This window comes from Aythya ferina, assembly GCF_964211825.1.
Source record: "Aythya ferina genome assembly, chromosome: Z".
NCBI lineage: Eukaryota > Metazoa > Chordata > Aves > Anseriformes > Anatidae > Aythya > Aythya ferina.
Genome location: NC_140299.1, coordinates 21,003,900 through 21,292,257, shown reverse-complemented (window position 1 = coordinate 21,292,257; position 288,358 = coordinate 21,003,900). Strand labels below are relative to the sequence as shown.

At 41.9% G+C, this 288,358-nt stretch overlaps 1 protein-coding gene and 1 long non-coding RNA gene across 4 annotated transcripts; one reads left to right on the top strand and one right to left on the bottom strand.

Moving 5' to 3' along the window:
- Positions 1 to 154,602: 154,602 nt before the first annotated feature.
- On the bottom strand, positions 154,603 to 267,903 carry ZSWIM6 (zinc finger SWIM-type containing 6). Of its 3 annotated transcripts, none has more exons than XM_084504293.1 (14): positions 267,277 to 267,903; positions 205,863 to 206,219; positions 195,803 to 195,951; positions 195,119 to 195,269; positions 179,745 to 179,924; positions 177,962 to 178,138; positions 177,532 to 177,678; positions 174,316 to 174,462; positions 171,931 to 172,191; positions 168,489 to 168,624; positions 162,990 to 163,147; positions 162,296 to 162,459; positions 157,831 to 157,912; positions 154,603 to 155,477 (listed from the first exon to the last, which is right to left on the bottom strand). In XM_084504293.1, exons 1-14 carry the CDS (start codon positions 267,845 to 267,847, stop codon positions 154,615 to 154,617), a joined length of 3,543 nt encoding a protein of 1,180 aa, XP_084360419.1. In that variant the 5' UTR covers positions 267,848 to 267,903; the 3' UTR covers positions 154,603 to 154,614. The 3 variants fall into 3 exon arrangements, with proteins under 3 accessions (XP_084360419.1, XP_084360421.1, XP_084360420.1); XM_084504295.1 differs by lacking the exon at positions 267,277 to 267,903 and adding an exon at positions 263,182 to 263,264; XM_084504294.1 differs by lacking the exon at positions 179,745 to 179,924.
- Positions 267,904 to 268,237: 334 nt separating this feature from the next.
- Positions 268,238 to 288,083, top strand: LOC311427096. Its single transcript, XR_014687204.1, has 3 exons — positions 268,238 to 268,359; positions 275,745 to 275,819; positions 285,853 to 288,083. It is a non-coding gene; the product is annotated as an uncharacterized lncRNA (long non-coding RNA).
- The last annotated feature ends 275 nt before the right edge of the window (positions 288,084 to 288,358 follow it).

The window sequence follows — 288,358 nt, the reverse complement described above, 5'->3', positions numbered from 1 at the left end:
GCCTCACTATTGCCCCTCTGGTCTGCTCATATGAGGGTCTGTGTGTTAGCAGGAGGGAGGGAGGACAGGAATGACAGCGTCAAGTGTTACTGGTTGCAATGAGGCTTGGAGCTGCTAAGCTTCTGACAGCTCAGGTTTTGAAGTATCTTTTGTAAAGATGGCTATAAATAAAATAATAATTTATTCATACTGAAAGAGTGCATGGTAAGATAATTAAAATCTCCAAAGAGAAAGCTTGAGATTATGATAAAAAGGGGAAACAAATCAGGAAAAAAAACAAGAATGAGGTTTCAAACAGCAGATGAAAGAGAATTTCATCTGTCATTGTCAACTGTTATGAACAATAAAACACCTCCCCTTTTCTGTCCTCCAGAAAGTTCATTCCACTTACAGACACTTTCTTCTGTGGGCATTTTTGCAGTCCTGATACTGTTTTATGCTGTTTTTCCTGAACCATGTCTGTGTACAGCAGACAGAGGTTACCACTCCTGTTGTGGTGTTGCACCATGGCTCTTCCTCCAGTGCTCTCTGGTCCTTGCTGCTGCACAGGGGTGGAAGACAAAGCCCAGTCTCCCAGTAGGAAACAGAGCAACTATTTCAGTAAGCATTTTCATCCAGGACTAAAGCTGTTCCTACAGAAAGAACTGCTCCTTTATCCTAGCCTGATGGCACTGAGCCATGCAGATGACAGTCCCCCATCCTGGTCCCCAGGGAGGTACCCAGGGGCTGAACCCACAGCTCACAACTCACTGGGGTTTCACTACATCCCAAGGGCGCAGTACCCAAAGCTGGAGACGTGCTGTGGGGATGGAGGGGGCAACCCAAATCGTGGTGTACCAGAAGACAACTCTGGGGGAGTTCGCCCCCATCCCACCGACCTGGCATGCAGAGGGGCTGTGCAGGTGGGCGGTGTGGGGCTGTCATGGGTGCTCCACGGGAGGGCACTCTTGTTCCACGCGAAATGAGCCGCGGGAGCATTTATCTTTCTTTTAAAAAGGCGGTTTAGCTATGACAGGTAATTTGGCACATTTCTAGTTGAGATATGCCAAATGATTTGGCAGATATTCCGCATACATCTGAAAATAGGAGCACCTGCTGCTGGCCTAGAGGGATGCTGGGAATGTTGGGGGGGAGAGGGGGCGGGGAGGGGAGGAGAATATTATTGGTAGCTAATTACAGGCCCTGCAATAAAATTCTCACATTGCATGTGCCAGCCTCCCCCCCTCTGCTAGGGCAGGATCTTCTTCCCAAAAATGTGCAGAGTCTCTTTTTAAAATCATCTTCTCCCAGGTGCCAACCTCTCGTTCAACCATGTTGGGCAATGTCATCGCCTCATAGTGACAAAGAACATGATTGGTCTGCTTTGTCAATCACAGCACACATCTGTGTCTGCAAGGCTTAATACATGTGGGTCCAATGCTCTGGGGGTAGAAGAGGTCTGTGAAAACTCTACCTCCCAGGATCATCTCTTTATGGAGACCCATCTGAAGGGTCTGCTAAAGTTTAATTTGAAGACGTTTAATTTAAAGACAGAGAAGGAGCCTATCTTTGATGTAAACTCCATTAAAATTCTTATACATAGAACATAAGGACCTATGAGCTTACTTGTGAGCACACTGGCCTTCTGTAACTAAAACAAGGAAAAAATAGGTGAGATTTTCAGACTTGGCAAAGAACTAAAGAGGTTTTGGAGAACTTGAAGACACACATAACAGTAACACTATGTGTATGTCAAATAGAAATGAAAATGATGCAGTGTAATCTCTTTTTTCCATGCTCATTTTCCTGACCAAGCAATCTTTTTTGTTGTTGTTGTTGTTGTCTGAAAAATCGATTAGAAGTAGGACTTTATGCAGACAACTGTCTAGCCTATGTGTGAATAAGCACTTTGGCATCTGTAGTCATATATATTGACAGAAAATAATAGTAGTGTCAAGCCAAACTCAGTATGGAATACGAATGCAGTCACAGTTGACAGAGCAAGGAAGGATTTGTTCCTTTCTTTCTGTCTACAAACTTACATGATAGACAGATGGCCAATGCTGTACTATGTTTTTAACCTAACTGAACTTTCCTGTTCCCTGCTTTGTGTCATAGCTTTAGCTCTGTCTGAGGATCTTACTAGTTTCATGAGTGGTTGGAGATACATGTGAGTTTCTCATAACGCTTATCAGTGTCACCTTTGGAAAAATTGTGATATATATATTTAATTATTAATACATATTAATAAAGAAAGCAAACCCAAATCGGCTGTAGGGAACAGAAAGGGAAAGGCATATAGCAAGAGCAAGCAGTGAGAATGTGTTTTCGTGTCAAACTCCCTGTGCTCATGTGTAAGGTCACAGGACAGAGAGAGTCACTGGGTGCCACAGCCTGGGTGAGAGGTGAGATCCCTTCGTACCAAGATGGGGTGATATGTTCCAAGGTATGTTCCAAGATTAAACAGGATCACTTCCAACAGCATCCCTTGTACTTTCATGCCACATCCGTTCTTTACAAATTATGTGCTGACCCAAAATGACTTCTGTGATTATCTGTGGGAGAAATCTTAGAAAAATTAAGATTTCCATCAAAGCGAGCAAGCATGCAAAATCAAATGGAGTATGTTTGCTCATTTAAAGCATTTTCCCACCCATTGGCAATGGCAAGCCCCTGTTTCAGCAAAACCTTTGTTGCGCACTTATCTCTCATCCCAGTGCATAAAGTGCATTGGATCCTGGGGGGAGAAGGGCCGCACGGGAAATCTCTAGATGTGCTGGGTGTCCTTGGGGATAGGGATGGACCAGGGATGAAACGAGCAGGCACAGTAAGGGCTAGCAGTGTGCTGCTGACCTTGACAATGCCTGACCATTTTTCTCTGGTAGTTTCCCTTCTTCTCTCCCTGTTTTTGATTAACACTGATAATCTGAAGTCTATATATCTTTCAAATTTTGTAGCAGGAAGCCAGGTGCAAGTTCAGGCTGAAATAATTTTAAATGTTAACTGCTGGTCATTAGAAACATAGTAACTCTTTTAATAGATTGAAAGGTTAAAAATAAGGGATTTGATGCCACTGACATGGAAAGAGACATCTCTTGCATTATTTTTTCAAGTGAATTTAGAGTTTATGAAGTTTCAGACAAGGCAAAATCCACAAGCCAGGCGATGATCAGCCCTGGACATGGGCAATGCATCTTCCTTCTCTCCAAATAAAAGTCCCTCTCTTGGTGCAAAGTGCTTGGAGCAGTAAGTGAAAGATGTTCATTTTTAGTTCAATAGTACACTGTTAAAAAGATGCTAGCCATGTATGTCAAGTCAGAGTCAGGATCACAGGTGTATTTAATGCATTATCACAGAATCACAGAATCACAGAATTTTCTAGGTTGGAAGAGACCTCAAGGTCATCGAGTCCAACCTCCAACCTAACGCTAACAGCCCTCCACTAAACCATATCCCTAAGCTCTACATCTAAACGTCTTTTGAAGACTTCCAAGGATGGTGACTCCACCACTTCCCTGGGCAGCCTGTTCCAGTGCCTCACAACCCTTTCAGTGAAGAAGTTCTTCCTAACATCTAGCCTAAAACTCCCCTGGCTCAACTTAAACCCATTCCCCCTCGTCCTGTCACCAGGCACGTGGGAGAACAGGCCAACCCCCACCTCGCTACAGCCTCCCTTGAGGTACCTAAAAAGAGCGATAAGGTCGCCCCTGAGCCTCCTCTTCTCCAGGCTGAACAAGCCCAGCTCCCTCAGCCGCTCCTCGTAGGACTTGTTCTCCAGGCCCCTCACCAGCTTCGTCGCCCTTCTCTGCACCCGCTCAAGCACCTCGATGTCCTTCTTGTAGCGAGGGGCACAAAACTGAACACAGTACTCGAGGTGCGGCCTCACCAGAGCTGAGTACAGGGGGACGATCACCTCCCTAGCCCTGCTGGTCACGCTGTTCCTAATACAAGCCAGGATGCCGTTGGCCTTCTTGGCCACCTGAGCACACTGCTGGCTCATATTCAGCCGACTGTCCACCATCACTCCCAGGTCCTTCTCTGCCTGGCAGCTTTCCAACCATTCCTCTCCCAGCCTGTAGCTCTGCTTGGGGTTATTGCGCCCCAGGTGCAGGACCCGGCACTTGGCCTTGTTAAACTTCATGCAGTTGACCTCAGCCCATCGGTCCAGCCTATCCAGATCCTCCTGCAGAGCTTTCCTACCCTCAAGCAGATCGACACACGCACCTAACTTGGTGTCATCTGCGAACTTACTGAGGGTGCACTCGATGCCCTCGTCCAGATCATCGATGAAGATATTAAAGAGGACCGGCCCCAGCACCGAGCCCTGGGGGACGCCACTAGTGACTGGCCTCCAACTGGACTTGGCTCCATTCACCACGACTCTTTGGGCCCGGCTATCCAGCCAGTTTCTAACCCAACGAAGCGTGCGCCAGTCCAAGCCAAGAGCAGCCAGTTTCTTGAGGAGAATGCTGTGGGAGACGGTGTCAAAAGCCTTGCTGAAGTCAAGGTAGACCACATCCACAGCCTTTCCCTCATCCACCCAGCGCGTCACTCTGTCATAGAAGGAGATCAGGTTCGTCAGGCATGACCTGCCTTTCATAAAGCCATGCTGACTGGGCCTGATCGCCTGCTTCCCCTTCAAGTGCTGCGTGATGACTCTCAGGAGGATCTGCTCCATGAGCTTTCCTGGCACTGAGGTCAAACTGACAGGCCTGTAGTTTCCTGGGTCTGCCCTCCGGCCCTTCTTGTAGATGGGCGTCACGTTTGCTAGCCGCCAGTCGATTGGGACCTCCCCCGATAGCCAGGACTGTTGATAAATGATGGACAGTGGCTTGGCCAGCTCCTCTGCCAGTTCCCTCAGTACCCTTGGGTGGATCCCATCCGGCCCCATCGACTTGTGCACATCTAAGTGCCGTAGTAGGTCACCAACCAGTTCTTCATGGATAATGAGGGCCACATCCTGCTCCCCATCCCCTTCCACCAGCTCAGGGTACTGGGTATCCAGAGAACATCCGGTATTGCCGCTAAAGACTGAGGCAAAGAAGGCATTGAGCACCTCCGCCTTTTCCTCATCTCTTGTAACTAAGTTTCCCCCCGCATCCAGTAAAGGATGGAGATTCTCCTTAGTCCTCCTTTTTGTGTTGATGTATTTATAGAAACGTTTTTTGTTATCTTTAACGGCAGTAGCCAGATTGAGCTCCAGATGAGCTTTGGCCTTCCTAATTTTGTCCCTGCACAGCCTCGCTACTTCTTTAAAGTCCTCCTTAGTGGCCTGCCCACTTTTCCAAAGCTTATAAACCCTCTTTTTCCTCCTAAGATCAAGCCACAATTCTCTGTTGAGCCAGGCCGGTCTTCTTCCCCGCCAGCTCGTCTTTGGGCACGTGGGAACAGACCGTTCCTGCGCCATTAAGACTTCCCTCTTGAAGAGCGCCCAGCCTTCCTGGACCCCTCTGCCCTTCAGAACCGCCTCCCAAGGGACTCCACCAACCAGTGTCCTGAGCAGCTCAAAGTCAGCCCTCCGAAAGTCCAATACAGCGGTTTTACTGGTCCCCTTCCTGGCCTCGCCAAGAATAGTGAACTCCACCATTGCGTGGTCACTCTGCCCTAGACAGCTCCCGACGATCACGTCCTCCACCAGTCCTTCTCTGTTTGTGAAGAGAAGGTCTAGCGGGGCACCTCCCCTGGTAGGCTCACTAACCAGCTGCGTCAGGAAGCTATCTTCCACGCTCTCCAGAAACCTCCTAGACTGCTTTCTCAGGGCTGTGTTGTGCTTCCAGGATATGTCAGGGAAGTTGAAGTCCCCCACGAGTACAAGAGCTGATGATTTTGCAACCTCTGTTAGATCAAAGAAGACAAAAAATAAGATCAAAAAAATTAGATCAAAAGAAGACAAAAAATAAAATAAAATAAAATAAAATAAAATAAAATAAAATAAAATAAAATAAAATAAAATAAAATAAAATAAAATAAAATAAAATAAAATAAAATAAAATAAAATAAAATAAAATAAAATAAAAAATAAATCTCCTTGCTCTTGAAGTCATCTTTATCTGAGTTGGAGTTTTGAGGGAGCAGAAGTAATTTCCAAACTATGAAGCACCAAAACTTGGATTTCTTGTCCAGTTTTGTCTTGGGAGCAACCTGGCAACTATTCTTCATGGTCTTCTTCTCCCATAGGTAAGGTAGAAACAGTCCTGCACTTCTAGTAGAGAACAAGTGGCAAGAAAAAGCAGAGATAAAGGTTGTGTTGAAACATTCCATATCATATGCTTTGGACAGCTATGTGCTGTGAGAATGTAGTTCCACTTTAAAAATGGATTGCGTGGGTTGTACAGAAAAGGTCTACAGACAACATCAGACTATTAGATACCCACCACCAACATAGCAGTTTTTGATGTAATTCATCTTTCTCATCATATATTTGAGGGGAGAAAATGACCAGTTTAACATTTGTGGATCCAGAATAAACATTAGCTGAATTATTCCTGATCTACACTCTTAGAAAATGAATTTCAAGTCAATTTTTACAGCATTTTATATCTCTGCTTATCTCACCTAATGTAAAGGACTTTTTTCTTAATTTTATATCTCACTGTGCTGAGGAGCTGGTGTTACTGATCATGCTGCTGAGAAAGGAGATGACAAGGTGCAAGACACTCGTTCAGCTTTTTAATAATTACTATGTGAGTTTTCTCTGAAGCCCCCCACCCCACTAGGCTATCTAGAGCTCCTGAGTCAGCCTTTAAAATCTGTTGTTTTGTAAAACTTCAGCCATACTGATTAAAAAAAAAAAAAAAAAGAAAGAGAAAATCTCTATCAGGACTGGAGGCAGTGCTGCTCTGTGTGTCTGAGAGAATGCAGTACTCAGGGAAGAGGCAGCTGTGATCAGTGTCTGCACTCATCCAGTGCAGGAAATTCCTTCATGTTGCTTTGAAATTGGTTTCCACATGAGGACTATAAGTTTGATCCAACACAGTAAAAATCAACAGAGGTTTTGTTTGATCTAATGGAAATATGATCAAGTTGTTGGGTGTGTCTCCCTGGTAATTTACACCAGAGTATGTATACGTCAGTTACTAATACAACATACTCCCCTTTGAATATGTACCATTTCTTTTGCTCTATTTTTATTTCAGGCTCTCATAATGAAGAGAAAATGACGAACATTTCTGGGGAAGCTGAATAGCAGAACTCTATATATTCCTACAGTTAATTTTTAAACAGTTGTTTTCACTTCACTTGGGAAATGGCGAATTAATGAAAATTGTTTCTTTATAATTACAGCATCTGAATAGGACTTGAGATTATGACCTTGACACAGCCACAAGGACTGGGTCATCTGCACCATTTTATCCATTCCCTTTGCATTCTTTCTCAAGCAGAATTATACATTTTATTATTATTTTTCTTCCTGATAAAATCTCTAGACTGATAACAAAATAGCTAGAGAATAGTGCCTGCTGGTGTTTCATAACTATTTTAATTTTCCTTCTCAGGATAAAGAGTGAAAAGTGGCATTGAATTAATCCATTCTAGGGAACATCTTAAAATTATAACGAGGGCAAAGTGGTACAAAATGTATTCATTCTCACGACTTCTTCATGATTGTAACCAGAATAGCAAATGGCAAAATGTATTAATTCTAATAATAAAAATGTAATGAGGACAGAGGATGGTGCAAGATGAATTAATTGTAGTGGCAAACTTATAACTGTGAGGCATGGTCTTATTTGAATAACATACTGCATTTTTGTGGAAAACAAGTTTGGCAGAAAAACTGTTATAGAGGTAATAGAAAGATACTGGTCAGGTCAGTTTATTATAGTACAGGACTTTCCTTTTTAGAAACAACTTGGATTAACAGAAGTTAAAGAATTATGAATCTGGTCCAATATTTAGTAAATCTAATAATTTACGGTTCTGTTAATGCTGAAAATTGGAGAAGTCACCAACATTTTCCTTCCACTCGTGTGGCATCCCCACTCAGCAGCTTTAGGCAACTATTTTCAAGCTATTTTATAGCAAACACACCTATCTGTGTTTTAGCACACCATGGCACAAGGCGCAGCTCTGCCATGCCTTGTAGCAGGACTAACTTGTCCCTGCACATGTGGGTGTGCTTATACAATAAATGCAGTGCCATGCAGGGCTTCTGCTTCAGCCTCTACAATCTGCCTGGATCCCCCATGGGATAGCACAGGGCCACACAACCCCTACTGAAACCTCTCTGTTACACAGGATTACTTAACCCATGATCTGTGTCACCCCAATGCGTGATTATTAGCCAGGATGGTGAAACATGGCTCTTCACATCTCTTGTCAACCATATTGTATTGGGAGTAAAGGAAACATCACTGCGGTGAGGAAAGGGGATGACGTTTCCTCTGTTGGGGTGCTGGGGTTGGGAGGGAGATATTAGAATGACGACATGTTTGGGGATGGATCCCAGAAGAGCTGATTTCCATGGCAGATTATTAGTCCAGTACATTCTGGACTGTGCTGGGTGGGGATTTAAGTATTTCACAAAAAGAAGGGAGTTACAATTTGTGTTGGTGTCTCATTCCAAGAGTTTGGAAGATAAGAGACATTTCTCCCCCAGATCAGAGCAAACAGAGTTTGTATGTGTGTGTCTGTGTATCTCTGTGGTTTACTATTGCAGCTGGATGGAGAAAACCATCTTATGGTGAAGGTAATGGTCTTCTTGTCATTACTAAGTGGAAGGCCAATCGGGCTGACAGAAAAACCAAGCGATTCCTGCTTTTAGTGTTGTTTTAAAGAAAATCCTTAATGTTTAGGCATTTAAAGTGAAGCAGATAGGCTTAGACTTTGAAGACAGCTTAATGATAAAAGTGAACTGGAAGCTGGTTTACAGTTTCCCCCACAGGGCTCCCACACTGCTGGTGCTGTAATGATCACTTTTCGGAGAGCTAGCCACCTCTAGCATTTGGCTGTGCTGCAGAAATGCCAATTGTAATTAAAGATGTTAAAAATACATTTCACAGCTTTTAGATTGACAAAAGCTTCCAGTTCTGTGAACCTGTGAAAATTAAGGCAGCTCTCCTCCCAAAGTTATTTTCCAAATTACTTGCTTCATTTTAATGAGTTAGAAGAAGAATGCTTGATTTTCACAGAACTTTCTTCAACCTTTTTCCATGCATTTCCACCAAATGGGGGACCTCATTGTCCCAGTTTTGTAACAGAGGACACTGAGTCACCCTGCAGCCTACAGACAGAGCATGCTCTTGATCTCAATTTAGCATTTAACTGAGCCACTTGGTCCACAGGAACAACTTTTCCTTATTATCTATCACTCTCTCTTGGTTACCTGTAACCAAGTTAAAGAGCAAATCTGCTGCAAATATGATGTTAGGCAAGGCAGAGCCAAATAAGGGGAATAAAATAGAAAAGTAATTGTAAAAGGGAAAAAAATCACCAAGTCCATACCAGGTTGAGACTAATGGCTAAATTTGCCATGGGGCAGTGGGGAGCAGGCAAGCTCTACTCAACCTCCATCACAGTACTTGCAGCAAATCAACAAAGGCTGCAGTGTCCAAGCTTGTTTAGCTTAAGGAAAAAGAGCAGCGGAGAAGGGTCATAAAAGTTAAAAGAAATTCTTTTAAGTGAAACTTACTGGGAAATGGTGCAAGCTAGTCATGTTAGTTTGTGGGACATCTCTTTGACAAGTTTGTTGTGGTAAATCTTCTCAAGAGCTGGGGCCACAATTATAAAGATGTCATTGGATGTTGACTCCTATTGGTAAACATGATCCACAGATATGTTAACCAAAGGCTGGGATTAATCCAGATGTAGAAGTCACAGACAGTTTCACACAAATACATAAATACTATGATTTGGCTTGGTTACCTTTGCTGGTAGCCTTATTTTCTGCAGCCCTCCACTCCCTCTAATGCCACGTAGCAAGGATATTGCTTCATGGCAATTTGAAGCACAAGTGGCTGCAGCATGTGCATGGTCAGCAGCAGGATGGGCACACACGTGGTGATGGAAACACTCATTCAGTCACAAATGGGAAGCACATGTAGGTACTGTGCTGTGTGTACTGATACGTGCTGGAGGTCACATGAGACAGACAGCAAGTTATTCCCTCTGATCTGCCTTGCAAGGATGAACAGGCAGCATGGATTGATCATCTAAACACAAGGATTGATTTAATCACTCTTGAAACAGCTTTCCTAGGACAGTGCTTATTGTCGGCCTCTGAAACACACTTTTATGGTATCAACTTGACATGCTTAGTATGGATGTCATCAACTAAGGAATAAGCAGGTATGACCGATTTTTTTTACAGTGGTAATTGTTTGTGAATTAGGATTTTGGCCTCATTATCTCTTCATCCACCCCCCTCCAGTAAATTTTCCCAGTCAATGCAGTTCTTGTATTCTGTGTACTGTGATTTAATGAACTGGATCAGATGATGCATTTGTCTGTGATAGCATCAGCCTACCCATGATGGCTGGTGTTGGCATCCAGTCCACTGTTCAAAGGTTAAGTAAAAACTTTAGCCTGCTGTATTACAACCCACAAAGAAAATTAATTTTGGAATCACCAAGGCAAAGCCTGTATATATGTATTTATTTATTTATTTATTTTGGTCAGAGAATCTCAGAATTGGCATAAAGTCTATCAGATGTGAACCTGGCTCAAAATTTCAGACTTGCTAACTTGAGAAGTTCCTCCTCCTCCTCACCATTGCCCTCATAAACAATGGGGAACAGTAAAAGGTACCATGCAGCATCACATATTAGGAGAGCTCTTAAAAGCTCACAGAAAGTTGTGACTTTATATGAATATGAATACAAATGAAAACTGCTAGCCCCATGGTTCTCAGGTCACCTGCTGATGTTCCCAGTGACTTCAGGTTAAACCACAGCTTCAGGTCTTCTAAGCCTCAGGTTCTACATCCACTGGGTGCTGATCTGTGCTGGTCAGCATGTTTACAAAGTTCTTAATTCTTTCTGAGATGGTTTGGCTCGTCACAGTCAGTTTATATTCGCTTGTGATACTTCATTTACAGTAGCAGTGTAGCTATGAGAGAATTAATTTTCTCTCCATGATAGCTGTTGCAGTAATTCACACCTTGCTTTTAATTGCTGGATCATATTACTTAGTGTATTGTTTCATGCGTCATCCCACGACAGGGAAGTCCAGAAAGGTACCTGTATGTCTGGCTTCTCTAAAGTAGGGTGGCTCAAAGATAATCCGGTAAACAGAATTTTCTTCTGACTTTAACATGTGTTTTTAAGAGGCAGAGGTCCAAATAAATGCAGTGGGTAAGTGGATGTAAATCCAGTAAAATGAAAATGATTGTACCTATTTACCTCCACAATGACTGGCCATCTCAGCCCAGATAAATCGAGTGGCACTGCCTTTCTTTAATTAACACTGACATTAACATTAAAAGGGAAAATGCTGAAATGTAATTAAGAGTTGGCATTTAGCCATCTTGCAGGATGGAGAACAAAGGACAGGATCTGCTGTCTCCTCTCACAAGTGCCTCTGCTTCCTGACAGTCCCGGCTCTCCCCCCAAACCAGCAGGACCAGGTAAGCACAAAGGTGAGATTTGAGTTGTCCCCAGGCAAGGTTACACCCTACAAATGTTCCTCACTGCTGCCACCACCTCCCATCCAGGCCGAAAAGATCTGTCCTGCCATTTAAACCTGAATACCAGCCAGCTTCACCCCTGGTTTCACAGCTTCAGTAACATGTTGGAGAGGAAAGACATGGGTTGGTATACAGAGGTGCAAAGGGAAAAGGAGTGTGGGGGAGGTAGAGAAGGCCTGGGGACTGTTTTGGCCATAGGAGGCCTCTTGATATCTGTGTGCTGTACACACTCTGATGCTGGAGGACAGAACTGAAGGGACTCATATGCAAGCAGAAAGCAAGAAGCTGCCCAGCTACTGCCCTGACATGTGGGTGGCAGGGGGAGAACAGAAAAAAGGGTGCACAGAGGCCCAAGTCCATGACCTGGGATGCAGGACCCAAACAGCAGAAAGGCTGACAGCTGTAAGTGTGCTTTTAGGTAGTGTAGCCATGAGCTTAATTATGAATGCTGCTTTAAAGGCAAGAAGCAGTGTTGGCCCATGTAGACTCGTGTGACAGGTGGTAAGAATCAGCACAAAAATACAGGGTCCTCTCTTTGCTGCCACATCCCCATCCCAGGGAGCAGTGGCTACTGCAACTATGCAAGTCCCCACTCTGGGCCTGCCTCTTCCAGCCCCACATCCATGCAGGTGGAGGAGTGAGGTGGACAGGCTGTATCCTGAGGTGGAGGAGTCAGGCTGTGAACAGGTCTCCCCCTCTTTACACCTCCACACCCTGCCAAGTCCAGATCTGGCCTCCCCTCACTGGCCAGCCCCATCATCCTGGGACCAGCAGGGACCAGGACACGGCACAGGCCCTGCTCCCCACCAGATGTGTCCCTTCCTACTGCATGGGGTTGAGGAAGGCAGATGGCATTTATGGTACGTGTTAGATCCCCTGTGCCTGGGGATGATGCTCACTGGGGTGGTTAACCCAGGCTGCTCACAGTGTGCTGCCACACAGACCCTGAAGTGGGTGGCAAAAAGCAGGTAGGACATGCCACCACAGCTCCTGAAACAGCGACAGCTGCCCTAGGCCACTGTGAGGTGCAGGCTGCCCACTGCATGATGCTGTGTCTGACACTCCTATATTGTTAAGCTAAAGCAGACACACTGCCCTAGAGAATCTGGTCCCTTGTGACTGCCCCTTAAATAAATTTGTTATACCCAAGCAGTTAATTAAATTTAGAATAACCTATTAAAATATATATAATATATTCCCATCACAGCTAAATGTCACCTCCTGTAAAAACAAAGGTATTTCAGCAAATAAAAAGCCTGCAAAAATAGCACTTGGAAAAGTATGTTTTTAAACTTCCACTGCTGTTTATTTTTGAAGCCCTGAAATTTAATTCATGTGTTGAATAAATACCCTTCAGATATTTTATCTAGTTATTATTCACATCACAAAGGGTGATATGTTCTCTTCTCTTCTTTTGCAACATCAGAAATAACTATGGCCATCCCTTCAGATGCTGATGGCTGAGCTTTCCCTGTAGGACAAGGGGAGGGTGAAAACAGGAGAAGGGAGATGCATGTCACATCACTGCTACCAAGAAGCATATATTGCACTGTCTGCTTCAGCTTTGTGACACACTAAGTTCAAAGCAAAATGGATTCATAACAGTGGGACATTTGTGATGAATTGTTGCCATAATGTGTTACCATAAGGTATATCAGAATTGGTGTCCTGTCAGCAGCAGTCATCATATAAAATACAGCCCAATTCTAGCATGTATAGGAACTCTGCGTCTGCGAGCTGTTAAATGGTAGCTGTATGAAAATATAAAGATGCTGTCACTGATGTAGAGCATTTGGGTAGCAGTAAATAAAGCAGTCCCTTTAATCCTTATGCTTCCTAGGTAAATGATAAGAAAAACCAGTACACATAAGCAATGTTAAAAATGTCTGTGGCACCAGGGAGAATTGTAGCTTCACGGCAGAGATATTTGCAAGAAGGGATAAAAAAGGAACAGCAAAAAGGAGTCATTGGTAAGGAGCAGTGCAGACTGGCCAGCCACATCCTTGGCCAGCTGTGTTGTGTGCTATTCATATGCCCCCAGCTCAAGCTGCTGCCTCATTTCCATCTTTACAGAGCACTCTCCTAGGCAAAAAGGAATGGTATTTCTGGGACACCAGATCTTTCCTTTATGGAAGTAGGAGGAGCCTCCAAGCTGAGCAGCCATGAAGCCACCAGCTGTCTTTGGTCAAGCCACTGCTGGCAGCAGAGCTGTGGCAGGGGAGGACTCTGTGGCTTGCGAGACTCATGCAGGAGATGAGGGAATATCTGTGGGATTAATCTGCGTCAAGCCGCACCCGCCCACAACTGGGTTCTCAATAGCCAAGCTGGCTATTTTAGAGCTAGCTCAGGCCTGCCTGTATGAACTGCAGAACAGAAATAGCCTGGAGGCAGCTCTACTTTAAGGTATTTATCTGTCAGTGTTTTCCAGCTCATAATCATATTGTGGAGTGAAAATGAGGTCTCTGGGTTGGCTAAATAGTCCTCCACATCGCTGTCCCCATTTCAAAGTACGCGTATTGCACCTTGGCACTACTTCACATTGCAGGCTGAAGAGAATAACTTTGATGTGAAGACCAAACAGAGGCACAAGTCACTAATAGTTTAATTTAAGAGAAGTAATTTCTGTCTTTTGAGAAGACAGGCAAAACAGCCCAGTAACTTACCATCTAGGGACAAATTGGCACTTTTCTCAAGGCATTGGCCTTCTTCTCATGTCCCTCTCACAAAAGAGCACCGTGACCGTCCTGCTAAGTCCCCTTCTTGGCAGTCTCAGCAGAAAACTCGGTGAGGCTGGGACACAAAACCTCACTCCCAACAAGAAAGTCTGTGCAGAAAGCAAGAGCTGGATAGGAGCAGGAGGGGAACAGTGAAATAGATGTCTGTGTTTGGCAAAAGTGGGCACTGTCCTGGCATGGGTGGTGAAGCTCTGCTGCTGTTCTGCACCCTCTTACATGGGTAATAGGGTGAAATGTGGCCTCTTGAAGACTATGCACAGGAAGTGGCTAGTTTCTATGGTATTGTGCTGAAGCTGTTCAATATGTTCCTCAATGGCCTGCATGGTGACACAGAAAGCTCCCCCAGTAATTTTGCAGATGACACCAAATGTGGAGTGACCTATAAAGGGAACAGCAGCACTTCAGTCCAGAAGCACCCTGATGTTTAGGCACTTGGGGGTGTTAATCCAGAGGTTCAGACCAGGAGCCACCCTATGACGTTCAGTGGCACACATGAAGGGTTCGGCCACCCAGCAGGACAACCTGAAGCACAGCACAGCCAGGGAGCCAGGCTCAGGGTCATCCTACTGAAGTAGAGCTGGGGCTTACTGTGGGCTGCAGGCTGAGCCAGCTGCCCCCTGCTCAGTGTTACCAAAGCCATCTGCATGCTGAGCTGCATTAAAAAGAGTGAGGACTTTGACTGATGGACATTCTTCTTATTTTCTACTCTGTACTGATGAGGTCACACCTGGGGTAGAGACTGGCTTAGGAGGGAATTTGGAAAGGTGGCCCAGGGGAAGGCTGCTATGATGGACGTGACTACCAATAAGAGGCTTGGGCAGCTGGCATTCAGTTATATGAAAAGGAAGCAAATGGGTTATTTAATAAGCATGTACAAGTGCCCAAACGGTAGCTTCCAAAGATGACAGAGATGAACTCTTTGTAGAAGTGACAGGTGATACAGAAAAGGGCAACGCCTGCAGACTGCACCTTGGGAGGATCTGTCCTCACATTAAAAAATGCACTTGAAAGAGTCTACACAGCTGCAGATCCCCAAGCTCCAGCGGTGCAGAGCAGGGTTGCCATACTCAAGAAAAAGTGTCTGTGCAGTGAAGAGTAGCACATTGAGCAAGGGGCACAGACCCTTGCAGCACGCAGAAGTGAATTGCCAAGCTTCCTGCATGTCTCTTATCCCCCTGCTCATAGGAAAGGGTAAAAAGGGTCCTGAAGCAAGGGGAATCGTTAATGAGACTTAGGTTTGACTGTAGCTGCAATCCTCTCAATGAAGTACTGAGACCCACTCCTTCTGCCAGGGAACAAGATGTACTGGCTGTTGAGCAGTGCCCTGTAGTGTGTTCCTGTGTGGTGCCTCCTGGCATGTGTTTCAGACAGATCCTCCTATTCATTCTGTGCCACGGGATGTCCAACCTCCGCCTAGGACAATGTCTCACCTGGGAACCTCCTCCCAGAGTTGGAGAAGCATTGCTGGAAGAGTGATCCTGGGGAAGGTCACCCATTCTTCACTGCCAGCATCTGGTTTTGAAGCATGCAGCACAATTTCAGATGTAAAGAGTAATCTTTGTCTGCCAGCTTGTCTTTTCCAGGTTTTTGCTGTAGGCTTAGCACACAGAGATCAGGAGAGGCAGTTGCTCCCTCCTGGCCACATCTGACATGAGGGGATGGAGCAAGCAGTGCATCACACCTGGTCATCAGGCAAACAGGGTAGCTCAGTTTCCACTTGACAAATACATCCATTCACTCGGGGTTTTTTATTTTTCTAATCTGGGGAGCAAATCGCCCATTACAGTGTATTCTCCGTGTCCCCAGGCCCACATATATTTCCCAGTAGCTCTCCTCAGCACTCCACATTATAAAATCAATCTCTATTTAAGTAAGAGGGGGATATTTATTTCTTAATTTTTTAATAATGTATTTTGTGATTTGTTACAGCTCTCAGTGTTGTATTATTTATTTATTGTGCCTATAGGGTGCCCTGCCACATGGTAATAGAGGAGCTACAGGAATTAGAGACCTAAGCAAAACCAAGTTCAATAATTTTGCTACCCTGTAGGACTTTGTCCAAAATTAACAAAGGAACAAAACTGCACTGCAGTGACAATACCATAATGATTTTGCTCTGAAGTTTTTACTAGCCTGGTGGAAGTGAGCTAAAAAAAAGCAACATACGAACAAATAAACAAAAAAAACCACAGATCTATCATCACTGAAAGCAAAAATTAGAACTGGATCTTAATATATCTCCCATGGTGTTTCAAAGCTGAGTTATTTTCTATAGACTTCTTAAAAGTTAATTAAAATGTTGCATAGATACCTGAAAGAAACAAATATCAAAGTTTACTTTTCATTCTTTCATGCCTTCTCCCTGCAAAGATGACTCCCTTTCAAATCACACCAGGAAACCTTCGGTTCAGGAAAAGAAAGAAAGGAAGAAAGAAAGGAAGGAAGGAAGGAAGGAAGGAAGGAAGGAAGAAAGGAAGGAAGGAAGGAAGGAAGGAAGGAAGGAAGGAAGGAAGGAAGGAAGGAAGGAAGGAAGGAAGGAAGGAAGGAAGGAAGGAAGGATTGATTTAGCTTGCCAAACATGCACATTCATTGGACAATGTCTCAGCTCATTCAGTGACATAGTGACACATTCAGGGACATTCAGTGACACATTCACTGACTTCAATAGGGTTGGGGTTTACCTTAAGCACACTAGATAATTTATCGCTGTAATCTGAAAGCCTGAAAAGCAGGAGTCCCTGGCCTTGCCTGCACAGTGTGCAAGCCCTTTGGGTAAATCATGATGTAACTTGTCGAGGCATGAGAGCTGCATCATACCTGTGTCCTTGCTGCTAGTACATCACATCTGCACTGAGGCCAGGTACCACATGACAGCCCTGCTCCTGGCTGGTTGACATTCTCCTCCATTCCTGGGGACAGGGCTGGAAAATACTCTACTCCAGGGGGTGCTGAACCAGCCTGAGGGTGTCACAGGGTGTGCTGCAGCTGGGGAGATTGTGTGGGACATTTCCACCAGTGTGTTTGAGGGGCAGGGTGAGTCCTGAGCCTCTCAGCTGGCAGAAATGCTGCTTAGTGGTGGGGAATGGAACAAAGCTGTATGGAACAGTTTTTAAAGAAAGTATCGAAACATAAAAATCCTTTCTTTTCCAGTTCATTAAAAGAACTGGAAAGGAAAGAACTGGTGGAAAACAAGTTACACTAGCCTGTGAAAATTCCTGCTGTCATTTTTACTTCAGGTGACTATATAAATACCATAAAACCTCCTTCTTGGTGCACTGGATCTCATACAGAGATTGAGCTGGAGCTTCTGGCAGTCGGCAGGTTATTGACTGTTCTGCGTGAGAACTGCTGACCAAACTTAACAAAGCTGATTAAGCTGGAGTTCATTCAAATTCATCAAGATCTGATGGCCTGGCTTATGAACTTCAATTCTCCTGGCATCTGTCTGAAGAACTTCATACCTAATTCCATCCTCTCAAGGTCACATCAAAGACATTTTTAACTAAAGGGTCATCTCTTCCTGTTCCTGCTTGCCCAGCTACATGAGTTCTCCTGGTCTTCAGAGACATGTCTTTTTCCAGGACTCTTTGCTTCTTGCTGTGAATCCCACCTGTGGCTCTGAGCAGTGCCCCAGCTACCAGGTCAGACTTCAATGAGAGTGTTAACGCAGCACTTAATGCTTGATCCTACCATCTTAACAAACCTCTACTAGGCAGAGGTTTCTGCCTGTTGAACTTTTCTAAAGCAATCTTTCCAGGAGACGGTTTATCTCTTGACTCTTAATATTTGGGTTTGAGGTGAGAAGGCAGGTGCTTGCTGAGATAGCAACAAATATGGTTGCAATGAGCCTTTCCCTGTCTGCTGGAACATTCTGAGATGTAGTGCTGCTTCAGACACTACAATAAGAGCGGGACAAATTGTTTGGTCTTGTTTCTGCCTTCTGGAGTTGGTGAAATGGTAAATGAGTAGGCAGGGATTTACAAAACCCTGCAGTGAGAGAGTGAGCAATCTCAAATCCTACTTGGAATAGTTACTGAGTGAAAAATTTCATTTTGTTGCCCTATAGCAATGGCTGCCTGAATCATACCTAGGAGGACCTTCCAAGAAAGCAATCTGTATCTCATGTGTTTCTTTGGATGGGACATCCTTGACATGCTGTGTAATTGTCACTGAACCTTAGAAGTAGGGGTCTGGTTTTCTCCCATATGCAATAGAAACTCACCCATTTTAATTGGGTGTGGCTTACAGGCAGAGTAAGAAAATCTGAGTAGTGCTCGTTTGGTCACTTACTGATTGATGTCAGGCAGCCAAAGCTGGTTAGAGCCAGCTGCAGTAGGGTTTTAATCAATCAGAAGCATTTCAGTCAGGAAAGTCAGAACTGTGATTTTGATGTGAAGAGACTGAAGCCTGGCTCCCTTCAGAGGGAGCCCTGACTGGATCCAGACCGTCAAATTCCTTGTGAGGAGGGTGGAATGCATCCTCCATGAGGACAGAGCAATGTTGCCCTCTCTGCTCAGCCGCAGGAATCTGAGCTGGGAGTGGGGAGATTGCTTTGTGAAGGGGGCTCCCTGGCAGCCTGGTGAGCTGCTCCAGCAGCTGGTGTTGGCACGAGGCTCACCACAGCCCCAGCAGACCCCTACTCCCTCCCCAAACACAGAATTTGCTTTCTGATGCTGCAGTCCTCTCCAGTACTGCTACAGTCTTTATCAGAATTTAGGCATCAAATGCTGCCAGTCTGAATGAACGAGGGTCTGGATCAAAGGTGCTCAGTGATAGCTGTTTTGTTCTTATGAATGAGGTGGTGCTTCCTCATCTGGCCTCTCTTGCTCCACAACATAAGAAATGTCCTTCTGTCCCAAAAGACAATTCATCCCTTCCAGTACTCTGTCTTTTGTGGTGCAAATGGTAGACAAGAGAACTTGTGAGCCTACCCGTGATCTGTACGGAAAACACCTTCATCTGCATGCACTTTTCTACACACTCCACCAGCAGCCACAGCTGTGGTGTTAGGGATACTGGAGGGTACCTCCCTGCACAGTTCTTTTAGCACCTATTTAAGGGTCTGTTGTCAATGAATTTGCCTAAACTTATGTGGAGCCTGCCAACACCTCCATCACCCCTTGTGACAACAAATCCCAGATGTTCACTGCTGACTGTGTAGACAAATATTTTCCTTCATCTGCTTTAAACTGATCTCTGTCTAGTATCAGTTAGTGCTCCTTGTTTCTTGTGTTATGGAATTCAGTGAATAACAACACTGAAGTCACCTTATTATGGCCTGCACTGTTTTGTAAATGGTATTGCCTCTTTCCCTGGCTAGAAAGGAAACAACCCAAAGCAGTATTGGAGATTTCCATTCCCTTTTGTTGCTTAGGAGAGCTGGAAGTTGCAGACTCCACTGCTCTTTGAAGAGAGCAGCATGTGTTTTAGACCAAGCTTTTCACAGGGAGTGATATTTTCAGAAGGTTAGCTGCTGAGCTCAAAGGTACTTTCCACAATTAAGGTCTGTGCCTAAGGGATAGGAATCAGCCACTTCCCTAGCTTAAGTGCTTGTGAAAATACTGCCAGGTGCACACCTGAAATTTTTAGTACCCAAATGCCTATGAAAATTCATAGGTTGGTCTTGAAAGATACTGAGGGTCACTTTAAGCTGTGTAAATACCTTTCCTTTAGTAACCAAATGTCTTGCTGTGGTTTTGAGCACATCATATAGAGATTATTCTTATTAGAGCTCCCCTGTCACTTAGTCCTGAAATGGGTGGCCTAACCTGCAGAAAAGTACAAAATGTTTTGATACTGATATACCAGAAAATCTGGCCATGGATACAAAGGTATCACCACTTAGTTCATACTAACACATTCTAAAGAAGAGTGGAAATCTTCAGCAATCTGCCCTTAAAAATCTGTGTATCAATTTCTACCTCCAGAAACCAGGAAACCTGCAGAAAAACCTCCAATAAAACAGGGTGACCCGAAAGGGACTGCATACATATTAATTGTCCCAAGTCTGTAAGGTGCTTGGAGATAAAAAGTGTTATGAAGACTCTGGGAACAAAGCCAAAGCATGACTCCCTGCTGAAGCCCAAAGTATTTCTGTGTTGCTGTACCACAGGGATGATCTTTATATTCTCCTAAATCTGTTAACTGCCTGTGTTGCTTTATTTCATCTTAGTTGTTGGAAAGCAACTTGCTCAAGGCCTTGAGTCAGCAATAAATTAACTTTTTTAAACAAAAAAACATGGCACACCCAGTAGATCAACTGACCTATCACCCTGAACGTAAAATTGAGACATGCATTACCATTTGCTTTGTGAAGCAACAGTCAGCTCTCTACTCCTTTGCATCCTCATGTGGTGTTGACGGTATTACTCTCAGATAAGCTATTACAGTGCCACAGTGATTCAGACTCTAAATAACTTGTAGGCTTCTTCTCCTGAAGCATGTTAATACACTAAGTTCACTTCACAATTGCTAATTTTATGTTATTTCAAGGGATGATTACATATTTATGTATTATTTATTACATAAATCTAGCATAATACATTATTTATGGCAGTATTAACAATATTTATTATTTATTATGCTACTATATTAATATATATTGTTTCAAGTGAGACTTCTTCCAGTTTTGTTTGTTGATTCCAGTTATTGGACTTAATATTCTGCAGAGTAGACAGCACTGTCCTGTGGGCTGAGGCTCTGAAATCTAATTACATTGGCCAAGAAATGCCATTCACTTTTCCTTAGTAATATTTTATAACTCGGGGACAGATTGTGGTTATCTTTAGGTGGATATAAATGAACAGAAAATGATGTGAGATATCTACCATTCATCTATATGGAGAAGTCTTTCAGAGGTCAGCTCCACACTCCCAGCTTTCTTTTTCTCTTCCAGCAAACTGGCCAGACCCACAGACTGCCGCAACTGGTACAGACACCCAAGGAGATGGGAGCATGACTGTCCCCATTCTTTTTCTCCTTCAGAGAGAAGCCAGTATCATGGTTAACATATTGCACAAGCTCTGGTAGGCCCTAGAGCCTGGCTGATGTCACAGTGTGGGTCAGGGAGGTGATTTCTTGACATGACATTGCTGTGGCAGCAAACATTCTAGCTTAGAGGTGTTTATACCTTCATAAATAGGCATTTGCTGGAAGAAATTCTTTTTTGGAGCACAGAAGTACACCAACAAAGGCACTTTCAGTCCCATGTGGCTTATCCTCTTCTCTTCTCTTCTCTTCTCTTCTCTTCTCTTCTCTTCTCTTCTCTTCTCTTCTCTTCTCTTCTCTTCTCTTCTCTTCTCTTCTCTTCTCTTCTCTTCTCTTCTCTTCTCTTCTCTTCTCTTCTCTTCTCTTCTCTTCTCTTCTCTTCTCTTCTCTTCTCTTCTCTTCTCTTCTCTTCTCTCCTCTCTCTCTTTTTTTTCTTTTTTTTTATTCCTTTAGAGTGTGTTATTTTTGTCCTATTTTTGCTACCTTCTCAGTCTTTTAGTCTTTGGTGCTAGGCTGCCTCCTTCCTTCTAATCTTACCAGCTTGTCTCTGTGTTCAGTCTCTTTCGGTTTCACTGTCTGCCCCTGATATGCTAACATTGTCTCACTTTGACTATGTCGGAAAAGCTGTTGTTCATCCTGGTTGATCTTCATACTTTGCCTGACTCACTCCTAGTAACTGCCATGGAAAAACAGATGTTTATCTCAATTAAATTTTGATTGGTAATTACCATCTACCTGTCACTATTATTCAGTTTCCTCCAGTGTCCCCTTCAGCTATTTTCTATGCTATTTTTTCACGTGGTTTCCATGAGAACCATCTCACTATATCTCTATCCAGCCAGCCCTGCCATATACTTGGCTGTTGTCAGGAAAGGGCAAATAGACAGATGTTTACTTTCAGGTAGCATTTGAATTTGATGCTTCAGCTCTTTCAGTAATGCTCAGAATATGGTGGGAGTCACCTCCTTAAAATGTATCTGGGATCCTTGATATTTCAATACATACTATATACCATAATATATAGCACACCACCAGACTACAGTGAGCCTCTCCAGCTGATCAAAAGCTTTAGAGACTTTTTTTTTTAGACTACAATAAAGCTATTGTAGTAGAGACAAAGGACAAAGAAGATGCTTCAGTATCCTTTCCTTGGGACAACAGCTAGCTTTTTTTGCAGATCCCACCAAACATGTTGGGTAGTGGGACTTATGATGACAGCGAGGTAGAAGAGGAGAGTCTGCTCCTCTCCAAGGGGCATGTAGCTCCCTGTGAAGAGGAGATCTGGACCAGGATTCATGGAGCTCCTGGTTGGAATGACTGCTGGGTGACTGGCAGCCCCTTAGGAGCCAGGGTAGGTGTGTGAGCCCTCCAGGTTTCTGAGCAGCCACAAAGTGCAATGTGGGGATCTCCCACTACCAAATTGCAAAGAAGTTGCAACAAATTAAAGGTGAAGTAATTTGTGTGAAAGCAGAGACTAGACCATGTTATATAGAGTGTATGAGAAAAACAACACTGCAGGTGTTCTGTGATTGCTAACCACCACGAGAGCATTCACAAAACTGTCCTTCACTACTCAGCAAGTATAAATGTAACACATTTAAACACAGTGAGCTGGGCTTGGCAAATGTCTCTGTCCATGGCAGGGGGGTTGGAATTAGATGAACTTTAAGATCCCTTCCAACACAAACCATTCTGTGATTCTATGAAATGTGGAGAGCTTCTAAACGGTAATAGTACAGATTTAGCCAATGTCTGCATCAGGTCTTATCTACCTACAGCCTCACATTAATGATATAATGTTGATAACAGTGCCTCTAAAATGCAGTAGCTCAGCTGGTAGAAAATCTATTTGTGTGGATGCACTTGTTTCCCCTCAATACCTACTTCAGTTTAGGAATGTAATCCTTAAACTTTCAGGGGAGTAATAAACAGCTGGACGGCAGTACTTAAAGCTTCTCCACGCAGGTTTATGTGAGCATCTCTTTTATCTTATACTTAACTCAAATCAGAGCACATGATCTGCAGTGCAGTGCCTGTGCAGAGGTTTGCACCAGTTAGCATAAGTCAATTCAGTGTAACCTGGGAAACTGTCATTTAAGAAAAGTACAAGGTACAGCCGGAAATCTTTGATATACTAAGTCAGATGCTCATGTAACACTGCTTGTTATGAGTTCACCTCTTAAGGAAGAGGCAAACTTCAGTTCTTCAGGCAGATAGTAGATGCAACAACCTCAGCTGTGTTACTGTAATTACTGTGAATGCTAGACGAGATGAACACAAAGTACATGGTAAGAAAGCCTCAGACATTGAATTTCTTAGCAAGGTTTTCTAAGGCATTGAGTCTTGTGTGATCCGGTGGCATGCTCTGCATGCGCCCTTCTGTCTCCTCCTCAACAGATTTCCCAATTCACTGACCAGTTTCCATCTCTCTGCTGGGCAGGGAAAACAGGAAAAGGTACTGAGAGGAGAGGAAGCCTGACAGTTAACAAGGGCAGAGAGAATGGGTAGCTTCTAAGAATAGAATGAAATGCATTTGGAGAATCTGTACAGCAAAGAAGGCTTAGGAGAGGATGGGAAATGTGAAGGACTTAACGAACCTTTGACAAGTGTCTCTTTCATACTGAATCATTGCCTCTTTGCCTGTGGTCTGCTTTGGCTTGGCATTTGCTAGTGGTGGGTCAGACCCGGCCCTAAAACTTACCGGCTTTATTTAACTGCATCAGCTTGCTTAAGAAAAGATACTTCTCCCTTCAAAGATGCTCCTATTCCAGCTGCAGACCAACCATAGCACTGCTGTTGAATTGTTGGCATCCTCTATTTCCTATGCCACATGCTACCTTATACTCTTGGTATGTTTCCAGATGCTGTCAGTACATTAGCCCAGGTTGAACTCAATCTGTAATCTGAAGATAAGAAGATCCATCTCCCACATGTAGCCCATTAAATTGTCTAGGAAGGATTCAGATACAAATATTTGGTGGAAGAATAACTCTGTGCTGTGGACAAGGAACTGTGAACCATAACTCAAGCAGAGAGTATGACATTTGTGAAAACTCTGGCAGTTTTGTTTCTTGATTGCTGTATTGATGGATGTTTCTTTAAAAATGTCTTTTTTTTTTTTTTTTTTTTTTCACTCAGTCACTTCACATCTTCCTTAATGATTCTGGAGAGACACAAATGCTGGTGCAGAGATAGAGCAGTTCTGAGAGGGAAGAATCACAGCCACAAGAAAGACACTGATGTTGCCTTTACCTCTCTGATGTTAAGCAGATCTTGTCAAATATATTCTAGCTTGTTGAAGTTTATGCTTGCTATGATGTTTATAAGGTTTGTGATTCTGGAGCTAACATACACCTACATATACACTCGTGTCCACCACTGACTTCATTGGTAGTTACATTTGGTCCAGGCTGTTTACAGATTAGGGGCAAACTCCTGCCTTGGGAGGATATTGCCATCACCTTCAATGGAACTTCACCACAGATACGTGACCATCAAAAATACATTGAAAGCCCCGAGAACCTTGTTAAAAGTCCTAAAATACCATTATGTTTGTCAAATACAGTCAGGTCTGGTTAATCACACCCTGTTTGCAAACATCCAATTTTATCAGTTTTAAAAAATATATGTCAAATCTTGTTCACATGTCCTATTAAACTAGTTTCTGTTTAATCTGTGGGATGCTTAGACAATGCCAATAAACCAAGAGTGATTTAATCAGCTCTGACTGTTCTGATCCAACAAGCACATGCACTTGCAGGCTGATTATTCTGCTACCCATAGCATATTCATGGATCTTACAAGATATTTAGCTTTCCCTCTATATTTGCCAGAGGTTTCCATTAGAATTATAGGACCTGATCCCTGACAGGTATAGAAAAATAATATTAGTCTTTGTATATGTTTTTAAAACTAATATAACTAAATCAAATTAGGATTTATATTAAAGCAACCTTTTCAAAACTTATGCAGAGTGTTTGTTGCTTCTTCAAGTGTGGGGGAGATTCCCTCTCTCCAAGGAGCCTCTTCTCCTCTTCTAAGGAGCCATATGTGGGACACAGCTCTAAATATACCATTTGCGTGGGATGTTCACTTGATAATGAAAGGCATTTTTTGTTAACAAATTTAAATTTTGCGCATCTCCCAGAAGTAAATTTGAAAAGCCACTTGAACGCCAGTGGTGCCAATCAGTACTTTTCTGCAACCACTGTTGCTTGCTCATTTATTTTACAGCCTTACCTATCTCAGATTTGTCTGGCTTATGTGTGTTGTTTGAGTATCATTTGATTTTGCTTGTGTAAAGAATGCTAATTGAGTGGGGAAAATAATCACTCCAGTTTACAGAAGTGCTTGCAAATGTGGGTCACCACTTTTGCCTGAATTTTGCAATAGAATTTGGTTGATATGGCATAATTATCATCTTATTTATTTTGACTTTTCCTGATTCCTTCTAATTGTTGTTTTATTAACAGCTGCTGCAATGTCTGCAGTAGAACTGATTGCTCCTAAAAATAACTGGGCCATCTTCTTTTGTTGTCAAGGTTTAACTATAGTATCAATGTGGGTTCACTCAGTAGCCTCTCTCTAACTTGCTAGGATTAAATGCTGGCATGGGGTGTGTAGGTTGTGCTTTCACGGAGATCAGTGGTTGGGAAGGTGAGGGCCTGGGCTGGGAGAGGAGCAAGCTGTGCAGGGAAGTCCTTGCTGTGGCTGTGGCTCTGCAGAAGATTTTGGAAGGAAAGGCTGCGACACAGTTGCATTCATCTGAGCTTCAGGCGTCAGAGCAATCCTATCTAAGCACTAAGACAAATACATTTGAACTTATGTACAGCTTCTCTAAGTGGTCTGATTTTTGCTACAAAGATAACCAGCGTTAATTAAAAGATTTCTGTTGCCTCCCACTTGCAATTATGCTCAGGTGTTTTTCAACCACTAACAGTTTTGTTTAAAAAAAAAAAATAAAGTTTAACATTAGCAGATTAAACTATTTGAGTTCAAATAAACAAGACCGTTATATACAGAAACTGTCTCAATTATAAAACATATTTTTTTCTTACTCCAGAAACTCTGATTTCAGCAACTTCAGATTTTGCCCAGAACTTTCTATTCCAATTATTTTTGACCAGGCTGTACCATTACAGACAGAAGGGGAAATGATAAAAAAATTATTACATGCTATTTTGAAATAATCTTTTTTAAATGAAAGCAAATTTGTTACTTTAATACAAGCAAGCAATCTCTCAATCCCTAACCATGTGTCATACTTGATTTTCTCAATGTTTACAGAAGGTAAAATTATTACATTTTGTTTTCAGTGTCGTGGCTTTCTTCCATTAAAGACAATGGAATGAACTTCCATTAATTTTGTGGGAGCATGATTTGGCCCCTACTGACTTTATTTTTCTCTTTTCTCACCTCTTTCAATTGCTCAGCAGGTAACATTATAGCTTCCATACAAAGGATACAGCCTGAAAAATAGCACCTTGACTAGGATGGAGAATGATTTAAAAATTAATGGGGAGAACTATTACTTTTCTGTACATGCCGTACTGTATACAGGTCTAAAAATTATAGTTCACATTATTTTAACACACCAAAGACTTTTTGTAAAGGTGCTACTTTCCAATTTCTCTTCTTGTTAATAATTTAACAATTTAAGAAGAAGCTGTAAAAGTAAATTGCTTGCATTGTGTCCATTTCTCCACTGAGAAATGTTTTTCAGGTTTGTTTGTGTTTTTTTTTTTCTTTTCTTTTTTTTTTTTTTTTTTTTCGGAGGGAGTGTTTTGCTGTTGTTCTTGTTGGGGGGGGGTTACTTTTGCTAACTTTGAAGTGTGGAAACTGGAATATGTTCTTTGATTATGCAGATTTCTCATAAACTTTCTCTTACCAATTTATAGCTAAAAATACAGAAGCATGTAACTTATGGATTATGTAACGAAGGAAAGGAAGGATCAGAGAATATCCCCCAGCAACATGCTCCTTGAGTTGTTTTCCTATTCCCAACCTGGAGATACTGTAAAATGAGGGAAACAGGCCCCATTGGCCAATGCTGTGTCAAAATGCTTCAGCATTTTTTGCTAAGGGACTTTTCAAACATCCTGAAGAGGAATCTGATGGTAAAAAGGTCTTTTTTTTTTTTTTTTTTTTTTTTTTTTTTCCATATTACAGAGATACATCCAAACAACCAACTGAGAATGATACTACACCCTTCCCTGAGGCTGTCTTTGACTAGCTGCAGTACTCTTCAGACTCCAGCTATATCTCCATCCTGCTATATCTCCATAGTTTTAAGTAGCTGTTCTGTACAAATTGTTACTGTTTCTGGGAAAAGGACATAGTCTATGTCTCTTTCAACCACCACTCCGTGTTTTTAAGGAACAGGTTCCTTTTTCCTGTCGCTGAAGTTCTCTTTAGTTGTGTTATCCTCCTTTTTTATTTCTTCCCCCATCCTGCACTCCACAAACTCCTCTCTGCTTCGGACAGTGCCATCCACCACCGTAATTCAGAATAAGGATGAATAGTGCAAAATCAGCTGAGATCAGCTCTTTTTCTTCCCTCTTTCCCTTTTCATCTTCTTTTAGTCTTCAGACTGAACAAATCCCTCCACCTGTCCTTGCACTTCTAAATTTTGTCTCCCCACACTGCTTGATGGCTGACTGCTCTGAGTGTCATCCACATGCACAGGCTGTCCAGCCAGCAAGATCACAGCCTTCTCCAGCAGTATCCCTGCCCAGCTGTAGTTTGGACAGAATAAGTTCAGTGATGACCTTCGGTGGAAGTTTTTTGGCTCTGCTGCAGATGCAGTTGTGACCAGAGCTATGGGAAAACAACAACTGCTTGGATGGCAATGCTGAAGCTTGGAGTCATGGGTGCTGCTACCCCATCTCTGTATCCCGACTGCATTCAACACCCACCCCACATTGCAACCATGTAGGTCCCCTCCTGTATGGCATGAGGAACCCTCTGTGCAAGGGTAAAGCCAAGACACAGTGGCAACTAGCAATATGTGCAGCATTACCCACCCAGCAAAGTCATCAAAAGAACTATTGGTAATTGGATCAGGCTCTTACTGAATGGTAAGAACAAGTGTATAAATACTGTGATGATATTTTGGAAAGCAAAATGAAATCTGTTTTTGACAATGACAGTACCTTTATGTTCTGGCTAGTAAAAGAAACTATTTAACAATTCACTGGAAAAGATGAGGACAATGATCCAAAGTCTGTATTGTGTACAGAACATGTGAATTAAAGCTTATATCTATTATGTAGGACAACAATTTCCATGCCATATCAGTTAGAAAACTCTATTTTAAAAGATTGAGTCAATACAGTTATTATCAAATCTATCTAGTATGTACTGTGGTTCAGTTGAGGGACTATATAAAAGCTTCCTAGTTAAGTATAGCAACAATTTCAAAATATTTTACAAAACATTGAGAACCATTTGAATATTGAGTTAATGGGTTCTGTTTCCCATTCAGCTGTGAAGGCTGGCATCAGTGGCATTGCACTGTTGTAGATGAATAATTTGAGTTGGGATTTTTTAATAATGTATCTTACATTGGAATAGAAGCAGAATTAGTTAAGTCACAGAATCAGGAAAACAAAACATATTTTAAGGCAGTTGGGTCAATGCCAAATCAAAGCTAATGGGAATTTTTTTGATCCACCCAGGAGGTGTCTCATCTAAATGATTGCTGTCCTTCCCCACATCAGAAGAACTTATGACTCATACGCATTTCCATTCTTAATCTCATACATACACTGTAATTGTTGGCTTCATAGTTCATAAATAGTCACTAATATGAAGCTATTTCATATAACATTTTTTAAATGTTTCAACTTGTAAAAACTTTATACAAATCCCTTCATATACTGCACAGAGTAAATAGGAGCTCAATGACTATAATACCCTAAGGAAATCTGTGACTATAAAAAAGTTCTTAAGTTTATTCTTGGATGGGTTGTTCCAAAATATCTAAGTTGTCAGGTAACATATATTCCATTATTCTACAATAATGAACATGCCTTAGAAAATTCCATTCCTTGCCAAGAAAAGTTTTAAATGGCAGTCTAAAATCTATCTACATGCCCAGAGAAATGCAACCTCAAATTTCTCTGCTATGGTATCTGTAATCCATGAAATCACAGAAGTTTCAGTCTTGCAATAATGCATTTAGAGTAAAAAATAAGCATATTTGTCAAAAAGTGAATCCAATGGTTTGAAAAATAATAGTAAATAATAGTAAATTATTTGGCCTACAAGAAAATATGTGTCCCCCCTCCTTTTTTTTTTCTGTTAGCAAATATTTTAGTTCTGACAAGATACTGATTTTTCATCTGTTTCTAATTATATTTTTCCTCTATGTTGAAAAAGGGGGGGGGGGGGGGGAGAGGGTGTTAGGATTTTGGTGGTGGTGGTGGTGTTTTTTGTTTGTTTGTTTCTGTTTTGTTTTTGTTTTTTGACTTGCCAGCACATATGTAATAAAGAGAATAGCAGATACTTCAAATTAACATTTCTTAAAAACGTGTATTTATTTATAAATAAAAATAATATACATTAAATAGTATTTATGTACATAAACAACATTTATGTACAAGCACATCTACTTAAACTGGCTGATCACAGGCTGACCAGGGTCAGGGATTGCCATCACCGCACTGGTGAAAAACAGCAATTAGCTGGAATATAGAAGAAATGAAGGGCAAACTCATGTCTTCTTCACATTTCCACCTGATGTTTCTGTGGTGGCAGTTATCTCATGGGATACTAGGACCACTACAGTTCCCTGAACAGTTTTTGCAAGAACACAGTTGACATAGGACATCTTTTGGTTAATATCTATGTACAGTGCTAATTCATGTGGCTTGTATGCCACTGAAAACTACCAATAAGAAAATAATTGACTCAAGGTCTAATTTTCTTTCCAATCTTTCCTGCTACAAGTGATTGTTAGTGATACCAGCCCCTGCACCAAATGATAGTTATGAGAAGGGTGTTGGTTGCACTACTGTTTGCTTAGGTGTGCTGGGTCCCATCAAAACAAGCCAATGCTGTAGAGCTATATGGACTACACTACACAGGTGTGTCTAGATCCTGGAGGATCTAGGACGAGGACTCTTATAATTCTTTTCCTTCATATATTCATATCTACTATGCAGGGTGTTGCTTCAGTATTTCTGCATCTTTTACCAGAATTGACCAGGAAAGATTCAAGAAGGATCCCACTGAAATTAACTTTTAAATAATGCTGATTTTGGTGGCAGTCAGATCAGACCTAAATGCAGAGAGGTAAAAACAAACAAAAAAACATTACTAAAAACTCACAGTGGTATCATGTTTTTATAAAGTATTGCATGTTTCTATAAACAATAGGACCCAAAATTAGGGTAATTTCATAGTTTGAGATGTATTGATCTCTCCCAGTTTCCAGTGAAATCTAACAGAGAGGTGAGGTGTCTTTCCAGTGCAGATCCTCTCTCACTGGACAACTACAACCCACTCAAAACTTCAGTGAGAACCTGAGAAAGGTCATTTATAATTAAGTGACATCCACAGAAGTGTGGAAAGGAAAGGAAATTAGGAGCAGCCTAATTTAAGGATAATTTAAGGAGCAGCCACTGACGGACTGTTTTGAAAATGCATTATCAGTTAGTGGAGATGGCCCTTTTCCACAAGTATGATGCCCATAATCCTTGGATAGCATAATCCTTGGGAGTGGTGCTGCTTCATTTCCAGGACTTTCATCCACTGAATTAATTCCTTACTTCTTCTATACAGAGAGAAGAAAGAAAGTGCTTGTCAAGGAGCGTCTGGAGCTTGGTGCATGTCTGTGTGATTATATGCCATTCCCATTCCAGTCTATAGAATTTATGTGGAAAAAAACAGATTCCTGTTTTACATTTTTTTGTTGTTTGGTGTGGGAGAAGAGGGGTGAATTTTTTTGATAAACTTTTTTTTTTGGTAGTAAATCATATTCTTTGGGCAAGGACTCCTCCAGACTGTAGGAAGAGTGGTGTCATGATTTAATGACGTGGTGAGCAAACAGGCAAGGAGTGAATCAGGGCAAGGTGTTGATCAACATCAATATGGAGATGTAAAGCCCCTGCATGAACAACCTCATGTCTCTGCTAGCCATCCTGCTTAGATCCTGGTGATTCCATGCATTCCTAAATTATGAGAACTGAATATTTCCAGGAAAATACCCATTCCCTCAGCACAGTGCAGAGAAAGCCCATGAAGAAAAGAGGATGTGGAAGATCTGCTGTGCAAGCCCATTCTCATGATCAGTACTCTGAAAAGAAATACTTCAGCTCAGATCCCAAAGCCATGATCTCTGAAATATTCAACTACATAACTTGGTAAGTCTCTAAACTTTGTGCCTTTGGTATCAGAAGCACAAAAATATCTTCAAAGCATCTGGCAGAAAGTATTATGCAATGAACAGTGCTATGTTACCACATTACCTTTTTTTTTTTTTTTTTTTTAATAAAACTTTTGATTCTGGTAAATTGACTGTTGTATACTCTAAGTAAATATTATGTATTTCTTACGTATTTTGTTGCATTCATGTACCAAATATGGGAAAAAAAAAGAAAAAAGCATTACAGTCTACTTAGTGCATTATATGAGTTTTAAGAATTATCTTCTGTATTTACAGAATTGATCAGTGTGAATATAAAAGCATGTTTCTGGCTATGGTCTGCTGGATAAATAAATGTCAATGTTTGTATGTTTTTTAAAGAAATTTATTCTTGCCCTCTGCTAAATTTTGTGCTACTTAAGAGGCATATTATTCCAGAAGAAAAAACTTTCATATCCTTGAAGTTAGAACATAGATGATTAAAAAAATGGTCCTGCTATTAAACTAGGAAACTAAAGATGTTGTAGCTCAGTGGTCTGAGCAAAGTTCTGGGAGTTGAGCAGCTCTGAAGTTACTGCTGTTGGATGTGGCCAAGATGCTTTTGTGATCTTGTGTTTTAGGCACCACAAAAATTCTCCATTGGATTGATTATATTGACATTAGACCCTTACGCTATACTTGGGTAAGGCTGACTGTTTTTACACAGTGTAACACCTTTATATAAAAATTCATAATTTTTTATTTTGGAAACTGTCTTTCCACTTGGTCAGCTGGATTCACAACAATTCACAACCTGCCTCACAACAATTTGATTGTGAAATCTGATGTAAAACAGGCAGTGAGAACACATCAGGGGAAGAGGGGGGAACAGGCTGAAAGGAGAGAGAGAAAACCTCCTTCACTTCCTACCTGCATTTAGATCAGAAAAGCCCTTTTGAGTGTCCCAATCACCTGCTTTTAGATTTGCCACATTTGCCAGGGGGAGGAAAAACTTGATTTTAACCACTCATGTAAAAGTCAACTGATATTAAAATTTAAATAAAATGTCTTCCAACTTTCAAACATTCAGCATGGATTTTAAAAAGGTAAAAGTGGAGAAATGAAAGAAAACTACCCTGAATTGGCATACCCCCCTAGAGCAAAGCTCAGAGGTCTCCCTTATTCTTATATTTCAGGAGAGAATTGTTGCTCCTCCTGCTGACAATCCTAAGAACAACTCACCCCTGTGGAGATGCACCTTGCGGAGGCTGTTCAGCTGTTTTGTTTGGTGCTTGACCAGTCCATTAGCATCTCCTTAAAGGACAAATCTGCCCCTCCCCTATCCTCCTCCCCCCCCCCCCCCCCCCCCCCCCGCAACACTGATGACTCAACATCTGCATTTCACCATGAACGATCTTTATCCACTGAATTCCGTATCAGTTTGTACATTAACAATCTGACACAAACGTCTAGATAGAGTGTATTCATTTTACTCATTACTGCCTTTTGATTGAAGCCAGATGCGATGGTGGTCCACAGTTCTGTATGGTAATAAGTCTGGGGTGATTGAGATAGAGCAGGAGGGAAATGACAGATCTGGGGCTGGGAGAGAAACAGCCTGGAGGCAGCAGGGCTGTGCAGTTCATACAGTGAGCTGTTCTGCCTTGGCAATGTGAGCTTACTCTCCCTTGATCACCCTGCACACTGACTTCAGGGCAGATGACGAAGCTGAGAGTTGGTGGCTCAGGGGCACTGTACTGCTTCAATGACAGACTGAGTCCATCTGTACATCTAGATGCCAAAAATTCAGTGCTGCTGCTGTAAGAGATCCCTACGTGAAGTCTGCAGGAACCTTTCTCCTCAGACTGCTTCTGGCCTTTGGGACTATCCTTGCATCCAGCAGCTCTCACTGAGGCTTTGCAAGAACATCAGAGCTGGTGCCCTGTCACAAGCATCTGAGCAGAAATACAGTACCTCACAGTGATTCTGCCAAGTTCTGTTTTGTAGAAATCAGTGAGAAAGGCAAACAGTCATGCCCTCTAAAACCTCCTTACAGACCTGAGCATGGGCCTTGCTTCTTCACCAAAGGCACTGACTGCACCATGAAAAATGTTGGCCTAATTGATATGAATGTTGTGAGACGGTTTAAAATGCATAAAATGATAACCACACATCAAGACTTTTGGCCATACTTTCCACCTTATCTCTCTCAGTGCAAGTCCTTAACTTCACAGATAGTCAAATGTCACATCTCCTTCAAATGGCCTAGGCCTATTTCAGCTATAGATTAGCTGAAATGTGAGAGGAAAACTTGTTTAAGACACCCTGTAACCTAAGGAAAGTTGCACTGGGCCAAAAGCCAGAATCTTTAAGAGTATCTATTCCAAAGACTGTTGTTAATATTTCCACAAGGCACCACTGCCATCATCGAGCTAGGTTTTATGTTCCTCTGCCAGGGAAGAGAACCCAGGTCTCTAAAGTGACATATCTAAGCCAATTCCCTCTGCACGCCAAATTGAATTTCCCGATTATGCTATTTGCAACCCAAACCTAATCCCTATACTGAGAATATAGCCAAGGTATCCCGACACCCAACATTACACACAGCTCCCCCATATCTGAATTACCTCCAGGATGCAACATATGCTCTGTGGGTCTCCAAGGACTGCTCTGCATGCTGCATAACCACCTAGGTGCTCCTCCGTGTGGTATCTACCATGTTCCTCAAGGCTCCATGTCCAAACTGTTAGCCCTGCCAGATGGAGCAGAACTACATGGGTCTTGGAAATTAAGCTAACTTCTCCAGAGGAATCACCCTTAACATGGGGCAAAATCTCTTCTCTGTCTCTGTATTCGGACTGAGAACTTAATTCAGCAAGGCTGTTATAGAAATACCTTTCATTCAAGTCTCCTTGGCCTGCCACACCTACTTGGCCAGCCTGCACTCCCTGGATGTTCATCAATGTCCTCTGTAGCTTCTCAGGATGAGAAGCTCAGGTGTGAAACAGAGTGTCCTGTGAAGCCCTCCAACTGGCACTGCAGTAAGAAAGGTTGATTTCTTTCACTGATCTTCAGCGGGTAACCATTGTCTTGTAAAGTTAAAGAAGAAAAAAAAAATACAGCAGATGTAATTGTTTCTGCAGATAGGGGAGTTAGCTTCTTCAGTCATTTGTATAAGACGTCATAAATGCATCTGCACAAAGCTTGGCAGACCTCCTTTCTGATCAGTGAAGGCAGCAGGTAGCTGCTTTTCTGGGTCTGAGCACCATAAGGCACATAGGAAAGGGCCTAGAAAAGTTACATATCCCCATTTCTTCAGTGACAGAGGAGTCTAGGGTGAGCTAAACAGAGTGTCAGCCTAGAGACTCAGCTTTGACAATAAATTTCCCTGCTTTCATGGATCTAAAATAAATCACACTTTACAATGTACCCCTTAATGTAACTTTAATGTAGTTTTTGTGCATTAATTCCCTTCAGGTCCAGTCCTTGTTCATTAATATTGTCTATTGGCATACAAAGAAAGATTTCTTAAAAGAGAACCTTGCCAGCTGAGGAAAATATTTAACTTGTCTTGGTGTTGCCAAGCACTTTTGTTTGCATTTTTCAAGGACATTTGAAAAACAGCAACAGCAACAACAAAAGAAATATACCTCTGCAAATTTAATTCTATAGCCAGTGTCCCTGCGTGTAGTCTTGCACTATACCTATTAGTTTCAAAAGCTGTAATTACAAATTGCAGGGAATATGTGCAGGATTAATAGCTGCTAATTTTTATTGATGAGTTCTAATCATTTACCATTAAAAGGTTCAGAGAACTGGCTTTCCCTGTGCTTTGTTTTGCCTACTATTGGATTTTGTCTGAGAATCTTATTTGCTTTTTGTACACATTGGTATTTATAACAGCTGTATTGGCACTTACAGAATTTCAGAGTCCTGTGCATTGGTTCAGTGTACAATACTTGCACTTCTCACAAATTCAGATCCCGGGCTCCTGGGAGCTGATTACAGGAGAAGATTAAAAAGGCTGTCTTACCCACACATGTTCAGAAGCAATGGATGGCATCTGCAACACTGAACCAGTACACATCTGCTCGGAAAGGAGGAAAAATATCCCCCAATTAGAAAGGTACTGTCATTGGTTACAAAGGAAAAACTTTGGAAATGCTATGCATGGTCACATTCACATATCTATATCGATCTATCTGTATAGATATATAGATATTTGTGTGCAAGTGTGTATGTGTGTGTATACATTTATTTCAATGTAGTTGTGTGGTTAAGAAAGACTTTGTTGACACTAAAAGGCGAGGCACTTTCTTCATTTTAGGCATCTTGCAGCTAAAAGAAGTATCAAACTAGTCTATTTCAGGACTCTTGGGGAGATCGGGCACCTCTACTGCGACTCAGCACTCCCAGCAGGAAAAAAGGAGCAAACAGCCATGAAGGCTTATGGCCTGAACGGGTGACACAGGCAGGGGTGCCTGATGCCCAATCTTCTTTTAAAGGCTGTGCAAGCATTTAGTGCACTGGCTGCATGAAATAAGTAAGTAGAGATAGAAAAGGAATAGAAATTCAAGATATTTTTGTTAGTGACAATACATTTCCCGCAGTTGTTCATTATAGTAGCCCTCTCTTCTTAACCTTTGACATTTTGAGCATAGGCTGTGGTAGGTAGGGCTCACTTCTCTAAAAGAAATGAATCCTCTAAGGTAGAACTGAAAATTTTAACTGAGTCTTGGGAGAAAGAACTAATCACTCTGCTGAGAGTGGAGAAAAAGAAGAAGCAACCCTGTCCTCTGGGTGTTTTGTGAAGTAGAAACTGACTTTATGTGTATGTGGAAACCAGCTCTACAGGTCAGAAGTCTAGGACATCTAGAGGATATTGTCCCTAGAGATCACAGGGACACAACTGCACAACTGCAAGAACTCTCCAGAGACTACCAAGGCTTTGCTCAAGCCCTGTTGAGGCAGAGATAGTTTTCTGCAGATACAGTACTTTGAGGAAGTTTTAAGGTTAAAAATGTACAAAGATAGGTTAGGACAACATCATTGAGGTGAATCTAAAAGCATCTCCTGTTACCAGAAGGAAAGTCTCTTTGTTCTGTAAAAGCAATATTGCCATTCTCCGATTCAAACCACCTCAGAAACACCGATCCAAAAGCTGCTCACTCAGACACCGAACTCCTCTGACAGGTATGTCAAGCTTTTCATGAGTACATAACCAATAAAACAGAGTGGCTGCATTCTACCCCAGGGTTCAGCATTGCTCTGGGGATAGTTTTGTTCTGTCTGGAAAGGACAGGATGGTGAGCAGAGCTCAGAGAGGACACTTGAAAGGGATAGAGCCAAGTGCTCAGAGCTGGGGGCACAGAGGCTGGAGGCAGGCAGTGGTGGAGGCAGCATATCAGCAGGGCAGGTGTTGCCACTGCATTAGAGGTTCCTTGGTACACCAGCCTGTTAGTAATTAACAGGCACATACTGTGGTATGCCACATTTGTCTCCCGAGGTTACAACAACTTCTGTTACCCCAGATCTGACAGTGAGGGATGGGAAGACAGGTGGGTGTGGTGCAGGTTGTGCTGCAAGGTCAAGACTTCAACTGGCCCTGGAACAAGGTGTAGGAATAGGTGCATGGGACCACATTTATTTCTCCTCTACTTAGATAATTTAGCTATTATACTCCTGGGAAAGGGTCCTGATGCAGCAGGGGATAGCTAGGAACTCCACATTCTCAGGTGTAGGCAGGTGTCTGAAGGAATGCTGAAAAGAGCCGCTGAGAGTCTGACTCTTGAAGAGCTGCAACATCCCTGCCCAGTGCTGAACAGGCTGAGCATCTCTGATGAACAGAAAACAAAGTAACCAAAGGTGATAGGACACTGGACTTGGAAGAAAAAAGCTTGGTTTGCTTAATGTTTAATCAATTAATGTAAATGATTAATGTTTAATCAATTATTTCCCTCTGTCACCTCACTGGCAGCAAGCTGGACAAGAGAAACAATGTCTGTATCAGCAGATTGGCTGCTGAGGCAAAGAGTTCATATGTTAAAAGCTTTAGCAGCTGAAACGTGTGTTAATCTGTGTTACACATGCATACACAGGTAAAGTGCAGAGGACAGGAAGGTTGGCTGATCCCAGTGCAAAACATGCACCGCCTTGCTGGGGTTCTGCATGCAGCTGCAGACCCAGCACACATATCCACTCACATGCATATGCATATCAAACACAGTTAATGGCAGATTACAGCAAAGCTTAATGAGCTCGCCCCATCTTCTCCTTAAAGCGCTTACATTTTTCAAAGTCAATTTTCCTGGTCTTTATGAAAAGTTTTCAAATTCTGCATTCTCATATCAAGCACAGAACAACTTCTGTAAGGTTTCCATGTAAGTTCAAGGTAATGATTGAACTTGGTATGTCTGCCAGCTGTGTTGCTGCAGCATCTACGGAGGAACATCGAAGGTCTGTGTTAGTTTGGGACTCACAAAAAGTAATTCATTATGCATAATGGTGATGTTGGCAGTGCATGCCAAATGGTTAAATCTAATGTAGCATACAGTTTCATTAAGGCACAACAAAATTAATCTATCCCTTCCCACCAGGAGGTTTAAACAAAAGCAATGGGGAAGGAGATGCATGTAAAAAGCAGCAATTCATTAATGAAATGAAGACATGTAAAATAATTAGGCTTATAACAATAGATTAGAGTACTATGTTAACCCTTTTATTTTCCACACAATATGTGCAAGTCAGAACTCTAGTTTGGGATGTTATTATGTATATGCAATCTTAAGAGTCTTCTGATTTCTTTCCAGGGAAGAGATGCACATGCAGATCAAAATGAAACCACTAGTTCCTTTTAATAGCTTTATCCTGGTTTGCAGAAAGTGCCTTTGGAGGCTATGTGCATTCAAAGTTGACTTGACTTCAGATCTCCCATGGGAAATTGCAAATGAAAGAGTTAACTCAAAGAACCAGGAAGAAAGATCTGCCACTAAACTGGTGTACAATAACTTGTGTAATTAATAACATGGAAACTACGGGACCAATCTAAATCAGAGGGATGGGGTTTTCTCCTGCCTGATTAGTAATGATAGTTAAAAGGGACAATTGTCTTTCCTTAATAATTCCTGTGTCCTCAGAATCACAGAAGAATTTTTTAAATAACTGAGTGTCCAAACAGTATAGGCACTGCTTGCTTAAAGGTGCAAAGGAAAGAGAAATGTTTAAAAATAGCCTACATTGATTCTGAAAAATAAAATCCCCAAGTGCACAGACCTTTGAATTAACCAAGCAATCAGGAAGCTCCTTGTCCTTCTGTACTTCAATTTTCTAATTTAGCTGAACACAGCAGGAGCCTTCCCTACACTTTCTGTTTATGACTCTCAGCAATGTCCCAGAGGGAAGAAATCCTCCTAAGTGCTCAGCAGTGCTGTAGACCCTGGGGACAAGGTGAAATCAGGGCACAGGGAAGCCTTTGGGAGAGCTCTGCAATGACTCCTACCCAAGGGAGAGCAGGACTCCCACCCCCAGGGGCTCTCTGGTGGACCACACCAGGATGTCTTTGTGGGTGATGAGTAGCTGGCATCTCTCAAGCAGGATGGGAAACCTGAGGAGTGCAGTCCTAAGGATCCTGGAGGAGCATGATGCCTGCACCCTGCCAGGATGAGGCACTGCACGACTCGGGTGGCAGCTGCTCCTCTCTTACTCACCCACACAGGTACCTGTGTATGGATTCCCCCCTCCTGTTCACAGCAGATCACACAGAATGCATTCTTCAACCCCCGGATCCAGATTCCTGAAGAGCATTTGAGACCACAGGATTTGACATTCAGCTGCCCTCATACATCTCAGACTAACACATGAGGAAGGGACAAAGAACAGGGTCAAAATTATGTAGCTCCCAAAAAGCAGGCTGCAGAGCTGGAGTCTAGTCTGCATGTTGCATTGAGCAGTGAGCATTGGTGTCTCACACTAACATTTTGTCCCACAAAATACCCATACCTGGAATGCTGGAGTACTTTGAAGCTCAGGTGAGAGTCCCTGAGAACTAGCAAACACATAAGGGTACATTGCATTAAAAAACTCATCGCATATATTAAGAATCAGACTTTTCAAAATAACTCTACCTGCATCTGGAGTGGGAAACAAGGTTTGCAGGCTGCAGTAGTATCACAAAAGGCTATCCTGTAAGCAGCAAGAAATTATCAATCCAAGGGAAATATATCTCAGGAAGCTTAGCAGCCGGTCCATATCCCAACAGATAAGGGTGATTTGGAAGACCTCTGGAAAGCAGGCACAGCAGAGCAGGTGGGTGCACCCACCACTGCAACCATTTTAGGGCACTGATCCCCCTCAATCCAGTATCATTGTGCCCTCACTGACTTCAAGGGAGACATATAATTTAAAATACTTAGGTAGTGCTGCCTAATATGGGACATGGGCACATATAAAATTAATTATGGCAGTGGTGTTTTGGAAGGCAGTGGCCTACATCCTTTGAAAAGTCTCCAAGAGAAGTATTGCAGGTGTATCTTCATTATTTAATGGGTCTTACTTAGCAAAATTGGTGCACCTCTTTCTTTCCTGGCTGTTCTCTTATCAAGCTGCCTTAGTGAAATATTCACATATACTTGATGAAATGACTTTGGTGATATTGTTTCAGAGTTAGCTGGCAAGTGTTAAAATGAATGGACTCCCATGTAATTCCTGAGGTAGTCACTATGTTCATTGCTATTGATTAATTGGGGATTTTAAAGATAAATGTGAAGAGAATATTGGATTTTATTATTTTTTATTTCATCTATTGAGTGGTGGTGATCTGTCACTAAACTGGCTCTGGACCCCGTATATAACCCATTAAACTAAGAGGTCATTACATAGCTGGTGACTAGAAAACTCCTGAATCTAGAGGTAAATTTTGCTAACAAATGGCTATCAGCCAGAAGTCCTCTTTCTCTGGAAAGCAATACATCTAAGCCACTCTTAATATTTGAGGACACAACTCATCTTAACCTCTTAAGTGCAAAGATTTGCTAAGATATATCAGATATATTTTAGATAATGTTGACACTTGGGTAAAGATGTCCTACTTTTAAATTAAATCAAGATGATGTCAGAGTTTCTTCCTGCCTGTAGCTGAGCTGCAGCTAGATTTGTGAAGTTGAATCCCAGCTGTGCATACTTCTATTTTCATCCTCCACCACCAGTCCTGAAGACAGGAATGTCTGTCTCTACAGTCCGTGCTGTCAGAGACCCTGCAGCCTCTGTCCCCATATTTGTCCTACTGCAGCTGACATGCAGGTGTCCCCTGGCAAACCATCTGCTCTCTACACATCCCCAAAGCTTTGCAAGGTCCCACACAGTTGAGAGACTCTCCTTCCTCCTCTAAAGCTGTGGGCAGCCTCTGTCCTCTGCAGCTCTTGTATCCAGGGCTTCATCTCTCCTAAGAGTCAGCATGAGTGTGGGCACCTTTGAGATCTTCTGTTCTCTGCTTTTTTCTGAATTTTCACTTTCACATCATCACCAGTGGGAAGAAAAAAGAGCCTAGACTGGCTGTCAGACTCATTGGACTTTTAAAATTTAGGACTGAGGGAAGACAGGGCTTTACTTGTGAACTGAGTGAATTGCATCTGGAAAACATTTGTGTGTGGCAAACCCAGGAACCAGTAACACTGTTTTTATAGTGCTGTTTTGGAAGAAATCTTAGTGGGACTGGGTCCCCAGCCAAACAAAGGTGTTGTTCTGGGCAGCTGAGCATGAAAAAGAAGAGATCATCATATACCAGACGATGGACTTTACTGAAAGATGTGTCTTACCATGCTGGCCCTGTGCCGCAGAACCCACCACTGAGATCTGATGTGCCCTTTCCATTGAGAGTTGAGGACAGGAGTGCGTAGCCAGTGGAAAACATCCAAGCCAATACGTGTGAAGGCCTTTGGAAGACACTTTATCCTCTCTGGTTGCTCTGTGCTGCCTCAGTAAAGCAAATGAGACAGAGGCAACATGCAGAGGTCCCTAAATCTACTTCAAAATCACAAGTCAGCAGCTGGCAGATGATCATAGTGTATGGCCTTTCTTCCATCAAACTAATGGAACTTTTGAAATGAATTAATAGGATCCTGAAAAATTCCCAGAGCCTTGTTTTATTTTTAAATTAACACATTTTTCAGTGAGATTGGAGATACAGATTTCAGTACTGCCCTCAGTTATACTCACATATCCCCACTGAAGACAGCTGCTTTCCCCACTAACAGATGACAGAATACGACGTGTAAGTTTCTGCATGTCCCTGCTTCATAAGATGGAAAATGTCTGCAAAAATGGACATTTTTAATCTCTTCCTATAAAAGACAAAAGCACGACTCATTTGATACCTCTTTTAACTATTTAATATTTATTGTATTAGAAAGCTATTTCCGGCATCATCGTTCTCAACAGGTACTTAAAAGCTGCATTTGCCCAAACCTGTCAATTATTACTTTAGTCACAACTTGCACCATCACCAAGAAAGCAGCGGAGACAGAAGAAATTTTAAGCTTATTTGAATGTCAGTATTTCACAGCAGAAACCTATGTCTGCTGATATCAGTGTCACTTTTTCAAGCTATGCTTTGTAAGGTGGTTTGGAAGAGATCCTGGGTGAGCCACTCGTTGGACAGGGAGGGAAGCAGTGGAACTGTTCAGATGTCATCATCTCAACACACATGTTGATGAGTGTACCTGGAAACTGTACAAACCCCAGAAGAGACACCAGTGATGGGGTGATGATGGTGTAAATGTGCTTGTAAAATGACCTGAAAGTGACAATTCTTTCATACATGCGTATTTTTAACTTTCTTGTGTAACCTTTATCCTGAAATTACAGGAATATGATTTTATACCACTGTGACTGTTTTCTTGCAGTGCTACTCTGTCATTTCAATGTCATGTACTTTTTACACTGTAGTACCTGCAACTGGTATTTGCAGATAAATTCAGGGAATAAACACTATAATATGAAAGAAACTGTTTTGACCAATGCCGCTTAAAATTAATGCTTCCTAAAGGGTCAGTCAAGTTAGAGCTAGAGCTGGTAGGGTTGGAGGTGGTAGTGGCATGGCTTTGGGCATGGTCTGCCACTCCTCCAGGATCCAAAGTCCCACAGTGGGCAGAAGCTCTGCTGGTTTGATTGTTGGACAGACTTCCCCTCTTCTTTCCCCTACTGAAAACCCCATACAGATGAAAAAATCTCTCCATGCTGCTTTGTTTTCTAGCTGGGGAGATACATTTGAAAGATATAGCTACAGTCTTTCTCTTGCAATAAGTAAGGCGCTGTGCAAGAAAAATAAAATTAAAATAAAATAAAATAAAATATAAAATAAAATAAAATAAAATAAAATAAAATAAAATAAAAATAAAAACATAAAAAAGGAACCTTTCTAGAAAGATTATCAGAGAGTAACCAGTCCCAAATCAACATACATGAAGAAACTGGCAGCCATCCACTATTTTGAATTGCAGAATGAAATAATAAAACTCAGCCCAGCAAGAAGATCTGTAGACTTTTGTACTCAAGGAAACAGTGCTACCGATGTGGGCCAGGGTACTACTGTAACATTTAGTAATATGAATAAATTAAAATTCACTAATCTGAAAGTTGTGAGGCTCTTCACTTGCTTTTACTTTATAACACAGCCCCTTTTACCTTCATATTTTTCTTGGCTGAAATGTTTCTAGAGGGAGGAGAGAAACACTGATCAGAGCAAGACAGATAGGTGTTAAAATATTTCCAGTGTCATATAAAGATTATGTCAATCCCCTAAATATGTATATATTTTAATGGTCAACATATGGTTGTGTTTTCAAGTTAGAAAAGAAGTAAAACTTTTCAATTTTCAAGATGTATTTTTTGGTGCTGGGTTTGAGTAAACAGTTTCAGCAAAGCCAAATCTTAATTGTATTGAGTAAAAATCCACCTAGAAAATAAAAAAGGTCCTTCCATAAGAACTTAGTTACACGATGTATCTACATGTGCTCAAAAAACTAAGTGATTCTATTAAATATTTTGCTGGATTGGGTCAGATAGTTCAGTAGCATTCAGGATTAATGCTTAATGGTCTTCTCACCAACAGGATAGCATAGATGTTCAAGTAGACAGGAGGTATCTGCAAACTTAGATAATTACTGTGGCTTTTTTAGAAGAAGGAAAAAAAAAAAAAAAGTCAGAAGACCTGCATTAAAACAGCTAATGTTGAAAACAATTTGCCTTTCCAATTACTTTTGATAGGCTGGTAAGCAGCAAGTAGTAAATGGGCAATAGGTATGCCTCACCTCCCTCCAAGGAAATTATGACGACCAAAATAATACTGGAGATACTTTGATTTTACATATAAAACCTATTTATTTCCTTTTTCATGGGATTTTGTTTCTGCATAATTGTTGAATTAGAAGATAGTTACTGCTATTGTATGTAAATGAATGCAGATTTGTTCAAAATCTTTCTTGCTAGCGGATACAGGCAGGTGTGCACATGGGTCCTGCTCAGAAAAGCCTTCCCATTCCTACCCCACCATTTGCATTGCTGTACAGCAACCTTGCAAGGGTCAAGATATTACCTGGGGTCAGACAGGTTCTTTGGCATCACCGGGAAGCCTGACAGATTGTGAGAGAAGGTGAACTGACACGAACATCTTCTTGTCAAACCATCTCTGCTTTAATTTACTGATAGATAATTCTTCCTGAGTTCACTGGAAGCAGGATTAGGTCTTTGCTAGAATTAATTCCAGAGAAGAGAGTGATTTTTAAATGGTTTTGAACAGTGCCATATGATTTATTCTTGGCTAGTCCACCCTATTAACTCTATAAACTGTATTTAAATTCAGAGGAATTTTCCTATAAACCAAGTAAGGACCACTGGGAAGAAAAGCTGCAAGGGGCAAATGGCGAGGGGAGGATCCCAGGGGTCTCTCTGACACAAAACCAAACACTGGGCTAACAAACTGCTTCAAGCTTGTCACCAGGTGCTTGTTGACTACGCATAGTGGAAGTTCTTTGAGATATCTAACACATGAACTGGTAGGCAGATGGCGGTTTTATTACAGAGTCCAACATGTTGACCCTCATAATGAAGGAAGAGCAAAAGAAACTAGACAAAGTAACCTCAACCATAACTCCCTTGCTTTAGCCAAATCCTCCACTGAAGCCACAAGGAGGAAAGGGAAGGTGTAAATCTATCATCACCCTGACTCCAGGCTCTTCTTGAGGTGTCATGACTTTCCTGAGCTTTGCTATGACTACTTGAAAAGCAGCACAGCAGTACTGAATGAAGCTCTCACGGTATGGCCACAGATCTGTACAGGGAGGTGCTCCTCAGACTAGGGTTTGCTCCTCTCTCATCATGGCTTTCTCTGGAATTGTTAGGGAATAAGACAAAATAAAACAATCTGTGGCATGTTAAATAATCTGTGCTGTTGGATGGATGCAGTTCCAAAACCAGCACAATTTCAGAAAAGACATTGCTACCGCAATATTCCAGACTATTTTTCTCTTCCAAAGGCTGTATGTGCAGTGTTACAGGACACTGCATAGTGATTTACTCAGGATAGCACCTTACTGCTGGTACTGCTAAAATGTTTCTAGGCCCATGGGAATACCTGTTTGTCTCTAGTAGAGAGTGCAGCAACAATTGAGCAGTACAAAAGGTCTGAGAGGACTGAGATAGTCACAGAGGATTCAAAATCTGTGTCTCTTTCTGTATTACCATCAGCATAGTCAAATAAAAAGAGAAATAAGAACTAGATCATCTGGGACTTGAAGCTTAGCAATTTACTAGAGCCTGTTCCATGGGGAGCAGAAAGGACAAAGGCATGAGAGAGATGGGTTTGCCTAATGTTAATACAAAATGGCAGCTCCCAAATGGTTTTAAAACTATGTTGGAAATAGTTCACTGCTTTTTTTTCCCTCATTTTCCTGCTACTGCCACCACCTTTTTTTTTTTTTTTTTTTTTTTTTTTTTTTTTTTGGACATCCCTTCTCCAGTTCTATGCTCTACAAAGAGATTCAGAAGAAGTTATCCACATGATCTATCTTTTATGTATTTATGATTTATGTGCAGTCTTCTTTCTGGTTAAAATGAATGCCCTGGTACATCACCTGGTACACTCTCGTGATTCCCGTCTAGCAAGGAGTGTAGTGCATGTGTAAGAGTGTCTCCACCTCTATTCTCCTGCTCCCCTGAGTTCAAGTTTTGCAACACACTTCAAATCCTGCACAGTTTTGTTGTCTAATTCACTGAAGGACTGTAGTCTTTCCAAGTGAACATGGATGGATCTACAATTCTCTGGGAAAATAAAGAAATAAATAGATAAAAAAAAAAAAAAAAAAAAAAAAAGCAAAATTATCATCTTCACATGGCTCATATGAAATCAGCTGACCTCAATAGTTTGGGTACAAAATACTTTTAATTTTCTGGGGTTTTGTAGATCTCCAGCTTAAATTGAAGCTCAGTACTCTGAGTACACACCACACAGACTGAGAATGCACAGGCACTTAATACAAACCACGAGTACATTAGAAAACTGTATATTCCTTGCATATGGTGTGGCATTGAGGAGGGCTTTAAAAAGAATAGACCTAGTTTCTGTGTGTACTTGTCTAAAGTACACACAGATGCTGAGATTTAAAGGCTTGGTTCTTTATAATAAATAAAACCGCAAAATAGATAGATTTTCACTCCTAACATAAACCACTGATAATTGACTTCTGTTTCTACTCAGGTATTTTTTTTTTTCTGTTTGGAATATAATAATTGCCTTCAGGATTGCCATATACACATGTAGAGATATATAAATATTTTAGAACATGTATTAGAGGCAGACAGGTAAGGATAAGAGAAGAAATATGTCATTTATACAAACAAGACCTAGGCAGAATGAAATAACTCCATTTTGAGAAGTCCGGGACTAATGCATGGAGACTGCAATAATCCTAACGGATGTGATAACAGGAACTGAGAAAGCAGAGAAAGGATTAGTAGCAAAGAAGACTTGTATAAGGGCAGGAGTGCAAAAGTTGATGTCAATGCTTTAAAATCTACCTTTAATTTTAACAAAAAGGCAATTAAAAACTATTCAAGGTACATGGTGTAGAGATTTAGAGCTAAGCATCTCCACTGTCTAGTGCTTGTAGAGAGGCAAAATAAGTGATTGTACTACTTTGAGTTTCAATAACTGAAAGAAATGGAGGTGTACCAAAGCAGAAAGGGACACAGGTGAAGCCTTCTCAGCAACCAACCAATTGTGAAGAGTCACCAGCTGCTACTGGTGTTCTTTAACTAAGAGTCAAACAAAACATTACTGGGGATGAAATAAAAATACTTACCACTATTTGGTTAGGACAGGAGTTGACCTAGTAGAGAGAAGTCTGTGCTGTGTTCACACAGTAGCACGCTATATACAGCATGCCTTGCTAAAGTAATGAAAACACCCAAGAAAGGCCAAAACTGTAGCTGTCCTGGGAAGATGGCAGACCTCAAGTCCGGCTTTCCATGGAAGAGTGTGTGAACACCTATTCTGAGGTGGCACAAATGCTCCCCAAACACTCACTTGCAATTTCAAACACAGACACTGAGGCGGTCTCTGAAAGGACTGGGTGCAAGGTCAAATTGTAGCATCTTTCCCTGAAGATAAAGGCAAAGTGAATCTGACTGCCTGTGGACCATGCCAGCATGGTAACACATAGGGCTGAAATTTGAAATCTATTTCTACTCACAGAGCATATCCTCTGAACTTTCAAACAGACACACGTTTCTCAAGAAATATATTTACCCACGGAGCGGTGGTAGGAGTTTTTTGTCATGATCTTGGCACTTTGTCTGTGTGGACAGCCTTTGGTTTGGCTCAGAATCACTCCTGACAGCAACAGGACACTTCTGTCGGGCAGGTGTGCTAGGGAACAAGAAACAGAAAATCGTCTTCTTTTGCATATCCTTTCAGACAAAAATCATTGCTCTACTCCTAGCAAATGGGCATACCCTGCTTCCAAACTACTTGTTTTCAACACCCCAATTTGAAAAAGAAGCTAAAAATTGTTAGGTGAAACCTGCAAGGCACAATTTAGAAGCACTGCCTTTTTTCTAATCTTATTATGTTTTAAATGGGTGATCTCAAATTCCCATCTTACTTGAATAAGAAAAGAATAAGCTTTGTGATTAGCTTTGCTTATACAAAGCACTTGTTTGTGGCAACTTGCTGTGCTTATATTTCTATGATAATTGCCCAGACTCTGAGTATAACCAAAAACCTTTTCTTTCACTCAGCATTGGGAATATGCAGTGTTTTTCGGAGGATATCAGCTGAATACAAACCTTGCTAATATAGCTGGCACATGCTCCCAGGTTGGTCACAAACTATTTTGTAGTTCTGCTTTGCCTCGTATTTTTTAACTCAATGCAATGATGGTTGACAGTGTCTCTTTAATCTATTGGCTATAATAAGGCAGAAAACTTTTCATACTTCTCCAAGATATTTTGTTCATATTTTTGTACTCCTAGCAGTTCCTCACTGAAGTCTCAGTAAAAGACATAAGTGGGTTTTATTCTTGCCCTGGTTTCCCAGTTCTCCTCTAACAGCTGAGTGTGTCAACCGCTACCCTAACACCAGGTCCCCTCCTGCTCACCTAAGACTTGTGCTCCTGTCATAGCTCCAGGCTGCAGGACAAGGAGTGCATTCATCCAGATTTCCTGGTGGCTTGGTGGTTATGGTATTCCACTCAGGAAGGCAAAACAGGGCCAGCCTCTGACTGCTGAAAAGGGGCCCTTTGAGGGACTGGGGTTACTGAGCTAACTTTGGCCATCCATGGAGCTTGTCACCTGCTGTCAACCACCTGCTCTAACAAAAGGATAAAAACATTGGGTCTTTAACAGCTGGAAGAACTTCAAGTTTCCTCTGAGTCTCAATGGACAAATAACATAGGTAGTTAAACAGGTAGACAACCAACCTCTGAAACTGGGGTTATCTTCTGGAGACACCAAGGTCTCCCAGAGAGCCAATGGAGAACTACTCAAATCCCTGGTTATTCTTCTCCAGATACGAACAATGTCTGCTTCACTCCTCTGACTTTGCAAAGAGTTTAGGAGGTTGTGCCGCAAGGGTAGCTTTTCCTTGCTCTTTGCTACAGTGGCCAAAAGCCTAACATTTCAAGGGGAGACATCACCAGGCAAACTGCACAGACCTCAGGCTCTCTCTTGTTCTGGGGTTAGCAAGTACTGTGTCAGGAACCTGGGGATCACAACACCTGAGTGTGGGTGTTAAAATATGCACCTTCTCTCATTATTTCAGCTCTACTTTTGTTACTTTTGTATCCTTCTCAACAATATCCTTCAGTCAGCATCCCTCTTATCTAAAGAAAATAGAGAGTTACTCTAAGTTCACTCCTACAGAGAATATATCTTAAATCGTTCAATCACAAATTATTTTTATGACTGCAGCATTTGTCTGCCATGTTTGCAAGCAGAAGATCTGACAGCTAAAAACACATGCTAAAAACTATGCTTGGTTTTCACTCTCAAATGGTAGGTGTACCTCCTTTTTTAACATTGTGTGAACCGGGTTGTAGTCAGTTGCTTCTTGTTCTGCTATTCCCATCAACACTCTTTTCAAAACCAAAAACAAGAGAGTGTCCCCTCATGCACTAGCAGTTGACTGACAACCAAAATGGAGGAAAGTGAATATGTATTGTGACCACTCACATCTCTCTGATTTGAGCCTAGAGGTCTAGCTTCTTGAAAATTAGGTGATGCCTGTCTGGTTTTTAAGAAATTATCTCATAGGCAAATATAGAATACTGTTTGAAAAAAAAAATAATAATGTATACATATATATATATGTTACAAGCTTTAACTAGTTCCCACTAAAATCATTAAAGCCACTCACTTCTGTTGGAGCTGTTTGGAGCTCTACTGAAGTGTTTTCAGATAGCATGGCATATTCTTTCAGAAGCAGCTATATCCCTCTGTTCTTCCAAGTGTTTTTTTTTGTGTGTGTCTTTTTTTTTTTTTTTGTAATGTCTGGCTAATCTCACTTGAAGATGCTGGAGATTTATGAGTTGCCATTGTTGTTTTTGTCTGCACTCTCCTAAGGCCACAACCTCTAGAGCTCACTTGTCTAACATTTTTGCAGTGTGCGTTTCTGAAATCCTGTTTGTTAAGCATACTACATCATAACAAAACCTTTGAAATAACACCAAGAGACATCACTCTTGCCTAACCTCAGAGAATCACATGCTCTAATTCTGGTTAAAGAAAACTAATCATATTCAGCATCTGAGAAAAAGAGCCCCATGCAGTTGGAGATGACATGATCATTTGCATTGGTGGTAAAAATGAAGGGCCATTAATTTTATAGCATTAAAAGAAGAGAAGTGTAAGACCTCTATAATTAGTTTCAATGAACACATTTCAAAGACATCTTCACAAATGAATGTAGGAACTGTGTATCTATACATGCTGTTGAGAGAAAATTATTATATTCAACCCAACTTCATATACTGCATGGGCAAATGTAAATGTATATATCTTGGCAGATTTCTTGTTCTTTAAAATTGTTTTAATTGTTCTGGCCTACTAATCAATGTAATTCCAAAATGGCAGTCTAAAGGTTTCATAGTAGTTTTTGATCTCCAGTCATCTATGGTCCTCTGAATATAAGCTGTGCATTTAAAATATACGTGAATTCTTCATTACCAGTGGCATCATCCAGATCTGTAACAGTTTATCAGATACTGTGAAAGTTCTTACAGCATTGTGTATTAAAATTATATGCTTGTTTTTAGTTTCAGGGGTGGGGGTGTTTTTTTTTTTTTTTTTTTATTTGGGAGTGGGGGGATGGGAAGGTATGTTTTCAGGTTTTGATTGTTTGTTTTATACTAGGAAAATATTATTAACATTGAGTTCTGTCATTGCAGTGCTGTAATCTACTCTGGTGGAGAGATGCTATGCAAAAAAACAAGGGAGGTAATCAAATACAAAATAAACAAGAAAGATTCTTCATCTTAAAACACTTTTTTTTTTTTTTTTTAACAAGACTCTCATCTAATAATCAAAGGAACATGACACTTTACCTACTCTCTGAAAGGAAGGAAAGGTTGACAAGCATTCTCCATGCAAGGTGTCTGTGGACTCTGAAGTCAATGAGATATAGAAACCAACATGACCAAGAACTTGCAAAAAAGCTACAGAAGTCCTGTAATGCTCAGAACCCAGGGCTGACATGATAGATCAAGCAGTAGTTTCTTTCATCTGATACAATGATGTCTATAAAGGTGTCATTACATGCACTTTTCTATTGGATTAAATGCCCCTCCCAAGATATTATTTTAGATAACTGATATCCATGGAAATTCTTGATATCCTCAGAAATACAGGTACCTTTAAAAATACTTTCCTCGGAGGTTTCCTTAGTCACATTTCCACCTTTACTCTTGCTGAATATTAGCAGAATATTTCTTTCTTCTTCCTGGAGGTTGCAGAGAGCACAGGCACTCTTATCTTATTTCTGTAAACCAGTCCCTGACTCCTACACTGTTATCTTGCCCCTTCTTAGTCACCTTTCTTAGTCACAAAAAACCAGGCCTTTCAAGCACCCTCACAATCAGAGCTTTTCAATGGTCTTGAATGCATGCTATTGAAGCTGGCATGTGTTTTCCAGTTTGTATTAGACGGCCAAACCCCCCTGAAAATCCTGTTCATTTAGGTACCTCTGTAATCCCAGCGTCGAAGCACACAGTAGAGATGCCACTAATGCGTCTTCTGGCACATATCACACTAAGGGTAATATCTTGCAAGGGCATTTATGTGCATAGACTGCTTGACCTTCTGTATTGGATTTCGGTGACAAGGGCTTGGTAGCACGTGGTCTGCAGGTGTGGCCTCTGTGAGCAAAGCCCAGCAGCTGCCCCATGTCAGATCAGAGCCAGCTCCAGCCAGCTGCAAAAGGGACCCACTGATGGCCAGAGACCAGCCAGGGAGCAGCATTAGTTGGGCCTCTGTGAGGGCATATTGAATAAAGGGGAAAAAAAAAACAACTGCTGCTACACAGCATTTGGGAGAGGTGAGTGAGAAGCAGCCCTGCAGCCCCCAGGTGAGTGCAGGAGGAGGGCAGGAGGTGCTGCAGGCAGGCAGCAGCAGTTCCCCCGTGGCCTATGCAGGGAGAGGCCCCTGGTGGAGCAGGCTGTCCCCCTGCAGCCCATGGGTCCCACATGGAGCAGATCTCCACGCTGCAGCCCCCCCACGGGTGGAGGAGCCCCCGGTGGAGCAGGTGGATGTGGCCTGGAGGAGGCTGCGGCCCATGGAGAGCCCCCGCAGGAGCAGGCCCCGGGCCGGAGCTGCAGCCCATGGAGAGGAGCCCACGCAGGAGCAGGGGGTCTGGGGGGAGCTGCCCCCACCCGTGGGGGACCCGTGCTGGAGCAGGTTGCTCCTGGGGGAGGGATGGACCCCGTGGGACGGAGCCGTGTGGGAGCAGTGCTTGAAGAGCTGCTGCCTGTGGGCAGCCCCCGCAGGCTCAGCTGGGGAAGGACGGCATCCATGGGAGGGACCCCATGGGGAGCAGGGGCAGAGAGGGACTGTGAAGGAGCAGCGGAGAAGAAGCATCAGGGACTGACCATAGCCCCCATTCCCTGTTCCCCTGCACTGCTCAGGGGGAGGAGGTGGAAGAGGGTGGATGAGGGAAAGGTGTTTTAAATTTGCTTTTTGTTTCTCACTGTTCTAGTCTGCCCAGTGATAGACAATACATTTTATTAATCTCCCTATGCTGAGTCTATTTTGTCTGTAATGGTAATTGTTAAATGATCGTCCTGTCCTTATCTCAACCTTATCTCTTGATCCCTTTGTGTTTTCTCCCCCCTTTTTCTTTGAGGAGGGGGTGTGAGACAGCAGTGTGGTGGATTTCAGATGCCCAGCTGAGTAAAAACATCACACCTTTCTCCATCATATCAGACCTTCCCCATATCCTCTACAAAGGCAGTGGGTGATCACCTTGCCTTTGCCAGAGCTGCCTGCTGAAATCATCCTTCTTTTTATTTTAAAGCAAATAGCTAGGTAAGTTCCGTCAGTCTGTTCCTGGTGCTGCTGGTAAGAGACTCCCCTCACATATCCCTTTTTCTCCTTCTCTGTGACTGGCTCATGCTGAAGATAGTGCTATGAGTGTCTGTGAAGAGCCATACCAGACACCTAGGTGCAGAGGTACAGAGGAGAGTGCAGCACTGCAGAACTGCAACCTTCCTGCTGATGTTGTTCTTGGCTTGGTGCATGACCATCTTGTATGGGGCTGTGATGCTACGTAATTTCCCAGTCTCTCCTGTCCATGTCAGGCCTGGGTCTTTCCTGGGTAGTGGTTCCTTTGTATTTCCTTATCTGTCAGTCTTCACCCACCATCTGTATCTGGTTATACGTTTTGCTTTCCTAGGTACAAGGAGCACCTTTTCATGAACCTGTGCAGTGCTCAGAGACAGTGGAGTGCAGTATCTGACATCATAGACTGCAAGCATGGCTGGGCTAATACTGCCACAATTAAAAACAGAAAAAAGACATGATCTGCACAAACACTTAAGATAACTAAAACACTATAAATGAAACAACCAACAAAGTTCCTAGCTGCTCTGTTATAGTTGAAATTTCAATTAAACCAGTGCAATTGCACTAGGGACAAACATGGTCCAGTGTCCAACAGGCATTTGGGGAAGACCCCTTAGTACCTCCCTGGGGCTAAGACTAGAAATGTAATATGAACACAGAAATGCTGAGTATGAGAGACAATATCAAGATCAACAGCAGGGCTCTTATCTCAGATTAACCACTAACAAAACATGTCACTTTAAGCAATGAGGTCACCCTGGACTGGAAGAGCAACACCACATAGCAACTTCTCTTCAACTCTGCTCAGACAGGGAGAATGAGCTATACATTTCTCCATGGTCACTGCATCACCATCACTGCATGTGAGTCCATACCTTCAGCAATGATAGAACCAGACAGTAAAACCAAATTATGGATGTGGTCTTCTAAAAGGGAAACAAAACAAAACAAAAAATATCTGAGATAGAGAAGGACAAGATCAGCAGTAGGTAAAATTTAAACATGCAAGCAGAAAATAAATTCACCTAAGAGGATAAAAATCTAGTCATAGGTAAAAAGAAACATAAGAATGAATGAGACCATCACCAATAATCTCTCTGTCAGGAGAGAAAGAAATCAGGTTCTGGGACTCTAGGTATTCTGGCTCAAGTTCTCATTTTCTGCTAGGCAAATTTAGTGAAGTGCAATTTGCAGCTGAAAGACCACAAATTTTAAACTCAGATCACAAAAATTTCTCACTTCCAGGGGTGCCTTTTTACAGTGTACAATGTAGAAATATGAATCCATATACATCTCTTCTCTTCCAAAATTCTATATAGACTGCTGGCCAGGACAAGGTGAAAATTTTGAGAAGGTAGTAGAGCTGAGATGTAGCATTTCAATGGCCTAGAGATGTTTTGGTTTTGAAAGTTTTTTGCTTGTTTGTTTGTTTCAGAAGTACGTTATCGGTAGCATGACATCTATATTTTTGTTTCACAGTAGAGAAGCCAGGTATGTATTTGTGGAAAATTTATATAGCTCCTGAGCAGATTTTTTTTTTCATTTTCAGATACAGTATATTTGTGTCCAGACCATATGGCTCTCTCAACGTTAAACCCAACCACTTGGCAAGAGATTTCTCTAGGACTGACAACAGTGTTGCAGGTTGTTATTATGCACAGTGCTATACTAAAGCCCTAATCAATAGTCCCCACCAAGCTGAAGGAAAGTGACTCTCCAGCTGTGATACTTACTCGTATTTCATAACTTCTTCAAGTAATTCAATGGTAAGACTTTTGGACTAAATAGAAGCGAAGGTATCCTTGCACCCAACCTCTTACATTTGCTCAATGTGTCTCATACTACAGTTCAGAGATACTGGAAAGCAAACCATGCCTATGCAGGCTCTCTAGGAAATTTCCCACTGCATATGCCAGTATAGTGAGACTTCAGAAGGAGCTGCTATTTGCTGACAAAGTTTTAATGCATACCCTTGCGTTTTGAGGTTCTGCTTTAGATTAGGTAGATGAGAGGAAAACACTTCTCAAAAGAGAATGTCTTGGGTTGGAAGAGACCTTAAAGATCATCTAGTTCCTACCCCCCTGCCATAGGCAGGGATACCACCCACTAGATCAGGTTGCCCAGGGCCTCACCTAACCTGGCCTTGAACAACTCCAGGGACGGGGCATCCAGAGCTTCTCTGGGCAGCCTGTGCCAGTGCCTCACCACCCTTTGAGTGAAGAATTTCCTCCAAACCTCTAATCTAAATATCCCCTCTTTTAGTTTAAAACCATTCCCGTTCATTCTGCCATTATCTGATGGAGAAAAGAGTTGCTCTCCATCTTTTTTATGTCCCCTTCAAGTACTGAAAAGTTGCAATGAGTTCACTCCAGAGCCTTCTCTTGTGTAGGCTGAACATCCCCAGCTCTCTCAGCCTCTCTTCATGGGAGAGGTGTTCCAGCCCTCTGGTCATCTTTGTAGCCCTCCTCTGGACTTGCTCCAACAGGTCCACATCCTTCGTGTACTATCACCTCCCTCGACCTGCTGCCCACCCCTCTGTTAATGCAGTTTGGGACGCAGTTGGCCTTCTGGGCTGCAAGCACACACTGCTGGCTCATGTCAAGCTTTTCATCCACCAGAACCCCCAGGTTCTTCTCCACAGGGCTGCTCTCAATGAGTTCTCCCAGTCTGTGCTCATGTCTGGGGTTGCCCCAACCCAGGTGAAGCACCTTGCACTTGGACTTTTTGAACCTTGTTAGGTTCACGTGGGCCCACTTCTCCAGCCTGTCCAGGTCCCTCTGGATGCCATCACTTCCTTCTGGTGTATCAACTGCACCACTCAGCTTGGTGTCATCTGCAAATTTGGTGAGGGTACACTCAGTGGGAGAGGGGAAGTTAGAGTTAAGCAGAACAAAGAAGGCTTCATTTTGGTCTGGATGTCTGCTTTATCTCTAAAGCTGGCAAGGTAGCAACACAAGGGGAACATGGTAGAGCAAGTAAACAAACCTGGCTTCCAGAATAGGCTTTCACGTGTTTAGGAGATGTTCCCATGCATGACCTGAGTCCTGGCTACTTCTTGCACCTTTCTGGCACAACATGGACTGCCAGGGTGTCTGCTCTTGGCCACTTGCTCCAGGTGCCCATAGAGCCAGAGCCTCATCTCTGAAATCAAACCAGGAGCTTAAAGGTGTGAACAGAAGGTTTTTTAAGACACTTTCTAGCATCTGAGTGTAGGCTGATCTGTCACTATAGAAGCAGCCAGTGTTATTTACATCTCATCCAGGGAAAGGATTGCTGTGAGATATATTGATGCCTGGCAGTGATATTGATTTGTGTCAGTTGAAATTACTCCCCAGGCGTGCTGCCGCACCAGGGTCACGGGAAGATGCAGCTCCCCAGGCGTACATCTGCAGTCACTCACGGGACCAGTGGGGGGGTGGCATACCCCCAGCTTTCAGGTGGGCCACATTTGTCTGACAGTTTAGTGTTTGGGGGCTTTGGACAACTGAATGGTGTTTGAAAAGTATTTGTAAATGTCTGAAATGAACGATCAAGTGGTTGAGAATAATGAGGTTTGCACTGATGGACTTTTCTTTTGTGTGTGGACTTACGTGGAGATTCCTTGAAGTAAATTGGGCTGGCACAGGCTTGAATGCATTGCTTTAAAATCTCCGTTTCATTTTCTCACTGTGTACTGTAGTTGCGTCAACATTTTTCAAGTGAGCAGTGCATGCACAGAACTGTGAGTAAAATCTGAATTAAGGTTTGGACATGAAATAGTTTGTAGTCTCTCTTAAAATTTTTCTCTAAAGTGGTTTCTAGATTTCTTTGGTTTATGGTTCACTGCATGCATCTGGACAAACATATGTCTTAAAAATGATTATTTGGAGATTTTTGCTTGTTGATTATATAATGATTTATTTACCCAAATTTGAAACTACAAAAACTGAAATATGCTAATACCTCACATCCTCATTATTACCAACCTCTCCACCATTCTTGAGGAAGCCAAATAAAAAGAACCTCACTTCCACAATCCTGCGTAAAGACACCTCCCTCATTCTAGTCAGCTTCAGACTTTAACACTTTTCCCATTTTTTCTAGGAATGAGTAACTTGCAGCACTGGTACACATTTTACCGTATTCACTGAGAATTATAAATTACATTATACTTCTCAGGTACATGCTTTCTTTATACTGGGAGATTATAATATTCTACTCCTCAAAAAGCAAGCCAATACTCTTACATATGATTTCTTATGTCATTTTGCTATATGACATATTTAGTTATGACTCTTTTGTTTTGTTTCCCCAATTTATTTTAAATCCCCAATTTATATTAAATTTAGGATTCACATTCCGAGGATTCCACTCATATTTCTGAGTGGAAAGAAATGGATCAGTAAAAAAACATGATCTCTTTGATAAATTGTGGAAACCAGGGCTAGAATATGTGTCTGGATAGAGATGTGAGACTTGGTTTTACCCATTCCAGATGAAGACCTTTTAGATACACTGCACCAGTCTTTGCTGCTGCTTTTAACTTCTGAGGAGATATTAAGCATTTTATTGCTTAGACTCATAGAACCATTAAGGGTGGAAGAAACCTCCAGGACCTGGTCCAACTGTCACCCTACCACCAAAGTCACACACTAAGCCATGTCCCTAAGGACCACGTCCAACCTCTCCTTAAACACCCCCAGGGACAGTGACTTCCCCACCTCCCTGGGCAACCCGTCCCAGTGCCTGACTGTTCTTTCTGAGAAGAAATATATCCTCATTTCCAACCTAAACCTCCCCTGGCGCAACTTGAGGCCATTCCCTTTACTCTTATCACTAGTTATCTGTGAGAAGAGGCCAACCCTCAGCTCCCCACAGCTTCCTTTGTTCCTCTAGTAGTAGAGAGCAATAAGGTCTCCCGTGAACCTCCTCGTCTCCAGACTAAACACCCCCAGTGCCCTCAGCTGCTCCCCATGGGACTTGTGTTCCAGGCCCTTCACCAGCTTCATAGCCCTGCTCTGGACACACTCCAGGGCCTTGATGTCCTTCTGGTAGTGAGGGTCCCAAAGCTGAACACAGCACTCAAGGTGTGGGCTCACTAGAGCTGAGTACAGGGGGACGATCACCTCCCTGCTCCTGCTGGCTGCACTATTCCTGACACAAGCCAGGATGCCGTTGGCCTTCTTGGCCACCTGGGCACACTGCTGGCTCATGCTCAGGCGAGCATCAATCAGCACCCCCAGACCCTTTTCCTCTGCACAGCTTTCCAGTCACTCTGCTTCAAGCCTGTAGCGCTGCATGGGGTTGTTGTGGCCAAAGTGCAGGACCTGGCACTTAGCCATGTTGAACCTCATCCCTTTGGCCTTTGCCAATCAACTCATCCTGTTCAGGTCCTTCTGCAGGGCTTTCTTACTTCCTGGCAAATTGATACTTCCTCTCAAATTACCAAATCTACTATAAATTCCAGCATTATATTTTGGCAGTATTTAGATAGCCACATTATTCATTACCTGCTCAGGATCTAGAGCCTGACTAAGCTTGCCCTGCTCAAGCTAGGCAAGCTAGGTCTCTCAGACCTAGCTCATCAAATCTATCAAAGTTGTTCAATGTTTCTGTCCCCTGTCTCAACCAGGCGTTGTTGGAACCTTTCAAGATCCAAGTCCCCACACTATATCTTTCAATTAAACATGAACTAACTGATAATTAATGATCATTCTGATACAACACTTTTTATAACTTATTACATTCTTATAAACCATGTATTAACTAAGCTAACTGGAGATATTAGCTTGGATAGTAGTTAACCCACCAGTCCTGTCCAAACCATTCTCTTGTTCACAGCTGTGTTGTGCAAGAACAACTGAAATTTGTGTGACACTTTTCCTGGTCAAAACACATAATTCTGTATCCCTTATCTGTGTGTCTTCTGGGATTCAGCTACACTCTCTAGTTTGTCCATTTTAGCAGACACCCTTGCAAAACAGCAGCTCTTCCTTTTGTACTCCTTATACAGAGTTTCAAATAGCATCATTTTTTTCCAGTGGACAGAGTAAGTTTCTTAGATCCCAATCCATCATTGTATTGTTTTGTCTTGTTTTGTCTCTTCTGTCTTTTTATATACCTGCAAATCTTCAGTGAGACTGAGATTGACTTTTAGCAACTGAAATATTTTCTTGTTGTTGTTGTTGTTGTTGTTTTGTTGTTGGTGGTGTTTTTTTTCCCCTGGTGTTTTTGTTTTGTTTTGTTGTTTTACTAAACTAACAGTATAGAAAAACTTATACTTCTTGGATAATGTTCTATAATAGAAGCAGTAAATAATCATTACAAGAAAATATATATTTAATATTTTGGTACCGTTTTCAACAAATCCAATTGAATTATAACAGGGACTAGTGATTACCTTGTCTAAACAGGGTCTTTCTTGCTTGAAAACCCTGCCCTACAAATGAAAGCAGTCTTTGTCAGATATTACAATGTCACGGTTTCTACGTCTAGTAATAATAGCTATGGTATGCATGATCACATCTTTAGTTATATTTCCTTTTATGGTGGAAACAATCATCTGTGACAAGTCTATGTCATTTAGCTTTTTCCAAGATACACAAACACATCTATAGCAACTCTGATTTTCACATACTACCACCAGTTTGGTCTCATTTCCAGCTGAATTTGTGGTAGTCAAAATCCACATTTCATTTTAGATAGATTAGGCTCATCGATACATATATGAAATCTTTCCCTGGATTTTGTTCTACTACTATTGTCAAATGCTCTATGAAGAGCTTTTGCAATAGCCAGATCTCTCTTAGGATTGTGTTCAAACAGCAAATTATTGCTCTTTAGTCTTGAATACCACTCATGAAGCTCATTTTGGTCATCATGATGAATTCTACATGGTCAGCTGAAACTGGCCTCTCAGAAATAAAGTTCCGAAACCTTTTACATGTGAGGACTAATCATCCTTGTCTATCTAAGCATACTAGCTTCCAGTTTTTATTGAAACCTACAGCACATATGTTAAAATTCCCAAATAAGAAATACGAGAATGACACCAGCATGCTCTTCAGAAGCATCTGTGAATAAGAGACTAGCTCAGAGTGGAACCTCAGTCTCAATCACAGTGTTGCAAATTATTGTTAAGATTTGCCTTTGTGAGTCTTTGATATCTCTGTTCAGAAAGTCCTTGATTTTAAAAGAAAGAAAGAAAGAAACAAACAAAAAATACCCTTTATGTCTTTAGTTGTATTAGTCACCTTTGCTGCCCTTTTTTGCCATGCTCACATCACAGTTTCTAACACCAAGGTCATGTGTTCCCATCTTTTTATTTCTGAATGATCTATCTGAGATCAGTCTGACAAGGAGTACAGTGTAGCCCTGAGAAAGGCTGATGAGAACTAATCATGAACCTCCATCCTTGTAGTTTTTCACCACTTGAGTAGACAAAGATATAGCAGACCTGATCTGGTGCTGGTAACAGTCCTGCTTTGAGCAGAGGGCTGGACTAGATGCTTCTTCCCAGCCAGTACTTCTGTATGTCCAGAGTGGGTTAATGGTTCATTCACCCTGGGCTGTGATGCTGGCCAACAGTCTGCAGAAGACCTTCTGTGAGCTAATTGCTCTCTTGTTATTCTCTTCATCTAAGCACTGCATTATGCAAACCCTTGAAGATTTTTGAAGCTGTATAAACTATTGTAACACCTTTGTATTTAAATGCTAGTCACTGTCTTGACTTGTGTAGTTTGCCATAGTGTATTCAGCTCAGTGCTAGATTTTATTGATTCCAGCTTTGACCCTGGTGACTCTTTCTGCCACTTGTCTATTTTTGTGTTCTTTTGGATCCCTTTGATTTCTTTGCACTCTCTGCTTTCGCTCAGCTTCATATGGAAGCAGCCAACATTTGCTTGGCAAATCCAAACTGTCTGGTCAAAAGTTATTTCTGGGTCTTCCAGTTGTTCCCCACAGTGTCTGGCACAAGAACCTCATCCCTAATCAGGGAAGAGGATAACCCCTCTAGCCAGACAGCAAGATTGCCTCCTCGAGGTTTGACTTTTGTCTTCTCTCATTCTTCCCATTATCTCTATTTAAAAACTTCTAAACTGTATGCTGATGAGTCATATGAAAGCCAATGCATTTATATATTTATAAATTCATCTATGATAGTTTCATAGTTAACCCTCTCTGTATGAGTTAACTGAGAGTTACAGAGAGCATCAACAGTCTGAGAACCACTGACTGACAGAAAGAAAGCTGCATTCTCATAATGTCCCTTTGTGTGGTGGTTTTATCCACATGTGCAGCCGAGCTCCACCACAACCACTCTCTCACTCCCCCTCCTCAGGGAGAAAGAAAATACTATACAAAGGGCTCAAGGTTTGAGATAAGGATGGGGAGATCACTCAACAATTAATGTGATGGACAAAACAGACTCCGAGTAAGGAGATACTAAAATTTATAGCTTTTAAATGACAAGATACAGAAGTGAGAAACAAAGGAAAGAAACCAAAAACACCTTTCCCCCTGCCACCCTCTTCCACCTCGTCCCCCTGAGCAGTGCAGGGGAACAGGGAATGGGGGCCGTGGTCAGTCCCTGACGCTTCGTCTCTGCCACTCCTTCTTGGTCACTCTCTACCCCTGCTCCCTGTGGGGTCCTCTGTGATCTTCCCACAGGCAGCAGCTCTTCAAGACCTGCTCCCACACGGCTCCATCCCACGGGGTCCATCCATCCCCCAGGAGCAAACTGCTCCAGCACGGGTACCCCACGGGTGGGCGGCAGCTCCCCCCAGACCCCCTGCTCCTGTGTGGGCTCCTCTCCACGGGCTGCAGCTCCGGCCCGGGGCCTGCTCCTGCGGGGGCTCTCCATGGGCCGCAGCCTCCTCCAGGCCACATCCACCTGCTCCACCGGGGGCTCCTCCACCCGTGGGGGGGCTGCAGCGTGGAGATCTGCTCCATGTGGGACCCATGGGCTGCAGGGGGACAGCCTGCTCCACCAGGTGCCTCTCCCTGCACAGCCCGCAGGGGAACTGCTGCTGCCTGCCTGCAGCACCTCCTGCCCTCCTCCTGCACTCACCTGGGGGCTGCAGGGCTGCTTCTCACTCACCTCTCCCAAATGCAGTGTAGCAGCAGTTGTTTTTTTTCCCGTTTATTCAATATGCCCTCACAGAGGCACAAACAACATCACTTATTTGCTTGGCTCTGGCGAGAGGTAGGCCCCTTATCTAACATGGGGCAGCTTCTGAATTCTTGTCACAGAAGCCACCCCTATAGCCCTCCACTACCCAAACCTCGTCACATAAACCCACTACAACTTGTTGGTGGCTGCAGGTCACAGAGACAGGGAAAAATCATGTTTAGGTCATCTCCAGTTGTCCTTGCCACTTACAGCAATTTCATGTGCCACGTTTATCTGCTCACTTCTGTCACTTGGGAGCTTCTCCTAGATTCATTTTATAGGCCATGGCAGGTATTGTTCAGCAGCTAGACTGAATGAAGGCATCTACAAACTTCTGCTTGATTTGGCCCAGCATGTGACACAGGAGCTGGTCCCACCGGTGGATTTCAGAGCCTTTTGGACATACTGATTCCCACAGGGAAATAGCTCAGCAAGACAGGCAGCAGCTGAGCTTGCACTTTCACCAACTTCACAGTAGTTTTCTTAAAGAAAGTAAGTTTAGGAACATCCAACAATTGGCGAGGTCCCCTGATAGCCAGGCTCCTGAAAGAAGAAAGAGACCTCCGGGGAGAAGATCATTGCATCTTCCATGTTTCAGAAAATCACATTATTAAACCTGGCTTCAGCGACAACTGCCTTACCCTTATACTCATCCAGGTACCTGTGTTACTGAGGCAGTGCAAACACTGTGTAAAGTCATGGGTTAGAGTTGTGCTTTTGTTGCTGCTTTTGTTGTTTCATTTAGATATTGTATTACATTGTCAAATTAGTTCTGAAATAATACCTTGGCTTTTGAGGCATTTTCTGATAGATCTATCTCTTCTTTATGAAGCTTTAATTGACATTTACTTTTCTTATTTCAGTCAAGTATTTTTTAAAACCTTTTGGCCCTGGAGTATACCATACAGGTCTGATCTCTGTGCATTTTATTTCCTAGATTTTCCCTTGTTTGAATTGTCATCTCTGATTTTTGCTAGCCTAGTCAACTAACTGGAAGATATTTCCTTTGACTCATTACCCAGCTGAATGCCAGGAGTCTCCCTACGATCAGCATACAGCACATGGTAAGAAGACAGTCTACACTAATGACAGCATTAGTGTATGCTGTCCTGCAGCCTCTGATGACAGCTGGACTTTATAAAAACTGCATTACTTTTTAGTGAAATGTGTCATCAAGAAAAGGAGATTGGCCCAAGCAGTGAGACTGCAAACTCCATAGATCCTCTGCTCTTTTTTGTTTATACAAGACAAGAATTAATTTTGTGTAGTCGTATACTCAGACCCAGATCAATTTGCTACAGTGTTGAGCAAGCCGACTCTCATTACTACATCATCCATTTTTCTTCCAAAGATATTTTTTAAGGCCTTGAAAGCATAAAGTATCAAACTGTTGAGATTCTATCAAAATACATGGTCCTGATTCATTGCTGGTGTCACATAAATGATCTATGGAATTACATCAGAGATCATCTTGGGTCCTTGTGTCATTATGGTGATTACATACTAGTTTTACCAGAACAAAAATAAAATTGGAAACTTAAACTATATTTTTATAAAGCATAACCGTTTTACCTATTTTTATTAGATGTGTTCTCTGGCTTGCAGTATATTATGGAGTAGACAGGAAAAAATATAGAAGATACATTTTATAGATAAGCAAGATGTTCTTCTGCCTACACTCTGGAACTTGCTATATTAACATTCTTTTCTTATAATTTTCCATCACACTTGCAATGTTACCTAAGGTTGTTCATCAGAATATGAAAAGGTCCTGTATAAACCGATGAATAAAATAACAATTTCAAGGTTTATTTTATTTTATTTTTGAAGGCACACTTTAAGTAGAAATGTGTTAACAAGCACATATGCAAGAGCATATTGAGACAGTACTTCACCTCAAATATTTTAAGGAATGCAAAAAGTACTGGAATGGTCAAAATGGCAGCTAAATATATTACGCATACATCATAGTGTCTACATATGTATATGTCTCTTGGATTAATTATTTAAAAATTTGTGGAAATTGCCTCATTTTAAGATAGCATTGATTAGTTATCTTTCTTGATGATTTTATAAATCTGAATAATGCCTCAAAATAATTCAATTTTAAAATAATAAATCTAATCGTGGACGAGGTATTCCAAAATCTTTTTTTTTTTTTTTTTTTTTCACTTGGTAAGGATTAAATAACAAAGACAGTATTCTTTATTGCTGATTCCTACTATTAAACCAACTACATATAAGCAGTGCTGATTGCAATATAAAGAATTATTCTCCTGGGTCCTACTTGTATTCATTCTCATTCTACACTTTAAAAACCCATTCATCAATTACTCTGCAGTGGCACCAGAGCTTAGCATGTGCATATTATCTTTTGCTCATATTCCAGTGCGGTCTTCTGGAGAGGAAGAGAGAGACTGTGAGTGTGCGTAGCATGTGTGACTCCCCTGCCTTACACACGCGCACACATTGATCTGCGTATACTTTCATAGTGCGTCGCACGTAATTGCAGAGAAGCCCTTTGCAGGGGGTGGATATAATAGTCTTCGTTTCCTACTCCCCAGATTCTCTTGCAATGTCTGGAGTCTTAAACCAAACCAATCTTGTAAACAGTTAGGTGAACGTCAGCACCAGGAGTTTTTGATATGCAGCATAAGTGAAATGCTGCATAATATAAAATGATGGCGCTATTAATCCTATAGCACTGGTGATTCCCAGCCCCCTCTGCTATTGATACCAACACCATTGTCTCTGGCTTTAAACTTCATCAGTATGCAAACGGAGTGTCACTATGATGGGTGGTAACTTGGTTGGATGCACTTTCTACATTTCTGGCAAATGAGTATAATTATTTTCAGAGCTGCGGGCAACTCATGCATGTTTTATCCTCCATCTGGACCTGCATGGTACACAATAGTGATAAAAGATGATTTTCCCCCTTGGATGTTCATAGGCCATCATCGACACCGTCCTGATGAAATGGTCATGTATCCCCTAGCACTTCTATATCTGCCACAGCTTGACAACAAAATTATTTCCCTATAGTACTAAAACACTTCAAATATTCAAGCCCTCTGTGCATATATTTGTGTTTTGAAGCATTCAGCGTTAACATAATGTGGTAATTTATAAACTGACAAATTAACTATGCAGAAATCTGAGCAGGGCCTTATGAGGTCTGCAAAGCAGAAGAAAAGAAAGCAAAGCTTTTTGCGCTCTATAATAATAATCTTATCAAGTGTCAGAGGCAGGTTTTAGTCTCCCATTGTTAGTGCTTTTCACTCCTGGGCTTAGTTACTGTATGATGCTGAGATGCTTTGAATCAAACTATTGTCATGATTGTGGCTCATGACAAACTGTACAGTCATTGCTAAGCAAAAAGGGGAAATATGAACTTCCATCACTGACCATTTAAAAGTCAAAGAGATGAAAGTAAAAAGGCTGGAACGGAATTTACCAAAATCAAACATCCACATCCACAATAGAAAATAAATATAGTCAGGCAGAGGAGGAAGAATCTGTCTGCGAAGCGCACAAGGAAGAGGAGCAGAAAAGAAAGATCAGCTTCCTTTGTTTCTTTGATATAAAATCATCTCAGTGATTAAAACCCATGGCTGTGATTGCCCGCCATAGCAAGCGCAGGCTGTCTGAGCAGGCCATCCTTGGATGCCCAAATGGCTCAGCATCGGGACTCAGACCACCCTTGGGTGAAGGGCACCCGTCTCCCTTTGCCGATCGCTATCCCCATGAAGAAGAGCTGGGTCTCTTTCCTGGGTGCTGGCAGAGAGAGGTGGGACCCAGTGTCCGGCTGTGCCGCCTGCGCGCTGCTCCGGCACCAGGCGCCCCTCCTCAGTGGCTGTGCCAGGGTCACCATGGCAACGGCATAATGGATTTGCCCTTATTCGGTCCCAGAGGCCGCATCGAAGCGCGATGCAAAATTTGCCGGAGCCTGAATTCCTTTCAAGTCATGGCTCGCGTGTCAGGAAGCAAGTCGATGCGCAGGCAGCGGTAAGTGCAAGGACAGGAAGAAACCTTTCACCTCCCATGATGCCGCGACATTGAAGCGCCGGGACCCCTCCAGATCCAATTTCTGTCTCATTTCCTGGTCATTAATTCGCTCTTCGGACCGGGACGGCGGCAGTGGGCAGCCCCAAGGAAATGGCACTCCTGTCCCCAGGGAAAGCACACGCAGTGCAGCTGGGGAGTGGAGCCATGCCCTCTGCCAAGTTTTTGCCTTCTTTGCTGTGAAGAACGGGAATGAAACATCACACGTTCCTGAGGGCTGCAAGTCCCGGCCAGGCACAGGGTGTCTCTGCACTGCCGGTACAGCTACGCTCCTCGTCACACCAGCAATAATCCTTTTCTTTCAAAATCTCATGCTGCCACAGCACATAACATTTCCTCAGGCTCTCCCTTGAGTTTTTACCCCCACAACTGCCCCAGAGCCAGTCATCACCATGCTGGCAGCCAGCCAGCCCTGACTTGGAAGATATGCCAGGGAGGCATCCCTGGACACCAGCCCACTCACATAAGCCAGGGCTGTTCCTGCTGACACACAAATGCACACATAAGAAACTTTGAAGCCCTACAGCTAGACCTCACTCACCTTCAGTGAAAACATGCGCATCTTTCCAGATGGATGCCCCAGGTGCCTTCTGCACCTGCCTCTCACTCGTGGTGCTCACCCCAGCAGAAACCTGCCTGGAAGGAAGGCTAGGGGCCGGCACGGTGTCAGAGCATCCCATGCTGGTACACCACGCTGCGTCCCCTGCAAAACCAACAAATGTCCCGGTCACAGTCTCATGGCCCCCCTTGGATGGTTCTGTTTGGACTGGACCATTTGAAGTGGTAACACAACAGAGCCAGAAAGGAGCATCCAGCACCTTCCCCAGACTGTTTCCATTACTGCTTTTTTTTTTTTTTTTTTCTTCTCATTTTACTCAGCTCCCAGCATGCACAGATATTTTCAGATATTTTGGGAACCATGCTGTTGGCAAGGTGAAGGCCTTCTAGCACAGACCTGTGTAGTCCACCTTGCAGGTTCTGTTAAGCACCCTGCAGTATCCCCCTGGTCTTAGTCCTCCGCCTGCCCCTCTCCGTTCCCCTCTGCTAAGGACTGGTGCCTGGGGTGCAGCATCCCGGTGGGTGCAGCATGCAAGCAAGAGCTTCTGCAAGGTAGATTAATCATTTGAAATGTGTTTTTATTTCTTTGGCTGGTAAGATGGTTTTTTTTTCTGTTTTGTTTGCTGCTTGTCTTCTTTAGCTTGTATGCTGAAATTGGCACTTAATTTTCACTTCAATCCTAGCCTAATATTAATGCAGGCAGCAACGTAAGAACATGAAAAAAGATATTCCAATCCTTACGCTCTGTGAACCCACTGCTGATGGATTAAATACAACGTATTTTTCCTTATATATTATGGAAATGCTTCTTGCATGTCTGAAGATACATGGTATTATCTAAAGCACCCTATTCAGACGTTCAAGCTAAGTTGCCTCCACTGTACTCTGAGTAAACAGGATCAGGCTAATAGTGTTTTGTGTAAATGAAGCACACATTAGATTGAGTGCATTCAGGTCTGTTTATCTAGTTACAATTTTTCTTTGCAAGAGCCTTTCAGTCTCCAGTTTCCTTGTACAAATGTCCCTTGCACTGTGTATCTGAGGGATGGGGGAAGGTGTAAAGAAGTTCAAGATTTTACAGTTGAATTGAATACAGAGGAAAATGGATACCAAGGTCAGGTTAAGAATGAAGAAATAGATTCCAAGAGCAGCAGTACAATAGAAAAAGCATAGACTCCAGCAAAACATTTTCCTTATCATTGTTCTGCTCTATGAAAAAAAAAAAAAAAAAAAAAAAAAAAAAAAAGTCAGTTGTAATAGAGGGTGACAATAGAGGGAAAATGTTGTGGAAACTGCACATAGCAAAATTTTGCTGGTGATTTATCGTATATGTCTTTTGATTTCTCCTATCCCACCGTTCAGCTTCTCTGCACAGAAGTGCGGCGTGGCAGACCCTGGTAATGGATTCCTTCCAACAGCCCCCTGCCAGTTCTGGTCATTGATCCAGACGTATATGCTGGCTCAGGAGCAAGGGGCTGCATCTACATCCTGCCATGAAAATTTTCAGGAGTAAGCTGTTTCATGCTTTACTGTTATTACAGTTTTGAATATGTGTATAATGCAGTACTGTATATCAAACAAAACCCCACATAATACTGCAGATGTGACCCATTCTGTTTCATCTGTGGGACCACGGAATGGGAGGATAACAGTGCAGAATTACATTTTCTATTGTGGCTTTCCACTAATTATTACAATATTTTCAAGATAATATCACAAAGTGCCACATGGAATGTATTTATGTTCAGATAGGTTTCATATTGTGTTAAAAATAGGCAGCTTCACTTAAATCACATAGATATCTGCTATGTGCTCAGAAAAGACTCTATATACATCAGAGCAGAGGAAATTATGTAATTTTTATTATTACTGTTATTATTTCATAGGAAGAGGCTGTGGACTTTTTCTAATCCATAAAGAAAAACTGACATGAATAGGCAGTGGTTTGGGATGTCTTTAGGCCTCCAAGCAGAGTCTAAATTTGCACAAGGCATACATGGACGTTTGCAGAACACCTCATTTCACTTAAACAAATACAGGAGCACTTTGCAGCTAGCTAAAAATATATTCATGAAACAGAAGTGCTTTTTTTAGAAACCAATAGAGCTGCCCAGGCATCAGATCAAAGATGAATTTAAAAGCAATGTCACCCAACAAGTCAAGGAGCTTACCAGATGCCCATGGATATTATTTTGCTGCTGCTCCTTTCAATTTGGCTTTGAGTTGGTTGGTGTAGTTGCACAAAACCACTGTGGTTTTGGTGGTTGTTTCAAATCATGTGAAAGATATTTTTTTAAAAACACACTTAACCTTATAGAAAAAAGAAGCATTAGGATGTGCTTAACAGGGGGCAGACCATGGGGGCTGTCTACAAGTCACTCTAAAAAGCTGCAGGATGAGGTTTTGTGGTGAGGATCTGGGCCAGCAGGAGGGAAGGCAGCCCTGTGCACTGCCAGACCAAGGCTGGAGCTGGAGAATCACATCTTCTGCCACCCCAGAGTCACACAGAGAGGCCCACAACACCCAGTCCTGATCTCTGTAGCCATGCTGGGACTGAATTCTCTTCTGCTGCTGTGTAGAAGATGCCCTCAGCAAAATTCCAAGGTTTTAAGACCTTTTCCTGCTGTAATGTGAGAGATCTGCAGCTGGGATGAGGAGAACCCATGATGGGATGAAGCCTTCTCCATGGTGTGTTTGTGTCAATCAACCTCCTTTCAAAGAGAAGCCATTCTGTATTCTTATCCATACAGAAAACACTTATAGGCCTTAAGTCAAAAAAAATGTAACTCATGATTAGAATTTAATATAATTTGAAAGTGCATTTGCAGAATTATTCAGATGGCATCATTCTCTCAAGGGCATTCCCTAAGCTGATTTAGCAATTATACATGGGGTATAATATTCTTTATGAACTAGGTGTTTTCCATGATTTCCAAAGTTCCACAAAAGTCCAAAGAAGTCCAAAGAAAACTCCAAAAGTCCAAAAACTCTCAGTACTACCTAAAAAAAGTCAGTCTTAGAGGTCTTATTTTTGCAGTCTGATCCTCCTTACAGAAAGACTACTACATACCCTCATTCAAGACCATAAGTAATTACAGAGTTCTCCTGAAAACTGCTTACCATTTTACCACTGCACATTCCTGGAGCTCCTAATTCTGTTTCGGACTCTGCAACATCTGGATTAGGTCTGCATGGTGGCAACAAGTTCTGTAATCTGTTTTATGTGATTTGTAACAAAACAATTATTTAATTTTTGATGTGACACCTTTAGCTTAAACAAGAAAGGTTTTGTCAATCCTTCATGCATATTTTCTTATTTGACATGCATTCATTGTGTCCCTTTCTCTTTTATGCAGAATCACTGAGAGATCAGGAGCCATGCATGTTCTTTACATGGGTTTGTGCAGGCACACATCTCACCACCAGCGTTTTTCCAAGGGACAGAGTTTGGCAACCTATTGACCTTGGGATGCTCCTCCAGGGTAAAATGCATCCAGAAGTGTTCCTGGTCTTTTCCGTATCTCATGGCACCAGAGCTTTTTCATCCTTCTAAACCTTGTGCCTGAAGTTGTCCCTGAAATTTCACTGTTCTGTGGGAGGGACTGATGAGACCTGAACACAGCCGTCAGAGGGAGCATACACTCAGTTTACATAATGACTCAGCAATGTGCTCTTACTGCCAAGAAGACTAACAATATTCTTGGCTGCATTAGGCAGAGAACTGCCAGCAGGTCAAGAGAGGTGATCCTTCCCCTCCATTCAGCACTGGTGAGGCCACACCTGGAGCATTGAGTCTGGTTGTGGGCCCCCCAGTACAAAAGAGACCTGGACATACTGGGCAGCATCCAGCAAAGGGCCACAAATATAATGAAGGGCTTGGAGGAGTCTTCATCCTGTGAGGAGAGGCTGAGAGAGCTGGGACTGTTCAGCCTGGAGAAGAGGAGGCTGAGGGGGATCTTATCAATGTGTATAAATACCTGAAGGGAGGGTGCAAAGAGGATGGAGCCAAGCTCTTTTTGGTGGTGCCCAATGCCAGGACAAGAGGCAATGGGCACAAACAGGAACACAGGAGGTTCCATCTGAACATCAGGAAGCACCTCTTCACTGTGCTGGTGTTGGAGCACTGAAATCATATCTCCCTCCCTGTAGGCCTTCAAAAGCCACCTGGACGTGGTCCTGGGCAACCTGCTGTGGATATCCTTGCTTGTGTTGGACCAGGTGTCCTCCAGAGGTCCCTTAATCCTCAGCCATTCTGGGATTCTGTGATTGCATTGGGGTCTCACATGTGTTGTTCTTTAATTTGTTCTTGATGGATCCGTACACCCTGGCAGTATTGCTGACTGCTGCTGTTGCTGAGCTCAGGTCTTTATCCCTTTGTCCGCAGTGATGACTCCCAGGTGACTTAACGTGCTTTGGAAAATTATACACTAGGTCTATTTTCTGAATATATGCACTTAATTACTGATATCTCCACACAGCACTCTTTGCAAGAACAATGAATGAGCTCTGTCGGGTACTGAAATAAGTATACTCACTGCAGATGTGCCCTGTAGACATGCCCTTAACATGTGAAAAATAATGCATGAGTGGTACAGCCTGTCCCCTCTCACAGTTCAGCTAGCAACTATGAGCTTCACCTGCCAAACTGCTGCCCCATGTTCATCCTGCTTTCCTGAGCATTGGAATTTCCTCTAAATTTTTTCATTGTTTGGGTAACTATAACGTGAGTTTATTTAAAGAGCTCTAACTCACCTTTTCAGCTTTTCTGATTTTTAACAAATAGCTTAGGGGATGCTACGTGTAGACTGGGACTCAGTTAATTATTTTTGTTAGCAGAGCCAGTCAGAAATAAAATAAAACTTCATCCTAAATAAAATGTCACAACTTTAATTTTTTTTTCCTTAATTCTTGTCCAGGAATAAAATTTGAATTTTATGCAGAGCAAAATTTCTGGTAAGAAATTGATTTACAGCTATTTGAATACTATTTCCTCTGTAATTTTGATATGTTTAATTTCAACATTGCTTAAATATTTTTGCTTTAGAATTTGGTTTTTGTAGAAAATTGTAAATATGAGTAAAATACTAACAGTACATTTTCATGTCACGAAATGAAATTCTAGTCATAACAAAATATTGCAACATAATTAAAACTGTAAAGTTCAGATGATTCATTTTGACCTTTTCTATAGCAAATTTCATTGAAATCAACATGTTCCTGTGAGACAATGTGATTTCAATGAATTTTCTTTTTCTTTTTTAAGCAGAAAAATTTTCTATTAAAAACATTCAAAGGTTCCCACTGTTAACCTTTGCCAGTTCAGCAATTTACTGTCTATTCTTCTTTTTATCCCTTTGCCAGTTTCTGAAGTGGGATTTTTCGTCTGTGTACTTGACTGTTTTGTTTCTTTTGTATCTTCTCTTAGTGGGCTGTACTAAAACCTATCGAAAATACTAAGAATGTTATGCACTATTCATTTATTAGTGGACTCTAGGAGATGAGAGAGGCACCATTTTCCCTTGAAGAAAATATACTAATTAGACCCCATTGTGATCTTTCATGTGTTTTTATTCTTTGAATTACAATTCCAATGATTCAAATACTGGACAGGCCAGATTTTCCAGGTCATTCACTTATAAGTGTAAATACAACATTTGCCATGCAAAATTTTTCAGATGAATTTACCAGGTCTTATGAGGTTGTGTTTTTTCAGTTCAGCCATTTCATCCTTAAACCTTCCAGCTCTGCTGGGTGCCTTCCACTGAACAAGGGGACTTACACATTACAATTTATCACCTTGCTTCAGCATCAAGTGTTCTACAACAACTGTACGTCCAACAACACATCATTCTTAAAATCATTTGTTTTCTGAATGAGAAAAACTTGATCTTTTATTATTATTTATTATTTTTGTAGCAGCTGTAATAAAGAGAATTTGATAGACCAATTTTGGCTATCCAGATTTCAGATACTTCCAGTTTTCATATGAATTGACTGAGCTCTGCTGTCGTCTTGTCCAGTGCTGGTTTTCAGGAGGGTAGGGACATAGCAAATAGTCATAGCAAATAGGCAGCCTCTCCATTGGTGGGCTTTCTGTAGTCACTGTAGAAAAGGTGTGGTGAGTGACATTTGAAGATAGTAAGGAGAGTGCCTTGCAGAAGTTACTAAGGAGATAGTAAGTAGTTAGTAATTTAGAAGTTAACAAGTTACAAGTTAGTAAGGATATAGTAGTTAGTAAAACAGTAAGGAGAGTGTCTTGTAATAGGCCACCAAATTCATAATGCCTGACAAATCTGATTGGCCTTCTACAATGGGGTCACAGCTGTGGTGTATAGGGAAAGAGCAACAGACACCATCTACCTGGGTTTATACAAAGCATTTGACACTGTCCCACATAATATCCTTGTCTCTAAATTGATTTGGAGACATGGATTTGAAAGATGTTCCACTAATGGGTGGGTAAGGAATTTGCTGGATGGTCACACTCAAAGATCTGTGGTCAATGACTCAATGTACAGGTGGCGATCAGTGACAAGTGGTGATTCACACGGGTCAGTATTGGGACCAGCCCTATTTAACATCTTTGTCAGTGACATGGACAGCGAGATTGAGTGCACCCTCACCAAGTTTGCCAGTGACACCAAGCTGAGTGGTGTGGTCAACACGCTGGAGGGCAGGGATGCCATCCAGAGGGACCTGGGCAGGCCTGAAAGGTGGGCCTGTGAGAACCTCATGAGGTTCAACAAGGCCAAGTGCAAGGTCCTGCATATGGGCCAGGGCAATCCTAAACACAAACACAGGCTGGGTGGAGAATGGATTGAGAGCAGCCCTGAGGAGAAGGACCTCGTTGGTTGACAAGAAGCTCGACGTGAACTGGCAATGTGAGCTTGCAGCCCAGAAAGCAAACTGTATCCCGGTCTGCATCGAAAGCAGCATGCCCAGCAGGGTGAGGGAGGTGATTCTGCCCCTCTGCTCTGCTCTCATGAGACCCCACTTGTGATCAGCTGTGGGACCCCCAGTATAAGAATGACATGGACCTATTACAGCAGGTCCAGAGGAGGGCCACAAAGATGATCAGAGCACAAGTTGAGGGGGTTGGGGTTGTTCAGCCTGGAGGCTCCAGGGAGACCTTAGAGTGGCCTTCCAGTAACTAAAGAGGGCCTACAGGAAAGCTGGGGAGTGACTCTTTGTCAGGGAGTGGAGTGAAAGGACAAGAGGGAACAGATTTAAACTAAAAGAGGGGAGATTTAGATAGGATGTTAGATCTCTCTGTTGCCCAGAGCAGCTGTGGTTGCCCCATCCCTGGAATTGTCCAAGGCAAACTGGTGTGGTGGGAGGTGTCTCTGCCTATGGCAGGGGGTTGGAATTAGATGGTCTTTAGTGTCCCTTCAACACAAACCATTCTGTGATTCTATGATTTTATGGTTCTAGGTTTACAGGGAGCTCCTTCATGGTGTCATGGGAAACCTGTGAGCAAAATAAAAATTAACCAGCAAATCATATGAATATAATGGAATTATAAGAAATTAAGATGGGAAATCATCTAATCTCATCATTTTCGAAACTATTACAGTAACTTAAGAGCATGTCTTACTCTGCACCTCTGTAAGTGCTTAGGCAGTCAGGTGAGGAGGTGACAGGCTGAATTGCCTATACAATTCAGTCACAGTTTTTAAATTAATTTCATTATTTTATAACTTTAAAAATATGCACACTTCTGTCTGCTTGTTAACCTTTTTTTTTTTTTTTTTTTTTTTTTTTTTTTTTTTTTTTTTTTCCCTGTGGAAAACAATTACACAGCTTTTATGGTAGGTATGGTACAGGGGCAGGAACTGACACAAATTAATTGCCATCTCACACAGGTGCTTATGAGGAGCAATGAGATTGATTTTTGGCAATCTCTTATCAAAAAATTGTGCCACCAGCTGATGAGGAGCAGAAGACTGTGGAGCAGTCCTGTCCTCCATAGGAGCAGAGACATGGTGTCCATTGTCACTATGAGTTATCACTCCTCTATCTCCTTCCAAGAAAGCCTTTTTACCTTTTGCAGTCCTCCATCTGTACTGCTCCTTTGGGGGTCACAGATACTGAAACTATTGAATTAAAGGAGAGCTATACCTGCGTCTCATACATTTTTGTGATAGGTCTTTCAGTGTTTCTAGAAGGGAGGTTTTCTAGGCACTGGACACATCACAATGTGATTGCCCTGGTAGAAGAATAGGTGCAATATCAAGAAGGCTTCCAGGGCTTGTGGCTTGCACAGTCTTGCACTGAGGATTTGTTTCTGCCCATCCAGCTGATTCAATGACTTAGACAACACTGAGAGAAGAGTGACCACAGATTTGTATCCCTCATATCATGTCAATTGCTTTGTAAATAAGCAATACCAAACACGTTTAGAAGCAACAATTGTAATAAGCAGCACTTCTCAATGTTAAAGTAGTCTGTACAAATGGCATATATCTGAGATTATTCCTGCCTGTTGTGTAGGTCAAGTCCTTTGGCTTTTACACAGCCTCTGATGAAACCATTTCTTTTCAATGAGATTATTGTCAGCCTTCATAAGGTGTTTGACATGCACATATGTGATGAAGTGTTTGTGCACGTGACCAGGTCTTTGACAAGAGCAAGACCCTTGCACTTAGCACACTGCAAGAAAGGAACTGGAAGAAAAATGAAGAAAATAAAAGCCAGATCTCTGCTTCTCACAATGTTAATTCAGAGCATCAAGCCTACTTCTCTTCATGGGGAATGTTTTGAATTTATTTCAGTGGTTCAAGAATTATCTAGGAAATAACTTGCCCACCTTAAAATCATTCTGTGTACTGATTGCTGTTACAGAAAATGCAAGATGAAAAAATTAAGGAACTTACATTTAAATGAGCCCCGGACAGCTTTCAGTTATATAGCTTTTATTTAAGTGAAAGATTACCAGAAGAATTTCCAGCCTTTTTTCCATGTTAGCAGTGAGCAATCCCATCAGACGTGACTCAACAGCTACCCAATCAAGTACTTTTATATGTTCATAAACATTTATCATTAGTTAATATCTGCCATTACTTTGGTGTGCTAATCCATATACATGAAAAAGCTGTTTTTTAAAATGCTATTTTACTAGTGGGTTTTGACATGAGGGTAATCTTTTCTTTTTAATTTATTTTCCTCATGTTCTTACATGGCATTGTCAGTCATAATTTACAATACAAGGTAAAAGAAAAACATCTCAAGTTCAGAAATTTGAGAGTGGGAAGAGAAACAGTAGGGAGGAAGAGAAACATTACTTCTTTCTTCTTTTTTTTTTTCTTTTTTTTTTTTTTCCTAATTTCAGATATGCATTTGCCTAATAAGCCCCAAGACAATTAGGATCTGATGCCAGGAGGTGTTTTTTGTAGGGCCCGCCACAAAGCCTGCTGAAGCTGGCAGAAAGCTTCCAAATCCCTTGGCTCCTGTGCAGCCATGTGTGGGGCTGGGGGGGTACTAGCAGGCGAAGCTGCAGCTCCTCTCCTCTGTGCTTCCACCTTTCCTGTTCTTTGCTGATAAATGCAGGCAGCTGGGAGGAAACTTGGTCTCTCCTATTGCCCTGGGGACAGCTACAGTCATCCCCTCTGTGTTTTAGGATAACTATGGGCACTGGTTTCTCTTCAGCACAAATTCCTGTTTTTTTTCTTCATAATAAATGGAGAAGTGCTGCAGTAAAAGAGCAGTTTTTCCTAATTTCCCCTTCTCACTTTTCCGTCCTCCCAACAAGCAAGAGACAAAAGAAAGTCTCCCTCTTTGCACCTTCACTGCCTTCTTGCTCCTCTGCCTGTCTAATAAACTGATTAGTGCAATACTCTGTGAGATGGGCTGCAACGTGTCACCACAAAAGAGTGATTTTATTATATAGGGGGAAATATTAAATTTCTTGCTTTTTATATTTCATGATGGTAATAGTGATGATCTTACATCTCTCTGTGGTGCCTCTCCTCACAGAGGACCTCAACCTGTTTTATAAACCTATACCAATTCTCCAGCTCTACGCAGGGATTTCTTCCACTCATGTTGAGATGTGTCATCTTTGCCAAGACTGCAGCAATGCTGCTAAGTGTGACAACCTCTAGGACAGAAAATACAGCCTTTCTGGCTCACTTAGAAGTAGCAGCTGGGGGGGCATGAGAATGTGGAAGGTAGGTGTGAAGATGACTACTTCTTGCTGTCAAGAGGACCCAGATTCAGTCACATGAACCAGCCTTACCCTGTAAATAAGTCTTGTGTGACTCACCTCTAAAAGGGGACATGGGATCTGCATCTAAAACTTAGCCCCTCTCTTGGATTGTGCCTCCCACCATGTGATGCTGAGTGTGTCTGGGGAACATCAGCACCAGCTGAAAGGGACTAACTTTGAGTTTCTAGAGCAGAGGGGAAGGAAGCAACAAAGATCAGATAAATTATTGACCACCAAATAAATGTTTCACTTGGACTTCAAAAGAAGTGTGGTTGTTCAGTGTGAGCTGTCACCCAAAACTGAAGAAGCTTCACCCTCATACCCCTTCACATTCATCCTCTTTCAAGGAGTGAGTGGATTTTTCCAGATGGGAAATTGTTCCTAGATGTCTCTGCATTGTATGCGGGGGGACAATATTTATTTGAAGTATTATCTTCCCAGTCAGGTAGGTAACAGCTCTGAAAATAAACAAACAAAACAAAACAACCAAAGCAAAACCAACCAAACCAGCAAAACAAACAAACAAACAAAAACACCAACAGACTGCATGGAGAAAAGTTTGGCCTAGATTTGATTCTTTTATTTGTTTCAGCATTCAACAGACCAGCCTGCAGAGTTATAATTCAGCTGCACCTTAGTGGTGCTTCATGAGGATAGCAAAGGTCCTGCCTAGTCACTGGATGACTCCTTTGCCAAATCTCAAGCTGCTAGAGGCTGTAAAGACACACAATAAACAAAACCTGGGGCTGTCAACAAAACTGCCCATTGTTCATTGGCCTCAAAAACAGAGCTTGCTGAATGCTTGTTGCTGAAAGACCAAAGAATATTTACTTTCTCTTGCAGCAGATGAACACCAGACTGAGGTGTCAGCAAGGTAGTGGGAAGCTGAAAATGGGTACCTTCTCTAGGAAGCATTGGACAACCTCAGCCACAGACCTCACTACCAGTTCTACCTGTGCTTGGTCTTTCAGAGTATCACCATAACTGGTGTAGACATTTTTTTAGTGTTTTGTTGTTGTTGTCTGTTTGTTTTGTGCTGTTTGGTTTGTTTGTTGTTGTTTTCTTCTGGAAACTTTGAAAACTGGCTGTTGTTTGCAAGATCCCATATCTGTAGAGCAAGCCAGCAAGTTGCCTCATTGATAGATTTATGTTTGGATCTTCAACTACTTTCAGATAGAGCAAGTAGTGTATATTACAGTGAATCTTGTCAAGAAGCAAGGATATCTTAAACCCAGAACAAAAACATACCCACACTTCCAGTGTTATTTCCCCCTCCAAAGTTGTGTAGTGATTTTATCAAACTCTCCGAAAACAGTAAACTGCAACAATTGCAGAGGGTACGTTCAGATAGATTGGTATTTTACAGGAATGTATCCACCATGCTCTTTTTCCTTCCCTCCCCCCCCCCCCCCCTCCATTTTGCCCTGCGCAGTCTCACATTTAACAAATTATGATGTTGCTGTTTCATTTGACACTGGTAGAAGGAGGAAGAGGGTGCACTTGGCTGAGATGAGACACCCCATAGCTGCAGAAAATAGGTGCAAAATAGATGCAAAAATAGATGTAAAAATATGGAAGGAAAAAAAAAAAAAGTTGTTTCCTCATTCAAACATAGTAGGCACTCATGTTTTAAAACAAGTTCAGTTCCAGAGTTGGGAAGAGAATTTTTATTACATAAGATTGCCACAGGTTTTGCAAACAACTAGGAAACTTCACAACTAGCTATCTTGCATCTAATACATTTTAAATTAAAAATTCAATGTGAAAATGTGCCCTGAAATTAATGACCATTGTATGCCTGGCAGTTTATCTTACCATTTGTAATGCAATAAAGGAGGATCAGATAAACACAGGCATAACCTCTGCCACAATTGATAATGTAAAACATCCCTTGTATCATTTGTCTTTCCTTTAGGCAGTATACGAAAGACATAAAAATGAACAATTCATGCCTAAACAAAGAGGAGCTTGAAAGCAATGCATGTCAGATGTTTACTCAAGGTCATTATTAGGGGGCTGAGTGGATTTGCTTATAAACACAGGTTACTTTGTGGGTAGGGAAATGTGAGAGATGTTTTCAGAAAGGAAAAAAAAAAAATACATCTCTTTTAAAGGCACAATGATGCTTTTTTTTTTCTGGCACAACCAGGTTACAGATAATGCTTTTTTTATGGGATATGAAACACTGTCTCATGAGCAGTGTAAAACATAATGTGCTGTAGAAACAATGCTTTTGCTTTCCACATTGTGCAAATGCCATTTTTCATTACACAGTGAATTTGAGTTTGTTTGGGATTGAAATGAGATCAGAAGAGCACCCTATGGCAGATGGATATGCAAACCTCTGATGTGCTGAAGAAAGATCTACTTTAGACCACTGGGAGGTGTTCCTTTGGTAGCTTTCACTTGAATCTAAGTTTGAAACATGGGATCTTTCAAGAATGTCACATCTTTTTATGTTATCCATTTTAACCATTCTCATTCATTGCTGAGTTTACACCCAGCCCAACCAGAGGCAGCAGAAGAAAAAGAGCCTAAACAAACAGAAAGAGCCTTGGGGATTTGGTAATGGGTACAGAGCGTGCGTGCCGTAATCATTCTTTTGATTTGTGTTCAGATATGTTTTCTACTTGCCTTGCAAAGAATGCATGCTTTCCCCCTGGATTGCAAATAATCTGAATCTGGATAAAACCATTACAAAGTGCCCTTCAAAACACTGTGCCTGCATCTGAAATGAATATGTGATGGAAAAGCTAAACACAAGGATTAAAAAACTTTGGTGAAGAAGAATTAAACACAGAGGAGCTGGAGCATAGCAAACACCCTACTGAAGATTTTCTTTATTCTGTCCCTTTCCTGACTCCTCAGCCCTTGCTTTAGAGTGACTCACCACTGTCTATAAGGACACAAATGCAGTGTCTATCTAATTAACCTGACAAAGCCAATGAACACCAATGAAACCCCTCCAGAGAGGAAGCCTGCTTCCTGGCAGCCTCTGCCACCCACCCCTGGAGGTGATGGCTTGCTGTCCCTCCCACGATGCAGCTCTTCTCAGGCACAGAGTTTGTTCACAATCAACCACAGCAATTCTCTTTTCCCATTCTATTTCTAGGGATGCTAAATGGGGCTTTGCCCACTGCAGCAGGTTCTTTGTAAATAATTCCACCAAAGATCACAGCCCCACATCGCTGGAACTGCTTATTGGACCCTCCCCTTACTGTAGAGGGTATCCTACACAGGACAGATAACTGGGAACAGAATTTCCACAATTCATCCAGGAATTTGATGTTGTTTTTCTCAGAAAACAATAATCCATTTAGAGGCTGCAAACCACTCTCCTAATTATCCTTCATTCTCTCCTAAATATCCTTCCATTCTTCACCCAAGCCCATACTACATATGTTCACATAAGTAAATGGCTTTGTTTGCCAAACAAATCAATGCTCAGGAGAAGAGGTCACACTGGTGCACACCAGCCCAGCGCCTGGTTGTGCTCAGAGGCTGAATCCGGTTGCTTTTCCATTCATACCATGGCTCTTGCAAGTTTTGCATGAATACCGAGCAAGGCACGTCATGCAGTCGCGTTGGCTGTAAATATACAAGCAGACTGAAATGAGGTGATTAACATGGTTGCTTGACAAATATTCATTACTTCTTGACAAGTATTCTTTCTTAGTGATCTTGGAGTGACTGCAAGCATGCCAGTTAAAGGTACAGGAGGCTGAAAGCAGAAACAGCAGAGATGGGTTGAACAGCCTTAAGTATTGCAGTAAATGCAGGTTGGCTGCATCTCCAGATTGCATGGGAAAACCTTTAACCATAGCTGGTGAACAGGACTTGGCAGTGGCATGTAACTAGCAATGGATGGCAAAGCATTGTTCCCTTGTTAAATTTATTCATTGGGCCTCTAAACCAACATTGTGACCTTGCTTGCTTGTCTCATGCTCTAGAGAAGAGAGATACTAGGCAGCATGTTTGGAAGAGTCACCTCAATGTCGTGGTACTTCTGGAAATCATCCCTCTTTTCACTCTTCCAGTGCAAACAGCAGCACCCAACCCACAGTAGCTGCCCTGGGGGTCCCACTGGCTGTGCTGCCTTGCACAGCTCATCCCTGGGCATAGTGCTAGAAGCCTTCATACCAAAAGCACCACAAACATCTCCAGATTAGACATGTTCTCACAGGAGCATGTAAGTGTCCCCTTAGCATCTGATGGCATGAGATGACAGATGGAGAATGGCACCAGGCCTTTCTCTATGATCCTCATTTTCAGTGAGGAGGTCCCATGTGCTGTACCTTGCCTGTGTCACCCAAGTTCCTGCCCTGGCAGCTGATGTGTGCTTAGCCTGGAAACTAGAAACAACCAACTGCCTTTGACAGTCTGGAGAAGAGGAGGCTCAGAGGGGATCTTTTCAATGTCTATAAATACCTGAAGGGAAGTTACCAAGACAGCCAGGCTTCTGCAGTAGTACCCAGTGCCAGGACAAGAGGCAAAGTCCACAAACTGGAACACAGTAGGTTCCATCCAAACATCAGGAAGCATTTCTTCAAGGTGTGAGACAGGGAGCCCTGGCACAGTCTGCCCAGAGAGGTTATGTCATCTCCTTCGTGAGCTTCAGAAGCTTCCTGGATGCGGTCATGGGCAACCTGCTCTGGGTGTCCCTGCTTGAGAGGAGGAATTGGAACAGATGGTCCAGATGCTTTTGTGATTTAGATAGATATTTGATCTAGAATAACGGATTTCTTTCTGAGCTCATTCTCCAGTAAAGTCATGATTCTGTGGCTGTAATATTCACTCTCCTGCAAAGATATGTCACAAATCTAGCTTTGCTCTTTCATTACAGGGTGCAGGAGAGGGGAAGACAGGATGAAGCCAACAGAGGATAGTGACTCATAAATCTGAATTCTTTCTATCAACACTCTTTTCATCTTTTGATTTCCATGGCTGTTGATAACACCTACAGCCTTCCTCGTCTTGGGACTTATCCTTGATTCCTCTCATTCTCCCCTATGCTAAGGCTCTCCTTTTTCCCCTCTGTCATTTGCTGGAGTTCAACTCTTGCTGACCCTCAAGAGCTGTACTTTTGGCTGTTTGTTCCTAAGTTCCCTTCTGTTTGTATTTGCCTCTCTGTTACCAAGAACACCATGGTTATCTATGGATTATATTATATGTATATGACTGGTTAGTCTTGGAGACAAGGCCTAATTTCATCTTCTTGACATAATGTTGCTCCCTGGCCCATTCTCACATACAGTCACTCCCCACCCTCCTTTCTGTGAAAATCTCACTGGGCTAGACACTTGGCTTCCAAATATAATCTTTACCTTTGCTTAAAAATATTTATCGTTGCAGCTGAAATTCACGTAAAATAGTCTTGCACTGACTCAGCTACACATCACTGAAGCAACCTCACAGAGGTCTGTGGGAATGGCAGAGCCATGTGCAGAGGCATGGAAAGTCCAGGACAGAACCCCAGACTTGTGCCAGTGTGGGGATTTAGGGTATGCCAAATAAAGTCTTTGGGATTTGGTGCCTCATCCAGTTCACATTAACACGCAATGGGAGTCCTGTCACTAGCTCAGAGAGAAACAGGGCCAAATCTTACACCCTTTTAAAGTTATTTAAAGTCTTGTCACCACAGGCATCCCTTTGTCACACTTCTAAATGTCAGGTTTTAAAGTTGTTTTCTTTAGGTATTATTTAGTAGCTTTTCATTATATATTCAATTTCATACCAAATGAAGTTGTGCTATTCTATAAGAATATATTCTATATATTCTATATAGAATATATATTCTAATATATTCTATAGGAATCTTTGTCATATTCCCTTCTAATGGAATCAAGTACAAAATTCAACCAGCTTTCAAATTCTATCTGCTAAAAAATGAGCTAGTAATATGAAATTCCTCCCACATACTCCCACTCTAATGTTTCTCTAAAATCTATTTATCTTAGTCACGACCTTATGAGCATGAACAGAATATGGCAAACGTTTCTCAGTGTAAGAATGTGTCTAAACTTTGGAAAAAGTTGTTATAGCTGAAAAGGTGTAATTTCCACATGGCATTCAGGTTATATTATGTGATAAAGAAATACAGGTGCCAGAAAAGATGTTAATTTGTGTTTTACACTTTCCTTAAAATTGCTTTTCTTTGTTAATTTTGATCTAGTAACTGCAAGTTACTGAGTGCTCTCAGCCCACACTGAAATCAGTGGAAGCTGAATGTTGTCAGGACTTTCTAGAGGATATTTAGTAACTCACAGGATTAAGCCCTTCAAGGAATAAATAATCTCCAATTGACAAAACTGCTCAGTTAGGGTAATTTTCTGCTGATATTGAAGCTGAGGGGAGTTTTTCACTGTCTGCAGGGATAACAGGATGGTGCCTTCAGAAAACAGTAATAAATTAGTAAGGGACACAGAAAAGGTATGTTCTTAATTGTGTTTTGGCATTTCATCAAAATCAGAATAAAAGGTAATAGAAACAATTAAGTATCCAAAACAAATGGCCTTGTTTACCTTTGGATGATTCTGCTAGAACTGCTTGGATTTTTCTAGAACCTTTTTTATTTTTCTTGATGTATTAAAGATAAATAGTAAACAGATTTAGATTGATATTGTTAAGGGCTAACATGCATCCATAACAAAAGTTTAACTGTACAGAGAAAAAGACTGTCCACAGAAACATTGGACCATCCCTGTGTATGTTTTGGGATAGATCCAAGAACAATACGTTCTGGAAAAAGATGATGTGCCAGCGAAGTTCATCCCTGGTCAGTCATTCCTTAACCTCTAGAAATGTGTAATCTGAGATACCAAAAATATGTCACAGGCATGTTCAGTATTTATAGATGCCATTTAGGAAGCATGAGGTAAGAGGCAATGAACTTGCTACATAATGTTGTCCCATGTTACTGCATATGATAAAAATGAACAGACTTTTTTCCACAGTAAATGGCAGTATTTCTTACACCATTCACCAATGCAGAACCAGAGAACTGTGCATATTTTGTTCATGTTTCTAGTACTAGTCGGGAAGGTGAGACAAATTACTATGCTTCAAAGCAAGAAACATACTTCAAAAAAAGTATTTCTTCTTTATTTATAATTGTCACATTGAAGTCTGTTCCACAGTTGTATGACAATATAGAAAGTAACGTAATTTGTGCTTAGTTTGGGGGAGCTATATACTGCAAGCACATTTATATCTTTTCCATTGACGTATGAGTCAGAGAAAGAAATGCAAGTCACACTGCTCTCACTTACCCAAAGTCTACATCAGCGTGACTCTGCTGAGTTCACTCCAAGGCATCTGTCCTGAGAAAAGGTGTTGGTTATAGATGAGCTGTGAAAGAGTGTCTTGAGAGAGTTTAGAAAGACTCCTCACAGGACTGCAGATGTCCCTCCAGATTGAAAAATTTGTACTCTGATCATTGTTTCTGCAGAATAAAAAGAAATTTTCTTCAGTAACAAGCAAACGAGACAAACCCCTTCTCAACAACTTCCGAAACCTTAGGTTTCCTTCAGCTATCCATTGTGCTGTAATCATCATTCTGATGCCAAAGTCTTAGCAAAAAAAGCTTGTGTAAGCAATTATATTTTGGTCCCAGGTATTATTAAATCACAACTCAAGAAAGCCAATGAATGTTTTAACCATGTACTGGGTTTACTTCGTAAGATTGTAGGTAGCAGGGAGACTGCAGGGGTGGCTTCTGTGAGCAGAGCCCAGCAGCTGCCCCCTGTCAGATCAGAGCTAGCTCCAAAATGGACATGCTGCTGGCCAGAGCTGAGACAGTGAGCAACATTTTATGGAAGAGACCATCTTGAGTGCAATCACACAAAATGTGCAAGACAACCAAGGGATCAGGCCCAGCCAGCATGGGTTCATGACAGGCAAGTCCTGCCTGACCAACCTTCTTATGTGACCAGGTAACCCACCTGGAGATGAAGGAAAGGTTGTTGATGTAATCTACTTAGACTTCAGCAAGGCCTTTGGTACAGTCTCCCACAGATTTATGGAGAAGCTGGCAGCTCATGGCTTGGACAGGTACACTCTTTGTTGGGTTAAAAACTGGATGGATAGTTGGGCCCAGAGAGTAGTGGTGAATGGAATGAAATCCAGCTGGCGACTGAGTTTTTATTTCTGAGTGTGACACCACATGGTATGGAATATCCCTTTGGTTGGTTTAGGTCAGCTGCCCTGGTGATGTTTCTCTTCTCACTTTTTTGCCCGCCCCCTAGGAGGGTTATAAAGAGTCCTGATGCTGTGCCAGCACTGCTCAGCAGTAGACACAACACTGGTGTGATAACACTGCTGTTCTAGCTACAAGTGCAAGAGCACAGCACTGTATGGGCTGCTGCAGGGAAAGTTAACCTCCCAGCCAGACCCAGTACAGTTCCCCAGGGGTCGGTGTTGGGGTTCATCCTCTTTAATATCTTTACTGATGATTTGGATGAGGGAATGGAGTGCACCTTCAGTACATTTGCAGATGACACCAAGCAGGGGGGAAGTGTTGATCTGCCAGAGGGTAAGAAGGCCCTGCAGAGGGGCCTGGACAGGACAGGTCAATGGGCAGAGGCCAATGGGATGAGGTCCTGCACTTTGGTCACAACAACCACATGCAATGCTACAGGCCTGGAGCAGAGTGGCTGGAAAGCTGTGCAGAGGAAAAGGATCTGGGGGTGTTGGTTGATGCTCATATGAACATGAGCCAGCAGTGTGCCCAGGTGGCTGAAAAGGCCAACAGCATCCTGGCTTGTGTCAGGAATGGTGCAGCCAGCAGGAGCAGGGAGGTGATCGTCCCCCTGTACTCATCCCTAGTGAGGCCGCACCTCAAGAGCTGTGGTCACTTTTAAGCTACTCACTACAAAAAAGACATCCAGGCACTGGAGCGTGTCCAGAGCAGGGCTACGAAGCTGGTGAAGGGCCTGGAGCACAAGTCCCATGGGGAGTGGCTGAGCCCCCGGTGGAGCAGGTGGATGTGGCCTGGAGGAGGCTGCGGCCCATGGAGAGCCCCCGCAGGAGCAGGTCCCGGGCCAGAGCTGCAGCCCGTGGAGAGGAGCCCACACAGGAGCAGGGGGGAGCAGGAGCTGCCACCCATGGGAGACTGTGCTGGATCCACTTCTTTAGCTATCTTCTTTGATCAGCTCCAAGTTTTTTTGTTGTTGTTGTTTCTTTTGTTGTTGTTGTTGTTGTTGTTGTTGTTGTTGTTTTTAATTCCTTTTCAGGAAAGCATGTCTTATTTTTCACAAATTTTGTAGATAGGCTACATCTGGAGTAAGGAAAATCTGTCAGGCTTGAGATCACTAAAGCCAGGAGAGGAACAAATATAGGCTTATAATGGAGTTTCTTCACTATTTTTGTTTATGGAGTAGCTGCTGCCACTGTGTGACATCTTTGTTCCTTCTCTAAGTGCACAACTCCACCAGCCAGCAGCACATAGGCAGGATGCACAGCTGCTGCAGAACCATCTCCACTGAAGGTTCCCTGAACTTTTCTACAGTTGCTTAGAGCTGTAACAGCCTCTCCTGGCCTTTTCAGTAGCTTCTGACCCTGGTGGGGAAGGTGGTTCCTCACCATTTACTGTCTCCAAATAGGAGGCCACATAGTTGTAGGAATGACTTTGTCCTGCTGAGCACCAAGTCCACTGTTCCTACTCTGTGGGGACAATCCAGACTACGAGGTCACAGAATAAATAATTTGACAGATTTCCAGAAAGTTGTGTCCATTTTCTACTCTGTGACATTAAAAAATGATATATGTATCATATTTGATTATTCATATCGTATCACATCATCTCTGTTCAAACATAAATCCTATTGACAGAGCAATTTTCATTACGCATCCTTTTTAGTGATGAACTTCTTTATAACCAAGTCTTTCTATCCCAGTCCTTCTTTATCTTCCTTATAACTTAGTCTTTCTATTCCAGTCCTTCCTTATTTTTCCCAATAGTATTCTTTTCCCAACGTCTCTTGAATTTAAGTTGTTCCAGTTTAAGCATAAGACTTGTCTTGACTGTCATGCATGTGGTAAACAAATCATTCTCTTCTGCAATTTTCTATTGCTGATTGTTAGGGTTGGTTCCTCCCTCGGTCTCTTGCAACATAGGCTAAAATAATGTCAAGTGGTTTGTTCACTTCCTTTCTAGACTCCTGGTCAGTTTTAGTGGTCTCCTCTGGACTTTCTACTGTTGATCCACATGTTTTCCAAAAACCATTACCCAGCTAAACAACCCTTCAGTTATCCAAGGCAGTTTGGGTTCACTGGGGCTGATCAGAGTGGAACGATTCTCACACATTCTATATTTCTGTTTACACTACTATAACTTTTGCTGCTTTGCAATTATTTCCTCTTCCTCAGCTCATGATTCACAACAGTCCCCAGATGCTTTCATGAAGAACCTGTATTTTGCCAGCTGTTCTCTATCCTATGTTTATTTGATGAAGCTTCCCCAAGAATAGTACCTTGCATTTTACATTATTGACATTGTTTTTCAGAGCATCTTCACCAACTGTCAGGATGATTTTTAATTTTATCTTCTAAATTATCTGTGGTCAGTCTCAGTGACTGACCTATTGAAAATTTATAAGCATGCTTAATTATTCCCCATGTAACTTGATACTGAAAACATTGAAGAGAAGAGGACTGAGGACAGACTTCTACAGAACATCATCCCCTAAAATTTCCTTTAGTAGTGGATCCTGGTTGTTTCTTGTCACTCAAATAATATCACCTCTCATCTTAGTGACTGCTCCATCCAGGTCATTTGTAATTTGCTTATATAAGAGTTACAAGTAATAGCATGAAAGTCTCCCAAAAAGCAAAATTTTGGATCACGCCTGTTTCTTTTTCTGGAAACTATTCATTCAACGGTGTTAGATTGACTGTTATTAGCTATTCATGATAAATCTATCCTTGCTTCTACTAGCCTTCATGTTTTCTCACAAAAATCGGTTTTTGTTAATCGTTTCAACATTTTCCTGGTACTATGGATAACCTGGCAGGTCCATAATACTGAACCACTCTATTTTTCACCCCATGTCATAAAGATGTGTGCTTTATTCTTTCCCACTCTTTGATACCTCACTTTTCCAGAGCAGGCTGTTAAAGATACTAATAATAGCACTGAGACTTCATCTGATATATTAACCTGTGAAGGTCATTGAGCCCAGCAAGTGTGAAAACATCTGATTCACCTGCAAAAAAAAAATAAAAATCTATCTGATTTACCTGCAAACTTCCTCATTTGCAGTTCGTCATAGGCTGAAAAGTGGTGGAGTTATATAGGCTGAGGAAAACAACATCCCATGACAGTCAGCATCCATTTGTACTGGTGATTGACAAATTCTCCTACACAGGAGCCCTGTAATGCTAAAGCTATCTGTAGTTTGATTATGATCAATAGATAACTATGATAGGCTTGTGAAAAGTGCTGTTTGATTACTTTTACATGAAGGCAGTACAAAAATGTCTTCTAATTCAAAGTATAGTATCAAAATGTGAGCTAAGAAGCTGGCGATGAATTATTAGAATGCAGTCTTTGCACTGATAAACTTTTGAACTTTCATTGAACTTGTATATTAAGAATAGGCAGTTTCTCCAAGAGGAAAATTCTCTAGACAACCTACAATTTTTCTTTCACATATTTAAGGAAGATGTTCGATCTGGTAAGGAAATAATAGTAATTTATGTCTTTGATAATTGAGAAGGATTATAGTTCTATACACAGAAAGAAACAGCCGTCACCTGCTCTCTGAGTCACAATCCTATTAAAGAGGTAGATACCACCTTAACCAGAATAAACCTCAATATTTTGGGTTAAGAGATGGAGGAAGCTTCCATCTCCCTGTGAAATGAAAACATCACTTTCAGCCTCTTACTCTCTCACTCCTGCCTTAAGACTTGGCACAAAATGATTTAATCCTTCTTCTTCTTCATGTCCTTTTTCCTAAAACGAGACAGTCCTTTTCCCCTCATGTAAGCAGAAGCAGGCTCTAGGGACTGCTGTCCTTGTAGTTACAAACCTGCCTTCTTCAGACTGGGCAAATTTGCAATTCTCTGTCCACCATTCTGCTCTAAACAAACTGATATAAACCAAAGGTTTATATATAATTCATGATACAGGTGAATTTTTTACTACTGACCCTGCTGTGAAGTAGACTGAATCCATTAAAAAGCATCATCTGCTGTCAGAGCACAAATCGTAAGTTTTCTTGAGCAGGGTTGGTTCATCCTACCTTAAGTAAAGCTCAGGGAAATGAGACAAGCAGGAAAACATCCATGAAGGACTGATCTGCAGACAAGCCACCTCATTCAGCCATTTGTGGCATGGAGGTCATGCCTTTTAGACTCTTGTGAAGCAAGACAATTTGCAGTTGGGCACAGATGTTCAGATGAACGTTTCACATGTATGGGGTGTGAGCAGGCAATATCTGCTCATGTTATGAAAAACACCAAAGATTCAGGAAAAAATGGGTTGCCATTTCCGCTTTCCCCACTTCCAAGAGATCCAACTCACCTACACAGTTTGATATGGTTTGATGGGCTTAGGGTAATCTCCAGGAAAATGATTGCTAACCGGAGTGCTCCAGACTTTCATTAGTCTTTCTGAGGGTAAGAAGGCAGCCAATGACCCTACCAGCCCCCAGACCACTGTCCAGCAATGAGGCCACATCAAGATCCTTCCTCCTTCACTGAAGCACAGTGACCAAGCTCTGCTCCTATTGCTTCCTGACTCCATTCTGTCTGATTCGTTGTTTTCACACGCTTCAGACACGAATGAAGCATGAGCATTTTGCATGAGCAGACACGAGTCCCTGGATGCTCTGGTGCTATGGAACATGCTCCCTCAACAGGAACATATCCTTTACCACCCTCATCTGTTTCTGTGGATCAGTTATTCAGTAACTCCGACCTATGACCTCATCCCAAAGCCTTTCAAAGTGGAAATCTTCCATGAACATAAACAGGTCTTGAATCAGTTCTGTATTAAGTATTTTTAGAGCGCTGGGCATAGCAATACTGACAGAAGTCCTGCACACACTGCTTTCTTCTCACTTATAAATGAAAATTTCTGTAGTCATTTTATTTCCTCTTTTCTATTAACTTACAGCAGCGAGTGTAGCAGTGAGTCTTCACTGAGGTCAGAGGTGTGGGTTGATATTAATGTGGCCAAACGCAGATACCTGCACATGGATTAGTCACCCTAAGGACCCTTAGCAGAGAAAGGAGAGAAATTATCACCACCAGAGTGGAATCCTGTGCATCCTAAAGCAGATGTGGGGTTGATGAACTGACAACTTCTGAGATGAAACCCATCTCTGATAAAGGTGCTCCCAAGATGACAATCTTCCAGACAGAGATCCTTATGTTGGTCTCCCGAGAGCATCTCTGTGAGTGCTGATCTGCCTGTTCCAGGGTATTTTAACTTTAATTTCCAGGATATTATTGTAAACTCAGTAATGCGCAGTGTGTTGCCAGAAAACCTGTCTGTTGGGAGAGGGTTCATGCAGCCTTAGACTGCATTGATGTCTCTGGCTCTTTAGCTCATGCTGCAATAGGGCCCAAGGCCACATTCTTTCATGGGAAAACAGAATAAACACAATGCCTGTGAGTAGTGAAATGGCCATGAGTGCTGTGCCAGTGAGGGCTGGTGCCATGGGTTGGGGCAGAGCTGGGCTGCAGCCTCCTCCCCTGCTCCTTTGTGTGCACTTGCAGAGTGAGCTGGCCTTTCCTCACCCCATCCCACACCCTTGGCACCCAAGGAACCACATTGCAGAACCTCCTGATTTGGAGCCAGATGATCTCCAGGTGACTAATGCAACTGAAACAGAAGTATCAACACAAAGGATCTGTGTGTCATTTGAAGGTAAGCATGGCAAGCAGAGACACTAGATGATACGTCAGAGGACCTGGCTGACTATATTCTCTTCTTGCTAGGGTATTTTGTTAAGTATCACAGCCTAAACAACCCTGCTAGGCAGGAGGAAACACCAGTGGCTGGGGCCATCATGAGGAATTTCACTGTGCAGATGATCCCATCCCAGCACTCAAGCACTGCTTGCTTTACACTGTCATCTACAGTAATGTCTTTTCCTCTCTTTTTGAGACTCATGTCCAGCTACTGCCAAATGCTTCATCCTTCAACTCCCCAAAAGAAGCATTTTAAAAAGTTTAATGTACTTTGCCTCTGGTGAGGATATAATCATAGAATCACAGAACAGGACCACAGAATATCCTAAGATGGAAGGGACCCACAAGGATCATCAAGTCCAACTCCTGGCTACAGGAGGTCTACCCAAAATCAGACCACATGTCTGAGAGCATTGTCCAAACACTTCTTGAATTCCAGCAGCTCAGTGCTGTGCCCACTGCCCTGGGCAGCCTGTCCCGGTGCCTGACCACCCTCTGTGTGAAGAACCTTTTCCTGACACCCAGCCTGACCCTCCTCTGATCAAATCACAACTACCAAGCAGAAGTGAGTATTTCCCAACAAATAATTTCCCCACTGTCGCCTTCATGAGTAGGAGCCACACTGATACATGTTTTCCATGTTTTATTGTCATTTGTTTTTCTACTAACTAGATCAGAGTGGATATTAGGAAAAATATCTTTGCCAAGAGGGTGTTCAAACACTGGAACAGGCTTTCTAGTGAGGTGCTTGATGCCCTGTGCCTGTCAGTATTCAAGGGGCATTTGTACAATGTCCTTAATAACATGCTTTAACTTTTGGTTCACCCTGGAGAGGTCAGGCAGATGGACTAGGTGAGCTTTGCAGGTCCCTTCCAACTGAACTGTTCTAATTCTAAGTGTCCTAGCAGTCAGGTTAAAATCACTCATGCAAACTGAGATACTCTTGCCATGGATAGATACTAGTAGAGATAAATTCTTCCTATATCATTGGTTTAATCTTGAACATACATTTCCTGTCTAGCAAAGTTTGTTCAAAATGTTCTAGTATACTTGTTTTTCATTGGGAAACACAGAGCAGGTGGAGTCCAAGCCTTCAGCAAAGGTATAAGTGCATGTGCCACCTGAAAGTCAATGCATTGGAAAAGGCAATCCAAAGGTAACACTCTGAACTCTTCAAAATGAAACAATTTCAGCCTTATCAAAATCAAATGATATAGAATGAAGATGAAATAAAATGTTCTTTCTATTTTTCTTAAATTTGATTTCTGCAGCCAAGTCAAACAAAAATACTTGAAATCCCAGCCTTTTCCACCGGTTGCAGTGCTGTCACACTGTTTCTGCTCTGTGGCCAGTGAAGAATGAGGGCTGGTTACTCCTTGTGTGGCAGCTGATGTGCAGAGATGCTCAAGAACAGAAGGCTGGCAATATCCTGGGCACAAGTGTGATGATCTGTAAAAAGATTGAAGTGAGGCAAGTATTAGATTTGATTTTCCAATATAAAAAAACATTCCAGAGAGAGAGTGATTCACGTATGACATCTGCCTCACAAAACACCCCTCACCAAAGACAAAGGCCACTCTCTTATACTAATTTTTTATGAGGATCTTTCTCTCCCTTCTTCCCTCTTCCCCACTCTTTGCCCTGAGGAAATCAAGATTAAGACATTTCTTTCCACCTTCTTTGAAGTATCACAAAATCCCAGACCCCAAAGTCTTTTCCCTTCAGCAATATTGGGCACTCTAATTGCAATATGTACTTTACATGCAAATTTTAATGATTAGGTTAAAATTAGTTTCTCCTGTAACGTGAGCAGTAGTGTCCCCTGAAACAAAAACAATTTATTTGAAGCAGATCGATAGCACATGGGAAAGCACTGTTAAATTGAATACCTACCTTTTAGTATATGCTAGCAAACTTTTCATGTACAGACATTTCAAGGTAAAAATATACCAGAGAGAGTGATAATAATGGGAAAACCCAGCATGGGAGATTGCGATAGCAACTTTTTTATCAGATTGTGTACAAAATAAATCTGAATCCTCAAAAATAAAAAAACTAAAACCACTTGTTTCTCATCTAAACTCTGTAATGCTTTGGATCTTAGCAGGGAATATTGGTGAAGGCTTCATGTCATAACTAAACAGGTGATGAATCTTTAGCTTTTAGGAACCAGCATAAAAAAGACATGAAAACAAAGAAGGTGCTAAAATAATAATAATTTTTTTTAATGTCTTTTTTTTTTTTTTTTCAGAAAACACTTCTAGCTCACTTTTTCAAATTAATAAATTAAGGTTAAAAAAAAAAGTTTCTGTGCCACCTCAGATGAAATCAGCACATCCTGGAGATATAGAACGCTAAATAAGATACTGATGTTTTGTTTGGCTTCCTTATATAATGCGAAATGAAACTGGGTGTATAAGGCACTGAGCTGAGGAGCTCTTTTCAATTCTCAGCTCTGCCTGTAACTGACCTCATGATTTCTGGCAAGTTCTTCTCAGCAGATTCATCTGAAGGGAAGGGTGGATGAGTGTATCCTTTGACCAAGAGTAAATTTGAGCTGAAAACGAGAAGTTCAGGAGCTTCTTTCCAGCAGTAGCAATACCCTAAGCAATCCTTCCATGTGGTTAGAAACAGGCAACATAATATTGCCACGTGAAACAACTGGCCTTGATGGTCCTGAGAGCCTTTCCCATCCCTATATTCATTTACCAGCCTGAGCAGTCTGATGATGTTGACCAGAAAAATACTGTGCTCCCGCATGCTCTGTTTTGGACATGTCCTCATCTCCACATTGTGCAATGAATCTGGATGGACACACATGGCAACCAGATGAATGCAACCCATTTCACATGCTCTACTGCAGCATATAGATGACATGGTACTAAAACCCAAGAGATGTACCAGAATTCTCCAAAATCTAGGAGGGGGGAAAAATCTCATTGGGACTGATTCATCCTGCAGTTGAGAAATACACTTACAGCAAGGATTTCTGTAAAACCTCAGTAGCCAGCAAACACGATATTGCTATTACAAACATGCACAAACATATACTGAGCTGATCTTTTGCAGAATTAGCCTGTCCAATGCCCTTTTCCCACACGGTTTTAATGCAGCATATGCAGAGGGCAGTCATTTTTCCCTGTTTTAGGCAGAATGACAGAAAAAGAGACGTGGTGGTCTCTAGAAGGTGGGCTGTGGAAAGTGAAGTACCTAGTGAGAAAAACAGAGCAGGAATGTTCCAACAAAGAAGATTTTAATGAGGATCCAGGACAGGCCCCACATCCTGCTGACTTCTGTGGTCTCCAGCAGTTTGGCAGATTCCTGTTCAAGGTTCTGCTCCAATAATGTTTTTCTTATTTATAAAAATGAAACAGGTCCAACATGAGAGACAGGGACAGCAATATTTGTTACATAGCTTCAGAGATACAGGAAGTCTTCACCAAAAAAAAAAAAAAAAAAAAAAAAAAAAAAAAAAAAAAAGTAGTTGAAGTAGTTGTGAGCAGGAAAATAGCACAAAATAGCACAAATAATACTAGCAAGTAAAGGAGCAAATTCCTTGCCTAGAGTACTAGGAGTACTAGGAGAAGATAAATGTCTTGAAATCAGGTAGCATGATGAACTCCATCCTGAGGCGCTCAGGGGATGGGCTGAGCCATTAATATCTCTGAGGATTCCTGAGTGGCAGGTGAGGAACCTGAAGGTCCAAAATGATGTATCTCTTGAACAGGGGGAAAAGGGCAGGAGGGACAACTCTGCTTGATTTCAGCATCCATTAAAACATCACAATGCAAGATCTACAAGAGGAGGAAGTTTCAGTATGGTTTTACCATGCATTGGGGAAACAACTGGAGAAGTCTGTGAATGTTCTGATACAGAGCAGAACAGACCCCGAGAGCAAAAAGTTAAACATGTCCCCAGCGTGTACATTAAAGATAAGTCTAACAATTCTTCTCCGATTTGGTCATAGCTTTCTGGATTCACTTCCAACCCATCTGCACTTTTTGTTGGGTACACATGAGAAAGCAGCTATGCCGCAGGACCCTTTGGATACAAAATCCTCCAGAAAGCACCTCGAGTGTGCTGCTTATTGCACCACGCACCTGACTCATGGGCATGGGATCATGCCCAGGTGTAACAGAGCTGCACCACATGGCATACGTGCTCAATCAAAACAACTCATATTTTTGGTATTAAATATTTAAGCAAGTAACACAAGAACAACTTGTACCTCATGCATTATTCACAGTAATTTCATGTTTTGAAAAGTGAATATTTGATAAACTGCAACTTGTTCATGGACAATCTGCAATCAGAAAGAGATGAATATCATCAATATATTATTCATTAAAAATTATTTGTTCATTTCTAGTACCAGGTTATTCCTGCCTTTGAGCCATTTACTCACCTAGAGCTCCTTTATGAAGCCCTCTCCAATGTTGTTTCAGACAGCTCTGCCTACCTAGGGGACCCCAGCACCAAGGTGTGTGCTCACACCTCACCCTTCCCTGCTGCACCAGTGCCAGCAGGACCAAGGGGAACACCAGAGGATGCAGGTCTCCAGGAAGGACCATGGTGCCTGGGTGATGCTATGGCACCAGCTACACCTCGTGCTGTCCAGAGGCTGTCCACAGCTTGGGAGCAGGGCAAGTGTGGAGCAACAGCTCAGAGCAACACAAGGGGGAGGAGGGAATATAACACTGCTCTCACCTCTTTCTTGGCATGGGCCTGACTGTCTCCATTTTAGCTGCTGTGGGAAAGCTTTTGTTCAGTTCATGGCTATCAGCCCCCTTTTTGATTCCCCTGCTAATCGTTGTTTCTTACTACTCTCCTAGAGTCATCACAGAACCACAGTACTGTTTCAGCTGGAAGGAACCTTTAAAGTTCATCTCGTCCAACCCCCTGCCATGCACAGGGACACCTCCCACCAGACCAGGTTGCCCAAAGCCCCATCCAGCCTGGCCTTGAATACCTCCAGGGATGGGGCATCCACAGCTTCTCTGGGCAGCCTGTGCCAGGACCTCATCACCCTCTGAGTGATGAATTTATTTCTAATATCTCTTCTATATATGCACTCTTTCAGTTTAAAATGATTGTCCCTTGTTGTATCACTACAGGCCTTGGTAAAAAAGTCTTTCTCCATCTTTCTTATAAGCCCCCTTTATATACTGATAGGTTGCAATGAAGTCTCCCTGGAGATTTCCCTTCTCCAGGCTGAATGGCCCCAAGTCTCTCAACCTTTTCTCGTAGAAAAGTGTTCATGGTTCCAGAGAAAGCTCTGGACCCACTCTAACAGCTCCATGTCTTTCTTGTGCTGGGGACCCCAATGCTGAACACAAGACTCCAGGTGGGGTCTCACAAAAGCAGAGCAGAAGGGGAGAATCACCTCTGTTGACCTGCTGGCTATACTGCTTTTGATGTAGCCCAGGATTAGATTTCTGTGCAAATGGTTAGTTGTTTAGCGAACCTGGACTTTCTTTACAGCTCCAAAGTGGAATGAAAATAGTCATTAAAGTGGGGTGGATGCTGCTGAGCCAGAGTCCTGAGAGCAAAGGAACCACTGGGTTTAAAACCAAAACTCACACATCTCAGCAGCTAAGGAGAAATTCTTAGCAAAAAAAATAAAAATAAAAAAAAATATTTGCAAGAGACCACAAGCCCTATTAGCTGAGGTGAAGCACTTTGAAACACATAATTTCGTGCTGGGCATCTCTGCCTTTCACAGACAGAAATTCAAGGGTACCAGAGCAGTGACCTGTCCACCAGATGCAGCAACAAACTGGTGAGGTTTCTCTCGCTGTAGTTAGAAAATAGCTTCAGACTCCATACAGTCTAGCAGGATGGGGGTGAGGTTTATTGAGTGACTCAGTGGTTTCGGGGTGTTTGCAGGTCAGGCTCCCCTGGAAACCAGCATTTGACTGATGGTGTTACAAGAGGAACCACCATGGCCCCAGGCAGTGGCAGGCTGTGATCGAGTCAGCACAGACATGAAGGGATACACTTCTTCTCCCACGGGGTTAACATCCGTGCACCCATGCTTACTACCGCAGAGCCTGATGGACTTTTTTAAAGAATCATTGGTTGGAAATGGACCATTTTTTCTTCATCCATTTTCTTTTTTTCTGTAAGTAGCAAAACGCGGAAAAAATAAAAATAAAGAGCAGTGTGGAAGGAAGAGAGATACTAGAAGAGAAGAAATTGGACATTCAGGTTCCTCCTTCCACCTGTAAAACAGCCCCAGGGTCTGCACAGATTTTTGATAGACCTGCACCAAAAATGGGATTGATTAAAACAAAAACCAAACAAAAATAAACCTCTTCCAGACTTGTAAAACGGAAATTAATGTAGTAATTTTCTATCAAAATATCTTAATGCTTTTTGAGCAACATGGGTTTTCTCTACCTAGGCAGAACTCAAAATGATCCATATTGTACACAGAGGAAAATCAGACAAGTCATGTCATGATACCAGTCACAGTATCCACGTATTTTGCTGCTTTTGTGTTGGGAAATGACTTTATCTCCATTCATCTCTGTCTCTACCCTGCCAGTTTCTAATCCATGACAGAACATTAGATTTCCCTCTGTAATTATTTAAACTTCCTAGTATGTTCTTGCAACGGATGTTAGCAAGTATTTTTTGGAAACCCAAATACATTTGAATTACCTGCTCCTTATCTGATCTCATCTATATACAAAGTTGTGATATTGAGACTAGAGGTATAATTTTATATTGCATAAAGGTGCATGAGCTTAATTCAGCTGATACAACATTACATCATTCATCATTAATGAATATGTAGACATGCATTACCATTGAAACTTTGCCTATCTTGGTCCATCTTGCACTGGTGAATTTAAAGGTACAGGTTACATGCATATAATACCTCCTAAGAGCTGTTTTTGTTTGCTTGTTTTTTGTTTGCTTCTTTTTAAAGAAACATCAAAATTTAATTACTTTAACTTAAAACAGATTCTGTGTGGTTCTGTATACAAGGGGTTGGGTGACAACTTTTCTTTTTACAGAAGTTGCATACAGTTCTGGCTGGTAATGCTAGTAAATATATCACATTTTAAAATTCCAGATGTTCAAACCAAGTCTCCTTTTAGTATTTAATTTAAGGAAGTAGTTCACTGATATTCCTCCTTTCTACTCTCATTTAGAACAAGTAACCAGATCTGAGGAGAGAGCCTGGTAAGCTGAGACCCACCAGCATCTAGAAGGCCAACTGCTGGCAAAACAGAGTGATGTCAGTTCTTTGTCTTTTTCATATACCATTGTAGGGCACTTGTTCTGTGACTGGCATTTTTCCTTGTGCTAGGTGATGAGAACATCCTGGTGCCATTCATAACCATCTGTTCAATCAGTAGGTACACAGCTGTGCTTGTGTGATCTTCAATAGTTCAGGTTGCCAACCAAGTACAACTGTATTGAAGATGTTCTCCAACAGCTCTGATCATTTGTGCTCAACACCCATAAAAGACTGTAATTCTCCCTGCCTGGAGAATTCTCATCCCTATTTCATGGGTCCAAGAGAGATGGCTCCACCACAACAAAAAGAGATAACACCAAATTAGTATGGTGTCCACATCATGGCTATAGACTGGAGACACATTTAGGGTATCTGACCTGCAGGCATAGAGGTCAGGTACCAGTGTTGTCCTCACCTGGAGGAGATTCAGCTTTGAACAGAGAAGGGAGAGGAGAGGTCTCCCCAGCATCTTCTGGGTCTGTGACTGACATGTGGGGGTCATCTTTCCCTGTCCAGACTGACCAGAACATGGCCACACTTTAAGCCTTTTTTAATTTCTATTCAGGGAATCATGGGTTCCCTCAGTGCCCATGGTTCCTTCCATTTAAAAATAAAAACTTGAAGTGCTTGACCCACAATATATGCCACCAGCATTACAAATAACTCAAAATAAGCTCCAGCCATACCCCTACAATGTTATTTCATCCTTCACATGTAATATCAGTGTCACCCAGGCCTCAAGAATGGAAAGGAAGACCCCATCTTTGGCTGCAGAGGTAGAAGAAGAACAGGTTGCATTCTGGAGGGTTGCATGCACCCTCAATACCCAGAGCAACTCCAGTCCTGGGGGCGTTCTTGGAGATTGTTTCGGCTGTGGATTGTTCTTTCAGGACCAGGTGTGATGCACTCAGCAACAACTTAAAATAGGCAGGGCTTGCAATGCCTGTGACGTAATGATAAGCCAGTAGCTTACAGCAATTTAATTAAAACAGCCTGATAAATGCACCTATATTGAGAAGCATATGAATGCTTCAGCCCCAAAGACTGATAGAAAAGAGGAGTACCCATTCAGAAATAAAGGTGCAGTAGCTAGCTGTTCCTGTTCTGAATTAATATTCTTCATCTGAAGCTATACAGAGGCTGCTCTGCCATTCTTTTGTGCTACTGTTTGGGCAAAAAATGTGGTTGGTGATGAATAGTATTTGTCCCCCGTACAGGATCTGAGAAGGAATAGACACAGAAAGGGATGTGAGACAGGATGCATTCAGAGGATGATGATTGTGTATTTTTAGGACTGAATGTTAGAAAATACATTGCATGAGAAAAAGGCGGTCGTCTTCATCTCAGATTTGGCAGGTGTGCAGGTATCTCTCCATACTAATAAAATTCTGTACAGATAGGGGGACATATCTAAGAGCTCTCTGTCTTTGCCAAGGCACTGTCTCTCCTGTTTCTGTCTCTTAGATCCTATGGGGCAAAGAATAGCTTTGTCTGCTCAGCCCTTTGTCTTCATTGAACAAACCATATGAGGACAGCACAAGTAATACACAGAAAGAGCTTCCCTCTTAATGGGATCAGAACTGAAACTAAATCACCCACATAAATAAAGAGAATACCAGCTGTCTTCAAAATCAAACCTGTACCTAACAGGTCTGCAGGTTGCAAATATTTCCTGACTCATGTGCTTCAAACCTAAGTCCTTGTCTAGCACGTGTGGGTTTGGGGAATCTGATATGGGCATGCAGCTGACAACCACTGCAGCCAACAAAGTTATCTGTTCATCAGCTGTCTGCTGTCACTCCCTACTGAGCAACACACCTAGCATAGCAGGGCTGGCAGAAGAAAAACCATGTGTTAATGTACTTCTTTCAGCAGATCAAGCCAACACACAGGTACATGCCTGGGAGCAGCCAAGGTAGGGGGACCAACTCTTTCCTACCAACTCCAGTACTGAGAAACTAACTTCCAAGAAGAAAGCCCAAAAGACAAGTGTGGTAGTAACTTCCTAGACCTCTGCAGCAATAGTTTCCAGAGCTTGTCTCTCAGAGTCTTAATGCTGCAGATTAATTTCCTAGGTGCCTTTGTTAGAGTAAAATGAATCATTATTTATGTCAAGACTATGTGATTTCAAAAGTCAAAGAGATCACTGGAAAACTGAAAAGGTTATATTTTATTTGCACAATTGGTACAATAAAATAGTAAAATGATCACTTATTTGCCATTTAGATAACAATAATTTCTGAATGTGGCTTGGTATAATGATGGCTGTATATTTCATATAATTTGCTATGTACCACAGAAGGGCAGTCTGGTCTGGGATGGGTTGGAGACAGCATACTGTATGAGTATTTTACACGGAAATATTATAATCTGCCCAATATTATGTAATTATAACAACTTCTGACATCTCTCTCTCTCTTTTTTTTTTTTTTTTTTTTGTGTGTGTGTGTTAGTAGTGTCACTCTATGACATTTGATTAAGGAAAAAGACTATAAGATTAAGCTGAGCAACCCCTTCCCTTATTGAGCGCTGAATAACATGTATGATATGACATCAGGAGTAATTATTATGCTAGTAATTTATTAATTAATTTATTTATTTGTGGAGTGGCTCCCTGAAGAGCCTTTGGAGGCTCTGCTGCATAGCTCATCTTCTCCTTTGTAGCATAGTTGAAATTTGGCTGGATGTACGTGTCTACCTTAAAATACTTGGAATCAAATTAAGTCAGGAGAGAGGCAAACTCCTTGGGATTTTGGACACAAGGATCAGAAAATGAGGTTTAAGAATAAAAAATACACGTGGCAATAGATCAAGCTTCCTCCATGAATAGATAGTATGGACAAGACAAACACACAAATACACAAATACACAAATGTGAATATTGGTCAGAGGTGTTATCACACTTTAGTGGGTGACACCGGCAATAGGGTGATGGTTGAACCAGATGATCTTGTAGGTCTTCTCCAACCTTAATGATTCTATGATTCTGTCATTTGTGAAAGGACTGAATTTGCTTTTACTGTTGGATGGGGTCATTGAAAAACAACTGAACAGCTTGTGTAACAGAGCTGATTCATATCAAATTAATGTTGATTTATATCAAAGTATCAAATTCCAAACTTCTCCTGGAATAGTACTTGTTGTCAGCAACAGGATTGGATTTAGAAATGGATGAATATCTCCATTAAGATAATATAAAGATAAATATTACCAAAGATGCATCACTGTCGTGTCATTGACTTCCATATATTAAGAAGTAAATGCAAGAAAGGTACAGCTTACTTATTCCTGCATGTGATAGCTGACAAGTGTCTGCCAAATAACCACTGAATCTACCAGAGATAATGGCAGACATGGGCTTGATAGGTACTCAGAGAAGTATAGAACAATTGGTCACAGAAGATACACTCAAATTGACTTGACATGAGAAGATTCAGTTTAAATAAAAGAGAGGTCTAAACAAAAGTAGGTCTAGACTATTTTCTATTTAAATAAGAGAAATATAAAATAAAACAAATTGTTGGTAAAGTCTGAACTGCTGAAGAAATTGAATGCATGGAACACAGGAGTACTCTTAAGTGAAAGATACAAAAAAAAATTGGAACTGAGAAACGAGAAAGAATATTCTACAGAAGGACTGCAGAAATGGATGGATAAGCTGCCATTAAAAAAAAAAAAAAAAAAAAAAAAAAAAGTATCAGGAATAAGCAAAGAACACCTGTAACAGGAAAAGACTGACTAGGAAAAGAACATCTTGGAGCTCACAATTCAAGTTTTGATACACCTTGCAAAGAAAACTAGAAACAAACTATGAAAAGTGAATTAGTCATAAAAACAACAAGGAGAAAAGGGTAGAGTGGTGGGCTTCCTTTGCGGAGAGGGAAAGACTAACAAAGTATGACTTCACATTTAAGTAGTTTGCTGTAGTTTCAGTAGAATGATGATGTTGAACAGAAGGTAAGAACAGGATGGTTAATGGAAATGAAGATTGGGAGCAGAGCTCACACAGCTGGGATGGAAATAAAACTTAGAGAATTTAATGTATTCAAGCCAAGGTGGGGGGCAGGCAATCACCATCCACAGTGGTAAAATAACTGGCATGTGAAATTGCAGATCCACAAGGAAAGACTTTTACAAATCTTTCAAGTTAAAGTAATGTTGCATGACTCCACAACAACACACTCAGACACTATATTTGAGGGTATAGGAAAAAGGACTTGAATGGCAAGATTGTTAGACTCACTTCAATGTTATGTAAGGCATTAGGCAGAAGATTTCAACAGAAACTCTTGGTAAATCATGACAGGGCAAATTATTATTATTATTATTTTTTAATATTAGATTTTTATAAAAAGTTTAATCAAATCTAAACTATATCTCAGTAAAATATATTATTTACTTGTTATTTAATATTGTGCCACAGGAAAAACTGTTAGTTAGAATGGTGAAAATAGGAGTGAGTCAAATGTTAAGATATGCACAAAACTAGCCAGAAGAGAGAAAACAGGATATCTGTCTGGAAGAAAACTACAGTCACAGACATTTACCAATGCAGACTCTTATCAATACATTTCAGAACAGATATTAATTCATTCTTTTGGCACACACAGTGGCACAGAAACAGGACTATGGAATGAGTGACAGGCAGACTGCCATAGAGGAAAAACAACAGAAAGAAACTGAGAATGAGAGTACATAGAGAGAGCATATATAGTATGCTCTGTATATAGGGAGAATATTTACAGACTGTACTATACTTAGAATGTAAGTATATGTACCTGCTTATATATGCTTATATACATAATGATACTATACGGTTGCATTATTATAGAGCATATACTCTTGTATGTATATATATGTATGGTGTAAGGAGCAGGAATGCCATGAGACGAGGCCTTGGAGGGGTAACATCAAGGTCTGGTGGCTATTTTTCATGAAATATGATTTAAAACAGAAACAGACACAAGGAAAGACAGCTGGCACGGAGAGGGAAAGGAGAGGCAAATACAGATTGTCTAGATCAGCAGATAAAGACTAAAAGTACTAGAGCTGCCATTTATAAATACTGTGGGAGGAGAGGTGCTACTTAAGCTAAAATGACAGTGTAAGAAGGAGAGCAAAGGATATCAAATGTCCATAAATATCCACAGGCTAAAAATCAGAAGGAGGTTCCTAGCCATCCAAGAAGTGACCTCTACAACAAACTGCCAGCATGTGGGCATGTGGGCAACAAGAAATCTAACTGGTTCTAAGTTGGCTTAAGATAAATTTGTGAAAGGGGTGTTATGTGATATGTTTGTGAGGCCATAGGACAGAATTCAGAGTCCTGGGGGGTATCATGCATCCTCACATCTCCCATCATGAAGGCTACAGAGAAACAGGGCACAGAACATGGTCCTGCGAGCTGCCACATGCTGTTAACTCTGCATGGGCTGTCACACCCATATGCAGCAGAGGACAGCTTCTGACCAACAGAGTACAAAGTGCTAATGCAAGGAATTTCCATTTTCCAGTTTTAGTTGATTTCTTAGCAGAGTTATAAAGCATACTGCAAAGGCTGATTAAGTGTCACTAATGTTTTTTCTGATTTATACCTTCTCAGAGCCTCTGACAATCACTGGTGATTGCGTTTACATATCCATGCATGCAAACACACAAACACCATAATTTTCTTCTCTGGAAAAATGAATCTTCAACTAAATTATGACCTGGAGTGAATGCAAGCTTTGCTGCAGTTGATATCAGTATCTTGATTCTTCCCTGCTTAAAGTCAAGAGCATGCTGAGGTGGTCCCCACCTCTAAAGTCACTGTCTTATTACCTGGAGAGACTGGGTCATATCCCTGTGCTGTGGCCCTGCTGTGCAGTGCTGCATGAAGCTCTGCTCCTTCCAGCCCAGGATGGGGAATGCGACAGCTCAGGAGACTGTCTAAGGTCACAGAATCACAGAATCACAGAATTTCTAGGTTGGAAGAGACCTCAAGATCATCGAGTCCAACCTCTGACCTAACGCTAGCAGTCCCCACTAAACCATATCCCTAAGCTCTACATCTAAATGTCTTTTGAAGACTTCCAGGGATGGTGAATCCACCACTTCCCTGGGCAGCCGGTTCCAATGCCTCACAACCCTTTCAGTAAAGTTCTTCCTAACATCTAACCTAAAACTCCCCTGGCTCAACTTAAGCCCATTCCCCCTCGTCCTGTCACCAGGCACGTGGGAGAACAAACCAACCCCCACCTCGCTACAGCCTCCCTTGAGGTACCTATAGAGAGCGATAAGGTCGCCCCTGAGCGATAAGGTCGCCCCTCTTCTCCAGGCTGAACAAGCCCAGCTCCCTCAGCCGCTCCTCGTAGGACTTGTTCTCCAGGCCCCTCACCAGCTTCGTCGCCCTTCTCTGCACCCGCTCAAGCACCTCGATGTCCTTCTTGTAGCGAGGGGCACAAAACTGAACACAGTACTCGAGGTGCGGCCTCACCAGAGCTGAGTACAGGGGGACGATCACCTCCCTAGCCCTGCTGGCCACACTGCTTCTGATACAAGCCAGGATGCCGTTGGCCTTCTTGGCCACCTGAGCACACTGCTGGCTCATATTCAGCCGACTATCCACCATCACTCCCAGGTCCTTCTCTGCCTGGCAGCTCTCCAACCATTCCTTTCCCAGCCTGTAGCTCTGCTTGGGGTTATTGTGCCCCAGGTGCAGGACCCGGCACTTGGCCTTGTTGAACTTCATGCAGTTGACCTCAGCCCATCGGTGCAGCCTATCCAGATCCTCCTGCAGAGCTTTCCTACCCTCAAGCAGATCGACACACGCACCTAACTTGGTGTCATCTGCGAACTTACTGAGGGTGCACTCAATGCCCTCGTCCAGATCATCAATGATGATATTAAAGAGGACCAGCCCCAGCACTGAGCCCTGGGGGACGCCACTAGTGACTGGCCTCCAACTGGACTTGGCTCCATTCACCACGACTCTTTGGGCCCGGCTATCCAGCCAGTGAAGCACATTTGAGGTTCCATGTGCATTGGTGATAAGTATCAACTATCCCACATCTAGTGACATGTTAGAAGAGGTAGATATCTAAGTAGATGTGGAGATGGTACCACCAGTGCCATGCCAGCACTCTGGAGCTGCACTTTTAGAGGTCGCCTTATACCTATTCTGCTGCTAAACAGAGATATCTACAGCTATACATTCAGTGCATTTCCTCAATTCACTGAAATAATTAAACATTAAAAATTAAACATTAAAAATTAAAAAAAATAAGTGCACACAGCATGCAATGGGAACGACTCCACCCCTACCTCTTTCCCCATATGCAAAACTTTAATTCCTCTCCTGGAATGGAAATCTCTTGTCATCTAGTTTGATGTAGTCGAATTGATATATCTTGTTAAATCTTACCTACCGGCTGGCATTAAATTAGGAAGTACTAAAGAGATAATGGTTAGAAATACTGTTTCTTCAATTTGCACAATGAGTTACTTAAAAACAGAATAAATATTCACTGATTTTGCAAACCTGCAACTTTCAATTGCCAGAGAATTTCTGTATTTAAAATCTTCAAAGAAAAAATTGTCACATGCATAATGCTTCTGAGTGGGGGAAAAATACAGTTTCAATTTTCATATGTTGTAGCATTGTAGGGAAAGATCTCATTTCTTGTCATGTTGTATCCTGTCCCAGATCCAATAAATATTTTATGCATTTAATGCATTTATCAACTCTGCTGTATAAAAAGTACAGAAGAACCTATGCAGTGGTGTCAAAGACATCTCATGTATTAAGGCAGACTGAGCAACCTCTTGGGTGCATCTCCACCTTGAAATTTAACTTTACATCTTATCCATCAACTGTGTGAGAAGTGACAACACTTCCCTGCTCTCCAAGGTAACCGTGCGCTGGTTTTGCTGCTAGAAATGCAACTCTTTCAGTACCTAGACACTGTATGTTTCCTCATGCTGTGAATTTTCACAGGTTACTTGTATAAAGAAAAAAATTAGAAGATTATTAAGGATGTATTTTCTCACTTAATGATCCAAACTCACTTTTAGTTATTTGGTTCAAATACCCTACAAATAATGGCTTTCATTTTTATATATAAAAGAAATGGCTCTACTCTTTTTTTTTTCTTTTTTTTTTTAAGCTTAAGATTTTTAAGAGAACATGGAGAGACACCTCGATATGAAATTCCATAGGACTAAGCCATCTCATTTATAAATCTCATTGAAGAATTGCATTCTGGATTTATACACAGGAAATTGTTATATTAAAAAAAAAAAAAAAAAAAAAAAAAAAAAAAGTCTTACCGTTTTTCTCTACTTATGTATGTAAGGAAGCATGTACACACACTCACATCTCACATCCACACACATAGACACGCAGAGCAGAAAATCTAATATTGTGCTAATTAAATACACTAGTATCACTAAGATGGAGAAGATGGAGGCACCGTCAATACAGATAAGGATCACAACATTATCTTGGTACCATTGGGTAATCTTAGAGATGATTGCAATAGAATGAGGATTAAATTTATTGTCAGAAATAAGGTCATCTGCTGAGAGACCAATGACAAGAATTTTGGCCAGAACATTTAAGGGTTTATTGACTGGGAACAAAGTAATAGAGACAAAGAAAGGCCTTTTTGATACCAGAAAGTCACTGGTTGAATATGAACGGCCAGCAAGGCACATGGCTTTGTGAAATGCGGCAGAAAAGAGCTCAATGTCTTTAGAAGAGCAAATGAAAACTGAAGGAGACTGTCACCAGTGTTTACATACAGGGGGAGAGGGAAATGTTATTTAATCAAAGGACAGTGCTAGAGCAAGAACTAATTTATCAGATCAACATGAATACATATAAGATGGAAATAAGAAGGAGTCTTTTCCCAGGAGAGCAAGGTGGTTAAATGATCTTCTAATATGAATAATGGTGGCAAGAAACCAAATATTTCAAGATGGAGCTATTATACAGAAAGATCAACCAACTACAATTTAACAAAATTATTTAACATTGACAACTGCTATTGAAGAAAGATCTGAGACTGGTATAATAAAAGTATTGTACATGGGGAAAGAAAACATAAAGACCAGAGAGTAAAATAATAAGCCTTTATTGAGCTAACCTGAGGAAGATTACCTAGAGGTTTAATCTTGAGTTTTAATTTGAAAAAGATTGCCAGGACTTTCTCATTAATAGATTGTTTTGTATTGAGCATCCTCTATAATGTCTACTAGTTTATTTTAGGAACTGGGTATTTTATTAATAGCAATGTCAGTCAGTCTTCTGTCCAGGTAGATCAAGAGAGCTTGGAACTGGAAATGAACATCTAGGTTGCATTACTTTTAATTATTATTTTTAAGAACAACCCATAAGTAGCTTTTCATATTGTATGTGTCAGATATTAAAAACAGATCCCATAAATTTTACTCCTTTATTTTTCCAAGCTGCTTATCTAATGTTTATGTCCATATGATACTTCTACTGTTACACACTGATTCCATGATACTTTATGTCCTGACTGGCTGATACCTCTCTTGTCATTTCTTTCTCTTCTCTTTTGCATCTGACATAACTTCCTTGCTACAATCTCTTGTCTCAGGCTGTTTAACTGTGGTGGTTTTACTCAGGTGGGCAGCCGAGCTTCACCACAACCGCTCTCTCACTCCCCCTCTCCTCAAAGAGGAAGGGGGAGAAAATACAACACAGAGAACTTGAGGTTTGAGATGAGAAAGGTTTAATTAAAGGGAAAGAGAATGGGGAGGAAAAACAGAAACAAAAGAAACAATCAGTCCACACGGAAGCACAGAGAGAGAAAAAATTATTCTCAACTTCCCATCAGCGAGCGGTGTTTGGCCACATCCTGAGAAGCAGGGCCTCAAATGCGTAGTGGTTGTTCAGGAGGAACAGCCCCGTCCCTCACAAGAGCCCCCCCTTTTATTGCTGAGTGTGACATCAGGTGTTATGGAATATCCCTTTGGTTGGTTTTGGTCAGCTGCCCCGGCAATTTCCCCTCCCCATCACTTGCCCACCCCCAGCCTGCTGGCTCTTGGGGGTTTGGAAGGAGTCCTGATGCTGTGCCAGCACTACACAGCAATAGACACGACACTGGAGTGATATCAGCGCTGTTCCAGCTACGAGTGCAGAGTACAGCACTGTGCGGGCTGCTGCAGGGAAAAGGTGACTCCAGCTCAGACAGACCCAACACATTAACTTAACATGAGTTCAAAATTCTTGAACTCTTCCATAGCCAGGTTTTGGCTCTGAAGTTAAAGTTTTTGAAGGAGACTCAAGGATGGTAACAGTATATAAAGATACCTTTGCTGTCATAGCAACCCACAAACTTCACAGAGGGTCTGAGTGCAGCATGAAAGGTCTCTGAACAGTCTCCATAAGCAGGAGGAAGTGGTGGCAGGGTGGAAATCTCCCACTCTCATGTGTAGATGGAGAAGCTGAATCCATTGCCCAATTGCATGGATAAATCCTACAGTGGACCAACTGACTCTTCCTCAATGTTGTATTTTTTCTCTGCTTCCCTGAGGAATCATTGATTTTGATTTATGTAATAGTGGGAATCAAATGAAGATGTGCTTGTTTAACCTGGACCTCGCCCAAACTCTGTAATAATTGTGAAGGCTATTGGGTTCCGTCCTTCAGGACTTGACCTCTACCTGCACAACAATCTGCCATTGCTTGTCTTCAGTTTTCACAAAATAAAACCCAGGAGGGAATATCAGAGAATGAAAAAAATAAATAAAATAAAAATAAAACAGACATAAATGAGAATATGGCAAAGCTGGCTTGCCTCAGAAGAAATGCAAGAGGAGTACAGACTATTGAGCAGTTTCTACATAAGCTGTTGTCATTGGCTTTTAATTTTAACCTGCCACATACTTTTGCTTTTTATGTCCTGAGGCTCTGTAGCTAGAAAGTGTCATTTTGCTGCAAATGTTCATCAGAGGTTGGTGAAAAACCCGTTATGCTAATCAGCTTTATTGGGTCATGTTACATACCCAAAGCCACATCCCTGGTGTCGAAGAAACCTTAAGAGGTGACCTTTATTTACCTCAACAGGGATTTACATGGTAGATTGTAAAATTAATGTCTAACATCCAATCTCAAAAGCTATTTAGGTGTGCAATTGCTCTTTATATGCAGTCACTGGGAACCTACAACAAACACATTTCAGATTATTGGGCCACTGGGCTTTTTATTGCCTCCTGATGTGCCACCTCATCTATTTCTCAGGCACAACATTGAACAGAGAGCATTTTCTCTGCATCTTCTCATCTTGGTAACATACCCTCCTCTTTGTCCTGATGTGCTTGCTACTGCCTGAGACTGCTCCCATTGTCTCTGTTGGGAAATGCATGGGAATAAAAGGAAACTGGGTGCTGGAGAGAGGTGGCTTCACTTTCCCAATCAAATCACGACATCCTTATTATTTTGTATGTGACTTATACACACTGTTCAAGGTGCATGTAAGTAGAATGGCAGGGAGTTTCTTGTTAAAAGAAATCATAATAAACAATACATATAGCATTATGAAAATAACCTAGAGGAATAATGAAGCTTTAGGAGTGAATGCAGTGAAGTGCTGCCTGCCGGCCTCCTCCAGCTCTCCTGGCCTATGGAAATCAAACAGCAAAAAAGCAGCATGTCCTCCAGGAGCCTGCACGGCAGGGGGGACAGGAGGGAAGAGGGTGGGATTTGGGGTTCCCAGGGGGTGATATTTCCACTAGCATGGGGACAGCGGTGTCCTGTGGTGCTGCGCCCTTCTTGCACCGGGCAGAGCCCCGCGGTCCCCCAGCTTTGTTAAGTCACTTCATTCAGAGTCATCATAATCCCCAGGTAAACTCTGGTTTCCTCTTTATCAGGTTTAGCCAGAAAACAAAACAATTAATTAAAAAAAGCAAAACACAAAACCTAAATGTTATTTATGCCCCTAATTATCTCATTCTAGTGGGTGTTTTAGTCCCTGTCTGGTCAGAGCATTAATTATCTTCATAAATACAGCAAAAGTTAAATAATAAGCACCAAGGGCTAGAGAACCACGGTAATGATCAAGCTTAAATGAACATATAAATTTTATTAATGGATGCTTTATACAACTCCATATATTATAAATCAAACAAAAAAACTATTTCCATCTTCTAAGGTTGCAGTGAAAAAGCTTTAACATTATTAAGGATAATTTTTATTAAGTTTAAAACCCCCTTTTTTTTTTGCAGTAATGAGTCTGTTATGGGTATAATTTAATCCGGTTTGTCATGAGGCACCTCAGCTTGTTAAATAAGTTAATAAATGACTATGCATTAATCAAAGTGACAAAGCTATGAAGAGCTGAGGATGGGAGACAATTCTGGTGATAGTATTAATTAGTATTTAATTAGAAACTTAGGGGCCATAAATAAAAAAATCACAGGACCGACATTTATGCAAATTGCTTTGAAAGTGCGGTGGAGTTGTATTTGCCTTAAAAAAAAAAAAAAAAGGCATTCCTTCCTTCCACACTTCCTTCCTTTTTCTGTTTTATTTCTTCCCAAACTGTACATAGCAGAGTTGCAGTGACATCACATGGATGGAAACTAGCTTATATCGTGGTTGTTTTTGTTATGTTTTTTTTTTTTTTTTTTTTTTCTTCCATCTAGAGGGCTGTGCACTGCACTCATTCTTTTCATTCTCTGGTTCATATGGAAGGGTGTTTTAGTTTTTGTTTTTAAATTTCTGATTTCTAGGCAAGCATAAGGAAAGGAAAACCTAAATAGCAGGGAGAGAGTTTCTATTTCTTCTGTTTTAATCAAGACCTCTGTCACCTTGCTCTAAGAAGAGCTGATATCACAGCAACGCTGCTGCACTGCTTTGTGCACAGCAATGTCTCCCATTCACAGTCAGGCACCCCGTGAGTTGCCTCATGTTACAGAACAGAAGTAGCATCTATAATTATGGCCCTTTTGCCATTTCTCCCCATACGTTGCCTATTTTGAAACAGACAGTCCCTGCTAGCAAAAGAGATAATATATCCCTCTGTTGTTTATCTCAGGCTGTTTTCCTGTGGAGCAGACTTTATTATTTGTTGCATTTAGACAAGAAGGTTATCCACAGCAAAACTGTTTTTTTCTTCTATTCAACAGTCTATCTCTGTCAGGGCTCATTTATGTGTGAACATGACTGACTGAAGCCAACATTATCCACAACTGACAAGTGTCAGACCTACAGTTCAATCAACCCCTTCCTTAAGATAATGCCAAGGACCGGGTGTTTGAAGTTGTGGGACGATAAAGTGGAGAGAGACAATCAGGGCCAAATTGATCCAATTCCCTGTATATAAAAGGGATTCTGCCTAATAACACACAGCTCTTTTTGCTCTCCAAACACATTAGACCTTAAGCAGGGACCTGGCCTTCTAGCAAATGTGTGACTGACACGAATACATTGAAGGTTTTTAAGGTGGTTTCTTTAGCCATTCCTTTCCAAGTCCTTTTATTAAGATGGTAGTGTAAGCCTAAGATAAAATACACCTGACACCCAGGGCTTTTTGGCTATTTTTAATGAGATGTTTAGACTGAAGAACCCAGTGGTGACACAGAGTTCATTCTCCTTTTCCTTTTGTTTTATATTTGTTTAACAAATCATTTGCATCCGTTAATAAAATTAAACCTGAGAAATGAATAAGAGGCAGCTCCTTTCAGTGACACTCCCAATTCCCACTGCCAATATAGCCAACTGAGTTCCTGAATACATTTCTTTATATTAAGTCTCAACAGAACACAGCAGTTAACACAAATATTCCTTCAAAATTACCAGCTGCTTCTACACCACAATACATATCAGGTCTGGAATTTAATAAGATATGTTACTGAACCTCCAGAAGATAAAGAGCTGTAGTCACTAAAGACTCAAGAGAAATTTTGGTACCTTCAAGCACTAAGATACAGAACTTTTACATATTTCCCTCCCTCCATCCCCTAATTAATAAGCCCCTGGAGTTGCTTGTGAACATTTTTTTTTTCTTTTTCCCATAGATGGAGACAGATCTACATATTTCAATAATCAGAAGGTTCTTCCCACTCCCCCGCCCCCTGTCTTTCATTAGCCAGCTATCACTTAGCATATTGAGTGGTCCACAAAGCCAGATTTATTTCCACTTCCAGGACAAGCACAAAAGTAGGAAGACACGCCTTCTGTCTGGACCATGAGCTGGTTTTGTGGTGATTTCAGTATTTCTTACATTTCCTGCTGAACCCTGTAAATCAGGAGATAACATGCACTCTTGCCTTTTTTATTGCAGGTGTTGGTCTGCCTGGGGGTCTTGCAGCCCTGGGCAGTCCCTGCTGGTCAGCATGTCTGCAGAGCCGGGGAAGGGCAGATATGCAAGAGCCCGCCACAACTTTTTACTGGTTTTGCTGGGCTCCTATTACCTTTCTGTCCCCACTTCCTCCCATGAGTGAATACAGAGTCCAGAGTGGTCTGGAGAGGAAAAAACACAAGAGGTGAGAGTACCCTGGGCATTTCTTCAAAAACCACTTATGTTCCTCTGACTACCTCTCTTTTCAGACCAGCCTTGGCACCTTGACCCTCCACACATTCCTGACAAAACACTGGGTTATCTAGAGTGTGGCCAAATACAGATTAATACAGCCTGGGCAGCTCAAATTAAGTCATATGAGGACTAAGGGGCACTCTACCAAGCCCCAAATGTCCCTGAGGATACGAAGGCTACAACCAAAAGCAGGACATGTGCTTCAGTGGTGTGAGATCTTTGCAGACATGGCTTGTTGGAAATTTCCCTCAGTCTTTGACTGTAAGCTTGCATGCTCAACAAGCATGCTTCCTCCGAAAGATTTAGTGTTTCCGCCTGCTTCTCAGAGGACAAGGGTTTAATCTCTATCATATTCTTGCTCAGTTAATGAAAGGGTTTGGTATGACATGAAAGAGCAACAGCAGGATGCAGGGCTTGGACCCACAGCTCTGTAGGTGGTGAACAAACCTCTTCCCCCCCGGGCTCAGTCTGGGTCTCCCCATCAGAACAAAGACCGGGGTGTGCAGCCCGTGGGGAGGAAGCACCTTGCTCACGACCACCACTGCTGTGTGCCCCAGTGTTAAAACAACAAGCCATGCTCATCTGTGGCCTCAGTCAGCTTTGGGCAGTCACAAAAGCCAGCAAGATTGTGTTTGAACACAGAAGGGCTCCTGCAGGTGTTGTGACAACACTGCTCTGAACACGATCTGGAGAAACCCATTTCTCTCCATCAACAAGGAAGGAATCCTCAAGAACTCAGGTCAGCCCTTACTAATAGAACCCATTCAATAGTGTTCAGTGAAAAACTTAAAAGACAATTAGAATAAAGGTTATATTTATGCAGGTGATAAGCATTAACTATCACAAACACAATCTAATGGATTTTTTATGTCATTTTAGCAGAGTCCAATGCATCGGAAACATGCAGTTGCACCATTTTTCTTAATGATAATGCAGCTAGTCTTTTCTACAGAGCAGTATAAGCTTTGAGGATTACACCAAACACAAGACATAGACACTACACAATACTTACTATTAACTTTTATCAAATCTCAAATCCAAGTCCTTTCTGGGTACACTATAGAGATCTCAGCTGGAGAGGCTCCATGATTTAGGATCTATGTGTCTCTAGGGGTCTCTGGGGGCTTGAGGAGCATCTGTATTTCTGAGGAAATGGTCACCAGACTGCTCTTTCTTAAGCATTACAAGGATTGCCCAGATAACATTTCATTGCATCATTAGTAGGTCTTCTCAAGTTAGCTGCAGGAGCTACGCACTTAAAAATTCTAGCTCTACTTCACTTTTTATGAAACACTCATTTGCAGACTTTAAGTCCACAGCATGAATCTTTCCAACAATATTGGGGGAAAGGCAAAGGGAAAGGGAAAGGGAAAGGGAAAAAGAAAAAGAAAAAGAAAAAGAAAAAGAAAAAGAAAAAGAAAAAGAAAAAGAAAAAGAAAAAGAAAAAGAAAAAGAAAAAGAAAAAGAAAAAGAAAAAGAAAAAGAAAAAGAAAAAGAAAAAGAAAAAGAAAAAGGAAAAAAAAAGAAAAAAGAAAAAGAAAAAAAAAAGGAAAAGAAAAAAAAAGAAAATACTAAAACAGACAACTTACTCTTTAGGATACTATTTGGACAGTTTGCAGCGGCATTATATGACACAATTGCATTAAAAAAGTAGAAAACTGTATGTGATGGCACAGCAAGTACCTCCCAGTCCTAAATGCCTATGAATTTATGTTATAATAACTCTAATTATAATACTAGAAAAATCTATACAGACAAGTAAATTATACCTTTCTTGAGCTTTATGTATCTGATGGCTAGTAAAAAATTCTAATAACCTCTCTAGTTTCAGAAAATATTTCAGTGTACACTGGAATCTGGCAAGCTTCCATGGCTTTAAAATTGTATTGGGGAGCAAACGCCTCATGCACAAGGCATGCAATTCCATATGAAATTGCATGCTCTTCCTTTTCATTTGTTCATGCCTGCTTTGATGTGTTTAAGTTTGGCTTTCATGGACATGGGAGGATGAAAGAAAAGTCTGGAGTGTTCCCAAAAAGCTAAAGCAAGAACCAAGAGACTCCCTCAAGTTCTGCACTTTTGTTTGGGCAAGTGGTGGAACCACATCTGGATACAAAACCAAGCCAAAACTGCTTTTCTGTAACCACCCCAAAGTTTAAGTTAACCAGAACTCATTAACTTCACCAAGGAGAAGATCTGGTAGAGTGATCTGCAGGCCTTCAGAAGGAAAGTGGAGCCTACCACAGGTGAGCACAGCCCTCATGCCATGGCTGACCATGCCCTGTTTACACCAGGAGCTGACCCAGGAACATGGGCATCCCACTGTGCAGTGATGCTAGGGAAGCTGAATGCTAAAAGCAGACTGCTTCAGTTCCTCTCATGAATGGTTTTGCATTTTTTGAGGTTTTAACCAATGAACCCTCATAGAACTTCTTAGGAGCAAACAAAAGGCAAAGTCAGCTCCATGGTGGGGGGAGAAGTTGGGGCTTTGTCAGACATCTGGAGGCTCTGTGTGCACAGTTGTGTCCCTCCCTGCTCCATCACACACCCACATGTATGCACTCATGTCATAGCTAAGAAAAGGCAGCCCTTTCCTCTCCCCAAACAGCTGTGTACATAGTCACAGGTTGAGGTGATGTAACACCAGTCTCTACACTGAGCTATGGTGTGTGTTCACCTGTTTTGCCGGCTTTGATTTTTAGCTGTGCCGTGAACACACTGAATAGTGTTTGAAGCTTGGACAAGACCACATAGAGGAAAAGTAACACAACCGGAGTCCCACGCCTGAGATTGTTTTGATAGCTTGCTGGTATTAAAAATTTCCCCACAATCATGTTGGAGTGTATGTTTGATACATATATACATCTCTATGTGTACTTTCCCTTGCTTCTTTTTTGCTTCTTTTTTACACAGTCCTTCTTCATCCATGTCATTGCACTTGATTCCTGCTCTCTGAGCATGCACAGAGAAGGGAAAGGGAGCTTACATCCACTCACCAATATGGATTTCAAGATCCTGATCTTTACTATATCACTATATTCTGCAGTCTGCATCTTAAAGTGGTGCCAGATAAGATCAAAGAGAAAAACATTACAAGTGGAAACACCCTGAGTGAAAATATATGAAAAATATATGAAAAATATGAAAATATATGAAATGGACTAGAAGAACATTACATGAGACAAAAAGACAGGAAAAAACAAGTGATTTATTTTGGAGCTGGAGGCTGGAGGTAGGCTGGTCCCAGCAGCCCTGCCTGGTGTGGCCTCTTGGCTGTGGCACAGCATGACAGTCGTCAGGCCACCACATCCTCCACCTTCACAGCACATCCATGTGCATGTGTAGCAGCTTCCCCAGTAATCTCAGACCAAGCCTAAAATGGGATACAAGGGATCAAATGCAGTCACAAAAATTCTGAGTACATCTGATGATAATAAGTATGGTATAAATATATCAGAATAAACTCTTAAATTAGTCCTCTCTCCTTCATCATTAGTAAAGAAAAAATAATTCATCAGCTAATCTCACCACCGCTGGCTCATGTGCTGACTCACTGACTTCCCATGGCTGCACTGATTAATTAGGGCACAAAGTGGCTGGCTGGAGGCTTGTGGAGGGAGCAAAGGCCTCGTTCTGCCTTCCTCCAGAGCCACCAACCTCACATGGCTGGGGAGAGGGACTGGCCCTGCAGGCAGCACCTCATGCTGGGGGTGAACCAGGAGCCCTGCCTGACCCTGGTCCTTCCCCCTGCTCAGTGCTGCAGTGGGGCCCTTTTGACAGAGCAAACTTCTAAAATCACTGCAGTGATGGGGGCTCAACCGATGTTTTAGGGTACGTCCGTGCTGGAGTCACCAGTAGACAAATCTGTGCCTGCAGCACCACAGGTGGAGATGGATGTCTTTGCATCCTTTGGTGCCAGCAGCCAGCTTGGGAAGAACAGAGATTTCCTGAAGTCGATTCCCTCCGGAAGTATTTTACATTTCTGAAGGGCTCATTAGTGACAAATGAGAGAGCAAACTATTATGCCTTTGAAGACAAATAAGACTCTTTAAAACCACATCAAATAGAAGTGCATTTGAGCAACACCATTTGCACTTTCTAATTTTGTATAATCTTCCAAGGTGTCTTGCTCTGGGCCCCTTACTCCTAATAGGCGGCCTGAGGTCCAGACACTCCCTTTTGTTTTCAAGAATAATCTACTAAAGAAGAACCAAGAATATCTTCCCTTTCCAAATACTATTCTGAACTCAATTTCTTAAGTTTCTTCATCTACAACATGGGAATATTATTTTCTTTACAACATATTAGGTTTAATTAATGAATGACTGTGCATGTGTTTAGCTATACAGTGTAAGGCATTATTACATTAAGAATGTTCCAGTAAGTTTAATGTTGTTCAATCTTTATGCTGTGAAAAGAGCATCTTTTTTTTTTTTTTTTCCCCACTAGATTTTCACAAGTCAAACAAATAGAGCTCAGCCTATCATAAGCAGTGACCTCTGCATTTAGTTCAGCTGTTATCCCTATAAAGATTAGGGCTGAGATCAGGAGGAATCCTAAGAAGTCATTCCAAAACCCAATAGCTTTCATAAAGAATAATGTCCTTTCTGTATATTTATATATAACCATGTGAATTTCTGTAGTAACTGCATATTTCTAATATATGTTATGTGAAGGTTAGAAAAACCTCTCTAGAAAGGGCATCATTTTCTGTAAATTGCTAGAGTGCTTTGCCATACACATTGATCAGAACAGCACCAAAAAGCAATAGTTGCGATATAGGCCATAGGATATTAAAATCGATTGAGAAAAATGATAATTTGCCTGTACTGATTTGGGGAATCTGTTTATTAATTCCATTTTGTGTGATCTCCTACATGTGTTTACATCAAAGCGAAAGCCCAAATGTAGCTATGAGGTTTCCCTGTTTCTTTTTTCATCTCCCTGTGGAGGTCCTGGCAAGTGGTAACACACATTTGACAGTGGAGGGGCACTGAGCATTGGCAGTCCTTTATTCACGGAGCGATGTGATGCAAAGGAGTTTTGGCAGGGGCATAGCGCATCGTGGAGCTCGAGCAGCCACGTCTCTGATGGAGGGACCCTGCTCAGGGACCCTGCAAACCCACACTGCACCTGTGGATATGGTTCTTTCATATGTAGACTAAAAACATGATGTAAGGGCAGGTAAGGCAACTGTGGCCATCTGATCTGACCGCTTTTGTAGAAAAAAAGGTTGTAAGAATTTCCTGAATTTATTTTTCTCCAAAATAAAGCTTTTCTTAGAATACATGTTATATGCTGAATCATAGCCCAACATGCAGGAGATGTTTCTCGAAGAGAAGTACCCAGCCCGTGATCCCTCACCTACGTGAGAAGGTGTTGTGGCCCACTGAACTCTGGCCACCAGAGAGGCAGGATGTGGGGCCACAGCAGCCCCACATCCCATGCTGTTTGGGCATCTTTTTGCCAGCCAAAACCTGACATGCTGAGAGCCTGCAGGCTCCAGGGGAAGAATGAGCTAGAGCTTACCATGTCCTCTTTGGGCAGCAGGAGGGATAGACTTGGAAATCCCAGAGAGGCAAAGTCCTTGGAGGGCTTTCTTAATGATTTGAATTTGTTCTGGAACAGTTCTGACCTTTTGAGGTCCAGTTGCACTGAACTCTGTTTTATTTGCCAGCACTGTGGGACACTGAACTTACCCGAGTGTGTACTATAAGGAAAATTTCTCTTTCTCACAACGTTGTGCCGCAGCTCCTATCCTTCTCTTCCAGAGGAATGAGTGCAATAAGACAAAGCTTATAACCATTCACAGCAGCCTAGGCACAAGCCTTTCTAAGTTTTCAGGACAAATCACTGCTTCTTGTAGGACTGCAAGTGCTGGTTTATATTTTGTTCAAATACCACATGTGGCCTTTGAGGAAAAGGCCATGCAAGCACTACAGAAGAACATTATTTTCAATACTTTGTGCCAGTAAGGGAAGCCACGTTGCCATTTAGAAAAGCGCAGGGGGTCTTTCAGCCCATTGACACCCTTCCTGAGAAAATCAACAAGATTTTAAGTGCTCCAGCAGAAATTTAAAGATACGGGCTGTTAATAAGTAGGTTAATAAGAGGCAGCAGTCCAGTTCTTCATTATTAAGAGAGCTCACTGGGTCACTGTACCGAGTGTCAGAGCCAGATTTGGGCAGGTAACCCTGAAGTACACAACCTGTAGCAAAAGGAAAACTCCTGTGCTTTAGGGAGCACACTCTGCAGGCATAAGTATCTTGGCCACTAAGCCTGGCTGAGTTGTAGGAGAGGGTTTCCCAATAATTCCCCTCTCTCCTGACTCAGAGTTGTGTGTGCACACACGTGTGTTTGGCAGTGCCAGTGGTGGCTATGGGACTTGGCCCATCAGCAGCAGCAGACACAATGCAGGCTCTAGGAAGGCTCCTCTGCCTTGGTGGGGCTGGTGGGGAATAACCCATAAGACATAACCTGCCCCATCACGGCCTGGTGGGACTTTGAGGCATCTTGAGGAGGACACACAGGACTCTGTGAAGGAAAGCAATAGAGCGGCAGCAGAGGAGGGAAAGGAGTCTCAGTGAGGAGCAGTGGTGACAGGAGGGGAGACTCAAGAAAAGAGGCTAGCTGGATGAAAACTATAGGCAAAGACTGCAGGGTTCCCACACCCATGTCTTCCCTCCTGTTCAAAATCATATAGCTGCACAGCACAACCTGTTTTCTGTTGTTGCTGTTGTTTTTGTTTCTTTTCTTTTTGTGTTATTATTATTATTATTTTCATCTGCCAATGTAGTTTTCCTCTTGGACAAAACGGTTCTTGGAAGTCTTCTAGCAAAGAAAGTGCTAGATGTGATTGATGGTTGACAGTCTGGCATGGAGTAAGGGACTGTCTCTTAACACATGAGTTGAATACATATTCCACTATTTCTAGGAAGAGCAATTGAGGACCTGGCATACACCTTTAAAGCAGCTTTCCTTGTGCCAGAAGCAGACTTCTTGAACCAAAGTCTCCTCTGAATCCAGCTCCCATAGAAAACAAGGCTGGAAGGGACATTGGGGACAGCCCCTCCTGCCCCAGGCAAGAGCATCAAAATATGCCGTTTCTAAACAGACCAGGCAAAATGCAAAATGGGTCTATGTCCCCAGTCATGCAGGATGTTAAAATGCCTCATGCTTATGAGGAATTTTCTACTAATCCCTCCCTCAAATGATTTTCAGGGACAGTTGTTATGGAGCTGTTTTTACAATGATAGTTTCTGTTTAAGTAAGTATCTCTTTCTGCCTTGGCTTTAAACCACCCTGCTTCCCAGGCTGTTTTCAGAGTGGCTGTGTCCCTTTCTCTGCTGGTACAGGCAAGAAGCTGGGGACCCATCCCCTAGGGCAGGATAGCATTGTTGTGGCAGCCCTAGAGCCTCCCTCTCCCCAACTCCCATCTGAGCGCCTCTGCTAAACACAGGAGACCAGACCTACATACACGTTTCCAGATGGGATTTCTTCAGTATTGCACCCTCTGATATGTGCAAAGAGAGAGATTTCCCTGAATCTAATGATACCACCTAGGGTTGTGCTTTTTTCACAGGTCCATTGTATTTATGGCTACATTATGCTCAACAGAATGCCTCAGGACTTTCTTCTGGGGCCATCAAACAGCCTTATAGCAGAAATGCTTCTTCCCTGGTGCTGTGTATGCAGCAACAAACCCCACAGTACATCTGCTAGTCCCATTCACATTTCATCTGCTCCTTCCTCCAAGGTCCTCTGATCCCCTTCAGTGCCAGCAGTGCTTCCTCCACCTCCAGCAGCCGCCACCCAGCCCATTTTGATTTCTTATTCCTCCTTTGGACAAAGAATGTCTCACAAAATAGCAAGAGAGCTTGAGGAAAACTAGATGGCTGACTGCATTTGTACAGTCCCTTTCTTTCTTATTTTCAGCATTTCCACAGGCACATAGCCCCCCCATCTCCTCCTCTGCTGCATTAACATGCATTCCTTTCCTCCCCACTTCCCCCACCCAAGCAGACTTTTGTTACCAAAGTGATGGCTATTATCACAGCTTGGAATTTATATTTTTACTGTGTAATCAAAGTCCATGAGCAATCTCACAGAAGTCACTTAGCATATACAAGTTCTAAGAAAAACATCTTTCTCCTATGCAGTAGAAAGAAAAATGCCAAAAAATCTATACCCGTCCTCTCTGCCTCCTCAGATTTATACTTCAAATATATATTTAAAAAAAAATAAAAATAAAAAGAAAGAAAGAAAGAAAGAAAGAAAGAAAGAAAGAAAGAAAGAAAGAAAGGAAGAAAGGAAGAAAGGAAGAAAGGAAGAAAGGAAGAAAGAAAGAAAGAAAGAAAGAAAGAAAGAAAGAAAGAAAGAAAGAAAGAAAGAAAGAAAGAAAGAAAGAAAGAAAGAAAGAAAGAAAGAAAGAAAGAAAGAAAGAAAGAAAGAAAGAAAGAAAGAAGAAAGAAAGAAGGAAGGAAGGAAGGAAGGAAGGAAGGAAGAAGGAAGGAAGGAGAAGGAAGGAAGGAAGGAAGGAAGGAAGGAAGGAAGGAAGAAGGAAGAAAGAAAGAAAGAAAGAAAGAAAGAAAGAAAGAAAGAAAGAAAGAAAGAAAGAAAGAAAGAAAGAAAGAAAGAAAGAAAGAAAGAAAGAAAGAAAGAAAGAAAGAAAGAAAGAAAGAAAGAAAGAAAGAAGGAAAGAAAGAAGGAAGGAAGGAAGGAAGGAAGGAAGGAAGGAAGGAAGGAAGGAAGGAAAGGAAGGAAGGAAGGAAGGAAGGAAGGAAGGAAGGAAGGAAGGAAGGAAGGAAGGAAAGAAAGAAAGAAAGAAAGAAAGAAAGAAAGAAAGGAAGGAAGGAAGGAAGGAAGGAAGGAAGGAAGGAAGGAAGGAAGGAAGGAAGGAAGGAAGGAAGGAAGGAAGGAAGGAAGGAAGGAAGGAAGGAAGGAAGGAAGGAAGGAAGGAAGGAAGGAAGGAAGGAAGGAAGGAAGGAAGGAAGGAAAGAAAAGAAAGAAAGAAAAAAAAAAAAAGCCTGCTGCTGAAGATATTAAGCCACATTCATCTCAAACAGTTAAGTTCCCAAGAGGTTATGAGCCCACTAGGAATGAGGCAGCCCTGGAAAGGGCGAGGTGCGGATCTCACTTACTAGGGTCAGCATTTCTCATCCATGCCAGGTCAATGGAGCAATCCTGGCAGCTCAGAAAGGAGTGGGAGGAGGGAGGGTCTGAGCTCCTTGCAATGGTAAAGCAAAAGGGACGGGAAGGAAGATTGGAACCTGGGAACTTTTGCAGGTAGTATTTCAATGTCATTGCACATGCACCTTCATCATACATGAAAGCCAGGCAGGCAACGGCTGGAGGTCTTTTTGCTCTTCTGTCCACCCAGATGAGCAGGGCTGTGTTAGTTGTAACTTGGGCCATCGATAGCCAGGGCTTCCCTCTGGGATTGGTTTCCCTTCCCAGATGATGGTGGTGGGTTCATGCTGCCTGCCTCTTTGCTGAACAAAACAGCACAGCAAGTAGCCCACGGACTCACCTGCTGCACATTTGCTGTCATGGGGTAGGCAGACACCCAGGTCAGCAGTCTGGTGCCATTAGATATAGCTGTGTAACACAGCAGCATGCCTTGTGCCATTGTCCTTGAGGTGCAAAAATGGGGCTTTCATTAGTTTACAAGGAATTGCTCTTGCAAAACATGTCACAAGCTGCATTCTCAACAGCAGTTTCATTACAGCTTTCTTGCTTTGATGTGTCTTGAAAACTAACATGGAAAAAAAAAAATCAAAGAGCAAATTGTCATATGCTGTATGAGTAGGAGGGTTTGGGGGCTGTCTGGTCTCCTCCTCTGCATAGGACAGATAGTTATGTTTCTGCCAGATGTTGTTTCAAGTCTGAAGGAATTTGGACCAGTTCGTCCTGTACACTGCACCTGCATGCCCCGTACCGAGACCTGGGGGGTTACACTGCCAGCTGCACCCTGCCTGAGCAACTCCCTGCAGGAAGGCCACAGGACATACTCTCAGGCTTCTAAACCCAAATCTCATGACCAGCGTGAACTCATGAGAGAGACAGATCAGGTACTGGAAGAACTTCTGAACCAAGCCTCTCTGCAGCACCGGCCATTCCCAAGGAATTGAAGAATGACAGAATATCCCGATTCAGAAGAGTCCCACAAGGATCACTGAGTCTAACGCCTGACTACATGCAGCAACACCCCAAAACCAAACCAGATGTCTGAAAGCGCTGTCCAAATGCTTCTTGAGCTCCAGCAGGCTCGGTGCTGTGCCCACTGCCCTGTGGAGCCTGTCCCAGTGCCCGGCCACCCTCTGGGTGCAGAACCTTTCCCTAACCCCCAGCCTGACCCTCCCCTGTCCCAGCTCCATGCCGTTCCCTCGGGTCCTGTCGCTGTCCCCAGAGAGCAGAGCTCAGCGCCTGCCCCTCCGCTCCCCTCGTGAGGGAGCTGCAGGCCGCCATGAGGCCTCCCCTCAGCCTGCTCTGCTCGGGGCTGAGCAAACCAAGGGGCCTCAGCCACTCCTAATACGTCTTCCCCTCAGACCCTTGACCATCTTCTTAGCACTAATACATACATCTGTCATCTTGTAGATTTTGTATACATGGCAAATGGTCACAATGCTGTAATTTCCTTTCTGGACCCTTGCAGTTATTGTTGTGCATGTCCTGTTTTTCATAATTAAGTGATAGCTGGATCAGTGGGAACCCCCGCCATTGGCAGCAGAGCACAGTGTAACAGGTCCAACACAAAAGGAATCCAGTAATGAGATTTGTGCATTCAAGATTTAATTGTTTATCATTCTTTGTCCTATGCTTGTGTTATTTTCTCCTGTTATACAATGGTTATCTTCATAGAATAGATTAGATTTCTATCTATAATTAACCACTAAAATGTATATATTATCTCTATATCCACATGTACATAGACACAACAAATGGCTTGACAAAAGACATGAAGTACACTGTGGTTTCCATTACATGTGGTACTGAAAATAATACAGGAAAATGTATTCCTGGCACGTTGAGTGAATTGAAAGGTAATGGCATAGAAAAGGAAAATGAACAAAAAAGCCTGCTGAGGTATGCAAAAACATAAAATATCAAGGACTGATACCAACCAAAACCAAATTCTGAAAGTAAAAACTTACAGAAAAATGTAGACAATCTTAGTCCCATTGGTGTGTTTTTAGCATGCAAACCTAAAATAGATGCACATTAAAAACAGCTTATTTTGTAACATGGCCTTCCAGAGCTCTTATTGCTATTATAGTTGTGGAATAGTTTTGTGCAAAATGAAATAGAAAGGACAGCCCTGCGTCCTATTTGCTCCCATATCCAAACTATCTGACTGCTTATAATTACAGTGCTTGGGGTGGGAAAAAAAAAAAAAAAAAAGTGCTTGCAGAAGGAAAGTGGAAAAAAATGTCTGCCTGGGTATTTTTCTCCTATTGTGTGCAGTTTATTTGAATGATGGTGTATTGTGGTGCATAGCAGAGGATTTTGTGCCTGGAATAAAGAATTGCCTCCTAGCACAAAATACCTATGCTCACCTTCAACATCCATTGAGAAAAAGATGCTAAACACTGTAGAGATATCCTACAGCAGCAGAGAATTTCATATTAACCATATCAGGTGATACCAAATGCCCTTCTGGCATTGCTTGTGACATTAATGCAGAACTACCAAGCTTTTCATTTTCAGCATTGATAACTTTTCAGTGAATTCACATGTGAATATTGCAAACAAATTCCAGAACAAAGTATGCCAGGAAATCCTCTCTCGTTTAGAAGAAAGCTGATATTTACATCATAAACTAACTGCTTTCTTCCTAGGACCTTTTCATACAGTACACAACCAGCTTACCACAGGCTAGGCTGAGATGAGAACAAACAGGATGCTGTTAGTCACTCCGGGTAGCCACCCATGGGGATGCTCTAACTCCAGGGCAGATGTACGCCAGCTTCCCTCTCCCCTCTCAGAGAAAGGGCTGCTCCACGTACACCATGGGCAAGAGCATACTCCCAGTCTGTAATCAAGAAACAGCTGACATGGTCAATCTGCATGCCCAAAATTACTTTCCAAGAACTCCATGGTGGAACTGTATTCCAGGCAGAGATTTACCCTGGCATCACAGGGGATTTAATTTCTTCATATGTTTCCTATCTGCTACCCCTTTTTTATTCCTCCCCAAAAACATGCTGGTGTGTCCAGTATGAGACTGAATTTCCTTTCTAATTCCCCAGTCACACACACATACGTTGCCACAGCACTGGCTCTGATGTCCGTACAGTCACAGAGGAGGATGAGATGGAATGTGCTAATGCTGCCTCCTGTCTAAAGATGTGTGCCACCAGCCTTTCCACTCACATGATCCATCATCCAAGGGCACCCCTGCTATATATTCAAAAGCAAGGTGTGCCACATGCCTTCCCCATCTATTCACACAGTTATGTTAAACCTGGTGTATAAGTATGTATCTAATACATACAACACAGATTTTAAAAAGCGGAGATGAAGAAAAATCACTTAGAGCAGCCACATTCTTCCCTGACATTGCAGAGCTGTTTCTTACAGTTTGGAGTTGAAATGTACCAAATTATGGGGCTTCACACTCATTCTTGGCGTATTGTTCTGCTTTCACAGGCAGGAAATATTTTTCTAATCTTCATCTAAATTTACTCAAGCTGCTGTTCCCACACTGCTGATACCAAATCTTTGGAAACTAGTACTCTGCAACAACTGATTCACAGATCTGCTCCAAACTGCAGGGCTGGATTGCGGTGATGGAAAGATCCTCCCTGAGAAGTGTGCCAGCTCTGTGGGCTCATTACTGTTGCAGTCACTGCTGAGACCAGCTGCTCGTGTGGCCTTATGTGGGCAAGGCAGTTGGACAGTAGCTTGACTTGGGTGTAGCCAACAGGATGCTACTGCAACACAGGGCTCAATAGAGGTAGAAAGCCTGGCCAAGAGTGTGGGTGAATGTTTTGCATGGTGAAGCTCACAGCTAACCTGGTTAGAGCTCCTGGTTGCTGCAGTCATGTTGCTTGTTTCTTTCACTCTGATTTAAATTGGTCAAGGCCTGTACACATTTATTCAAAGCTAGAGATGCAGTGAAGAAATGCCCTTAGGAATGAGGGCAGCCTGTTCCAAATTTGACAGTGACATTTTTCTTGTGAGAAAATGGATGGTGCTGGGAAAAATAGAGAAGAAGTTTTGATTGCTTCAGTTTTAAAAAACAATGAAACATTGCATTGTTCTGAAGTTTCACGCTTGTTTTCCCTGATTTCCAATATACTGTAGCTAGTTTGGACCAGAAGATAGAATATAGTTACAAATGGGAGAAAAATTTTCTTTGCAATTTTTGCCTTTTAAATAACAAACATTGCTCTGTTCTTCATACACCTTATTTTGATGAGTATTTGATTAAAAAAGAATGCTCTTGAAAGTGAAAGTAGCCCTTATGGGGGTTGATGTTAAGGATTTCCTATCTAGCCTAACATTTCCATGGTCAACACTAACAGAATGACCTTCAAAATTTCATTAATGACTTTTTTCAACAAGTTAACTGCAGATAAAATTCTGCTTAGCCTTGAACCCTGCCAGTCTCTCTTTGTGTTCAAGGTACAAATAAAAGGATAGACCATGACTTTGTAATCTTCCTTAAATGAATTGGAATAACTTTAAAATTACTCTGCCTACCCCCTTATCCCCAATACTGCCCCCCCCAAAAAAGCTGAAATTTATTCATCTCTTCCAAAGAGGAACCTAATGCTGAGATGTTGCAACATACAACATGTTTGGTTAGGAAAGTAACTTAGGGGGTTGAGAGTTGAGGTGGTTTTTGTTGCCTTTCTAGAGGACTGATGGGTGTTTTCCATTTTGCAGTGGCTTTCTTAAAGAGTGCTGTTGTAGCTCTGTTCAGTCCCAGGCTGAGGTGTTTCAAGCAAGGACAACCACCAGAGCTGCTCTGATACCATGTTTTCAAAGAGGAGCTGCTTTCCTGGGTTTCAGTGGCAGATAATCAGGGAAGTCTCAAGAGCTGGCCATGGGCTCCCACTCCCAAATTTCTGGGAAAACAACAGCCTTAGAGCCCTGCAATTAGAGGGAATGGTATTGGGTTTTTTTTTGTTTTGTTTTGTTTTGTTTTTGTTTGTTTGTTTGTTTGTTTGTTTTTCTACAATCCAAAGCTGCTCCCCTCAGACCTGTTTCTGTTTCCACAGTAATACAAACTCTGCTCACACAGCTATAGCTCCCCAAACAAGATGCACTGCCCAGAAGTGGTACATCCCCAAACCCCAGAGATGCAGTTCATATCTACCCTATAACGTTAAGTCAGAATTCAATTTACAGACAAGGCTTTTCCATTAAGATGTTTGGCAGCTGGTTCTTCATTTTGACGTGCCTCTTTCAAGCTTGGATGGAAAGGATTGTGTGTTGACTTCATGGCGCTGCAGCCTCTGTGGCAACAAGCATTTGAAAAACATGTAAGTTCACTTTTTTTTTGGTCAGAGTTTTGGGGCCAGGGGGAGAAAAAATCATCCAGCCGAATTTCCAAATATACATTTTCAGTAAAAACAGAATCTGATTCAGTTTTCTGAAGTTATTTGAATAAAGCCTATGGTATAAATGTCCATACAGCCACTTTGCTTTGGTTCTCTGCAAAGACAAAATATGGTTTGTGTTCTACCACAACATACCAAAACTTCGGAGGTTTGAGCAAAGAGAACCCAGATCCACCAGAACATTCATGATTTTATGTCACTAAAACCTGAGAAAAACAAAACTTTATTACCCTTCCTCTTGTGTTTCTCCAGTAAAAATAAAACTATGTATCCCTTCTGGATGCCAGCAGATTGTGCAGGCTGAGTATCGGAAAGGAAAATCCTTTAGTACAGACCTGGACTTCAGATCCTTCTGGAAGCAGTAGCTCAGCAGGGAAGTCAATAAGACTTGTAAATCCATTTACTGCGTCTTTTAGATCAATTTCTTTCTGACTTCTTGTACAACATTTAAAAACTGCCGAAGCCCCAAGACATTCTTCTCCTGTGGTGCCTTTAGAATAAACCACTCAATCATCAGAAAACATTGTGCATTTTCTTTCACAACCACAAGTTGTGACTAGTATTTTAAGCACTATTAAAGCTAAGAAGTTGAATTTTGGAAATATAACAGTAAGTAGACCTTTCACAAGTTCCTTCCTTTTTCCTCCATACTGTTATTTTTGCCTTTGTTTCAAATTAATGACTGACTCGGTTTCTTGTTACTGTTCTTTCTCTCACTGTCAGGTCTTAATTGTAAGCAAGCAACACATGGGCTACACGGACCAAATTAAAAATGCATTCAGAAATCAATAAAAGCATGTGCAACTTTTTATTACAATTTACTCACTTATGCTTGGTTTTATGACAAGTGAAGGCTTGACAAAACATCTTACCTTAATCTCGTTTTCTTGTTTAAATATAAACTCTGTTATTCCCCATTGCCCTTTAGTAACTTTCCTAAGGTTTTGCCTTGCATCAAAGAGGAACATTTCAAAAACAACAGGGAAATTCACTGCAATAGCTGTGAGCTTTAACCCCTCTCTTCTATATCATAATTATGGGAAATAAAAATCCATGAATATATTGGTCATGAGCTATTTTTACTCTGTGTTTCATTTTTTTAACCTGTGTGATTACTTTGATGGGTACATTAAGGGAAGAAAGAGCTATTGTTTTGCTGTCTTTGAATGTGTGCTAGAGCTCAGAAAGGAACAACTAAATCTGTGCAAAGCTGTAACATCCCCAAGTTGATATAAATAAGTACCCACCTTCCCTGCGAGAACTGATTCAGATAATAATGTGTGTGCTGCCATTAACTCAAGGCTAATCTACACATAAAGGTCCCAGTGGCTGGAGGCTGGAGCCTGAGCACCCACAGCTCATCAGCTGTGGCTGATATCACGGCGCAAGAGACACATGATGGGCACCATGCGCGTGGTGCAGAGCTCTGGGGGTGTTTCTTGTCCAACTGCAGTCATCTCAAGAGAAGTCAATGTGGCAAATGACTCACAAGATGACTTTGCATTGAAGGTGTAGCCTCTGGGTGAAACTTGCATAGCTTGCCAACTGCTTCGTCACTCTGAATGATACCTGGTGCAGATAGACGGACTTGGGCTGCTCTTGGTTGTGCACAGTAAATTTATGTTACATGGAGTCACAGCCTTTCTAAAGAGCTGCTCCTGTTCTTCACTGAAGGTAGGTCAGCTTCTTCTGTTGCATTTCATTTGGTCCCTTGTATTACATCTACACACAGATTTCAATGTTTTCATTATTTAGAATTATTCACTGAATAATGCATGGGAACATCTTGCAGACTGTGTACTTGCTTGTGAGTGCTGTGCCATAGTTATTGCTTGCTCACTAGCCGGACTGTGTGATTGGTCACCAAAGTCAACACATATTTCTTCTGCTCTCCTTGCAACCCTCCCCCAGCACAAGAAGCATTTGCAAGTTGCATGTTTTAAAAATGAGAATAATCAATCAACCATGTACACTTTTTCACCAATACCTATCATATTTGCAATTCCTTTGCACATTCCTAGGAGGATAAATTTTGTGTGTTCATGTGTGCAGTCAGTAAAACATAAATGAATGAATAAATAAAGTCAGCTCTTAGCCTACTGGGCAGAGTACTTACCTAGGAAATCAGAAATCTCTGTTCAGCTTCCTTCTCAGCCTGAAGGCATGCAGTGGCAGTCCTCTCAGCTCCCACAGGGCCATCCTTCCTCAGATGAGTCCTTCAGGTATGGGCACCCCTCACCCTTTGTTGTTAATTTTCTGCCCCAGGGGACAAACAGAGTGGTGATGGAGGGAGAGATGAGCAGGAGTAGAGGGATGGGGGTGAAGAAGGAGCAGGGAAAGGATGGAGAGGCACGGTTTTAAAAACCAGTTTGACAAAAGAACATGGGAGGAAAGATAAAAATGTTTCTGGGTACGACCACTGAGGAAGGAGGACAAGGAGGCGGGCTAAGCAGGAGGCTCGGTTACAGCCACCGGCCGCTACATACCAGGACAAACAGAGAGAAATGTAGAGCCACAATAACCAGGAGAAATGCAGTAACTTGTGGAAATGGTGGAGGTAAATCACATCTAAGTAATAGAAGCCAAAGCAGGAAGAAGCAGTAAATGCTCATTGAGATATTTATTGAAGCTCCTTATACATTTAATTACATTTGCCAACTGGGCAGGCACAGGGCACATCTTTGCACTTCTCTTGGAGGAAAGAAGGAGAAGACTTCAAATGATAGAAGAGGGACGGGGACTGAAACTGGAGCTCTCTTCCTCTACCTCCCCATCCCCAGTTTATGCACATGCTGTTCCTTGCACTTCTGCTGCCAGGTCTGGTGTCGATGCTTCTAGCTGTTCACACAGAAATTTCTGATGAGTTGCTCATGATAAATTTCCTGAATATCACTACAAAGAGTCATATGGGCATTCTTGTCCCCTCTCCCTCATATTACTGGCAGAGGTCGTGAGATAGTCCTTCTTATGTCCAGTGAAAAAGAAGGGTGAACTTTTTAAAAGATATTTTTTCAAGGGAGGGGGAAGGTCTTCCAGAACTTTTGTAGAAACAAAAAAATGCCAGAGGTGGTGAAAGGCCAAGGAGAAACTGTGAAGGTAGAAGTTTTATAGGGGAAAGAAGAGTAAATGATATTTGATGGGGACATTTTTTAATATAAAAGCAAGAAACCAGTAAAATGGGTCAAAAAACAAGCCCTGTACAAGACCCCGTGTTTCTAATAAATGTTATTGATTTTGTAGGTGCCAGAATTTTAGCCTCAGAAAACCACGATGGTGTCTGTAACATATCCTGTGCTTTACCCAAAATGCCCAACTGTGGGAGTAGCAGTGAAAGCGAGATTGAAAAACGCATTTCCATATTTTCACCCAGTGGGCTTGGCTCATTGGATCTTTAAGGTACAACATGGTGAAAGTTTTTTTTTTTTTTGCTTTGTTTTGTTTTTTCCTATACTAAACTCTCACATATTTGCCATTACTCACCTCCGCTTGTGGTGTCCACTGAACAAAAAAGGGCACATAGGGGGGCAATACTGCACAGCAAAAGATACTGTCAGAGGAGTGGAGCTGCACACTGAGCCAACCTTACAGCAACGATAGCCAAAGCTGCAGCTACAGAGCTCAGAGAGGCACCAACATGTCAGATTCAGTGTGGCACTTTTGAAACTCCTACTGCCACAGATATGATCCGAGATTATTGCAAGACACATTGGAAGTATAAGCTCTCTCTCCTTTTTCAGGAGCCTGGTGTTCCAGTATAGAAACAAGAGCAAACTCCTCTCCCCAGAGATGTCTCGGTGTGTCTCCTGTCATTTGGGGATTTGTTTTCATAGCCATGCCTTTGTTTTGTGACCGCTGGTCTTTCTTTCTGACACTTTTTCTTACTCCATCCTTTCTTCCTGCTTCCTCTTGTTTACATCCTTCTGTCTGCACTTTAGGTTTCTCTTCTCCTATTGTCCCTCACTAGAAAGGGAAGTCTCACAGAGGGCAAGGCTCACTTCATCTCATTTCCTCTTCAAAGGTGAGAGGATGAGTCAGCCCTTGGCTGCACTGTCCTCCGGCAATGGCCTCTCCCCTACATCCCAAGAGCTGGGCGAATGACTCAGGTTTCCTCAGTGAAATAATAAGGGCAACACTGACATCATTCAGATGTTTCAAGGGTTAACCAGTATTTATACAGCCCCTGAAAGTGCTGTGTAATGTGAGCATGGCAATAAATTGTCCTCTTATCCAGGGATGCCAATGAGCACCCCTCTGGGTGAATGTTCCAGCAGAAGCAGGGACTGAATGGCAAAAGGTACATCCCCAAGCACTCCTCATCCTGCGACATGAATTCCTTCCAAGGAAAGATAGGCTCCTTCTCCAGGAGCTGGGAACAACAAGATGGTCACAGCTTCTGCTAGTGAAACTACAGTGACCTTACAATGAACTTCAAGATCTTTTAACACGAGAATCCCTAGCCCAGGTCTCCTTTCAGCTGGAGGAATCTCACCCAGCCACCTCCCAGCCTTTTGGGATGTTCAGATGTGTTAGTTTGAGTGCATTTGTCCTGCTTTGCAATCGGTGAAACATCTTGTGCATCAGCATGTAGATGCAAACACACATCAAGGTAATCAGGTGGCCTAGACACTTGTGCTCAGCAGGAGATGTCAGTGCTGAGGAGATGCTTGAGCAGCACGGTTTTCTGCCATGCCTACTTTGTCTCACATCACTTAGGGAAGTCCTTGAATGTAGCCCATGTAAACAGAGGTGCAGATGCTTTCAGACTTCCTCCTGAGCTTGGTGGCAGACCGCAAGTGCACAGCAATGTTCAGGCCCCTCAAGGTCTGCATTTGAAGGCAGCTCCTTGTATGTGCCTATTTTCCATCTGTAGCACAAAATACCCTAGCTGTTGAGGAGCACAGCTAACAGCAATACTCATTGAAATTAATAAAACTTGGAAAGTAAAGCAGCAGGCTCCCGCCTAATAACTGAAGGCAAAGTGCTGTAAAAAGGGAGGCTTGGTTGTGATTAGCTACTCTGGGTCATTTGCTCCAAGAATTAGTGAGGCTGGGAGTATCACCGAGGTAATGATCTTCGCCTTCGGGGAAGAATGCAGTGCTCACAGCTTCCCCAGGGAGGAAATGGAGGTTGTGGTGGTGCCCCTTACGGTGGTGTAAAAAGGGAATTCAGCACTGCTGTCCGCACCGGGCCTGTGCCTGAGGCCTCCTGGTCACGCACCATGCGTCCTACAACGACACGTGGCTGGGCCTGGAGGATGTCACCCACCCACAGCTCAGAGGGACGACTCGAACGTCTTCCCCGTCTGGAGATCTGCAAGGTCAAACGCAACACGAAGTTCATTTTCCAGCCCCTGACGCGACGTAGGCCTTTCCTTTGAGCTGTGACAACAGTGGGTTCATTTGCTTTGTTGTGACACCAAGAGCACATTTTTGGTTATGAGTCAACCTACAGCAGTTTATCCACTTTTTGGCAGTGGGAAATTCATTGTGGATTAAAATGCTTAGTTTGACCCTAGAACAAGATGTTTCATTTCATTCTTTGGACTGGGGAGGAGAACTATGTCCTTTTCTCTCGTTAAAGTTTGGAAAAAAGGCAGAGGGGGAGTTGGGAAAGCTTGGGGCGTGTGTCTTAACACGAAACAAACAGAGTTGCTTTAAGAATCATTTTGTTTCTCAATTTTAAAGCTGTTCCCTATTCAGTGTGAGAAGAAAATGACTCTTTCTATGATTCATTCTCACATGAAATTCATAGGGTTTAAAAATGTGCCTGATTTTGGAAAGGTTCCTATGTTGCTACCTAGTCTTATAGCTTGGGTAAGGTGTTCAGTAAAAAACCCCATAGCTCAGCAAAGATTTGACCATGGAAAGACGGAGAAACCCAGTGGTGTGGAGTGGTTTGGGACCTCAGAATAGAGCATGCTGTGGGATGGGGTTAGGACATGGAAAAAGCAGAAAAGAAAATGGGGAAGTCTGAAGAAACACAGGAAGTACAAGATGCACCGGCAGTGGGAATCAGTGAGGTTTTCCAGTAACCATGAAGTTATCAGAGGGCCTTAGTTTCAACAGCCACATGTAAATTCGGGACAAATTGGTCAAATGCCCAACAAATCTGGTGGCCTTCTATGATTGGGTTACAGCATTGGTGGATTGGGAAAGAGCAAATGACATCCTCTGCCTGGACTTGTGCATTTGACACTGTCCCACATGATGTCATTTTCTCTAAATGGCAGAGACATGGATTTGGTGGATGGTCCTCTCACAGGTAAAGGAATTGTCTGGATGGTGACACTCAGAGAGCTGCAGTCAACAGCTTAGTGCCCAGATGGAGATCAGTGATGAGCGGTGTTTCTCAGGAGTGAGTACTGGGACAGGCACTGCTTAAAGCTTTGTCAGCAACATGGGATTGAGCACACCCTCAGAAGTTTGCCCACGACACCAAGCTGTGTGGTGTGGTCGACACTCTGGAGGGCAGGGATGCCATCCAGAGGGACCTGGGCAGGCCCAAGAGGTGGGCCTGTGTGAACATCATGAGGTTCAACAAGGCCAAGTGCAAGGTCCTGCAGCTGGGCTGGGGGAATCCCAAGCATAAATACAGGCTGGGTGGAGAATGGATTGAGAGTACCACTGAAGAGAGGGACCTGGGAGTGTTGGTTGATGAGAAGCTTGAAATGAACTGGCAATGTATGCTTGCAGCCCAGAAAGCCAACCATATCCTGGGCTGCATCAAAAGAAGTGTGGCCAGTAGGGTGAGGGTGGTGATTCTCCCCCTCTACTCTGCTCTTGTAAGACCCCACCTGACTGCATACTGTGATCAGCTGTGGGACTCCCAATATAAGAATGACATGGACATATTACAGCAGGTCCAGAGGAGGGCCACAAAGATGATCAGAGGAGAAGTTGAGGGGATTGGGGTTGTTCAGGGAGACCTTATAGTGGCCTTCCAGTACCTAAAGGGGGACTACAGAAAAGCTGGGGAGGGACTCTTTGTCAGGGAGTGGAGTGGTAAGACAAGGGGAAATGGCTTTAAACTAAAAGAGGGGAGATTTAAATATAAGGAGGATATTCTTCACTCAGAGGGTAGTGAAGCACTGGCACAGGCTGCACGGAGAAGCTGTGGATGCCCCATCCCTGGAGGTGCTCAAGGCCAAGCCGGATGGGGCTTCGGGCACCTGGTCTGGTGGGAGGTGTCCCTGCCTATGGCAGGGGGTTGGAACTGGGTGGTCTTTAAGGCCTCTTCCAACCCAAGCCGTTCTCTGATTCTACGACTCCTCAAACTTTCAGGGAGAAGGTGAGTGGTGGGACTCAGGTCACAGATCTGGGATTGCATTCCTCATCTCCAAGCAGAGTGTCAATGGGAAGAATCCATGAACCCTTTCTGTCTTAAGCATCCTTACTTCTCCCCTTTTAAGGAGAGATCATTGATTAAATGTGTGTGTTTCCAGACATATAAAAAAATGTGATTAGGGGGGAAAAATCTAAACTCGTTACAGCAGATGATTAACAATAACAAACACACTGCTGGATTCCTTTTAATGGCATACATACAAGCAGAGAGTAAGTACAGGATGTACCCCTGCTCACACTCCTGGAGAAGAGCCAAGAGCAGCACCAATGACTTGTGGTCACAGATTTAGTCGAAACAACCACAGTGCCTGAGACAGGCGTGATGCTGGCTGGCTGATGGGAAAGGTACACCATGGATGTCTATGCCATAAATGACTCTGTAAAGAGTTACATCACTCTGACTCTGTAAAGAATTACATCACTGGGTTGTTACAAATGTGAGCACTAGGACAAAATTTCAGCAGTAGTCTGAACAACTGCATGCATCCAGGGAAAGATCCTATCTTCCAGTCCCTCAGAAGCTGCTTTAGCAACATAACACAGCTGGCAAAGGCCACATAGTGGCTAAACAAGGAGTATCCTCTGAGTCCAGGGTCAGGAGCTGGCCTGCTGTAGTCCTTGAAGCAAAACACAAGACACAAACCAAAAACAGAGTTGGAGCTACTAACAAACAGCAACAGTGATGCCAAACAGCACTGGTATTCAGAGTTGTCCAAGTCTGGGCAACTGCATTTCAGGCTGGGGGACACTCCTTCGCTGCTGGCACAAACCAGAGGGAGTACAGCAGGTAGGTGCCTGAAACATATCTGCTCCTGTCCCAGGGCCTGCAGTAATATGAGCTATTTGAGCTATTTCTCCAAAACTTACCCCTAAATTCTGTTCTAGCTCCCTGACAAAAGTCAAGGCTAGTTTCCTAAAATCCTATTTGCATCACACTCGATCACAGATTCTGTGCACATCATCATGTTCTTAACATGATAATACAGCCTTATGTGAGGACTAGAACATCTGTAGAATATTTGATGTTGCAGAAGAAGTATAAATTTTGGGTAGTAAGAAATGTTTCTTTATCCTAGATTTTGACAATCTTTCAGCAGAGCAAATAAGAAAATAGCTTTCAAACCAAAGGCTAAAGTATGTTATGTGTGGCCACATGACATGGCATGTGCCAAGCACAGGTTCTTAAATAAATAATAAAAAAACCTCCATGTTAGTAAATCACCTTTATTTCAAAGCAGTAAGGAGAAAACTACATCATCCCTGTGTCATTGCATACACTCCCTGTCTGAGATCAATGAATAGGCATGTGCAGCCACCCTTCTTGCAATTGCCTGCAGGTTATGAATGTGGAAGTTGGTGGAAAATCTCAGATTGAGCCTGAATACTCACTCGCATCTGGACTTTAATATAACAGCCTAAAGGGAATGTTGCTCTAAATTTTAAATCATGCTGAACCTGATGAAGGTCTTGACATGATCTACAGGAAAAGGTCAGGAAAGCTGTAAATGTTTATTTCAATGAGATTAAACAAGAGTTTTTGAGGCTTCTTTTACACTCCCACCTATGCATCTACTTACAGCCTCTGTAGAACACTCCTAGCGCTCTTCTGTCCCAGGAAATCTTTAGCATACACGCACTGAAAGGCAATGGACATGGCACATAGCCCTGTAAGGGACTGGCACAGTGGACTTGGTGGGCAGCTGCGTCACAATTGCTAACTTGGTCAGCTCATCAGGAGGAAAACCAGCCAGGCAAGAAAGAGGAGAAGGTGGGGCTGATTCAGGAACATTACCTCCTCTAGTATGAAGGCTAAGGGGTAGCCTTGCTGATGGCCACCCATAACGAAAGGTATCCTGACTGTTGAGAGACTGTGAAGAATAGTATGGACAGCGCAGCTGCAAGTAGATCAGGTACAAGACAGTCCACAGGGAACAAGCAGCTGGAAAGTCACTACACCAGCACCTATCATCTGGGGAAGAAAACAATTATCAAAGAAGAAAATGAGACTAGACAAGACACGCCAAATCATTATACTATGCTCACAGAAAAGAGATGTCAGTACGTGCTGAGGGTGCCAGAAACTTCAACGGCAATGGACTAAAGGGGAACATTTTATCAACTGTTTGGGCTAGTCGGCTGCACACATTGTGAAACACAGATGTGCCTGCCCTGCAGCATGCTCAGGAAAAAATCAGTAGGCAATCCTGATCTTCAGCTGTGTCTACTCAGGGGTATCAGCAACATCACCAAGCTGTGTTTGAACTCCGCTTAAATGGCTGATGATTTCAATGGCCAGACTGCCAGAGTGTGAACCCAGCGCCATGCACTGTGTAGGAATTTAGAAACATTGAATCCAAAGTCAGCTGAAGTGTGCGTATTCATTCATTCTTGAACTGGCCGCTAAAACTATCTGGCACAGGGAGAAGAGCAAACATAATGGCAGGGGTTTAATGGTAAGGACCAATATTATGAATAAATCCATGCATGTACCAAAAAATGAGACCAAACAAACAAACAAACAAACAAAAAAAACCTTTATGTTTAAACTGCATGAGGATTGTATGCAACCTTGACTTACAGAAGTGGAGTTTAACCCTGGTCTGTCTGACACAACCGTTTTATAACTGCATGGAGTTACTTGACACTGGCACTGGTTCTTGTTCTTCTGCCTTAGGATATCACGTACAGCGCTATCCCATATGATTCACTATATGAACTTACTTGCCACATGAAGCACTGAACTAACTAACTTGCACTTGCTTTGGTAATTTACCAGCTTTGGATTTTTCCCCTGCTTACCATGCACAAAGTCTGATCTGCTGCTTTTTGCGTGTGCACTACAGATTATTTCACAAATGAAATCACGTTTAGGATCATTCATAGGAAAAGCACTATCCAAGGACGAAGCACAAGAGTTCAAATGAATTTTGGAGCTGTTACGTAACCTACAGCCACAAACTACCTTTCCAGCACCGTTTATTTTTGTCTGAGCCCAACTATTTACAGTGGCTTCAGTGCTATTTAAAAGACCATAGCAAACATACTTCAGCAGCATGTGCTTTCTGGTGTTTGGACCCATGACAGGTGAATTCTTGATTTAGTTTTCTCTATATCCTTTTCCTCTTGTTTCCATCCATGCTCTAATGCATGGAATTCCTGGTCTAGAAAGCAAAGTAAGCAACCTGCAATGCAGCAACAGGAAAAAATCAGCGAGTGTTCGTGCCACAAATATCAGGCTGTGGATCAAGTCCAGGCAAGAACGGCTGTGTATATATCATTTGTTAAAGCCGTGCTACTTCTCAGGAGTATGTGCTGATTTCCAGTTAAGGAAGTTGCACTGCTGTTCCTTTATGCCTGCATGAACAAATGAAGTTTATAGGTAATATTTGGAAAACAGTTACTCAAATTGGCTCACTACATTTCCATAATGACTATTGCATATATGTATGTAATAAATTATTTTTTAAGCCATCAAATATTTTGTTCCATCTGGTCTCTTTCTATACAATGGTTCTATTTGTACTGGCTACTGGAAATAAATGAAGGCAATATTCTCCCAGGTAAGAAACAAGCCTCACACAATGCCCACTGTGATCACTGTGAATTAATAGGTTGCTCCTGCTGCTACAACAGGTCCACAAAGCCGAGGTGCTGACATCCATCATCCAGAGCATCTCCAGTGAAAGAAGGCTTGGAAGAGAGTGGAAGTCTCATCATAATGCCTATGCTTTATGTGAGTTCAAATGATTTTTAAACAAATATAGGAGGTTTTAGTATAATGCTGGACAAGACTAAAATCAGTTGACTTGAAAGAATGAATAGTTTCACATTTCAAGCATTTCATGTCAAATGTTTGCCAGGATTTTTATCTGAGTCCAACTATTTACAGTGGCTCTAATGCTATGTAAAATACTGTAGCAAGCCATCCCCAGAGGATTATATTACTATTTGGCTTTATGCTTCTTTCACTACTTCCAATAAATCATGAACTTCTTCAGATGTGTCAGAGGGCATTCCATTTCCTCAACTGCAAATGACAAATGATGAATAATACACATTGCTGGCTTCCCCCCTCCTGCCCACAAATTCCTATTTAGCTCTCCAGTGACTCCAACTGTTGCCATTAGTCTGTTTTTGCAGATGTTCTGCACAATGACAGTGAGATTTCAGACTTCATGTGTGAAGTTCATTCTCTTTCAGCACTATGCATATGTGTGCATTGTATTCAGCTCATTTACTTCAAGCGTGTCTTTGGTTGTTCTTCCTTCCACTTCAATGTACAGGAGCCTGGAAATAATTATTCACTCTTCTGTTGAACTTATGCACCAAAGTAATTGTCCAAGGAAGCATGTAGCAAGCCCACTTTGTGTAGTCTGTGCTGAAGAGCATGACTTCACTCTAGAGTCAAAGTGAGAAATCATTCATTCTCTTGCACAGAACAGTGACTAAGACACAAAGATGAGTTGTGAAGCCAGTTAGACTGCCTCAGTCCTAATACAAGTTTCAGCAGCTGGGCCTGGCATTAGTCTTCCTGGGCACTTCTTACAACATTTGTGAATTAGTGCAACAAAGCATGCCTGCATATCCTTCCAACCACGCAGCCCTGGGTGCCTCGGGAGCTGGCTTTGTTGGCTTTCCACTGTAGGAGAAATCTCTCTGGCAAAATCAACATCCTTTCCCAGCAAGGCCCTTGGCTATTGTTTCATGTACAGAGTGTACATAACACCTGTGAGTGAGAGAAATGCCTCTGTCCCATCCTTGACAGTCTTATGAGCTGAATATCACATGGATGGTTCTGTGTTTTAAACTAGGAACTTGTAGAATAATGCCTAAGAAGTGAACATACTTCATCAAACAGGTCATAAAATAGCCCATGAGCACTGTCCAACCTGGCATTACCTGGTTCACCAGGGATCACTAAAGCCCACCTCTTCTTGCAGCAGTGTCCTTGCGGTGCTGTCTGGGGAGGAGTAGAAGCACCTGTGAGTAAAACTGTTGGGAACAATCCCTTCTGTGCATGGTCTTCTTTAACCTGAGAACTTCTGAGTAGGGAATGACAATGCATATCTCAGGACAAGCATCTCTAAAACACTTTTGACCAGCAGACAGGGTTTCTCCGCTCACAGAATCCCAGAAGGGCTGAGGCTGGCAGGGACCTCTGAGTCCATCTGGCCCAACCTCTGCCCAAGCAGGGACACCCAGAGCAAGCTGCCCAGGACCATGCCCAGGTGGCATTTGAAGATCTCTAAGGAAGAGACTCCACAGCCTGTCTGGGCATCTTGTGCCAGGGTTCTGTCACCTGCATAGTCACTGCACTCATATAATTGTTTTTTGTTTATGATGTTATATTTAGTATTGAATCTAACCCAGATCTTTCAGCTTTACCTGTAACAAATCTGCTAGGAGATCCTGCAATGAAGGAAAAATATGCTTTCCATCAGATCTCTTTAGGAGGCATGCAAAGTGTTTTTTCTCAAACATTGCAAACTCCCTGCCACCTGGAAGGCACTCAAGCACTCAAGCTTGAGAAATCACCAAAGTTTGGTCACTGCCCTGGCAAACTGCCTTCCACTGCATCCTGTAGATTAAAGTGGGTCACTCCGGAAAAGAAAAAAAAAAAAAAAAAAAAAAAAGGAAAAAAACACCTGATTACTTTTTGGTAATTAAAAAGTTGCTGCCAAGCAAGCCATAGCATTTTATTACCATAATTTTCAGAAGAGGCTATCGATAGCTGTTAATTCCCACAGCTGGTTGTGGTATAAGCCAAGAGGAGCATGCAACTTGCCATTGTTCAGGAGAAGACATTAAACTTGGTATTTCTGGAACAGTAGAGAGAATAGGAAAGACTTGTCAAGATCAGCTGTAGAAATTTTACCTCGACTAGGTAAGCCATGTTTGAGGCAATTGATTTTAATGTGATCACAACAGCAGCTATTTAGAAGACCAGTTAGTCACTCAGCATGGATTCATCTAAGACATCATTTAGTTTTGCTGAGCCCAAACTGTATTTAAACTGAATTTGCAATTTGTGTTTTAATCATGGACCTCTGAAGGGCATAGTTTGAGAATGCAGTTACAGCACAGGTGCTTTCTAAGACTATTACTGAAGTCTTGCTGTAAACTTGATGGGATGGCAAGGTTTTGTAACTAGATCCATCATTAGAGCTGTTTTTACAGAGTAGGTAAGATCAAAATAAAAGCTCATTGACCCTCTTGCATTTAAGGGTTCCATTAGCTTTATTACAGAAATCCCTGAGTGCAGCTTACTTCCCATTACATATTTAAGTCCATGTTGTCTCCGACACTCTTTAATTCTCTCAAGATCTGAAAGCACTTTTTCTTTATGCTTATTAATTTTACATGGTACATTGAGACAAGTTAATAATGAGATCCAACTCTTCCATAGTCCCACTGTTGGGGAACCAAAATGCACAGAAAAACCTAGTGCTAGCAGCAATGCTATTCTGATAATGCTGCTTTTATCCAACTGTGTCAGAAAGCTAAACAGCCTACTGCTCCTGATGCCTCTTTTTTTTTTTCTTTTCTGCTCTGTGGATGCTAGTAAGTAATCCCATTAGCATTACCAATTTAAAACTTTATGTTTACATAATATTTTGATAAATTTTATAAGTTGTCACATAGATTATATTATTGTTACATAAAATTACTATTATTTGCAATTAATACAATTATTACATAAAATATGCTATTGCAATTTGTATCTAAAGTTCCTACGCTACCACACTGATCCTATCTGAGCAGTGGAGACATAGACTGATTAGCCAAAATATTCTGCAAAGCTGCAGCCTGTCTCCTTTCTTGGAAAGGTACCAGGCCAGGAAAGGAAAGGAAAGGAGCTGCCAGAGAAATGCCATATAGTTTCAAATGGATGGATTCTTTCTATGTTTGTTCTCATGCCTACGCTTGAGGTGTTGTAAATGCCAGGAGAGGCATGGCCCCCCACTGGGGTCTTCAGATACTAGCATCATGTGAACACTTACATTTGTCCCACAACTTCAATTCAGAAATTATTAATTATAACAGGAACCCACAAAACAGCTTGCAATGAGTGATTTATTCAGGCAACACAGCCATTATTGTATTTACAAGTTGGACAATATAAACAGTAGGTTTCTATTCACTATTTGCAGTTCTGGAGTTCACTGCAGTAAATTCCCACCATTCACCAGCATACAGCCTTGTTTACAGACCGAATTTGTTGATCAGGTTTTCCTATTCATTGTCACCCAAGCAGCAGGTTGTGGGTCTCCCTGAGAGTAAGTTTTACTAAAGAATAAGATCTTAACTTGAGAAAGCCACCTCTCTCTGTGACTGATTCAGAGAAAAGGCAGGATGGAAGGAAAACTGAGACTTGGGAAGAAGAACTGGATAAATATGTTCATGGAGCTTCAGTATAATATATATATAGTAATATGTATAATATAATTATGTATAATAAGTAGCTTTCAGCAAACTGGTGCCTCTATAACAGCAGGTTAGTAGGTTATGTGGAAGACTATGTTCTCTCACCCAACATTTGCACCAAGAAACTCTTCAAGCACACAGAGGTGAATTTGTAGCTGGAAATCATAGAATAGTCTGAGTTGGAAAAGATCTTCAGGACCATCGAGTCCAGCCACGATCCTGACCTACTGAGTCCCATCACTAAACCATGTCCCTTAATGCCACATCAACACATCTCTTGAATGCCTCCAGGGTGGGGGACTCGCAGCTTCCCTGGGCAGCCTGTTCCAGTGCTTGACCACCCCTTCCATGACGAAATTCTTCCTGAAGTCCAATCTAAATCTCCACGTTTGCAACGTGAGGCTGCCTCCTCATGCCCTGTAGCTTGTCACCTGAGAAGAGACTGAAGTGTCACAACTGAGCCCCCGCCTGGCCTGCTGAAGGGACTGAGCTGCCTTGGTTGCAAGCTGAGGGCTGTTGGCTCATACCAGCCTGCAGCTCCCATATCACCTCCTCCCTCACCATCCCCCTGCTATTGTCAGCCGTGGCAAAGGGCAGGAGCAGGCAGGGGTTTTGCAGGAAGAATTTGCTCAAGATATAACAGAAATTGCTCAATACTGTGCCTTCAGTAGCAGGGGACTGCAGTCACCTGTGGCCATCAGATTGCGTGCTTTCTGCTGCCCCCTTTTGTAAGAACCAGCAGTCCCCACAGCTCAAAAGATCCCGAGATCATTCCTTGTCACCATCAAAGACTGTGCAAATCACCTTCTTTTCTCATTCACTGGGATTTTCCATCATCTTTCTGTCAGCACGCAGTTCAGCCTTTCACCCCAAGAAACCCAGCCCACGTTCACAGGGCTGTGGACACGCTGCCCTTGAGTCCAGCCTTGCAACAGCCTCCTCCTTGCCTCCAAGCCTCCTCAGACATGCCGCACAGTTTTTCACACTACAGTCAGCATAGTTTTCTCCCCACATAGCTTATTGAGGGCAGGAGACTTTTCTCAGGCCAAGGCTGGCTCCTGGCATGCACCGTGAGGCCCAGCAGCCTGAGGACATTTTGTTCTGTGGTGGACAACAAGGGAACACAACAACAAACACACTAAAAACTGCACACCAGTCACTCTCTTTGGCATTGCTGTCTCTCTTCTGAGTAAAATCAGTATGTAAAAGGGTGGGGGAGGTGTGTTTCCCAGATGCTTGACTTACCTGGTGGTAGTTGGCAGCTGTGGTCACGGCTGGGTGGTGGGACGTGGCCGCTGGTGCTGCTGCCCCCTGACCGCATGCACTGCCTGTCCCTGTCCCATTTACTGCTCAGAAGAGGCCGTGTTTGAAAAAAGGACAAGGAAGGATGATTTCCAACAGAATAGCAGCCTTCCTGTGTTGAACATCCCTGTTCCCTGCTCTCCAGAATGAGAACGTTTCCTCAGTACCATGGCTGACATGGAAATGTCGTCACTGAATTCAGCTCACAGGCCCTCCTGTCTACTGTTATCTATAGTAAAGCCAGAAGCCTATTAAAATCCGTAACGAAAAAAATAAGAATAGAGTCACTGAAAGAAAGGCAGGTTTCCCCTGGGAAGAATTTAACAAAAGCAGGAGTTTGGTGATTTCAGTCACTATTCAAAACACTTGAACAGTTGATCCGTATTAGGATTTATTTCAGGAAATAAAAAATAGGGAACAAACAGGAATGCCTTTATGTTCTATATCATGCACACACACGTAAAACAACATGTTTTGAAAAGGACTGTAGTTCCCATACTACAATTGGAAAAGCTTTTATATATCAAACACATTATTTTGCTACATCCTGGTACCACCTGAAGTGTTAAGATATAATCCAGGGCCACTTAGATGACAGTGAAGATTCGAATGGTTTGCAGAACAGAAACTACAAGATTCACTTTGGGCAGAAGCCAGTATATATCCTTTTCCAAAACAACAGATATCTTTTAAAACCTCTATGGGATTTATTATGGTGGTGCCTATTAGCATCAACGTATTCAGGGATGTGTCAGTGTTTCCATTATAAATCCTTATTTTAAAGTGTTTTATAACTCAGCTGTAAACATATGGCACTTGGCAGAGACAGACTCAATTCATCTGTTTCCATACCAGGACTTTGAAAAGTGTTCATGCAGACATACATACAAGAATTTGTGGGATCTTAGTCTTTAATGTACTGCTGTAGCCCAAAATGATCTAAATCAAAAGAATAATTTTTAGCCTGTGACATAGCTCTTTACTTTCACTGCTCTCCTGTTGTAGCCAGTTATAATTATTTTTTTTTCTTCAAACCTTAAAAGCAACTGTTCTTACACTGTACCCACTTCTCTGGAGGGTTATAATGTTACTGCAACAGGAATTTCTACCAAGGAGGAAGCCTCCCTCATCCTCCCCACACACATTTCTGCAGCAGGCCTGTAATGAGCTGTTTGGTAAACAAGCAGTGGTCTAAAACCCTCCTTTAGAAGGCGCTTACAAAGGCTACCTTTAAATAGGAGAATTTTTTTAAACACTGGGCTGCAAAGAGCTTTGATACATTTGCAAAACAACAGTGAGTAAAACGGAGCTGCCAAGAAGCAATTTGTTTAAGCTTTATTTTTCACTCTTATTCCACTTTTTATTTTAAGCTGAAAAAAAAAAAAAATTAAATTAAAAAGGAGGAGGGTAGAAAAAAAAAAAAAAAAGAAAGAAAGAGAGAAGAAAGAAAACAAAGGAAATTAAATGAAAAGCTTCTCTGAGCAGCACTCCCAGGGTCTCTCCAGGCAGAGCAGGACACACCAGTGGTGCTGTGCAGCACAGGCTGCATATGGGGAGTCTCTTGCTCCCCCAGAAGCACTGGGCAAGTGTCCCCAAACATCACACACTTTGGACAGATGAGCCAGCTCCTGCCACTTGCTGTGCTCTCCACTCTGCTTCCAGGTCCTGTTTTTAGCAAAGGACTTGGAAGATGTGGGAAGCACCCTTGACCTCAAAGGGACACACAGGGATTCAGGCATGTGTGCTCCTGTATCTTTCAAATCCAGAGCCTAAACCAGTAAGACTGTTCCATTCTTACATTTGGTCTTTATGTTAGGTATCCCTGAGCTCATGGGAGCTGCTACTAGCCTGGAATGCAGCACCAGTCTTCATGGGGAAAAAAAAAAAAAAAAAAAAAAAAAAAAAAAGCTTTATGTATTTAGACTTTTGGAATTACAACTTCCAGAGACCAGTACCTTGCATTTGCTTTCTGAAGTGCTGAGAGGGTTCTGCATTTGCTCCACTGATCATGCAATAAATGCAGCATGCCGAAGACCACCACCGCTTGGAAAACCCAGAAACCAAGGACCCAGTGAACAAGCCAAGGAGTATGTTTTATGATTGAATTCCCAAACTCTGTTGTTTCTGAATTTAACCACAAGTTCACAGCACAGCAGTTAAATAAGCAGTTTAATTCCTCAAAATTATTATTGCATGTATAAAAATCACCACCATTCTTGGCAAGTTACAACATCTGCAGAAAACCAAGAGCTGCACAAGAGGGTGTTCACTTCAAAGAAAGGTGCCAAGGCAGCAGTCACTGAGGCTTATGAATGGGATGGGATGGGATGACCCAGCACAGAGGCTGTAGGGAAGATCTATGAATCTCTCTCAGTCACATGCTCACCCTGTTGCCTTGATCCTCATCATTGTAGAAGTGTTTAGTACCAGGAAAGAGGAAACAGGGCTACTTGTGTCTGTGTTTTATCAAGCTGTGTAGTTGTGGCCAGAAACAAACACTTTATCTAGCTATTTTGACCCCCCTTTGCTGTCCTTTGGTGTGACTAGAGCATGTCCTCAGAGGATGTACATGATGCTTGGAACGACCGAAGCCATGGTTGTCAGCTAGTGAGCCAACCTGAGCTGCGGCCAAACACTGAGGGAACGAACGTTTCACCCAGCTGCAACACTTGAAGAAAAGCTTAGGTCTGTGGCTTGGGCTTGGACTCCCCTCACATCCCCACAAAGCAGGACCAATCTACATCCGCTCCCACTGAACATGCTCACCTGTAAAGCACACGCTCAAGCAGCAGCAAAGACAAAACCTCTGCACAATAAATGAAAAACTCTGCCATTCCTAAAGCTCAGGCTGCTGCTCAGTGCCACCAGTGCAGCTGCACTTCTCAAGAAGCAGTCCAAATGCTAGAAATGTCTTTCATTTCATTTCCCATCAGCAGAAAACAGACTCAGGATTGCTGCTGGTACCAGATAACCTAGATGTATTGTACGTAACACAGAATGAGCAATGAGATAGCACAGAAGATTGCCAATGTGGCAAGCATGCCAGAAATACATGTTATTCTCCAGTTCAGCAGGACAAACAGGTGCATAAAACAGCATTTTCACACTGGGCTAACCAGAATCAGTGCCATTTTAGTGCGTCCAATTAAACACCACCCTCCCACCCTACTAAACACACGCAAACTAAAGAGACCATCTGGGTACTAAACAACAGGCAACTAAAAGACCAAATCATCCTCTGTCTGGTTTGTCTGGACTCTTCTAGGAACAGAGAACTTGTGCCTTGGCAGTGTATATGCTTAGAAATGCAGTCCAAACTCTTGTTGGTAATTACTGTTTTCCTGATTTGATTCCTTTCTGATGAAAGACCAAACATTGGAAAATCTTTGTATTTTTTTAAAGCTTATTTTTAGCTACTGTTTTTTATGGCCTGTGTTTCCTGTTTAAGGAAGTCAATACATTCACAAAATGAAAGACATCAAACTCTGAATAGCATCGTATCACTTCCTCATAAGCCATGGTCACTTCTTCCTCACATATGGCCCTTAATTATCTCGGAGAGACAGGAACTGACTGGTGTAAGGCTCAGGGTTTCCAGACAAAACCAAAACAAAAGTGGCCACACTATATTTGCTACATGAAGGTAACATAGCCTGGCATGAAGAACACGGAATGACACTGTATAAGCCCTGCAAGTGGTGAAAAAGAAGAAGAGAATGGCTGAGGTCCGGAGAAAGCCTTAGATCATTGCAGGTGGATAATGCAGAGACAATTGGGAAGATGCAGGTTATGAAATTAAAGCACAACAGTTAATCCTCTTCATGCACAACAACCTTCCCCTTAAAAGACTGAAGTTCAGAGCAGCTTGAGAACTCTTGATGCAAGGACAAAATCCCCTTCCCCCCTCCCCAGTCACCTCTCTGTAAGGCATTGATGAAGTTTCTTTTTTAATATTTATGTATCATCTCACAGTGAACTCCCCAACATGCCTATTAGGCTTCTTAGTTGCCACGGTATGATTTAGACGTTGTTACATGAAAGGCCTCCCAGACGATCAGGTAGCAAGCAAGCAAGCAACACCGCTTACACCAGACTATCTAAAGCCTCGTGGTGCCTAGTGTTTTTAATTTAGATCCTGGATTCTTGAAAATGATCACAGAAGCTCAGCTTTCAAAACCAAGAGGCTCCAGACCTCACAGTGTAACAGGAGTGGAAACAGCCTCCATAAGGATGTAAAAACGTCAGTGTGCGGGAGAGCTCAACAACAAAGTATGCATTGTGTCAGGCATTTCTATCACACAGAGGGGTGGTGGAGCAGAGACATACTGAGTAACCAGACAGAGCATTCCCATGGCTACTGCTGCATCTACACTGTATTAGCTGGTTAATTCCCTGTAACACACCAATACAAATCATCCATCAGGTGGCTAGAGAAAAAAGACTTTTAAAAACCTATCAAACAAAACACCTTCCAAAGATACCTCTTTTCCTTCTCCCCCCCACCAAAACCAGCCAGAGAGGGGTGATGGCTGTTGTAGTACTGTCAGTAGGTGTCTCACCTTCTTCATGGTGAGGCAGGCAGACCATGATAGTGAATAATTTTTTCTTCAAATACATTTGTTCCTTTCAGCAACAAAGACAATCACATCTTCCACTGTGGTGGTTAGCTTGGGATATTTTTAGCCACCATACCAATCTATTAAATATGTTCAAAATGTCAATTAGATGCACAAAAGAAATCATGTTTTCCTCAGAAACCACAATTTCCACTCATTTAACTGAACAACTGCTGTTTGGCATTACACAAATAGGATCTTGTTGGGAGAACCTTTCATGCAATTTTCCTTGTTGCAACCTTAGCCTCCTGAATCACTTTGGTTGTGCTGCTAAAGGTTCCATAATATGTAGGCGAATTGGCCCAACCAATACCAACATTTGTCCCAGACCCTGTGTCTTCAGAAGGGAGAGAAGACTTCAGCTGTTCATTGGTAACACATCTAAGAGATGAGTTGCAGTCTGCCTGACTTATTTCCATGCGTGCAGGAAAAGCAAGGCGATAAAGAAAGCATTACAGTTACTCATTGTGCTGTTTAATGAGATGCAGGTCATCTGGAATTGGAGGCCACAAACCCCAAATGATTTTTCCTGCCCACTGACTGGGCAGAATTTGGCACTACTTCTCTCACCACTGTTGTTCTTATAACTAACAGGCTCCGCTAAAGTGTGTGCCAAGATGAGCCTTGATGTAATTCCAGCAACTTCACCAGAGGAATATTTAGCTCTGTCCTGAATCACCCCCAATCCATTTTTTTTTTTTTTTTTTTTTGACTTTCCAGAATCCTTCTATGAACAGTGATTTGCCTTTGATTCATGGGACAGCAAATCAAGACTGTTTGTGGTCAGACACTGTGCAGTTCCAATGTCAGGGTGGTCATTGGCAGGCAATGCTGGTTCTACATGCTAGCTGTGTCTGCTGCCTCAGGTCTCAGCTCATCAGTTTCTAAAGTGCCAGTGGTCCGACCACCTTTCTCATTCACTGCTCCATGGATACTTCCAACACAGCCCAAGCAGAGCTTGGCCATGAACTGCGGTTACCAAACAACCACTCCATTGCTCATTTTATACCATCAGACCCCAAGAAAGATGTATCATGCACATCATCTTCCAGATGAGCATTTTTCCAAATACGAAGCTCTTGAAATTACATCTACACAAAAGACAAGGGCTAGAAAATGAAGTTTTAACAATGAAATGTAGTTGGTACAGAAGTCAGTAAGACTATATATACTCACTGGCTGTCTCCTGAGCTAATTCAGAGATTGTGGCTTAGACAGCTAAATTTGGATGGGGCATCTGCACCTTTTCTGCTACTCATAAACACACAGGATCCCACCTATGGTTAAACACCAGTATCATGAATTCTTCTATTGCTGGGTAAGTTTTGCTTTCCTGTCTTCAGAACATGAGGTTTAACAGCCAACAATAAAGAAAGTGTAAAAATGTTAAGTATTTGGATTAGATAATCAAGGAAAGAAACCAATCTAGAGTGAGCTCTTCACATTCACAAGTAATAGAGGGTTACACTTCTATTTAAAAAAAAGTCATTTAATGATCATAATACTTTCTAAGCTTCTAGTCATAAACACTCTCTACAACTAGAAGACAAAGAAATCTGTCAAGGTTGGTTTTAGAAATAACTTGTGCTTTGTAGCCAAAACATGTTAATAGACATTTTTGATCCCGTGACCTTGCAGATGTCTGCAAATATAGCAGCTGATGTCACTTTTCTTTTTAAGGCAGTTCTTTTTCCTCAGACTATATGATGCTCCACTTTTATTGTCTTTGGGGATTCTGTTACTACCTGTAAGGATGGTATGCAAACATTTCAAATGAGGGCTAGGTGCTACTTGCTGTCAGCATCCCAGGGTGTTTGATGGAGGCAGTGCTCCTTTCTTCCCATGTGTGGTGTGCGGCATACACTTCTGGAGGGAGGCAAATCCTAGCAACCTCTTATCTCAGTAAAGTCACCCTGGAAACTTGGTTGTTTCCTCTAATTAGGAATATCCTGAAGCTTTTCATCTCACATTCAGTATTGTCAGCAACATTGCAGAATACCTTAAAAGTCTTTACTATTTGTTGCATTGTCGTGAGGCAACTATTGGACGTAACACTTGCGGGGTTGTGCTCCTTCCTTCTCCACTAACCTTTGCAAAAAGGATAAAAGAACAAGCACTTAAAATGATGGGAAAATCTTTGTCTACAAACACTTAATTCTTTATTCTTAGCCAGAGCTGCAGAGAAGAAGAGAACACTTAAGGGTATCACACTTGCAATCCTGTAAAGGTATTAGCTATATTGGTATGTTTGCAAGTTATATCCTGCATTAAAAGAAGATAGGTTACCAGGACTTTTGTTTTTCAAATACAAAGAGAGGAAGGCTGGGTGATTTTTTTAAGTAAAAATCTGTATTTTAAAACAAGTCAAAGGTGTCTCAGTGAAATAAATTTACTTCTAGTGCAAATCCACTCTATGGAACTACAAATATAAATTGGCACAACTCAGAAAGAAAACTCTCCCTCTCTATAAATGGCAACCCAGTTTTGATGCACTTATATTATTTATACCCACTTACATAAAAACTTAATTGCTACTAGACAAACCTGAAAGAAAATTGTAGCTCAAACTAAATTGACAGAACACCAAGGTATTATTGAGAAGTTACTTTCACAGAGACTTTTGAAAGCTTGCAACACAAAACAGGATGTATATACAAAGAAAATGATGGAATATGTTTTTTTCTGTAGAATATAAACTTCCTCATGCAAAGCATTCAGAATATCTTCTGTACTTAAAACTACTACAAAGCCAAATTTACTTTCTGAAATTCAAAAAAAAAAAAAAAAAAAGAGAGAATTAAAATAAAATAAATAAAAAGAAAGAAAAAGCCCTCCAGAACTTCATCTGTACTGCAAAAGCTGTTGGTCAGTCATCCAAAGCACTGATTGCACATATTAGCAGATTCATCATTTTGAAAGAGCTCCATCTGTTCTACTAGACAACCATGATGATCTACAGACCCTGTCTTCTAGTTACAGCTCTAGCTTCAGATTACCTAAAATTTCAAAAAATCTAACAAAGATTTGTCATGTACACGCTGTCCAGGTTTAACTCTATTGCCACAGTATCACAGTATTAAACCCAAAATATTTTGAAAATAAGATGTGAAATACTCAGGGGGAAGCTAAGCTGTCCTGAATTTCACTTGCACCTTAGTGTCTCAGGTCTCAGTCTCCCATATGTGCCTTTTCTTCTCTTTCATGCTGAAAAGTTGTACAATATCCTCTAAAGGGAAAAGTGGATATGAAAATGAAGTAATTGTTAAAACACTAACAAGCCAAATGGAAGTAATATAATTTGGGTGCAAAAAATCTCTCCTGGCTTCAGTTCTGGCAGAATCAATAGACTATAAAGGAAATTCGAAAATGAAGTTATTAGCAAAAATCAGTTTCTTAAGCCACAAAACAGAATCTCATAAAACAGAAGTAGTATCACATCTGTCATGATTTCACTGAACTCACCTAAAGAGTGAAGACTCAATGGTGGCCTATGATGCGAGAGAGTGATGTTCAGTTCCCTCCACTACTAAACACCAATCCTGGATTAGAAAAAAAGTTCTAATTTAAAGGAATATTGAAAAGCACTGTAGCATTTTAAGACAATGATAGCAGTAGTGTTCAATTGCATATCTCAGAGGCATGGCTTTGAAGAGAAGACAAGCAAATTCAGGCATTGCATTTGACTAACATTACTTATGCTCCAAAATTAATTCCAATATGTAGTTTTAGAAATTATGTTTACCTTAAATAGTTGATGACAGTTTTCACCAAGAGCCCTCAGATTTTATTTTTTTTCCCCTGGAATCTTTTTCTTGGTCTCTTCCCATACCTGACAAAATGAGAGCAGTACATAGACATAGATAAACTAGAGATATTGGCCAAACCTCTGTTGGTCCATGAGCGCTCTAAACATGGTGCCAACTGCAATGTGCAGCACCAGACATTAATCAGTTGTGAAAAGACAGCAAATAAATTCCCATCAGTACTGATGGAAAAATACAAAATCCTGCTTATCAAAAGCAGGTTGCAATCATCAGGACAACGTTTAATTCTAAAACCTTGTCTTCAAACAGGCTTCTGTTTTGCAATCTCCACAGTCCACTATATCAAATTATTTTTAAGAGGTAAAATAAAACCTTGCCAATCCTATTACAGAATAGGGTTTCTTGTTTTTCCTTATTCTCTGCAACAGAAAATCCATGAGAAAATTCCAAATATAATAAGGATCCAATACGCGGGAGGGATAGATGTTGCAGAAACTACAGAGCATTACCACTACCATTTGAGAACAACACTGTTGTTAGGAAGATTTGGTAAAGATATATTTTAAGTGAGAATTTGTACAAAGACTCAGACCTTTTCCTCCACCATCTTCTGGTGACACAAGTCTCACAGTCAGAACTCAAGGGTACACTTGCATCTCTGATGGCTGCTTGCTGCATGCTAATTCTCTTTTCAGATGGATATACTAAAAAAGAAAGTGAAGGTGTTCAGATGGCACAGTCAAATACATCATATAACATACCTACAATGATGAAAATCTTGGTCACGGAGAAAGCTCCTCTTCGATTTTCAACCATGTCATATCCTATTATTCACTGAGGGCTGGAAAACTTACACTAGTCCTAGAGAAAGGACTCCCAAGAAGCAGAAATGTAGGCTGTTGGGTGTCAGCAAGGTCCCCATGCTAGGTGGAGTTTGCTGCACAGTTCATACCACACAAAGCATTTTAGAAAGCCATTCAAAGAACAGTAAGAACTCTCCTTGTGTTTACTCGCAGTACCTCTCAACTCTCATGCCCACCTAAGTAACCCATTGGGTGGGAATGTGCCACTCTACCATTGCTCTAGGGCAGTATGTCAGGTCTTAACTGTTTCATTGTATAGACCACACATCTTCCTTCAACTGCAGGCAGCGTTTGGAGCGCCTCCTCTGAGGCACCAAGTCTTCTTCTCTTTGTTGCACGATACCTGGTGCAATTATGAGCACTGTCATTCCTCAACAGATTTTTGAGGAACAAAACATTTCTGTTCTCGGTGATCAAATTGCTTACCACCAAAATGCACCAAGGTTGTAAGCTTGGCATTTAAGGACCATCCATTCATTCACAATTCAACTCCAGTAACAGACACCATAAAGGAGGCAGAATCAACTTTCAAAAAACTAATTTTAATCAAAACAAAAAAATTGTTGATCATTAACAAGTTTATAAAACAGTGATTTAGTTACATAAATAAATTGATATCAGTGTATCAAATCTTAATTACTTTCAACTTCATGAGCATGTTTACATGGGTGATGAAGTACAACCTTTTTACCTATTATAATAAATAAAATGGAGAGCATGAAATAGTTTTTCTAAACAAAAATACCTACAAACATACCTCTAGCATGTTCTCTAATGAAGGGAACAAGAGACACTGGACAACTTTTGCACCAAAACATAAAAACTGCTTTAAAAAGCACAAGGATACAGAACCATCAGCTAAAGTAAAGACACTATACTGTAACCAAAGTTGGTATTTAATAATATAATGAACAGTTTGGTAGTTAGATCTCCAGTTTGGTTATTTTAAAGCATTAAGACAAGGCAAGATAGAAGGCTGCTTTTGTTTGAGTAATTCTAGAGAAAATAAAATATATTAAAAAAAACAAACTGAAAAGTAGAACAGTCATACCTACACAACTTTCTGTCCTGCACAAAGTCAAAATCCTATGCAGAATATATATATATAATATATATATATGTTATTTGTGCACAAAGGTTAGCTTATTATTAGCTCACTGCAAAGGCGTAATGTATCACGTCAATCATTTTGGAAAACATTTTGCGTTTTGTGTCAAAAAGGATATTTCTTTAAGTTTTCTAGGCTAGGAGGCACAAACCCCAATTCTGGCATACTGTATTCTTAATGCTAAGGCTTGCTGCTCTGGCTGTGTACTTTTTGTTGTCCGTCTTTACTATAGTGCCTGTTACAAGCATGTGTGTATGTGTGTATACATATATATGTATACACGGGTTGTATAAATATATATATATAAAATTTTCCCCAATAGGTATCAGTCCAACCATGCAATCCGTAAGGTGGCTCTGCATAGATGCCCAGCATATAGTTCACCACCTGAGCCAACCCTGAAGCAAGGCGCACTTTAGTCCTTCTGATAGGTTTTCTTTTTTGTTTAAAACCAAGCTACTGCAGCTTCAAGTATTTTGCATTACATAGATTTTTTTTTTTTTATAAATTAGTTAATGTTATATTTTTCAATATTCAGACATATACTATAATATATATACAGTACAATAAATGCTCTCATTCTTTTTTTAATTTTTCTGATAAATCCCTGAGAATGTATGTTGACAGTCGCTAAGTTTCCACATGCACAAGCATTGTGTGCCATGCTTCTGGATGAACAGCACTGCAAAGCCACGTGGTCAGCCTTTTAACTATTAGTATTTCATTTGTTGGTTTGTTTAAATACGCTGAAATGTAAGGATGAGTTACAAAGGAGTAAAGCTGAATCCATTCGAGGTACTTATCACAGGATGGAGGTGTTTTGTTTGGTTTTTAAAGCCATTGCAATATATGTTTGTTTTTGAGGCTGTGAACGTATACAGAAAGAACAGGAGAGTGATGTGGGCTTTTGCCACTTGACAACATATACTCAGTGTAAACCAAACTTTTTTTAACCTCTCTCTCATACAAAACAGAAAAAAGGAAAAAAAAAAATTAAACACACAAACTTTCACAACATGACAGTTTAGTTTGCAAACTCAATATAACTATACACATATAATACCGGTGTGGCTCTGTTTCTTTAAGTTAAAAAGGATACAAAGGCAGGCTCAAGTAAAAACAAACCACCCCTTCCCTCCCCCTCCCTCCCCCCCCCATTCACACATTTTCGTCAACCAAACCGCTCACGAACCAACATCATCAGTTTCTTTTTGCCTTTGTAGATTTGTTTTAGGTTGTCAATAAACTGTGTAAACTGGATGTGTCCATCATGAGCCATTAAGAAGGTCTCTCGGGCCTTGCTGAGGAACTCTATAAACTCACTATAGTGTCGAGGGCTGATGTGAGTGAGACGTGAATGAGTCGTATTAATGTAGGCTCCAATCGTAGCATCCAAGAGTTGCCTTAAAGGGGCTTTGTCCAGTGACATGAGCTTACCAGAGTTCCTCCTTCCATGAAGTCCCACCATGCCAGGAGTGGTCAAAGTACACCTACGCAAAATGTCTGACAGTACTGTTGCACATTTGACACTTTTGACCACCAGAGGTATTATAGCTGCTAGCTCATTTTTCCCAAGGGAGTGGCTGAGCGCACATGCCCACAGAACGTCATTAATGGCAGGGTGTGTGTCCTGATTGTAACTCAGGTTGAGATGCGTCATGGCCAAAGTGGCCAGCTTGTAGGCCCGCATGGGGTAACCACGGTGCTCCATGTATCGTGCTATAGTAAAAAGCTGCGAGTAGCTCATGCCAGTTGTAGCAGCATCTAGAACAATTTGGTAAGCGGTCTCAAAAGCTATGTGATCCTTTTCACATAATGTCAGTGCAGAGAGGGCACAGTTTTGAGGATCCTTCATGGCACACTGTAGGGCAAGCGTCCTAGCACTGCCGGCCAGCTTCTCCTGCTGATGGCAGTCCAGATGCAGACGGACGATGGTGCTGTTGGACATCACTGTTGTAGCAACAATACTAGTGGCTTCAGTTGGAGTGAAAAGTGTAAACCAGTTTTGCATGATGCTATCCAGTGCATAAACACCTGGAAGAGAAAGAAAGGATTAGCCACAACTGATAAAACTTAGCTATACAGATGTTCAGCAAGAAATCACATTTTCAGCAAGGTCTAGGAGGTTACCGGTACATCCAAGGGGATGTGCCTCAGCAAGAAAGACCGGCCCATGTAACATGGCTGGAAAAGGACATTAAAACAAAGGCTACTGTGCAAACTCCGAGGCAATCACTGAAATGCAGAGAACAACAAAAAAGCCTTCAAGATAAGCCTTAATTTCCTGGTGTGACAACTGTGCTGTTTTACTTGTATTTAAGACCATTTGGGTAACAAGTTCCGACTCATTTGGTCTCCTCACATCACTCAAAAGCAGCTCTTACTACATTAAACATTTTTAAATGGCAATTTTAACTCCTTTTCTCAATGTGCATCTCAAGGTACAGCGCACACACAAAAGAATGTGAAAACATGCTAAATGGCTCCATTTAGCATCTACACCATGGCATCTAATATTAAGTATGCCCTTAAAAAAAAAAAAAAAAGAAAAAAAGGACATGAAAATCCTAATGCCCCCATCCTCTCCCACTCTCCCAACAGGTTTTTCGATATATCTTGTATCATATTCATATGCACTTAAATATCAAGCTCCTTACTAGGGAAATACTTGGAGCAATATGTACTACTGGCTATTATCTGAAATAGGTATTTTCCTTAGAATCATTTTGTTCCTGGCGTGTGTGCGTGTTTGTTTGTTTGGCAGGGGGAGGAAGGGGGAATGGTGACTGATGGGTTCCATAAATTGAACCTTATAGCCAACTAGAGTGCTTTATTATTGCTAGAGGCAGTTTATGCACATCTGTGAGCCCACCTAAACCACACCCAGAGGTCCTCATTTTCTCTGTAGGACTCTGATGCTTCCTGCAAGCCCCTTAACTCATGTGCAAAAATTCAGCATAGCCAGAGAATAAAAGATCTTCATTTATAAACAGATTCCTTGCTTTACCAACTTGATTAAGTCTCAAGAGTACTTTGCATGACATTATAGGTTCTTTATGGGATACCTCTATTAGAATATGTAAACTAATTTAAAGGAGTATTACAACCAGCATTTTATTTGCCAATATGAAACTGCACAAAATAATACCATGACACTAATATCTGTAAGATAACTTCAGTAATAATTATCATAGCAAAGATATAAAAACAATAAAACGAGCATTGCATGAAAATTTGCAGACAAGAAACGCTTTCTGGCTGAGGGCATACAAAGGCAAACTGTATTTTCTTAAGACACTGGCAACATGAATTTCCCAGTTAAGCATAAAGCAAAGAAACTAATTCAGAGAATAAGCATCAGCAATCTTATGAAGTTCTGAAATGAAGAAGTATCTACGAGACACAATCCAACCTGAACACATGAAAAAGGAGTAAATGCAGTAGGAAAGCATGCCTTCCAGAAATACCTCTACTGACAATTAAAACTGTTCCCTTATCATATTATTTATGTTGTCCCTAATATCACAGCTGCTGATTTTTTATTATTTTTTTTTTTTTTTACAGTTAGTTTTTAATGCCCCCATATTCGCTTTTGGATTTTGTATCCTCATCTTGCACATGGTAATCTGGAATATAGAAGCTAAGGGATGTCTCAGCAACACAAAGAAGTGAAAATAATATCCTGCTGCGTGTACTAATATTCCACTGCTGTCCTCCTCTGAATATGAGGTGGATTCTGCTCCCACCTTTTTTTACCTTGCACATTTAAACAAGAGGTACATTACTATTTGGTTTGCTTTCCAGTGCTGAGCGAAGGGTTGCACAATGTCATGACCACGTAACACTCTAAGCTTGGATTTATTCAGGGTCCCAAAAAAATAAAAATAAGAAAATGAGGATCTCTTCCCACAGAGTGGGAAGCATTGTCAGCATTTCATTCATCTGTTTTCTTTTTCCTCCTCTCCACAGCTGACCGGATAACTATCTCTCCTGCACCCCAAAGTTGGCCTTTCAGAGAAGGCAAAGTTGAAACACGGTGCAGCAGCCCATAACAATGAGCCTCTTCTCTGCTGCAACCTCAAACCCGGAGAGAGCATGCAAGGAAGAAGGGGAAACCTTGGATATCTCCCAGGAGGTAATACACCCCTCCATCTTGTGGAGGGAACAAGTCACACTGCATTACTCAACTGTTGTCTCGCTTGGCCTGTGCCTATTCTATCATGTGCTATAGAAAAACACTCAATAAACATCTTCTACATGAAAGAATTTTATAGATCAAGAGAAGTGTGAGACATTTCCAGAGGCTAGGCATTGACAAGCAGGATCAATCCATCTAAGATTAACTGATGAAAAGGCAGGAGCCCTTGAGTAGTATCTCAGAACATACCTACTTCTGTTGCACATGTTACCAACCACCTCACCATTTCCCGCCGTCGCCAATTCAGTGTTGACAGTGTCATCCGCATCACCTATTAAAACAACACAAATTAATCCTATTGCAAAACCAAGACAATATACCAAAAAATAGGTATTTAAGTTATTCAGATACATTGTGATTCAAAACGGCAGACTCTTGCCCTTTTCACTGTTACCTCTTTTCAACTGGTATGTCAAAAGATTTGAAAAATACTGCTCAGCTACTTTAGAAGGGCATGCAGAGAGTAATTCCAACTGCAGGTCTTTCAAGTCTAAATGAGAGACTGTTATACTAGGGAAGAACAAAAACAAAACAAAGCCTAATCAATTACTAATGATTCAAATGAAATTCTATTGTGCCTCTTCCCTCTATGAAAGGTAGTCTTTAAAGTGGAAACATGTCCACTCTTGTTGGACAAACTAACCCTTTTCCCTTACATGTGCGTTTCTTTTCATTGACTTCAACAATACAGACAGCACCTAAGGCTCTACTGAGATTCAACTGCCTGCTACTTCTACAGTGATACACGTATACTTCCAAACATATTGAGATATTACTAAAACTCTCATAGGGATGACTTCTCTACCTGAGTGGTATACCCTGTGAAGAAATCCCATCGTAAAACCATCAGAAACACAGAAAAAGGAGATTTTAAAGCTTTGATTGTAGTGCCCATGTTTTCTACCACTTGCAGTTACTGCCTAGGTTGCTTTTCAAAATGTGTGCAAATACTTTTATTCAGAAAAAAAATAATGCACTGCACAGAGAGAAAGCTTGCTTCAGCTAATTGAACAGTCCCCATAGACTTCAGTCAAGAAAGTAGCAGCTTTCCCCTTACAACATCAGTGATGATACCATGGCATTACTACTTGTAGCAATGAAATAAAAAGCATAGTAGGTCAATCATAAAGCTCTCAGCAATGAACTATACATATTAAAGTCATAAAATACACTCACTAAACAGATTGGAGTCAGCAGCACTTGCAAGAGGGTTCTCAATTCTTTGCCCTCGCAATACTAAAGTGATTTCAAAGTGGCATGTAGCCCTCTGTCATACCAGCTACTCCTGTCACCTCTTTTAGTCCTCAGCTGTAGAGAGGATAATTAAGAATATGGAAAGCCTATTGAGGAGCATGAAATAACAGAAAATCTTTAAGAAGTGTGGTTATAAGCAACCACCAGTGATGCCACACTAGCCCCTAAGCATTCGTAGCTTGGGAGCTTGGTAACTGGTTGTTTTGTAAGAAATTTGTTGGCTTTGTTGGCCTCAAACACTGCGATATCAGTTTGACTAAACAGTAATCTAAACGCTAGAGCAGAGAATAGCATTTTAAAACAAAGCAAACTGATCCGTAAGGACCAACTCAACATGGTTTTAAATATGAAAATATAGCTAATATAGAGCATGGAAACACCCATTTGATTAAACTATTTCTGGAAGAAGAAGAGGAATCTGCAAGTCAAATGACTCAGGAGTGCCATAATGTCCTATTCTTTCTATCAAAGAGAATGAATCTAGGTGACTTCCTTTACTTATGTGCACAAAATTAAAGGGTAATGCTCTTCCAACATTCAAGGTGAATTTTCAGCTTCCCCCCAACTAGAGTGAATCCAAGAACAAGAGAGCTTTATGGACTGAATTCTGCTATTGATGGATGAAGGAAAAAGGTTTAAAAAGGGTATGTATGATGACTTCTCTGAAAGCCTTCTCTGATGACTTTCCTCTCTGCGGTGGTCTGTACACAGATGAGTCTCAAGAGTCTTCCATAAGCACAGTGGGCATAATAACAACTCTGGTGTAGACAGTCCTAACTTAAGAGCAAAGCACAGTATTATATCTAGTTCCTTGACCCAGAAAAGTTTGATTTGAACTGTTTTGGAATCAGGTCATTTTAATTTGATTAAACTGATGAGAACAGTATGAGAGGGGGCCCTTACTGATGATATTAAACAAACAAAAAAACACAAGGATTTCAAATAAAGCATGTATTGATGTCTTGATCAAGGAGGAGCTGAAATTAATTTATACCATAATGCATGTGTCCAAAGAACTATCTCACTTATGTTCTTCTTGACACACCTCTTCTTAAAAAAAAAAAAAAAAAAAAAAAAAAAGTTTCAGATCTGTCCAAGACCGACGCTATCAACTGAAGAGAGCTTCTCAGCAGGTCAATGAATCTGGAAATGACATAAGACCTCTGTGGATCACATAGCTTGTCTGAAAGCTAAAGTCTCTCCACTGGGAATAAACCTGACTTTGTCCTGGTAGATTTTTTAAAGTTTCTTACTCTAGAAGAATGGAAGATCACAGAATCATAGAATGGCCTGGGCTGAAAGGGACCATTCTCTAATTCTATGGGATCCTAATCTAAGGGATCTAATTCCAATCCCCTCCCAAGGGAGAGGACACCACCCACTAAATAGCTCAGGGCCTCACCTAATCTGGTCTTGAACACCTCCAGGGATGGAGCATCCACACTATGGATGGAAGATCTCACTACCCATAAGGGATGCAAGAAACGGTCAGCCATTAGCTTCCACAGCAGGGCCAAATCCCTTTACCATACACATTGAAAGGTTTATATACTTATTTATAGGCTTTAAAGGAAAGGACACCACTTTCTAAATATGCATCGAATGATCACCTGCACTAATTTGCTCAGCAGTTCTGCCAGCAGCACGTGTCTGCATGTGTGCGGTAATACTTGCATGGAAGTACCATACAATAAGCAAGTATGGGAATATGTTTCTCCCGCTATTGCAGATCTTACACCATCTGTGCCAGTAAGGTTCTGTAGGACAGAATACACCTGGAGTTTCGTGCCCATTTACCCATGCTGATGACCTCTTTCCACAACTAGTTTAAACATCTTCCCTCTGAGTCACAGAACATGTGCTGACAGTGGAAATAGGGAGAAAGAACCCAGGAATCCATACATTACTCCTCAGTTTAGAACAATCTAAGAGGCTTTTCTGTCACAGAAATCCCAGTGAACGTTATGAAATTGCTGATATCACCTTGGAACAAAACAGTGGACAATTTCTACTCCAGTTTATCCCAAGCTCTGGATTTAGGAAGAATCACAGAATCATACAATATCCTGAGTTGGAAGAGACCACCCAAAATCAGACCAGATGTCTGAGAGCACAGTCCAAACGCTTCTTGAACTCTGGCAGCTCGCTGCCATGACCTGTTCCCTGTGCAGCCTGTTCCAATGCCTGCCCACCCTCCCAGTGAAGAACCTTTTCATAGGAAGTGCAAGTTTATGATTTTTTTTTCACTAAATCTCACTGAAGACATTCTGATGACACAACCAACCACACAGGGGTATCCATAAATAAAGCGGAATCCAAAGTGATTCCTCTAAATGATACTTGGTGAATGGTTGAGGTGACTCACAGGTCAAACAAAGATCTTTCTCTTTCAGGTAAACAAACATTTAAAGTAAAAACCTACCAAGATGCAAAACAAGAAGCTGTTTTCCACAGCAACCTTAAAAATAAGAAAGGCTAAGAAAGCATACAGAATCTCAGCTTTCTGATTAATGACTTTAGCTTCTAAAAGTCTAGAATAGGCAAATACTACCTTCCTTTGGCATGAAAGGCAACTGGGATACAATTTCCTTTCCCCAGAATTCTTTGGAGCTTTGTTTACTGAAGCAAAGTAATAAGTGGTTTCCTGATCTTTGCATGTTGTTTTGAAGAACTCCCTGAAGAGTGATGAAGAGATTTATTTTTGATGAAATGAACTGTGTAAACTCCAAGATTCATCAGTGTACGGCAATACCACTCCAGATACCTAAAGCTTGCTGTCTCATTTTAGCTTGTAAAGTCTCTCCTAAGAGCCTTAAAACTGAACTGAGGCTCTTGTACACTTCCAGCTGAGTCTAATGCAGATGGCCATCTCAAAGTATGTGGAGTGCATTTTGATGAAGAAAGTGAGAGGGCTACTGTTAGCACAATCTGCCTTAGAATCAGGACACTGTGATTGACCTTGGGTTTCTGTGCTAATTCAGCAAGCACCTACTAAATCTCATTTGGGGAAAAAAAGGCAGGGAAGAATGGGAAGAATAGTAAGAAGCCCCTCGAGGCCATGCAAAAGATCTAGTGCATTTTTTAACAGCAGAATACTTTTGCTCTCTGATCACCCCAGCATAAACTCCTGACCTCACTGCATGAGTCTTCTCTTACCCCTAACAGAAGAATGCCCTGCAGCCAGCCGCTTCCATCTCTTTCCACTCAAATGGCACAAAGAGGCTGAGAAGACCTTTGTTCTATGTTTGCTGGTCAATGGTGCTTCACATTAGCAAACAAAATCTAAAACCTCCAGACAGAGCACAAGACAGTATGGCTTTCAGTGACTCAAATGGCTGTGCCACCAACACAGGGCCAAATCCCTGTCTTCTGCTATAGTAATAATGAACAAGAGGAATACCTGAAGGCCCAACTCCAGTGAAACTTTCAGAAGAGTGATGTCTGGCAAGCTGTCCATGAGTGTTGCTATTTTAAATGCATCCTGGGCGAGTTTGAAGATGTGTGATGAAGAGTGAATATTTTTTTGTATGGATTCTAACACTGTTTCCAGCCTCCGAACATCACCTGCAAAATGTAAACAGAATCAGCAAAACAGAACAAGTTCCCAGAACATCAAGAGATCCATTATAATTGAGCTTGCCATTGCTGCAGGAACAGCATGATGATTCAGTCGTATGTATTTTGTTTTTATAAACATTCCTTAATTAAATCACATATGAACAAAAGATACAAGGGAGTACAAACTCTTTTAGTGCCTGATGGTGTTAGTGTAGCACATACCAAAAAGTCATCCCAATTTGTGAATTTAGAAGTGACTTGTCCACTCCTGGGTCTCACAGTCTACATAATGTGTCGGAAGAACAAGAAGCTGTCTCCTCAGCCTTAAAACAAGCCCATCTGGCTACCACCTAGCTAGTTTAACTACTTTGCTAGAAGATTAAGTGACAAGTTTAAGTCAGTTCAGCTAGTTGTTCCCATTTTGAGCTCCTGACAGAGTGTAATTTGGACTCCTAAACACAACTTTTAAAATCTGTTTACTTCATGTAATATTAAAAGCATACATTTAGTTGCGTACGTAACTGACAGTACTGTACCTTTGGCTGCTGTTAGCATGGTCGATGCCAGCTCACACTGCTGGGATTCAATGTGACTTAGGGTGAACCAGCGGGGATACCGGTTTGGAACAACTGACGCAATGTGGTGTGGGCGGGACATGTCTCCTGAAGGAGCTGTAGATTCCAATACTAGCAACCTGAAATAAGGAAGAAATTCTCTTTCATTAAATCATTATTACATTAGGTTGCTCATCAGCAAAACTGAAGCCACAAGAACATTTGACCTTATTTCTGAAATGTACCTGTCTGGGTATAAAAAGATACTGAAAAGTCACTTTTCTTGGGGAAATCTGAAAAGACCAAATTTGGCAAATTTGCTTTTACGAGCAGGCATCTGCAGGAATTCACAGGACAATTAAGCCATCCATTAGTCTAGACAACCAAGATTTTCTGCACCATCCACAAACCTAAAACATTTCAGTCTTTGAAACACAGACGTCAAGAAGGAAAATTGTTCACCATCATACTCCAGAATACATATAAATATTTTCCTATATTACTGCATGCACAACTGCAACTTTCTTCACTTGCAAATGTTTAGCAAAGTAAGGGAGACGGGCATTCAAGAAGGGCATTTCAGTGTTCAACTATGATCTCCTTTTTAAAAGTCCTTAAACTTTAGCCTACCAGTCTTGAATAATGTTCCATATTCTAATGTTAGTGTCCTGAACAGCAGTGATGGGGAAAATTGCCTTTAGAGTTACTTTTCAGGCTCCACTTTCTAATACTGAAGAAAGAATTTGAGTACGTATCAATCTACAGTCTTATCCACCAATGAGTACTTGCACTTAGAAAACTCAGATTATTGTTGTTGACTACTGTGACAGAGGTGATGGCTAGTAACAGAGACTCAACTGATGGCCCTTCTTCCACCCAAAATCAATGTAGTAGATACAACATAAATGCCAACAGAAAAAACAGAAGTGCTTGAATGAAAATAGGCATTTATATTCAAGACAGTTAAGCACAGTTTCAGGACACAAAAGGTTATTGAGACATCAAATGATAGTAACAGATAATACCCAGAAGTAAAACCTTTCCAACCATCAGTTTCTTGATTAGGATTAAGATCCGCATTTTCTGGCATTTACAACACTATAGCAAGTTACAGTTCAAAAAAGTGAACTTATTTGTTACTGTGCTGCTATACTTAAGGCTTCCTAATGACTCACACCTGTAACATGCCAACTGTTCCTTGTCTAAGATTGTCCTATTTCTTGTTATCCAATAAAGCAAGAAGGAACATCTTTGTGTGTCTGAACATATTTAAGCCTCAGTGCAGCATCCTCTACAAACAGTTTCTTGAAATTCCGAACTACTTCATAAGTACTGTCAGATAAGTCAATTTTGGAACATCCACCTCTACTGTGAAGAATTTTACAGACAAAGGAAATGCCCTTATAGAGTAAGACGCAGAATAGCAAGAGTTATGAAACCCTACTTAAGGATATACAACAGCTCATATGGACATAGCCAAGCTAGGTCTAAGTTAACTACCTCAAATGCTGGTACAAATGAAACAGTGTCTGACTTCTCTGCGAAGTTTTCTGAAGGCCATTTGGATTCTCTCAGCAGGGTCAACTCTAACATGACCAGCAGCTAGGCTAGTTCACTTCTACAGGAGCTGTAGGCTAAGGTATTTCTGCAGAACAGATACATTTTTAAGCTATTCTATTTCATTTACACATATCCTGTACAATTACTTATCAAATATCTAATGTTCTCTTGGGGGACACACACACCTTACTCCAAACTTCCACTTGAGCAAACTATTCAGTTCCATGATCTGATGGATGTACTGGTTTAGGACTTCAAAAATTTATTTGCCCTGTGTCACTAACTCATGCTTCTGTTTCTACCCTCTTTCACATGTAAGAGATTTTCTAGTAGGAATGCATCTGGAAAGACAAAGGGAATTTGATAAATACTGAATAATTTTAAAAATCCAATGCATTGTGATTTTCTGTGACAGAAATATTGTTTATGAAATAAACATATTACAATTTTCTGCACTCAAATAAATACCTAAGTTCTTTCTGAAACCAGAGTGTATGACGCTTTCATTTCGCAGTACAAACAGGGACCTTAAGATAAAAGTGTTAAGGTATCTGCAACAGGTCCACCATTTTTCTCTAGGTTCCTGAGGCATATGAGAGTATCTTTAAGAACTCACTAAGAAAGGTCATTTTGAATATATGTCAGGGTATTTAGCAGGCACATATAAATACAGCACACCACATAAATAACCATCAGTGAGTTACATTACGATTTTCAGACACATGTATGTGCATGCTAGTATGAAAAAATACAGATTAACCAACTGCCCCTTTGATTTTTATCAAGTTAAATCTCTTTCCTAGTACCACTGAGGCATCTTTTTACGTAGCTTTGTGTGTGTAAAAATAAAATATGTGTAAATTCTTTAGCTGATTTTTTCCATACACAGAGAGGGGGGGAAAAAAGATGTATTATTAAATGGTTTCAATAAACAGGAAAAATTCCAACTACAAAATGCAAAAGGGATTATTAGGTTATGAGTAACAGTAAATAGACAAAGAACATGAAAGGAAGAGGCTGTTTGGGGAAATCTTTTGTCACTCTGAATTTCATTGCCAGTTTCTATGTTCCTTCACTGTGAAAAGGAAATGCTGTTGTGAATCGGTGGCTTTCATGCAATTTTGGCAAGATTAGGGAACATCAGAACAAGCACAAGCCACAGCAGATTTAGCATGCTTCTTTTTTTTTTTTTTTTCCCCTCCCCTTTCAAACATCAGTTATTTTGCTAGGTCTTAGCAAGGCTACCTTGTGATTAAACATCACCATTAAAGCCTGGATCCCAAACCCTGGGTGAATTTAAGGCTTAACAACGGATCAGTCAAACTAAGCCAAATGTTCAGATTCCAAGTGAGCAGTCAACTAGGTCACTGCAGATCCACATTTTTCAAGGCTCTGCTCTATATGTTATGGTGCTGCAAGAAGAGAACTGCAGACAGAAGTGACCATCAAGGACAGCACGCTCAATCCTTGCAAATCTGAGGTGCATGGTAGGCATTACAGTCTCAGCTTCTATTGGTTTCATACTGTGTGTTCCACACACTAAAAGAAGATAAAAAAAATAAAAAATGAAGCACAAACAGATGACACTGAATACAGACAGGCAAAAACTCCAGAGCTACTGTCATGGGTCAATGATTCATGTAGACTTGAGCGTAGACTGACACTAAATACTTTTATGTGTGGAAAGCAATTAGCTATGGTTTTGAAAAGTTAACTTCGTTGAAAAAATGTTGAAGAAAGAAATATGTTCTGCTTCAAAAAGCATAAGCAGCTGTATAAATTCCTATGCAGCACCTTTACCCATTTCCAGGTGAGATTTTTGTCTGTGACATTGCCATTTCCTCTTTGCCATGGAGGAAAAGATGCTCAAATTTCTCTCTTTTGATCCTTTCCACCTCACAACTATAAGACAAACATTCAGCCTACAGGTTTGCTCTCTTCTCCCCCTCAAGGCAACATTAAGTCATTTTTTCCTTTGCTTTTATCAGGAGTTCTTTGTAACATGAAATACCACTTTGGTGTGAATGGGAAGAGTAACCAACCTTCTTAAAGGTTTTTGAGAAGTACTGAAGAATGCAGACAGACATGGAATAGAAAGTGTCTGTATCTGCCATTGGCACAGTTCAAGATGGGAGTCTACATTTCTGAAGACTGTCAAATAATAAAATGCAGAAAGATTGACTATTGTCTAGGACTGAATTCTCATCAGCCTTACAAGGTGATACCAGAAAGGATATGGAGAACAGGCCCCATTTTGCTGATGTCTCCTGTGATTTCACCAGATTGAAACAAACAGGCAGATCTTTCCGATACTGGGAAACAACTTCAGCTGAGCTGATAACTTCATGCCAAAAAAAAAGCCTGGAGCTCCCAAAGACTAAGTGGAGATTTCATCATATTTCAGCATCTTGCTTGTTTTCCCAGCAGAGAAAGGAAGCTTCCAGAGAAGTTTTCAATTATGATTTGTTTCTGAGGAAAGCCCAAGTCCTTGTTCAAGAGGAATGGCATGTTGCTGTCATGTTCACTGAAGCATCCGGTGTGCTATGCAAAGTACTTCTATTCCAACCTCTCAATGTATCTTAGATTAAAGAAGAAAACCCCACACAAACAAATATATGAGAAACATTTTAAGATAATGACTGGAAACAAAGACACAAGTCTATTTAAAAAAAAAAAAAAAGACCAACTTTTCTCTTTTTAATACACATCTTATGCTAACTTGCTGATCTGATATAACCAGGATTATTGATGCACTTAACTTGTAATGATAGAAAAGGGGTATACCTAGCTGACCCAGGCAGCTCTGAACGTAATGTTTGAATGTTCTCAACAGTTTGTAAATAATTCATTTTTGTTTTCTTAATCTAGCTCCTGAATTTCTCGCGTTTAGTCCTTTGAACACACAACTGTTTTTTCCCTGTTTAGCATTCTGCAGAAACACTACAAAAAATACGTATCTTCAGGCCACTAGGATATAAACTGTCTGATGAAGCTGTATACTACTTATGTTGATAGCGTGTCTTTCAATCACTGTGCAATCATTCCTGATAATAATGACCATGAAAACCCAACACGTGTCTCTAGTTGGGTACCTGATTGCTCCTATTCTTTGTAAACCACCATTTACTACAAGTTCTTGATAGCAACCAAGCAATCCAGACGAGGCCTGCACTGTAGGAGGACAACACAGATTTTTCACTGATCATTTAGGCCACTGAAACTTCCTTCACAACTCTTCTTAGCCACCATTAGCAATCTGGCCTGCCCTGAGTTTAAGCCAACACACACTGAGCACTCCCCAAGAAACATCTTTCTCCCAATTACTGAAGACAAATGAGATGCAAGTCACACATTTTGTTGTCATATGACATACTCCATTTAAATCCCAGTGTTCACCCAGAAGCGTGCAAGACTGCTTAGTTGTGAAGCACAAGAAAAAAACACAGGCTCAGACCACACCATATGGTTTCAAATCTACTATTGAGAGCTAATTTATAAAGATGACTGGTGGAACAAATAGTCCTACAGAACAGGCTAAGCAGCAGACTTAGACACTGACACTGCTGGTAGGATGTCTCTTTCCTTATTTCCTCACCACTACTACCATCACGTGCACACAAACCCATGGGTGAGGACACGTGCTGGAGCTACCACTGCTGAACACAAAACCACATAGGGGTGGTATACCAGAGGGGTATTCTAGAACAAAAGATTGTAACAAAGAATGCTGTTTTACAGTTGCAGGTAAACACTAATTGTACATTTATAGATGATTATACTGTAGTTATTACAAACATCACTTGCGTTTAGACATGACAAAACCAAAGTTCTTTCCTCTTAAAGGGTCTTTATCAAGCTTTTCCCCCCCCCCTTTTCTCAACTGCTACTTGTGGTGTTTCTAGATGATTTGTGAATACATACCGCATGGCTCTCAGTGCAGTTTTGTATGCCAATTCAGCATCATGAGGTAGGAGAGAGGTGAAAAGATACTTGGCAAATGTGTGCATTGGAACGCTCTCTCGATGGATGACTTCACCTAAACCACTATATGGTCCAGCTGTAGGAAAGAGAAAGAGAACATCCATCTTTACAGATTGTTAAAACACGAATTCTGCACCTTCAAAACCACTAGCTATATCCTGAGTTAGAACTGGAATTCAGAGACAGACTTTGCTGTACAAAAGTTAAAAACTGCACTGATATTTTTTGTGAATCATACTCTACATGTACCATATATAAACGATATATTACAAATGCATTACATACTATATATTATTTGAGAAAATGAGACAGACTGCAAATTGCATAGTATTAAGCATGCTACCAGTGCACATTCAAACGACAGAATGGTTCCAGCACGTTATGGGGCTCATTCCACAAGTTTATGGTATACAAAAGTCAAAGGTGTTAAAACCAGTTTTGCCTCCATATAGTTTTGTTATGCATACAATTCCCTATGCACCCACTGCTGGTGCATGATTTCTTTCTCAAAATTCATTGTGGGAAAAAAAAAAAAGTGTAGTGACAGTGGAAAAGTGCATATCTTTGATTGAAGTTTCATGGCCAATCACTATAGCAGCACTTGATCCCTATTAATGTCTCACGTGACATTAAGTATTTAAATAACCCTTGGATATGGACTTTGTCTCCAGAGAAGACTAGGTCAGACTTTATACCAAAGCTCGTTTTGCTAGTCTGTTACATCCCATGATCTTAAAAATTTTATTTGCTTTGGGAAACTATCCCAATTGCTAGGACAATGGATTTCATACATACTCAGTGCAGTCATTGCAGTATTTCAAATTCATAACAGTGGTGTCAGGATTGACAGCAGAAATGACAATTTAGAAGAAAATTGAAATTCAACTATTTTCTTGCTGAGTTCTGAATGTTCACAGTGACTATGAATCCCATTTTTACATTTTCCCTGCAACCCTGAGGCTGTTATTCCTGTTAACAGGAACACTGTGTTAAGCAGCTTTTGACTTCAGCAGCTAGAATAAAATGCTGCAAGATATAGAATAAGAATCATACATTAAGTATTATTGGGCAATTACAGCACAGATACCAGCCAGCAGTCCTAGGAGTTACTGCGGGAGAAGCGGATTTTACTTCTTCCTGCAGTTTTCAGCCCACCACACCTGAATGGACAATGACTGGGTGAGCACACTTCTCCACTGCAGAGTCACACGTCCTTTAAACAGTGTCCAGCAGCAATTCAGACTAACATGATTGGCCCTACATTGAAGCAGATGAGGATGTGCACAATTTACGCAGCAGCCACTTCTGCTGCAGAGGAGGATGAACTCCACGAGATGGAGGTGGTAACAGCTAAGAGCAGCACAGCTGTTTCAGCAATGTTCTTCTGACTGGCACTTTAGCACAACACACAAAGATAAAAATCACTAGGCATGGAAAAAAATCTGAGCTCCATAGGTGGGCATTTGTGAAGACTGGGACTGATTAAAATGGAAATGGCAAGATTTAGTAGGTGACACAGTGTGCCTCATATAATCATTTTAAGTGAAGTTGAAAGCCATTGAAAACTAGCTAGCATTGCTTCAACAAAACAAACCATTTCGTGTACATTTACCAATTGGTGGTCAGTCAGAAACTCAGTTAGGACATGAGGAATACATGACAAAGCATTTATTTGAAAATATATTCTGCCATTGACTTTGCAAACAAAAACTTAACATTAACTTAACGCGCAAAAAAAAAAAAAACAGTTCTTGCAACACAGTCTTAACATTCTGCTTTCCCACACACCAAATGTTAGCTACATACAGCAAGCATTAATCTGCATTAACATAGAAATCAGCTTAATATTGGATTAAGCTTTCTTCATTATGTCCACAAGACTTTAACTATAAAAACACAATCGATATGATTACGATCTTCAATCACAGCACAGCATTTCCTCCATGTGAGGTGACAGTTTCTGACTAACCTGGCGTAAGATGAAGCTATTGCAGGAAAGCTAAATTTTTCAGCAAACAGTAATGCAAGACCCTCTTTGTACACTGCTCAACACAATTTCATTGGTAGTTATTTTAGCAGATTTTTTTATTTCTTTTTTTGCTACGATCACTTATTTACTACTCTAAAATGACAAAGTATCAGTGATCAAAGTAGTAAACCAGAATTATGAGAGGACATTTGAGAGAAATGCTGCCTTTTCCTCATGAAGCATCCTTAACAGTATGGAGATGCAGCAAATTGATTTTATAATCCATAGGATCCCTGTCTTGTGGTTGCTAATAGCTGGATCCAGTGAGCAGCTGCTCTTGTCCAAAGGCCATAAAGCAGCAGTATAGCCATACCATAATGGAAACTCTCTCTATGGTGCAGCTTCTCTGCAGTTTCAAATGGCATCATCAGCAGGTACCAAAGTCTTTAAGGATCTGGACATACTGTGTCTTTTCCATTAAAGGAGAAGTTTTAAAAGACAAATGTCTCACAGAAAGAAAACAAAACCTGACTGCTGTGTAACAGTCTTGCAACACACCTAGAGCAATATTCCTGCCATCCCTTGAGCGGGCACTCAAAACTTGGGCCTTACCTTCAGCTAATTAGTTCCTTTAAAGTTTCTTCTTCCATTTAAAAAAAAAAAAAGGCAAGAAAGACAACCTCAGAACCCATGAGGCTACTTTCTAAACATGAGGCTAAGTGGTATGTTAAGCCTTTTTAAAAGCTAAAGGCAAAGGCATGCAATTTTTTCCCTGAAGATTCTATTGCAATCCACCACAATTCCCAAACAGAAAATTTCCTTAGTCGCAGTTTAGTCACATGATCAGGCCTTAAGCCTCAATATTTGAACACATATTCTAATTTTCATGTATGATTGAAATTCCAGAGGGAATTCATTTCCTAGTTGCTACAAATAAAATGTTATACTTCTGTCCCAACAATTTTAAGTCAATTTTCTAAGCTTTTCACTTGGGAAAAGAGGTAAAAATCGTCATGCATTTACAAAGCTGACAGTCCTTTTTCAGGATGCAAGCGACCTTTAGAATTCTGCTACCTGAGAACTGCTGATAACTGATGTCTATAAGACTAAATTGTGAGTCTGGGCTGTATAATTAGGATATGGAGATTACAACAAGTAACAGATCTAAAGAACAAATTGCAATAAAAATTAAAATTGAAGGCTCATAAGTCAGCAGATATCTCATCTCTACAGTCATGGTATTATTTCACATATGCTCGATTTTCATATGAGACTGAAAACAACATTTTGCTGGAGTTCTACATCAAAAAATGTCTTAAGTATGTAAGGTCAGTTTCCACAGGAATACTAGTTCTGTGGGCTTCTATACGTGTAGACAGTTTAAAGAAGCAGTTAGCATCTATATTGAGCTACCTTCTAATAGGAAGACTGCTTGTTTTCGAAAAATCTTCACCAGAGTATCATCCAATTCAATTTCCTGTAGCTTAGAAATGAGCTGCTCCTCATTTCGACAAACCTTCTCTTGTGCATACAAGCCATCTGGCATTATTCGTTGCTGTCCCAGCCCTATCAATGCTACTTCCACGGCCAGCGTTAAATAAGATTCCCCTTCTTCTAAGAACTTGTGTGCAGGCAGGTGCTGGTACTCCAGAGATTTGCACTGCCCCATGTTCTCTGTAAAGGGTGAAACAAAGAACAGCACATCAGTAAGCCATTCTAATCCATAATCTGCTTATATTGCCACATTTACAAATGCTACCTCTGTCAGTATTTATTTGTTTAAATGATTTAAATTACTTAGCTTGATTTCAAGATCCAAAGATCCAATGTAAACTACCTGATCCAATTTCACAAGGGAGAAATACACAAAACAATTAGGTTTCAAAAAATAACCACTCAAGTGAAAATAAAAGTGTTTGTCTTTAAACTGTATGACTTGGAGAAAGACAGGTTTTCTCCAGCTTTGTGTTAACATGACCAAAATTGGAAGATGCATTTCAATTTTTTAATTTTTTTCCCCCCATTCATTTCTGCATCTCCTTAAAGCCTCAATGTTGTGTAAGTGGAAAGGGAAGGCATTTATACCTCTGCATAGATTTCAGATGAGGTTATTAGGATTGTGCAAGGGCAGTAGGCATGATAACTTCACAACTTTTTAATTATTCAGTGTTTGCTGGAGCTCTTTTCAGGATTTTGCATTATATGTTACAGTTGTATTTATGATAAACATATATAGTGTATCTAAATCTTAATGACATAACAATTCTTAGTTCTAGTAAAGATTGACTGTAAATTTCATACAGACCAAACCATAAATTGCTTTAAAGAGTACTACCAGTTCATTTGCTACTTCACAGATATACCATAGACAAAACGCTATTCCAACCTCTAGCAGTTAACAGTCCTAGTAGAGAACAAAACATTACAATGGAGAGATGTAAGGAGATGGGCAACTGCAGAATATGAGAAGGCAGAACACATACACGTGTGTAAGGGGAAGTTACTTTTCAACACATAATACTTTTATTTTGTGGGTTATTGGGGTTTTTTGTTTTGTTGGCAGGGTTTTGTTTTGTGGTGGCATTTTGGTAATTGCAAATAATCTGATTTCTGATTTCTTTTAATTAAAAGTTCTTCCAGAATATGTGGTTATGGGTTTAGAAGTTTACTGAAGAAAATCTAATTGAATACAATGAGTTTAGAGACAAAGATCCAAGAAGATTGGAAATTGGGAACGTGCATGTAAAAGAGTTGTAGAGGGATGGGGTGCACACAAAATACTGCAGACATGGAAACAGACTAAGAATGAAGAATGCATCACTTAAGCTCCTGGGAAGCAAATATTGAAATTAAAATGGGCACACACAACCTGACTGAAAACATGCATAAATTCTGCAACACTACTTTCCAATTAACATTCTTTGTAGACTGTGTATGTTACCATTTTTAAGTGTTTTGTCATTCACTTGAAGTATTATGTGCATGTGTAACTAAGAAGTCCATTAAAACCCTGGGCTGTATTAGGAAAAGGGTTGCCAGCAGGTTAAAGAAGTGGATCCTTCCTCTCTATAGCACTGGTGAGAGGCATATAGAGTGCTTTGCCCAGTTCAGGGCTACCCCATGCACAGACATACTGGAGCAAATATAGTGAGGGGCTACAAAGATGATTAAGGGAGTGGAGCATCTCTCATACAATCAGAGACTGAAACAGCTGGGGCTGTTTGACCTGGAAAAGGGAAGGCTCAGGAGGATCTTACCAATGTATATAAATATACGACAGGAGAATGTAAAGAAGATACAGTCAGACTCTCCTCAGTGGTAGCCTGTGACAGGACTAGAGGCAATGGGCACGGATTGAAATGCAATGTTCCATCTGAGCATAAGAAAAGATTTTTTTTTTACTGTGAAGGTTGTTGAGCACAGGAAGAGGTTGCCCAGAGAGGCTGTAAAGTGTTAATTCTTGGAGTTATTCAAAACTCAACTGGACACAGCCCTGGGCAACCTGCTGTAGTTGACACTGCTGTAAGCAGATCTATGGAGCTGTCTTCCAACCTTAACTATTATATGATTTTATGATCTTCTGTAATGTCTCAGAAAAAAGGACAGGGGAAGGTATGTGGAAAGGGTTGCTGCTATAAAAGCTTATTTGCTTTTATTTCAGGCACGAAATACAGATTTTTTTCAAGAATGAGTTCTTATAATAACACTGGCTCTAAAGTTAATTTGGAATGGAAAAATAGAAAAATGTTTCTGGTTAATGAAGATGTATAAAATATAGCTCCCTTTGCACAGCCTTACCCATGAAGTCTGAGAATCCGTGGAAGCTTTCATCATCCACCCTGCAGGCTTCCATGAGGCTACTGAAGAGGGTGCCGATTGGATCCAAAGGGTGTCCCACCCAACCTTCAAGATTTGTTATGGAGGTTACTCCTTTGTGGAGCAGTTCTGTGTTAGAAAAGATGGAGAGAGGAGGGAGAGAAAGAGTGTCTGTTAGCTGCTTACAACAATTATAGAACTAAAAGTGATTAAAATGTTCTCAGTACAGAGTTCAAAGTATTAACAGTAACCCCTGCTTAGAAGGAGAAAACAGCATCTTCCAGGATGTATCCATTGCCTTCTATGCATATGTGAAGCAGAAAAAGAAAAAGAACAAAGGACAAACACCATTCAAGCACTAGCAAGTGCATTATGGGTCAACTATTGCAACTGCAGTGTTTTTTGAAATTTTACTCAATATCAGAAAGTCTTCTGAAAACACCTGCTGAAAAAATTATAGCAAAGACCTGGTGACTTTTTTTTTTTCAAAATATCCACAACCTTTTCCCGACTCAAAACACGTAGTACCATTTTTTATATTTTAATATAAATGATAATGCTAAAATAAATGGCAATACTCTAAAATATGCTCTATTTTAATAAATAAAATGTGAGCTTATCATGCATCTTAATATTTATTAAAGTAATAAACTCAGGATGACAGCTCCTTTAAAAAGAAATAAAAAGGTTAAATGAGGTATGTAAGAAAAAAACGTCCTTTAATTGCATCAAGCGAATTCTGGCATCCTAACATTTCAGTCGGCAACATGCTTTTTTGGCTACTTCGCTTTGTAACTGCAACACATAAAATCAGTTGAAACAGAACAAAATCCTGTAGCACAATGACCTGAAGAATGCATGGCTGTGGTAACAAAAGTATAGATTCTCCCCATCTCCTTTTTACTAAGGGTCTTCTGGCACTAGTTCCCACATAATCACAGAATCACTTAGGTTGGAAGAGGCCTCCAACATCGCCTAGTCCAACCTCTGACCTAACACTAACAAGTCCTCCACTAAACCTCCACTTTCACTCCAACCAGCTTTTTTTCTCTTAAGACACATATGTACTACTGAGGTATGGGAGATCAGACTCATTAGGACCATTTAAAAATTGTATACAAGCTACTGTGGTTGCTCTGCTTCTCTACCCACTCAACACTACCTTGTAGCTGCCTTTGGACACTCATTCATGGAGTGCCACTTTCCTTAGAAGCCACATGTATTACTGCAAATCTTTAAAATGCTAAAAAGCCTACTTCTTACTTATTTGAATGTGTAAGGCTACAAAATGAAATGCAGCCACACAGTTGAACTGATTGCTCAGGAGAATGAGGTTGTTTTTGTTTTTATTGCTGTTGTTGTTTAATAATCAAATGATATGCAATACAAAAACAAACATGTAAATCATTGTCTTACTAACAAATAGTATGTGCAATACATGACATGCAAAAGCAAGTAATATTACCAAAAAAATATTAATCACACTGACTTATTACTGACTCACTTATATTCTATTTCATCCATTGTGTCTACTTATTTGGTTCACTTATGTCACACCAAACAAAGGCCTCAGTCCCGCAGTCACATAGGCATTTAACTTTAAACCACACAAATGGTTCCATGTACGTCAGATCAGTCACATGAATAAAAGCTAAGGAGAAGCATGTGGTGTTTGCTGAACTGAAATCTAAAGCTAGGCTGGGGTTGCAGAATTCATCTGCTTATAGGGTTGACCAAAACATTTTGCAGTATTAAAAAACATGTAAATTTTGAACATACAAAGAAAGAATATAAAAGCAGCAAGTGACAATACAGAAATGACAAGCTTCTTTGTTTCAGGATAGGATGGACCACTTTTCATACAATCCATCTTTTATTTATAATAGCATAATACCACCTGACAGCTACAGGCGCTGCTCCCATGCAACAGGAACTGAACAGGAGTATTGAATGTCTAGATACTCCATTAGCAACTGGGGATGAAAAGGGGCTGTATGATGACCAGCACACTTGCAGCGAACTCTACACATGTCAGAGGTATGTAAATGTACAAACCACCCCTCCTTGCTTCTCTCCCTGACCTGAGAGGCTAGAAAAGCTGCAAACTTATGGGGATGGATTTTAAGGAAAGATGCATTACATGATAGAAATCACTTAGAAAAATTCCTGTAATAACATTAAATGCTTTTATGTTTTGTTCAAATCTAGGATCCAAAGTAGTATACAAAACTTCTAGCTTGGGTACTGTGAAACAGAAAGGGAGGCACATAGGAACTGCCAACTGATTTTTTAAAACAGGTGTCTACATTGTCATCACTTAAACTACTAAGTACTCATATATGGAAGAACACCTGCACATACATTTGAAATATTTACTTATGACTTCACAGTAGTATTTCTTCTCACAATGCATGAAGATACAAAGAGCTAATGAAGTAGCAGTGAAGATCTGAAAGCTTGAATTAAGGTGTTCTTGTAGTAGCCAAGAACAGTTTAGTGCAGGATTCCTTTGGGTAGCAAGCATCAGGTGGCACAGAAACTGTATCTAAACAATGTTCATTCAAAAAAAAAAAAAAAAAAAAGGGGGCAGGGGGGAGGGCATTGCTCATCAGAAGAATAACAACAGAGCATCTTATAAAAAACAGTGTTGCAAAAACTCATTTCCATTTAAGTCAATCCAACTCCATTTGGAAACAATAAAATTTTGGGCAATGTAGAAGACTTTTGCAAGACACTGACAAATTTGATGAATTTCTGTAGTGCAGACTTTCCCTCAGTGTTACCCTCAACGTGAACTTAGGCTTCTGCCTCAGAAATATATAGATCTGCTAAATTATATGTCAGAGGATGAAATAATTTAAAATACCTGACATGCCAAATACAAAGCTCTGTTTAAAAGCCTATAAATTATACAAATTAATATTTACATTGCATAACCAAAAACCCTGATTTGGATAAAGGCCCAGTTGTGTCAGACATACTGCATAAGGCAGAATCAAGACCTTGCCCTCCTGAGCTCACAAAGAAAGCTTCCAATAGCCAAAACATTACATTTCCAGTACAACCATTTCTAATGGAGAGTTAAAGGCACCTCTTCAGTTTTACAGGTTCAAAAAGAGTTTTCTCATGCAAAGATCCATTCCGGTGTTATTGTCACCTTGTCACATCCTTTGCCCTTCTCTTTTTCCCCACATTTACCTTTCTTCTGAGCCCGGAACATTTCCAGCTGTTTCTGCTGCTGCCTTCTTAGTGTGTTAACAATAGCTATTGCTAGCCTCAGTGCTTCTCTTGGGTATCCATGAGATCGCAATGCATCCACCCTCGCGCAGGCTGTAGGAACATGTTCTAAAATGGAGAAAATAATTGAGGAATAGCAACACTTCCATGTCTGCAGTGGCCTGTTTTGCTAGGTTAGCTCCAAAGGGCTTTTTTGTTTGCTTTCTGTTTTGTTTTTAAAACTATGCAAAAGAAACTTAAAGGACTACTTCTGAAACCAGTGTTTCAAGGGAGCCTCTGTTCTTTTTGCCAGGCTTTTCATTCATCTCCCCACCATCCCCCCCAAAATAATGCCATAGAAACTGAACAAAGCAGCAAGTCATGGAAACGTCTTTCCGGTTTAGCCACTTACCATGCCAGAGGGGCCACCCGTGAGAGTCAAAGAGCGAGTTTTCAGTGTCGTCATGGTAACAGTAGTTGGTGTATAGGTCACTGCTGATAATGTGCTGTAAGTGGCTGTCCTGCCAGTGAAGATCGCACGCCTCAATGGCTCGAGTGAACACCGTCCGATGGGGCCTGTTCGATGAATCTGTCATTTTCACAAGTTCAGAAAGCTGCATCAGCTTTTACTCATTCATATGTGAATAAGTCATTCACAGTACTCTTGTCTTCCGCCTATTCATGACCCCCAACTGATGGCGGCCTGTCTTGCCCCCCTCTGCACGGAGCTGCAGATGACATTTCACATCCTATTACCCAACAGGCCAGACCAAGTGTGCGCCTTTCCTTTTGCAGTCAGAAATGGAGATCTACAGAACAGCAAGGCTAATGCTAAACAGGGCTTTGCAAAGGGAGCAGCTAAAGATGAAGGATGTTTGACAGCTCTCCTGAAAACAAACTAGAAAATATATGGCACAGCTACTCAAACCTGCCCAACACTCCCCATCTCAGACCCAGAGCTGCTAGGGTAAGGGATGAATGAACAGCACATGAAGGACTTTCAACTGTTCTCTTTGAAAAGTGACATTAACTTTAAGTTCTTGTCAGAAACATATACAAATACTGTAAATAAAAAAAAAAAAAGGTACAAAGGCCATGGGATGGACACAACCCTTAGTGGGCATCTTCCCATGGCAAAGGCACTCTGTCGACACAGCACTGTCTGTTGAGATGCCGTGTCCAAGTTGTCACTAGCCTGCCCAGGTTGGGCTGAACATCAAGAGATCCACAGAGCAAAACCCACCTGTGGAGGGAGTTATATGCTGAATAAACTTCTGGCTGTAGAATGTGAGATTTATTTAAAACAAAACAAAACAAAACAAAACAAAACAAAACAAAACAAAAAAAATAAGTCTAACTATTTCCTTCAGAAGTAATCTTCCAAGAAAAAGAAACAAGGAAAAACTCAACTAAACCCGTATCTGCCACCCCCCATAAGCATTTAATTTTAACTTTATCATAATTATACGAAATATCTATCAAAATACTGAGTGTTTTGAGGATTATGAGGTTTTCCCCCACCAGGGAAATATCTTGCATTTTCCCCATTGATTAACAAAGTAGAAATCTTGCTTTAAGAGGACTGGACAAGGCTTCTGTCAGATTTAATAACCACGTTTTCAATTAGAAAGCATGACGTTGAGTAAGAAGAGACACCTCCTCCAAGAAGGCAGAATGCTGCCTCTACACCCCCACCCCACTCCTGGCAATGCAGACTGCACAACACAGAGCACATCCCACAAATAGCTGCTTTACTTTCTCACGCACTCAGTTTAATGCAGTTGCAACAGATCTCTCTTTGACTAGGTACCAAAGGCTTTGTAACTGCAAACAAAATAAAAACCCCAACACCGTAAGGGATAGAAGATTGTAGTCAAGCAAAGAAACAAAAAGCTTTTACATGACATACTTCAAGGACATCCAATTTTCATGCAACAAGTTTTTAGAAAGACCAGGTGAAAAGTTAGAAGACCTAACTAAACACAAATACTTGCTTTGAAAATATTGCAGCCCCAGCACGAAAAAAACTATTTATTCTTTCTGCAAGGATAGTATTAGTGAAAATAAATTTGGCTGGTCATTCCTCAACAAGAAAGTTACTTGTCCCAGGAAAGAGTGCTGAATTCTGCAAGGCTAGAGTACATAAGATAGAGGTTATATTATATGTTGCAGTCAGTGCATATGTTTAGGCTCACCTTGGTTAGCATTTGCACCCTGAGGCAAAGCATTGGTTAAATTGGGCAGCTCGTTTCCATGGTTTCCATCTTCCCAGGGACAAACATCCACACTGTTCCATTTTTTCAGCTGTTTTAGCCAACTGGCCTTCTGCTCCAACTTGCAGTGGGGATTTAAGACTATACACATCCACAGAGCACCTGATTTTAAAAAAATTGCTAAATTATGTTTTCTATTAAAAATGAAGCAGCCAATGACTAATTGCAAACTTCTATACTGTAACACTTTTACTCTCCCCTCAAAGGCTACACTGCTTACTTCCCAGCTACACCTAGCACCAGGCAGACTGAATTCCTGACTCAGAACATGGCCCATCTGAACAATTGAAAGACTGTACCAAGACAACCTTCTCAATTATAAGGCATTAAGTGGGTCTTTTGTATTAGAAAATCCAGAGTTCACAATGCATGGGTCATCAGACAGGAGTATCACTCAAAAGCAAACAAGAATTTGCATATAGTTATAGCAGGAAATTACCCAAGTTTTTCTTGTAATTTTTGTATCAGGAGTCAATGTTGTTTTCTACAAACACAAACTATGCATCTTCCAGCTTCACATTACAGCAACCGAGCAAGTGCATGAGTAAGACACGTATTTTGTAAACACATACTTCCGCACTGAAAATCCAGCAGAAGAACTGCTGATCATATAATTCGTTTTCCAAACACATCTGGATCTCAAAGATCCAGTAAACGCTGGTTTTGTGCAGTCTAATAGGGAGAAGATATTTTTACTGCAATTACTTCAGTAATCTGGTTACACTAGAAAAACTGTTTTACATTTTCTCTTTATGGAGCTCTAAGGAAAAGCTAATTTGTGCTGACATTTCACACATACCATCACTTTAGAATCTGATCCCTGACACTATATAACAGGGCAGGCATAAATACATCAGGGTATCTAGCAACAATTTTCAAACGGAAAGATTTTTCTCTAAATCAGCTGTCTCTTCATCAGCGTGAACTTTGGCAGAAGCATGAAGACATCTGAAAGTGCTATTTAGCGACAGTTCATTTGCTCATTAAGAACGTGCTTTATACACTAAAAGAGATTTAGGGAATATGCCTGAGCTATTCAACAGTCTTCATGACAGGCTGGGAAAAAAAATGCAGCTGATTCTTCAAGAACAATAAAATTTTAACATTTGAGTGTTATTTTGCTAACTAAGAACGCAGAACGGACATCCAGAGCACAGGCCATCACATTACAGTCATTCCTAGAGTAGCTTGGCATGTTGGTATGCCATGATATGGGAGCCAGTAGAAACAGAGCCTGATCCTTAAGGTTGCAAGTCCCCAGATATTCTGACCCACCATGGGATGGGGAAGTAATAGCAAAGAAATCTGAACACCGCAACAAAATAAGATATGGTACAGTGCAGAACATCAGAGAGAGATACTACACTAATGAGAATTACTGCTGCACACTGGTTAAATACAGTACAGCAACTTTTTTTGTTTGTTTTGTTTTGTTTTATAAGCACCTAAAACTTGCCATGGGAATGACTAAAGCCAACATTGTTTGTAAAAACTTCTTTTAAAATCAAATCATAAGACTTCAGTTTAGACACCCTCTTGAATAAGCTTCATTCTGCAAACACAAACTACAAATGTTTCTTCTTATTAAGCATCAATGCATTCAGCACTGCCCAAAACAGAAGGAATACATTTCTTGCAATCTGCAAAACAAAACAGAAAATGGGGCATATTGGAAAGCCGTGGAGAACAGTTAGCTTGGATTTATTTACTTATTTATTTTCATAATCAAGTATTACTTGAGGGCACTGAGGAAACAGTGCACCTCTCAGCATCTTAAAAAAACAGAAAGCCAATTTAGTACTTTGCAGCCAGATTCCCAGTGTTTTCAGACTGAAGCAAAAGAAAAGTGGAGTATCTTAACTGCTTGCGGGAAGCATTTCAACCATTTGGCCAGGCAGAACACATACTACTGATTACACAATGCCCCTATAAAATGAGTAGCCTTTTATTTCATTGCATCTCAAACACCACTAGAGGCAAATGAATTCACTTGCCTCCCTCAGAAGCTCCGGTACACACACAGTGCATCTTGCAGGTAGGAAAGGGAAGAGATAACCGAAGTATCCAAACCCTTCAAAAACTTATTTCATTACAGGAGGGAAGTGATGTTAAGCATAACTACATTATCAGCAGCTCGTCTCAGAAACTGAGGCTATTTTTATGCAAATGAAGCACAAGGAGAAGCGTATTTATAATAAACCCCACACAAACCCTTCACATTTCAATAGAGCCCAACTGCACGCTGCTCCCAGTGAGTTGAGTGCGAGCTGTGCGCAGATCTGAGCTCGCCCAGGCCCTGGAGCAGCTTTCAGGGCTGCCCCATTGCCTGCAGGATGAGGGGTGCGAGACAGAGCTCCCCCCGAGAAGAGCAGGAGGGAAGGGAACAGAAAGAGCCTTGGGCTCAACTCCTGTGGCCCTACAAAGGCCACCATCTGGGAGAACGAAGCACAATGCCAATGACCCCACACTCTTCAGCCCATTTGGGTTTCTGTTTTCTTTTTCTTTCTTTCTTCCAATTTTTTCTTCCCCTTAGCGTGTGTGCACTTGCCTGTATTCACAATTCTTCCTCCTCCGTCTCCCTGAGCGCCTCTCCCTTTCCCCTGACATCTGCTCCATTCTGGCTCCTTCCATTCACTGGTTCCTGTCCTGCTTCTAGCACTGAAAAATCTGAGGAAAACATTCACTTGTGCCCAGATTTTACCACATGCCAACTGGAAGGAGCCTGGAGGATATTATTCCCATTTAACTCTGATGCTGCTTAGTCCAGTCCGCCTGAGCTGGCCCTTAAATGTCACCACCGACCTGAAGGCTTACGTTGGCCTCAAACGAGATTCTCTCATCTTGGCCTAATGAATCCTATGCCAGGAAACTGCTGATTCCCAAAAAATACATTCCTGGCATTCTCAAGTTCTCCTGTTCAACTACATGTCACCAACACCACCTGCAGTATGCAGAAAAGTCTCATTAATTGAAAAAATAGTGTGAGAATGTGTTTGTGTTTACATATTCTGTCTTTCTAACACAGCTTTCTTTTTCACTGTCTCCCTCTCCCCAGTCACCAGCTACCTTTTCACACAAGAACTCCAGAGGGTAAAGCATTACCCCCTTGGAAGTACAGACTACTAAACCAGAACTAAAGTTCGGGTTCGGATTCCTTGACTGTAACCCATGTCTTTCTAACATGAAACTCCTCGCAGCACAGTGGCAAAGTAACACAAACCAATACAAAATTTCTTCTCCCCTAGAAGGTAATTGGAGGATAAGTCATGGTGCAACTGCAGTTTAGTACTAATTTCACAAGGGAACAAATACTAAAACTGTCATATTGTGGGGAGGAATTGTCTATTTTGGTCCAACAATAATACTCTTGATCTGGAAAAAGCCAGCTTTGCCAAACCAAGCTTTGGTTCAATCAGCCCTCTTTCTGGAAACATGTAGCTGTCATTCATCTTTAGCATGCCTCATATCATCAAAAAAAAATTAAAAAAAAAAGTTACATTATTGCTTTGCACAGTGCGTGCCTTCCTTTACATACAGGCAAACATCAGTACATTTGTATTTCTCAGTAAACAACCATACATCTAAATTCATGGAGGAGTAAGGGTCAGCATACCTTCATACTGATCCAAATTTAAACATGTAAACTGAAAAACACTAAGAAGTATCCAGTCATTGTAAAAGCAGGTGTTGTAATCACATATCCTGTGTATGCATGTATTTGTGAACCTAAAGAAGTGCAAGGAATGTATATAGACTCTCCTTAGTGATTAAGCATTGCTTGCTTTTTCAGAACTCCCATTATGTTTTACTCTTACCCCCGTAAATGGGAGGGTGGCGGTGGAAACTATTTTACTGGGGGCTAGGGCATGGGGCATGACTGAAGATCCAATGCATGATTATGTGTGACTGATTGCACTCCTCCCAAGAAATCTGCTTTTCCTAGAATTATTATGCTACCTTGCTGTGCAACTATGCTTGGGTCGGTATTTCCTCATTTACAATACCTTGTATTACCAGTGTCTGAATCTTGGACCTTGCCCTAAAATTTTACATTTAATATACTTAAGATCAACACATTCATTTGTAAAATCAAAATATGCAAGAAACAGATGCACATCTACTCTAACATTCCTTTGTTCTTCCCACTGATGCATATATGTTTCTTTAAAAATAAAATCCCCTAAAATAGCAGGTTAGTATCATTTTATCGTTTCAAAGAAAATGGAGCCAGGTAATCATCATCATTCCCTTTGTGCAACAGACAGCTCAGCTTCAGCACTTGCTGCACACTTGCTACTGTGCCTCATTTGAGCCTCACCAATTCAGTTACAAAAGCATCATTTTCCAGCATTGGGAGTGTCAGAATAGAAACAATAATAGGAGACAGAACCTATGACCCCTTTAAAATAGAAGTGTCAGCAAAGGATTTTAAAGTGGTTTACATCTGGTTTTTAAACACATGCACTTTCACTGGGACAGCCACTTGGAAACCTCAAAGAAGGTAGTGTTTGCTATTTATTGCTTCTCAATGAGAAGGACAAGTGGCTTCAGAATGACTGGCAAAGCCACCTCCCTCCTGGAAGCACAGAGAGATCTCCACTAGAACAAAGCATAATCAGGAGTCCCACTGGAGAATGTTCCAATTAAACAGTTGCTTTTATGGAATAGTGAAGATAGGCAAAGCACTTCAATATTGTGCTCTCCTCAATAAGAACCCCAAGGAAAAGTATTCACAGTATTCAGATTGGTCCAAGCTGCGATTTAATTCATAAAAACAATTCCTTAATGCACTCTGGTTTCTCACTGCAGCCTTCAGGAAAAAAAAAAAAAAAAAAAAAAGAAAAAAAAATACTTGCTATGGGTGCTGTGTTTCTTGGAGAACAGAATGTTTCATTTTGCTCTAATTCATTCTATTACTGAATTAAACTTTGATGTATTGGTCTTGACAAGTGCTTCATGCTGATTGTATTGTGTATGATAGTATAATCACTCCCCATGTATTTCACACTAGCTGGCTGATTAATGCAATAGATTACCTGCAGCACTGATGGCAAGAGAGAATCATTGCCCTTCTGCACACTAAACTATAAATGTGTTGGAGAGAGAGAGTGTAGGTGTAACACTGGAACAACAACAAAAAAAAACAACAACAAAAAACCACCATCTAGTTCCCTAAGGTCTCCTTTCCCTCTGACTGCATACCTCTGCTCCAAGGGTTAAGTCATACATGAATTTGGCTGAAATTTTGTTCTAAGCTATCATCAACTACATGCTCTGATCTGTGTGTGTCAAGTAACAAAAACTCTTGCTCTGGTCTGCCTACATTTCAACTTCTAGCACAATGGAAACAGGAACTAGCCACCCACTTTGGTCATTTTGCATGAGCCCATTGTACGCTGTCTTTAGTTTGTTACACAAACTGCACTAGCAGTATGCCGTAACATAACATTTGACCAAAAGGTTTCATAAAATAACAGAAACTTGCTTGGCACTGACATTACAGTCCCCCTGGGAGAGCATTTGTGTATCTGTCACATGTCGATTAAACATCCTTCTATGCACTTCCAATATCCTACTTTAATTAAAGTTCTCTATTATTCACAGAATGATTAATCCAATTGCTCACAAGCAATCAATTTAAGGTAAAAGCATTGGCAATACTAGTACAAATAGTACAAAAATATTCTTTTATGATCATCTTTGTGTGTTTCTTTGCAATTTTTTTTCAGTACAATTCCAATATTTACAACCAGGTGGTAAACACAAACAGTGCTCTTGCCCAAAGCAGACATTAGCTATTTTATCAAATATTTTGCCCAGCAATCCACTCTCAGGAGTCTACTTTCAGAGACTTTGACAGTTTTCAAGAGAAAAGTTGATGTGTCTACTAACTATAAATAAAGTATCCTACCTCTAGTTAAATTTGTCAATGAATTCCTCTCACTTCTTTTCTTAGGAAGGTACACACTTGTAAAGTTTAAAAAGAATAAAAGAAGATACCAATAAAAGAAAGGGAGGGAAGTATCTCTCATTCTTCAAAAAAGCAGACCAAGTGCAAATACTCCATTGCATGGTGGGAAAGGTCAGAAAAGAATAAATACGATTACTGCTACAATGCTCATTGAACCTAAACAGCCTTCTGCAAATAAATAGAAGCTAAATAGCCCAACACCTCAGCCTTCCAGATGGAGTTACTGTGTTAGTAGACAAGGGAAGAGTAACTGATGTCATCTACCTGCACTTGTGCAAAGCTTTTGACACTGTCCTACATAATATCCTTGTCTCTAAGTGGCGGAGACATGGTAATCCATGTGGTGGATTACCGTGTGGTAAGGAACTGGCTGGCTGGTCACATTCAAAGAGCTGTGGTCAATGACTCCATGTCCAGGTGGAAATTGGAGACGAGTGGTGTTTCTCAGGGGTGAGTATTGGGACAGGCACTGCTTAAAGCTTTGTCAGCAACATGGGATTGAGCGCACCCTCAGAAGTTTGCCAGTGACACCAAGCTGTGTGGTGTGGTCGACACTCTGGAGGGCAGGGATGCCATCCAGAGGGACCTGGGCAGGCCTGAGAGGTGGGCCTGTGCGAAACTCATGAGGTTCAACAAGGTCAAGTGCAAGGTCCTGCATATGGGCTGGGGCTATCCCAAACATCAGCACAGGCTGGGTGGATAAGGGATTGAGAGCAGCCCTGAGGAGAAGGACCTGGGGGTGTTGGTTGACAAGAAGCTCAACATGAGCTGGCAATGCGTACTTGCAGCCCAGAAAGCCAACCGTATCCTGGGATGCATCAAACCAGCGTGGCCAGCAGGGCAAGGGAGGGGATTCTGCCCCTCTGCTCTGCTCTTCTGAGACCCCACTGGGACTCCTGAGTTCAAACTCTGGGGCCCCCAGCACAAGAAGGACACAGAAGTATTAGAACAAGTCCAGAGGAGGGCCATGAGGATGATCAGAGGGCTGAAGCACCTCTCCTACAAACACAGGCTGAGGGATTTGGGGCTGTTCGGCCTGGAGAAGAGAAGGCTCTGGGGAGACCTTATAGAGGCCTTGCAGCAGCTAAAGGGGGCAACAGGAAAGCTGGGGAGGGGACTCTTTGTCAGGGAGTGGAGTGATAGGACAAGGGGGAATGGCTTTAAACTAAAAGAGGGGAGATTTAGATTAGATATCAGGAAGAAATTCTTTACTCAGGCAGTAGTGAGGCACTGGAACTGTTGCCCAGAGAAACTATGGACATCCCATCCCTGGAGGTGTTCAAAGCCAGGTAGGATGGGGCTTCGAGCAACCTCATCTAATGGCAGGTGTACTTGCTGATGGCAGGATGGGTGGAACTAGATAGTCCTTAAGGTCCCTTCGAACACAAACCATTCTGTGATGCTATGGTTCTAAACGGATAGAACACATTCTGATTGCCTAGTTTGAATTCCTTAATACACCAAGGGTTATTTGTTCCTGGGTTATTTGCAGCTTCAACTCCAAAACTGATGGTTGAGTTTTTACAAAAAACAGTGTATTACACTTTTTTTTTTGTTGTTTGTTTAAAGTTGCAGTTTCAAAATCTAGTACAGCTCTTGGTTAGCTGTTCCAGTGCCTGGTTACTGTGATTCAAAACTCTAATATTATTTTTAGTTAAATTTATACAGCTTAACTTAATATTTTAAACTTCTTTGTGTTTGATGAGCATCTTCACTATCAAGTTTTTAATCTATGTAGGTCCCTAATCACAAGAAAGGTCACCTTTTTTCTTGCTTTGACAGGCCTAAGACAACTATGATTCTTGCATTTTTCACTTTAAATAGCTCTTCCAATTTTTCAGTTATTTTCCCTGTATCCATTCAAGAGAAAACTGGAAAGCTTCACATGGTCAGATTGCTGGACTGCAGTAAAGCTCAGAGAAGTTAGTCATTCAGTAACTCCACTCCATAAGCCTATCAATTCTCTCTAGCTCTGGTATTTACTAGAAGTGGTAGCAGAAAATTAAATGACAGATCAACATTAGAGAGGAAAAAAAAAAAAGAATGAGAGGAAGGAAAAAAATAATGCTAAATACCTGTCTAGGTTCATAGTAAAACTCTGACCTTAATCATGGAAGTCACAGTTCCACAGTTAGGGCAGTAATGAGTTTGTATCAGCTCTAACACAGAACATATTTTTTATTGTTATCTAAGAAAATTTGTGAGTAAATCAGTTCAGGAGCTTAGGAATAGAAACTTAAACAACTTTAATGTGGGTACTTAAAAAAAATTTAGCTCCTACTTTAGAAGTACTTTCCATCCAACTCAACTAAATGGAAACCCAAATGTTCTGTACAGCATTAAAAATAAACTCTTCAAGCTATGCTTACACACTGGAATTACTTTTACCATTATTCCTTAAATCTGATATATGCAGTTTTACCACATGAAAAAATACCCTCCTTGAAAATAGCTCCCGTCTATTGTCATACTACAGCCAGCATTTCTAATACCATTATGACAGATGCCAATAAACTTCTACTGTTGGTAATCGAGGAAGAAAGAAATTGCCCTCAGAAAAGATGGACAGAACCCATCTCTGCAGAATGGCAGCCTGGCTTCATTCACCATGGAAATGAAGGTGACAGCAACAACTGAGACACTCTAGGGCCACGACAGCAATTGCTTTAAGTTGTCACTCATAACTGAGGCCTTAGAGCAGCAAAACTGTCCTGTGATGCTAACTCAGAAGTACTGTTAATTTACTGCCTCCAATAGTATAAATCATTGCGATACACTGACATATATTAACAGCTTATTCTTGTGAAAGGGCAGATGCAACCTCAAGTGCATGAACTGAAGGCAGACGTTTTGTAACTGTATGGTAACCACACAATGGCCGCTAAAACAAAACAACCCAACAGTAAGAAAGGGATTATCAATTAAGCAATGACAGCCCATTGGATATGATATATTTGTAGATAAATATCTAAGACATCACTCCATCTAGAATTCTCACAATTGAGTAAAGCATGGTGTATCCCATGTCCTTTGAAACTTGAGTATTCCTACAGCTTTCACTTCAAGGCCAAAAATACGATATGTGCAATTGGTTTACCTAAGCTAAGAAATCTTAAGGTTACTTTATTTTATGGAGGTGCAGGAATCATGTAAATACGTATATATGCCTAGTACTCAAATCTGAAAACTGCAGCCTTGCCATACTATTTCAGAAATACCACTAAATATGGGGAAACGTCCATATTTCAGCCATATACTGATCCTACAAAGGGATTGGACAAAGTATGCAGCTCTAGAAAAACAGTGTTAGAGCACAAAAACTGTAATGAACGCTTAACTTTAGTGATTCTTTCTCATGGCAGCCCTGAAGCAGTCACTAAATCTGGCATTAAGAAGGAGTTTCTCCAGGGGCACACTGGCAACAACCCTGTCCGCTTTTGTCCTTTTTCTCCCTCCCTTAAATACTAAGCAGAGATAATCTGTTCAGAACAGCTGGCATGTCCCATTCATACAAGTTTGTCTCTCTAATTGCAAAGGGAAAGAATGCCTGAGATAGAAATATAGATGGAGAATATAGCTTCATTTAGTTAAGGTTAAAAGAACATAACTTGGTATTTTCCAGAGATGAATATAAACTTGTATCAGAAAAAAAAACAGAGCGATTTTCAAATCAAGAAAGCATTATTTAACATTCAATCATTAGTTTGCTCATGGCAAAATTGTAATTAAATCTCTCTTAATTAATCAGTAACGATTCCTTGCCTAAATTCAGCATTTAGAATTAAGTCTTAGATGAGGAGCAAAGTGTTACTAATAAAATTTTAGGCATGATTCTTCAGGAAGTATGTTCCATTATTTCTCTGCATGACATGACCAAGTAAAATGATATTTTAGTTTTAAATTTTAACATGAAAGTACATCACTAATCCAGAAAATGGCTGAAATACCAGCAAACATGAACTCAAAGTAGACCACCTAGATGTTATAACACTAAAAAGCAGCTTATGGTAGGTCTAAATGCTAGCTAAAAACTGCTAAAACTAAGAGTACTAGAACTACTAGGCAAAGACATGTTATTCTGCTCAGGAAATACCTTTATGAGAACAACTCACTTGGTGTGCATAAGAGGAAGCATTGTTAGAAGTCACCAAGGAAAGCTTTATGTCACAGACAAAGCTCATGGCAATATTGTAAGAGATTCTGATACTCAAGAACTTTAAATACCAACATGTGGTAGACAGTAAAAGCCTATACATTAAAGTGCAGAGACCCAGCTGGATGTACAGAATGCCTTTTAAGTTCTCCTTAATTTTGTGAAACCTAAGCACCAACAGAGATCATGTTAAGAAGGATGAAAACCCAGAACACATTTGCCAATTATCCATAGCCCTGACTTGCAGGAGCTCTCTGGAGCTTCCCCATGACACAACCATCATATTTTTGTTCCATAAAAAGATAATCCTTGACTTAAAAAAAACAGCTCTCCTCCGCCTTAAACTGTTCCTAAATATCAAAATGGAGTAAATCTGCTAGAAATGTTTGTTTTGAAACATGCAAATTACATGAAGTTTCTTCACAGCAAAGGCAAGCAAGAGGATATAAAGATACTGAGAATGGTAGTTCACAAAAAAAATATATCTGATCCTGTAATCTACGTGTTGACAAGCTGTTGGGCTCCATCACTCCACCAAGCAGTAGATACTTGTCTTAGATTCTTCTACTTGACTGCTTTCATCAGATTAAGCATCTGGGATTTAATTTAACAGTTTCAGCTTTATTAAGCTGTCACAAGAGCAGCCCCGCTTTGATAACAGTAGCTGCTCCAATTATGGCTTGGTTTAGGGTTGACAAGTATAATGATTCATTCGTGGCACATGAGAAGCAATAAAAGGTTGTTTTGCATTACAGCTTTAAAAATGTGGGCACTTTTTTCATTTAATTTGTCACTTAGCTTTTGCTAAGAGGACATTTAAATTGCAGTAAAAGGCAAATGGGGCTTTTAGTTTAAATGTAATCCCCATATTTAAATGATCTGTAATGGCGCAGCGTTCGAGTGGGAACACTATTGTTTCGCAGTGGGCCCTGATGGTGACATGTGACATTTGTATTCAGGTCCTGTATTATCCATGTGGCTAAAGGGCTTCCAATTTCATTTCACAGCCAGAAGCCTGCAGAAAACACCAATTAACTTGCAGATCCCATTTGCCGACAAAACTCAGCCTCTTCTCGATGTCTGGCATCTGGCAGTGCTCAACATTTAATTCCAAAGCAGAGCCTTGCAGCCCTCACAATCCCTGTGCTGGGGCACAAAGTCAATTTTTCCCCTTTTATTAAGGAAATCTTTTCACTTTTCTAGACCACAAGCAACTTCAACTTAATTTTGATGGATGAATATTAAAGAATTACTGCTGTAGTATGATTGCATGGACCATTTTTTTCCCTCTAGAGTACAAAGAAGGTTAACTGACCTTTCCTTGAAATCAGAGATCTCAGTTCAACAGGCATCAGCAGATATTTACTGTACATTTCCATATTCTTCCATTTTATCAATGCAATTTAATTAAAATGGCAAACCAAGGGGCTCCAGATAATTAATCATTCCAATAGACTGAAGTCTTCAACCACAGTTGCTGAGAGTTAAGCACCTAAAGATCAGCATGTGGAATTTACCTACCGAGACACCATTTAAACAGCAACAACACAAAGATTTCCAGCTCAGCTCTAAACTCTGGAAAGTGTGTTCACGTATTGCTGTGGCAAGTTAGAAGTGTTCACTAGTGCATCACTGAAGTCACATCTACATTCTTCTAGCATGAAAAGCATATGAGCAAGGCTAAAAAGCATACGAGCTTCAGCCTGTAATCTTGATCTTTCCAATACTGCGCTTTTGGAGTTCCTTAAGTAGTATTTAGCTCAACCCATTCTTCGACATACAATGGGGGAATCAGCTGAGCATAATTATTATATTCTTCCTCTTGTTCTAAGGACTTTAAAAAACAACAAAAAAGCCTTACACACAACTGGCTAGTTAACTTGAGGCCTTTGAACTGTAAATTGCTTACTGAATTAGGACTTTGTATTAGAAAATTGCTAGGCTCTCACTTAGATGTGAAGTATTTATTTTTAATTAATTTATTTATTTAAATCAGCACCTTTGAACGCTCAGACCCAATCTGACTTCTACTGAAGTCAATACAATTTACGATACACTTCAGTAGGAACTCTGATCAGAGACTAGAGTGTCCTTCCAGCACCCTTGCCAATGCTCAATGCCAGGCAGGAAGCATCAGTTAAATTCTAATGAAAGGCTCGAGTGACCCAGTCAAGGAGCAAAGCTGAAGTTATTTAAGTATGCTTAGAAACCTATGCCAAGACGGAGCTGACAAAGTGGCCATATGCCTAGTGGTTGGCAGACAGCATACCAGGGCAAGCAAGCAAGCCTTTATTAAGCAGAGTCTATATTTACATACTTCACATGTCCTAAAATCTTCCATAACTACATCAAATTGCTACTCACCTGTGAAATAAATGAGATCATAAATAAAGCAATTAAAAAACAAAAGAAAATACATATATGCCACTCCCAGATTACTCTAAGCAGATACCCAAAAAAAGTAAAGTATGCAAAGGCCTGCCCCACTTCCTTTATTGATATTTGAGTTCCCTGACAGCCTAGAAGATGACAACAAGAAAGGAAACCAATGTTACTTCAGAGCATAATGATACCATCACCTCTCAAAACCCACGTCCAAGTTCTCTCTGCCACTACCACCACAGATTGTGGGTCTCCAGCGACATCCTGCTCATTCTTCTGTATTTCGCTATTGTAAATATGGTCTGTCTTAAAACCTCCTTTGATTTTTATACTTTCAGATGTCTTTAGAGATGTATGTTTCACCCAGAAAAAGAGATGTGTTCAACTTGAATGAAACTCTGGGTGAGATCCTAGCCAAAACATGGCAGCAGCTCGTACTTTTCATATAAGCTAGAAGGCAAGCTGAAGAGAGCCACCCAGTTAAGAGCAATTTTCATGGAACTCGCAGTGCACCAGTGGGAGGAATCCTACCAGCATGGGGACACACTGGACAGTTTAGCCACATGATAGAGGATAGAGGTGGAAGAACCAAGCTATGTTCTGCTTTTAGCCTACTACATGCCTGACCTGGTTGAAATGCATTTGCACTTGAAACTGTTACACGACCAAAACACTTCAATACTGTTAGAGGAAGCAGAGCAGTGCAGGACCCTAACAGCAGGGTTTGCCTCAGATTACAAGTGCAGTACTGGTGAAGCTGGAGGTTGCACTGTGGCTTTCTGGGAGTGGCAAGAATAATTCTGATTAAAAAGAGGTAAATCAATCAATTCAATCAATCTAAGATATTGTTTATTTGACGCTGCAGGCAGATTCCATTTCCTTCACCTTCAGACAAGGTACTGTCAAGAAGATGATGTTAATATGTAACTGATGAAACAAGAAGAGGAGCTGCTAAGAAAATTTAAGGAAAACTTTCAGGTTTATTGGCAGCATGTGGTTAAGGCTGTTACAGGTAACAGATGGAGAACGCACTTGTGCCTCTCCCACCACCTACCAGCTCAACCCACATAACCAACGGAGCACGACACCCTGCAGTTTTCAGTATGGTGGGATATGACATTTTCCTGCATGCATGTCCAGCTAAGCACATGTCCTGCCTGGCAAAAGGTGCTACTCCCCAAGCCAAAGCATCATAAAAATAACATACTAAGAGGGTTGTTACACTTACAGCAAAGTAGTTATATCTACACTCTCTGTAACACAGCTTTGCCTGCTCTGATAGTAAGGCTTTCTACCACTTAAATCTATAATGTCAACTAGACAGCCGGTGCTTTATTAATATAATGCTTCATTTAGAGTGAACATAATTTATGCTAACATTATATATCTAATCTTAACCTCCCCAGACAATGTGCAATCGATCACGGTCATCTTTAACCTTTACAAGTGGGAAAACTCAAATTTTGCTTTTGACTTTTCCTTTCTAAATGAAGAAATTATTCTTGCTTTATTTTCATTTAGCTTTATTTTGCACCTTTAAAACCTACCAAGGCCATTATGAGTTTTGGCTCTGTTCTCCACAGTGTTTACATATAGTCCCATGGGGCGTCATCTGTAAGTTATATATATGCATCTTCCATGCCACATAAGTCAGGAATAGCCATATGGGCAAGAACACATCTCAAGACAGGCTCCTGTAAGTCTAGACTTAAAGAGTCTTTGCAGAGTGTGTGAAAGCACAGGTAACTACTTTGAGTTCCACGAACCACAAGGCAATTTCATCTAGGCTGTGTATCTTCAACTTGCTTTCAGAAAGCCTCCAAGACAGCACCCAAAACCTTATGTATCTAAAGTATACCACATTAATCCTTTCACTCACACACTCTTTTAGAGAAACAGATTTACCACTGTATTTTAAATAATTCATGTTGTCTTTTATCACTTATCTTCGACATGCTTACAACACTAACTGGTTATTAGTTTATTCCAATACGTGCATATAAAAGCAATGTTGGTGGCTACTTAATATTTTTCACTCCTTTAAAATCTTGGTGACATTTACCTTCAAGTTGTTTTGAATTTCCTCACCCTACTATAAATTCGTATACATTTTGAGAACTTCTGAAGCAGCTACAAATAGTTCAAAGCTGTGTCATCGAGTTTCTGGAACACTTTAGAGCAAGTGCCCTCAGACCAGTTTAAGCATTCCTTGCCCATTTCAGCTCACATTCCTCTCTTTGTTGTCCAAGCCATGTATCTGGTCACAACTGACCTTTCCTGTAGAGAAGTGTTAATTGTTTCAGCCCTCTGTTATTTGATCTCCTTCCCTGCTATGTAATGGACTTCTGCTTTCCTTTGTTGCAGTCTTCTAATACTCTTAATGAATCTCCTTTTTTTTTTTTTTTTTTTTTTTTTTGCCTTCTACTTCTCTCTGCTTGTGAAATGATTTCTTTCTTAAACTTCCCATTTCAGCACTACTGGTTTATATACCTACCCTCAGCTGTGTACACTTCCACTTTTCGTTTTATTCTTTTTAGATCCTCAGGTTACCTATAACCTGTTGCAACTGTACTTGTTTCACACCATGTCTCCTATCCTTCAACTGCATTGTCTCACGCAGTAGATCAGAAATTCAATTTCGCCCAACCTTAACTGAACAAGCAAAGCTGCAGAAAACTCTAACCTGTTTTACCCAGTACCACAATAAAGTTTCCCTCCACCCCCAAACATATAATTGTTTCTTCATTATAAACATGAACACCTAGATGATTTTGAAGTCTGTGCATTTACCCAGTTCGTCCCAGAGCTGCCTATACTTGTCAGTCATTGCAGTTCCTTGTTGTCTCCAAAGTGCCAGACGAGGGTCAGCCATGAACTGTTCTGTTATCAACGTCAACATGCGAGCTCCATTTGAATCTCTCATCTTTAGCATCTCTCGCACCTAGGAAATGAGCCTTTTAATACAAACTTGAAAAAAAATACACCACAGTACAGACAATACTTTTCAGTGTTAAACTTTCCAACTCTGTTGAATAAGAAATACCATTAATATATCTGAAGCGACATTTTTTAAGTAGAAAAAATAGTCTACCTTCCCAATTTTAACTATGATTTTGATTTCAGTATTCCATTGCAATTCTTCAGACACTTCTTCCACAAGTAACACAGGTGTATTACGCAAGCTACTACAAGACTATCATTTCTACAGGTTTCTCCAGCATTCTGAGGGTGGGGAGGAAAAGAACACCGAAGGTGCAGATGCCTGGAATGTTACTTCATAACCTAATCCGATCCCAGAGACACAGGAGATTGTGGTCTGCTGCTGTACAACAGCCCATTATTAACTTGCTACCACATTCTCAAGGCTTTGTATTGTTTTACAACAACAGAACTTGACATGAGACGCTAACAAGTACAAACTGGCCAGAGAAATTGGGGAGAGAAAGAGGGAAAGGTTTAAAATATTTAACACACCTTTGCAAAAAGCAAATTGAGCTGCTTTCCCGATCCATGGTATCCACCCTGGGAGAGGAAGATTTTAACTTGTTCTTGGACCTGTTCCTCATCCAAATGCCAGCAGTTTTCATCATCTATGCTAGCACCTGCTGTTGGGTCAGGAGCACCTGTAAACAGCAAGAAAAGAAATTACGTTCTACATGAAGATGAAAGGTTCATGGGTCCAAGGGAGAGCAGTATTGAAGAGGTTTATGGATTTGTGTTTTGTCCTGTTTTGGATGTCTTGGCTTTAATCTAAGCATTCTTTTTTAAACAGACTTAAATTTCTTCTCAGTAGTCTTATGCACTTAGTGGAAAAGAAATGACAGCCTACAAAATGCTATTTAGGTAAATAATATTTTTTATTATAACATTAAAATAAAGATGAGCTTTTTCCTCCCATCTCAGCAGGTATACTTGAATGCTTTTACAAAGAAAATTACACTTTGCATAGTACTTCTACAACTGTGATGTTAAAACCACGCTCCCCAAAACACCTGTGTAATTCCTGTACCTTCTGCAATCTTGCTCAGGTTTAAGTGACTGCTAGTGAGCGCTGCTACTGATGAACATGAGGAAAATCATCACCTCGGTGCCTCTGAACTGTGATGGCTCTGCAAAGCTAAACAAAGAGTAAAGAAAATCCCCAAACAAATCTGTAGTCTTAAAGTACTAGAGGCATTTCCATCATAAGCAAGAGTAACAGCTGAGTAAGACTGGCGCTTCTAGAGAAGCAATTTTACATAGGCAATGTTATCAGTACAGAATCAGTTCAGAGTAACTCCACCTGAATTAGCCTAGTACAAACTGAAGTGACTGGATTTACAGAAGGAAGCACTTTGGTCACAGGTTGCTCGAAATCAAATTTTACAGTTGAGATAAGCGATTTTCCACTCATCTCAAGGCTGACAGAATTAACTAAACCAAGTTCTTCCACCTAGTATATTTCTGAAGAAGTCTACTGCTTTGCTGGGTATTATTTTTTTTTTTTAAGGATTCAAACTGAAATGGCTGAAAAGCACTTATCTGGACTGTCAGAGAAACAACTCAAGGTAATGCATGACCATACCAGATATAAAGTATTTTAAGCACACCCAAGATTCAACTTAACTCAATGTTTTGCTTTTGGGCTTGTCACTACTGTGGAATCTCCATCTCTGTTAGCTTTCGAGAAGATGTTAGAAATTGAATTACGTTACAGAGTCTATCACCTTTAAATCCCAGTCCATGTTACCGCTGTAGCCAATACTAAAAGAATACTGGAGGAAAGGAAAATTACATGGTCAGAATTGTAAAAGATTGCTTTCAAAGAAGTCCTGAGAACTTGAAAAGTAGACATCGACAGATCTTCAAATGTAGAGGAATTAAACATTGATCCTATTGATTTAAGCCTTCATTTCACATTTGTAGCTGTGCCATGTAGGTGAAGCTTTTCAGCAGTTGCCGCAAATGGTGGAATCTTTATTCAATGAAAACACAACTAGAAGATTTAAAAGGTCAGAGGGATGCCTTGTCTACTAGTTGCTGAGAGAGTCAAAAAAAGTCTTCCAGCTCAGCAACTTCCTAAACGGCCTCCAACTTCAGAACCTACAACTGGGAATGCAGCACTGCTGTCCTTATACACATACACTCAGATTAGTAAGAAATGGTTTCTTTGAAGATATGAAAGAACTCTCCTGCCTTCCACAGGAACCACAAGAGTGTCTCCAAAGATAAGAATCAAGCCCAAGATAATACAAAAAAAAAAACAAGGTATGAAAAACTTCCTCTTCTGTGAGTTCTCCCATCTTTACTGTGTTAGTTTTAAGGAGCTTTCAATCCAGTCAGCTACATAAAACACTTGTTGGTAAGTCTTCAGTTGCAAAGAACAAGATAAAAAGGGAAATCAAGCCACATGAGAATGAGCAGTGCAGCTGTTGCACAGACCCAGGTTTGTAGTATCACCTTGCACATAGCTTAAATATTTCATTGTTCTAAAACACGGAAAAAAAGACCCGTGAAAATGAATTATATGAGAGAACAGATATACAAAATATACTTATATTTATCCCTCACTTCACTGGAATTTTATCTTTAAATAAGCTTGGTATGGCTACTTTTAAATTATATTAAAAATAGCTCAAGATTCCTCAGCTAAGCTTCCCTATTTAGGGAAAAAAAAAACAAAATTCCTTCCATAACTGTTTACATTTTATCAAAAGCCGGTCGGTCAGCTTGTGCTGGAAGGTTAAATTTCAGCTCAGCTACCGCAGATTCTTTAACAACAGGGTTCCTTCATAGGAACAAGGGCGCCTGCTGCCCTGGGCCGGTGGCAGTGCCCCTGCCAAGGCCCCTTCTGCCAGCAGGATCCCAAATATACTTTCCCCAGGGGCTCAGCACCACTATACTTACACTAGCATTATTTTCGTGCCAGTGGGCTAAAAGACTGCAATAGCTGAAGATGCCAAGCCAAGGGTCTGAGCTTTAAGATGGTGTTCAGTACAGCACTACGGATGCTTCAGATCCAAATCTATTTTCCTTACAAGACAGGCTACACTCAGCACGATTAAGATTTTTTTGTCAGGGCGTATAATGAGATTTCAGTGTACGTTTAACTGGCACTGGCCAGGGCTGTAATTCCCTGATCCTTCAACACCGCTGGAGCAGTGTTCAGCAGTAGCCACGGACTAAGCAGGCCTGGAGGCGTCGCGTCTGGCCGGGCGCGAGGCCCAGGCCCTGTCCCAGCCCAGGCAGCAGCCTCAGCTCCCCTGCCCACGTTGCTCTTGTCCTGAGATGCACACTTCCATCTCCATGCCTCTCCACCAGGCACCACTCAGGATCGTTGTGTTCACTTATAAGAAGGCGAACGCTCAATAACCAAGCCTTTTTCTTCTCCTGCTCACGCAGGCATTGCTCCTGAGTGACAGACAGGACTTTTTGAACTGCAACTTTCCTTCGGAAGGCATGGGACCAGGCTAGTAGAGGAGGAACTATTTAAACCAGCAGTAGGACTGCAAGAGGGCACTGTCTTAAGAGCTGATAAATGAAGTCCTAACAGTAACCAGCAGGATGGCTCAGGCTCTGAGGGCTCAGTTCAAAGCCAGTGGCTTCTCTCCAGGTGCAGCGTGGCCCTGGGTGGGCACCACGAGGCCTCCATCAAAGGGCAGCCTGGAGCCAGGCGGTCCTGAACGTCGCCTCTGCTACACGGCTTGGTACCAAGAGCAAATCCCTCTCCCCACTTGTAAACTGGGGATAAATATTACTTACATGCTTTAGAGGGGTGTCATGAGGATAAATTAGTTCACATTTGAACTATGAAAGTGAAAAGCACCGTATAATTATACTAAAAATTAAAACCTGTAATTAAACTGTGTCAGTTTATAGACACTCGCATATTAATCTCCCTCCCTCCAACCTCTGGCTTTGTTAACTTCTGTCATGACTGGTCTTTGAAATAGGTTTTATGTCATGTTCTTACTGACAGTTAAATACAACAAATAGAGTATTTATACTCAGTATACAGATACAGACAGACATTTACTCATGTTCTTTTACTAAAATTAAAACAATCATATGATCTTAGCAACCAAAGCAGGAATACTGTGCTCGATTGTTTTTAACACTGAACACCCAAATAAGATTGAAAATGGGGTACAAACCTATCATATTTACGGCCGCAACAAGCTACATGTTAAGCATAATCATCTTTCAAGTTCTCAGAAGTAGAAGCATTTTAAAAATTTAAACACTTACCATCTACATAGCAATTTTAAGTGCAGTTGCTTTCAAAATGAGCAACCACATTCAAGAATTCGTGTTGTATATGGAAAACAACAGCAGAAACAAAAGTAAGCAGAAGCAAAGCAAGGGACATGAACTAAAATAGGTTAAGCATAGTGAGGAATGGTTTATACTGCAGACTGCTCAGGAGCAGATCAACAGTGAAATTTCATTAGAATAACAGAATTCAGTCTTTAAGGCATGAACTTTCTAAATCTTCAACTGACACTATGCTGAATTACTCAGTTGTAGCCATACTGAATTTTTTGAACTTCACTTTACAAAAGGCTTATGAATTTAAGTATACAAATGAACTGTAGATCAGTTACATTTTATTAAATGTCATCCCATGGCAGCATTCGGAAGAACATAAGAAAAACAATTACAAATAAAAAGCATGGCTTACTGCGTACTACACAAGGACTGAATGGTCCCAGCTAGAGAGCGAGTTTGCTGTATGCTGATTCACAACAGAACAGTAATTGATTTTTATAAACTTAGTATACTCAGGACTATTCTAAACAGTAATTATATAAAACCAAAGATCATAAAATTAATGATTCAAAGATATTAGTAGGCCTTTGATTTCCCCAAATGATTCAAAGTTTATACATAAGTCACTTCATCTGGTCCTTAATTTCAGAACTCTTGGGTGGAATTATAACACCTGCTAAGCAGCACACAGCATCAAAGGAGAACAGCAACTGCTGTGAAGCAGCCAGTGCTAATAACAAAAAAGGTAAAAACAGGACATGCTATGGTAAGCTGGTGAGGAAATTTAGCAAGGCCCCCTCTCCCCAACAAATTTAACGTCCAAACCATTTTTTCCCCTTCCATCTGTGCAGCAAAATCTATTAACTTCTCTGCTGACAATATCTAACCTCTCCTGCTAAAATCCTGGTCTCGCAAACATTATATAGCAGTAACTTTCAAAGCCTACGAGCGCATGACAGATAAAAGCTTCCTTACCAGTCTAGACTGCCATGCAGTGTTTTCACTGCATCCCCTTATTTTTACGTCCCACATCTCAAAACAAAAGCTCATGATTTGTTTTCTAAACATGTTCTATTTTAATGCTTAATGGATGTGCAAAAACCTTTCCTAAACATACAAATTCCATAAAGTATGTTTTCACATTGTTTTGTCGCTATCAATCCTTCATTTCGTTTTACATTGTACTGCCTATTCACATCTGCTTGGGTTTCTGAGATTTGTTTAGTTTTCATTAGTCTTGTTGTTACTTCCTTCCCAAATCTGGATCACAGGCAACTCTAATGCTAAGCACTGGGGCACTTTACATTTATCCTTCCTGAAAAGAAAACTGCCAGCTATTTCCTACATTCCTCTCCTACATTTAGGTTCTCAATTTTGCTAGTTTAAGCAGGACCATATGAAAGATTCCCTCTTTTAAAAACACAGATTTATCTTTGTTAAATGTTAATAAGTTCCCTTTTCACTTTAAGGAACTGTAGTGGACTGGCAATGCACTGTATTCTATTACTCAACCCTACCCTACTATTCCCCACTAAAAGACAAGCATCAATTAAATACTCAACATTTAGATTAACTCATTCCCTTATATCTCTAGATTGCCTGTTGACACTTACAATACAGGAACAGCACTAGATATTCTGAAATTTTCAGGCAATGGGATTTTTTTTTCTTTTAAAATCAAATCTTTTTCTGATAAGATGCTGCCTTCCTGAATGCCTCCACTGCATCTCCTAGTACACGTTACAGATCAATCTTTGCAGGGGGTGTATACATAGATCTGCCTGGACAAATACAGAAGTTAGTACCCAGGGACTGCTGCTCCCAGTTCCTCAACATTAAATTTGAGTTCATCTGCATGTAGCTTTATGTAAACGAGTGACTTGTCCTCTGTATCTAATTAGAGAACGGGAAAAAATCTGGAGAAATGCATATAGGTCCTTTAAGAAGAGACACTAAACACAAAAGGTATAATATAACTTAAATGAAAAAATGAAATTGTTTTGTTAGGCTGTCCTTATACCAGTAAGAGACCTTTTCCCACTATGCACATAATTACAAATCAATTCTAATGTGATATTAATATGTAAACTGATCCTCCCCTCCCCCCCCCCCCCCCCTTAAATCCTGCAGTTACTTTCCTATTTCCACTCAAAATCTCAGGGACATAGTTTGATTTTGCAACCACTCTATATTTAAGTGAAGGTTACACACCTAGGAAAAGCCAGGTACAAGCTGACAAACCTGGTTGATAATCCATTGTCCTGACTATTTGTACAGCCTTACACACCTGCCAGATTCCTCTGCTATGAAGTACAAAAAAAATAAGAGGAAAAGCCTCAGCTAAGTAGGATGGAAATCTACACCCAACTTGCAGAGTCAGCATCCCAAGCTGGACGTAACGTGCAGCTACCTGTTACGAAGCACAGACTTTTGGGTATTGGTATAAACACCTACAGTCGTCCTCAGTACACCTGACTAAGACTCTGAACATCTCCATGTTTGGGATCAGGAACCTGTACAGCTGTAGCAGTGTCACAAGTGAAAATCAGATACAACAGATCTTCTCAATTGTAAGAAGTGCTTTTGTGCCCTGAAAAGATGTAAAACCCTCTTGTAGCATAACTACTACTAAGTGAAAATTAGCATAGCAAACAGAGGATATGATTCCCACTAATTCATTCAGCTTTCCTGAATTTAGTGAAGAGACCACATATTCCCATGCTTCCTTCCAGGAGCATCCCTTGATTTCTTCCTGGAGTGAGGCTCAGAAAGTCAGAAAGAAAGACGGGGTATCTATCTCAATCACTTGTATCAGATCTCAGAGGGATTTCTCATTTCACAACCTGTGTCAGCAGTGTAATTCACTTCACTAGTTAACCCCAGAAGTGGCTGAAAGCAGTCATCAAATGCTGCACAAGACAGAATTTTGAACAAATGAATAAATACCCAATTCACCTTGTGTGCAAGGAAAGTACTGCACAGTTATTCCATCTCCCCAGCCAGCTCATAAGCAAGTCAACAAAAATGCTGCGGTCAGAGCTCTTCAAAGCCATGGATCTTTCTTATAAAACAATAAATGGTAGTCAACAGAGCTGATTTCTTTTGCCTATTTGTCGTGGTTTAACCCGGCTGGCAGCTAAATACCACGCAGCCGTTCGCTCACCCTCCCCCCTCCCTCTCTGGGACGGGGGAGAGAAATGGAAAGTGAAGCCCGTGAGTTGAGATAAAGACAGTTTAATAAGACAGGAAAATAATAATAACAAAATAATAATAACAATAATAACAATAATGTTACAATGGTGATAATAGGAAAATAATAATAATATGTACAAACAAGTGATGCACAATGCAATTGCTCACCACCCGCTGACCGATGCCCAGCCTAACCCCGAGCAGTCCGGCCCCCTCCCCCCGGCTAGCCACCCCTATATATTGTTTAGCATGACGTCAGATGGTGTGGAATACCCCTTTGGCTAGTTTGGGTCACCTGTCCTGGGTCTGTCCCCTCCCAGCTCTTACTGCACCCCCAGCCTGCCTGTTGGCAGGACAGAGCAAAAGTCTGAGGTGTCCTTGGCTTGGTATAAGCACTGCTCTGCAACAATTAAAACATCGGGGTGTTATCAGCACTCTTCTCATCCTAAGCCAAAACATAGCATTCCACCAGCTACTAGGAAGAAAATTAATTCTAACTGAAACCAGGACACTATTGCTGGAAATACAAAAAACAGAACTAGTGAAGCCACCAAGAGAGGAAAAAAAAAATGGATAAAGTAACCCTGAAATAAGATTCCTCTAGGTAACACTGAAGAATACCTCACCACACAACTACAGAATCAGGACTTTCCTTTTTTTAAAGCTGTTTCTGGTGTTTCTCTGTGTGTCAGGTCTCTTCTTAATTTCATAAGCAAGTTTTTGTAAGTTTTTCCTCTGACTTACCTGTGCCTCCGAGCAGTGTTCAATGTAATTCCACTTCAAACAATATTTTAGTGAGCTTAAACTGTTCAAAGCAAGCGAGGTATACAGGACAGTTTTATGTTACAAATTGAACATCTGCAGCACAGGAGATCTGAGAGAGTGAATGGTGATCTTACGTTCATCGACCTATGTTATTAAAACCAGCCCACTTCTTTTGATAACTTTTTTTGGTTTTAAGGATTTAAAGATCAAAATAACAGAATTATAGTTATGTATCCAGGAAGAATCCTCACTTGCTATATGGAAGTTACTTTTTCCTTGAAAGAATCCTGTATTTTTTAAAATAGTAAACAAAAACCAGCCAACCAAACAAAACCCAACATCAAATCAGACTACTGTTTTATGGGAGTCTGGAAGGAAGAGCAGGAGGCTAGAGATCCTCTTTTGTAACCCAGCTTTCTTTGGTAATGGCAGTTTCCTTTCTTATGCTATCTGGATTTTCTACTTTAGTTTTAGTATTTTGTTAAGAAACCCCAATAGTCAATAAAGACAAACTGCAATCTCATTTGCTGGGAAGACAGCAACACACATACAAGACAAACATTTTAGTTCAATGGGCATTTTTAAAATACCCTACTGAAACTTATTGTGATTTTTATTTTTGTAATTCTTTTTGCTACTTGGGCTGTGACAAATATTAAATATTTCTCTAAAAATAAAAACTAATGAGTAACGAGATATTCTGACAATAAGGAAATAGGTGACAAAGATCAGCACGCTTGTGATTAGAATAATTACAAAGTTGATCAAACTTAAGCACTCCCTGCAACATCCTTTCTGTTGTTTCTCATCTTATATTAGTCATTGCATAGCTAATATAGCCATATATAGCTGTCATCTGTCCTTCCTTTCCCACCCCTCCCTTCCCCTTTTTCTAATCACCCTTGACTGTTTTAGTCTTCCCTGCATCACTCACATACACACCATAATTCTTCCTTCCTTTCCTTTAATTCCCTATGTTCAGGCTATTACCAGCTCTTATGTTATGCATGTCTTCAGCTTACAACATCGGAAAACCCTCCCCTATTGCTTAATGCCCTGCATTTGCTTTAGCTTCCCTTTCTTTCCACTGGCACCAGGCAGCTCTGCCAGCCAGATTCTCATTCTGCTCCACAACAGCTAGAAGCATAGTCTGGCCTCTGGCCACATCCAAGTACCCCATATCCAAAAAAAAGAACACTACTCCTGAAACTCATCTTCTTGCAGCACTGCCTGCTTGGGCTTGTGAGGGTCGCTGGACCCTAAGGAAAAGGGCTAGACTGTAGGTGAGCCCCGTTATCAGAACGACTCATTTCTTTTGTTCTACCTAGACTGAATATAGAGAAGAAGCCCCACACATTTGCTAACGTTAAGGCAGATTGGCTGTGTTTCTACTGCAAATTCTTTGCAAGAGCACTGTTTCCTCTTAAATATCTAAAAATACTGTTCCTGTCAATGAAAAACAAACAAACAAAAAAAAAAACAGATGTATTCTTCCCCTCCAAATTTCACTTAGGCTTACAGCACTGCTCATGTTGGAGTTTTTTATCAGGTGACCTTACAGGAACACAGGACTGTAAACTAGCTGGGTCAACTCAAACCCACAGTCACTCACTTTTACTCTACTGGGGTCCATACAAGCATCACCTCAGAAGCCCCAAGTCGCATCCAACACCCCTATAAAAAATTAAGATGTTCAGCACAAGAAACTGAAAGCCATTAAAAGTATGTGCAACAGGAAGAGCAGAAAAGGTAGAGAGACCTTTGCCGGTTCTGTGGGCTGCTGCAACAGTAACCAGAAAAGTGCACTGAAATACAAGATGTGTATTTCTCCTAACTTCATATAAAAACTGATTCCCAAAGGATAATAAAAGCATATTTAATGTTCGAAACAGACCAATAACACCTCCTTGCTTGCATACTTTGCCACTAAAACAAAATTACACAACAAAAACCTAAAAAGATTGATTTAAGAACAGAGTAGCAAAAAGATGCAGTCGGTAGGTTGGTCCTTTGAGCAATGTGGCTATATAAAGAAGAGCACTGACATTGTTCAGAGCAGAAAAATACAAGTGTGAAGTAGATCAGGCCATGTTATTAACAGCATTGGAGACATCAAGCTCGTTGCTTATGAATTCTTCTCTTTTCCAGTAACTTTTACTTTCTAAACATCTTGAAGTGAATCTTCAGCAACAGAAGTCTCTTTTGTAAACATTATAGAATTGCACTCAGGCTGGAATGAACCTCAGGAGGTCATACTCCTGAATACCACAGAAATGTTCAAAATCAAGGAGGAAATAAGACAAAAGGAAGAACAAGCATCAAAACTTACCATGGACTTGATTGATTTCTGAATTCTGAGAAAGAATTTCATCTGCTAATTTTTGAGCAGTTGGCAAAACTTCTGTGTGGTGCACTGTGATCAAATACTGTACAAATTTTTGTAGTTGGTCTCTGTTCATTTGAAAGAGTGTCTCTGAAATGGGAAGATGCAGTTTGACCTGATCTGGCTTGCGGATCCGGTATAAAGAGAGTGCCACAACGTGGGCACAGTAAAAGATGTCCTTGTTTCCACAGCTGCAGGTCACTGAGGTAATCTTGCAACGATCAAAGCTGATAGCTACATTGCAAACAGTTTCTGGCTCCGATTGCATTGCAGGCTCTGTCACTGTGCCACTCAAGTGGAAACCTGTGTGGGAAAAGAGAAAGCACTTAAGTTATTGAGAAAAATACTATAAACTCATTATCAATTACATTTAACTAAATACTCAGCACAGTCATTATCTATTTCTTAGAAATTATGCATCTTAAAGAACCTGACTTTAATTACAAATATGATGAACTCTTTCATTTGTACATACCCTTTTCATTTCCAACAAAATCTAAGGGAGGTAAAAACCCAGTTTACAAGCCCTCTTTGCCGCTCTATCACAATGTTCATAAAAGCTTGACAGTAAGAAAAACATTTATTTGGTAACCAATAGCTGTGAAACTCCCAGTAGCTCAGCAAGTTGGCAGCAATTTTCCAAACCCTACACCAGGGAGATTGCACCTACCAGCAAATTTAACCATTCTCTCAATAAGCAAGAGGGAAGTAGTGCACTCTAGTGGCACGAACCCTAGTCCTAATCTCCGCTCTGACACAGTTCATTTACACAAGTCACTTAACCTCTTTGCTTTCAACTCTCCCACCACTAAGGTGATGCTAAAGCTCACTTTCATACAAAGGATGCAGCAAGGCAGCTGCGGCTGCATAGCTTCTTGTAGATAGAAACTGCTGCAGTTACCAACACACAGGAAATCAGATTTACAGCACTGAATGAGGTGCACAAGCACCACAACACGAGTCTGCATTATGAGTCTGTTTTCCAGTCAGCACGATAAAGCACAATGCAAAAGAGCAAGGCTTTCTTATATTCTAAGTCATGGTCTGTGACAATCAAGATGCTCATTTCAGCAAAGATGCCAGTGCTTGACAAAGAACACATCTGAACCAATGCCTCAAACACTGTCCTCTGGAGATCAGACCCAAATCCACCTCTGTTTTTCCAGGATGAAGACTTAGGCCTTGCTCTTAATACTGTCTCACTGATCAGCAGAACTTGGGTGTTTCTTTTGGATTTTAGATAAGCATGACACTGATCTTGACTTATGCATTAACTCAGAGGCACGGATGCACAGAAATACAACCACATTTCATATGCTGGATCAGTATTAAACTTGAACAGCGTGCATACAAAATCTGGAACAAGCACTCTAAGTGTTATACATTAACTATTTATAATGGAATTAATATAAAACCACACCACTTAAAGTCCAAAATTAATTTAGGATTGTGAAACAAAAGAGTTGCATGAAGCAGTATGACAAAAAACATGTGAAAAAAGAAACACATACATTGCTATACTCCAAATCTCCAACTGTTTTGAAAAAAAAAAAAAAAAAAAAGAAAAGAAAAAAAACCTCTTCAAGTTACAGGAAATGAGGAGGAAAATCTCTCATTTTTTCCATTTGTTTATGCTGTATATTTCAGAGCAGGTTCTGCAGTCAGCATCACTGTTTGGATTACATTTGGCTGCAGCACTCGTACCCTACCCTGAAGGAGGTCATCTGCACACACTAACCTAGACTTTGTGCGAGGATGTTTACTGGTTTAAGTGGTTAGAGTTGAAACTGAAGAGGCGGTATACTGTAAATACAGAGGGGAAGGGGAGGGAGGCTGAACAAGCCTGAGCATTTCGTTGTGTTGCTCTTGGCTCCCCTCAACACTTGCACAGAGAAGGGGAGTGGAGCTGCCCCTCAACTCGTGAGCTCCTCCGTCTTCCCTTTTGTTGTTAAGTAGTTGTGACTTGCTCCTGTAAGTGTCTCAGGGAAAAAAAAAAAAAAAAAAAAAAAAAGAGACTTTAAACTTAGCCAGCTCTGTTTATATTTCAGATTAATTCCCAGTATATGAAAGATGGATTAGTGGTCTCAAAGAAATTGAATGGGTGACTTTTCTTTTGAATATCAGTTTCCTGTGACATATACATAAAACTATTTCTCATCTATGATCTGAGGAAAAGCCTAACACTTGAACACAGAAGAGGCTCAATCCCCTCCTTCCTACTCTCAATAAGCAGCTGAACTATTAATTCCTATAGAAAAAAATTTGTTGGTTCTTTTTCTACAAAGACAAACAGAAGACATGCCCAACCAGCCACTCCAGTAGTATTACCAGTTTTAATTTTTCACCCTGTAATTAAAGCACCGAAAAGGTTAAAATTCCCCTGGGATGTCCAGGCATAGAGTCAACAGCAGAACTGCCTCCAAGCCCCTACTCATGCGCAGACACACACTGCTCCCTGCTCTCTCTCCACACAGGTATTTTGAGAATTCACTTTACAAGCAGCAACATTTATAAACAGAGATCCTGGTCTAAACAATGACGGCACTGACACAGCTGAGTTACCTAACCCTCCCTTCTTATGTTACCAGGATTTAACCAGAAAGATCAACCTGCCCTTGCAGCCCCAAATGCAGCAGCTCTGCATGAACCGTGTGGCAATGATGCACCATGCCTGGCAATTACTAAGCATGATTTTTCTTTTCTTTAAATACTCTGAAAAAAGGAAATTTTTGTTAGTAAAATATGACCTTTAAAAGGGTTTCAATGTGCCAGAAAAGACAGTTCAGGAAATTTCACCTCTAAAGCCCTAGTAGGGCTGCTGTAATTGAACAGGGAGGGCTGTTCCCCTCCTGCAGACATAGCCTTTATCTCTTTTTAACATAACCATCTAACAATCTCCAGACAACGTATCAAAAGTTTTTAGCAGGTATAAAACTGACTCATGGTGCTCTGCTAAAAAGCTTTTGTCAGCAGCAATTTCCAGGCTGCCAAGAAGAGAGATGTGAAGTGCTCCTTGAGGAAGGCAGAGGGAATCTGTGCTGGGACTGGAAGGTACTGACATTTCACTGACAGATCCAAAGCAGCACAAAGTCTCTTCTGCTAAAAGCTGCAACCCCTCGCTCCAACAGGCATTCCTCTACAAAGAGAAAATTCCTCTCTTAATCAAATTCACAAACCTTTGCTGGAAACATTTATCCATTCCACAGAGGGGGGGAAAAAGTGCCAAGAACCCCAGCGTTTCACCTTGAAAACAGATCGCTCATTCATTATTACCTAGAGACAACAGAAGAGTTGCAGGCAGAAGAGGGTGTGCTCACTACAGAAGCTATTTATAGAGCACGCATGTTTCACCTTTTCCCTTCAGCTGCTGCACTTCGAGATGTTTTAATGTTTTCAAAACAGCACGTGGCCCGTAATTCAAGCTCTACTGATATTTTCAATATGCAGAGGCTTTGCATTCCGGAAAAAAATGGGTTTAGAAAGCCGATGAGAGCATTAAGACAACGAACCAAAAGAAGCTCGTTCGCAAAGGAATTTTGCTTCTGTTGAACGCTCACCACAAAGACGATTTAGCAGCCAAAAAATAATGCTTTCAGCTGCCATACTTTTGGAAGGGGACAGTGCCAAAGTGCCATCAGGATGAAAACACGAAGTTGCTGAATTTTACGAAGTAATTTTTGCCAAAATCTGTTTGACAGTGCCCCATCTATTAACTAAAAACAGTCTGGGACTGTGGAACTGTCTGATAAATGAAAATTCACTATGCAGTAGCAAGACCATACGTACAAACTCTCCAGATGTCCTTCTGAGTTTTGTCATGGAAAATAAATACTTTACAACAAAACAAAGGAAACTTCAAAATGTAAGAAAATAAAGAGGAGAAACAGCACGCGTAGACGCAGCAGCAGGTTGCCGTTCAGTTTCTCAAGTCAAAAGCAGATTTTGAAACAGCAAGTTCCACTTTTCTAACAGGATAAGCAGCACATCTACTGCACTAAATAAGCAACACCAATGAGCAACAATATATCCAACTCCAAAGATGTGTTCTCAAGATAACAAGACAAGCAAAAACTACCAGAACATCAAGCTATGGACCTGGATCCATTTGTGATTCAATCAACAATACAACATGCCATTATAAAGTGAACTTTATTTGAAAAAATATTTTGAATAAAACTAAAAAAAACTTTTTGGCTGACGTTTCATAAATGCTAATAACATGAAATCAAAACAAGCACATTGACAGATTTAAATATAGACTGTTCTTATTTATGCACAATAATAGTACTTTAACAAAATTTCTAAGAAAAAAATGAAATCTGCATTGCCTACATTAAAAATATATCATCATTATCAAGAATTCTATCAATTAAAAAAAAAAGACAACACTAAGTTCACACTTACAGTAGAAAACTTAGCCTGAAATGCAAACATGCGTCACCAGTGGTACTTTTTATCCTTTATAGAAAATACAAAAACGTCAGAACAGGAAAATTTCCCACATCCTGAAAAAGTGACTTTGAGTAGCTCGCTGTCACATACTTTTTGATAACACCATATACAACTTATCCAGTGTTCATACAGTACCTTAAAATTAGGAAACATGCTATTACCTCTATTTGGAAGTTAGAAGTGTTCCTAACATTGTTCCATTAACCCTGTTTTCCAGCAGTTTACAAGTACCATCTACACACACTTATTCTGTAAATCCCAGGAGCTGTTCCAAGCTCAGAGAAGACCAAGAGTTGAGGCTGCTTATAGAGCAAAGGAAAGGAAGACCTTGTTCAGAGAGCTCGGGGGTCTTTCAACAAGCCAGACCTACACAGACAGGTAACCCGAATCATGCCCTCTAACAGCTGTTTAAAGGAACCTGCAGGCCTGCCAGCTAGGACTTATTCAGACTACTATACTACTTGGCATACATAATCACCGTGTACAGTGAAAAACACTTCTGCTTCATCTTGCCTACCAAACAGCAATAAGAAATGGTTGTGGGAAGTAGTTTCCAGCTGTGCCCGTTAGCTATTTTTTTCACAACTTAGATCAGTGGTTGCATTTTTTTTTCCCCAAGACAACCAAAAGTCTAAACTACGTTTACCTCATTCAGATTTTGCCTTTAAGAAGTGGTATTCCTCTAAGACAGCAAAGTAGCATCCTATGTTCAGTTCTGTATGGACTTTGGACCACTCTAAAAACAGATCAACAATACACTGTGAAATTATTTTGAAGTCAAAACTGTGTGTGCCAACACTCAGCCCAGAGGTAGCGATAGCAGCCCACTTACAAACCAGAGAAACACCAATTTCAAATGGAAAATGCCTTCTTGTAATAACCTTAAATATGCGGGTGCAGAAGTAATGAGGAGCGCAAAAAAAAAGGATTAATTAACATGGGCAGTGCCTAAGATGATCTAGGGAGGTAATGGATGTACAGGGCATAGAGTAACTTACATGTGGGGAGCGCTGCTAGAACAAATTTGACTTTACCACTGCACTTTGACTTTAGCACCAGCCACAAACACCTGCCCGGACCCAGTGACTTGTGTTGATGAAGACATCAGCCAGGATTTGATATTCCGGGGCTTTTGCAGGCGCGGGGGGGCGCAGGTCGCGGCGCACAGCCGCACGCACCCGCCGCGCTGACAGCCCCAGCGCCCGCGACTGCTGGCGCGCCTCCAAGGCCGCGTGTGCTGTGCTGCTGCCAGCCTGATTTATTCCTCCCGAGGCTGCGAACGCACCAGCCTTATTTAAAGGCAGCCTTCCTCCGGGACTTCCTTCAGGAGCCCCAGCCTGGAGTTGCACATCTTCGCTGCTCACACGCCAGCGCTTGATGCTGCAGCCCGAAAGGGGTGACCCACAGCTGCGGATGGGGTGGGATGGGATGGGATGTGTACATCCAGACTGCTCCTACCTAAGGGAAGGGAAAGGCTGTTCACACAGCAAAAAGCCTTCCCCAGCCCAGCAGCCTTATCAGCCCTGTTTTAAGACTGACAGTGACTGCAGCAGCTCCTGCTGCCTGGAGCTGGAGGCAAGGAACCAAACCAAGCCTGCTCCCCATCAGCACAGCCTCGAGGGTCCTCTGAAGTTCCACCACCAAATTCCCATGGCTTGTAACTTCCATCCTACCCCACACCAACCACACAACCAGGCTCTCACCAGCTCAGGTCACACCTCTGCAAACCCAGACAGCCACCTGCACCCCAACCCATCTGACATGTATACAGTCAGCCCCAGTTTGCAGCATTACCTTTGCAGCCAAAGGAAAAGCAGCGAAGTCTTGGTGTAAATAAGAAATACCTTAAAAAAAAAAAAAAGCACAAAACCAAACAAAAACAACAATAAAAATTCTCCTTCTGGACAGCGATAACACGTAAGTCTGCCTCTAGCACAGTGATGCTCAGATTATCATCTAGGACGATACGGCAAGCAACGCTTATTGCCCACAGAGCAGCATCCGAGCAGAAGCAATCAAGTCTCTTCAATTAAAGGTTGAATACAGCACAGAGCAACCTCTGTAACTGTGAACGCTGACGGATGCCTCTTAGGTAAAGAAGGCAGTCAATGGCTGCAGGCCACTCCAGCAGGTATACAATACAAGTTTTGTGTTTTGTTTTTTTAAAAAAGCAGTATCGGTTTAAAACAAACTTTGCTCCTCTTTCCTAAGAGTTTAACAGATCCTCTCCCAGTACACCATACCTTAAAAGCAAACAAAACTTAAAAAAAAAAAAAAAAAAAAAAAAAAAAAAAAAAAAAGCTCTGCATAACCCTGGAAAAGCTGCAGCTGATGGGTACAAAAGTACTGTTTGCTGTGAGACACCAGCAGACAGGAGATTAATTTATATATTCGAAAATTCTTCCCGATATTATATCCCACAGAGATCATGTGATGGTTATTAACAAATTAAGAATGCCAAAGAAATCATACACTTCATAGAATGTGTGCAAATTAACATTTTATGATTTATGATGCATGGAATATGGTAAGCCTCAAACTTCTGAGGGAGAAGTAATTGTTTATCTGAGCTGAGGGAAACTGGCTGGAACCATAACACAATAGCTTGCTGCAGTGAAAATGTGAAGTGGGAGTCATCAAACTAGACTGGCACTAAAGAAAAACTGGAAGTAAATTCAAAATGAAGGGTAAGGAGAAAAAAAAATGGGTAATTAAAATGTAAGAAAGTTGCTAGAGATGGAGCTACACTAACATAATTGTGCTTTTAGCTCATCAGGCTGTCCAGATACTCCTGCTAGTGTACACTAAGATGTTTATAGGTTGTCGTGGAATATAAATGTAGGCAAACAGCAGGCCCAGGTTTACACTCAGCCATAACAAAAGCTAGAAACAAAAGGTTAGGATAAACTAGTTATCTACAGTTACATTTTGAGAAATAAACCTTCACTCTGTTTCACTACAAAGATACCAAGTTAGGGGGAAACAAAGGAAACCAGGACAATGCAGGTGAACATCTCAAGCCCCTTTTTTGTTTGCTTTTTTTTTTTTTTTTTTTTTTTTTTTAAAGGGAACAGATTGAGACAGCAGGATGTGCAAACAGTCTGGAAGGATCCACATCCAGGGAACATGCTCTGGGAACCCAAGAACAAGGACTGATTACTACCAGTCTTCAGAGGATCAGCAGGAAGACATTCGTTGCTAGCTTTTGGGGGGGGAATTCGCTCCTCTGCGGTGGGCAGAAGCTGGCATCCCTCCTGCAGGAAGCAGGCAACTGAGATTCATCTCCCAGCCCCGGCTATCACCCGAGGTGATGCTGCTTCAGCGCTTGCTGCTACTTGGTTTTCACATCACGGCATTCATGGGGAGAAATTATGCTTATGTGCTACAGCACAAGTATAAATATGGCAAATGGGAAAGCGACTGCAAATGAGGAAAAGTAACAAAACCAAACAAAGTTGAGATTAAACCTCTTGCTTTCATTAAAATATCCTTACAGCAACACAGCAAGGAATAGGCTGCTCTTACATTCGTGAAAGTAAATATTTAGAGAGCATCAGTTGTTTTAAGCAACTCAGAAGATCACTTGCTTGTCAAACAGATACAATACGGACATTTTTTAAAGTTGCTATTTACATTATTATTGCTAAGAGGAGAAATTTTCCACATAACATGCCTGCAATTTAAGGCTTACTCTCAACTAAGAATCTTCTGTCTCCACTGAAAGGAAATAAGAGAAATTAGATCATCTCAAACTGAAGAAAACGTCCAGCAAGATCTGCTTGATTTGAAGGGAAAGGAAACAGGGGAAGCACCCAGCTTGAAATGAGATTTTTGTTTTGAAAATTCCCTCTGGCAGTCCAACATCATCTCTGCTCTCCTCACGTTGAATGGACTCGATGCATGCACTTTCATACTCATAGGGCCTCTGCGTGGCTTTTATGAAATGAGCATGATTAACAGCGCTAAGTCCCACAGTGGATAAGATCGAGTGGCTGAGCCCAGGCTAAAGAAGCCCCAAAACCTAAACTGAAGAGCAATTGTCTACATTGCTTTTCAAAGGCAAACTGGGTTGAACTCATGCATTGCCACAGACGAGCACAGAGTTTCATCAGAATAGATAGGTGAATGCAAGAAAAAAGAGCCTTTAAAACTACGTCCTGCTTGACTCGTAACACTGCTTTATCATCAGGAAAAACTGCTTTCTCATCTTCTCGATAAAGGCTTGATCAAACTGCCAGTGCATTTAACGGGAAGTGGGTAAAGCCCTAAAAGGAGGATGACAAAAATCACTAATAGAAACCTGGGAAGTCACTTTTAACAAGATTAGAAAATGACTACTTCCTGAAAAGAGCAAGTCTGGATTTCCATAAAGGTGCTTAAAGTTTGGGAAAACCCAGCACAGGATGTCTGATACACAGGCATCCTGCAATAAAAAGCATTTAGGTCATCCCAACAGCATAAAGCATTTACCTGATAAAGCAACTTCAGGCTGTACTCAAACAGTTCAAGTTTAAGCTATGCCAAAGCACAAGCCTGTATATTTCTGAAACTGCAAACCTCCCATCAGGAAATGGTATACTTGGACTAAAAGAGGAAATTACCACTCCCATTTCCATAACTAGTTGTGGAATAAATTCTTTTGTTTAAAATGGACAAAAAAAAAAAAAAGGAAAAAATCAATGGTGCACTTTTGCCAAATGAAAAATAGCATTCAAACTTCCAGAAAGTAAGAGAATCCCTAAAGCCTTTGTTTATTCTCTCACTTGTATATTAAATAGTCAAAAACTTTATTCTTGGCATTTACAATTTTTTTTATTGTTTTAATTTTATTTACAGCAAGTGTTTACATATTACTGCAAGAGTCAGGATGTTCATTGAAATCCTGTTTACTCATAATCAAAATGGAAGGAGAAAAAGAGGTTTTTCAACTGCAGGAGCAGCAGTCGTTATGTAGGACTTCAAGAGGGGCTCAGCTCATTTTGGACTGTAAATTTTACAAGATCAATGTTTTCAGCAACTTCCTCTGGTCAGCAGAGCATTACAAAGGACTCCAGCAAAAATAATGAAGTGCAACGTAGTGTTTCCTGACAAAGCAGCAGAGAAAGGGCCACTAAAACCATAGTGTTGAAAGAGTTCCAGGATGAGTCTAAAACAACACCAACATCACACAGGAGTCACCCTTGCATGGCTGAAGCCAGCCTGAGGGGTCCAGCATGATTCTTTTTCTAGCTGTCCAGGCCAACTGCAGTGGAGCCCCCAAAAAACAGATTTATTTTTATTACAGCAGTTCCCCAGCATTCAAAGTAAAATTTACAAAAACAAAAGAATAAGCAGAGGTCACCTATACCACAAATCAGAATAGCCTTGATAACACTGGCACCCAGCCTAAACCCACACAACAAGTGGACACAGAGCATGAAAACAGGTTCTTGCGATTCACAGTTTTTCCATTCTGTTGCTAGGCTAAGTCCCAATTCACTTCACACTGTCCAGATTATTACTCCAGGAAAACAAAGGCAAATACAGAGGTCCTGGCTAGCACACCCCATCGCCAAAACTGGCTGGCATAACTCGCCGTGCTGCTGCTCCACAGAGATGTGCGCCATCTCTCTCCAAAGAGGGACTGAGGACGGATCTTTTCTTCATGCAGGAACACCACAATTCTAAAGGCATCAAAAACTTTGAGTATAAGTTGATTACCTATCTTTTTGTTTCTATAAAATGTAAGTATCTGTCAGTCAATCAAGAACTACGTGCATTCCCAGGCAGCGATTTCTTGGGAACCACATGAACAGCAAGCACTTGAAACAGGTGAAGGGAAGGTGTGTGCGGGGTGGGGGGCCCTTGTGCATTTTTTTTTACTGACTAAATGAAACCTTTCCAACACATTAGCACATTCAGAGCACAAAGCTGCTTCTCAAACAATGCAGATAAGATTAATGTGCAATTTTCTTTAACAGGTAATTTAGGAGCCCACCCCTTCCTCTATAGCCACACACTAATTCCCCTTGAATGAGCATGGCATACCATTCTTCCTTGCCAGAGACAAGAAATTCTTACGAATATTTACCTCTAACCTGCAGCACCCACAGGTTTAACAAGCTACAGTTATCCTGGCTGTCAATAAGATTCTAGATAGTACTTTTGCACGTACCATGTTACCCAAGCCTCTACTAACATGCATAGGGTTGAACAATAAATTAAATGTGCAATATATATACTTAATTAGTACCTCACACCCAGAAAATCAAAACTTTCCAGCCAACACCACAGATGGAGATACTAAAAAGTTAGGAAAGGCAAGGGAAAGCAGGAAAAATCTGCACAATCGAGAAAGCAAAAAGTCCCAGGATAAAGTGAAGAATAAAACAATGAAAGGAAAGAGGACAAATACAGCTAAGCACTCTAATTTGTCATTCAGATTTATTACCGAGTTACTGGAATTGTGGTTTGACCTCCAGACTGGGTTTTACAGTACGAAAAGTATTAGAATGAGTACCCCAACAAAAAGCACTTCTGGTAACATTTTATTCATAACTTTCACTCAGAAGCCAAGAAATACCTTATAACTATCTTTAACAAAGGAAAAGGAAACAATCACAAAACCACCGTCATTTATTTCATTTTTACAGTGCACTGTGGAGAGCCAAAAACAAGGAGACAGAAGGACCAAAACCTCAAGGACAGCGAGTCTCTCCAGCTGCCAGTGAGCCAACCAACGGGCTGCTTTCATGCAATGAAGGAGCAAATCCTCTTTGTGCTGGTAAGGCTTCTCTCTCCTTTCCAGATCCCTGGAAATCCCTTGCCATTTGTTTTTGGACTTCAGTTTCTGACAAGTTATCTATACTACAACTATTAGCGTGTGTGATAAGCTGTTAGGGGGTGGAAGTGGGGTTAATGCTTCATTTTGTTAGCTTTAGTTGTCTACTGAAATAGTCAAAGGTTAGGCTTGCTGATGAACACGAAACCTAACCCACAAGACCATGTACATTGTTAATTGCCCCAGTTTTGTGTCTCAAGGTTGTTTTGTCTATTTTACTTATCTCAAACTACACATTGGTCTTGCAGTGGTATTAAGTTTCTTTTCTGATACAGGTCTCATGTCTAAAAGTTTATCTTTTGCAATAGGAAAAGGTTCTCTCATGTTTCCCATCTTTGTGTTTATTTTTTTAAGCATTCATCATCACCTATATTTAAAATAACCAGGAAAGACGGGACGACCGTTCCAAGCTGTTGAAGAAAAAGACGTTTGTATGAACTCTGAAAGAGTGGCAAGTAAACACCGAAAAGAGTGCTTGTAGAAAAGCTGAACAGTTGTTGGTAGTCTTGATGCTAATGGTTTAAAAACTGTTTTCCGTGTTAAATTCAGATGAAAATCAGCAGTAAACTGCACTATTATGTTATACCATTGTCACCTGCCTGATGCTGTTATCACAGTATACTTTCATACCAAGATTGAGACAAGGTAACATATAAATTACTTTAGAGACGTGTCCAAGACACCACTGTATTTGAAGTATTTAAAGGCAAAAATAGAACAGGGATCAATTCTATATACAGCCTCTGTTAGGATGATGAAAATCTGTAAACTTGGGCTTTTAACTTTTACTACTGTCAATATCCCAGCTCTCATCAAAACAAACTGAAATAATGCAAAGTCAGGCCCCTTACATAAAAGGCTATTGATTTATTCCCTTTATAATTTAAATGGTTCAGAAGAATATTAAAATTCATAGAAAGAATACCATCAGTCTTGCTCTCTTCAACAATGTGCCCATTTCTCCTGCAAATCTCCCCCACCTTCTCACTTGGCAGAGTAATCCAGAGGAAATAGCTGGGTACTATACCAAAGTTATTCACCTTTTAAAATCAAAATACCCCTTCCCCCCCAGCAATACATCCTGGCCCTTATCAGTCAAATGGGAAGGAAAAGAACTGTTTAGCTAGCATCAGGCTTCTAGCAGGTTGACCAGTCCATGATTTAGCTTACTTTTATTTACTGGAAGGGGGTTTAAATAAATCATTCTCTATACCAAGGTGGATTAGACTAAGCAAGGATTACTGCTCCCTACACCCGTTTTTTCCTGTTTACTATCCCAACAGAAGGCTTCTTCCTCTGATAAGGACTGAGACACATCAGGAGATGCAAACATTATTGGCCATTTCCTTAAAAATGGAGACTTGGGCTGCTTTTCCTTTCTGCAGTCCAAGTCTCTGGAACAGAGTTGCAACAGATGTCCAGACAGTGCCTGCCTCCCTTCTTTTACTCTCCAAGCAAGTCTTAGATGCTCAAATTCATAGTCCTAGCTTGCTCCTAACAAGCAACTATGATAGTTTAAGGCTAAAAGTCACCTTCCTACATGAGTATCCGACCACTACACCAAGTATTTTCAAAATACTTTAAAAGCACAGCATGTATCAGTAATAAACCTGGTTAATTAAGCTGGAATGCCCAACGCTTGCTGACCCCCGCTTACTAAGCAGGAAACCCCTATTTCTCACCTCTTGCAGGACAATGCCAAGGGGCATAGGATTCAGTTGCTGGCTGAATCTTCCAACCTGTGACATACGTCAATTGGATCAACAAGCGTCCTCCCATGCTCTGCAAGAGGGATGAGGGAGAACACCGCTCACCTTTTCAGTACCAATTCTCGGGGATGTGCTTGCTTCTGTTTATTTCACCTTTTGGTTGCACAAAAAAAAAAAAACATACAGAGACAAGACATCTATCGCCTCAGAAGAGGCACCGAAACCTACTACCTTCTCCTCCCAGCAGTGGGCACTTCGCAGGCCAGCCCGCCTGTTTGCAGCAATACATCCTCAGTTTGGCTACGAAGTAACAGATGAGCATCCCTCTTTATGGGTCTACCCCCAAGAGCTCTGAAATGTTGCTCCATTAAAAGCACATCGCGGCACATCCTGCTGGCTGTGGTTGCTGGAGTACTCCCCCCCTCCCCGATCCCCTCCAGTCTCTCATGGACTATAGAGCCGAAATTAGCTATTCATTACGTGTGAAGGAGTCTCACATAGAGCAGCACCCTGCTGCGAAGGACTGCTACTTTACAAGGCAATTTCAGAACTGCAGCATCTGCTACCTTACTAATATGTATATTTAATGCCACTGCACAATGTGCAGAATTATATGCTGCTCATTGCCTGTTTGTTCAGATATTACGTACTCTTAAGTAGCATTATTCCCTTTGAAAAACATTGTACTTCTTATTAGGCCTTCTCCCTGGTGTGCTTTGTAAGAGAGTCCCAAATGAGCAGCTCATGGGCTATTCTAGATCGAAAAACCCCATGACTCAGGGTGAGGCAACTAATTGTGACAAGCAACTACTAATATAGCTCGGTTTATTTCTTGGGTCTCACTCCCTGGTGTATAGTTTTACATCATTTTGATATGAAGGGAAGCAGAAAGGGAATCTTATCTCAAAAACTGGTGGGAAACCTGCTCCAGGTTATTCTTGCTGCTGGAAACATGAATACTTGTATTAGAGCAGTGGACTTTCAAAAGATTTTATTCTTTCTACTAGAGAACGCTCCAAGTAGAAAGTTCTGTTGCATGCAGTTATTAATAGCTTTGTTCACAATAGCAAATGACTTCAACAGAAAAAAAAGCTTTAAACTAGAGAAGTGAGGCTTCTGGGGTCAGGTATTGGACCAGTGCATGCAAGATGTTCCATGTCTTTCAATAAAGGCTTCAATATGACCCAATGCCACGTGTCTTCTTTAAGGCAGTGCCATCACCTTTCCCTGCACCTAATTCAGAGGGAACAAGGGTATGAACACAATTGTTCCAGGTAGCAAAATGATTGACCATTTGGTCTAGGGAGCACTAGCATGTATGTGGCTTGCAGCTCAGCTTTTGACTTTTAATTACACTGCTTCCAAAACAGCCCAAGCAAAGGCTGGTAAAAAACCACCCTGCTACACTTAAGCGATGCGCTCTGGGAAACAGTACTTCAAATTTGCTTTGGAGCAAGAGAAGATAATCTGCTCTCTGTTGGAGGGTGAACGTAAGGCAAGGCAAAGGGCATTCCAATATGCTTAGCGAAAACAAGCTTTATCTCAACTAGACGCTCAGGATTACGCATTCAGACATTTGCTCTAGAGTTAGTTTTCAGATCTTTTTGATGTTAGATTTGGGGGCTATGACAACATGAAAGTATCCCCACAGGCTGCTTGAGGATGTTAAGAACAAAACTCTAGCTGGTACATTCTCCTCCTTCAAAGCTGCAAATAAATTCGAACATGAGAAAAAAGCAACAGAGACACCCCTTGTTGGCCAGACAGAACCCCAACCTATCTGCTCTTATCTGCTGTTAGCATGTGACAGTCAAACGACCCGTTGTTTTGATGTGAAACCCATTCCAAGGCTTCCCTATTCCACCCTTTCCCCCCCATTTCTATTTACACAGCAGACCAGCCTCATTCCTGAGGATGGAGAGACTGCAGTGGACTGAGGCTGCTGCTCAGCTCCGTGTGGGGCCCAGACGCTGCCCTGAGCGCCGTGGGAAGGGGAGCATGAGGCAGGGCCACTGCACAGCCTGGAGCAAGCAGCAGGGTGAAGCAGGCTGCCCTCAGCTCTGTGCTGCTCAGCACCACAGCCGGGACTGGGGATGCTGAGAAGGATGTGCCAGGGAAGGTCAGGAGGGAAGAGCAACATCCCTGCTACACGTCCCTGCGGATACAAGCAGCTTGCACGGTCAGAAATGGAAAAACACCACTTAATCCTTTCTGTTCTGGGTCTGCTGAAGACAGTGCTAAGAAACATGAAGCACATTTATGTATTTTGTGCTCTAATGGAACATACAAAGTCTCTCTTCTAAAAGCAGCAAGCCAAACGCTCCCTTCAGCGCTCTCCGGATGATGAGGATGGATGAGGCCTAGACAAAAAGCAAGACCAGTGGTGACCCTGTCTGTGAGGAAGGCCAGTCACAACTACTGTGGTGCATGTAACAGTGAATGAAACCATTCCTTGAATGAATCGTGCTAATTCTGGAGGAAAAAGATACATATTTCTTCCACAACCAGCATATTTAACAAATAGATGCCCTGCTAGTCCCTATGAAAGGAAACAAACCTGTAATACCAAAACCATGAAGCAGAAGCAAGGCTCCTCCAAAAAAGGGTTATTTTTTTATTTATTAACCATCTACAGAAAATTCATAAAGTATAAAATAGAACTGTTACATTCTAGATTTGCAAATTTAATATGCTTTTAAAATATTTCTGCCAGAGATAAGACTAGTCTAGATAAAATGTACATTCTTTTTTAAGAGTAAGGATGTCGCAAGTTCACACATTGTTTTGAAAGGTGATATTTGCTTTTTGCATGAGAGGGCAACGCAAATTCCAAGCCTTCCAGACCATGGAAACCAATAGAGGACTGAAGAAACCACTTTTTAAAAACAGGCTAATTCTTCATTTCTGGAAAAAGCTAAACCAAAAAAAAAAAAATTAAAGTTGTTCAGGATGAAGGGAAGTAACCTTTGTATTTTCTCTTCAGTCTGCCTTCCAAACAAATAAGCTCTGGAGTAGCCACAATCATTTTTTTCAGGTGAGTTTCAGGGACCTTGTTTTCAAGCTAGCTGTCCCAGAAACCTTATTGTTTACCACATCTAGACATGGAATTTTTATATGAACTAATTTTTATTAGCAAAGTTTTTTCTGAGAACACTGGTAGTCTCTATTGCTGTAACAAAACAGTGGTTTAGTAAAAGGAGTAATTACCTTAAAGCTGGTCTATGATCTAACCAGCTCAAAACAAATATTACCTGTAGTTATTCTTTCAGAGTTAATATTGAAATCAGTGGTAAAACTTACTGAAAGAAACTGCTGAACTCTTTTTTCCTTAATTGCCTGTTAAACAAGAGAAAAGCCTTAATAAGAAGAAAACTAAATTTATTTTGATTCAGAGCTCCTGGCCTGGAATTCTCCAGTAAGAAAACTCCTTTCCTAAAAGCTGAGGAAACCTCCCTTCTTACTGTTCTTTCAGGGTAATGAGCAGGGAGAAAATGACTGAAGTATCACCAAGTACCTGCACCTCCAACCATCTAATGAAGTTTGCTTTGTTTTCCTGAGGACTCCAAAGGCCTTGCTGCAAGGAAGTAACTCACTGCACCACTTGGGTAGTTATACACCATTGACCCATTCCACAACCACTTCAAAGGATGGAGAAAAAGCTTCCAAAACACCAGAGGCATTTCCAGCACTAGAGCATTATTTACACACCTAATCCACAAAAATCATTGGCACTGCTCTGTGTATGCACAGAGGGGGTGGGGGGGGGGGTGCGTATTTCCCCCTTTATTATGGATTCAGCACCACTGTGTAGAGGAAAGGTGTCGAAGGTACACCAGGAGGGCAGAGCGGAGGAACACTGAGGAATGCACACACAACACATCTGCAACATATTTACAGCAGTATGGAAAACAGAAGTTCATATGCAAAGCTTCCGCAGTCAAATGGGTAACCTGGGGAGGTCAGACGTGAAAGGTTGCCTAAGTCCAGCAGAAGATGAGCTTGCAAGGAAGACAGGAGAAGAGTCCAAGCTGCAGAGCACGTGGGTTACGCCTGCCCCAAGGAAGAGCAGTGCATGAGAGAGAAACAGGCAGTCTAGACAGGATGGGCTGGAGTGGGGTCTGGCTTGTTTGCTTCCACTCCTTCACAGTGAAGAGCTTTCCCACATCAAAAGGCTGGGAAGCAGGGGGCTATGCAGGAAGACCTACCCCGTTTTTTAATAATGAAAGTCTGCCGCCATTTATTGATTATACTTAGTCATAGCAAAGGTCAGAAAGAAAGTCTTAGAGAAGATTATTTTGCCACTTCATACCCCAAGGATCATGTTTTCCTGTGGCTGTACCACCAATACTTGAATCTCATTCACTATCTCCCCATAAATCTCATGTTTGCTAAGTCTTTGCTAAGAATCCAGCCTAGCCCACAGCCTTTTAGAAGCTAGGAAAAAAACAGTAAGCTGACTCTTTTAAACACCATTACCAACAGATTGAAAATACACAAAGAACAGCAGAATACTCTGGATGCTGAAACCCTGGGAGAGAAAAAAAGTTTTCCCTCTCCATTCAGGAGCAGCTCTTCAGTCATAAGGCAGCTAACCAAGTATACCAGGTTTTACCCTTTGAAGTAAGAGCGTGGAATAAGGGTGAGGAAAAGACCTATTAGAAAAATTAAGTCTTCAAGAAACCAGAAATTATTTGAAACATAGTATTTAACAGTTGTTTAAAATATGCATAAGTAGGTTTGGAATGGTTATCCTTATTTAGAGCAGGAGCACATCTGTTTGTGTGTAAGTAAATACAGTCTGACAGCAATTTGGATCATCTATCAGAAAGAATCAACTGCAAGTTTAATAAGCATTATTTGCATTCTACATAATAGTCTATTTGTTCTTTCAAGCCATTGCAGTGATAACACATTTAAAGTCTTCCACTGTGTACTAAATCTAAGGTACCTAGGCAAAGCACAGCATATTCCAGTTGGATGCTTCCCAAGCCATATCGCTCAACTTCTTAAATATTACTGCCATCTGGCTACTAGGCTTTGTTTACCAAAACAGTAGCTGTGCACACATTGCTACAGCAGCTGTAGTCAAAAAAATTTAAGTAATACCATTTGGTTAAGTTACAATTCATATTAAAAAAAAAATACACAAAAACCTCAAACAATTCTATCAAATCAGTTACCTTTATACCTAGAGAAACTAAATACACGTGGCTTTATGTTTTGATTTCTTTCCTAGTTTGGTGCTGTAAGCTTCTTGAACTAATTTCCCAACCACACTGATATAGGAAAGAATTAACAGCAACTGAGGAATTTAACAAGAACTAAACATTTAGCCTCACTTATTATCTGCAATTTCGCTGTAGATAGACACTGGTGCTATATAAGTAGGATGCTGAAATGTTTTACTGGTACCTCTGGGTCATTCTTGGGGTACATCTCAAGTCACAGGACGTGCTCAGTGAGACCCCAATCCCACGTGGTTCACAGCCTCAAAGTTCAGATAAATTCCAGCAACTCTTTCCAGTGTCTAGGCCACACTGAACAGAATAAATATTTCAATTATGACTAATCTGAAACAATGCACAACGAAAGCTGGGGAAGTCTTGGGAGCAGTGGGAATATTTAAATTGGAAAAGCGCCTGTGGGGTTTTTTTCCTATTCCTAATTACAGTACATTGTATTAATCAGGCCTGGAAACCACAAACCCATGGCTCTTTGTGACCAAGTTGTCAGAACAGCATCAAGCACACTCAAGGCCAAACAGGTGAAGATGCATTTTCAGAGGCTTACTACAGGGATATCCTATAGGTATACAGCACTGAGGAATTCTGATCTTTTAAAAAAGCTGTAGCTTCAGAGAGCCAATATCCTGGACTGGATAAAAGCCAGTGATTATGTAATTAAAGCAGTTTTTTTTTTTTTTTTTTTTTTTTTAAGTTCCGCACTGCTTAAAGCCTCGTCTAAAGCTCCATCCAGATACCTATTCATTTCAATACTCAAATAACCAAACATAAGAGAGTCTAACAGTTGCTTAAAATATGCACAACTAGATTTGAAATAGTTGTACCAATTTAAAGCAAAAGCACATGTGTTTGTGTGCAAGAAAATACAGTCTGACAGCAATTTGGATCAACTACCAGAATCAACTGCAAACTTAATAAGCTATGGGATAATTAACAAGCGCAGTTCGTACTTATGTGAGTATGTTGAGCTACATGCTGTTGGCCCAGGCTTTGCACCAGCAACTCAGTATGAGTTTGGTGCGTGCATATGCGTTCCTCACGGCAGTCACTGCTAGTTTGTATGTCTGAACGAAGGCTGGAGGCTGATAAAGTGCTCTGCAGTCCCCAACAGCTCTGCAGGCCCATTTTGCAGGCAGTAGAGTAGAAAAGAAGGGGTCTCTGTTCTCATCCAGAGAGCAGAACAGTGTGCACTACAGTTTGTTCACAAGATGATGTTTTATAAAGAATTCAGTGTTTTGGGAAGCAATAATTAAGCTTTTACTTCTGTAAGGAAAGAGGTATCACTTCTCACAGTGACTGGGGTTATGTTCTGGTCCACCACAACTGACACAGGTACAGCATCTGGCCAGATTTTATTCTGAGCAGATTCAAGTGCTTTATACAAGCTCTCAAGCCATCTGACCAGTTTTCCCTTGCTAGGAAATAGTATCAGTTTTGACTTGACCAAGTAAAAAGCGTGATTAAAACAAAACAGAAGGCTTTAAAAACAAAACGTTCATTTGATTCATAACCAATTAGAAAGAAAGTCACCTAATGGTGAGAAAATCATGCAATATGAATAGAAATCTACAAGTCTTATCGATGTAAAATACCATCATGAACGGATTCTGACATGTCAGAAAAATAACCATGAGAAAGTATATTTGAGCTTATAGGCCAAAAAGATAAACCTAGAAGTATTTTTAATTCTTCCCATTTTATAGGAAACAGGTGTTAAGGAGGCCATCTAAAAAGAAAAGCTGAAGAAGCCACATTACGTTTCCTCAAATATTTGGTAACATACCACTTATTTCATCCCAATAATAAAATAAGCCCTAATATGAAAGATTCAAGTAATCAAACATTAATGAACAGTAGTAACACAATCATCAGATTTTATAACACTGCTCAGCTGCTGTGTATTTATTTTTGAAAGCTGGAACAAATTGTAGAGTTGGATATTCCTCTTTTGGATCTGGATGTAAGCAATAAGCAAAACAGAAAATATAATTAAGAAAAAGCAGACAAGATAAAACAACTGCAGCACCAGATTAATACTCCTTAAACTCTACTTATCTCCTGTACAATTTTACTACTGTGCTGCTTGCTACAGAAACATGTTGTTCTTTCAGGAGATTGATTTCAGACTCCACAAGCACAGGGAGGAATGGTGTTCCAATACCAAGCATAGTTCAATTTTTTTTTGGAAAAACATAGAGAAAAGAATGCATTACCTAGTATAAAGACATGCTTGTTTTTGATATTGCCTTATACCTTCAGTCCCAACCTTTTATGCACTTATGTTAAATCTTATAATGACAGAGCTGGCACTGATGCATTAAGTGTTTTTCCCATTCATATAACATACTTACACAAGTCTAGTCTCAATTAAACTCCTGTGAGCTACATAAATGTATACTTAGTTTTTAAATCTGACCTCCAAGGCCTATACTCCAACCTAAACACTTAAATGAAAGGCTTCAAGCAGCAGCAATGGTTTTGTTTCTCTCCTCCCTCCCCCTTTCAGTTTTGTGAAAACAAGAAATCCTCTTGTAACGCTCCTCTCTGCTTCTGACCCACACCTAACTGCTTTTCCACTGCTAAGTAATACCAGCTGGGGCAGCTATGGATGAAAGCATTATTCACTTGCCCTGGGCTTCAGAATCTCAAGTCTATGGTTCAATTTGCACAGGTTGTCTAGATTCCATCACCATCTCTCCAATGATGCATACACATCTAAATTCAAATGTAGCATAGGCCAAAGTTTAATTTAATGTTGTTGAGAAGAGGGAGGCAGAATTGTTTTGAAATTCTCCCCTGAAAAGCAGCCTGTTGTATTAGAACAAAGCAGCTTGTTTCTATCGTTCCTTTGTTTGACAAGTTTGGGCTGGTTAGAAAGGTCGTTTATGCCTCAAAGCATCAAATTAACATTTGAGGACATGAATTTTAAAAATGGCTATTTGCTTCTGCTCTCCGAATTGCTAATGCTTTAAAGAAAAAGAAAAAAAAAGACCTAGCCAGAGTCCAAAAGGAGAAAGAGCCTTTTCCTCAGGCAAACTAGGCATTGATTTTCTGTCCATGCCAGCACAAACCGACTATATCTTAATTAAACCTCACAAATTATGCAAGTAGTTGAAATGGTGTCAAATAAAAACCCTGTTTAATTACTGAAGAAATACTTTTTGGCATATCACATACAACTTTCTCCCCCCTCTCCACATAGGTAAGCCCAATACTCACAACGTGAAATCCCCACCACCACCACCACCTTCCAGGCATGCTTCACGCTGACTTGGAGTCTTTAACACAGTACTGCTCTTCTTTCTAGTCCTGGTTTTAATAAACCAAGTCTCTACTCATAACTCAAATACAATTATTTATAAGCGTTGGGTTAAGAAAAAAGCCCATGCACTTTTAAACAAGATAGCCAAAAGCATTTGGGATCAACTTCTTTAAACATTAGGCCTTCCACTCCCACCTCTAAAAGCACCTGTGGTTTTGAATGAAAACCTTCCCAACTACCAACACCTCAATAAAAGCTGCATTTCACTGAAAACCTTAGAAGCCGACAAAACATCCACAAACCCACAAGCATTTCTTCAAAGCCAAGCGAAGCTGAGCTCACGTCATTCCAAACAGGTAGGCCTTCAGCAGAAGCTTATACCTGGTCACTTGGTTTCCTGAGCTCCCCAAAATCTGTTCAGCGGCATTGCATCCATCTTCCCCTCCCAGTAGATGGAGACAGGAATACAAACTGCAGATAGAGCTCCCAGCCATAGGCAGGTCTTGCTGGCTACTGGGATTCTAATTTTAGGCAATAAGGCCCGAACAATAGCAGCACCAGCTCGACTCTGGCAGCCTGCACAACAGCAGCTGGCAAAGCCAACACCAGCAAAGTTGTTTCGAAGAGGTGGGGCGGCAGGAGGAGCCCAAGGTAGTGCTCACACAGCGTGTTTGTATTGGCAACCTCCCTGGGAAACGTCCTCGCCTGCCAAAAAGGATCACCCAGAATTCACCAGGGATTGCTCCTTAATGCTCCATTCAATCTTTTATTTATGGAGAACAAGCCTCACGCACGGTAAAAACTTTAAAGAAGTACCCGAACCTTTCAGCCAAGGAGAAGCATGTCTGAGCTCTTTCACAACCTGCGTGTTTCAGAGCCCAGGCACCACCGACCAAACCCAGCGAGCCAGCTCCAGCCAGGGCAAGCCTCGCAGGAACTGGAACACCCCTTGCTGTCTCAGACAGACACCACTCAACTAGAAATCAGCTCCGTAGTATACAACTCAGCAGTACAAGCCTGGTGACAGAGTAATCTGTAGCAGCAAAAGCACTGCCTACATGTTGCTAGGCACTAGTTCATAGTAAATACAATTGTAAGTTGCTAGTAGAAAAACAGCTGTTATTTTGAAGACAGCAAAAAAACGAGACAACAGATCCTTACACAGGCAAGGGAAGCCAGTTTTCTTCATGTTTCCACCTGTGAAAAGTATCTCATTGTTTTATGCTAAAACAGGGAAAAGAGCAGAAAGCAAGGGGGAAAAAAAAGCAACCTGCATAAATACACTGACAGAATGCTGCTTTGTCACTTTCCTGTAATTGTTATTTGTTGAAACATCAATGTACGGAAAAGAAAAAGTATTAATCCAGGGTTACCCACAGAAGTTGCTCCCGGACACAAAGGAATTATTCTTTTAATGTGTGCAGCTATCAGCATGAAAGCCAAATACTGTACGTCCACAGTCAGTTTTGCAACTAATATATTTGTAATAAACCAATTAAAGAGTCATACTATTCCAATCAGGCAGGCACAACTATGTGAACCTAAACTTGTGAAACATTTTCCCTTATCATTTTTAGTTTCAGATAGCACTGTAACAGCATGTTGATTATATGGATTTGTGCAGCAAACATCACTTCAAAAAGCACACTTTGAAATAGCCTGAGGAAAAAATCCCCAAAACTTGATGAAGTCTGACAAAAGCAAGCCTGTACCCTTCCACACCACTCCTATGGGTATTACAAACCTCAAAGCACTGGACGAATGCAGATGACGCTGTATCTCCGTGTACTATTAAAATATCTCTGTGACATAAGTACCATAGTGTGATACGAGGATTTGTCAGCTAGCACAAAAGAACTCTGTAATACATTTCAAGGATAGAACTAGGGTACACCATGTTTCACAGAACATAATCGCACATACTTGAGCCATCAGAAGCCGTTAACAAAGGCAACGCAAAACCTTCAGCCAAATTCTAACTGAGCAGGATCCTTTTTTTCTGAACTCTGGATCCCCTACTAGCACCTGCAGAGACATCTAAAACATGCCAACTAGTGTCTCGCTTTGGGGATGAGGACAGAAGAACACCCAGTGAACTATGCCACTTACATCCCAAAATTCAAAAAATGCAAAAGAAGTTAGAAGAATAAGGTAAGAGAACAGAACACGGCATCAGAAAAGGTTCAAGTCAGAAAGCTACACGAGATCAAAGTTAGCAATTAAAAAAAAAAAAAAATACTTTTTACAGGGATTGAAAAGGGATTTTAACACAAGTTGAAGGAAGGCTCCCCTCACTCATTTAGCTGTAGCCCTCTGTTGATACAGTTATTTTACTGATATTAGAAGAAAAATGTAAATAGCTACGGGCAGTCAAGCCAGCCACCCGCAGTCAAGTCTGTGTTGTGCAGGATCTCTCAGACTGTGTTTGGTGCAGGGCTCCCAGGTACAGCAGCACATGGACCCACACTCCTCCTCATCGCTGCTCTGCTCTTCTTGCAGTCCCTCGAGACCTTCTGGCAAAGGGCACCCACTGCAATGCCACCACACCTCACCTCCTGGGAGAGGGACAACATGGGATACTCCAGGCAGACAGACCTGAAGCGAAAGCTGCCAAGTGTCAGGGAAGGAGAGATGGGAGAGGAAGCAGTGTGTAGCAAATGGGATAGGACAGACATGTTGTTTGTCACCCCCGCTGTGTCTGAAACCCAACAGGCAAGCAACAAAAAGGAAAGATTTTCATCCTGATTCAGCAAAACAGAACGGAAGAAGAGAGAAGGCAAAAAAAACAGACCAACCAACCTTTTTTTTTTTTTTATAGCTAGAGGTGCATCTCTATCCCTACTCCATGAAAATCAAGAAACAGAGATGCAAAACAAAGCCATTTATTTGCCACTGCAGATTAAAAAAAAAAAGCTAGGGGAGACACTTGATAAACTTTTGTATTCTTCTCCAAAAAAATATACTCAGAATTATTACAAATGCTTTTTGCCACACAAAAACAATTTTTTAATCTATTCATAATACACAGGAAACTAGTTCTGTTGAGTGTTATTTTCTTACCTAATCAAATAGCTGCCTCATTTATTATTCCTAATTTATCCACCAGCTGTGAGAGCTCTGCTCTCAGTTCCCTGGCTGTAGGAGTTCACCAGATGGGCAGTCCCCAAAGAAAGACCTAGGGGGTAAAAGGAGGGGAAAAAAAAGTGGTATCTTAATCAGAGCCCTGGCTAAAGCAGTTTCTGTTCAGGCTGCATGTGAAGTTGCCTTCTTGTCAACATCTCCAGAAAAGAAGCAAGAAGTTACCCAAACTAGAGACAAGGATGGACAAGGATGCAGCTTTAGCAACAGTATTGCTATTGACCCCCAAAGGGTCAATACAGGGCAAAAAAAAAAAAAACAAAAAACATAACATGGTACTTAATAGCCTGCCAGGAAAGGGAGATCACCCACAGGAAGTCACCAATACACACACACACAACCCGCATTCATTAGTGGTTTACCTGTTTGCTTACTACCCTCTGCCTGTTGAAAGAGGGACACAACACCTGTGATGTGCAAAGGGGTTGCTACTACTCTATTGTTGTAGTGTTTTAGAAGAGTTTGGGCATTCTGTTCCTGAATTCTTGCACTGACATCCTACTGCACTGCCAGTACTGCATCACTACAGATGGTCCAGATCTCTACAAGACACGACCACCAGCTGGTAGGGCACAAAGGGAAAACAACATGCCATTTGGGTACCAGCACTGCAGTACCACTCCATACTTCTATTCTTTTAAATGTTACTGCACCAGATTTCTTAGTGGATACATTACTGGGTACATTTCCCTTTGGTTTACAAGGGGAGAGCCTCCCTCTGAGAACTGCTTGTAGGCTTGTTTCACTGTGAGTCACCATGATGAGGGACTTCTAGGTACAAAAGAAAACAGCGCTGCACCTTGAAAAAACAGGCTCTGAAAAAGAGAAGCGAAACAATAAATACGAAGAACACTATCTACCGTAACAACAGCCAAAACCAACTACGTAATCAAGATTGCTTCTGCCTTAACTCAGTTTCAATTAAAATACTAAAAACAAATGAAAGAAATGCATGATTATACAGTCATTGTAGTAAAATCCACAGCATTCAAATTTAATCTATTTTTACCCATCAAAAATAAATTAAACCTTTAACAGTGCATTTCAGAAGGAGGCAATATGTTAATGATTCTACATGGGTAATATTGGTGATACAGGGATGGTTGGACCAGATGATCTTGGAGGTCTTTTCCAACACTTATGATTCTATTTTACATGGTGCTTATTCTTTGTGGAAACATGGAACTTCAGTGAGTGTTTTATGACCCAAAACCAACATACCTAGTTAACTCTACAATACACACAGTAATATTTAGGTAACTTGAATGCTCCAACGTCCTGTGTTTTTTTTGTTGTTGTTTTTTTTTTTTAAAAATGGTCTGTGCCGCATTTAGCTAGACTTAGTCATTTTATAGCTCAAGAGGAAATCCCAGATTGTGCTCACTGGAATGAGGTGTAAAACTAGTCTGATTCATAGAGGCAACCCAGAGGCTTCGTCGTAGTCATGCTATTGTATTACTGCTGCCTGGATGCCCCAGACAGAAGCTGAGGCACCACTGTGGTATGCACTGCCCAGTAGCAGTCATGAAATTTAATAATAATCTCCAACAGACAAGACAGGAAAAGGACAGTGGAGAAAGCAACACACAAGCAGAGTGACTCACCCAGAGGCATACAGCACCACAGCGGTACAGAAGAAATTCACCTCTTCTGACTCCTAAAGCCCCAACCGCTGACTAGGTTACCTCTCAAACGTCATTTTTAAGAGGTGTTTTCCATACCAGTACATCTGGTCTTTTCTGGCTCTGCTACGACTTGGCCCCGACAGCCTCTGCCAGTGAATTTCACGAACCAGTCCTGCCTTGCACAAACAAGTTTTCCTCTGTAGCAGTTATAAAGCTCACCTCCCTTCTGCTGCTCTCCCTGTTCCTCCTCGTTATTCATCCAAATGGGCAGCTCTCTGCTGATGCCACCTACGTCTGCAGCACGTTGGCAGGAGAGGAAGCGGGAGCACACCGAGCAGGGAGCTCCGCTTGGGCTGCTTCCCGTCCCCCCTCCTCCTCCGCAGCACTCAGTGCCACGATGTGCATGTGGTTACACTGAGCCTGTACGACACAGCAGGACCGGGGTGCTCGCTCTGTGTGAGCCCTGTGCAGAGCTGTATGCTGGCTGCGAGGGGATGCAGGGCAGCGTGGTGGGTCTGTCAGTGAAGACGAGAAGCAACACGGAAAGATAAAACTGAGTTACAAAACCGGGTTAGAAAGGAAAAGGAGCAGCTTCACAGAAGCTGCAAGCGCCCAGGCAGCCGGGCAGCCTCTAGAGCCGAGACTTGTCCCGAGACACTGAGGAGAAATAACAGAGCGCGGAGCACGGCGCCGACATCCACACACGCGCTGCCAGCGGGGCCGTACCGGGGCGTGCCTCCTCACACCCGGGGCAGCCCCCGCGCCCCCCGGCAGCGCTGCCGGCCTCTCCCCTGGACAACCGGGCACCGTGGCCGGCTCCCACCACGCCGGGACAGCCCCGCAGGGCGGCTCGGAGCCGGCCGAGCCCCCGCTGCCCGTGAGGGGCGGTCGCTGGGCGGCGCCGCCGCCGCCATGATGGCGGCTGTCCCCGGGCTGAACCGCCCTCGCCGCCGTCAGCTGGCGGGGGAGGGAGGGAGGGAGGGAGGCCGCATTCCTCGGCGGTGCCGCCGGAGCCGCCGGTGGGAAGCTTAGAAAGCCCTCAGCTGTGCGCCAGGAAAGCGAGGGAGCTGGCGGGCGGCCAGGCGGCTGAGCTCAGCGCTTCGCAATGCGCTTCCTCCCGGCGAGCGGCTTGCATAACGCCGGAGGGAGGCAGCGAGGCGGGGACGGGCTCCCCCCACCCCCGGACCCCCGCCTCGCCCCGCCCCGAGCACGGCCCGCCTGAGGGCACCGGGAGCTGTCACACACAAACCATTTCCCCCTCAGAAACGAAGGGGGACGGCCGAAGGTCGTGTAAACGCCGCTTACACGCCTCGTTCGCTGCTCTGGCGAGCACAGGGCTCCCCCCGTGAGGCTGCGAGGACGGCGAGTCCCTCACGGTGCCACAGGGAGACCCGCTGCTCCTGCGGCTCCTCTCCCGTTCCCTACCAAGAAATAACTGGTTTTGTTTTATTCCGGTAAGGTTTTATGATTTCAATTGTCAGCATCACACCACTACCATAAGATTACAGATACTACAAACCCGAAGCAAATAAACTCTTGAGAAGCTAATAGTAAAATTAAAGTTTTAATTCAGCTGGCAACGTGCAACTCTGTCAAAGGAAATTCTTCACAAAAAGCCTGAGCACACTTTGCAGGTATTTAGTTTTCACAGCTGTTCCCCCACTACCATTTACTACGTAAGACACCCAACTCCAAAGAAGGAAGTCTCCACACTTCCTGAAAAGGGGCAAGCACAGTGCTGGTAAGGACACAACTTCACAAAAAACTTTTTTTAAATGACAAACTAAGCTGCCAAAAATGGATGTCCGTATTTTAGTCAGAAAAAATGTAGGTTCCCCACTTAAAAAGAAAGATAGCCATCTCATCCAGCATTCATCAGAACTGACACCACCCAGGCACAGTTACAGCCAAATAAAAAGACATGATTTCTGAAACAGTAAGTTCTCACACATTTTAATTTGGAAGAGATACCAGAGCACCAAGCTGTGCTCTTAAGTTGTATGCACAGGTAGGATGGGGGCAAAGAAAGAATGTCTCTTCTCTCACACTCCTTCCATGCCACATGTGCACTCTAAAAAGCCTCCCTTTTCCAGCGTTTTTTAACCACCACTGTTAGGAGGTGCAGAAGCTCCAGCTGTCAGCCCTCAGAGCTGAAGCTTTACAATGTTGTAAGACCTCAACACACACGTCACTTTAACCAACAGCATGAAGGATTTACAGTCTAACGATACCTACTATTCACAGAATCACACATAATCACAGAATTTCTAGGTTGGAAGAGACCTCAAGATCATCGAGTCCAACCTCTGACCTAACGCTAGCAGTCCCCACTAAACCATATCCCTAAGCTCTACATCTAAACGTCTTTTGAAGACTTCCAGGGATGGTGACTCCACCACTTCCCTGGGCAGCCTGTTCCAATGCCTCACAACCCTTTCGGTAAAGAAGTTCTTCCTAACATCTAACCTAAAACTCCCCTGGCTCAACTTAAGCCCATTCCCCCTCGTCCTGTCACCAGGCACGTGGGAGAACAGACCAACCCCCACCTCGCTACAGCCTCCCTTGAGGTACCTGTAGAGAGCGATAAGGTCGCCCCTGAGCCTCCTCTTCTCAAGGCTGAACAAGCCCAGCTCCCTCAGCCGCTCCTCATAGGACTAGTTCTCCAGGCCCCTCACCAGCTTCGTCGCCCTTCTCTGCACCCGCTCAAGCACCTCGATGTCCTTCTTGTAGCGAGGGGCCCAAAACTGAACACAGTACTCGAGGTGTGGCCTCACCAGAGCTGAGTACAGGGGGACGATCACCTCCCTAGCCCTGCTGGTCACGCTGTTCCTAATACAAGCCAGGATGCCGTTGGCCTTCTTGGCCACCTGAGCACACTGCTGGCTCATATTCAGCCGACTGTCCACCATCACTCCCAGGTCCTTCTCTGCCTGGCAGCTTTCCAACCATTCCTCTCCCAGCCTGTAGCTCTGCTTGGGGTTATTGCGCCCCAGGTGCAGGACCCGGCACTTGGCCTTGTTGAACTTCATGCAGTTGACCTCAGCCCATCGGTCCAGCAATTCCTACTTCTCCCTTCATGTTCAGTTTTATAAATCTTGTGCAGATTGCATTTGGTGGTGAGCCGGACAAAGTGAACAGTTAACTGCTGCAAGTAAAAGCATTTTACCTGGATGCATAGCTGACACCAGTATCTAAATGCATGGAGTGAATCAGTTCCACATCTTCAAAGCACCAGAGCACTGATTTGAATAAAAGTTCCCCATAGCTACTATAACTGCCACAACATACATATTTTAAGGTGATATTTTATCAGCATATACAGTGGCACAAAAAACTTGAGCACATTAGGGGATGACAATACTTGCTGTGGGGACCATAACTTTTAGTTTTCTTGACATTTACAAATTTGGTCTGTGCTTTTAGCATGCAAACTATTTCTTTTACGTTTGATACATACTTGGATTAGAAAGAATCTGTTGCTTTATCTATCTGTTCTATCATTAGAGTACAATTCACAAGTCTACAGTCATTAATCTTCCTGAAATACTCCTAACAAGGTAAATTCCACAAACTAAAATCTTCCACTGAATAACTGATAGCAGTGTTAAAGGGATTTCAGTTATTGAGTTCCCCATGCTTCTAGTTCCAAGTTTCTAATTTTTGGGTATTTGCATGAACCGTTAAGAAAAGCTCCCCACAAGCCTTCCCAGTTTCTGCTGTGCCAGTTATGCCCCTAAGTTACATTTGCTGTTATAAGACAAGTTGAAAAACTTCTAGTACACTTTTTAGACACTACAGAGCATTATAAGATTCAAATTAACAACTACTTTTAAATGTAGAAGTGGACAGAATTCAGATTTGGATTTCGCTTTGTATGCGACATTTCCTCAGGAAAATTTCAGGCAGCTCTCTTGGTGTAAACAATGTCACTTCAGTGTTGCTGTTCTTAAACTACATCACGATTATCTTGATAGTCCTCAGAATAAAATCCTTCTAAAGCAATGCTAGAATAATCACATTAAGTGTCCTAGGGTTTTCTAATTGCCATTGAGCTTCTTAATTTTAAAAACAGTAAAGTTGTAAATGTCCAGTTTTTAGCCTTTGGACTGTTTTTAAACTTACAGTTTTAGCTGCAAAGCACAGTTTGAAAATTGCAAGCCCCTAAAAAGCATTACAAAGGACAAGTAACCAAGGAATTTCAAAATTATCTCCTACTGTATTTGTCATTAAAGCCTTTTGATATTAAAAGAAATTAAGCACAATTTTTGGAGATTTCGGTTAATTATGTAACGCTATACCTGTTTAGCCTGTGAAACCACACATTAACATCTTTGTCCTCATCCTCTCTTCCCCTTTTTTGCTACACCCTTTTGCATTGTTACTTAAGAATAAACTTTTCAGAACTAGGACTGACTGGTAAGATGAGTTTGTACAGGATCTAGCACAAACAAGATAAAAGAAAACACTGCAGTGGAACACAGGTGAGTAAATGCAAGCATGAAGGGGAAGTACTGTACCAGCAGCATACACAACCCATGAAGAAATCCTTCAAAGAACATCTTCACCTAAGCAAAGATGACAACTTTATGAGCTAAACAAATCATTCAGATTTTGTAAAGTGAAAAAAAATATTGCTATAAAAAGCTTTTTTTTTTTTTTTTTTTTACATTGAGAGTATGAAACAGGAAATCCAGACAGGGAAGACTTCTCCAATGCAAGAACAAGGAAGTGAAGGGAAGCAAAAGGACAGCACAGCATGAAGATCATACAGTTAAAATTTCCATTTCAGAGAAAAACTAAGGTGGCTTTTATAACCAATAAGCATCTTTATTTTTATTGCAGTTAAAAATAAATTACTAGCCTTGCAATTATTCTTAACAAACTTCAGTGCTAAACTGCAGCTTCTTTAAAGATGGCAATTCTTCACAAATGCTATTTAAGAACAAACTGAACTCTTGCATTTCCTTTATACACACTAAGACATGGACTTCTCCTGCAAGCTCTGCACTTTCAAAGATCTAGCTCTTGCCTCCGCAAACCCGTATTTCATTCATAGGAGGCCTAAAAAAGGGGAAGTTTCAAATGGCCTTAACTTACCTACACAGCCTCTACCAAAACGGATAGTTCAGTGCCAAGATATTGCCTGCTTTATATGGGCTAAAAATGATAAGATGCTAAGGACCAGGCTGTTTCATGGATTCTATAGCAAAGGAATGGTGCTGCACAGGGAACAATTCTCCCCCATTTTTCTCAGCCGACCTGTATGTGTTTCAGGAAGCAGGACAGTATACATTCTCTTTTTCAAATGGCAAAGACAGAAGTAGGAAGAAGCTTGTCTACTGAGAGCAAATTACATGGACTTAAAGGAACCAGATAAGGGGAAAACAAGACACTTCTCAGGCATTTTTCTTCCTCCCCCTTAGCTTTGGATGGCTTGCAATAGTAATTACCCCCCTCCTTCCCTTGTTTTTTGGGGTGGAGGAGAGGAGGGAGTAATTTCTTTAGCAGCCATGCCTAATGTAGTTTAAGAGCTGGTTAGGAGAAATTAGATGAGCTGGGCAGAAAGGGTACCTCCCCGCTCCTCCTCCTTGAAGAGAGATTTACTGCCTTAGCATAAACACAGATTAGAAGAAAGAAGGTTAAAAAATTAGCCATTAATGGAATACGATTAGCATTGTGAAATCTGTAGCACCTCAGGCTAACACACCTACAGGCATGGCTTCACGTGTTCCTTGCAACAACACGGGAAAGGCAGGAGCTGCAGCATACTGCACCAGCCACTGGCACTCATCTCCATAATGTGACCTCTCTAGATTCACCAAATCTCCTCTGAACTAACTGAAATTGAATCAGAGAACAGACACAGCTAGGAGGAAAGACATAGTTAAGCCATCTTTTACTGGGTAAGTTCCACACTCCACAACACCACACCACACCACACACAAAACAAAAGCCCTATTTCTGCTGGCACAACTAAAGGAGTAGAGCAAAGACCAAAAGAAGCAGCTGAGGGGAGCTTCAGCACATACTGGCGGCAAGAAATGTATGTGAAACCACAGCATAAGTATGTACTGAGTTCTCCCACTGGCCACAGCACGTGGTAAAACATATTTGCAAAACTTTAGCCTATCTTCAGAATTACTTTAAAAGGTTCTTACCAATTTAAAATTTATATTTCAAAGTCAAACTTGCTGAATCAAAAATGCAAGTTTCCACACAAGCGTGCACTGACACACAGCAGCGTCTCCAGCGTACTTGAGACTATTACAAAGGAAAAACAGAACCCAGATACATCAGTTGTTGATCTAACTTGAAAATCAGCCCCTTAGCTTCAGTATTCTCAGCACTACTACAGTTAATAAGCCACCACTACATAAATGTTCATGAAGCAGTCTGAAACTTTCACAAGCACTCTGCATACACGTAACTGTACCCATGCAATTTTAAGTAAAGGACATGTTCCAACTTCTGTGTTTCAGTATGACTTGTTTCAGGGTATACATTGCTAGTCTGGTTCTCACAATGGTTTTGCAAACCCTTACCATGGGTTAAATGTGTTCTCTTGAAATGTCAAGCCCCTGCAAGAAGAGGCATGAAGGACACCATAGTAAACTCCAACCTAATATTACCAACCTTTACAGAGAGCTGTTCTAGTTCAAACTACAGCCTTTGTTGTACTTTCTGCCTAAAGTATACATTCATAATAAAATGCTATTGTCTACAACAAAGCATCATCAGCTAATTAGAACTTCAAGTCTAGCATCTAAAGGAGTGTCACCACAGGGTTCAAATGACAAGTAAAAATGCATGGCAGCATATTAGGATGCTTCAGCAGTACAGTTGTTAGAATTATGTATCTGGCAGCAGAAACCATCATGCAAAGAGGAATATTCAGACACTTAAAATAAGCATATTTCATAAGCCACTAGCCAAGTATCTGTTCAAAACTGATTCCTCTCAGGAACCACCTCTGATTATTTACATTTTAATTGATCTGAAAAAAGAATGGGAAAATTCTCACCTTGCACAAAAAGAGAGAAGAGTTAAAACTTTAATATTGCTGAGGCAAACCAAAATAAAGTGAACAAATAAAAGATTGCCAAGTACATCAAAAAGACTACAGTGTAACTGCAAAAGGGCAAAATTAAGAGGCATTAGTGACTCAAAGCTACCCCAACAAATGCCAAAAAATGGGTAATATCATATTTATCATCCAAGAAAAGCTACCATCACAGGAAAAAAAAAAGTTAAGACTAGTAAAAAGTCAAATTTGCAGGATGTTTAAAAATCATAGCAACAACACCGCCTACAGCAGTAATGCTAACAGTTCATAACAAAACTTACAGGCTCTAATTTTACTTACTGAACACCAGTGGGGTGGGGGGTTCATTTGTATCTTGACTTATTAAAAGATTGTCTGCAGCAATAGAGTGCATAAACCCCACCAACACCACCTGAGGACTGTCTTAAATAAAACATAGCAACAACAGAACTGAGGTCCCAGGCAGTTCAACTCAGACTGCCTTTGTAAGAGAGTCAGTCTCTAAGAAGGTAAGGGTGAAGGTCAAAGCAGATTAGCAGCCACTGAACCTCTTACTATCCTCCTGGAAACTTCACAACACCAGAATGATAGAAGCTAGACTTGCAAAACCGAAATGCAGAAACCAGTCCAGCCCTGCGTAATTCATGTTATGCAAAGATCTTTAGGGAAGAAAATTGTCTCCAAGGAGTACCTATTTCCACAGAATGGTCAACTTTGTTGGAGAAAAGTCTCCTAAAGTTCTGATACAAAAGAATTTAGCAACACAGAAATGCAGACAAAAAGTATCCTCATTGCTCCTAAACTACCTTATTTGTCAAGGACTGAGCTGTGATAAAATTCAATACTTCAAGCCCTTTTATTTCATTGGTGTTATTTCAGGGTATGTAACCTTTTATAGTTATCTTTTCAAAGAACAGACCTTCAGATCTTAATTAGGCAACTGACTGGTGGTTATCTCAGATTTTATCTGAAAACCTGATACCATGTTCAATCATCATGCAAGGGCATGAACTACAATCTGTAAACCAAAACTATGCCAAGCCCCCTACTGAGAATTTACTGTCCCATGTTCCAAGGAAGCACTGACTTCTGATGGAAGCAATAACCTCAGAAGTTACCGTAGAAGGTGAAGACAAGAATGGAATACAGATGAAAAAGTGTTTAACTAACCTCTCTCACCAGTTTAGTTGAGGCAATGTCTACTTCTGAGCTAGAAAATACTTTTCTAACAAAGATACATTATCTTCTCTCTCCAGGATGGTGCTGGCCAGGAAAAGCGTGTCACTTCTCTGTCCAATGAAATGGGCTGAGGAAAAAGGAGATATGAATAGAAAAAAAACAGCAGTTTTTTAAGCAAGTCCACACTTTGCAGAAAACTTAGGTAGATGCCACTGATAAATTTTCAGGCCAGCTTTTCCTGTTGCTTCACTAGCCCTGCATGGAATGAGAGCACTGGGAAGAAATACGGCTTCATCCTAGTTGCCTTACATAACATGGTCTAATCTCTGGGCAAAACAACAGCTCAGCCTAAAGCCACTGAAGAAGAGACAGGTCTCCATTCTGTCAAAACCACACCGTATCTGCTCACCACAGCCTGAACCTCACACAGCTCTATTTCATCTTCCAAAAAGTTTTAGGCAAGACAGGTTACCCAACCTGCTGCTTAGTGACACTGGCCAAGTATGAGGTCCAGCAGAGTGCCTCTGTATCACCTGAAGGAGGAATTCAACGGCAGCAAATTTCAGGAACCTCATGGATAGCTTATGCCCTGCTGTGCTGTCCCTCTAACAGATATCAGGGTGGTTGAAGCCCACTGTGAGGACCAGGGCCTGTGAAATTGAGGCCGCTCCTGCTTAACTGCAGAGGGCCTCACCTGCTTGTTCTCCCTGGTCAGGTGGCCTGTATCAGAACCCCAGCATGTCACTAGTCCTCCCTTTAATCCTAACCAATACACACATCCTCACCCATCCTCTAGGTGCACCTCTAGGTGCTCTGACAGCAGAGAACACCCCCTTCTTGTCCTCCCACCCTGTCCTTCCTGAAGAGCCTGCAGCCCTCCACCATAACACTCATCACTGCAGCCATTCCTGCCACATCTCCGTGATCCCAACGAGACTACAGCCCTACAACCACATGCACATCTCTACCTCATCTTCTGTATTCCCCTTACTGTGTGCATTAGTATGCAGATATTTAAGAGGGGCACCTGCGCATGCTGGGTTGTAGGAAGTGTTTGCTCAGCAGCCCAGTCCATCACTCTCTCACAGGGAGGATGCTTACCTTCTCCCTTTCCTGTCCACGTCCATTTAAAGTTTTGTCCATCCTTGCTTATGAGGTTAGACATCCCACTGGCAAAAATATCTTCACCCTGGTTAGAGGAAGATTTCTCCCCACATACAGGGATCTGCAAAGACGGTGCCATGGTCATAAAACCCAGAACCCCATTGCCAACACCAGCTCTGCAGCCAGTTATTGACTTGCACTATCAGTGCCCTCCTCGCACCCTTCCCCATCCCCTTACCAACAGGACTGAGAACACCACCTGGGTCCCTGGCCCCTTGACTGCTGCCCCAGCCAGTTTTGGTACTGGGCAGGTTTGCCCTATCAGTATCATTTATGTCCACACAGAATAAGAGAAAATGGGTAGTGCTCAGAGGGTTGGATATACCAGGTCAGCAATGCCTCCACAACATGGGCCTCTGGGCGGGCAGCAAACCTCCCACCCTAGCTGATAAATCAGGCTGACAGAAGGGTGCCTCTGCTCCTCACAGCATGGTGCCACCTGCTACAGTGACTTGCCAATTCTTCCTCCTCCAGCTCCTCTCCAGCTCTGAGGGTGGTAAGCCTACTTTGTAGCTGCAAGCTCTCCAGTGGTATAGGAGCCTTCCTCTCAGTGCCAGAAGTCACCAGCTTCCACCCTTCGCTTTCTCACACTTACCTCAACACTGATAGCTCTTTCCTGCAGCTGGAGCAGTTCTGCAGTAGGACACCTCCTGCAGGACAGGCAGCCTCCTCTCCTGGCCGCAGAGGTCCCAGGCACTCTGCAGCCAGGGACCCAGAGGGCTGCACCTGCCATCAGAAGCCCTGTCTGCATCTATGCCTACACCCTAGCAAGGAGGGCTGTTCAAACATCTGCTGCCAAAACACACGTGGCACGTCACCACCGTAACCGTGACTTACTGTGCCAGATTCAACTGTGGGCTCCCTTCTAAAACATCTCCTCATGCCCTTCTGGAGAAACTGCTGCACAGACTTCTGCCTCTGTTGGTTTTTCTCTGGACAGTGCTTTTATAAAGGCCTCTCCCAAGCAGCAGTTAAAGGGGTGCAGCTATAACAAAAGCTCCAGGCACCCTCGGTCAAGGGCAATTAATTACACTCATTAGAAGCTGCTTGAGCTTTCCTTGGGCCCACACCATTATGTCTCTGCTTACTTTATCCTTGCCTAAAAGTGTGCACCCTCAAATTTCTCGGAGGGTTGCCAGGCATCCCCCCACTGCTCCTGGCCCTTGTCCCCATGAGGTCTTGAAGTTTCCAAAGCAGAACCCGAGATTGTTGTGCTATCTGCTGCATCTGTAGGCTGCTTCTGTTAGCTCACTCTGAAGATTAAATACAGAATTAGAGAAAATAGGTCAGAAAAAGCAAAGGAAGAGAAGGCCAGAGAAGAAGAGGTGAGAGAACGTAAGAAAACATGGCAGAAAAATAAAGCTAGAGAAGAGAAAAGCAGAGGGGAGAAAACCAGTGAAGGACAGAGAGCAGGATAAGGTCAGAAAAGATTCAAGAAAAGGTTAAGGAGGGTCATAGAGGTCAGATATAGCAATACAAGTTCAAAGAAAAGTAGGTTAAAGAATATGGTTATAGTAGAGGGGAATGGGTGGCAACATGGGTAAAAAGAAAGTCAGAGAAGAGACTATCAAAGAAAAAGGGCAGCAAAGGACAGTAGAGAAGAGGATAGAAATAAGATACCAGAAAAAGCAAAAGAGCAGGTCAGAGAAAAGAACAAGTCAGAAAATCCAAAATCAGAGAAGGTCATTGGTCAGAGAGGGCAAAGGAGGGTCAGACAAGATCACAGCATTTAAGGGAAGGACAGAAGTCCATAAAAGCTCAGAGAATGAAACACCAGGCCAGGAACCAGGTCTGGAACAGCAAGACAAGGCCAAACAAGACAGGTATCCTCTTCTCAGTCACTGCTCTCCAGTAACCATGATAATCAACTGCAGAGGCAAAGGATATGAACATAAGGGGCCAAGATGATTTTTTTTTTTTTTAGGTGTCAATTGCCCCGTCAAGAAAAAAAGCCAGCAACTAAACAAAAAACTACCCACATCTTTGTACCAACATCCCTGCCAAACCAAGTTGTTTAGCGCCAAACAACTTTGCCTTTTGGACTGAAATCATCTATTTGTCTCCTGTGGTTAGATGTTTAAATTCAAACCCTGTTAACATGCTTCTCAGTCCCTGAGTTCCAATAATGTGTCACTTCACTGTCGACATGTAAAATACAGAATTCTCCCTAAGTAATTATTGTTATGAAGAACCTAACTTTAGGCAAGACGCAAGGCAAAATTTAAGTGGGGATGAAACTGGCAAAACAAATACTTCTCTAAGTACATTCCTGGCATGGAGGTAATGTGAATGAACAAGCATCCAGTAGGTTACTTGTCACTAATGTAATAACTATGAGTCTTCAGGCTGTACTTGAGATATTTCCATGTGTTTTGCATAATTCTAAACATTTTAAATTTTTACCTACTAGTACATTTTCAATTATCTGTTACAAAATATGTGAACTTACATTCAATTACCATGAAATCTTTTATTACATTCAGGATCAACTCTTTTTCCAAAACAGCTTTTTTTTTTTTTAAACATCATCCCAAAAGCAATAGCAATATTTCTGCCTTGCATTCCAATCAAAACAGAGACAGCCATTTAATCCCTACCATGAACTTTCTGCATGCTTATCTCCATCTGCTACAAGATGTCTTCAAGAGTATGCAGGACGGCTAAAGCTTAACAGATTCCAAGTAAAGTTAAGTCCACCTAAATGAATATATCCAACAAGTGAGTACTTGACAATTAGGCTGTGGCTATGACTTCACCCTTACACATCCAGAGGTAATTGCTGAAAATACTTGAGGTTTTCCACCAATTGTTCAAAGAAAGCAGATCTTCACAGGAACAAAAGAAGTGGAAGAAGGAGGGTGCAGAGGAGGTCTCTGGGAATTTTGCCTAAACTGCCCCAAAGGAGGACCATTTTAGAACATGACAATTTGCAAAGGTAGCACAGTTCTGAAATATGAGCTGAGCACACAAACTGGAGTTGAGTCAAAAAACACATTGCTCACTTGCATAAATAACATTTTCATGCTTTCTTCTTTTTGTTTGAATTTGGAGAAATAGCCTGCAAATGTTTATAAAGCTGGACCACTACTTGTGCTTCAAACCCTCTTCTGTTACACTCTCCCAGAAAACTAATGGCAATCAGGCAAGTTGGCTGTCCATGCAACTTCATACAAGCAAGAATCTCCTACTACATGCAGTTTTTATATAACTATCTTTTCTTTTACCGTAAACTTTACATTGCCAGAATTGCCTTCTTTTATATTTCCACAGTACCTAGCACATGGGAAACTAGACTTGTAACTGGAAGCTTGCTGCAGCACAATGACAGTAATTAATGATAAACTCAGTTGTACACAACTTGCGTTATTTGCTTCTTTCCAACATGTTAACATTCCCAATACTGGCAAATTGCTATTTGTTTTCCACGGAGTTCTAAAAATACATCACGTCCAATGTATGTATTTATGACCATCTAAATACCTTAGATTCTAACAGGTAACATTAGAATCTAAGAAACTGTTATTATATGGCAAATGTTTGCATACCACTGCAGTACTGATTACAGTAAAGGTTACGAGAGAAAAGACTGGACCTATGATATTACATTCCTCTTTCTACTACAGAACAGGAAATAAATGCCTAAACTGAAAATAGCACACAAGTTCACTGAGAGTGAGGGCCAGAACTCTGACTGCAAAGTAGCATCTGTACATCTATTTTATTACCTACTTTCCTGTCTTCCAGCCATCCACACGCCAGCCTTCTATTTAAACTACAGCCAAACTGCATTTCTCAACTGTAATCCAAACACAAAGAGAACAAAGTTGCTGATTATGACGACAACAAACAATCATGGATCCTATATGTAAAATTTAGGAAAAAACTGTTAAAAATGTGGTACCCTTTCTTCCCTTTTCTTTAAAATAATTACTTTTATTTAAATACCTCTGGTGATACCTGCAGATACTTAAAAAAAAAAAAAAAAAAAAGCTTCTGCCAACACAATCAGCTTCTAAAACAGTATGAAAGGGAGAGCAGATGGGAGCATGGATCAGCTGTCTACCATTCCATTTGGCAATTAGCCTCCAAATTGAACCACAAACAAAAACCCCAACTTTGTCTGTGAGAAACAAAGCAGCAAGTTGGTCACCTGCAATCAAGTTCTGTTAAACAGAAATCCAAGCAAACTGTAGAAACAACCATGACAAACGGGCCGGTTAACAAACAATACAATAACAGGGAAAACGCACAATTAATGAAGTCATTCTGTAGCTCCTCCCAAATAAAAGCAGCACCAATTCCAACCCCACCCACTCATGTATTAGTATTAAAGCCAGTGTTGTAAATTCAAACTTTACAACTACTCCCTCTTTCTCAAAGAGATGAACAGAATTGTTCCAACTACAAAGGCAGGACAATTGAGGAGTTGTGATTGCTTTTTAATTTAAGCAAGTGATTTTATTTCACTGCCCTCTGGGATTAAGGCTAGTCTGAAACTAAACAACTACAAGTTAACCTGTTCTCTTTTGATTGTTGGTTGAAAAATAATTAGAAGCTTCAAAAGCTAAACCTCTTCACTTCCATTAGGAGAAAATATCAATAAATCAAAAAAACTTAAAACCTGACAAACAAGTGCAAGTGGTCATTCATTAACAAGGTTGGAAGGATACTTATAAGCAAATAATTTATATTCTACTTTCAGCCAGAATCACCACTAGCTACCCTCAACTTCCAGGTTCAGAAAGGCAAATTTTTACTAAATCACAATCCACGGAGAACTACAGTTTAAAGAAGTGAGTGGGACTTGCACTCTTGAACAGAGCAGAACTTTTTTCAGCATTAAACACATGAGCATTGTTTGCAGCTATCACCATGGTATCTGCACCTGCATTAAGAACATGGCTAGCATTTTACATATTTTCTTCCTGCTCAAACAGTTCTCCCCCTTCCCAAGTGGAAGTTGAATAAATGTGAGGAATAAAGGAATCAAAGTTTTTGTTGTCGTTTTGTTTGATTGTTTTGTTTTACGGACTCCTCACTAACTGAAGTGATGCACACCACAGTTCAAACGCAGACCTAAAATGCTTTTTAAAGGTACCTTGGGTCCAGGTGCAAGAAGATCTCAGCCCAAGCAGTTATTTGCTATATCTAAACTGCACCTCTGATTTTTCAAGATCTCTCTGCAAGGCCTGTCTCATACAGGGAAAGCCAGGACCGTTCAGCCTGGGCAAGAGGAGGTTCAGGGTAGATCTCAATGTCTATAAATACCTGAAGGAAGGGTGCAAAAGAGGATGAAGCCAGGCTCTTTCCAGCAGTTCCCAGGGACAAGATAAACTGAAACAAACAAGATTCTTCCTAAACCTAAAGAAACTTTTTTTTTTCCTCCTGTGTATGTAATGCCGTCATCAGTTTGGTAAGTATGCCTGCCAATATTCTTCAGCCTTGACAGGGTGGTAAAAGTCCCCAAAATAAACAAGTTTTCTCCCAGGATCAACTCTGCTAAAAATCCAGACTGAAGAGTGTCAACTCTCAGTCATCACTGAAAATAAATAAATGAAGAACAATAGGCCTAAACTGTATTGATAACAGTCCAAAAATTCTAAAGCTTAAGTTCAGCTGCCAGCAAACTCATCATCAAAAGTGGTTAATGCCTCCTTAAAGACCTGAAAAGCTAAAAAGGGGCAGAGTTGTTTTTGTTTAAAAATCTCTTGTTAAAGTTCATTCTTCATGGAACAATTATTTCTTGAAAGAAACCAGTGAGGATTTTTTTTATAAAGACATTTTAGTGCCAACAAATACAAACATGTGCTAAGTGATTAGCCACACAACTACTGTTGAGCTATACACTTGTCCGCAGATTTAGGTATAAAGTACTCAATAAATCTGACTCCAAGGGTTTCTGCTTTCAGTGAAAATTAGGTTTAAGCTCTGCAATCAGTTGGTTTTCAGTGGGTTCCACATTAGCAGTATATGCCTCAGAGAACGTGCAATTGATGTAAACTCAGCTTAAGGCCCATTAGCAGCACCAGAGAACATGTTCTTCAGTTGCAGATATAACCAAAGCTAGTTAGCACCAGGAATGACCAATGGCATACAATGCAGACACAGGTCTTCTCAGCATAACCCACACCCACCTTTCTGTGAAGGCAATCAGGGTCTAAAACTACAAAGAAAAATCAAACTGTAATATTTAGTCTTTTTACATATAACTCTTCACAGGCTGAACCACGATCTGCAGATGACCCTTGAAAATGACTCTGAACTTTATATGAAGTTCCAAAATCCTGTAATAGATCAGTTGTTTTTCTTACTGTTTCATTACCACAAACTAAAATAATCCAACCAAGTTTCTAATGACATGAGATAAGGAAAAAAAAAAAAAAGCTAACAAAGGTCATAGATGAGACTTCATCTGTACCAGGTCAAGAACAGTACAAATACTGTGAGGGCTAGAAGAGCAGAAAGAGCATGTTGATGTCAGTATCAAGCCAAAACAATGCCTAAGTAACTTTCTGAGTTCCAGTAATATTACTCTTACCACAGTCAAGGTTTTAAAAAATAGAAAAGTAAAAATTAAAGTGTCAAGACTTCAATAGAGATAAGTCACTTAAGGCTTGGTGAGGCACACAGAATGATTGCTGCCCATGATCTCTTGATGTTAGACTTAGCTCAACTTTCTCTCCAACGCAGAACATTTTGAACGGTATAATTCACTGTGTCTTTTTGTGTTGAGCATGCTGTGTTTTGATAACCTTATGCGTAAGTCAGTGAACTGTTCTAACTCAGTTTTTAAATACGCAATATGCCCTTTAAGAAAAGAATTCTAGACTGTGACAAACTCTCGCTCTTCATGGACAATATAGATGAATAATTGCAAAGCAGAGTAATTTAAAAACAGTGTAAAGAGCTTAGGAGAAAAGTGACTGTAACCAATTTTAAATTGCTTTCTATTGTTCAATGAACACATTGCATCTTATCCTCTGTAAAAGCAGCCTGCATGCTCAGCGCCGCTGTAACTAAGCTCAATGCCTACTACACGCAAGACAAAACTGCATTATTTTCCAAGATTTAGACTGGCATAGAACCAAACAGCACAAAAAACGTACATCAATCTACTATCACAACTTTCCCTAATTGGTGAATTTATATACTTTTATTTTCAATATTCAGTATCACTTAAGTTCCAAAAGAAAAGTTGAACTAATGTTATTCTATCTGAGAGCGTGCAATTCAGCTAGGTTCATAGCTCTTGCCTCTGGGAAACCTCCCAAAAGCATTCAATAGCACACATTTTAGAAGCAGTAGTACAGTATACTGTAAATATTCTGTAAATTAAAAATACATTTTCTATTGTTGGTTTTAGACTAGTGGATTCCTGACAGTTTATAAACTGAGATAAAACACATCTGTTTGGCAGTTACTGAAGGTTGTAATAGAAATCTTTCTTGTTTTGCTCATCAATACAAAGCAATTTTCTCTCAGCAAATGAACAAGCTGAATTTTGCAACACTGCCTCATCCCATTTGTGCAAGAGTTTACTTTCTATACGTCATTTACCCCATGCAGTGAAATGGGGCTGCTTTCTTATTATCATGCTGTTGCGCTCAAGTTCTTCAGTGGTTCCCCTCTGCAGCAGAACACATGCATTTCTCTTTCAGAAAGTTCTCCCTCAGCAATGCTGCCAAGATACATGGTTAAATGGCAGGATAAACAAACAACTCGAGAGTTAACAGAGTCACAGAGCAGATCAAGGGTTTGTGGTAATGATTTAGATACAAAGAAAAAAATAGAGGGGAGGTGAGTAGCATTCCTTTAAGGTTATCTAAGTAATAACCCATATGCAAAGTAAGAGGTACCATGGCTGTGGAAAGAGTATTACAAAAGCAAGCACATCAAGATACCGGTTTACAAACATCAGGGGTTGCTTATTTTAAATGACTATTTCCAAAACACTCCCACAAAATGCCAGATTCAGGAAAACCCAAGAGCTCCAAGACCTACAGGGTTTATTTATTTAATCTGGTTTAACCCCAGCAACCCCCACCACCACCACAAGACAAATCACACCACTTGTGCAAGCACTTCCTTCCCTGTGTTTTAACTGAATTATTCTGAGCACTGCAGGATTTTGCAAACCAAAAAGCAGCTGCAGAGTTTTATTTGCTAAATATTAACATTCTTCAAAGACAATAGTATAAAAATACATCCTTGCACCTCAAGTAACACCACAATTGGGAGGAATTAAGTTTCCAGATATGTTTCTGATTTGCACTTATGCTGCCAGCTGCCTTTACACTTGTGCTTCTCAAGAAAAGAGCCCCCCACCCACCACAGGTCTTTGTTTCAGCCAGAGGCCAGCTCACCTTACCCTGAAAGCCTGAGCTTTTGTCAGCTGTCCGCAAAAACAGCTGTGGATGTACGGAATACTTATTACTACCAACAGAAAATGAAATCTGGCAAGCAGTTTGTGTTTACCATGGCAGAAACTCTTCAAAACACATAAGCATTTCCATATATTCTGAAAGATTTTTCTCAGCCACCCACACCTATTTTGTGAAAGCCTTCAAAATTAGTCTGTGTGAACAGAATGATAAACATAATTAACCCAGAGTGCCAAAAATAGCCTACCCCCCTGTTAAGTGCTAACGTGAAATGCAAAAGCAATAGCAAGAGAAGAAACAGTCAGCAGCAGCAGAGGGTTAATGAAGGTTTTCCTACAGGTTCTGTTCCTTTGTTAAGCAAAAGGCTAGTTGGGCTGGTATCAATGTAAATGCTGTCAACAGATGAAAAAAAGTTTTCCTACCTTTCCAGGCATGCTGAAGAATTACATAACTTTCAGTGAACTGGTAAAAAAAAGTCAGATTTCCTTCACTCACCATTTTTCACTCTACAATAGTTTCCAGTTAAGGTGCAGTTCACTGGTTTATATTTTATTTCCAGCATGACAAACTTCAAATGATGACCAAGACAGAGCACATGCACACTTTATCCCATTTTCTGAGAAAATACATTTTTTCCTAAATGACCATGCTGAATAAAACTATTTTAGCTTTCAACTGAGGCCTCTCCTTTGAGTTCTGCTTACTTTCCACATACATCAGATGTACGCAAGGTTAATCAAAATGTGCCAAACTGTATTAAAAGTAACAAGAATATGAAAATATATTTTAAAAGTTTGCAATGTTTCAAGTTTTCAGCAATTACAAGTGAAAGGATTTCACTGTTCATAAACATTGCATCTAATGAGGTCAATCTCTTATTCTGCTTCCAAGCAGAAGCTGTAACTCTCAACTGCTTCTGTGAGTTTAGTGCTATCTTCGTAAAAAACACCATGGGATTCAGTTCTGCCTTTGTCTTTTCTTCTTGCCACTTCTATCTACATGGTGTGCAGGAAAAAGGAAGAGGAGGAAACGCATCATGAAATTCAATGAGAATTTCTGGGTGGACCTGGATATTTGCCATAATTCATCATCCAATGCAGACTTTTCCTTCTTTTACGGAAGCTGGCATTTTCCAAAACTGACACAGTTTTTAATGTCTAGATTTACCAAGCATCCATGATGGTCTAAATCAAGACAAGCCACTCCTATCTAGAAGGAAGCTTCATATAGACAATTTGAGCAAGAGGCTTATGAGACTTCCCAGTAGCCAACATTTCAACTGTTATACACAAAACACATCGTTGCTTTATTACCTGGTATAGCACTATTTTTGAAAAGACACTACCAATGTGCACCTCCTAGCAATTCAGGCTAGTCAATTTTGTGTCTGTTCCTTCTGCCCAAACATTCGAAGATAAAACAGATCCAATACTTACACCCTGATTCTGCAACGCTTCAGCTTGATGGAAGCTCATCAAATCACTTTAAGTCCTTCTGGAATGCATTGAGCAGAAAATTCGTGGTAAAAGTAATTGCACAAGTGCCCGCTCCTAGTTTGCACACACTCTTTTCATCTTTAAAGATGGATACATTTGAAGGGACTGATGGAAAAAATAAACCTGCCAGCTGCAAAGAGTAATTGACAGGAGCTCTCTGGCCTGAATTCAAATAGAACAATTGTAGACAAAACTACATGAACAATTGCAGCAGTATCAGTTATCTAAACCCTGTAGGGCCTCTTCCTTGTATCTCCAAAATTTAAAATCGAAGCATTGCCTTAGACTTCTCTGCTAGGCTGAACAACCTTGTATAGCTTCATACTTACACAGCAACGAGAACTATGCAGAGGCATGGCCAGTAGCACATTCATTGCTCTGAGGAAATTGCCCTGTGGACAGTCTCTCAACAGGGACTGGAAAGTAGTCTACAGCACACTTTACCTGTTGGTGCCAAGTGGTCAGCTGTCTTTCAGGAAGGTGCAAAATAAAGGTCCAAAGAAGGGAAATTACAGCGATCAGCTGACACGTAGCAGCTTCTGGCCATGCACCCATAGGCAGCATTCTCACCTTCAGCTGGTATGAAGGTATTTATGTAATGCTTCTGGATGGCTTTGGCCAGGTTGCTAAGTATAAGTTAAGATTCCTGAACCAGTTTTGCAAAATTCTGAGCTTGTGAGCAAATCTGTACACAAAGAAGTTGGTAGAACCCCTTAGGTTTCCTTTTTTTTTTTTTTGTTATGTTTTTCTGCTGTCTACTCAATCCCAGAGTTGCAACAAGAACATCTACCATGAGCTTCCACAGAGAAGCATCAATCTCACAGAGCTGTAAGTTTGGCAGGTTTGAGGAGGCTTGCTCACCTGTAGCACACAAAATCCTAGGTTGTTAGCATCATTTTACATGCCTTTCCAACAAAATAATGCTGTCTTGCTGAGGCAAAGACCTCTTCTCCAGATTAAAATCAAAACATAGTTAGTTATATGACTTTAAGTACCTTTTCTAGACTAACCCAGATCTGTGGCACCATCTGGAATTTGCATAAATATACTGAAGAAGTAGACACATCCAGCCACAAAAGATGAATTAACTTAAGAATTTCATGAAGACAGATGAAGCCTACGAACAGTGCTTCTCTTTTCCTATCCCACTCAAGTCCTGTAAGCCCTTCATCCTTGCTGGGATAGCACTTCTTACATTGAATATAGCTTAGCCGAGCTTCAAAACCAAATGTTTTTGTTTTATATGACTGTTTAAAGAGCCTCTTGCATTACTCATGGGACTGCTCTTTTTCCTATTTGTTAGCTTCACGTGAGCAACATCGCTTTGTGTAGTTCAGTACTATAGTTTGCTTCCCCTGATTGTATTTGTCTGCAAAACAGCAAAGAGGAAGTAGGGGTAGCGGTGGAAGGGTTAAAAGGACAGCAACTGCAAAACCAAACTCATTTATTATGAAAACTGAAGGACTGATACACTTGACTGCTCTTCGTTCTCTAAGTATACATGAGTTCAAGCTAGTACTTCTTTAAGAAACCTTGCTTGTGTAAATCATGTTCATCTCACTAAAGTATCATGTTAAACACCCACCAACAGCCTAAAATATGACTTGACAGAAAGGAGACATCTAATGTTACAAGAGTGTTAGCAGGATAGGAATGAATCAGGAAAGATAACAGACTGGGTAACTTCACCTTTCTTGAATGAGAAAATATTTAGTTTAGGAGCCTGGGTAAATATGTACGTTAATGACAACCACCACCTGCAGAGGCTAGGGACGAAACAAGGCACTTCAGTAAGGGCTGGAGGTCACGCAGGCTTCTTTCCAGCAGGAGACAACCAGGAATGGCAAAGTATGCTGCACAAGCTCAGTAAAACTTCAGTACCAAGTCTCTCACTCATGCATGCCTTAAAGGATCTGACAGCCACAACCCTCCAGGCAGATCTGTAGGAGAGCTCAAGGAAGTTAGCAACCCAGATCAATCCTTACACATTGAAACAGGCTACTGTTGAATGCGAGCCAGGAGTAAGCTTTTATCTCCCCCAGTGCGAGCAGTTGAGAAAGCAAAAGCATCCTATCCCACAACGACCTGCACAACTCCCCATTAAATCTTTCTTTATGGTAAAAAGTAATTTCTGCCCTGAAAATGGACTCAACCTCACAGTGCAGTACACAACAGTGCTGCCAATGCACTTCTTCCCTCCATCAGTTACGGGCAAGCTTAGCTCTGCATTACTGCGGTCCATCTGGAACAGATCACACATCTGCTTTATTCCACTCCTGGAGACAGATCATTTCAGTAAATATGCCTCACTTACAGGAGCAGCTGTCTGTCACATAACTTGCACACAATCCAAGTTACACAAAAGCAGCAACACTCTGCTCAATTGCTGTTCTACTTGGGGAAGCAGTAATGATACTGGAACCCCACAAAGTTATTTTGGGCTCTCAATGAGGTCTGTATCAGGAGTGCTCAGTTTACAAGCAGTAAGTTTTTTTTTCCCCTGCCACTTGCCAGCCCTACAACTCCATTTGAGATCTGAAAGTCATGTTCCATCATTTCCTGCTCGTGCATTACTACCAGTAGCGAAGATCATGCAAGCCAGCTGAAGTCTATGCGATACCACCATAACCCTGAGGCCTTCTGCATGACTGCTGAGGTGCAACTGATCAAAGCCAAAGAAAGAGAAGATTCCATCTCATTCTGAGCTGCGTTGGCTCAGCAGGCCTAACCAGACAGAAAGCTGGGAACGCTTTATTGAATGAGGTCAACAGCTATGAATGTAAACAAACACGGAATGTTATCTGGTCAAAAACTGCACAATAAGCAGGAAAATCGCCTTGGAAGTCTGTGTTAAACATAGGTATGCTGAAGCTCAGTGCTGTCTGAGAAGAGGCAACATATGAACTTGGAAGACAAAACGCACTTTTTTTCCAAAGCCACGCAGACAGAAAGAAGCAATCACATATGTATGGAGCAAGCAGTTAGGTATTTCCTTCCCCTTTCCTGTAGTCTTAAATAAGCATTTGTTTAGCTTTCTTTTAATCGCTAGGGGAAGCATGGTGGTTGGACTCATGTTGCCTTGGTCAAGCTTTTTGAACAGGGATGAACACTGTGGATGAGCAGGTACTGCGGATGGCTCCCTCGTGCAGGCCCATCAGTCGCCACGGCTCAGGGAAGGCCCACGCCACAGCCCATGAGTGACTTCCCAAGCACAGCAGCCATCTCCTTTCCAGGCAGCAGTCAGGGCTTCATGATATCTTTAAACTCTCCAAAGCGTGACTGACAGAGTCCTGCCCTTCTCAGTGCCCCCTTCTTCCAGCCTCCGCTCCCTTGAATCAACACCAGCATTTACACAATAAACGAGGTAAAACTCACCTAGCAAGACCTAAATTCACAAGCAGGGACAATTCCCCAGCTCACCATGCAGCTATGCAACCCTGGCACAGGGTGTAAGCCTGGGAAGTGCAACATCCCTCTGACAGCAGCCTGTGTTTGAGGCAACCTAAAGCAGCCACGTGGCTTCGGGGTGAATGACACACAGTGATCTTCACAGTGGGCAAAGCTTGAAAATGCCAATCACAGAAAAGACCTTCGAAACGCACATTTAAGCACAGCAATACGTATTTTCTGTTCTGAGAATTACACAACGAGGCACAGAGCAGTGAGTCAGAGCACAGTAAATGAGTCAGTTATTTCATTTACCATATTCATGACTAGAGTATTTCACAATGGAATACATTTATTCTGATAGGCCTGTTTCACAGCCTGTCCTTGGAAGAGTTCACTAGTGACAAGAGGGAGCAAGTTTGTTGGAAAAGGCTGCTGGAGAACAACTCCCGAGCTCACAAGGAAGCGTTATGACCGTGCTGTGCTGCTGTATCAGCAGCTTTGCTTACAGCAGCAGGCTTGGTCAATGAGGAATGCGCCCACTCCCAAGAAGAAGGGAGGGGGAAAGGTTGATAACTCTGCTAAATTGCAACTGGAAATACAGTTTCAGCTTCTCTCAGAGGAAAGGTTTATGGCCTTTGTCATTTATAATCTTTGCTAGGCAACCTAAGGTTACCAGCCTTACAAAGATAGACAGACATCAGGCTTGTATTTGAGCTTTCAGCCTTTGTGTATGAAGACCTTAGTCTGCAGGTCTCAGCCTTGGATTGCTACACCACCTTCATGCCCCAGCCCAGGTTTTGTCAGCCAGCACAGTATGCTCTGGACAGCTGGCAGGCACAGCCCGAGCTCACAGAGGCCCATCCATCATGACATTAATTCCCAGTGCCCCGTGCCCATTCCAGGACTGGATGAACTGCAGCCACCACGCTGGACACTGATGCTCGATACCTGCAGTGCACATTTCCAACAAGCCTCACTTGTGTGTAAGCATACTTGTTCCCACAGAAAAGTGACCTGCCCAAGGCCTGGCAATGCTTTTGCACATGGAAGAAAACAGCTGAGAGCGGTGTGTGGCAGCACCAAGCCCTGCAGGGGACAGGCCAAAGGTCCCTCCAGCCTGTGCTGAGCCGGCTGCAGGTGTCTTACGCTGCTTGCAACAAGCTACTTGGAGACCAAGTCGCAGCCTGCCTCCAGACCAGACCGCAAACGTACCCTTCACACTGTACTTCTGGCACTTCAAACAAGCGTTGCTGGCAGCAACCACAAGATATGCGGATCTCCTTTCACTTCCTTTCTTGTTCTTTCACACCACGCTCCCCCATTACCAGGCTCAGGACATTTGCTTCCTTGCTAAGGTCACACGCAATGCAAACCCTCCCAGCTGCCTGGCCCAAAACACAGATAGAGACAACCCATCCCCTGCCTACCTACCAAGGCTCACGTGTGCAATGCTAATGATGTCCAGACGTCTTCTCTTGCACTCTTAGGCTGCTGACTCCCACACCTCATCCACCCGTGTAACAACGCAAGCACCTCGGGCAGAAGTATTGTGCCACTGCATTCTCCACAACCCTATCTTCTCTCTCCCACGTCCCAGTAATTGAGTACGCTGAGGCCCTTGTCTGGAATGTGGTTCTGCCATGGAGCATTTGCTGGTTACAGCGCAGTGGCCTCACACTGGAGCCAGCTCTCACTCAGGTTTCCGGGAGATTTTTCTGGATGCATTTCAGGATTTGGATTGCTTTAACTTTCAGCACTTCTGTAAGCGAAGACTCCTCTCCCAGAACTTTTGACCTCTACTGGCTTTTGTGGTTCTCCTTTTACTTCCTAAAAATCACAGCTTAGTGTCTCATCACACAGTCATCCTCTGCTTCCTCCTTTCAGTAGATGTTTCCCAACACTTTATCTGTACTTCTTAACTTCCTTTTGTTATTCAAGGAGGGAGGGGAAGATGGACCTTGTAACAGGCAGGGATTCACTGCAGTGCATGCCCATGATTCACATCTTCCCATTTATCCAGTCTAACATTTCGCTAGCTATCATTCCACGCTTTGAGTAATCGGGGAGCAGCAGCTTTGATCTTACTGGCATCTTGCTCCTTCCCAGCCTACTCTCCACACTGGGACTATTCAGTTTTCTGACATCAGCACCCTTCCTTGTCCCCCCTGCATACGCAAATCCTCCCTTTTAAAGCAAACAAACAAAAAAGCAGCATTAGATCTTTCAGCTATTAAGATTACAACGTTCACATTCTCTCCACGTTCCCAATCTTTACTGAGCATCTTCTGCCCCTAACAGTTTCAGGATTGTCTTCCACATTGCCTCTTATCCACAGAGGAAACTCCAGTCCTGACCAGCCCTGCACTGACACAGCCAGTTCTCCTCCTCCTCCTTCCTACCGTTGTCCAAATAGGTGCCTAATAAAGCCATGCGTCATTTGTCACCAGATAACCATCCTTTCCTCAATGCTTAACCAGTCTTTATCCATATGTCAGCACAATATATAGCCCTGAAAAAAAAAGTGTTTTTCACAAGTCTGGGTAACACAAGTATTTACTACTGTGCAGGAAAAGAAAGGACATGAGAAGCACACAGTTGTCCTTTTCCAATAAAGAATGGTTTGAAATTAAGCCATTTAGTGCCCATGGATAAAACTGAAATTAGTAGGTAAGGATTGAGGGGAGAGAGTTGTCACTTCATAACTTTCAACATATCTCACAGTTCAAGATCTACAAGATCTTGAAGATCTTCCCAATCTGTTTTCCATTTCAAACACTTTTTTTTTTTTTGTAGAAGTCTATCCCCTTTCATGTCTTCACTAATACCCACTGAAAGTTGACCACACGGAGGGAGCAGTCAGTCATTCAGATTATATCCTCATTAAATACCCTTCTTCAGGCATCTACTGAGCACTTTGACCCCTACTTTATCTCAGACATCACCACTTCCTTACTTTTCATCCATAAAGGTCAACCCAGCATCTTACCACCTCTCTTCTCCTCAAGTACATCTTAGTCAACAAGCCAAACTCTTGTTTACTCCTGAATTCTTCTTCACACCTGCCACCAAACAGCCACTTACATTTATCATTTACGTAAGTACTCAGAAATTAAGCCTGTAAGTTATTGCCAGGATACATAACAATGTAAAGCTTGATCACTGGAAACTGTCAGTAAAACTAAGCAATGTGCTGCTTCTGAAAGGTCTAAGTAGCGCTAATCAAGTTATTCTCAGCTTCCTTATCCCATCAGACTGCCAAGGCATCTGTTACATCAAGTCCTATTTCTAGTCACAGTCTACCATTCATGCATTAGTAGCACATTCAGCTGAAGTCATCTCTATTAGTTCATGCATTTAGATTTGACCAGGAAAGCTGCGTGACTGCTATCTCACATATCATGGCTTGCTGTAACAAAGAGCTAAAAAAAAAAAAAAAAAAAACCACCACAGTTTCACGTTTTGTCATCACTCTGCTCTAGAAGCGAAACTGAAGTTTCATGCTTCTACGTAACACAGCTACACCAAATCCAGCCACAGATACGAAATATAACAAACAAACTGGATATTTTATCCCCAGAACACTAATTGTAGTCAGTTTGCAAGGTTTCAGTTTACAACCTAAATCAATGGCAGAACTGACTCATTCTGTATGTGCAATATCAGCGGTACAGCCAGTTGTCCTGGTTGTCATTGGTCGTAACACAGTATTTCAGAATAAAAGCATTCCAAGTTTCCTCCATGTAGCTAATATATTAAACAATTCATTTAGACTATTGATTTTTCCCCGTTCTTGAACTCTCAAAACCCGTTGACTCAGCAGAATTGCCTTGAAGAAGCCCAAGTCATGCTAAATGTGGTCACCAAGGCCAGCTTTGTAAATACGCAAACCAGAGTTTTACTAAGTCTACTTTTCAACCTCCCAAAGCAGCACAGACAAGTACCAGAAGGAAAGTAAGTACTTCACTGAGGCAACTGCTGCTGTGCAAGTAATCAGTCGCTTACGGTAATGCTCTTTGTGCAACTTCACTGACTAGCCCATGTTTTCCAGAAGACTTGAGGATAACTATCCATAGCCATTTTCATGACTGCATTCTTAATGCAGTCATTTCATCTGCCATCACTCCATGGGCAAAACTACAGGTAAGTGGCAAAAATGACCAGCCGCCAAGCATATGAAACCATACGACCATGCTACATGCAGTTACTTACACCTTCCGCAAACATGCTGTGATTCCTGTCATTGACCACTGAAAGAGGGTTGATGATCTGTGAACTTCAGGCAGGTCAAAGTATCAAAGCTCAATGTAGAAACCAAGTATTAATAAAACTCACAAGATGTTCTTGAGAAGGGTAAGCTAGAAGCCAATCTGATGGAGAGAGACTACACGGCCACTGCGTCCACCACACATAGCTGAACACATGTAGACAGAGAGAGAAGAAGCCAGCAGTAAAAAAAAAAAAAAAAAAAGAGGTTAAACTTGAAGCATACGGAAACAAGTCCAAGAGAGCCAGTGCTGGCAAAATCCTTTAACCAAAAAGGATCCTTTTAACACAATATTAAAAGCAAAAAAAAAAAAAAAAAAAAAAAACAAATAGAATACATGCAAACTTGATCCTCTACTGTATTACAGGCTGCAAACTTGTTTCAGACTTTATAAAACAGTTTATCCAATTTTAAGTGCCTCAATGGTCAAATGTTCTTTATTTCATTAGTCAGTATAAATTAAACATCGTAGTCAGCTGCACAATTCCTGCACTGTATTTGCATTACCACCGGCTGTCAGTAGCCAGTTAGCAGTTAAAGTTGGCGTGCATACAACAAAGTGTCTCATTTCTTAGAAGTCACACAGCTACATACGTTTGATTTTCCTAGACTTTAAAATGATTGTTTGAATGTAATTGACTTTTGGCCAAAAAAATAAAATAAAATAGACAAAATAAAGATGTAATAATGCCTGTTTCTCTGAAATTTCTTTCTATTATGCCACTTCTCCCCCATATATTTTTCCCAACAACCCCGTAACATATTAGAGGCCTGACACCAATTAACAATGAAAGATGACTTATGCAAGCAGCTAAATTGATAACTATGAAGCAGGACAAAAGCTAAGTCACCTGAGTTTTTAGCACATTAATTCAGTAAATGAGCTTCTGGTTTATCTGATCAGCTAGCTCTGCTAGTGTGAACTTAAACTTACTGACAGGTTTTGCTGCATCCTTCCAATTAACGTCAGACCTTCTCAGCCATTGCCCATGCATTTCCAAAGCAAAAATTACCAAATATTTCAAGACTGTCAAACACACTGAATTGCAACAAGGAGGAAAGGGTTAGAGGAAGAAAAAGATTAAGGACGCCTTCTTTAAGGGTGCGATGGTGCACATCACAATTACCTTAATATATACTTTAAAATACAGTTAAAGATGGCCCTCTTTCCACAGTTTGTTTTTTCGCTTTTCAGAAAGGTTTAATAAGTATAGGTAAGAAGCCTACATTGAGAGACACTCCAGCCTACGCCGAAATTGCATCAAATCAGAACAGGTCTTTTGGACAGCCACTACGCTTCTACAGCGAGCCTTTTATCAGTCCCGATTTTACCACAAAAGAATGCTCTTTGCTGTACACACTAGCAGAAGGCTACACTCCTCCATTCTGTTTACATGTTTGTAGAATTAATGAGGAAAAACAAACTCATTTTTGAGATAGCAACTTACATCACAAGTTTTCCAGACATACCGGTCTTTTGTAGCGGGGCCAAGGCAAGGAAGGCTGGATTCATACGGCCGCCCCGTCAGAAGGCATCGCAAGGGCACCACTAAATCACAGTAATTGGCACGTAGCTACAAGGGGAATGCACACCAGCACACGGCACCAGCCGACATCGCCAGCGATCCAGGCCACGGGAGGCCACGAGGACACATCAAGAGCTGCGCACATATCCAGCGGAGAGAAGCGTTTTACATGGGTAGCTTCAGATAGTGAACCAAGAAGAAAAACTGGAAGTTCAAGGAGACAGATCTCCCAGCACAACAAGTGCAGTTATTGGACAGTGCTCAAGTATTCACATGCTGTCAGGCTGACTGCATTCCAGGCAATCAGAATTCGCATTAAATCTGTACCCTTGCTGCACATGAAAGCTTTTTAAAATTTCAAATTAGTTCCTGTCACAGACAAGCATATTCATAAATTAGGATCGCTATTGTCAGTTAAAATAGTTGGGTCCTTTTTTTTCCCCCTTTTCTTTTCTAGGAGCAGTAAATTCTCCTGCCTAATCCCCAGAGAAAACCAGCTAAAGAGAAAATAAGGGGTGTCAGCTGCATTCCTACACTACCACAGTTTGCACTAATGTTTTGCTACAGTACTACAAAACTTCAGAATTTGTCTTGACATAAATTTCCAAAACAGCAGGTTTTGGAAACATTAAAACCTGAACCCATGCAGACACATCTTATAGGGTGCCAGCCAACATACCTTATCCTTCACCAAGGAAAAACGCTATGTGATAATACACTTCCTCTGAGTAAGTTATTTATTTATTTTTTTTTCAACCTATAACTTTACCAGAGTCTTATGTAAGGGCTCAGTTCTAACAGATTAAAACAGAGACAGCAAGTGCTACAGCAAAATACAGTAACTAGCTACTGATTTTCAAGGAAAAACAATTTGCCCAATGCTGACTTCTGAATAGCTTCAGCCTACCCTCACAAATATTGCTTTTAATTAACCGTTCATCTCAAAGTACAGAGAGAGACAGAGAGAGAGAAAAAGCTTCAGTTGCTGGCATGACAGCTGGCTCAAATCCAAGAACTGCTACATACCAAAACATCTGATTGTATACAGAGATGGAATCACTTTCTTAAACTGAAAGCAAGCTTTGAAAATGGAAACTGTTTTCTTGCAAGTGAGGAAAGCCTTGAAGTTAGGGGGAAAATATGAAACATGAGAAACATGAAAACTGACCTAAAGCGAATAATGACAAATTTTATTAGGCCGACCCCACATAAAACTTCAATTTTTTTGTTTTAAAAATTGTAACGGGACATGATTCACCAATCATTTTCTACTTCGAAAGAACTCAGTTCTAGAGCAGTAACGACACACTCCTATTACAGATCTATCCTACTATTTATAGTTGCACGGAAAGGCTCTGCGAAGTTTTATTTCCACGTCTTGGAAGCACTGTGAAATGCTCACTTTCTCTTGAAATCCCAATTAGATATTTTTAGAAAAACCTAGAGAAGGCCTGAGTTGACTTGAAATTTTCCACGTTTATTAATTTGGTCTTGAAAGAAAGCTTTTTCCCCCCCCTCCTCTTTTTTTCAAAAAAGGTTTCCACAGAAATTATTCAAGGTCAAGGATAGTACATCAGAGCACACATGCATATACACTGAAAATAGCTTGCACGTTCCCTAATTAATACATTGCATTCCAAATCTAACAAGGAAACTGGAATGCATTCAGATGTTTCTCTTTCAGGAAGAAATACTTGAAAATGAGTTTGCTTCTGTTCCGGAACTCAGAAATATTGGTAGTTATTTCTTAAAGCAAACTGAAACTGGAATCACTGAAGATATTTTCGCAAGACTCTAGTGATCTTGGATCCAATTCAAAAAGAGTCCAGAAAAAAAAAAAGTCAGACATCATTTGTTTACTCCCCTACCACAATATTGTATTAACAAATTTTGGATTGCTTGTTTTAGTCATACATTCCTAACCAAACCCCAACATCAGGCTGGCTGCTGCAGAAACCATCCTTGTTTCTTTGGCATGCCAGGAGATAAACTCTGCCTGTTTGAGGAGGAGTTTAACGCAACCTTCTCCCCGCGGAAAAAGGTCACCAAGCATACCAGGATGCCAACAAGTTAACGCAGAACACAATGTCTGTGTCTCCACAAATGACAGCCTTAGTTTTGTCACATCATTTAATATTACTTGCGATTACTTTTTTTTTCTTTTTACTAAAACCATATGTCCTACAAGATTCATCAGCAAATAGATATATATATATTGTAAGCATCATCAAAGATCGTCATGTTGGCTAAAGGGCGCCTTTCCAGCTTTGCTAATAAGATACCTGATGTGTTGGGTTTTTTGTTTTTTTTTGTTTGTTTGTTTTTTGTTTTTTTTTTTTTTTTATCAACCAAAAGGTGTTTCGCATTATACTGCTGGTACTGAAACAATTAAACCCGCAAAGAAGAGAAATTACACTTGTTTTACGTGCTCTACAGTTCCATGCTGTTTTGGGCAAAGATGGCCATGAAGGACAAAAATGATTAACGGGAATCATCATCTACTAGAAGGACCTGAAATTTGCTGATTACGATACATGTATACCCCATTCAGACAGAATTGCAGAGAGCAGTTACCAGGAGTGTCTCGTAAAGCTTCTCTTCCTGGTTAAAAATGGCTTCTCCTGGTTTCGAACGCAATCACCACCTTGCAGCTCATTCTTGTTTAAAAGAAAAAAAGGAGAAAAAAGGGAGGGGGGAATAATTAGCTGGAATAATAGATGATAAACACACCTCTGAGTCAGAAGATGAATACTTCTGATCAAAAGAAAATTAGGAAAAAAGTCCCAAGTCTTAACTTCATTTTGGAATCAACTAAAGAAACATCAATGTATTTCCTCGCATTATTTTGCACTTCAGAAATTCTACTTTATTTTTTTATAAAGCATTTTGGTTGCATCTCTGATGACAACTCACCAAGGGGCTTCAGACAAGTGAACCCGCAGCTCCAAGCAGATGACACTTCAGCTGAACCCTTCTCCCCCAGACGAGGTAGCTTTCCACCTCCCAACGTTAACATTAATTCCAGAGCTGCGGTAAGCACCAGTCAATTAATTCCTTACTTTGTTTCCCTTTGCTTAGAGTTTCTTCCCTCCAACTCACCCTCTTGCCATTCATACCTAAGAGGCATGACTACGGTGATTACAGAGCCTTATGCTACTGTGGAGAGGACTCTAACACCTTAAAGGGAGACCCGTATGAGCAAGCAAGGTCCGTGCAGCACGGGCAAGCCAACCTCAAATTAGAGGCAGATGAGGATGTGCCAGGAGTACTTACACAGCATACCAAAAAAACACATCAGGTCCTTCTAATGCAGATGCAGCTCAGCGGCAGAGATGAGCTTTGGGCCACTACAGCAAGAGCAGCCCAGAGCTGAAAGTCCTCGAGCAGGGGCACGGGGGCTTCTCCTCTTCTCCCCAAGCAGGGCATGGGGCTCTCACCAGGCCAGCTGCACCACGGAGGGATCACACCTCTCACTAACCCTGACAGCACCGCCGTGACGGCAGCACGGCACTGGATACTAATTCGGGACTAACCTCGGAAACCAAATATACACTCCACCAGCTAAAACTGTCTGCTCACTCCTGGCATCTTCACGAATTTGGCCAAATGAAGCACAGCCGATTTCTAATTTTTCTTCCAGATTGTTGTATTTACCCAGCGCTTTCATGTTTAGACTGCAACTTTTACTAAAAATACTCGTCTTGAAATACATGAAAACACATATAGTAGAAAAGCTCCATTTTATACTGCTGAGATGGTTTGTTCTAAGAGCATGCCTTCTATTTTTTTCAAACAAGCTAAAAAAATCTTTACATCCAGTTGAAACATATCAAAAAAGCTACAAGAACATCAATAAGTTAGACACAAGTAGAATATTGAAGCCCACTACTCTAGATAAAAATCCTTCAAAATGAAGTAATGTTAATTACGATGCTAGGAGAAGACCATTGCATTTTGAATGGCTCGTGGACCACCTTACCACCTGAGTAATAAGAACACGGGTTGTGCATATCACTAACGTGTCAACTCCCTTTTATTCTCTGCATTACGCATGAGACGAATTGGGGGCACGAAGCAGACGCACGTGAAGACTTCCAGCAGCACGTAGACATCAGGATTTTGAAGTTCTTTTCCTTGAAATGAGTTGCTGTGAAAAGATTGTCTGAACGTTTATGCAGGGCTAGACTAAAATGTAAAATACAGAAGCAAATGAATTCATTCAACTACCACCTAAGTGAAATTTATGCGTCCCCGTCGCAAATCATATCTGCGTCCCCTGTATATGGCAATAGTCAGCACTACAAGTGAGCCTGTTACAGCTGATATGTAATAAAATGTACTTTGTCCAATAGCTGCACTTTTCCATAGTACTACAGTAAACATTTACAGAGTTTCCATTACTCACACTGCAAAGAACATAGGTTCACATTTATATGGCTGCTAAACACGCGCTTACACAAACTCAGCGCTAAGCCTGCCTCAATGCCACACATTCAGCTGTGTTGCACGGCGCCGATCCCGCTCCCCACCCAACCTAACTCGCCCCAGTTCAGTTTGCTTTCGGTCGCACCTCCCTGCTGCCGAGGAGACCCGTGCCAGCGGTGCCCTCCAGCAGCCCAGCCACCCCAGCCATGGGAAGAGCCGAGGCGCTCGCTGTCGATGGCTCCCACCACTGGCTTTGTCACGGCTTTCCAAAGGAGGCTCGCATGAGGGTGGAAAAGAAGAGAAATAAAATATGTATTTTCAGCATTTGTTTGGAATGCATGTAAGGGCTCCAGAAGCAGCAATCAACACTTCAGTTGTATTTATGCATATTTTCTTTCTTCATGTTGACCCTTGCCAACATTACTCAACGCCCCTCCCCTTTAGAAGCTATACAAAAAGTTACTTTTTCCCTTTCACAACTACTGACTGAGGCCTATTCCACCGCTGAAAGCGAGCGAGGCAAAGCCCACGCTGGGTGTCTGTCTCCTAGGGAAGATTGCATCTTTTATTTATCGCCCCTTGGCTTTATTTTCACAGTGAATTCCTGGCTTAAATGTAATCAGCCAAGAAACCCTCCCTATGTGCGCTCCTGTCATTCCTCATCGCTTGCAAACAGAATCAAGTGCAAGCAAATGTGGAAGGAAAAAAAAAAAAAAAAAACTCAGTGCTGCCAACCAAAGTAAAAAAGCCCTACTTCTGGTTTTGCCAGTCCTGAGGAACCACAGATGTGCCTCAGACCTTTGGAAAGGGAGAGAAAGCCAAAAGATGAAACTTATAAGAAAGTTAATTAGATTTAGAGAGAGGGGGAAAAAAAAAATAAGTGATTGTCTTGGAGCTGAACTCCCTCTAGGCTGGAGGGAAGGGCAGCGAGCCTAGGAACGGGAACGGAGAGCTTCCCTTCGGGAAATAAATGGCCATGCAGAGCAGGGGACAGAGCCCGGCACGAACAAAAGGCACAGAGGACGCGCCGTGGGTGAAACCATATTTAAAAAAAATGATAATAATCATCATAAAAAAAATATAAAAAGAAAACACACACAATAATTCACCGGGCTCTTTTGTCTGGCTTCCCCTCGGGGGCGGGGTGTGTGTGTGTGTGTGTGGTTGGGGGGGGGTTAGGGGGGGAAGGAAGAGACGCAAATAAACATGAAAATGGGAACAAAGTGCCCGGTCGCCGCCTCCTCCGCGGGGCACCGCCAGCCACAAAGCGCACCCCCCGTGGAAGTTGGGTCTCCCACTCGTGTTTGGATTTTTTTTTTTTTTGGGAGGGGGGGACGCCTCTCCTCGCCCCCTACCCCCAAGAATGGGGGCGTCCTCCCCCAAGACACACACACACAGGAATAGGGCACCCACCTCCGTGCCCCTTTAAAGGCAGGCGGCAGGAGGAGGAAGAGGAGGGAGCATTGTTCCAGCAGGAGGAAGCGCAGCCCCCCCCCCCCCCCCCAGCGTTGTCACCGCTGTAGTCACGGAGCTCCTCACCCCCCCACCCCCCAAATAAAATAAAATACATAAATAGAATAAAAATAACACACGCTGCGGATTTCACCCCCCCTCCACACACACACACACACACACCCCGTCCCTCCGGCTCGCCGCTGCCCTAGAAATGCCTTTGTTCGCGGCTCCCCCCCCACACACCCTCCTCCTCCTCCTCTTCCTCCCCCGCACCGCAGACCAAATGGGGGGGGGGGGGGAGGGGGGGGTCTGGCACCCGTTTTCGCTTTTTTTCTTTTTTTATTATTATCATTTCGGAGCACGCCGCATTCCTCCCCCCACCGTAACCTCGACCCCCCCACACCCCCCCCTCCTCTTCCCAAACCCGCCCCCGTGTGCCGCCTTCTGCTGATTCATTTCCACCGGCGGCGGCGGCGGCGGCTCCGTGCGAGTGCGTGTGTAAGAAGTGTGTGTGTGAGTGTGTGAGTGTGTGAGCGTGCAAGGAGGGGGGGGGGGACACCCCCTCCGCGTTGCACACCCCGTTTGAGGGGGGCGGAGGGCACACACACACACACACACACACACACACACGGCGGTGACCCGGATTAGCGGGGGGTGGGCGCTGCGCGGGGGGCAGAGCCCGGCGGGATTACCGGCTGTTAAAGGGACAGCGCCGGGGGGAGCAGGAGGAGGAGGAGGAGGAGGAGGGGGAGGAAGGCGGCGGGGACACCCGTGGGCGCGGTGACTCACCGACTTGCAGGACGTTGTCCACGCAGCCGCCGTCCAGCAGCGCGATGCCCCTGCGGAAGGGCAGGCGGCTCTCGTCGGCGGCCGCCTCGGCGGCCCCAGCGGGCGCGGTGCCGGCCCCCCCGGCGGCGGAGACAGCGGAGGAGGAGACGGAGACGGCGGAGACGGCGGCGGCGGCGGGGTCGTCGGCGCCGGTGTTGAAGGAGGAGTACATGCAGATCTCCCGCTCGCTGCGGGGGAACGACCAGTAGACGATCCTGCGCTGCACCGGCTCCGGGATGCGCTCGAAGCGCTCCTCCACCCGCTGGAACGGCCACTTCTCCGCCACCCTGCGCGCCGCGATGTCCAGCAGCGACTCGGGGCTCTGCGTCTTGCCCAGCGGCAGCAGCCCCAGCGCGGAGGAGGAGGAGGAGGAGGAGGCGGCGGCGGCTGCCGACGAAGGCCCGGCGCACAGCGCCCCGCCGCCGGGCCCCCCGCCGCCGCCCGCCCGCTGCCCCGGCCGGCAGCCCGGCCCGTAGCCGGGTCTGCAGCACAGGCGCTTGGCGGGGGGAGGGAGCTGTCCGCGCTCCGCCATGATCGCGCCGCTTCTAAGCGGGCGGCGGAAGTGGCGGTAGCCTATAACCGGCACCGGGCGGACGGCCGCCGGCGCTGCAGGACACGCCCCCCTCCTGCCCTTATATGGTGCGCGCGGGGGGCGTGGCCAGCGCCTCGCCCACGGGAGGGAGGGGAGGGAGGGGGGAGAGGCGGGCGCGCGCCCCCCCCCCTTACACACACACATACGCGGGGACGCGGCCCCCGCTGACGTCACGCGCGCGGTGTGGGAAAAAGGGGGCGTGGCCCCGCCTCTCCCCCCCCCCCCCTCAACCCGGTCACCTCTGCGGGGGTGGCGCGCGCAGTAGGAGGAATACGGTACGGTGGTGGGGGGCGCACTCGCGGCGTTACGGTAGCGGCGGCGGGGCCGCGCCCCGGCTGTAAGATGGCGGCGCCGGGCGGCCCGCGAGCAGCCCCCGGCCGCCGGGCGGGCACCGCGGCTGCCCCCCGAGCCTCGGCCGGCGCCTGGGAGCGGCGGCGGACCCGCATCGCTAGGTACCGACCCCCCCGCATCGCACCCCCCGGTGTTGTGTGTGTGTGTGTGTGTGTTGGTTCATTTGTCCTCACGCTGCTCCCCGGTGTGGCTCCCGGCAGCTCGCCGAGCCCCCAGCACATGTTGGAGGTGCCCCGGAGCCCGAGTGCTGCAGGCACGGGGCGGGGGCGTTGTAAGCATCGTAGCGCTGCCGGCGTGGCCATCCCGAGGTCAGGGGAAGGAAGCAGGCACCGCGGTGCGAGCTTGAGCTGCGCGGTTAGGTGTTACCAGCGGACACATTCGTTTACTTTTGGTCCCGTCTCTCACTCGCTATTCGCAGTTTTTCGCGTCTTGAAGCAGTTTTTGTCCCCCTTGCTCTGGGGCTGCTCCTGTTTTAGGCAGGTGCCGCTGGAGGTGCCCTTTGCACGGGGCAGCGGCTGCTCCCTGGCAGCTCCGAGCCCCCCGCTGCAGCGGGAGCATTGCCGCGCAGGAAGAGCTGCTTGCCATGAAGCCTGTGAATACTGGCAGCTGCACGGGGTGCTGTGGAGGCTTTTTTCCTTCCTGGGCTAGGAAGTACACGAGTGGCATCTTTTGCTGTTGAAATTGTGCCGTAAGCAGCAGCCACGCTCCTCCTTGGGCTCCTTCTGCGTTGACGTAGCAGCGTGCCAGTTCTCCTCTGAAGTTCCTTTGTCCTGCCAGCACTGCCGCTTGAGCTCCTCCAGCTTTCTGAAAGCAACCAGGAGGGTGTGTTAACTCCAGGGGAAAAAAAAAAAAAAATTAAAACGTGCTAAAGCCGTCCCTTAACTGTATATAAATTTGTAGCTAGTTTCTCTTTCGGTGGATGGTCCTTCCTTTTGGAAGGACCTTGCTGAGCTGAGCGTTCATCTCCTCTTTTTTTGCCTCACAGTTTTGGAAGGTCTGCATTCTGGGGTCGCACAGAAGGAAAGCTGCAGAAGAAGCAGCCTTAACATGGTTAACCCCCTGCACTTAATCCAAGTCTGCTCTGTGAGCCACTTGGAGAAGTACCCTTGGCGACCGCTCAGTGAAATTTGTTCTTAATGTTTCAAATCCTTTGGCCGCTTGCAGTCATTCTCGTTCCTCGCAGTAACACACGCAAGGACAGAGCATTCTACCAGTTACCCTGATTTGAAAGAAAGATCGCATGCAGCTGCACAGTTGTCTCTGTATGAAGCAAACAATGGTCTGTATGTGGAAAATGGATTGCAGACAACCTAATGCTGGCCAATGCAAGTCACCCTCCCTGGTGGTTAAAACTTATCTGTAAAGATGAGAACAAGAATTCACCGTTCAGATAAAGACTTGTGCGTTTTAGATTCTGCATAGAATATTTCTAAACATGAGGAGCATAGGTGGTCAGAGAGAAAAAGGAAGAAACTGAGGAAAGGATGCTAGATGGTTCTTAGAACTAGAGCTTTACAAAAAGACACAAGCAAAAGTGATAAGTGTTAATTAAAACATATCAAGAGGTGATGGCATTAAAATAATCAAGCACAAGAAAGACTGGTGCACTGAAATAGCTGAATTTACAGTGCTAAAATAAGGTGTTGTTTGTCTTTTTTTTTAACCTGTTTCGTGAAGGACTTTGAGATAACAAAGCAGTTCTTATAAAAAAAAAAAAAAAGCTGTTGGTTTTATGGATTTCAAATGTATTTTAACATATATCGTTGGAAAGCTTGAAAAACAGCGCTGTAGGTAAAGGTAGTGAATATCGCTATACGTTGCACTGCAGTGACTCTGGAAATTCAAGCACAGGAGAAAAAGACAGTAGTGGTGAGCGTTGATGAAGACTGGACAATGAAGAAAGCAGCGCACAATCAGTTCTTTGGTTTATAACGTTCTCTTAAATAGTTTCATTGGTTATGTTCAGAAACTAATTTCAGGAGTCAAAAACAGAAAGTTTGCCTTTTACTAGCCTTTTAAATAAAATCAAATACTCTCGGATAAATATTGCGAGCTCTTTTAAGACTTCAGAGTCTCTCTATTAAAGTGTAAATAAACCAGCAGCACTGAAAGAGCCCTTTCAAAGGCCAGCTTTTTATTCCAATTAAATTCCATGATGATTCTAAAACTGGAGTCAGATGCTAGCATCCAAAAGCATTTAGGAAAATGTACTTAAGATACTAAGCATGCTTTAGCGCTATTCTAAAATAACGTAAAGAGATAAACATCTTAATTTGAACTAAATCCTCTTGACATTCATTTCTGCGTCCTCTGCCTTTTTGTGGCTTGATACTTGACGTATGAAGTCATTCTGAGATGGGCTAAAGGGGTGGGCATTGTGTGTGCCAGAGTCCCAGAGCTCTGTGAATTAATGCTGCTCTGTATTTCCTCAAGGAATGAGCCCATTCAGTTTACATTTATTGAGAATAGACCCTGGGAAGGAATTATTTCTTCCTTATAAGGAGCTTTGTGTTGGAATATCTGTTGGGACAGTTTAGCTCACTACTGAGTTACTAGGGATAAAAGCATCACTGTTACGAGTAAAATGATAATGTGCAAGTGACTTCTTAAAATTAAACGCATGTAACTGATTTACAAGGCTCAGAATTTCAGAGGCTCCGAACAGCAAAATAAGGCTGTCTCAGCTTTCTTCGGAGTTTTAACTTACTTCCATTTGCAAAAAGTCAAAAGCAGAAGATGCTGTCTCTGAGAGGAAAATAGATTTAACATCACCCTGGGTTTGTTGTGAACTTCTGAGTTTCAGAACTCATGAACAGTCAAACTGAAAACGTTGTTATTCCTCTCATAAGCTTTTGTAAGCTATACTTTCAAAGGATTGTGTTTTTCTAATACCAAAATAAAAGCAAATCAATTTGATAAAAACTTTTCCGTTTGTAAAATAATTGTCTTCTAGGTACTTTTAGCTGCAAGTACATAGACTTAATCAGGGTAAGGTATGTGCATAATGCTTAAAAATTCATAATAGTTAAAAAAAAAAAAAAATAAATGATTCCTCAGAGCTCTAGAAGCTTTAACCTCTCCTGGTCAGACATCCTCCACCACAGATGGGAGAGGCCAGTTCAAAAGTTAATGAGTTGCAAAATGCCACCGGCAGGGCTGCCAGCACGTGTCAGAGCACCTCTGCCCGCACGGTGCACCAACAGCGAGGGGTTGTCGGCAAAGCTGTGCTGCTGGTGGCCTAGGTGGAGACATAGTGGCACTGCCTTCCTGTGGGTATTATGCATCCTGCACTAACAGACCTCCTTTTGGCCTTCTCCAGTTTTCTCCCTTTAAACTGCATTTTATTTGAGACTTCCTTGAATTAGACCAAACAGCTCCTTCGCCATGGCAGGCAGCGTACTAATTCTTGGATAGAAGCACTGCATGAGTTTTTCAGTCCACCAGCATCAGGAGCGAAAGGCTTTGCTTTCCCAGATGCTCACCCCTGCCAAAGGGAAGCTACATGCACTAAAAATTCTCTTAGGAGCGTTTTCCGAGACACTAAATTCTGGTAGAATGGCTCTAAAGCAAAAAAATAAAAATAAAATCTCTGCTTCCCATCTGAAGGAGTCTGAGTCCAGATTCATTTGTGATGGTGAGAGAGCTGTACCCACAAGTAAACAGCTTACATATGCCAGAAACTGAAAACGCATGCTTCCTGCAGGAGCTGAAACTCCTGCCCGTGGTGCGTGTCCCCAGGGCCCTGGCTGTGCTGCCGCCTCCCCGCCTCCCCCAGCACAGCCAAGACGGCAGTGCAGGGAGAGGAGATGGCTGGCTACCTGGCCAGCCATTGTTTCTGGTATTTGCCAGTCTTTTGTGAGCTACCGTGCCTTTATAAACTATAACGGAGGACTTGCAGAAAGCATGGAGGCAGGGGGAGTCAGAGATAGCTAAGCAACACTTAAATGGTTCCTGTTTAAACAACCAGCATTCTTTTAAAAAGCTTGGCTACAATATCTGCTTCCTCTAACTTTGCCACCAGTGATTGCCTTTAGCAAACTGGGGAAACCAAACTGGACTTTTTACTTAACGGTCCATTTAAGCTTTGATTACTGGTTGTTAAGCCCTCAATCCTCTAACATTCAAAAAAAATATTACAAATGTGTCTCTCCCTCTGTTAGGACTGAAACTTCCAGTGAGGATTTACGGACTCCTCTTGGTTTGTATCAGAGACAGGCTTTCAAGGGATCAGTCTAAACACGAGCGCTCCTGTATAACTTAGACACCCTATGAAATCAGAGACCGAGATGTTCCATATGGCTCTGAAGTGGTGCTCTACCACCTGGTTAAGGTTCGTTTGGTCAAAGGGAGCTGTGCACTGAAGAGTAATTGGTAAAGATCTAGTGTGAGGGTAGATCATTCTGTGGAGTTGGTTTTTTGTTTGCTTTCCAGTTTCGTAGCCCCATAGCAGTATATGTAGCAGCATCCTCAAGCAAAGTGCCTTCTAAAGGTGCTTCAGCAGGTTTGGATGAACAAATTGAATTCAGCATTTGTTCCGGGGTTTTAAAAACAATTAGAAATTTTGTAGTCCAAGTGCTAATTAGACTGATGTATGGCTGTTTTATCATGTTATTCCTGCAAAACCAGGTAACTGAGCTGTGCAATGTTTCATCCATTTGGAGCCCTCAATTTTCTGAGTTAAACACAGCTTACCGATGTGGATTTGGGATGATCTTGGTAGGATTTCACCTTTGCTTTATACCAACTGTTTGTGTTTTCTTTGTATATTTGCCTGTTTCTGTGCTTTCTTCCTCCTTCGTACCTACCCTTTGGTACTGACAGGTCGTGGTACGTCGTAGTTCTTTCCTGACAAACAGCCTGTAAATGTTCCATCCAGTTGCCTTCCTGATTCTTACTCTTCCTGCCCTGTAATCTTGAAATTGTACCAGAGCTAATATCTCAGGCTAAGCCTTGTAATCAAATTCAGAAGATAGAGATAAGATATGGTTAGGGCTCTGCAGTAAAATTTTGTCAGAGAACCAAGTACTTCCTTTTACTTCAGTAGCTTCAAAGGTTTCGTTGGAATCCGTCTCTTGGACAGGGATTTAATTCTCTTTTTTTTTTCCTACCAGTCTGTCACTAATAGCATCTAACTTTTGAAGTTGCTTTGAATAGAAAGGGAGAGCATTCTTCCTTTTCCTTTTCTGTGCTCCAGGGATTAAGATGAGCTGGGAGATATGCCTCCGCTTCACTTCTCCACTTGGAATAACAGCGGCACGATGCACTCATATATTTCCAGAAAGCTAGAGCTTTGCTTCCAGTGGGATATGCCAGAAGTGGCAAGAATTCGGCAGTTTCAACTACTGAACAGGAAAGGACCCCTTGATACTTAACGTGTCTCCATGCTGCTTTGCTCCAGTAAATTAGGCAGAGCTCACAGGACAGCTGTCTTCTTGCTAGACACTGTCCTCTGCTGGGCTGTGCTTGGAGTCCTTCAGAGGCAGCAGATACCGCCCCGCGCGTGGTGTGGTTCGGAGGCTGGAGGAGACGCTGTGTCAGGCTGACTGCCGCCTTAGGCAGTTGTCACCATCAGTCATCCTGCAAACGTTGCGATCCCTGAGCAGGAGGGATAGTAATCTGCTGTGGTCTGCTCATGTACAAATACTTTTTTTTTTTTTTTTTTTTTTTTTTTGTGGTTCCAAAAAAATGGAGCCTCTGGACAGGGACAGGTCTCTGCGGAGCCTCTGAATTTATCCAGTTGCAGTAAAGGTCTGATGCTCCGTAACCGCTCCCCAAACTGAGAATAAGGGTGAATCTCTCCAGTACCCTATGTCAGAACTGCTTCCCAGTTAGTAATTTTAATAAGTGCTTGTCAGGGCTTTGTTACAGCCAGCACAAAAATCAAGTTCTTCTTCCATGTCTCCATGGTTCCGAGTAGTAGCAAAACCTGACGGATGCTGTCCGGTGTTTGCTTTGCTCGGGGCACAGCACAGGCACCACAGCTCTCCATGTGCTCACTTGGATAACCAGTCCTGATCTGTTTTGTAGCCTCCTCTCAGCCTTTTATCTCTGTAAATACAAAGGCTTTGATTTTTGTTTTGCTTGTGTTGTGTTTTTTGTTGTTGTTGTTGTTGTTCATTTGTTTGTTTAAACAAACGTTTACTGGCTGCAGTTGAATGGCTGCTTTTGCAATTCTCTAGGAAAGCTAGAGATCTTTAAAAAAGAAAATAAGAAATCACCAGGCTGTGAGTTAGGAGTGGACGAACTGAGGAAGAGAAGGGCAGAACTAATGTGAGTAAGAGCTGAAGGATGATCTGGTGTATAAACCCAGTCCATTGCCAACTCCACCCTCTAAATGGCATTTACTGCCAGGGAAATTGGATCCACCCTGGACTGATTCTAGCATCAGAAGAATCCTAAAATAGCTCTGGGCCTTACAAAAGTTGCAGTTTCCTTCCCGATAATTGATGCTGTGGTGACAACCTGCATCTGGTACTCATGAGCTGCAGTCACCACATCTGCTAAGGGCAAGAAGGCAACTTTTTCCCTTTCCTCAGTCTCTTGCCTTGTCTGCAGAGATGGTCCATGAAGTGAAAAATTGTTTGTTCAGTTTGAGCACTTATTGAAAGGGATGGTGTCCCCTAATACTAGCAACTTGGAAATGAATCTGCAACCTGTGTTGACTCAGGTTTTTAAGAAGTGTAAATGAAGAGGAGCCACTTTAAGAGTAACTGGGGATTGGTCTAAGTTGCATTATTGCCATTGAATGTGGGCTTATTTCATCCTGTTTACTAAATGGGGAGTATAACCATGGCAACATTCATGACACGCTCTGCATGGATCTGCCAACACAAGAGTGAAATTAGCATTCTGAAGACAACTGTTTGAAAGTAGCTTGGGAACTGAAAAAGCATGTTTCAGACTACAGTCTGGATGATAATACGCTTCACCGTTTGCAGAGAGAACGTTGTGCAAAATTTGCTAGTTTGGCTGAAGTGCTCTCAGCAAGAATATTTGTGGTGTCATTTGTATAGATCTTACCTTGACGGGTGAAAACTTAATGGTGTAAATATTAATAGCCAGTGGTGATTCTGATAAGTATACCTAAAAATACGAATACAGCTAGAGTTTTATGCCCAGCTTTACTGCAAAGATAGTTGAAATTAGTTCACTTGGGGAAAAACACAGAATGATAATTCCTAGACAAGATGAAAGTTCTACTTATAAAATAAAACAAATACTATTTCTACATATAAAGAGAAAAAAAAAAAAAAAGAAAAGCCTGGGTGAATGGAAATATGGAGGGGAATGTAAAAGGAACTTTCTAGATCATAGTCAGTCCTCTGTTGTCCCCAGTATAAACTGTTGATAAACATCGTCTGGTAACTGATTTTTGTTGCTGTCGCATGTTGCGTGAAGTTTTTGCAGAAGTCTGTTACATGGAGAATTGTGGTCTGACAGTGAGGATGGACTCAATAATACATCGCTTCTTCATGTCTCTTTACAGGTCACTTCTTTCTGAAAGGAGCAGAGTCAAACATAGCTCCGCATTCCTGGATGACAGTGCTACAACCTGTTGCAAGTAACCCTGAACAAAAATATTTCCCTGGTTACTTTTGCCTGCACTTTTTTTATCTGTGGCTAGCTTCACCATTTTTGTTTAAGTCAGTTCCCTCTTCTGTGTGCATCTGTCACATAGCAGGAAAGACATGTTTCTGTAAATAAGCTTCACAAGTCGTTTAGGAGATGTGTAGGAAAATACAGAACTGCTTTTAACTGACTTTTGAAAATTGGCTAGATTTTAAGCTGACTCTGCCCTTTCAACAGATGCTCAGAACAGTGACTGCTCTTTATTGCCTCAGCACACCATCTTGGGATAACACATCAGCCAGTCTGATGGAATATTTTATGTAGAGTTACTACTTCCTCTGAGTCAGTGCTGTAAAAGGCAATTACGTCTGCAAAGAACACAGCACCCTTCATGTCCCCTGCTGCCCTCATGACTGAAAGTGATACATTTAGGGTGGGTTATGTTAGTCCTAAGAATAATATGGTTCCATAGAAATTATGGAAATACTGCTAGTAAAATATAAATGACTAATTAGATATTTTTCTATGTTTGGAATATATGGGAAAAACCCAAACTTTTATCACTTCAGAAGGTAAAAAAATACATTGTATTCCAGCAGTAACTCAGGAAGATGTTAGCCACCAGAGCTAGGCTTAAAATGTCACATGTTGAGATAACTTAAATCAGCGTTTACATTCCAACTGGTTGAGCAGCTATCTGGATTGCTACTGTTAGTTCTCAATAAATTTGATACTAGTAAAGACAATCCAGAGGACTTGACAAAATTGAGAGTACTGGCTATAAAAAGGGCAACATCCAGATGATTACTGATCATCAGTCTAGCACCTATGTCAGCCAAAAATGTGTAACTTATATCAGTCCAATCAAGAAGCTAGTAAAGGAAATTGGCAGAACTAATGTTGGGAGCTATGGGTATATGAAAAATAGATCCGACCACAGTTTTGTTAGACAACACTCTTGATAAAACATACAGTGTTTACATCACAATACTGTTTGTGTAGTTCTTAGACTTCTTCCTGACTTTTTGTCTTACTACTTCATGGCACTCTCTATATGTTTTGCTAATATCACCTGTTACTTAGTAGAACATTGGTTAACTGACAGTTGAAAACAAAATAGCAAATGGGGGATTCTGACTGAGCAGATTAATATTATTTTAGGAATTGATTTTGGCTATGTACAACTTAATGTTTGCTTTAAATGACATCAAAGATTGTACAAAATTAATAACCACAGCTCAAAAGATGGGGATGTAATATGCCACAAAGATAAGTCAATGACGCAGCCTAGATGACTTTGTTTATAAGTTGAATGCAAGCAGGCAATTGTTTTGTGGGTAGCTAATAAGTAATACACCTGCCAACAGTGAAAGCAGGCTGTCATTTTCATAGAATCGTAGAATATCTTGAGTTGGAAGGGACCCTCAAGGATCATCAAGTCCAACTCTTGACACCACACAGGTCTACCCAAAAGTTCAGACCATGTGACTAAGTGCACAGTCCAATCGCTTCTTAAATTCAGACAGGCTCGGTGCAGTGACCACTTCCCTGGGGAGCCTGTTCCAGTGTGCAACCACCCTCTCTGTGATGAACCCCCTCCTGATGTCAAGCTTAAATTTCCCCTGCCTCAGCTTAACCCCGTTCCCGCGGGGTTAAGTTTTCACCTGTCCATTTAGTCTACCCACCAAATACCAGAGCTTAAGCAAGAACAGAGAAGACACCCAAAATCAGGACCATTGAAGGTCAGTTGAGCAAGTTGTTTTCAAAACAAAATTTCATAGAAAACACAGCCTTTTGTTTTAGGGGACCTTCCAATTTGTTTTTCTGGAATTCTCTGAGTATTATGGCTGTTGTCATCTTTAAAGCCTGCAGCTATGCTGTAAGCTTAAGCTAATTCATTATGTCATCTCACAGTAATTCTGTAACATTCCCATGCTATAGCTCTACTCTACTTCTGAACTTTGAGCCAGTCTTTTTAAATTCTTGTCTTGTACCATAGCTGCTTCACTACTTCTGGTACTCTTTCTGTGCCTTGCAGAGCCATTTCACATGTATGCGTTTGCTATCAATCAAACTACACTTTTATCTAATCATCAGCAAGTTTGCAGACCATGTTTTTCTCCTGTGCAGACAATCCGCATGCCAGAGGATCTTTTAGCTCTCTAACTGACCCAACTTATGCAAAGCGGCCTTAATGCTGCTAGTGCTAATGGTTCTCATGGAAAAAACATATATATATATATATATATATGTGTGCTTTTCTTTCTGTGCACTCATTTTTTCTGTCTCTTCCAGGTCTTCTAGTGTTAGAGCCTTTCAAAATTGTCCTAGATCATTTCTGAATAACTGTATTGGTACAGCTGCAAAAAATAAGGGAGTAAAACCATATCCACAGATAATTCCTGTGATCTAATAATCGGTCACGTTATAGCAAAGTTAATGCTGCTGTTGCCTTTTTCAACTTCAGAAAATCGTGTGTTGCTGGACCTAATGAGAACTGAAAGTTCAGGCTGGATTTTTTCTTCTGTGTCGTGGTTTAACCCGACCGGCAGCTAAACACCACGCAGCCGTTCGCTCACCCTCCCCCCTCCCTCTCTGGGACGGGGGAGAGAAATGGAAAGTGAAGCCCGTGAGTTGAGATAAAGACAGTTTAATAAGACAGGAAAAAAAAAAACAAAATAATAATAACAATAATAATAATGATGATACAATGGTGATAATACGAAAGTAATAATAGTATGTACAAACAAGTGATGCACAATGCAATTGCTCACCACCCGCTGACCGATGCCCAGCCTAACCCCGAGCAGTCCGGCCCCCTCCCCCCGGCTAGCCACCCCTATATATTGTTTAGCATGACGTCAGATGGTATGGAATACCCCTTTGGCTAGTTTGGGTCACCTGTCCTGGGTCTGTCCCCTCCCAGCTCTTACTGCACCCCCCAGCCTGCCCGTTGGCAGGACAGAGCAAAGGCTGAGATGTCCTTGGCTTAGTATAAGCACTGCTCTGCAACAATTAAAGCATCGGGGTGTTATCAGCACTCTTCTCATTCTAAGCCAAAACACAGCATTCCACCAGCTACTAGGAAGAAAATTAATTCTGTGCTAACTGAAACCAGGACATCTATCCACCCCTTATTCCATACCATTTATGTCATGCTCAGGTTACACTCTTTTCCATACATTCTAATTAGTCACCTATAGTAATCATGGTAGTGATAACATACAGTATAATATACTATTTAACATGGTGCAATTCAGTTCATGGGCTATTCTCACCCAGTATTAAATCTCCTTGAGGTACACACCGGACCTCTCCGTTCTTTTGCATCACCCACCAAGTATATCCAGGTCCCTGAGCGAAAACAATTCCACGAATAGGTTTGCCTTTTCCTGAGGCAGGAGTAGCCCAGACTGTTTTACCCAGCATATTTTTTACATGCACTACAGGAACTTTATCCCCATCTACAGTACGTAACAGGTTTGATTGGGCAGGTCCAGCTCGGTTGGTAGATCCCCTAGTATTGACTAACCAGGTGGCCTTTGCCAAATGCGTATCCCAGTTTTTGAACGTCCCAGCGCCCATTGCTTTCAATGTAGTCTTTAACAGGCCATTGTATCGTTCAACTTTCCCGGAGGCTGGTGCATGATAGGGGATGTGATACACCCATTCAATACCATGTTCTTTGGCCCAAGTGTCTATAAGGTTGTTTCGGAAGTGAGTCCCATTGTCTGATTCTATTCTTTCTGGGGTGCCATGTCGCCATAGGACTTGCTTTTCAAGGCCCAGGATGGTGTTCCGGGCGGTAGCATGAGGCACAGGATATGTTTCCAGCCATCCGGTGGTTGCTTCCACCATTGTAAGTACGTGGCGCTTGCCATTGCGAGTTTGAGGGAGTGTGATGTAGTCAATCTGCCAGGCCTCTCCATATTTATATTTCAGCCATCGTCCTCCATACCAAAGAGGCTTTGACCGTTTGGCTTGCTTGATTGCAGCACATGTTTCACAGTCATGAATAACCTGTGCTATAGCGTCCATGGTCAAGTCCACCCCTCGATCACGAGCCCATCTGTATGTTGCATCTCTACCTTGATGGCCTGAGGTGTCATGGGCCCATCGGGCTATAAATAATTCACCTTTATGCTGCCAATCCAGGTCCACCTGAGCTACTTCAATCTTAGCAGCCTGATCCACCTGCTGGTTGTTTTGATGTTCTTCAGTAGCCCGATTCTTGGGCACATGAGCATCTACGTGGCGTACTTTCACAGCCAGGTTCTCTACCCGAGCAGCAATATCTTGCCACAATGCAGCAGCCCAGATAGGTTTGCCCCTACGCTGCCAGTTGTTTTGCTTCCATTGCTGTAACCATCCCCACAGGGCATTTGCTACCATCCATGAATCGGTGTAGAGATAGAGAACTGGCCATTTTTCTCGTTCAGCAATGTCTAAAGCCAGCTGAATGGCTTTCACTTCTGCAAACTGACTCGATTCACCTTCTCCCTCAGCAGCTTCTGCAACTCGTCGCGTAGGACTCCATACAGCAGCCTTCCATCTCCGATGCTTCCCCACAATACGACAGGACCCATCAGTGAACAGGGCATATTTCTTTTCATTCTCTGGCAACTGGTTGTACAGTGGGGCTTCTTCAGCACGACCCACCTCCTCCTCTGATGATATCCCAAAGTATTTGCCTTCTGGCCAGTCCATGATCACTTCCAATATTCCTGGGCGACTGGGGTTTCCTATTCGAGCCCGCTGAGTAATCAGTGCAACCCACTTGCTCCATGTAGCATCAGTTGCATGATGCGTAGAGGGGACCCTTCCCTTGAACATCCAGCCTAGTACCGGTAATCGGGGTGCTAGGAGGAGCTGCGCTTCAGTACCGACCACCTCCGAAGCAGATCGAACTCCTTCATATGCTGCCAATATCTCCTTTTCAGTTGGAGTATAGCGGGCCTCAGATCCTCTGTATCCCCGACTCCAAAACCCCAGAGGCCGACCTCGAGTTTCCCCAGGTTCTTTCTGCCAGAGGCTCCAGGTGGGGCCGTTCTCCCCGGCTGCAGTGTAGAGCACATTCTTTACATCTGGTCCTGTTCGAACTGGCCCAAGGGCTACTGCATGGACTATTTCCTGCTTGATTTGTTCAAAGGCTTGTCGTTGTTCAGGGCCCCATTCAAACTCATTCTTCTTACGAGTTACTTGGTAGAGTGGGTTTACAATCAGACTGTAATTTGGGATGTGCATTCTCCAAAACCCCACAACACCTAGGAAAGTCTGTGTTTCTTTTTTGTTAGTTGGTGGAGACATAGCTGTTATTTTGTTGATCACATCCATTGGGATTTGACGACGTCCATCTTGCCATTTTATTCCTAAAAACTGGATCTCCCGTGCAGGTCCTTTGACTTTATTTTGTTTTATGGCAAAACCGGCTTTCAGAAGGATTTGGACTATTTTCTTCCCTTTCTCGAAAACTTCCTCTGCTGTGTCACCCCACACAATAATGTCATCGATGTACTGCAGGTGTTCAGGAGCTTCCCCCTGCTCTAGTGCAGACTGGATCAGCCCATGGCAAATGGTAGGGCTGTGTTTCCACCCCTGGGGCAGCCTATTCCAAGTATATTGGACTCCCCTCCAAGTGAAGGCAAATTGTGGCCTGCACTCTGCTGCTAGAGGGATGGAGAAAAATGCATTAGCGATATCAATTGTGGCGTACCACTTGGCTGCCTTCGATTCAAGTTCATACTGAAGTTCCAGCATGTCCGGCACTGCAGCACTCAGTGGTGGCGTGACTTCGTTCAGGCCGCGATAGTCCACTGTTAGTCTCCACTCGCCATTAGACTTTCGCACTGGCCATATGGGACTATTGAAAGGTGAATGAGTCTTGCTGATCACTCCTTGGCTCTCCAATTGACGAATTAGCTTATGGATGGGAATCAGGGAGTCTCGGTTGGTGCGATATTGCCGCCGGTGCACAGTTGTGGTAGCAATTGGCACTTGCTGTTCTTCGACCCTCAGCAACCCCACAACAGAGGGGTCCTCTGAGAGACCAGGCAAGGTAGATAATTGTTTAATGCCCTCTGTCTCTAAGGCAGCAATACCAAAAGCCCACCGGAACCCTTTTGGGTCCTTGCAGTATCCTCTTCTAAGATAGTCTATGCCAAGGATACATGGAGCATCCGGACCAGTCACAATGCGGTGCTTTTCCCACTCATTCCCAGTCAGACTCACTTCAGCCTCCAATACAGTCAACTGCTGAGATCCCCCTGTCACTCCACAAATATAGATGGGCTCTGGTCCTTTATAGCTCGATGGCATTATAGTACATTGTGCACCGGTGTCTACTAAAGCCTTATACTTCTGTGCGCGTGATGTGCCAGGCCATCGAATCCACACAGTCCAATAAACTCGATTGTCCCTTTCCTCCCCCTGGCTGGAGGCAGGGCCCCCCTAATCCTGGTCAGAATCTTCCTCGTTTCTGTGTTTGAAGGACTGTCTGCTGGAAGTTGGAGCAGCAAACTTTTCGGAGAATCCCTTTTTCCTGATTGTTTTCTTTTGCAACTCACGTACCCGTGCCTCTAGGGTCGCGGTAGATTTTCCATCCCACTTTCTCATGTCCTCTCCATGGTCTCGTAAGTAAAACCACAGGGTGGCACGGGGTGAGTACCCACCATATCGTCTTCCTTGTGTGGGTGAACGCCTACCCCTGACAGCTGAGACACTGCTTTGTACAGGTGCGAAGGAGAATAATCTCTCTTCAAGTTGGTGAACCTTTTCAGAAAGTTTCTCCCAAGTGTTCTCCTTTGGTCGGTGGGCACTGGTTGGTTCAGGTGGGGAGGACAATAGATTCTCTTCAAGTTGGTGAACCTTTTCAGAAAGTTTCTCCACAGCTGAGACGCAGGCCTGTAAGGAAGAGGAGAGACTTTCTTCGTACTGCCGGAGTTGTTTAGCCGCTTCACCCACTGTGGGTTCCTCATCCTCTTTCCAGGCCATTATTGCCAATGAGCTGGCATATGATGATGGTGCACTCCGTACAAACTTCCGCCACATGGGTCGTGTACACTTGACTTCATCTGGATCTGTGGATGTTTGTTTGAGGTCTGGATCCTCATAAATCACTTCCCGTACGGCTAATTCCCTCAGGTACTGGATTCCCTTCTCCATAGTGGTCCACTTGCCTGGTAGACATAAAATATCTTCCTTGAAGGGATACCTTTCCCTCACAGCTGAGAGGAGACGCCTCCAGAGGCTGGTGGGTCGTGCTCCATCTGCAATTGCTTTGTCAATGCCGGCGTCTCGAGCAAGGGATCCCAGTCGCTTGGCTTCCCTGTCGTCTAATTCCACACAATTGGCTCCAGTGTCCCAGCATCGGAGCAGCCAGGTGACAAGCTGCTCACCTATACAGCGACCAAAATCTTTTCGCACATCTCGTAGCTCGCGCTCGTTTAGGCTTCGGGTAGTTACTGTTGCTCTTTCGGCATCCTCATCTTCCTCCTCCTGAATCCTTGACGGCCCAGCGTCGTCATCATCTTCGTCATCTCTATACTTAGTTTTGGCAGAAGCCTTACCTGGATTGGCAGAAGACTCTCTGCGTTCTAAACGACTTGAATTTCTATACCATATTTTCACCTTCTCTACAGGGGCAGCTTGCACTGCTACTGCTCGTTTCTCTGACACGGCCACAGGAGCTGGAGCGGCTACAGGAGCTGGAGTTGGAGCTGGAGCAGTTGCAGGAGCTGGGACTGGAGCAGCAGTAGGAGCTGGAGCTGGAGCGGCTTCAGGAGCTGGAGCTGGAGCGGCTTCAGGAGCTGGGACTGGAGCAGTTGCAGGAACTGGGACTGGAGTAGCGGCCGGAGCTGGAACTGGAGCGACTGCAGGAACTGGGACTGGAGCAGCTGCAGGAGCTGGAGTTGGAGCTGGAGCAGTTGCAGGAGCTGGGACTGGAGCAGCAGTAGGAGCTGGAGCTGGAGCGGCTTCAGGAGCTGGGACTGGAGCAGTTGCAGGAACTGGGACTGGAGTAGCGGCCGGAGCTGGAACTGGAGCGACTGCAGGAACTGGGACTGGAGCAGTTGCAGGAGCTGGAGCTGGAGCGGCTGCAGGAGCTGGGACTGGAGCAGCTGCAGGAGCTGGGACTGGAGCGGCTGCAGGAACTGGGACTGGAGCGGCTGCAGGAGCTGGGACTGGAGCGGCTGCAGGAGCTGGGACTGGAGCGGCTGCAGAATCCACCGTAGGGGTCACAGTGGCCGTTGGATCTGTCACAGGGTTTGGAGTGGCCGCAGGGTCTGTCACTAAGTTGACAGCAGTATCAATGGCAGCTCGATAGGCATGAGCCAGGCCCCAGCACGTTACAATGATTTGTGTTACTTTGGAACTGCCAGAATCATTACACCTTTTTTTCAAGCATTCTGCCAGTTTTTGAGGATTTTGCCATTGTTCAGGGGTGAATTTCCAACACACTGGGGGTGCCAACTGCTCTAGATGCCTGCCCATATCCACCCATACTCCCTGCCACCCACAACTATACTGCCTCCGGGCAGATCTCCGGATGAGCTTCATAAGTAGTTGTTTAACTTTAAGCAGAATCTGAAGTGCATTCATGAGGCAGAACAACAAGACTATGGTATTCTGAGTATTCCAGAAATATTCAATATCTTGGAGAGCTATTGTGACAAGCTCAGGGGATAAGAGGGTGGTGAAGGAGGAAGGCAGAGTGACCCAGGAGGATACAGGGGTGGTGAAGGAGAAAGGGAGAGTAAGCAAGTAAGGAAAAATATCCTCCCCTTTCCCCTCCACAGATTGACTCTCTAATGGAGAAAAACAATAGGTATAATTGCTAATAGTTCCCAAGATGCTGTTTCCAAAGTACAGAGTCCACGATGTTACTGAGTATAAATACCAAGTTAGAGTCATGACCAGATATCTTATCGTCTCATAAGCCATTGCTATAACACTTAGTACCATAATGGTCTGAAACCAGGGCCCGGAGAGGAGAAACAACACTACAGAGAGCAAATACGGAAAATAATGTACTATAATACTCAATTTGGAAAACAGGCGCAGCAGAGTTGTGATTAAAGCAATCAGCATCATGACAAGTGACTATTAAGCAGGTCTAATCCTTACACCAATTTTAGTTTAACACACTCTGATCAGATCTGCCGTTATCTCAACCTTTCGGGCCCCACGTTGGGCGCCAAAAAGACTGTCGTGGTTTAACCCGACCGGCAGCTAAACACCACGCAGCCGTTCGCTCACCCTCCCCCCTCCCTCTCTGGGACGGGGGAGAGAAATGGAAAGTGAAGCCCGTGAGTTGAGATAAAGACAGTTTAATAAGACAGGAAAAAAAAAAACAAAATAATAATAACAATAATAATAATGATGATACAATGGTGATAATACGAAAGTAATAATAGTATGTACAAACAAGTGATGCACAATGCAATTGCTCACCACCCGCTGACCGATGCCCAGCCTAACCCCGAGCAGTCCGGCCCCCTCCCCCCGGCTAGCCACCCCTATATATTGTTTAGCATGACGTCAGATGGTATGGAATACCCCTTTGGCTAGTTTGGGTCACCTGTCCTGGGTCTGTCCCCTCCCAGCTCTTACTGCACCCCCCAGCCTGCCCGTTGGCAGGACAGAGCAAAGGCTGAGATGTCCTTGGCTTAGTATAAGCACTGCTCTGCAACAATTAAAGCATCGGGGTGTTATCAGCACTCTTCTCATTCTAAGCCAAAACACAGCATTCCACCAGCTACTAGGAAGAAAATTAATTCTGTGCTAACTGAAACCAGGACATTCTGTTAATGAGTTTTTATTTGGGGGTTTAGAGGAGAAATGAAGAGATGCAGAGGGAATTTATCAAGAAAGATAACAATGAATGAACTCCTGAACATGGTGCTTTGGTCAAAAAGACTCGTGTAATTCTTGGCTACAAAGAGAGAAATCTCTAGAGACTACAATGACAATGGTAGTTCTGTGTTTGTCACTGAAGCAATTTTTGTCGGATTTTGCTTCATCCCGTTTAGAATCCAAGAAGACTGTTGGTAAACAGAAATCTTTGAGAGAAGAGCAAGAAAACAAAAACAACATCCTTATCTCCAAATTGCAGAGAGATGAATTGAAGGGTGGGCTGTTCAGTGGATATGGAATTGGCTGGATGGACATGCCCAGAGAGTGGTGGTCAATGGCTCTATGTCCAGATGGAGGTCAGTGGCGAGTGGTGTCCCTCAGTGGTCTGTCTAGGAACAAGTCCTGTTTAATGTCTTTATCAGTGACGTAGACAGTGGGATCGAGTGCACCCTCAGCAAGTTTTCAGATGACACCAATCTGAGTGGTGCAGTCGATACACAAGAAGGAAGGGATGACATCCAAAGGGACCTGGACAGGCTGGAGAAGTGGGCCCACGTGAACCTCATGAGGTTCAACAATTCCAAGTACAAGGTGCTGCACCTGGGCTGGGGCAATCCCAGACACAAGCACAGACTGGGAGAAGAACTCACTCATATCAGCCCTGCAGAGAAGGACCTGGGGGCTCTGGCGGACAAAAAGCTCGACACGAGCCAGCAGCGTGTGCCTGCAGCCTAGGGGTCCAACTGCGTCCTGGGCTGCACCAACAGAGGGGTGGGCAGCAGGTGGAGGGAGGGGATTGTGCCCCTCTGCTCTGCCCTTCTGAGGCCACACCGGGAGTGCTGCATCCAGCAGCATCCAGCCATCCTGCTTGGAACCAGGTGATCCTTAAGGTCCCTTCCAACCCAAGCTATTCTATGAAGTAAAAAATCATTGATTCATATGGTGCAAGATGAGTGATACAAGGAAGTTTTTTTCCTTGGTTTGTTAAACCAAAAAGTGTATTGACTAATGTCCAAAAGTATCTGCAGTGAAACAGAAACTTAAGACATGGCTTTTCAATCTAGCTGACAAAGACATAACACTATCCAATTGCTGGTGCTGAAGCCGAACAAAACCTGACTAGAATCGTGTGGTAATTTTTTCCCTAAGCAATGGATATCTAACCATTGGAACAGTTTTACAAGAATTATAATGGCCTTTCCATCTCTACTCATTTCTACCTGACGATATGTCTTTCTTAAAAGACATGTTCTAGATGAACTAGGTGGTTCAGGAACTTGTGTGACAAAGCTGATCAGCCCCAGATGGTCACAGTAGATGTTCTGGCCTAATCTCCTGTGGGGACCAGGCTGGTTTTGGTTCTTTCTTCAGCTCTGCTATGGGCTTACCACATGCTTCATATTTTTGCCTATGGATGCTCACAGCTGTAGTGTTACCTGTCTAAATGGGCTGGCAAGGGATAAGGACTGCATAAAGCCTGTCCTAAAGGTGTCCACAGAGGACAGCCAGCCATGTGTGGAACTTTAATACACCCTTTTCTAATTATTGAAATTTCTAAGCAACAATCTTAGGAATTAAGAGTTCATCTGGTTAGCTGTGCTTCTATAATATTCCAGACAAGGCGGAATACTGTTTGGATTAAAAGTGCTAGCATTAACTTTTGTATTCCTGCATGATTTTAAATGCACCAAGGATATGTCCATGTGGACACCTGATCTTTTGGCTTGTCCAGAACTTATTTTTGGGCTCTTGTAAAGTGGTATCTAGCATTAAAGGAAAAAAATGCAAAATAATAAGTAACATTAGCTTATCATTATTTACAGCAAACCAATTCCCTCTTTGCTCATAGATGACTAAAATGATGTATTTGCCTGGCTGAAAAATTCTTTTTTGCAAGTAATAAAAAATGCAGAGATCCCTTACAATGGTTACTTCAGCCTTGTTGCAGCTTGGGGCAAAACCACATTGGCAGAAAGACAATGTCCTGTCTCTAATGGCTGTGAAGCCTCTCTCTCTGAACTTGACCCGAATTTGAACTTATACAAAAGGGACCTCTGTGCAGTGACAAAAACTTAAAAACAGAGTATAATTACGTAAGAAATTCAAAATAAGTTGGGGAGCATGTTTGAATGAGATCAGCATTCCAAGTAATCCCTAACAAGAATTGGATGTTTGTATCTCTGCTGCCACACATTTGTCTTTATGATCTTCTGAATGTTCTATTGATCTTCCTCCAAACTGAAACCTTATACCTGATAGCAGCTCTTCGTGGAAGCCTTTTGGTGCAAAGTTGGCCATAGTGTCTTATGCAAGTCTCCCAAACTCTTCAAATACTTTGATACTGATGAAGAAAGGATGTGTTTTAAAAATATATATATTAAAAAAAATAAAATAACAAAGAAAAGTCCCTGTGTTTTCCTGTCTTCTTTTGCAGAAGCTAATCAATCAAATGATTAAAGAAGTCAACGGAAAGAAGAGTGCCAGTGCTGTCATGAAGGCAGTAGCTAGCACTGGTCACCTCGTCTTTGTAGCACTGACCAGGAGGGAGTTATGCTAATTGCTCACCTTGGTATTAGTAGCTCCAGGTCTCAGCCTCTACTCAGATGAAGTGAGTAACTAAGCTCCCAAAAAGTCATATTTTACTACTGAGAAGTTTCTTTATTCACTTTTAGCAGTAGTTTT

Coding starts and splice junctions, on each gene's coding strand:
- ZSWIM6 (XM_084504293.1), bottom strand. CDS start 267,847: ATGGCGGAGCGCGGACAGCTCCCTCCCCCCGCCAAGCGCCTGTGCTGC. Junction 168,625..171,930: donor AGCAGTCTTCCTATTAGAAG/GTAGCTCAATAT, acceptor TCTTTCCTACAG/CTGGACCATATAGTGGTTTA. Junction 163,148..168,488: donor ACTGCACTGAGAGCCATGCG/GTATGTATTCAC, acceptor TCCTTATTTCAG/GTTGCTAGTATTGGAATCTA.